This window comes from Cydia pomonella, chromosome 6, assembly GCF_033807575.1.
Source record: "Cydia pomonella isolate Wapato2018A chromosome 6, ilCydPomo1, whole genome shotgun sequence".
NCBI lineage: Eukaryota > Metazoa > Arthropoda > Insecta > Lepidoptera > Tortricidae > Cydia > Cydia pomonella.
The window spans coordinates 19,937,556-20,225,913 of record NC_084708.1 but is presented as its reverse complement, the minus strand read 5'-3'; the positions used below and the strand labels follow the sequence as shown (position 1 = coordinate 20,225,913).

The following is a 288,358-nucleotide window of genomic DNA, read 5'->3' as shown; positions in this document are numbered from 1 at the left end:
TAATTTTTAACATTTGAATTTTACATGAACAAATAATAACCTAATTTATTATTTACATGTTTTCCTGTATGTCCTACTATTTCCTTTATTAATTATAGCTAGAATTATCTCTTAAAACATGTGTCCTAATTTTATACAGCATCACTTAGCTTAGAATCCCTCAATTTCCTATAATTTTTATCATTTGAAACTTTTCTTGTTTATCTCTTACTAGTAAGAGTAGGAGATAACTTTCTTAAATAATTGTCTGACTTTACATATAATATTCTATATAAATCAACTGGAATATTCTTCTTTTATCTCTTTAAAACACCTTGATTTCTTAGTGAAATTCAGGCTACAATTTTAGGGTTTAAATGCTTACATTCTGTCAAATATTTTCCTATGTACAATTTAGCTTATAATATTATTTATTTGGAGTTTCAGTTTCATACTTAACACAATTTTCAGGGTAAATACATAATATGATTCTCTAGTTTTATAGTAATTAACATAATTAAGTTTCCAATTGTTCAGAAATCATCTATGCAAAAGTTACATACATAACTTCGTTTTACATGATTATGTTTCAACCTTATGTGAAGAGACTAGTCTTCCTATGCAATTCTCTGCAATCCCAGCCTATTTAATACTATCCCGCATAGATTCAAACATTAAATTCTTTAATTAATAATGTCAATGAACCCTTTGTGATATTTGATTTCCTATCCAGCTCAGTATTAACAAAAGTATTCCTATATACAATTATATGTCCCTATGTCTCTAATTAACGATGGCTGAGGACATCTGTCTCGTTACAGTAGTCCTTCTTGTAATTCTATTATAGAAAAGAAAAGAAGAAGAAAAGAATATATATTATAATATATCCTCGTTCTCCAGGACTGTAAAATCAATTGATTGACACATGTATTATTGTGTTTTTCTGTTTTGTTTTTCTCTTTTATTTCCCTGAAAACCAGAGCCATGGCTAAGGATCTTAGTCATCGGCATATGATGAGTGGCATCCATTTTGGTGTAAAATTGTTTTAGAATAAGATGTATTATAAGTTTATTTATTTATTTATTTAAACTTTATTGCACACATAAAGAAAAATGTACAAATGGCGGACTTAATGCCAAAAGGCATTCTCTACCAGTCAACCATTGGGTCAAACAGAGACATTTGTGTATGTTGGTGCAGGAAAAAATAATAACAAATAATAAGGAAAAAATTAAACGTGAAGTCAAATAATATTAAAAATATATAAATAGTTAAATACTACTACTTATATAATGTATAAAAGATAGACTAATACATATAATTATGTACATATACATGATGGTGAACCTTATTTAAGTTTTTCTGACAGAAGATGCTTGCGAAGTAGTCGTTTGAAAACGGGTTTGCTTGGGGCTTGTCGAATAAAGAGAGGGAGGGAATTCCAGAGACGGATTGCCTCAACGGCGAAAGAGTTAGACATAAAACCAGTACGGTGAGAAGGAATCGAGAGTTTGAGAGAACGGGAGGAACGGAGTTCACATCCTGGACGGGGGGTGATGAAAGTGAATTTACGTTTAAGATAACCAGGGGAGGAAGGCTCGAACAAAATGGAGAATAAAATACTCAGGATTCTAAGGGACCTACGACGACGGATGGAGAGCCAATTTAGCTGACGGCGATAAAAAGAAACATGGTCGTATTTGCGAAGTTAAGTTTCATTTTACACCAAATAAATTATTTCTATTCTATTATATTTCTATTCTATTCTATGTACAATCAAACAAAGTGTTTTGTGACCCACCACATAAGGTTTTTACATTGTAATTCCTGGGCTCCACGGAAGACCAGCGCTGTAGCATATATATGTTAGAGCATATGCTGAGTGGTGTCCATAGCCTCTATTGCAGCATCATCACTGTAACTATTGCATGTTAGTATAAGTTACAAGTAGTTATAACTGTTTAGTGTATTAGATCTTCTTTCTTACTTTTTTTTTTGTTTTCTAACTTTTGTAGATGGTTTTGCAATAAACGTTTTTCTATTCTATTCTATTCTAATTTTACTTTTTAAAGCAATGAAATACCAATAACGTAGTAAGTGTAAATTTTACCACTCAACATAGTATACGTAACGTAATACATAACCTGTATTTAAATACACTCACCAAAGCTGTTGACTCATTCGAGACTTAACCTAATTGGGCCCAAAATGAAGCAAGCCGAACTTTAGGAAGGGTTAATGGTCCAACTTTGCCGCAAACGAGTCCTGTTCACACGTGAATAATGATTTCGCGTAAATTCCCGAAAATGTCTGCGAACAAATCCTCAAAACTATTCAGTGGTCTAAAAATACTTGTATACTGAGCACACCAGGTTTCTCACTAGGAAAAGGTGGCATATTTAAAAAATGTAGGCGCGAAGAATTAACTTCCCATTGAAATTTGAATTTTGCATTTTTTTCTACTGACAAAGTGGGTGTCTGAGTACAGTTAGTTACTCGTAGACCTCGTAGTAATAACAACAATAGGTATACTTAACTGATCTTGGGTGGACCTTATGTCTTTGCAAAAAGGATTACAAATCCGCATTAATCAGGAAATTAGAAGGAAATAAAATATATGGCACGCCGCCCGAAACTTGCCACGGAAGATATGGTCACCGCGCGGGTTTTTACCTTTAATCTATTTTAGATCCCTTGGCTATATCACTATACTGAAAAAAGTGAAAATTATACATGTTTTTGTGATATTTTCGACCAAGCCAACTTTAACCTTTTAAGTTTTAGTTAGAGTCTGCCCTTGCAAATAGTACGTATGTATACTTTATTGTACATAGAAATAAAAACACGAAAAACACAGTTACAGAGTAAATTAATACAACAAAGGCGAACTTATCTCTGTATGGGATCTCTTCCAGTTAACCTTTGAGGAAATGAGTACAACAGAAGTAACGATGAATGAATGACAAACACAAACAAAAGTGCACAATCACTGAAATTAATGAAATGCACGTTTTGAATACACATTGATACAAATATACATAGATAGAAAAATAACCATAAAATAATGCATACATATTTGCCTCACGGCAACCCCAATCAAATATTCTACTTTCCGTGTGAATTTTCAATGGCATTTTCCCTAGGTAAATAAAAAAAAAAAACTACAATTTTGCATTAGCCCTTTCTCAACAGTGTTGACGGCTACCGGAGATCATAAGTTTGGACAGAAGCCGAACGGAACCGAAAAAGCCCGAAAGTAGTAGTGTCGCTTCACTGGTTTGGATTCCGGCTCCTAAGGGCTCATTTAGACGGCGCGCGAACTCGTATGCGATTATTGTTTCATTGCAGACTATTGAGGTTACATCCAACTCAGCTGACCAAATACCGCAATGTAATGAAATTCGCAAGCGAGTTCTCACATCCTCTAAATGAGCCCTTATAATGAGTTGCTCGCCTCTGACGTACGGTATATTATTTGATATTTATTCGTTGCTCTTCGTTAACCCATTGAGTGCCGGGAACCCGTTCGGCGGGTGCTTTGTTCGTCGTGCTAGAATCGGCTACAAAAACGTTATCAGTAAATGCGTTAAAGGAAAACTTTGGGAGAAAACTGAAATAATCTGGTCAACTGGTTGTTTCTATTACAGAAATAGATTAACTAGACTAAAGAACAAATGTTATCATAAAGAAAGGTAATATTAAATATAATCAAACAATTAGGTAGATCATCTCTTCTCGTAATAAGACTAGGTTTATTTTTGAATGGAAACCTAGTCCGGAATTGAATCCGAAAGATAATAGTATTTTTCCTTTTCTGCCACAACTAAATTTTAAAAATCACAAAAACACTGTTTTGCTTAGTTTTATAAAGTTAGCGTCACAAAATATACGAAAAAACTTTAAATTACCTACGCGGTCAAAGCCAACGAGGTTGCCTTTGTGTTTATACGACAAAAGATCACTCACGCTATCCCGTAGGAGCCGCGTCTAACCCGCTTAGCTAACTCTAAATTTAAAAAATTAAAATCCAGTCAAAAATATGATGATGCCATGTGGCATGTGGAAACTTATCTAAGAACAATTTGCTACTGTAGGTATATGCTGATAGTAATATCAGGTAGATTGTGAAATTCCTAGGCAAATCGTGAAACGTGAAAATCTTTGTCTCGTTCCCTGAGAAGACGAAGCCCCGCGTCTCCTAATTCTACCTATCTATTAGTTTAATGTGGTGTGTGTGTGTGTGTGTATGTGTGTGTGTGTGTGTGTGTGTATGTGTGTGCTTGCGCGTGCGCGTGTGCGTGTGCGTTCCGCAGGTTCCTACTTAATTATTCAATGTTGCTTATACGGGTTTTATGTCCCCGAGAATCTCTACAGGTTGTCAAAAAAAAAATCAACCAATAAAAATCTCAAGATAATTATGGAATTGAATTGACACTAGAAATACTCAGACTAGGTGTCACTAACAGAATCGGCACGTGATTAATCGAAATAAACTAAAACAAAGCCCTCAAAATTAAACTCACTCGCAACAAAAGGCCATGAACCTCAAGAATACGACTACCTATATGTAGTATACAGCGTGTATTTTTGATACGAACTCTTAATGAAAGGGCAGTTAGTTTAGGCTGTAATTAATACACTTTCATAGGTTTTATAAAAAATGGACGAATTTTATTTTTTCATACAAAATAATTCAGCAAGCAATGTATCACTACTTTGTTTTAACTCAAAACGTCTCATTAATGACGTGACGTCACAACTGTCACAAGTGATCATGATGTACGAAATACATTCCCGCTCGAAAAAAATTCAAAAATTAATTATTCTTTGGTAGTGAAGATTAAACTAAATAAATCTTTCAGAATTGTTTAATGGCACTAAAACCTACGTCTAGTTTAAGTTTGAGGTTATATCAAAAATACGCACTGTATAAGGTAGATATAATGGTGATAGTTTTTTTTTTCTAAGTGCATAGTAACTATAATCAGTTGGTTATAGTAATTAACCTATCTAAAATAACGCATCTCACTTCTTTGTTTCTATTAGTAGGTATAGTATTATTTTTCGAAGGTCTTAGTCACCCAACATCTAAAAAAACTAGCCTATTAAACCTTAGCGCCTTAAATATCGCACAAGTGCATTATAAATTTTAAAGGCACTTTTCAACTCCGTTAATGCGCACAATGGAATGTCACCCGCGAGACCTTTGGAGGTTATTACGTTAAAACTCGGTAATGAGCCTTCCGGTACCCGAGTTTCGTGATCGCCCCCCTGTGGAAGTGATTTTGGAAGTTTGTCAATATTTTAAAAGAATTAAGGTGAATGAATATTCGATTCTAAAAATAATTTTGAGCGACACGTGTTTTTGGGACAGACCGTAATGTTGAGAGCTAGTTAGGTGAGGTGCTTGAGGTGAAGCCCTCTCGCGCATGAGAGCCTGTGTCCAGCAGTGGGACATATAATTATAGGCTGCATTATTATTATTCTTTTATTCGTTTACAATCTTGGGTTAGGTTATTTATAATATGAAAATAAAATTAAAATATAAAAACACTTACAAAACAATACAAAATACATATAAACACATTATAAAAAAACTTAACCTAGGGTGCCGCCAGCAGCGGGGCAGGGCCCAAGCTGCCGGTGGTCAGGGCCGCAGAGAAAGGAACCGCTTGATCCAACCACCTAGCGAGTGTCTCTCAAGGTGCTGGTCGAGACTCTTCGCTATGAGACCGTTCGCTGAAACGACTATCGGGACAATGATCGTCGCATCAACATCCCACATGACGGCTATCTCGTGAGCCAAGTCTAGGTACTGGACTTGTTTTTCTCGGCTTTCACTAGATTCTCATCATGGGGGATGGTGATGTCGACGAGCACGGCCCGGCGTTGCGATCGATGTTTTATCACAATGTCAGAATTATTATTATTATTATGTCTGTCTTTTACAAATTCTCGGGACCTATGGGGTCCCGGACATTTGGAAGGCGTGCGTGGGGCCGAATCCAACACGTAGAGGCCCCTTGTAATAAGACAATTTACTCTAAATGTAACGTGACACCAACCGACGATTATCCCTGTTCACACTATAGCAGTGCACCCAAGGACAAGCCCCGGTTAGTGAAGGACTATTGTAAAAAAAGGGTACCAAAATAAACCGGGCTATTGGGTTGAGTTGCAAGTGGATTGGTAACCGGGACTATGGAGAATACTATGGCACCTGCCCTGAGCATATGTTTTTAAAAACACGACAAAATAGGCAGGTGGTGACTTGCCAACTCACAATATGGGTCCCCGAAAACGGCCGCTCGCACGGAGCGACAAGGGGACAACATTGCGTGAGCGGCTCAGAGTGTGGAGAGGTGTACGCCGCTTTCTACCCAGTGGCTGTAAGCAGCCACTGTGCCAACTCGCGACTTATGCAAATTTCACTTCCACCCTGCGAGCATATAGCTCTGACACCCCACTCTGGACGGCCGGTAAAGGCAAGCCAGAGGTGAGAGTCCTGCGGCCCCTGCTCAGTGTTCACTCCAGCCGGCCAATCAAGGCAAGCCAGAGAGAGGGGCCTGACCGACTCTCGGGGGTATGGGACCCAAGGGACGTCACTTCCCATTCAGCTCGCCACAAGCTGCCCTTATTATTTAGATGAGGCGTTTGCCCAAGTGATACACTGAATTAAGAGATACAATGTGTAAATTCAATTCAGGTGAATATTTAAACCGTGGTTAGTATAGGACCTAATAAGTATCTTAAGATAAATTTTACTAAGAAATACAATGAAAATCTTAAACGTACATAATAATTCGGCGCGCAATGCAACAGCATGTCACCAACAGCGCATGTCAACGCATGTTGGCAGTTACTATAAAAAGCGTATTTTAGTTTTAGACTATATAGTTATTATAGATTCTAAGTCTTAGTTACTCTTCCGCGAAATTATTTCGATGGAGCTAAGGTATACAGGTTCCCTTGGGTGAAACAAAATAACCTAGCTTCGTGCCTCGACTGAGTTACTACATTCTAAATAAATTAAGTTCAGTGTAATTTGAGCCTCCTCTGAGACTTGGTTACTTATCCAACGATTCCCTGGAAAAATTTAGTATAGGTACTCTTCATCCCGGTTAATATATTTTAAGGATTCTAAGGCCAAATCCTTTAAGGTAATATTCTGATTGCGACTCCAGTAGTAGGTATCACTGATGCTGACTTGCAGCAACGGCAAACAGACAACGTCACAGTCACGTTCCACGACAAATTGTGGCTTACGCTCGCTGCTGCATTTATTTTGCCCTTAATAATCTGATGTCTGCTGCCGCTGCTGTACCTAGTTTCCAAAGCTCCCAGCGCATTATGTTGACAGTAAAGGAATTTCATCAGGAAACCTCTTTTTAAGTCTTTATTACTTCTGTTAATAAGTCTGCAAACAGTGTTGGCCGAACTTTAATTAGAATTGAAAATATTGTAAAAATAACCATTACAAATTGAACTGTAAACTTTAGCCGTCCGTTATGATTTACGTTTAATGGTTAATTTTTAATATTTTCAATTCTAATTAACGTTCGGCCAACACTGTCTGCAAACATGCTCCTTATCGATTACCAAACCTGCCACGTCAAGGCTACTAAAATATTGTTGTTTAAATATCCAAATCTAAAAACAGACTTATCTAATGATAAGTACATGTTAAGCCATTAACACTGACGTCCAATTTTCTATGTATTTTTCGCCTTTGACTTAATAATTAGAGATAATGTACCACTCAGAAAAGGCCGAAAATAGAGCTACATTAGTAGAATATTTGCTCTTCCAACTCAATTTAGTAAAATTTTCACGTTTCTGTATTCAAGTCTTAAGAAAATTGTTTAATTAATGTAATGGAATTAGTAGTGAAAGTTTGTTTATTAAAACACTTTTAGAACTACGAGAAAGTTGCAGCAAAATTTAAACTCTGAAGTGTTTGTAAGTTTGGAGTTTATTATGAGACTGAAGTGTACGTAATTAATATTTATTTACCATCAACAACAAAAAAAAACAATTACAACTAACTATTTACAAATAAGTACACAAATTACAGATGACCTATTAAATTATAGAAAAAAAATCCCAGATTGCGGTCAACGGCTGCCCGACAGGGCTCAGAAGGCCTTATTATAATTGCCCAAACCCTTGCATATGAGAAGAGGCCTGTGCCCAGCAGAGGGATGTACAGTAAGCTGCAGATATAACTGACCCCTGCAATCAAGTTTGTTATGCAAGTGTCAGTTATCTCTGCAGCTTACTGTACATTTTAATTCCTCGCATCATTAAGTTGCGACGACATGACAGTAATTATTGTAAAAATAATTTCTGTAAAAATCATAATTATTGTAAAAATTATAAAATAATTGTACTATTGACTAATGATTTAATAACTGCATTTGCCACTGAAGTACTTCTCTTGTGTTCGGATATATCTGATTTATTATTTTTAGACATTACTTTTAAGTGCAAAATATAATATTTATTACATTGAAGACTTCAAAATTATTCACATGTGCTTTTGTATAGTAGTTAAAAAACTTAAAAACTAAATCTAATCTAATCCGTTTTTAGACATTATAAAAAGAATATACCTAGTCACTTGGTGATCTTGGTAATGTCACTTTTGAATAATCCATTCAGTCGTTTTCAATCTACAGTTGAATTACGAGTTTGAATTTTTTGGACGTTTTCTAATATTATTTTAGATCAAGTAGAGAAAATGTTGCAACATTTGTAATTTACTCACAATGGCCTTTCATTTGATACCCCACATGGTATGTTTAAAAGAACAAAGAATTATTTGTACCGCTGACTTTATGACGTCATAGTAACTACCTCCACCATTTTCGCGCATGTCATCTCATATATTTGGTATCAGGTCATCATACTGAATGCATTGATACTGAATATACTCACAGTCGAAATGCCTTGTGCCAAAATCGATTTCTAAAAGACTTTTGGACAAATATTAATAAGATTTTTATTTAAGCAAGTTTTTAATCGCAAGTAGGTATTTATGCTTTATTTATGAATGAATGAAATTAATGAAAATCTTTATTTTCAGGCAACGTGCAGGTCGCATCCCCGCAGTGTCAGGGAGCCGGCCGCGGAGCCGCCATAACTTGACACCCTTCGGCCAAAACTCCAAATATATTTATATGCAAGTAAGCAAGGCAGAAAGGTAATGTATAAAAGCTAAATAGCATAAAAATACATCATAATAGGTAATCAATCACCATTATATATATATATATATATATGGAACATTTCGATACCACACAAACTTAGTTGTTAAAAAAATCTGACATCGCGTGTAAAAACAAATAAAATAACAATACGAATTCTAGAAATTGAGAATAGAGGAGGTAGAGGTAATAAATGTGATCTTTTAGTTATTTTCTGATCGTTCGTTTACAAATATGGATTTCAATAGAATATTGCCGAATAATTCAAGCCATTGTATATACTAATCAAACCTCAATTCCAACCAATATTCAACCCTTTGTATCAAAGAGAATTTGAAATAGAGGTGTATTGTCAAAGAAAACTTTGTAGCGACTTAAATTTACTGCCATCTTTCGACACATAATTAAAACTTTTAGAACGCCATTTTTTTATACTACGTCGATGGCAAACAAGCATACGGCCCGCCTGATAGTAAGCAGTCTCAGTAGCCTATGTACGCCTACAACTACAGAGGAGTTACATTTGACTTTGATCATTATTCTTTCCCTGACATGTGTTCAATTTGTCAAATATCAAAAAGTGGCGCCATCTAATAGATCAAAGGCCAAAGGTGTAGCGGCATTGTTTCGAGCGATAGCGCCATAACCTTTAGGTAGTGCCCGGTAAGGATCTCTAAAAGTTTTAATTGTGTGTCGAAAGATGGCAGTAAATTTACGTCGCTACAAAGTTTTCTTTGATAATACACCTTTTTTTCAATTTCTTTTTGATTGTACATATATGCTCTAAATATAACATTTGAGTAAATTCTCTCTCAATGGTAACATCGCTTTTTTGTCCCGAGTGAAAATTATGCCCGGGGCTTGTAATTCTGAACACGTTTGTAATTCTAAATATAGGAGTGTTATTAGGTACACATGCCAGATTCAGATTTTATGTCCGTTAATTTTTTGGCATAAGATTTAAATATTGTAAATACTGTCTTTATCAAGTGTGTTTAAATAACCGAAGCCCTTGGAAATCTTTAAGGAACATTTTGTGTAAGTAACTATTACGTATCCCATATCCCATCAAAAGCATAAATGTGAAATGAGAGCAAAGTTTTGAGATCATTGATGCCAAGTTCTGTGTAGAATATCAATTTAACAATGCATTTATTTATTTATTTATTTAAGTTCAGGTTTTGACTTGGCTAGTTTTTATGTTATATTTATATTATACAAGTCTGTTATTTTGAACTTGGCTCTGATGTCACATTTATTCACCATTCACGTCTTGCAAATCTATTCCCAGTCCATTATAATTTGGATCTTTTTAAATCGAGAATGAATAAACACTTTTTAGGTAAGCATGTCCCATCCTTAATAACTACTTTATCTCAGATTCGTATGTAACCACACAATCACCCAGCAGGATGCCAAATGTCATCTGGAAATGTGCTAGGTGTTTGATGGTCGGTCAGTCAGTGAGTCAGTGAGAAAAACCCGAATTTAATAGATGTTTGCATATTTCGCTTTAAAAAGCTTATTAAAATATTTCGTTTTAAAACATTCTAATTTATTTTCAAGTTACGCTTGTAGTAGTAGTATTAGTAGTAGGTAAACACTTTATTGCACAGAACACAGAAATAATACAGTAAATGTGTACGAAGGCGAACTTGTCCCATTAAGGGTTCTCTTCTTGTTTGCGAAGATTAGGTTATGCGGAATTATTTTGGATATAAATTTGTCTACTTTATACATATAAACTGTAGCTGCCAACTTAGCTTGGTCTGACCTTAGGTACTTACTTTATGCATGTAGGCAACACTGCCTTTTTCCCTTTCCAATCTTTGTAAAGCCTGACCAGGAATAATACATGTGTTGAATATTAAATAATAAATGACAAGAAATGCCCCAAACTATATACATAAGTCAAGAGCGAAACATTGTAACTAATAAACTACTGAAAGAAACCGTTCCGGAAATTAAACTATTTCGCTACGAAACATTTCCAAATTAACATCACAGTCACAGCTGACACGTAAACAAATCAAATAGTCTTTTTTCCTTGTGTAACATAACACCACTTCCAATACGGAAAGTTTACCCAATTGCTCGCTAGATGGCGCTAGCGTCGAGTTAGATCGCGCAAGCGTTAGTCTTTCACAGTTTCATGGCATGTATTAGACATTACTATGCAAACCGTTTGCTAGATGGCGGTGGCATCGACATAGAACACAGGCTGACGCAACTAGGAACAAAATAAGTTTTGTATGGAACTTGTTTCGCAAATCTTTGCCAACGAAGAAAAATAAAAAGTCAGTGCTATTTATTCTGTCAAGTTTACATCAAGTCAACTGTCAGCCTAATTGTTTTGTTTGTTATGAAGGCTTCAATGTTTTGTTCGGGTATTTCGTGCAATTTCTTTATTATTTAGTGAAAATATCGAAAATAGTGAACCGTGATCAGAGTAAAGAACGAGTTTGTTACAATGCCACCGAGAAAACGGTTTACTAAGTGTGAAATATGTGGCAAGCGAGCCACTCGAGAAAATCACGAAAAAAGGGATTTTATGGCGAAATTTCCCTTGGATAAAGACCGGTACGTATTGCTTTAGATACTTTTGACCTTATTTTGGTGCAGCAGGCTTTAAACACATCGAAAATTTTATATTTTATATTATGTTTAGTTGTGAACTAGGGATGTACTAAAACTATCGATAATTGTATGTTTATTTGTATATCAGTGTAAGTAATTAAATAAAATATGTGAAATTTCCTAAGAACTTGCATGCAATATGACACAAAATTAATTCGTCGAAGATTTTCATTGGAAAATTATCTATCATCTATGCATTAATGGTCATTATTTAACATATTTGATTTGATTTATAGATGCATATTAGCGCTAAATAATCAGTTGATCATCTCATTAGCAAACACTTGGAATATAAACTGTACATAACCAAGGCTGTATGTTTTCAGATGCAGGCTGTGGGTTAAATTTGTTGGGAGCGAAGACCTGATACATCTTCCCATAGAAAAGTTACATTTATTGAAACATGTATCTGCAGATCATTTTGAAAATAGTGCTTTTATAAATAAAAAATTAAGAATAAAAATAGTGAAGGATTTTGTAATTACAATCTGAGTGTAACGAGGTATTCTAAAATAGAATCCTAGCGTAGTGAGGGATTCAAGTGTTAACGCCTATGGGTGGTATTCCACCTATGCAATTTCTTTGTCCAATGTGTATTGCGTCTCACATTTTGATTAATGACAGAGTGAGACGCAATGACATTGGACCAAGAAATGGGATAAGTGGAATACCACCCTAAGGTGGAAATATTTTTGCTACCACGTGATAAATTTACATACTGCTTTGCACATCACCTATGAGGAAATTATTATGGTACAAATAAATAAATAAATTTAATTAATGGTAATTAAATTAAATAATTTAACCTAAGAAGTATGCAAAAAGAGGAAAAAAGTGATTCCTCCTAGTAGGGAAAAAAAGTGCTACTTTGATCCTTCCTAGTGGTGAAGAACAACAAGGTGTTCTAAAAAAATCGAGTCTACATTAAGCTCGACCACGTATTAGTCCACTCATAGAACTATCCACTATATAACATACAACTTAAATGTGGACTCGATCCTAACTTGATTTCGAGTACAAAATTTGTAGACAAGAGTCTATATTTCAACCCTCCCCATTTTATCGATATCGATAAGAAACGCAAGCGTGTAGCGTACTACACTATTTAAATTGCTTTTGTTGGTACTATGGTTCTTTGACAGTTCTTTGTCGTACATTTTGGTAATGATTTGCGAAACAAAGGGATTCCACTCGCTAGTATGGAAGTCCCGTCTCTTAAAACGTAGTGATTATATGCTCTTTGATAGAACACATAGTGATTATATGCTCTTTGATAGAACACGCAAGCGTTTGTTTTCCAAATAATTATGTATACGTAAGTTTGAGTTATATTAATATCCAAATTATCCATTCACAGCCATGACACCCAGCTAAATTCACTTGAATGCTAGTCATATAGATATGATAGGTGACACGATTATGCTAAGAAAAGTATACTACCTTCTCTGTGTACTTTCGTGGTAGGGATGCTCGGAGACGGTTTAGTTTGTGCTGACTGTGGGTGATTGCTCATGCATAGTTGCACACTCTCGTGGCTCTACACCTTTACACGAGCTGTGTTACCTTATTTGTGCACTGTTACCAAATTTAAAAATAAACTACTTGTAGTTAGCACTATCTTTCGCTGATTACTAAGAACGCCCCATCGATCCCGCCTCTTACACTGGTATTATAACTTTAAATTTAAGATGCCTTAAAACGAGCCAATGGAAAAAAAATAATTATATAATACCTTTTAAATAAACAAAATACAGGAATTCCTCACGAGTACTTGGTTGCAGATTACAGAATCTAGTCTGTACGTGTCATGTAACTATGTGACAAACACATTATCTAATTATAGGCCGTTTTCTACTCCATATCTGATATAATAATATACACCAACACGCACCACACATTTACATACCTAATCCATACTAACACACTTATTATTTAATAGGCAAGCTACTAATTATTTTTGTATATTTATATTTTTTTAGTACATCGACGACAACAAAACTATCAGTGCTTAACCCGAAAGAATGGAGCATATTACTTAGCTAGAACCCTTTTGTTTTGCTGCAACGCACACAGCAAACCTACCTACCATTTATTGATGATTTTTATTATTTATTTTATTTCTTACTTTTGGTGTCGCTATTGTTTATATTTGTGCATTGTGGCAAGCGAATAAATGGTTTATCAATGTTATAATTTTAAATTTGAATTATATTGTGAACTACCTATGTAAGAGAAGATATCTTTAGTTGTTAAAGAGAATATTTCTAAAAGGGCTTATTTTTGTATGGTTTTCATAGAGAAATGAGCCCCATTGAAAAGACACCCCTCAACTTACTGAATGTTATAGCGCTAAATGTCACTTCCAGTTTTTCCCTCATTTAAGAGAATTTCTATTCTCAGCGTATGATAATCCAATTACGTTACGAGTATCTGCCTATGGCATATTTCCTAGCCTCAAATATTTTAAGCCCCAGACTTGTATCAGGTTTATTTAGTAGAAGTCGCATGTTCGTTATTGGTAACATGTAGTTTGAACACTAAACGGGCTTTTCTCATGTATGTAAAAGGTAATTTTATGTAAAAATTGCATTATATAACAAAAAAGAATTTGCATGGAAAATTAAATAATAAAACAAAGATGTATTTAATATTAAGAATTTTGTTGCCGAAGTTTACAGCAATCTAATTTAAATCTTAGTGATATCCCTGCTTGTTATGAAGCTTTTTATGATAAAAAAAAATCTCCTTTTACAACCTCCTGTCTAACAGATTTAATTTTTTAGAATATTAATTTAAAAAAATCAGTTTGTATCATTCAGGGATTTAATTGGTTACGGAAGTAATAAAAAGATATCTTTTTTTATCATATATTAGGTCATATTGAGCAACTTTTACTATGAAACTAATCCCGAAATCACCAAAAAAAATTTACTCTGCCATAGAAAATGTCACAGTCAGACAGCCAAAATGTATGAAACAGCCAAATTTTCGCGATTTCGGGGCTAATTGCGTAGTAAAAATTGCTCAGTATGACCTATATTTTCCCCGAGAATTATTGCTGGTGACTATATAAACACTGTATTTTATTTATACTTTGTGGTGTGATATCAATGAAATTCAAATGCAAAGCACATATAATGTAAATCCATGTGAATTTCAATTCACGACTCTTTGATTTTCATTTAGCGTTAGTAAAAGAAGATTGTATTTAACTGCACTATCCTCACCTACGGAGCCCAAACATGGTCTCAAACTGAATCTGAAAAGTCCAGACTCAAGGTTTGCCAAAGAGCAATGATACGCAGCATACTGGGTGTTCGTAGGACCGACCGTGTTAGAAATACCGAATTGCGTTCCAAAACCGGCCGGAATTGTAGATGTGGGCAAGAAAGCCGCGAAGCCAAAGTGGGACTGGGCAGGGCACGTGTGTCGAATGCACCCAGAGCGCTAGACCAAACGAGCCACAGACTGGGTCCCACAGGATGGATCTCGGGGCAGAAGAAGACCAAAACGGAGATGGTGCAACGACCTTGATACATTTTCTAAAGAGGATAGGAATTGTGCATTGGATAGGAATGGCGGGAAAGGGGAAGGGCTTTGCCCAGCAGTGGGGCATTCTTATAGGCTAATAAAGTAATCAAAGTAAGTATTTAACTGCTTTATAGCAGGTGTTCGGAGCACGGTTGGTGTTGGACAACAAGAAAGTCTACGTGGTCTACTTAGTTATATGTCTATGTTTCAGACCTCATACGCACGAGTCGCGCAAGTTATGGGGGTCTATAAGACCCCTAACTCCGCTGAGCTGGGTTTATTTTATTGGTTTGAAAAGGTTTAAATAGTTGAAGTTTTATCAAATAAATTTCGGTGGCTTTTGGTTCTCAAGTTTGAAATTCCAATTAATATCGTACCTAGTTGTTTCTATGCAAATGCGACATTCAGATCTTTTTAGGGCTTCGTAGTCAACTAGGAACCGTTATTGTTAGTTAGAGTCCAACTAGAACCCCATGTCCGTCTGTCTGTCCGTCCGTGGCTTTGCTCCGTGGTCGTTAGTGCTAGAAAGCTGCAATTTAGTATGGAATTAATCATATTAAAAAAAATGTGTACCTCCCATACAAAATGTTTTGTATTTTGATTTCTTTCGCTTTAACCCAATGGTGTATCGTTGGATAGATCTTTTAAAATAAATAAGGGGTAGGGTATTTTATAAACTGTTTTGTGACAAAGTGAATATTTTTGCAAATAATCGCCCAGAAAGAAAAAGAAATGTGTCCACCCTCTCTAACTTTTGAACCATGGGTCCAAAAAAAGTAAAACAAAAGCTGAATAAATACTTTCAATGAAAACTATAGCGAACGTGATCGGTCCAGCTGTTTTTGAGTTATTGCAAAAACTCTTCTCTTCTTAGTAAAAAGCGTTGCCCTTATGCTTGTAATGTACTAATATTTATATTGATACTTACTTATAGCTCCCGTATAGCTTATCCTGACAGAATGGTAACTAAGGAACCCTACACTGAACATGGCCCGACATGGTCTTAGCCGATTTTTGTATTACATACGCACGTTATTTTGCCTAATAATTTTATACTTTTATTGTTTTGTAGTATAATAATTACGTTAATAGTTTTATTTATTTAGCGCTAAATAATTTAATTTTGTTAAACCCAATATACTACGTAGACGTAGGAGTCACAATGAATTCTATTTTGTAACCTATTTTGTATTTATATTTTATGATAGAAATTAAAAATAAAGTAAGAAGAATAAACGCATGGAGTGCCATATGATAATATTTTAAAGAGTTGGACTACGAAACAAAGTAGGTAACTGCACACAAAATAACTATTATGAAAATTTCATTTACAAACGTATCATACGAATATACAGCCGGATATGACCGGTAATATTTCGCCATTTTGGAAATGAAAATCTAAAAAGCAAAACTGAAACGCTTGAATAAACATGTTTCATTGAGGAATGAAAGCCGAGGACAGACATTCACTGCGAAATAATTGCGAGTTGAATAAAATGTCCTTTCATGCTGTCTAGTTAGAATAAACATCAACATTTTATACAATTAAAGTATGTTATCTGAGTTACCGTGCTCGACTAATGATTACATCAAAGCAAAACGTCATGATAATTAGTAGATTGGGTCACAAGGGAGCAAAATGACGTATTTACGGCGTGCGCGTTAATTGAATCCTGAATTAAGCGAAGGATTCTATAATTAAATGCTGAGCGTGTGAGGTATTCAAGTGTTAACGCCCAAGGTGGAAATTTTTTATATGACACTGACACAGCGCTTTTCACATACGGTTAGAAACGTCAATGTCACGTACCTCCTTAAATACATTTTTCGGCAAATAAAATATTTTCAACTACTAATCCTGTGATAGAGTAATAGTACAAAGTACTTATTTATTAATCAACAACTTGCAACCATTATTATTTATAAGCGGTGTCTGCAAGCCACAGTCCGAGGCAAAAAGGAGCGCTGTATCTCTACCGGCTGACATGACAATATGTCAACGAAAAATAACAACAAACATGTTTTTAATGTGAAATTCAGAAATTGCTTTCTAGTTAATACACAGATGGATTTTCTTTAACCCGTACACCGGTGTGGTCGTTGATAATGTGCGATATATATAATAAGCCGAGTGCAATTATTGCTCACACAGTTCTAAGTGCCCAAGGATTCCTTTGGCGAAAACTTATATTACTTGAAGCCTAAGTTGCAGTGCTCGCGTGTGCTCGTACAATTATCTCTTTTATTTTATATCCTTTTTATTTTATTTTACTTTTATTACATAAGTAGTCTTAGAGTACATATTAATATTTAATGTCCCTATTAACAACGAATGTCGCTTCTACTACGTCGTTGGATATAGATGTACGCTGCCCACAATGCCCCGAACCTCGATATTTTAAAGGTAGTAAAGGTTTAAATATCCATATTGCAAAAAAACATAAGACCCAGACCCCATGTTCGGCTCCTGTAATATCCGTGTCCCCATTGATACCCAATACACATCCACAATCTACACCTTCTGTCCCACCTTTTTGGCAAACTCTTAGTAACCTCAAAAGTACCCTCCCTACTGTTAAACGTATACCCAGGGGAGCTCGCGTCGCAGTTTCCAAACGCCTCGCTGAAACGATTAAAAACACAGTGAGCGCAAACTCAAAACTTGCCTGGGAAGGACTTTTAACATTTTCTTTTAACGTTCTACACGTTAATGCCAACGATCAGTCTAGTAAATCCCTTACCACCAAAATTAAAGAAAATTGCTCGCATGATTTTCCAGTACACCATAATTTTGTTCAACTACACTAATCGAAACATCTTTAAATTAGTAGAAAGCAAGGTAGCCGATGGCGATATTAGGGGAGCTGCTCGTATCATATTTTCCGACGACGTAGTAGCACCTAACAGCACAGACACACTTTCAGCCCTAGCTAATAAACATCCACCTCCAGCAGCTAGCACCACCCTGCCCGACCCTCCCCAATCCAGTGACTTACCGCTTAAGGCTAGAGCGGAAGACGTCCTGGGAGCCGTCATGTCGTTCCCGAATGGCTCAGCTGGCGGCTTAGACGGTCTCACGCCGCAACACCTAAAGGACTTGTTAAGCAGTGAATGCAACGGAACGCGTGATGAGCTCCTTAAACAGCTTACGTGCCTCGTAAACCTTATGTTGGGAGGTGAAGTACCCGCGGACGTAATCGACATCCTCTACGGTGCCAACCTATGCGCCCTACAAAAAAAAGACGGCGGCATACGACCAATCGCTGTTGGATCCACTCTTCGCCGTCTCACTGCGAAAATAGCCTGCCGTGCAATTCTTGAAAAACTTAGTATCGAATTTAGCCCCCTCCAACTGGGCTTTGGATCCAAAAGCGGTTGCGAAGCTGCCGTCCACGCCGTGCGTACTTACTTAGAGCGTCGAGCGGGTGAGGTGCTGCTGAAAGTGGATGTAACAAACGCCTTCAATTCCGTGGACCGAGGCGCCCTGCTAGCCCAAATTAAAAATAAAATTCCCGAAACATACAATTTTCTGTGGCAATGCTACAGTTTACCTACTAAACTACTGTATAAATCAAATCTTTTGGCGTCATCCGTTGGTTGTCAGCAGGGTGATCCCCTAGGTCCAGCCATTTTCGGCCTTGCCATCCATCCTATTATAAAAAATCTACATTCTAAATTAAATATCTGGTATCTTGATGACGGAACCCTTGGAGGTGATGCCAGCACCGTTCTGGTTGATTTACAAAAATTAATATCAGAGCTGAAATCTATCGGCTTAAATCTGAATTTTTCGAAGTGCGAACTTTTCATCTCGGACACATCTCCGGACCGCAATATTATAGCGGAAAGCTTTGCTAAAATCGCCCCCGGAATCAAAATTACTAGTGAAAATAATCTTCATCTCCTTGGTTGCCCTATTTTAGACCAATCCTTCGACGAATACGTCAATAACAAAATTCAAAATTTCAATTCGGTTTCGGAACGTTTACTAAAAATTAACATGCATACCGCCTATTCCATCATACGACACTGTCTTTTTGTACCCAAATTTACCTATGTTCTCCGTTGCAGCCACCTCTGGAAGCACCCCAGTCTACTTCTAAAGCTAGACTCGCTAATTGAGGACACTTTAGCTTTAGTACTAAATATACGTTTCGAAGATAGATCCTGGACCCAGGCTACTCTACCTGTTCGGCACGGTGGCCTGGGTATCCGCAAAATTTCTAGTGTTTCACTGCCAGCCTTCTTGTCCTCGGTGCATAGTTCTCAAAACCTGATAGAGAGCATTTTAACCCCTTCTCTCGGGGCCATAGAGGCATCTCATTGCACCGAGGCCAAGAATGTTTGGTTAGTAACCTGTGGTAACACAGACCCGCCTGCCAATCCCTGCTCGCAGAGGCAATGGGACGAGCCGCTCTGCCGTCTAGTACGGAATAATCTCGTTGATACGTCAACTAGTACGGCAGATCGAGCTCGTCTACTTGCCACTGCGGAATGGGAGTCGGGTCTGTGGTTACAAGCCCTTCCCTCACCATCGATAGGAACTCTAATTGATAACACCACATTTCGACTGGCGACTAGCTTGCGCATAGGGACAACAACGAACGTCCCCCATCGCTGCCGATGTGGTGCCATGGTAGACAGTCTCGGCCATCACGGGCTTTCCTGTGTTAGAAGCGCTGGACGCATAACCCGACATGCCAGCGTCAATGACATCATCCGAAGGGCCCTTATCAGCGTCAAAATTCCGGCCATACTTGAGCCCGTTGGTCTGGCAAGAGACGACGGCAAGAGGCCTGACGGCATGACGCTGGTGCCTTGGAAAATGGGACGGCCTCTAATTTGGGATGCCACTTGCGTAGACACCCTCGCGCCGTCCCACCTTCCTGGCACTAGCATTGATGCCGCGTCCGCAGCGGAGGACCTCAAACGCCGCAAATACGCAACCCTTGGCAGTAGCTATATTTTTGTGGCGTTTGGGGTCGAAACGCTAGGGTCGTGGGGGCCAAGCGCGCGTCAGCTATACAAGAATTTAGCGACGCGCCTCATAGACACCACAGGTGACCAGAAGGCTGGCCAATATTTCGCTCAACGCATAAGCATTGCCATTCAACGTGGCAATGCGGCCAGCCTTCTGGGCACACTTCCCATCGGTAGCGAGCTTGAGGACATATTCTATTTATAAGACTCTTATTTTAATTTTACTTTTTATCATTAGTTTTAAGTTTATTTATAGCCTGTTTTAAAATGTCATATAAGCTAAAATAATAGTTTGCAAAAAAGAAAAAGATCAGGTCCTAGAATAGAAAAGTGCCACTTTGATCAGTCCTAGCAGGAGAAAAAAGGCCCTTTTCCGAATAGGTAATGTGAAAAAATTATGACATATAACACACTCAGGAGCATTGATAACGGGCCACTCAGTAGTAGAAATTACCTTAAAAAGTGACTCGTTACCACTTGTCTTGATCGATATTAGATTCTGTCAGGCGTATTCTAATTTTAATAATTGTAAATATGAATTAGATCTACATTCGATATGGATCTGATTTAATCAATATCCTGAAGTTTCATACGCTTGTGTATCATCGCCTTATTACAAAGACGTAAGGTGCAAAAGTGTAAACACGTCATTGACGTCGAATGTACAGTACCCCTAGTGTAACTTTGATCGACATCATAACGTGACGAACGCGTTTGCGTTAAGTCTCATTTTGTATAGGATTTTGAGTTTCCAAAACGTCCCGCTTGGCGCGCTCTTTTGAAATCCAATACAAAATGAGACTAAACGCAAACGCTTACGTCACGTTTGGAAATCGAATTTATTTACACTAGGGGTACTGTTTGCTTTCTTTATAAATCTCAAATTTTTTGATTAAGTATAAATAATTATGTACTCGGAATTACGAATATTACAAACTTAAAAGAAAAAAATATGCCCCTAAAATTTTTATAAGTTTATGTTTAATTTTCACATACATGTCAAATAGACTGTTACAAAACTATATCCTGCAAACACTGTCGAGCCTTTTATTTTATCCCAATTTTGTTATGACCCTTGACAGACATTGACAGTAAACTCAGAGAGCCTACCGCGAACTACGTTCGACGTGTTGCCTCCCTGTCACACTTACATACGAATTTACAAGTGCGACAGAGAGGCAACATGTCGAACGTGGTTCGCGGCAGGCTGTCAGGCCGGAAACGGAACTGGAGCTCAAAAAGATTGCGTGACTAGCGGAGATCGTTCAAGAAGCTATTAGTAACGGTCGATAGAATCTAAGCAATTGCTTCCTTTCTGGAGAGCTTTCCGAACTTTACAAATCTCATCTTAAGGTGCAGTACGTTTGTGTTCTTCGTAAATATAAGGTATGAATAACAAATGATATTTTTTAAATGGATATTTTGTCGATATTATAGGTACTAACGGCCCGATTCGAAGAATGAGATACGATAACGATAAGTTCTGTTTTAGATAAGTTCTCATTTAGATATCGTTTGTATGTCGTATAACTGACAGAAGTCACTATAACGTGAGAAATATCGTAGATAGATCTTATTGGGATCACAGCGGAATCGAAAAAAACGTCAATTTTAACATGTCGTTTAGTTATCGATCTTTTAAAGATCTTAAACGTATCTTATTCATTCTTCGAATCGAGCCGTAAGTTATTTCACAAACTGCATTGAGTAGAGATCGTATTAATTGCATTTTCATACCATTATAAGGGCATATACACATCAAAATCGGTTCTATTTATAGTATGGTAAACATAAAAAAATACTATATTATAAAAATAAAAGGGTCATAGACATTTTACCTTTGCTTAACTCGTTCACGTCTTTCCTGTAGACATTCCAAAGTTATGGGAATCTAAAGCTAATGTTTACATATATATGTACCAGAGTCGTTAACTTTCATTGTATTGTGCATATGACCTTTTACTAAAATGTGTTTGAGGCACAAGCAGACCAATCATATACCAATCATATATATAATCGCTTGCCGCGATGAAGTAAAACAAACATACATATTCTGGTTACAGTCTATTTATTGCACATCGTATCGTTTTCCGTGAGTTTGTAATTGCGATGTTTTCCTCGCATCTTTAAGGCCATATTTAATTACGGCTCTGACGCGAAGTTAGCGACAAACTCCGAACACAGATTACCTAGTTGCTTACGACTTTCACAAGGAAACGGGCTCATAACTTATACGTGACTTTATGTCTATTAGCATCTCTTTAACTCTTTACAGGATTTAAATTGCACAAAATGTGCATTTGTGTTAGTTAAATACCAAACGGTGTTGTAGTGTTATGCAGAGTGTTAGGGTCGGCATCGCGCATGTAACACTTCTGGAGTTGCAGGCGTCCATAGGCTACGGAAACTGCTTACAATCGGGCGAACCGTATGCTCTTTGCCACCGATGTAGTATAATAAATCTACATAAGCATGTCAGTCGAGTCAGACGAAATTAACTCTGCACAGCGTTTGCAATGACAAGGTGTGGAAATGTCACAATTAATGTCAAATTTCTGTGACACTTTCATTTTGTTCGGTTTAAATCGGTGTAAAAGTTAGCTTCAGATGGAGTCTAAATGTATTGTATTTTTCTTATAAAAACTCTGCTAATTCGTCGGATGAGAATACGTTTGTGCCATACGGCCCATACGCCACTTACATGTTAACAGAGTGTGGGTAAATTATCCTAGTAAAATTATTAATTCAATTGTAGCATATTTATTATTATTTTAGGAATCAGTAACAAAAAGATTTTGCTCAAAACTGGATATGGCACAAACGTATTCTCAGCTGTCGAATTATTGCTGTCTCCTTTGGCCATAGACACAGTCAGCTGACGGTCAAAGTGGCCAGATATATCGTAAGATACTTTTCTTACCGTAGAAATAAGAATGTGTCGTGGAATGGGTCACTCTCGTCTTTACATGCTTATATGTGACGCATTGAACTATTATAACTACGAACTAAAGGAGTAAGTGCCTTGAATTTTTACGACGTTTTGGTCGCGTGGTACTGGTTGCCATTGCGACTATTTTGTTTTTAGTATGGCTTTTCTTAGCGTTAGAACACGACAGCGACAGACAGAAGAAGCATGACCATCTTAGACCCACGGAGTAATTGATAGTACTCTGCTTACGTTGGTTACTCGTACGAGTATACGTGTGCTACCGAATGATATGAAATTACCTTACCACTTTTTAAAGGACTTGTGTGTAACTTTAGAGATAAAAACCACATTTCAGGCTAGCATGCACCGGGCCCTAGATAGAGCGGCTTGGAGAGCACTGGTGAAGAGTGTCCACGGTCGTCACGACCCTCAGCCATGAGGAAGAAGACATACAATAAAAGGTGAATAATTCGTCTCTATTTTTCATCAGTGGCAACGCTGCTTACTGTAGTTGCCATCGATATCCCCTAAAAGCGCGACCAGACAGATAGATGCACTGAATAGACTCTAAAAGGACTTACTTCATCCAAGGGAATGATTACGTGATGTCATATATTGTAAATTACAAGGCTATAGGTGTTTGAACTGTCCAGTTTTGTAAAAGAGATGTGGCCTTGTGGATAGATTTTAACCGATAAAATGTTTTCATATTAAATATGTATTTGTTTTAAATAAATAAAATAGTGTAATGAGCTTTGAACGAATATTTAAAGTAAATAACAAAGTTAGATTCATTGCACTTCTTTAAGTAGTTCTGCAAAGGAAGCCCATAAAATACAGTTTCTCCTTTCTGATTTGTAAGAAAAGTAACGTAGTTGTTTATTATTTTCAACAGGTGTTTCAAAACACAATTTCTTTACTTAGTCTCAACTCGCAAATAGGGTTTGGGAAACCTTGTAGAACTTTGTAACATATTGATGTTTATGGATAAAAATTAACAATAGCTAATATCTAAAAACAAATAATCCCTTTTAAATTAAATTCACATTTATGCGATAGGACTGACACTTGTCACAAGTGGTTTCTACTCGTAAAGTAGCTGCGCGGAGTTTTAATAGAGAAGGTAGCTGAATTTTGGGAATAAATCTATTTATATAGGTATCACATTTTTATTTACGTATATAAATACATATAATGACGCCTATTTCCCGGAGGGGTACGCAGAGACCACGGATTTCCACTTCCTACGATCTCTTTCGCTTCCTTCATTTTCATAACATTCCTCATACACGCTCGCCGGTTGATCGTAATAACTTCTTACCAACCACCTCAGATAAACGGTAGACCTATACTTAAGAGGGATGTATACCACGTACCGGTTCCATATAAGAAGATAGAATGTTTTTTCACTTCTAAACATTTTCCATTCTCCATGTTTTTAGGGTTCCGTAGCCAAATGACAAAAAACGGAATCCTTATAAATTCGTCATGTCCGTCTGTCCGTTTATGTCACAGTCACTTTTTTCCGAAACTATATGAGCTATACTGTTCAAACTTGGTAAGTAGATGTATTCTATGAACCGCATTAAGATTTTCACACAAAAAAAAAAAAACAATAAATTTTGGGGTTTCCCCATACTTAGAGCTGCAACTCAAAAAATCTTTTTTCATCACACTTCCAAAATGGTAAAATGTGTCCCCCCCCCTGTAACTTTTAAAATAAGAGAATGATAAACCTAAAAAAACATATATGATGTACATTACCATGCAAACTTCCGCCGAAAATTGGTTTGAACGAGATCTAGTAAGTAGTTTTTTAATACGTCATAAAATTTAAAAAAAAATTGGGGTATATATGGATAGGTCTTCAAAAATGATATTTAGGTTTCTAATATCATTTTATTCTAAACTGAATAGTTTGCGCGAGAGACATTTCCAAAGTGGTAAAATGTGTGTCCTGTAACTTCTAAAATAACAGAATGATAAAATTAAAAAAAATATATGATATACATTACCATGCAAACTTCCACCGAAAATTGGTTTGAACGAGATCTAGTAAGTAGTTTTTTTCTAATACGTCATAAATGGTACGGAACCCTTCATGGGCGAGTCCGACTCGCACTTGGCCGCTTTTTAATGTCGTAATTTTATAGGTTATAGATACACATGGGCTTGATTTCTGCAACTCGACGTCATATTATCGCGCCTATTTTGCGTGGTGGGTTGTTGGCACTACTCTTGCCAACCCAACTCTACTTTTGTATGTTAATGATACAATGAACTAACTTTATAGGTTTTCCTATTTTTTTGCGAAACAAAAAAAAACACCTTTTATTATGCTGAAGCGATAAACATCAAAATCAAAGTGATTTGTTAAGATTTGGTTACAGGAACTTTAAAAAAAACGTTACAAGCAGATGTCAATTGCAATGAAAAAATTAACGACGATCAACTGGCTAACGTCGGACTAGAACCCACATTGCCCAACCCACCCAACCCACATTGCCGGTCCAACGCATTCCCAATTTTGCCAGCTAACCATACGTTACTTACCGCGAATTGAAGCATTGCAACTGCAACTGTACGTCCAATTTATAGATTGTATTGTGGTTCGTCCCACAAAAAAAAAAAAAAATATTAACATGCAGAACTGAAATCTAGATTGCTTTAAACTCATGTTATACGATTCTCAGAAGCTTGTGTAGCTTTGGAGAAACTGTGCTTTGAACCGAATTTAAATTGTAACTTTAATTAAACTAGAGGCTTTGTGAGCTCTAGACCTCGCGAGCATAACTTAAAACGAAATAAATGTATGGCTCGAACTAAATTTAAAAACGGAATCGACTAAAAAATTCTACAACCTGCTCACAAAATTTCACGAGATTCGGTTGAGAATTGCGAATAAGGAGAACATCCGGACATACGAAAGCATTTTTGCCCAAGCTGAAGGTCAAAAAGCAGCTTCGGAATACTGGCGGTTAAATAAATAAAAAATAAAATAAAAATCATTTATTTCAGACCTTGGTCCATACAGTGTTACTACGACTTTACTCTAAAAATTATATTAAATTATTATTGAAATAAATTAAACTTACGATATTTTAGGGTTTAAACTTACAATATTTTAGGGTTTAAAACTGGAGCCAGGCACATACACTAGTAATAACTACATACACTCATGAGAGTTATGTGTATGTAGCTACCACTGAGTGTACCCTGGTCCAGTGCACAAGAAGCTGACTGTCAAGCCTGTCAGCTATAATTGCCAGGAGATTAAAGCAGGTTAATTTTTTAAAGGTTCATGTAACTTATTTTCCGAGATGATAGTTATTTTCAAGTTTACACGATATAATTACTTGGGTCACTGAATCATGGCTGACTACTAACGAAAATATGGATTTAAAAAAATTTCTAATAAAAAATTTCATTTCATTTTCATTTTTATTTCATTATTCAACACTCGTAAAGTTCGTATTGGTAACCCAATTAAATCACACAATCCAATAAAATAAAATATCATCGCACACAAAACCTGATATCATGACTGCACTGGGACCATTTCTTGATATTTATGTGCATACATTCCCGTAAACATTGGTAGTCGGTAAGTCCGACCCGAAATTCAATTTAGTATTTAATATTCCACCGCACCGACCGGTTTGGTCTAGTGGGTAGTGACCCTGCCTACGAAGCCGAGTTCAAATCCTGGTAAGGGCATTTATTCGTGTGATGAGCATGGATATTTGTTCCTGAGTCATGGGTGTTTTCTATGTATTTATATATTATATATATCGTTGTCTAAGTACCCTCAACAAAAGCCTTATTGAGCTTACGGTAGGACTAAGTCAATTTGTCTATAATATTTATTTATTTATATTTTCCGCTATGCAGTACGTAAATAAAATGTAGGATGGAGTTACGACTGTAACTTTTCTAAACGACCTCAGTTACGATAAACAGCCGACTTTAAGATATAACGCGACGGACCTTAATACACTCGCGGACAAATTCACTGTAGCTCGTTTTCCATAGAAAAGTCACAATCAAGCAAATATTATTCGATAGATTTATACAGAAATGTAAATCAAATAACAGCAGCCTATATTAAAAAAAAAAGTGGGACGAGCTAGAATGAATGAAATCTGTATACCTAAACTGTTTATGAAAACGCAAATCGTAATCAATAATACTTCGAAAACACTTTCAATTGATGAGTTTTATGTTTTTTAAAGACCTTATAAATCTGATTCTTAAATTAAATGTTAAGTATTTAGATATTTATCTTGTATAAAATTGCATAATGTACTAGTGATCTGCATTCCAGTAGCAAAAATCGTAGAAGAATTATACTATGAACTCATCAATTATTTCTTGGTGTACTAAAAAACATAGTGCATACGTGCCTACATTTTAATATCGTCTTGGTGTTTCGCTATATACCTATATCACTTTAAATTAAATACATTAAGACCGACCCCCGAATATATTTCCTTTACATGCCAATCACTCAAACCACCCAGAAAGGCAAGAGACGCATTTCATTTTGTGTAGGTAATTGAAACCGTCAGAGAATTTGATGAACTCGACTCGCATGTCCCCCTGCTTAAATAAAACGCTCGTTAGAACCGTATCGCTCCACCGAGCTGTTACTGTCACGTGGTCGGCACGCGGCTTTTACCAGTGACTGCTTACTGTGACGTAGAAAACCGGATCAGAGGGCTTACCGCGAACCACGTTCGACGTATTGCCTCCCTGTTACACTTACGTACGAATTTACAAGTGCGACAGAGAGGTAACACGTCGAACGTGGTTAGAGAGGTGAATTACGTGTGGTATCGAATTTTGTACTTTTGGTGTTGGCTTGTTATATTTATTTACGTATTTATTTCGCGATAGGAACACTAATTGTACTTATGCAAAAAAATACGCAAGTAAGTGTACCGATTCCGGTACATTTACCTATTCAGCAAGCTGCTAGCTATTCAGCAAGCCATGTTATTATATCGCATTTATCAATCGCTTTTCGGCGAAGGAAACACCGCGAGAAAACCTGAATCCGCCAAGAGCCCTTCAAAGGTGTATATGAATTTCCCAACCCGCTTTTTGCCTGCGTGGGTACTGTCCTAGCATGGCCCATCAGTAGGATGTGCAGTGTCGAAATATTTTTTTTGTTTTATTTCTGACCTCTCAGTCACGCTTGTATTTGTGTTTTCTATAAAAAAATGTCTTTCTAGCTGTAGATTATTTTTAACATGAGACATATCAAAAACTAAATTTCCTCTTATACAAAAAGCTCCACTCTGTATCATTTTTTGGGGACAATAAACAATCTTTTAGATTAACTTTTATTTAATATTAGTTTAATTTTTAAGTAGTTTTATTTTATGGCTAGTTTAGTTCTAATTTTATATCTAGTTGGTTTTTAAAACTCTGTAATAAAATTATTCAAGTACATATAAAGACAACGAAAAGAATGTTGAATATTATATATTGAATTATTTATTTTTGTTTAGATTGTCCGAAAGTGTGCCATAATTTTTTGGGATTAATAGGGCGAAAAGAAGACGGAAGTCGAAATTTGTTACAATTAAAGGAAGGTGTGATAGAGAAGAACGTAGCGTTTAGCGGCAAGTAGCTATTATTTCAACTGAGTCTTACTGGTAACGGCCAATTATTTGTGCCATTATCTCAGTTAATTTCAAATTTAATTAAAATGCTTTAGAAGCTTCGCGTAGTTAAAGAAATAAATAGAGCTATTAGTGACTGGTCTGTTTAAATATTTCTTTCTTTTTTTAATACAAGCCGAACACAATTCTATATAGGCTATCAGGCGTTGTCAAAGCGCCTTATAGAGGCTTCTGGTGGCCAGAGAACTGGTCTATATTTCGCTCAGCGGATCAGATAATAATAATATATAAAATTATATTTCGTACATAAGTTCCGAAAATCTCACTGGTACAAGCCGCGGTTTGAACCCGCGACCTCCGGATTGCACGTTGCACTCTATTACCGCTAGGTCACCAGCGCTTAAAACTAAATACCAATTAATTTTTATTTCGTATAAACTACCTTTAATTTCGTATATTTTAAAATATTTTCTACTTAAACTTCTGCTCAAAGTTAGTTATACAGCAAAATTGTTCGAGGGACACTCGAGACATTTAAGTGCAGCCCCGAGACTAACAGGGCACACTTTATGGCTCGTGTGGTTTTTATAGCCTCCTCTGTCCACAGAAAAACGCTGCTGTACTTTTTGTACGGTAAGGCCTTTTGAGTAGTGCTGTGTTGATATAAATTTTCGGTTTAAGGTTTTTGCCTGAGCGGTGATACGGAAATAACAGTAAATGGAGAACTCTTTCTAGAAAAAACACAAGTAGTACGGTCGGTGCCCCAACTTAAGTAACCAATTACCGTAGGAATAGGTATTGATATTAGGCCTGTTACTAATTAAAATTTCTCTATATTCATATTTTAAATCACTTTAAGGATGATTCACGCTACACAGGGCCAGGGCCGGGCCGGAGCTTCCAGCGCTTCGTTTTCTATGGAAAGCATTACGTCATCACCGGAGCTCCGGAGTGACCCGGTGCGGGCTCGGTATTTTCCCATGACCGCTGACGGTCCAGTTCCTCCGGTTATAGCATACCCAGGTTGAGAGCCGACCATGCCGGCGCAGCATTCGCAGCATAAGGTATGGCTACCTCGTCACCATTCGAAGATAAAATTTGAGTGACAAGGCACCAACCCCAGTCGCCGACGCCAAGAAGGCCGGCAGGCTCACATCCCGCGCACGCCTAACGCCCAGACCACCGGTCCGAATAAGAAGTGAGGCCAGATCCCATTGATTCGAATCAAGGGAAACATTTAACAGTAACTCTAATGACTCCCTTAACACACAATTTAAAGGAGTCTATATGCACGGGGTAAAGCCAAGTCGGTACGGTGCGCAAGAAGTAAGTAGATTTGGGAACGGCAAAACAAACCCGCAACAACAAAAGAGCTCCGTGCACAGAAATGTATTTTACCCTTTCCCTGGCGGTCAGTAGAAACTGCTTTCGCACCTCAAAGAGCTCTGGAAAAGCTTCAGGAAAAATAGGCGATCCAAGAAGAATAAAAGTTTGAAGAGATAGCTCCTTAAGCCTAGGGAGAAACTCACAAAAAGAAGACGAAGAAAGCCGATAATCAGCGCCACAAGGAAAAAATTCGCACTTATTCGAGTTTACTTCTAGTCCCTATTCTCGAAAACGTGGAAGCAGGGTAATCAGATCCTGCTCCACCACCTCAAGCCGCCCCCCGAGGGTACCATAATCTAGGTACCAGTTGTTCAACGGGGATTGAAGCACCGAGATCGCCTTATGAATGGCGAGACTGAAGACTAGACGGCTCAGCGAGCCTTTAGTCTACAATATGAGATACTTTCCTCATTTATTACGTTAGTACAGTCAGGATTAATAGTAACGAACGAAACAAGGCGCCAAAAGTATCTGATGTTCTGAATAACTTTCCAAATATAGATAAGTTTCTAAAATTCACGTTCATAAGTATATTTTTACAGTCTTAATTGTTCTACATATAGAACCATCGTTTTTTGTTCAGCTGTTACAGAATGGTAGACACCTTTGAAGCGTTGTTTGATCAGCTACTTTTGATGTAGGTAACAGCTACATCATACTGTGGTTACACGAAGTTATAAATAGTTCAGTAGCAAGTTAGCTCACCCACACAACTCGGAAGGTTTAAGTCAACATCGCTTTTGCCATGCTAAAATAACAGTCATGTAAAAGGCCGTAATGTTTGATTTCTACATAAATTCTAATGTTGCTCTGAATTTTAACGCTAACTGGACTGTTGTTTTGCATCTCTAATAATTTAACTCGCCGATGCGATAGGACAGAAACACATCCACTGTCGGACAGAGATAGGTACTTACCCCCGTATTCATAAAACTGTACAAGCCTCAATTAGTTAAAAGGGTATAACTGCCCTTTTGTGATCGTCCATATAAAAGGAGAAAACGTTTTTCCACTTCTAAATATTTTCCATTCTCCATGGTTTTTTTAATATGTTATTGACACAATAAAAACCTAGGTTTATAGGTTTTCCTTTTTTTTTTCAAAAATTTGCTTGTTTTTTTAAAGCGAAACCTAGAAACCTACAATATATTATGCGGAAGCGATCGACATCAAAATCAAAGTGATTTATTAGGATTTATAGTTAGTAAATGGAATTTCATAGAAAAAGTACCGTTATTTTGCTGGGATCGCAAAGCAAAAGAATAGTCTTCCCGCTTATTTTATGTTTTATCCGTTTCTTACGAATATATAACTCAAAATTATATTGTAGATTAAGACGAACGATATATCTATTTCAGGCTTATTGGCCAGTTTATGAATAACGCCATTATAGAGGATACCCCCGATCTGACCCAGAAAAAGACTAATAATAATCTAGAGAAATTCTTATCCCAAGCCCTCTTTGAGAAATCGGAAAATACGCATATGTACATAATATACATAAAAATATAGGTACTCTTATGAATTGAGAAGAAGACGAGCGCTTTTTAAAGTCGGTTATAAAGGCGACTAGCATTACCCGTTATTTGTCAAAGAAACTAAAATGTATCCGCCCATTGCTATGTGACGCTTCTCATTATCACGTGAAACGTGAATCCATCTATAGTCACAGTACTTTGGAACGAAAATTTCTTAATAAAATCGTGGCATACGCAGAATCTCTTAAGTTAAAACTTCACTAATATTAATTTATATTACTCATTAATTTTTATTAATAATATTAAGTTCCCGGTAGGATACCGATCTGTCAGGGTCAAAAGTGACGCTTTTTGGTTTAAGACGAATCGTACTGCTAGTTTTAATTTTTAATGAGGATCATATGTCTGTACTGAGTATGAACGCAATACAAAGGTCAGAATAAGGGTCACAGTCCACAAACCATAAATCAATATTTGTGGCATCAGCCCTATTGTAGTGAACAAGATTTTAATGCAATAAATCTGAGCAGTACATTTTATATAAACTACTGATATTTGTACACAACTCAAGGGTCGACATGAAAACATTCTCAGCCCATTGAACAATTTGATTTAGATTCAGGCCGCGTCTCACGTAGCCAATATATTTACGTTAAAGTGTGCGGAACACTTGTTTTTGTTATTGTTTCCAATGAATCCGACGTTTAACTGAGCGAACTATTTAGTTAGTATTATAGTTGGGGTTGGGTAGGAAAGACTGCATAATGAATAGAGTTTGGTATTACCATATTAACGGTATAAAAGCGACTAGTAGGCCACAGTAATTACTAAAAAAAAAAACACATTAAAGTCATTTCGAAAATTTAACATACATTATGGGCTTCGGTTCACCTTGCTTTACGAAACTTTGATTGCATACGAAATATAATTTATCACAGATTGAATTTCTACGTGAAACCAATGACTTTCAAACGCATTAGTAATTTACTTCAGATCGAAATAATGCATTAACTTAAATGTATTTGCATTAGCTTTGATACATTAGGCTTTGAAACCTTAATTTCAAGAAATCCGAATTAGACTCAATCATGGGTTCCTTTCAGGGCCCTGGAATCAATCACTCAGTGCCTTTCGGATTGATCGGATTCGAGATCAGACCATTCAAAGTATCTAAAATGTATACATTAAGAACATATATTACATCAAGACATACTTATTCCAAGATCGTATACGGTCGGTAGTGCGTACATGAACTTACATAGTACCTAACAAGTAAGGGATATTATAGGTAGTAGAAGGTAGAAGTATGAAGGAAAGCATTTTCAACTTTGCCAGTTCAACACAATGACGCTTTTCGCATCCTACTGAGGTTATCCAGGTGATCCAGTGCATCGGGCAGGTTCGCTGCGGCAGGGGTGCCTGACTTCTTCGCTGTCATCAGAAGTGGGATCGCAGGTTTCTAGGAGAGGTTAAGAAGTTGAGACAATCGCATACTCAGGACCATCTCCAAGAACCTGAACAGTAGTCATCTGTTCATCATCAAAACGAAAATAAAAAGTAGGTGATCATATGATAAAATAAATATTGTGACATTACATTTGTGTAATATGTTATTATATATTTTTTATTTATTTATTGCAATAATAATGACACTAGTCATATATATCGACTGATGCAACTACCTTATTTTAATTCTTTTTCTTATTTTTACTTAATAAATACAATTTATTTAAAAACACAACATAATACATATAAAACTTAAAATCTAAATCTAAAAATAAATAAAACTAATCTTAAAATAAATAATTAAAAACTATCCCCCTGCGGCATGGTGCCGTAGATGCTGGCAGCATTTCCTCGTTGTATCGCAATACTTATTCTCTGTGCGAGGAAGCTGCCAGCTCTACGATCACCGGTAGGGTCTGCTATTTTTTTGGATAATTCCTTGAATAGTGTAGATGCATTCGGACCCCACGGACCAAGGGTCTCGACGCGAAAAGGTACGAAATCATATTCGGGGCCGAGACCCCTATATTTGATATTTTACTTAATTGTATTATGGACTTTTGTCTGAATTAAAGCATTTTTATTTATTTATTTAAAACCACAATTGCAATAGAAGCTAGTCTTTAGGTACTTTTCTAGGATCGTGTATTATTTTTACTCTTTGTTAGATGATGTCGATTATCGATATGTTTGTTGGACACACCCAACATACCTAATATATACAACCTACTAAGACACACAGCATCAGCTAAATATAATCGATAATATACACCCGATAGTTTCCACTAGCAAATGCAGCTTATGCGAAACCAATAAATGAGTCTAATTTATTTCATATCCAATTTATAATTCAAACCTGGACAGCGAAATATTCTGAAGCTGTCAATACAATAAATTAATGAGTTTAGCTAGAAACCTAGTTCGACCGATCCCCAAATATTCCTAAATATTTGAATACGAGTGCCATTTTTAGGGTTCCGTAGTCAACTAGGAACCCTTATAGTTTCGCCATGTCCGTCTGTCTGTCTGTCTGTCCGAGGCTTTGCTCCGTGGTTGTTAGTGCTAGAAAGCTGAAATTTGGCATGGATATATAAATCAATAAAGCCGACAAAGTCGTACAATAAAATCTAAAAATTTAATTTTTATTAGGGTACCTCCCCTACACGTAAAGTAGGGGTGAATTTTTTTTTTCGCTTCAACCCTAGAGTGTAGGGTATCGTTGGAAAGGTCTTTCAAAACTAATAGGGGTTTTCGAGAAACAATTTTTGATAAAGTGAATATATTCGGAGATAATCGCTCCGAGAGAAAAATAAATGTGCCCCCCCCCCCCTCTAACTTTTGAACCATAGGTCCAAAAAATATGAAAAAAATCGTGGAAGTAGAGCTTAAGAAAGACATTAAATGAAAACTATAGCGGACATGATCAGTTTAGCTGTTTTTAACTTACCTATCGCAAAAAGTTTTCCCTTCATAGTAAAAAGACTTACTTTAATTAGGTACTGATTATGCAAATTTGCCTATTTGTTTAACTCGGGTGAAAGGAACGTTTTCATCCCTTGGTTAACAATTTACTATACTTTAAGCTCCAGTTTAGCTTATTGTGACGGAAGAGTAACTACGGAACCCTACACTGAGCGTGGCCCGACATGCTCTTGGCCGGTTATTTATATGGGTATGAGCCAGACAAAGCGCACTTTTCGCGAGTAATTTTATCGCTGTAGTGTACATTTTACAAGTGGAAATTGAGGTGCAATTTGTTGAAAAGTCTTATGTCGCCGAAATGTGGGTAAGGCAAGCACTCGGGTGAAAAATCTCATTTGCCGGCGTGGGTAAGTGCAACCTCTTTGAATGGCTGCTTTTACACCGGTCGCTAGGAATTTGCAAAGGACTTTTGAATGGAAAGAGAATTACCAATGTTTAAGATTTGCCGTAGGAAATCTTAGACATTGGTTTTATGGCATGGTGTCATAAGTGTATTTATTAGTATTTTTATTAGCTCACTTAGTGTAGCAGCAAAACTACCTGAACTAGTACGATTTGAATGAGTAAGATGTCAAACATTACTTTTTCTAGGCTTAGCCAAAATGGCATCACTTTTTAATATTTAACAAATTTAACACATATTAGTGAAAGAATAAGGATCAAAGTCAAATGGCGTTCTAAAAGTTTTAATCATGTGTCGAAAGATGGCAAAAAATACACTGTGGCTACAAAATGTTTTTTGACAGGCCACCTCTATTTCAAATTCTCTGCTTTCAGTGATATGTGTCAGATAAGGTGTGAGTCTTGTGGTCCAGTTTTCGAAGTGTAAAAGTATTAAGAACTTCGTCTATAAGTTTAATATATTCCGTCGCTGAACACATCAGTGTAAGTTCCAGCCACGCTCCACGAAGAGGCGCGTCGAGCTGAACACTTCAACCGCAACTGGTGTCGTCTGCTACCGTCGTTCAGATCTAAAGGACGTCACACACAGCACATAGGCGACTAAACACGTTACAACGAAGCGCAACGAGCTGAACATTTTAGTCTTTAACTAACTTAAAGATCTTTTATTCCTCAATTTAGCGACAACGCTTACAGTAACTGGAAAGCAACAAAACACATTCCAACCAAACATTATTTTATATCTTACAAAAACGCACGGGCGTCGAAATTATGATGAAACACCGTGACCTCGCGGCAACATCTTGCTCTTTAAAAAGTGCACTTGTGTCTAGTCCCTAAGGATTTAAGCGGTTAGAAATTGTCGGTGGAATTGTAAAAGGTTAAGTTTAAAATGTAGCTTTATACGAGCTCTAGAGACCAAATAATACTTTCTATTGCGAAGAACACAATCTAGCTACAGTAAATATTATATCCGAACTACAATTTCTAGATTGTAAAGGTCTAGTCTACTTTAGACAAATATGAATGGCTATAATAAATTTATAGAGTTATATTAGGGCGTTTTGTTCGTTGTTGTAAGTTCAAATGTTCTTAGGATTCCCAGAAGTTTTGGTTATTCCTATTCAGAATCACGACCGTTATTCATTCTACAAGGAGAAAAAAGTGTCCTTACTTTTAGTCATCCACTCACTCCTCTTTTATATCGGCATTGACGGCACGACACGGCAAAAATCGACAATAGTAGTATAAATTGAAACCTTCTTTTTTCTAGAACACTTTGAACTACAACAATAAATAACACGCATAAAGAAATTTGAGAGAGTAAAATGATAGAGTACTTTATTTCGAAAAAATATAAATGGGAAGGACATACAACTTCTAAGCAACGAACGTAATCGTATTCTACCGTCTAAATGTCTGTGTCAAAACACCTTTCTTCTTATGTAAATAATATAATGTGTAAAAGCAAGATGCAACGAAGTATTTCTAACGAAGTGCGACTTTTAAGTTATTAGCGTACCGACAAAGAACGAAAGAAATTCTGACATGAAAACATTTCACACATCATGCTTCTTTCTTTGTTCTCTTCTTCTCGTCTCTTTATTTGAATATAATATTTATCAAACTGTGCAATTTTGTATTATTTACTATTAGAAAGTATTTATACATTTATACACATGTACACCTGTTGTCTTACAAAACGAGTAGGTATAATCTTCCAAGAATGTAGAAGATGCTGGTTCAATCCCAACCCTGGAGGCCTTGGTCACTATTTCATTGGTATATGCCCTTAGAGCATTTTAACCAACGGAGTCGCCTTTAAGAGCTTACCCCTCATTCGAAAACCGCAGCCAATAGTCATACTTATTGTATGAGCTGACGTTTATCTGACATGGCTGGCCAAACATTTGACGTGCCCCGCTCCCGCAAAAATCGGGAGACTGTTTATTTTTTTTTATTGTTTTTAAGGGATAATAAACAACTATACAAATACAATCTACAAATGGTGTTACATTATAAGTATTGTTTTTATGTACACCCAACAACGTTATCCACAAGTTACTTATACACATAAAGTTGAAGAAGGTAGGACAGATATACAATTTTACTATGCTAATAATAGTTTAAATGTATCTCTGGCTAAACACGGCAATTATAAATTAAATTAGTATTTATTAATCTATATTAAACAATCTGATAAGGCTTTTCTATATTTAGCGGTGTACCTTACCCCATCTACTACTAAACTAATTAACTAAAATTCAACCAGGATTAAATAAAAATAGGAAAATAACTAAATTTGGCCATGTGATCGTCTAGTGTATTTACGTTGTGAACCTTAGTACCCTTCGTCTTTTATGTGAAAACTGATATGATTTGGATTTTTCAAAACTATCCCTAAATATCCTATGAATTTGTAAATATTCCTACTGTATATTTTTATTAACACTATTGTTAGGCAAATAAAAAAAATTGTAAATAATATATATTTTTTAGAATTTATCTCCTACCGGGCCCTACCGTGACCAGTTACCGTGAACAGTAGTAAGCCCTTTTTGTTTGTAATTTAAAAACTTATATTTTCCTTTAATATATCTCTTCGCTAACCTAGCTAGCTAAAGGAAAATATGTATATGTAACCATTGTAACCATAAGTAAATATATTGCAAAGAATAGTAAGTACAAACATACTTTATCTACTGTCACGCCCGGATGAAGACGGGTCTCTAAGCTAATTAATACCCATTTTATTGTATTTTATTTTTAATAAGTATTCCTAAGCACTATGTAATATTACTCTACCAACGTTTCGTAACCTAATTTCAGACGAGAAGAAACGCCAAGAAACTCATCTAAATGTACTATTAATGTATGGAATACTGAAAACAATCGTCTATTAAATATGACTTTATTTACCCTTTAATTCCCCAGTTATAGAAAAGCTCAATTGTCACTAGTGAACTGCTCCGCCTGTCACTAGCTCCCTATAACAAAATTATTTAGTATGTCCTCAAATAACTTTGTTCCCCTATCTCACCCAATGTAAAAATATATAAACCTTCAATCATATTTAATGTACGAGCCTCAGTAACCCATTCATATGCTACTGAAGATAGATTTTAATTTATTTTGTAATTAAAAACAGTTAAAACTCTAATGATTTTAGTTTTGTATACAATCAAACTAAATGAGAAAGAAAATAAATAAACCTAACACCCAAATAATGACTCTATCCTAACTCTACCCCAAATTCACCTATTCTAATGTGTGTAAAACTAGAGGCGAACCTCTATTTTTACAGGGAGGAATGTGTGTGAGGGACCCTAATTTAAGCTCTAAACGTTCGGCCGACAAAACCGAGGTATAGCAAACCCTAGTGTCTTTGTGATTGCCTCCCCCCATCTGTGTTAGCCGAAGCCTGGGTACAGACGAGTAAGGCGCCCTAACCATGTATATAATGTGTATAAATAAATATATTTAACAAGACAACGCTTCTTCAATTACCAACAGATTTCAATGAGTAAGGATTACTCCTAATGGTCCACACGTGAGACCCTCATATCCCTCTGTCACACCTTGAAGAGAACGTAAGAGGTATAATCGTCACCTGTGTTGGTAAAAAGGCTGACGCCAGGCCCCTCTCGCGACCTGGACCTAACTCTCTACTGGATTCCCGAGTAAACCTGCTTGTCACCGTTTGGTTAGGTGTACTCGGTAGGTTGACCATGCAACCTGACACTGAACTGGCTCTAAAATACAAAAAAATCCACAAAAATAAGTAAGTATTGACACTAAAATAACAATTGAACAGATTGACAAAGAACAGCATAGTAGCTACGCAATGTCAAACATTCAATCGTCAAAATAACAACCTTTGTTTTTACGTCTACGAATAAGCCAGAGAAAGTGACAATCCGACGGTCAAAAATATAATGGCGGTCCTGGCTTAAAACTGAGCTATTTATAACCTTCGGCAAACGCTCCAGACTTATCGTAGGGTAAAGGCACCAGTAGCCAACCCCTCCACGAAATTTCTATGTTCAAGAACGTCTCATTTGCCCACTAATTGATTGAATAAGAATTATGAATGTTTTTACTCATCAATAATTTATTAAAGTTTAATTTTTATAGAGAATAAAACGTAATTTAATTTAGCTTATGGAAATATTTCATTAAATATAATGCAAGGCCTTTCCGCCAGCAATCAGCCTTCCGTCTACCAAGACACAGCCTTTAAATACCCAATCTACAGCCATCCCATTTTAACGCCTGGCTATTGGGTTCCAAGTTCCGTGATCTCAGTGTCCAGTGGTCAGCCACAGGATGACTACTGAGTATTTGATGTATTTCAATAAAATAAAGTCATAATAATGTAGATATTTAAAGGTGCTTGATTTAACGACTTACATTGCATTTGAAAATAATAAAAAAATCTTGAAACCTATGCTCAGCCTCTATCGGCTGTCCTCTCGGTCCAAGACCCCTTTAAAATTACTGCTTCAAACCCAGTAATCGGCCAGGGCTTACTTTAATATGGATTTATATTTTTTTTTTTTACTTTTTCCAGATAAATTAAGTATTAATTACGTGAAGCAGTGCACAATTCGGCTGCTAACGTCTGATCAAAATACCATGTGACGCTCCAAAAAAATGGCGCATATGACATATCCCTTCATGTCAGAAGACAGCACTTCTTTGAAGTAGTGTTGTGGTTTATGCTAAACAATTCTTTTAAAAATTAAGTTACTTTTCAATTCATACTTTATTAATCTATAATAACACCTACTTTTGGCACACTGGTGCATGGCTCAGCACTGATGCCTTTACCTTATACGTTTGACTAATTTATTACCCTTTAAACTCGAGTACCAATCACTTTTTCTGCTTAACGACCCACTACGAAGCATGATTTAGTTAAAGTCTTTGTTTGTTGTTTAGAATAAAATTTCTCGTGAGAATATTTTGCTTCTATTCCATTAAACTTACGGAATTAATTTATTAGATATATACATACTATTTACTAGTATTTTGATTAATATTGGAACATAATAATTGAGGTTTTTAGTTTATGAAAATGATATGGACCGATTATTTGTGCCAATTATTTTTATATGTTAACTAGATCTGCTAGTGCGTCTAGTTACAGCAGTGGGCAGGTGGAATATATCTATCGCAGTAAAGTTTTGGTTGTAGGAAGCAAGGAGCCGGCGAAGCGGATTACGATAGCCGGCGTTAGTGCGGCAAGGGCTCTCGGCAAATAATCTGTACGCACGCGTCTCACGACGGTTTCTGGGAACCACATATTTAATGCTATTCACCACACACACACACACAAAATTACAAAATAGGCGTCTCCAGTGGGTTATATGCTCTAAGTATATGCCATCTATTTCAGTGTATAATTTGTAAATTCGTAGTAATGTATCTACTTAAAATAACACATCATATTTTCATCAATATTTTCATTTTCATAAAAAAATATTTCTTTCCTAGTAATATGATAACAATGATATAAAAAAATTAAGGCATCCTAAGCAAAACCAATCTACACAACTGTTACGACGTCCGCATCTATGGCCAAATAAATACGTACGCATATTGACGAATTTTTATCCAAGGAGTCATTCTATCCTATATCCTATTCATGATTTTAACTTTACGAGTATCTATTTGAATGGGGAAGAGTAGAAAATATTAAGGTGCCGGGTAGACTCATTTAAAACAACGACAGGGCCAACAGCTTGTGTGCTCTGTTATAGTCCACTTGTTTCGCTGTAAAACCCAAAAATCTACTCATCTATAATGTAAACTGTTATAAAAGAACTCCACACAATTGAACGGCCTTTGATCTTTGTATAGGAAACATGAATGTATGCTTCCTATACAAACCTAGTTTAAATATTTACCTAATATTTAAAAAGAATGATTTCTTAAATCATCATGTTAATTATCCTAATAAATCAGCTGAAAGACGTCAACTGATCGACTGAGGTCTAGTCAAAATTCAAATTAAGAAATTCGAAGGATATAGCAAACTACTAATCGTATGCTTCCAAAGGTTCACTGCGATCTTGATCAGACTGCCGGGCCGCTGTAAGGGCTGTGCAAACCGGATGCATTTGCACGCGCGCGTTGTAATACATAGATCCTTATGAAAGACGACACACGATTTTCGTGATGTGTGCGTGCACAGCTCCAACATTTTAGCACACGGGCACGTGCGCGTCTACGCACCCGCATACCGTGGCTTTCCCACACTATGTCTTGGTCGCCTACTAGCTATTTTCTGTCTCAGTTCTGATTCTGTAGCAGAAAAACTCAGATCTTTTCATAAAATCCATGAGACACAAATAATCTTGCCTACTTAATTATATAACACATTTAAATGAATTCACAAAAAGGCTAAAATGTTATTTAATAAACAGACCTTATTACTCCTTGCAGGAATATTTCCAGAAACTGTATGAATAATAATAATATTTTATTTAAATTTGTATAATACTCGTAATAATTTTCTTAGCTTCAGAATTACCGAACTATTAGCTATAGAAATTTAATGTCATCGTAAACTTAGGCTAAATGTATTACCTAGTGTAAGTTTTGCATGCCAAGTGTGGCAGAACATGCATTCATGTAACCTATCTACTGACATGACAAATTGTAATATCTGTGTAATGTTCTAGCAAAATAAATGATTCTGATTCACTGTTTAGCTGCGGTAGCGCTACGTCGTAGCCTATTACATAGATTTCCTGGTATGTAGCGGGAATGCGTCGTAGAGCCAAAACGACAACGTGTCGTGATTGGCGAACGCTTAATAATCATGATAGCGATTGTTTTGGTTTTGGAGTAGTATTATATATTTATTTGTAAATTACTGTATTAGGTACAAAATAGTTATACATACATGATGACTTTTATTTTAATCCAATTTAAGGAAATTATGTTTGTATTGGATATCAGATACGGAACCAGCTTCCTGGCGGCTCTCAAGGCCCGAGACCGTCTTGGCCTATTCACAGACGCTACGTCATTACTAATTCCGCAGGTTGTTCTATTCTGGGTTGAGGTGTACCTTCTATTTGTGCATACGTAAACTGACTATGAAATTGTAATTTGAACTGAGGGAGCGGCCTTCAGGTTTACCCTTTATTTTGAGGTATTTGACTTTAAACCGTAGCTAATATGAGTTAAAGTTCTTTTTAGAATCATTTTATATTTTGATTTTAGATAGCAAAAACTAAGAGGCTTTTATATGTTGTAGGGATGTCATAAATGTCTTGATTGCAATTCGTAGGATTTTATTACGCGGGTATAGTTGTTAACCAGTCACAACAAATGTTTTTTTTTTCTAATAATATTGGAAAGCTTCGTTAATAAAACATCAGTATTAAATAGGAACCAGAAATAGCGTCCTTAAGTAATTCTTATATAAGTACTGGTACTTAACGCAATGTAAATATGGAAATCATGTTACTTAAGCAAAATTCTGCAAAGCCAACAAAAAAAACCGTTAGACGTCGCAGAAGCCGGAAAGAGGAAAAGTGCAGAGATAATATTATTCGCATTTATTCGTCAAGTCAGCTACAGAGGTTATTGGCGTTTCTTCAGTAGAAAACGGTTTGCTTGAGAAGTCTCCTATCTCTGCATCTGACTGTACATTTATAAGTATATTTACGGAGGTTGCGATAGCAGCGAGTTGAATTAGCCCTTTGTCAAAGGCAATGCTTAATCTTAACAGTTTGGATATATTGCTTGCCGGAATCCCTACTCCGTTGTCAGCTTAATTGTGGTAAGCAAAGTAGAAAAAAGATAACCACGCGGGGGGTCGCCTCCTCGCCTCGTCGACTTGTGCGTCGACAGTGCCAGAGCGAGCAAGTGTGTATGGTGCCAACCAAAAAGTTATTTATTCATTTTTATTTTTATTCTTTATTGGTAATAATAACTTACAGGTCACAACTTACATATTATTCAATTCTTATAAATTAGTCATTATATACATATTATTTCATAATTATACTTTGATGATTATGCATATTATTTTATTTCTTTTTGTTCAATAAATTCTTTGTAACTGTAGAAACATTTTCCAATGAGCCATTTTTTAAATCTATATTTAAAGCTAGTGTCGCTTACAGCTTCTATTACAACTTTTGGCAATTTGTTGTAAACTACAGGTGCTGCAATATGAATAGACTTTGCAGTCTTTTTGAGTGTGTGAGGGATGGTCTTAATTTTGTGCGCGTTTCGAGTGACCCGTTCATTTCCGTCACCTCGTCTCCTATACAGTTCTAAGTTTTCTCGCGCATAGACTGCCGCCTGAAATATTAGAAGTGAAGGTAATGTAAGTATCCCTAGTTCTATAAAATGAGGCTTGGCGCTGTCGTCGTGCTTAGCATTGTAATGTTTTGCTCTAACTAAAATGTCTAATGTATACTTTTCACTATCAGAGTTACCACAAGTACTAAGATAAGATAAATTTCAAAATGTCTGAAGCCGCGGGTTGTAGAGGGACATAATGTACTTATGAGTTGTTTAATTGATATCAAAATATCCATGCAGCATGTTATTTTTTAGGTATTGAATTAGTTGTACATCCGCATTTGTAGATAAAACGTAGTGACGAAAATGTATTTAAACGTATCACCTATACATATATGTAAAACAAATAAAATTCTGATTTTGATTCTGACATCCATATCGCAGCTATCAAGGTCCACGCATGATTTTTACTTAGATTTTACACATCTTCTACTATTTATATTATAACTCTTTGGTTCCAAACTATATATAACTTACTCATACTCATTGACCGAAGCGTAGCGTAGGTCTACGTTTTGACTCGCGCAATCTGCTTTCGTATGTCCGGATGTTCTCATCTACAGGTCGCAATTTTCAACCGATTCGCGTGAAATTTTGCGACCATATTCTATGATCAAATAGAATTTTTTTGTCGATCCAGTTTTTGGATTTTTTTCAAAATGGCGGAGTCATGGTACGTTGCGCCTAAACAAATAACCGTATCGATATCATAAGAGTTTCCTCCTTGTGAGACATGGTTACAGAGTGATTTGCGAAAATTTCAGATATTTTAGAACGCTGGTTTAGGGGGTATTTAGATATTTAGGTTTTACTCGAGGATAAGTAGCCTAATTTCACCGTGTCACATATATCCATTCGTGGCTCAATTGGAATACACTAGCTTTACAATCATGAGGTTCCGGGCTCAAATCCCGAACAATGAAATCTTTATTGGTTTTTTTTTTTGCACTTTAATTTCCTATTTTTTATTGACTAAGCTTTGCAACAGGGAGAGAGAAGAGGACCCTGGATCTATTCCCTGTATTGTAACATTTTGTATTTTTTTGAATTTAAATTTCGTATTGTTGATCAAGCGAGCACGAAGCACGAGTATAGCGTATTCGTTTCAGTTTTATTGTCTGAACTTTTTTTACAGCCGTTAAAGTTCAAGGAGACGGACAGTTGCGCAGGCGAAAACGGGTTCATGTTTAAAAAAAATGTGAGCAGTTTTTGCATTAAGATTAATTTATCAACTTTGGCTTTGCTATAGAGACGTAGTTGTAGATTGGAATATTGATATTATATTAGGAATAGAAGTTTAAACGTAAATGTATGTTATATTGCTTTAATAAAAGAAAATTATATATCATAGCTAAAAGAGGGAAACGGTTTTCTAACATATTTCCTGCGTGCAGTCGCCGCAGAAAGTTTCGGTACGGTTCGTGGCATTCTTTTAGAAAATTTTGGTGCATATAGATTACTAAGAGCCAGCGATGCTTGCTATAATCTTGTCTACAAAAATTCAGGCCACAAATATGCAGGAACACAATGTTCCGAAGATTTATTATATATCTTCTGTTGATATTTTAGTCAAGGTATTCGATGTAGCAAAATGATGTTTTAGCGGATTAAATTGCCGAATCTTATAGAGATAAAACACTACAGAGTGAAGCTCTGATGGCCCTTCTTCTGCCGACGAAGATGGAGGTGGTTCTACTTTTACCATTCAGGGGATGACCGACCAACTGTGGGCGTTTGGAAACGGGAAAGGGAGTATTTTCTCTTTCCTTCGCATTTTGTAGGCGTTGGCAAAGAGAATTTGAAATGGAGGTGGACTGACAAACAAAATTTTGTTGCTACAGTAAAATTGCTGCTATACATATATATCTTTCGACACATGATAAAAATTGTAGAACGCTATTTGACTTTCCTTTCCTTGATGATCTGTTTGATCCTTATTCGTTTACTATATGTTAAAATTGTTAAAGACCTAAAAGTGGCGCCATCTAATAGATAAAAGGCCAAATGTTTGACAGCATCATTTTGAGCGATGGCACCATAACGTTCCAAAAGTTTTAATCATGTGTCAAAAGATGGCAGTAAATTTACGTGTCTACAAAGTTTTCTTAGTTAATAATAATTGAAAATTCCTTTTCCGTGCGGGCTCTTTAAATTCTGATATACGAAAAAGTATCTATAAAAAAATAAGAGCAATTAAGATTTTTTAGAGGTCGCTATAAATGAAACAATACTGCTATACAAAATAGTATGAAAATAAATTGACCCATCAATAATTCTGCTTTGGAAATGTCTTTAAGGGCTCTTTATTCGTTTCATTTATTATTTATAAGTATGCTAAAAAAGATGGCGATCGTTTTTTTTTTTTGTTTTAGGTAAGTTCGCATTTTTTTATTTGTATGAGGATATTGCAAATCACAAAATCATAGCGACCACCTAATCATTCGCAAATAAATTCAAATTAGGCACATAGATTACTGTTCTATAAAATCTTTTCAACTTTTTCCTACATACAAAGTTGCACCATCCTATTCGATAATTATGTTCTTTTGACAATTTAGTTTTTATAAATTCTTCTAAACAGCGGAGTCATACATTTATTCAGCTTTAAGGGCTCCTCTACACGATGGCCCAGCGTAGGCCAATCTAAGGGACGCAGCTATGCGGTGAAATGAGATAGCAATATCACTTGCTCCCTCTAACGCAGTGGTTCCTAACCAAGTCAGTTCTGCCACCCCTATGACTAACTAGGGAACCCGATTTTACCCCTACTCCCAATAAATATCAATATTCTTTCTTGCAGGTCTAATTTCTGTTATATTTAATTGAGCTTATTACCTCCGTAAAATACCAGATTTACCACTACGGGGGTAATTACCCCCAAGTTAGGAACCGCTGCTCTAACGCATAAATGAGCCCCTAGGACTTGCCTACGCTGGGCCATCGTGTAGAGGAGCCATAAGCTATGCTCGCGAGGTCTACAGCTCACAGAGCTACTAGTATATTTAATTGCATTTCATGTGTACCTACAGCGGATCTTATGATTAAATACAGCACTCATGAGACTTTAACAGTCAATGGAAACTTTATAGCACTAGGTTTCATAATTAAAAAGCAAAGTTATGTTATGCAATAATCTGATAGCACATGCATACATTCGATTTAAATATAAAATTCACAGTACCTATTTAAGCTGCAACTTTTTCGACTCTAATGCGCTCCGATGGAACCCAGTTAGAAGAAGCTAGTTTTTCTTATTACAATCAAGAAAAACGAAAACAGCAAAATCAATACTCAACAATAAGCTTACACAATGTACCATGCCTTTTTAATTATCTGTATCAGACGCTCCAAAGGCGAAACTCATAAAGTGAGGACAATTAACAGATTCCTTTGACCTGGAAGATACAATAGCAAAGATACGAATATCGAGTGAGAAATTGAGGGACAAGTGAGGCTATTTTTAGTAACATCGTTCCAAAACAGCGTATGTCTTTGTTACTTGTTTCGAAATACTACTTTTCAACAAGGCGGGACAGATTGATGGATGTGTTGAATATATTTTATATAGTCGCAATTTCGTATCACTCACTTGAAACGTTATTTAGATGGTGACGACAATTCTAACAACCTCAAACACAATTAGTTTGCGTTGTTTCATTACAGAGTTCCCATGGTCTCCATCATCAGATCAGATCAGAATTGTCATCCGATTTACATATGAATGCAAAATTTCAGTTCTATCGAAAAACCATCTAAAATTATAAAAACACAATCGGCATCCGTACGTATTCCGATTCCGTTATGGATTGATCTGTCACTCCGTTGAAATAATAATATTAATTAATTCAATCTCCGTTTCAGCTTCAGCAAAAATGCTTTTAAACTCATATGTTTCTACAGGTCGCAATTCTTATTTTGTCGATTCAGTTTTAATTGAATAGAATAGAGAATAGAGAGCATTTATTCGTGGTAAAAAAGAAAACAACATGAAACATAACATATAAGCCACGAAATGGTCCCGACTCAGCATGGTACTAGCCTGACTGGGCTAGCGCTGGTCTTCCGTCGGGGCCATGACCGTGTACAGTACGAAGCGTATAACACAATATTTACAATAAATATTTTTTAAAAAAATGACACATCATTAGACACATCACATACAAATAGGAAAGTAAAAAAGGAAATCTATATTTTCGTTTTTTTTTTAAATGGCGGTGCCATACATTTATTAAGTTTCAAGATATAAGTGCGCAGTCTACAGCTCACTGAGCCACTAGTTTATTAACTAGTGACAAATGTGAACTGGAGTTACGGGTAAGTTGATGCGTGTATGACAGAAAAAAAAATCCAAATGAAAAATGATTTATTGGTACACAAACACCAATTGCTAAAGGTCGATGATTAAGGCAATATTCGAGTTGCTGCAGCATTGCAGCGGCACGGCGTTGCTGCACACTGCTTTGATGAAAACCATCGCTTATATCATCCCGATAGTCGTTACTTAATATAGGTTGAAGCAAGGTTGTAGCAGTATTCCTGTGCAGGATTTCTGCAAGAAATGTCAAAATCAATGTCGATATCCTAGATTATTGACATTTACTCGAACAAAGCAGTCGGTATAAGTGCTGCGTTGCAATGCTGTGGTAATTAGAAGGTAACCTTAAGGGACTAATTTAAGATATAATATAGGAAATAGCATACGCAAGGAAGCCTAATAACATGGCACTGGCAGTCCCTATCCGTTCGAGTAAACTACAGTATTGTTAACGTAGTATCAAATATGTTCATCTAAGCTAAAAACATTAAAAAATATATTTTATAGCTATCCTGTAATGAATTATAAACCAAGCCCCAGTTTACCTTTTGGACTCTCGTTAAGTCTCGTTAAATAGGCTCAGAAGTCGTTAAGGCGACTTATAACCCCAACGACCTTGACCGTAAATTAAACAGGTCGCCCGTTGGTTTAAAAAAATGACTTTATACGTAGAAGGTTTGAATACACTTACAGCCATGTACAAATGAGAACATCTAAGGCGTTATTACGCTTACACATAGTAGAAACATGCTAGTGAAAGTGTTAGTAGCCCGGCGGTAAAGCACAAGACTTTCATTCCAGCAGTCGCGGGTTCAAACCCCGGCTCGTACCAATGAGTTTTTCGGTAATTATGAACGAAATGTCATTTGATATTTACCAATCGCTTTTCAGTGTACATGTCGTAAAAACCCTGACTAACCCTAATAAGGCCTACAGGCGTTTTCGAATTTTGGTTATTTCACAGATCATTCTCTCAGAGAAACAGATTTCCGATATGATGCTGATCTGTCAGTGTCAAAAGTGACATTTCGTTCTGACAGATCAGTATCATATCCGAAACAGATCGAATAATTATAATTCGAAAACGCCAGTTACTTTACCTAGGGTTAGTTAGTTAGTTAGTGCTTCTGGGCATTTTCCGCAAATCGACAACCATTGTGCCTATTTTGCGTGAAACGAGGTAGCGCTACTCTAACCACCCCAGCTCCTCCACGAAACCTAGCAAAGTTTTCAGGTTGCTAATTGCCTCTCCTAGTGTGCACGTATTACCTAGGTATTTGTTCCTGTATACTTCTACCTGTTTGCAGTCTAGGAGAATATGTTTTGTTGTTGTTGTTACCTAGGGTTGAAGGGAAGTTGCTTTAGTTAAAACTAGTGCCGTCAATTCTTGGTATTAGTAGAGTAGACCCCAGGCATACTCGTACATCCAGGCATCATGGGAATGAGCCGTGGTAAAAACGATAGGAAGATAATGATGCTCTTAGATCACACTAGTCACCTTAACAGTGTGTTGTTAATTAACGCCGAGACTTTGGATTCGCGATAAGTTAATGAAGGCGGACGCCGGAACTGCGCTGTTCAGAAGGCATGCCGATAGCTCGCTTCAAAAACAGGATATAACTGGGCACCTATACGGCTACCAACAGGGGCCCATTTCTCGAACCATATTAGGCTAATATTATTAGTGTGTTGCCTTGAAAACCCATACGATTTGACAGGGTACCCATTACTCGAACGGTATTAGACTAATATTATTAGTAGACGAACTGTCAAATCGTATATGTTACCGCAGAACACTAATAATATTAGTCTAATACCATTCGAGAAATGGGCCCCAGTTTGTACAATAATATTTAATATTAATCTAATACCGTTCGAGAAATGGGCCCCAGTTTGTACAATAATATTTAATATTAATCTAATACCGTTCGAGAAATGGGCCCCAGTTTGTAGAATAATAATATTAGTGTAATACCGTTCATGAAACGGGCCCCAGTTTTACACTGACATATTTGCTAGCGTGTGCGTAGCTTACTTTCTATATATCTCGCTCGTACTCGCATATTAATGCGAACAAGATGTACCGAAAGTAAATTACGCAGGCGATGCTAAGGCAGTCGTGGTAAGGCTACTACTGGATTGTAGTATGGACAGTTTTCCGCAACTCGACAAGCACCTATTTTCCAAGGGCACTTATATTTATTACACTTAAAATAATTATTAGAAAAGAGTACCTACATCAAATTTTATAACAATATTTTCCATACTGTCAATATTTAAAGAGGTAAATTTGGAATTCCCCCTACGTTTGTAAGGAGACGTGGCCGCCCACTATCCCCTTATTATTATTTGCCTAACTAGGCTGACTCTTGACTCTGTTTACCTAATATAATTATTCTTACTCATTCAAAATTAAATAAACATGTTCTGCTAGTAGGCCTCAAGAACTCGTTTACAATTACAAAGCAATACAATATTAACAGTGACATGAGAAATACCAAAGTTTATATAACTTCGTAATGCAACAGCCAATGTAAAAAAACATTGGTAAAAAAAACATTTTACCTAATCTTGAGATAAATTATTACTACAATATAACATATATACAAATTTGGTATTTTGTAATGTTACCATATTATACACAACAAACAGATCTAGTTATTCTGCAGACGCGTTCGCATTGAAGGCTAAATGTTTTGTGAATGCCATAATTGGTGGCAACACGTGCTGGCGCTAATTACGCGCTTGCGGCAACAACGGCGGATAAGATGGCGTCGGTTCCGCTCTTAAGAGGATAACTGCAGTGCCATTATCTGAAGTTTGGGCTTCAGTATTTCTCTATTTTTGTTGGAACAGATTGGAAACTAAACCTGACTGAGCCAGGCCAATCATTCGTAAAATAAATCGGGAAAGAGCATGTCGGGCAATGCTCAGTGTAGGGTTTCGTAGGTACTATTCTGTCAGAACAGGCCAAATAGGGGCTATTAATTAGTAAATATCATGTAGGTACATAATAAGCAAAAGGGAGTACTTTCGCAGCGCTTTGTACGTTTTTTACTGACAAGAGAATATTTCTCACAATAACTCAAAAAACGGATGGACCGATCATGAATGCTATAAATAAATAAATAAATATAATAGGACATTATTACACATATTGAAAGACCTATCCAACGATGCCCCACACTATTGGGTCAAGGCAAAAAAAAAACATAAAATATATTTTTGTATGGGAGGTACCCTAAACGATTTTTTATGTAGTTTTTATTTTACCGTTCTGTCGCCATGCATGATTTATAATTGCAATTGCAGCTTTCTAGCACTAACGATCACGGAGCCGCGGACGGACGGACCGACGGACATGGCGAAACTATAAAGGTTTCTAATAGGTGACTACGAAACCCTAAAAAGGCCAGCGGCTCTGTAGAATGTACCTACAATACCTACATAGACAAATCAGGCATAATAAATAATCTGTACGTCAACATTACGAGTATTTACCGAAGTCACAAACTAAACGTCAAATATTATATTCAGCGGTGGCAGCATGGTTCCATTTTTATCACTTGTCGCTATGCCCGTCACTTTCGCGCTTAAATACTTGCTAGAACATGACAGGCATGGTGACAAATGATAAAGAGCCGACCATATTAGCCTCACAGAGGAACATTTATTTTGAGAGTTACGACGTTACAAACAGATACAGCTTTAAAAGGACATTAATTTCCTACCAAAAGGCCACGACTACAGAACAACCTGCTTATACTACTCGTATTCTTAACTTCATTGTTAAAAAAAACTGTCTGTCGTCTGACATCTAATCGCCACAAATATGTTTGACACTTTAAAACGTTCTCTTTCGAGTAAATTTTATAAAGTTCACAGCGTATGCGTCACCCAGCGCACTCAACCCTTGAGTAGTAAATCATAAGATTGAACCTGCGGCAGTACTACAGACGACTGCCTTGCTGTAAAAATCGTCAAAAAGGTCATTTTTATCGAGATTTTTTTTTATTAAATTTGACATTTGCAGCAGTAATAAACTTGGCAGCATTATTGCAGTGTTTTTACTGCCGATGTCAAAAACGATGTTTCTGTCCGGATTTTTCTCATTTGTGACAGCAATGCAGTCGGCAGTAAATCGCGCATGAATATTCTTGCTGATATTATTTTATGTTAAATTATTTATAAAAAAATACATTTCGATTTCTACTTCCTCCTGCAGTCAAACTCTTTAGGCATATTTGCATAGTCCAAAATGTCGTTTTTATTGACACTAGTGTCTAATTATTAAATGGAAAATAATAAATAACCGTTGTGTCCCCTTAATAATTACTTACTAAATACAGGTTGCTGGCAACACCTGCGATCAAATGAAACTATAATTGAGGGAAAATTTGCCAAGCGTGTGTTTTAGTTGTTTTATTAATAATTCCCGCGGAATATACGAAATGTTAAGTTTAATTAAATGCTGCTAACGAAGTTGATATAATGAAACCACATTTAAATCGTTATTAAAATGAAGAATTTAATATCTTATTCATAATTAATATACTATATCATCATATACAAATACATATATCCCATTTCACACAGAAATCAATTATTTAAATTTCAACCACCATAGTTTTATCTTAGTATTAACCAAGGCTTAAATTAAGAAGAATCTCAATCATCATACTTCTAGTTAATTTTTTTATTTTATTTTAGGTTTGTGCGAATGAAAACTATCACTGTGAATGGGTACAGTAAAGTAAAAAGTACATTTCACCTAAACTAATTTATGTCTAAAATATGACTACTTAGGAATAGGTATACAACCATACATACATTAAAATTTCGACACTTAAAATTGAACATGCCTGACCGCTGTCACATACAAAAAGTAATAATTCAAGTCAATTCAAAATTTTTATTTCAGACAACATGCCCATATGATCACAAAAAATAATAACAAATTCAAATAAAACATCATATCAACACCTAAAAATAAAAATAAAGAAAAAATAAATTATTATTATATTTAATTTAATAATGTCAGCTTTTAAGGCATTCTATTGACAGAGCGTTCGCAAAGATCTCCGTTTTAGCTTGGGCAAAAATAATTTCGTACCTATGTCCGGATATTCTCCTCTATATGCCGCAATTCTCAACCGATTCTCGTGAAATTTTGTGAGCAGGTTCGATGATTAAACAGTTTTTTTTGTCGAGTAAGTTTTAGAATTTTCAAAATAGTGTGGCCATATATTTATTAATTTTTATTTATAGCGAGGTCTGTACAACACACACAGCCACTAGTTTAAAGTTTAGTTACAAACTGAGCATTTCACTCCTGTACGAAAAATCGGAATATTTTCCCATGTTCAACTTTCTAGATGGCATTTTTTACCCTGTTTTGTGTCCCCCTGCAAAGGCCTCCCTTTTCTTCCCCCACTCATCACGACTTGGTGCATGCTCCCGCCAGTAGATGGCATTATAACCCTATAAAATCATAAATGTAAAAAATACTCTAGCTTTTATTAAAAAAATATTATCTGAAAACGTGCCAAGTTTGGGAATACGAGTTTTGTTTACCGTCACAGTATGCATTTTGAGCTCAAACTAGACAGTATACAAACTTTATGAGTTAAGCATACACGAAGTTTTAACGTTTACTTTTATTGTATGAAAAGCTTTATGTCCTGTCAGTTATTCTGTTTATCTGTCTGTCTGTCTGTTTCCTGGTGATGCTTAAAAGGCCAATCCAATTTAGATGAAATTTGATACGGAAATAGTTTGACATTCAGGGAAGGACAAAGAATAAATTTTGATCATGAAAACATCATCATTACACGAGAAGAAACTAGTTAACTCTATACATATATCTGATCGCGAGAACAAGCTACTATAACATACATATATCAAAAATTAATACCTAAAAGTACAAAAGAAATTTGTAAACATTTCAGCAAGTACGCAAAGTATGTAAAATGTGGGTACAAAATGTCGGGCGCGTAATCATTGGCCATTAGAGCGTGCGTTACGCTGGATTGCCCTAATGTAGGCAACTCTTTGATGTATACAGGGACCTACTACAGGGACGCACCGGAATTCGCTTGTTTCGCATTCAACTGAATTCTTAAAAGGAAGATGTTTTGAACTGAATGTCATTTTTTTATTTTGTATAGGTATACATCCTCCAGTTTCGGTTATAACTTTCACTGCAGTATATTGGACGTAAGTAGTTTAGCGAAAATAACCCATCTTTAAGAATTTGTCATTTTTGTGAATAACCTAACTTTTCTTCCTGTCACTAAATTCAAAATATTATCAACAGATTTTTATGTTGGTTGTATGAGTTTCTTTAAATTTTAGAAAATTTTTCTGAAAGCTTTATCAATTCAACTACACATGTCAAAACATACAAAAAAACCTTAAAAAATACAATAATTATTAAATACTTAATAAAAATAATGCAAATTCAAACATAATATCATTAATATTATTAAACCTCCACTACAATCTATTCAAACATAAAATAAATAAATAAATCAATCAAAATAAAACAAAATACCTCAGTCAACTTAGGAAGTTTACAAGAATGAAATTTAATTTTTATTTAAAAATATATTATGATATATTTTATTTTTATTAAAAAAAAATTATTTAGTGTATATATATATATATATATATATCATGGATTTCTATAACTAGCTTAAATCTAAAATATGCCCTTGAAGCATTGTACCAAGGATACTGGCGGCATTTTCTCGTTGTATCGCAATACTGATATGTTGTGCGAGGAAGCCGCCAGCTCTTCGGTCACCAGTTACGTCAATCAGACGCTTCGCGATTTATGCAACAAACTTGTGTGCGCTGGGACCCCATGGAATTCAGTCAATAAATAGATAATAAAGGTACAAATAACACAAGCCTTATTGAGCTCACTCTGGGACTATGTCGATCTGTGGAAAATTGTCTTATAATATTTATTTTGTTTTTAGTTGTTTGATATTTGATATTTGATTTGAATAAATAGATTCGTTTGATTACCGGGCTTAATACCAAAGCATATTCATGTACTAGTCAACATTTGAACAATGTAAAAGACTGTCGAAGCTGTGCAAATACCCAGTTGAGGAGGACCAATTATAATTAATATTTTCCTCATAATTTTCTCGAATACTTAGAATGTTTTGTCACCTTTTGGTGCGTTTAGAAGTAACTCACAAATTACTCACTTTCGATACCTCTGATAATCATGGTATCGGTATCCGCTGTCAAGTTATATTTAAGCTGAATCGGTGCTCAATCTGCATAACGACGTATCACATTTTTTAATTTGCTTAAATGTTGACTCCATACATATTTACCGTAAGGACGGATTTGGAACTGCGTGATAAGTGAGATACAAGCTTACACGTGTTCGTCAATAAAATTCGACCCATGTACGATTGGCGATAAAACCGTTGTGCCATGAAAGGGACAAAATTAATTGGTTTTTATTAAAAAATTCTCGCGCTTAGAACGACCATGAAGCGGATACACGCAAGTTAGACAATTATCGGCTTTCTGACAATGGTTATAGGGTTTTTTAGGGATCTTTTTTGTGTGGTTTTAGGCTGATGAAACGATGCAGATTGACGTTTTGTGCCCTTTTTGTGGCTGGATCCTTTTTCACGCGATGCGTGTAATCAAGGGGTGTGGTTTTTCACTTTCACCGCCAGTGACAGAGAAATGTTTTTCCCGACTGCGTAAATACGGTGAACGATTTTTTTGTACTATGCAGAAGAACCTGAACCCCGAGTGTAAATTTATTCGATAGCGTGACAGGACGTACGCGTTTGCGTTAACTCTAATGTTGTATGGGATTTAGAAACAGCGCGCTAAGCGGGACATTTTGGAAACAAAATCCCATACAAAATAAGACTTAACGCAAACGCGTACATCACGTTTCGCTATCGAATAAATGTACACTAGGGGTACTGGATAAATGAAATCTCAGAAATAAAGTGTCAATTAAAGACACAAACATACACTTATATACAGGTCGCACAGTCAGCATCAAAAGTAGCGGATCAGACTATGCATTCCCTAATTACTTAATAACACGAGATATGTTTTCATATATAAAACAGTTAGACAGATACTTTTGAACGCGAATTGTAGAGATAAATCCCTGTTCGGAAATATATTCCAAGATGGCAGATACTTTGCCTCATATACTACTATTGACGCAGACAGTAGACCGGTCCAAATATCAAGCTTTGAAAAAGTCGCATTTATAGGGCTGCTCATTAAGAGGAAAGGGGACGGCTGCTTCTCCACACAAACGTAGTCCCCATTTTCCTCTCTGGATATTGACATTATGGAAAATATTTTTACATAATTTGATGTGTTTTGACTATAACTAGCCCCCACATTTGACTTTTTTCGATTTATTAATCATTGTAAAAATTAGGAGCGAAAAACAGATTTTATACAAAGTTTTAAATTCTCCCAGCTCTTATAATAATTAAAAATTCGAAATAATCAAACGTAGGGGCATAGCTGGGCTATACTGCTGTTGATATACAACTATTTGTGTCAAGGAAAATGATCAATCGATGAATCAAACGAATATTATATGCCTCTGCCTGCATAGCTGTGCTGCTAAAATTTGCACATATCTAATATTTTCTATATGCTTAAATCCAAAGAGGAAAATGGGGACTATGTACATATGTCTCAAGAAGCGGTTGTCCGCTTTCCTCTTAAATTCAAAGTATCGTTTCTTAAGTACTAGACCTCGCTTTACGCAGCGACCGCCTTTAGCCTATACGAATAAGGCCCTTTTTCCTTTAACACTCCTTGTTTAACCACAGCGCTGTTAAGTCATATCTGTGTATTTTTAAACCCTCGTCAACGAATTTTTTTGTACTTATAAGTCCAAAATGTAATATTAAAGTGCAGTACAAAGGGATATAAATAAATCTGACAGAACAAAGGCTTTTTATTTAACGTGCACAAAGCGCACAATACAGCCACAGATTAGATATATATAAGATATGGCCACCCCATACATTAAAATGCGACCGCCTAAAAGCGCGTCGATACTAGATGGCGTCACTGAAAATGCGCTGTTGCCTAATATGGAGACTAGATGGCGTTAAGTGTCACATCCAGGTCATAAAACTTTTTAGGAAATATCATCAATACCATATAATATTATTACTCCTAGCGACATCTATACATCTTCATTGAAAGTTATTTAGACATGTCGTTGTCAACGATTACGAATAATCAACAGGTGTCACTTTATTGAGTAAATTGAATAGATTTATTTTCTTGCGATAACTTATTAAGAAAATATTTAAAATAATTTATAAATGAGTTTGTTGTGTCAAACTATTAGTGAAGTGAAGTTAAATATGATCCATGATTCCAGCGGGGTTCGAACCGGCATCTCCAGAAACTGTGTTTCCCTATACCACGAATATCGAAATAAGGAAATTGTCTATCTGGGCATCTGCCACTGGAATTACGCAAGAGCGATAGAGACGGACTTACACGTTCGATTTAGCGACACCCGTCGGCCTATTTATATTGCTGGCATTTTTAAAACCGACCACGACTTCGTGTGAGGTGAATCCACCGGGATCCTTGTATAGGTTAATTATTTGCCGAAGATAGCTGTTTGATAAATAGTTATCACATATACATTTATTTTTATTTTTTACATTTTAAAATATATTAACATTTCTTTGATGCTAAGAATCTACGCAACAAGCTAGCAGAAAGTGTCACGCTGAAGATTAAATGTAATAACCTCTAAAGGCCTCTCGCCCTGTGACAAATCACACGCGGTTTTAGATACATTGCCGGCTAAGTGTGGTCAACCAATGCAGTTGGCAACAAACATAGGTAGCATAGGTTTTGTCTATTTAATAATATGAACGGGTTTACCGCGAAATAATAATGAAATTATGTCGCGGTAGCCTAATTCTAGTTTTGTTCTATTAGATTGGGCTTAAAGGATATCCAGGCGGTAAAATTTCAATAGAAAAAAGAAAACCGGCCAAGTGCAAGTCAGACTCGTACTGGAAGGGTTCCGTACCATTATCTATAAAAAACGGTCACCCATCCAAGTATTGACCCCGCCCGACGTTGCTTAACTTCGGTGATTGGAAAGAGATATTTATTTTATTCTGTTTTTAGTATTTGTTGTTATAGCGCCAACAGAAATACATGATCTGTAGAAATTTCAACTGGCTAACCCGTTTGATCCTTTGGGTACGGAACCCTAAAAACAAGAATTTGACACTATTCGTAGGACTGGCCGGTAAAACCTATGGGCCAGCCAACCCCATTCAATGGATTCGATAAAAAAAATATCTTAGTTGTTCCCAGTGGTAACAGATGAAAAACTAATTCCCATGTTACCGATAGCAACAACTTGGTGGTAGTAATGCATACTTACGATATCAGCCCGCATGTAATTAATTACTTACAACATTCCATTGGTTGGACCTCTGTCACGTCACTTGAATGACGTTAGGACAGGGATGGCGGATCTTTAGTACCTATATGTATAATTTATGAACTATTTTTCGGATAGGGCGGTGTACTGAATTAGGGCACTTATATTAGGCAATACAGGTGTGGAGAAGAGGCAGGGTACAGAGAAATAGCGTAGTCAAAAACGGGTTCTAATATACTTTCTGAAAATTAAACTCTGATGGTAATATTATACCTACGCCACATAGTCAAGTCTTACCTAAGTGATTTGACCTGCTGAAAATAAAAATGTCATAATAATTTTGCGCCTGCTACCACCCACCACGGCCACACGGCCACGGTAAAAGAATTAGACATGGTGTATTCTCATCTGGTCCCACAATACATGTCCCCACCGGGCACAAATGGGAAGAATCCATTCACATTGTTGCTGGCGGGGACAAATGAGAATGAATCCTTCTCACCTGTGACCGCCTCGGTTTCTTCCTGTCCTTATTATTATACAAATGTCGATTAACTGTTCAAATAGCAACTGTCAAAACAATGACAGGAAAAAAACCGAGGCGGTCACAGATGGGAATGGATCCTTCCCACAAATGGGAATACACTTTACACATTCCCTAGGGGTGTAGGGGGGAGTAGTCACGCGGGTTCAGGTGTGCGGCGCTGAGCCAGCGGGCTCACTCCCTCAAGTCTATCATACGCGTCCCCGTCGTCTATGGCTCTGCCGCCGCAGGCCATGGACGAACCCATCCCACTTGTGGGGTGGGTCGCACACCCTGGTAATGCTGGTGGTCGGTCGGGCGTCGCACGTTCCATCTGCCCCGGACCACCAGTAGCCGAGTATGAAGGCGACGTCATAACCCACGAGGACCTAAAAACCCGAAGGGGGTATGACACACTCTGGAGTTTCCTGTAGAACATGGCTGGCAATTTGGTTTCGATCTAATTGGCAGCTATGTTTTATGGATCTCCCGGTTCCGCTTAGGGAGTAGGTGACCTAGGCGGACTACACTCACCTACCTGCGTTTGTCCTGCGCAGTAGAGCGCCGTCAGCGGGGATGCAGGAGTCCTAGGGGCCGAGGCCCGCAGGGGGTCGGGGTTAGTTATCCCCTGTGGGCCAATATGCCCTTTTTGGTCCGAATTTCCGGCGAAACGGTGGCCCTGCAACTAGCCACTGCAGGGTAATGGACACGCGTCCCGTACGGTCGAGGTGGTACGGTCCGCAGGCGAGGTGTGGGGAGGGGCGTCCTCTGGGAGGATGCCTGGGGCTCGGCCATGCTGACGGGGCAAGGGCGCGTGGAACCACTGGAGGAGATGGGATCGTCTCTTCCAGCCACGTGTCTGCAGCTCCCGATGTCGCGCAGGAGAACCAACTCAACACACCTATACCTCTTGGGTATTCCTGGTGTCCAAAGTGACATCCCCAAAGGTGCGGGCTCCATGGAGGGTGGGAAGCTCGAGAGGTGAAAACAAGCAAAAGGAACAATGGATAAACCAAGATCCCAAACCCCAACACCGGAGGGAGACGGAGCAGCTTCGGCTGTACCGGGAACCTCCACCCAACACACCACACCACAGGGTCAAGGAGCTGTTTCGACAGTTCCTCCCTCCTTAACACGTGCCTACAGGGAGGCACAAGCAACCCTGGCAGGCAACAACACACACGATGGTGGAGCTGTTCCGACAGTTCCGCCACACACCACACCACACAAAACACACACACACCGTGGCGGCGCAGTCTCGACAGTACCGCCATGCAAGGGACAGTCCGCACCAGGTGGGAGAGCCGCCGGGAAACCGAAGGCACGTAAACCTGATGCGTTGACGCCCAAAGCAGCAGGCCCGGTGCTCCAGAGTACTGCGCCTCCACTACCGACACCGGGGACATCCAAGGGTGCCATACCGAAGGGAGGGAAACCCCCCGCCAAGGTAAAGCGCACCCAGCCCCTACTACCAACACCGGGGACATCCACGGGTACCATTCCAACGGGAGGGAAACCCCCCGTATCGGAAAAGCGTACCCGGCCCCTACCTCCAGCACCGGGGACATCCAGGGGTGCTGTTCCAACAGGGGGAAAACCCCCTGTTACGGAGCAGGACCCGGTGATTGAACCGGTGCAGGTGGTGTTGGACCCTATCTCTGCCCAGCTGGAGGCTGGCTGGACCGTACACGAGTCCAGGAAGGCGCGGAAGCGAAAGCCCGGTAAACGGGCTGAACTTCCTGTGCCCCCGCCTCCACCTGTTACAGCCGCGGCTAAGCCGCACAAGCGTAACAGGAAGCAACGGCAGAGATACAGAAGGGCCCAAGCGGCCCTGAACAACACCGCCCCGGAGCCCCAACAAGGCGCCCCTGGAAAGGATGGGGAGCGGGCAGCAGCTGGCCCACCAGCAGCAAACCGCGCCCCCCTCCAGGGGAAAGGGGCGAAAGGAACCAGGGCCGAGGGTGGGAGTAACCAAGGGGCCCGGTCGTCTGCCAAGAGGGCTCGTCTTGACGAGACCATATCCCCCAGGGGCGAGCCTAAGAGGCAGAAGACTGGACCGCGAGGTGAAACCCCCCATGCCGACTATGCGGAGGCTGCAAAGGCGGACCTACTGATGGCAGTGACCACTGCCACCTCGGGACACCTGAGCCCGCAACAGTCGGAGGAGGTCCAGAGGCAACTGCTAGCCCTGCTCTCACAGGAGGCAAAGCAGCCGACCGAAAGCCTTCCCGCGGGACCGATCTTCAGGGGCAAGCCTACCTGGGCTAATGGCTCCTTGAGATTGTGGTGCGAGGATCAGGCTACGCTAGCATGGCTCAAGCGCAGCGTGGCCACCATCACCCTCGATAAGGGGGAGAAGGTGGTGGTCAGGCGCCTCAGCGAGGTGCCAAAGCGAGTACGATGCGGCATCCTGTTCCCGGGCGTCTGGAAGGACTTTGGCGAAGTAGGCCGAGCCCTTCGGTACCAGAACCCGTGGGCGGAAATAGACCGCTGGCTACTCAACCGGCGCGAGGTGCAGGGAACGGAAACGTTCGCTGTCGTCAGCGTGCCGGAGACAGTGGTGCAACCCTTGGTGGACCGCGGGCGCCGTCTTGGCTTTATGCTGGGGTCGGTGTACGTGAAGTTCGAGGGGGCACGAGGAAAATTCAGGGAGCAGCCGCCCCCTGTTAGCACTGTCGCCACTGGTGGCGAAGCCGCTGCACCGTCCGAGCCCATGGACACTTCCGGGGCGACGCAGGAACCCATGGACGAAGTCCAGGTGCCTGAGTCGCAAGCTCCAGCGCAACCTCCCTCCGTCTCCGAGGAGAACGAAGAAGAACTTCTTCGTGACTCCTCGGAGAGTGAGGGGGAATGCGCGCAGGGGCTAGGGAAGTTGGCCATCGACAAGGAGGAGGAGGAGCCGATGTCGGCGGAGGAGGGTGATCCTTGTGAAGGAACTCCCTTCGCCCATTGGTAGATTCCTCCAAGCCAACCTCCACCACAGCGAAACGGCGACGGCGCAGATCCGGAAGTGGTTGGAGGACAACACAACAGCCGTAATTCTGATCCAGGAGCCGTGGGTCAGAAGGGGCTCTGTCTGCGGACTCCGCAACTTAGGAGGTAAGCTAACAGTCTACTCGGGCCCGGACAACCCCCGGGCTTGCATCTACACAACCAATAACATACATGCGCAACCTCTAACAAGCTTCTGTTCCAGAGACCTGTGCGCTATAAAACTGCACGGGGCGCAAGACTCCAGCCTGCAGGAGGTGGTAGTAGCCTCTGTGTATATGCCGGAGGCTGAAGAACCACCACCGCACGACATGGCAAGGCTGGTCAACTACTGCGAAGAGGCAGGGCTCGAGCTCATCGTGGCCACCGACTCGAACGCGCATCACCCCCTATGGGGGATGGAAGCAGGTAACGAGAGAGGTAAGAAGCTCGTCGAGTACCTATTCACTACAAACCTCAACCTCCTTAACACAGGTTCAGAACCGACATTTGTAAACAGACGCAGCAGGACAATCATTGACCTGACCCTAGCAACCGAAAAAGCATCGAGACTAATCTCGGGCTGGCATGTATCGAAGGAGGTATCGTGCTCAGACCACAAGTGGATTCGATTTGACATTCAGGTAGAAACACGAGCAGCAGTGCCCAGGCGGAACCCACGCAAGATGAATCGTGACCTTTACACGGTGCGATTGTCTACAACATTGAAACAGCTGGAGGGTCCCCCTAGAATAGAAGGCACAGCGGGCATAGAGGAACAGGTAAGCATTCTCACGAGCACCATTCTGGATTGCTACCATCAAGCATGCCCCTTATCGACCCCACCGACCAGAAGCAGAGGGAAAAACAACTGGTGGGGACCTGAGCTGGAGAGACTCAGGGGCAAGATGAGGAGGCAACTGAACAGAGCTATGAACACAGGCGCTGACGAGGACTGGGACAACTATAAGTCCACCAAGGCCAAGTACAAAAAACGTCTCAGGTACAGAAGCACAAACTCTTGGCGCAAATTCTGTACAGACATCGAGACCACCACGCAGGCCAACAGGGTAAGGAAGGTCCTCTCTACCAACTCGACCATAACCTTAGGATCCCTGCGTAAGCCAGACAACTCTCTCACAAACTCACCGGAGGAGGCGGAACGGGTCCTAGTGCAAACGCACTTCCCGGACTGCGTGATATCGCACCCAGTAAGTTGGAACGAGATGGAGACAACCACCCCGACGGAAGGCGAGTGGCTACAGACATATGAGGTAATCAGCCCGCAGCGCACGCAGTGGGCCCTAAACAGCTTTGACTCCTTCAAATCTCCAGGTATGGATGGGATCTTCCCTGCGCTTCTTAAATGGGGCGGGAAGCATCTCACTCTGAAGCTGACCATCGTTCTGCGCGCCTGTCTGGCACACAGATACGTGCCGAAGCAATGGAGGGAGGTCAAGGTTATCTTCATACCGAAACCAGGTAAAAGCGACTACTCGGACCCCAAATCCTTCAGGCCCATCAGTCTGACCTCTTTCATGCTGAAAACATTAGAGAGGTTGTGTGACAGGTACCTTAGGGAGAGGGTGCTAATTAATGTGCCCTTGCATCCAAACCAACATGCCTATAGCCCTGGCAAATCTACAGAATCGGCACTTCATGCAGTGGTAAGTAAGATTGAGGTGGCGATCAAGAACAGATCCATGTGCTTAGGAACCTTCATAGACATAGAAGGGGCTTTCGACAGGACCAGGTTCAGCAGCATTACAGCAGCACTGGGAAGACATGGCGCGAATGCAGTTATGACAGAATGGATAAACAACATGTTGAGCCAGCGAACCATCAAACTCGGGACGGGCGAAACACAACAAGCATTAGTGGCAAAAGGATGCCCCCAAGGAGGAGTCCTATCACCACTACTATGGAACCTGGTGGTGAATGACCTGATCACCACACTAAACAACAATCACTATTACACAATCGGCTATGCTGACGATATAGTGATACTGACGAGCGGCAATCATTCAGGTACGGTATGCGATGTTACCCGCTCTGCACTAGCCATCGTGGAGCGCTGGTGTATTAACAACGAACTCTCAGTCAATCCCAACAAAACTGAGCTGGTTATGTTCACCAACAAACGCAACTTGGGAAACTTCTGCCTTCCCAAACTGTTCAACACTGAACTCCAACTATCTGCAGAGGTAAAGTATTTAGGGGTAATACTTGACAGCAAATTGAATTGGAGTAATCACTTAAACGGCAAAATTGACAAAGCCACGGTCGTATTCTGGCAATGTCGTAGAATGGTGGGTAGAACCTGGGGGCTAACCCCCAAGATCACTCTATGGCTTTACCAGGCAGTCATACGACCAATAATAAGCTACGGTGCAATAGTTTGGTGGCCACGCACCAAACTATCCACAGTTGAAGCTAAACTACAACGACTCCAGAGGTTGGCCTGTTTGGCGACTACGGGCTGCATGAGGACAACACCAACCGCGGCCCTGGAAGCTTTACTGGGCCTGCCGCCGCTGCACCTCTTTATACAACAGGAAGCGCTAGCTTCGGCGGTACGTCTCAAAAAATCGAATCTCTGGAGACCACCCAGGGTACCACACACCGAGATCCTCTACGAGGCGATAGGTAAGGAACCGCTAATAGAAGCGGTGACTGACAGGATACCCAGGCAATACATCTTCGACAAGAAATACAAGATACAGTTACACGAAGAACCTCGTGAAGGACTTAACCCGAGAGAGCTGAGAATCTTCACGGATGGATCAAAGACAAGGTCAGGCACTGGCGCGGGAGTATTCTCAGAGGACCTAAACATACATATCTCAACACCACTAGGCGCCCACAACACAGTCTTCCAGGCGGAATGTATGGGCATCATAATGGCAGCACACGCAATCGTCTCAAGGAAAGTAGAGGACTACCCCATCCGCATACTCTCCGACAGTCGGTCAGTACTGCAAGCTCTGCAAAGTTATACTTTGACCTCAGGGCTAATCTACGAATGCCACAAGGCTCTGTCAGAGGTAAGCACCACCACCAGCGTAACTCTGCAGTGGATTAAGGGACACAGCAACTCGCGAGGGAACGATGCAGCCGACATATTGGCGAGAGGTGGCTCGGAACTGAGGGTGGCAGGACCGGAGCCAATCATACCTCTGCCTTATGCCTGGCTCCGGAACATGCTGAGACGCAACACCAAGGTAAAACACCAACAGTACTGGTCTAACCTAGGCACGTGCAGGCAGGCGAAGGAGGCCCTCCCGACAATCGACCCCGGTTTGTCGAGGAGGCTGAGACAGCTGAAGAGGCCACAGCTCCGGCTTTTGACTGGGGCCATAACCGGCCACGCCCCACTAAACAAACACCTATTAACCCTACGTGTTACAGATAGCCCCCTCTGCAGAGCGTGCATGGAGGAGGAGGAGACAGCCGCCCACGTCATTCTTGAATGCCCAGGGGTGGCAGAATACCGGGCACAATACCTCGGTTCCCCGGGGTCTCTCCCAGAAGTCGTCGGCAACATCAAGGGTCTGCTAGGCTTCCTGGTAGAGTTGGGTTGGCAGGAGTAGTGCCGTCAACCCACCATCACGCAAAATAGGCGCGAATTGCGACGTCGAGTTGCGGAAACCCAGCCCGCGAATACGAATAACGAATAACGAATACACATTCCCTACTGGCGTAAGAAAGTGCATGTACCACTGGTATCATCAGCACTGTACCTGCTTCATACATTATATGTATTACGTATGATTATTCATATATAGTACATACTAGGTATTTCAAATGCCTAGGGAAATAAAACAACAAGCATGACAACTACTTATTTCATTTATTTTGTAACAACCTAAGCTTTTGTTGATTTTGAATCCTGTTTCTTTTTTGTGATTTGCAGTAATAATTGATTTTTGTTTCAATTAATTTTTCTACACTGTATTTCAAATGCTCTGTACAGTATATATTATATGCGGTAGCGTGATCTATTTTTAAAATACATATTAAATGATTAGTCATGTTTTTTAATACATTTAATTTATGTTTTATAATATTAAATTGGTCCTCATAATTTGTTAGACAAACGTCAATGACTTGGTAAAAATTGACACTTGGGTATTTTAATGTTGTTTTCAGCAAGCCCATAGGTTTTCTCTAGTATAAATAATTGTTTTTTTATCACTTCAATCGACATTTTTAGTCATCGACTTCAAGCATTTGTTACATTTAAAGTTGTTGAAACATTTGTTTGCTATATATATCCTGCGAAATAAGTGACAGAGCATTGTTCGAGAGTCGGAGTCCCTGTGCTATCAGCGCGGGCGGCTGTGCGAGATGTGCATTGTGCAGGGCGTCGGAGCCTTCTCCACTTGCTGTAGGGCCGTGCTGCGGGGCACAACACTTGCTGTAGGCTCGGGTGTATCCTCGGAATCCGAACTGAGGCTCGGGCTCCGGCTCCTTGGTGAGGTTCTGTCTATTGTCAGATAGGTCACAATTTGATACATCTGTCTGCTCGCAATTTTGATGACCCGGTAGCCATACTAGCATTTCAGTTAAATAGCTACGAAAGACTGACCTTAACATTCGAGCGCTTGGATTTTTATTGTTCCCGCCCTTTAGTCTATATGTTGAAAATAAATTTTCTAACACATCCTGATTTAACCTGTTTGTTAACAAGTACTGTACACCTTTGGTGTTTTCTTCTGTGTACAATAGTATTATGCCATTAATGGTTTGCTGTAAGCCCTCGAAACAAGGAGGCGTAGTGTTCTTTTTTAGATTTCCTTTAACAACAATTTTTTTTAAGTCTTGTAGAATTCTGAGACCATTTTCTAATGCTTGCCTCGCAGCGTTATCTTTTGTTAATCCACATTTCTTTGGATTCTTGTCAAATTTAGTTTTGCTGTTGAGAGTGTCAAACAAGTTGTTTATCTGAACAATAAACTGAGCTGTGTTCGCAGCAGTAGGGCTTGACAGTTCTCCTGTTTGTATTGCTGTGTTGATCGCTGCGCCAACTGAATGGGAAAATATTTGTGTAGCTAATTTTACACGTGAAGTAATCTTTTTCTCTTACGGCACTCCTCCATGCAAATGCATGTTCAAATTTTGACGAAGTTGATGAGCTTCCCGCTTCTTGATCGTGTAATACTTGCAACGCTCGTTTTCCATACACATTTCTTGGGGTCAACCTTTAATTTTTGTGGTGATGTATCAGGTGTCACTTCAACTGCAGTTCCTGAAATTAGATTTGGAATTGAGAAATAATATTTGGATACAAATATAAAGAACGAAAAAGTTCCTTTAAATAAAAATCGGCCAAGAGCATGTCGGGCCATGCTCAGTGTAGGGTTCATGTATCATGTACATTACAAGTATAAGGGAGTACCTTCGCAGCGCTTTCTACGTCTTTTACTAAGATGAGAAAACTTTTGCAATAACTCAAAAATGGCTGGACTGATCATGTTCGCTATAGTTTTCATTGAAAGTATTTAATAACCTTTTATTTTACAAATTAAAGCAAGATATATTACTTTGATAATCCGCGAGAAAATAACGTGTTATGTCAATCAGTGCTAACCCGTTATACTTTCTTGCGTATTTTTACATGCAATTAATGTTCCCACCCTCCCACATTACCAAAAAACAAAATTGGTAATGCATCCACATTACCAAAAAATAAAATCAATCCCCTACACCAAGAACATTTAACAAGTGAACAATAAAAAAAACCTGGACCGAACATGAAATTGATGACTTGTCTACAGTTATAGAAATATTTTTGTAATTAAGTAAATAAAACAAAACATACCTGAATTGTTTATCCATGTTCGTAGACGATTTGTATCCTTTACTGGAAAACGGAATAATGAATGAGTTCCGCTTGTATTTAGGCAATTTATGTATTGACAGCGCCGGGTAGGAGCCATGTTTTTTGTGTTTCTTTGTCCGTTCAGTGTGCCTTGTTGTCCTTATCCCTTGTCAACAAATCCGTATCGTGGAGCAATCGTAAGTCCGTAGAGAATGCCGAAGTCAAATAACAAAAAACAAAACAATGAATAAAAAGTAATGAATAACAACGAGCGTATACGCAGGAGTCACATACCGAAACCACAGACACCAGAGTATGTTCCGTTCCGAAACAGAGGAGAGGGCCTACCGCGAACCACCATTGACGTGTTGCCTCTCTGTCGCACTTGTAACTTCGCACGTAAATGTGACAGGGAGGCAACACGTCGAATGTGGTTCGCGGTAGGCACTCTGCAGTGCAAGTCAACGATATAGTATTGCCAGTTTAATTTCTATCAATCCCCACAAATTCCAAAGTATCTTTATTCGTTTGAATTTGAACACGGGTCTTAGAAATATATTTTAAATTTATTTCTTCGTTTAAATATTATTAAGAATAAAAAATAATAATATTTATTTTTATTTTACCTTTTTACGTGATGTAAAATATGTAGGCAGGCATGTATAATTGTAGGTAATAACGTAATCAGGTTGGTATTGGTTGAAACGGTCAAGGAATTTAATTTCTTACCCATTTCGTACCTTGTCACAGTGACAAACAACATGAAACTCGCTAGAGACCTCATACTATTGTCACTGTGACAAGGTACGAAATGGGTCACAAATTAAATTATTTGACTGTACTTATAATACATATTAATTAACGTTATACATAGATTTTATTTGACTAATATTAACATAGTTTCATTTGGAGTTTAGATAATGGGAACAAAATTTTTAACGTTTTTAAAAGACAATACATACTCGTATTAGCGAAATTTTTCAAGGCCTCTACTAACCTCACCGACAAATTGCGTGCGATTTGTGCGGCATTTGACCGATCGGTTGAATTTGTTGCACTTAATTGTCGGTGATTATCTAAAACGCAAGTAGTTCTTTATACTCTTGCAAAAAAACTTTGTGCCTAATGGAAAAAGGCGTGAAATTAAAAATATGTATGGGCTATAGATCCTTCGTGTCTACTTTTTGCCGCCTTTTTCTAATGACAAAGCTGGATTTTGAGAATATACAAGGCCTTCATTGGCCTAAGAGGACTTCATGTTTACAGTTTTAAAAAATATGGTTTCTACAGATACCATGTCTTGCAACATGCGATTTCATATAAATACTATAATAATGGCCTGAATACATTTTTTAAAGGTCCCTTCTTTTAGTTTTTCTTAAATAACTCGTAAACAGTGGCCCATACCATAAAATGTTCTTTCACGTAAACAATCTATATAAAATTGCCTACAAGAAAGATTTAGTACTTTTTTTCGCTAGCATCAACTTTCAAAAATTGTATTGAATTTTTTTGTAGACAATTTTGTGTACATTATTTACGTTTAACAACGTTTTTTGCGATGTGCAAATCAACTGCTGCAATGCAAGCATGTTACGCAAATCGCATTTAATTATTAAGTAATGAAGTTTGTAGAGGCCCGGCCCATAGTCTCCACAAAATAATGTAGTAGACTGCTCGCAGTGGTAGCGTTGTTGCCAGCTCAATAGAATGCGTTCGAAGCTGAGCAAGCTGACAACGTCGCGAGGCAAGTTTCGTCTCATATCTTTATCTAGTACCTGGGCGACCGAGCTTTGCTCGGTTATAACTATTTATTGTAATATGGTGGTGTATAGGTGATAAGCTTAACTACATTTTTTTACTAAATTAAACTTGTCTAAAACAATAAAAATTTAAAAAAAAAAAAAAAAAAAATATATATATATATATATATATAAACGAACATATATAAAAAAAAACAAAAGTTAGTCACCGGGCGAGATTCGAACCCGTTACACTCGTTTCTAGCAGTCCGCGTCTTAACCCGCTGGGCCAGACGGACAGTGACCAGTGACACGAAATTAGCGACCATATTCTGCGTCGAAAGAAAAACGCATGAAAACTCGAAAACACGCGTTTTCCCAAACATAAGACAACTCTAGATCGATTGAATACCCCCAAAAACCCCCATATACCAAATTACAGCGAAATCGTTAGAGCCGTTTTCGAGATCACAGAAATATATATATATATATATATATACAAGAATTGCTCGTTTAAAGGTATAAGATAAAAGAAAACAGTTGTTTGAGGTACAACTTTTTGTTGTGATTTTTGCCCGAGGAAGCATTTCGACAAACTTGAAAACATAATTATGTACCTACGACGATCCGAACTTTAGGATGCGACGTTGTCAGGTCATTAGCTTCACGGTCACAGTCGTTGCGATTTGGCAGGCTGGCAACGTCGCCTGCTTTCATTGAAGTACAAAATTATTGTTACCTGTCTATGATTGTTACCAAATTGTACTTTCATAACGTTCCTTTCTACTGCACAACATTTTTTAAAACAGTCCCCTACTTCAGGGTAAAGTTGTCAAGTTGTTTCTTAAAAAAACTTCGAGATTGGAATGGAAAAGCTATTTATTTTAAAATTGAAGCATATGATATTTTATTGTTTTTTTAAACAATATATATATTATGCTTTATTTTAATCTAACTACATGCACACACACACACACATGCACTAGACAAGCAAAGTCGTGAAGTTATTTTTAGGGAGACAAAGAAATTTAAATGGCAACACTCAAAATAAGTTGTCACTGTTCCAATCCAATTTGTAATGAAATGGTTTTGTAATAGATCTTTTTTTTGATTTGATTCTAAATGTAGAAATTTGATTAGATACATACCTATAAACGTCATTTGCGACTTTGTCTTGCAGGCACAAAATAGTGAATTCAACTAAAGCAAAGCTAAAGCTATTGAAATGAAGTTCCGGTTTGGGAATCAGTGATAAAAATTGCATGCGAATGGATTATCACTTCAGGTAAGTCGTGCTTTAAATTTAAATCTTAATTTGTGTAAATACTGAAACAATTCAATACCTACTCTTTATAACTTTATTTTTACTTCCTGTCAATCTGAACTGAAAACTATTATGCGCACGAATATGTATGTTATTTATGTTAAAACCAGAGTGATACTCTTTAAGTATTTTTTGTCAAACATGATTTGGTCGTTTCAAAAAAGTAAATGGAATTCCTGTTGTTTAGATTCAGATTTATTTATTAAGCAACATACGATTGCATTACAAATAACATTCATGTCAATATATATGAATCTATATTGTGATCTCCTTCCTCGCGTTGTCCCGGCATTTATGCCACGGCTCATGGGAGCCTGGGGACCGCTCGACAACTAATCCCCAGAATTGGCGTAGGCACTAGTTTTTACGAAAGCGACTGCCATCTAACCTTCCAACCCAGAGGGTAAACTAGGCCTTATTGGGATTAGTCTGGTTTCCTCACGATGTTTTTCTACACTGAAATGAATCTATGTATATTGTGAACGTCAAAATAAATCTAGCTATTCCTAAAACGAAAAACCAATAGACATCAATATTTAGAATTTATTTTATACCTATAAAAAACTAGGCAAGTGCGAGTTGGACTCACGCACGAAGGGTTCCGTACCATTATTTATAAACACGGCAAAAAAATTAGTGCGAAAGCGTCATTTTTCAGCATACTGCACTAAACGAAGCTGCCGCTCTCCAGCTCCATCAAACAGTTAATAGTATACACACCTCGGGAAGTCAATAAGAAAGCCTCAGATCACATGTTTCCATCTGAGACAATTGTTACTTTACTGCCCGAGGTACAGTCGAAAAAAAATAATACAGTCTTGCATCCTTCTCTATAAAAAGGTGACGCACATATTTGTCAAATCTAACCTTTAATAACATGACAATACGAGTCAAGTCACGCATTGTTGTGAATAACATAATCTATATGAGAATGCTTCCAATTTCATAAAGAAGAAGGACATTCAAGAATGTTTTCGAATGGTCTGTTCAGTGTTGATGTTGGTTGCCCAAGTTCTATGACTGTCTGTTGTAGACTTATTCTTGTCAAGTCAACATGCAGGTTAGGAAAACTGTATCTATAAGTATTGTTATAGAACTTTTGAACAAATATATTTTCTTATTTCAGGAACCAGTCTCTAGCTACTAGAAGTAACAATATAGTATGGGGCAGGACAATGAGATGAGATATGGTCAATGCATCTCATTACCCAATTAAAATATTTTGAGGTAAAAATGGTATCAATTTTTATACCTGCCTCAATGGATACAGACACAAGCTACGAAAATCTTTTTAATAGTAATAAATCCTCATAAAAAAGAAACACTTGACAATGATTTTATTTTTGTTTACCCCCTCAATGATGTCTACTCAATTGCTACAACCAATATTATCTCCATCCAACTCTAAAACCACTGAACTGATTTAGATAAAATTTGCTATGGAGATAGTTATTTAGATAGAGGATTATCTATTACATCTACTTACGAATGAAGACACATTTCATAGTAAAGTTGTTCATTAGTAGTGTGTGTGTATAGACTTCAATCTTAGCAAACATATCCCTTAGTAGTCTACCAGTTTCCATAATAAATGTATCTCACAATACACATACACACATTTTTTACCGAATATTCGGCGCTTCGGTCTACGGTGTGGCCGAACATTCGGTATTCGGCCTAAACCACTATTCGTGGCATCTCTACTTATGAGCCCTTTCCATAATAGGTCATCTACTTAGCATATTAGTAGTGTTCTACACATAGTATAAGAATAAAAAAAGTGTATCTTCGCATATCGCAGTCGGATTGTTTAATCCGCCGTATTACACGACGGCTGGCTGTTATCAAAAACAGGGCCGTTTTGAATTGCGGCGGTTCAACGATTAGCCAGATTGTCATTGTGATAAATAATTTTGTATTTTGATACGTTCGTCAATAAGGCGGCCCACGTTTAGTCGCATCGCATCGTACTCATTGACATATATATCTAAGGACGGGCCTTACAGGCACTAAGAATGGCGCTAGTTCAGTGGTGTCACTCTCGAATTCGAGCCAATCGTGCAGTCTAACGCAACTAGTTGCGCCCAATCGCGCGCGTGATGCAAACTCATCAACCAATCGCGTTGCGGCGTTAGACTGCACGATTGGCTGGAATTCGTGTGCGTGACACCGCTGTACTGGCCCCATTCTTATATGTCAATGATCGTACTTACTACTATTTAGATTGTAGGGTGACCAATGACCATACTTACAAAATAAAACGGCATTCAATACGGCTAATTGTTGAACCGCCGCATTTCAAGACGGCCTGTTTTTGATAACGGCTAGCCATAATGTAATATGGCGGATTATACGATCTGACTCAAAATAATATATTATTTCAACGGCCAACTAGTCGGTAGTGACTCTGCCTACGAAACAGAAGGTTCCTGGTTCGAATCCTGATAAGGACATTTATTTGCGTGTTCATCACAAATATTTGTTCCCGAGTCATGGATATTTTCTATGTATATAAATATTTATATATAGCGATATAAATAATTATTGTAACTTTTCTAAGAACAAAATATTTTTAGTTTATATGTAGGATAACTACAGTGACATCTTTTGATACTTATCCTTAAACAATCCAGCTATCTCGTACACTGGTAAGAAGTTAAACTGCCAAATGGCGCGATAGATGGCGCTTAAAATAAATCTCGCGATATTACATCGATTTTTTTCCGCATCGATTAATTATGTTTAAATGGCCTTTTTAAAAGGTTTTTTTGTTGTAATATGCCAATCAATTGGAATTATACACGTTTGGTTGATAATTGGAGAGATTTCAATTAAAATAAATACCGATGTAGGCCAAATGGTGCTCTGAGTGACATCTATTGATTTTCTCTGGAACTAATCGAGACTACTATGGGTTTGTTACTCTATATATATTTACTTTATGATACAGCCGACTCGAATAAAGCGAATTACGTTCATTTATTATTTTAAATTAGCTTTAAATTTAGTTCCGGCTAGAAGTGCACTTAGAAAAAGCATTGAAAACGAGAACTCGTTTCACAAAATGGAATACTGCAAAGTTAGTTGAGGAACAATGGTCATTCTGCAAGTTTTTTTTTCTTATGTCACTGGAAGTAAACTTCTGTCTCTTGCAGTCATGTAAAAACTACGATTTAGAGAACAGGAGGCCTATATCAAAGATCTTAATCGTTGACAGAAAACGCCAATCGATATTTATATAGAAAAGCAAATTTGTAACGTCTACTCTGTCATCCCCGTACATTTATTTTTCATTTGAAGTTTGTCGATGTATGTTCGAGGAAATTGATTCCTTAGCAGGTTACGGTTTACTTTACTGGTACGGTTTACTTTAGTAGGTTACGGTTTACTTTACTGGTACGGTTTACTTTAGCAGGTTACGGTTTACTTTACTGGTACAATTACTTTAGCAGGTTACGGTTTACTTTACTGGTACGGTTTACTTTAGTAGGTTACGGTTTACTTTACTGGTACGGTTTACTTTAGCAGGTTACGGTTTACTTTACTGGTACAATTACTTTAGCAGGTTACGGTTTACTTTACTGGGACGGTTTACTTTAGCAGGATACGGTTTACTTTACTGGTACGGTTTACCCTACCTACTAAGTTACGGTTTACTTGTAAACTGCTATGGAAATCAATTTCCTCCATTGCACGATTGTCATCTTGATTACGCCCCTGGGAGTTCTTGACAAATATGGCGTTTTTTAGCAATCGGATTAACTCCCTAGAACTTATTCACCCACATAGGTACGATAATTAATAATACTTATAATATGAGCCAAAACAATTGTACAAAGAGTTATGAAAATAACATAAAGCAAACAAAGAAAAAGTGATGGAGGCGGAGTATAATTACTTCGAACTTTTCCACAGGTCTCCGCTTTCGTCAAGTTATTTAATTGTGGTATCGTTTACAATCATTTAAAAAAATCGCCTTGTTTTGACCGGGTTAAGTTATTATTATTACGTATCTTTAGTGCAAGCAATCCAGTGCCTTGTCTGACTGGTAAATAAAATCGAATACACACACACCTAGGTATTAGGTATTTTAAATATTGAATGATTACGACCCTACATATACGCCGTTGCATATAACGTTCAGTATTTTACTAATTAATTAACTTTACGTCCAGTTACAAATCCTGCAATGGGCTTTACTACCTACAGTGCATCAAATTTATTAATCGAAAGCATTATTTTATGATAAATCACGAGCTGGCAGCAATTAATTACATATATTAAATAAAGATCGAATATTCTACCGGCTGGCATGTTTTTGAAAATAAAAGTCAATTTGTTTTGATATGATTTAATAATATAATGTGTCTAGGTCATACTGTGAAGGTTTGAAACCTTCACAGTGTTTTGGTAGGTAACTGGCAACAATTATGTATTTGAATTCAGAACTATCGCCCTGCTAGAGGAATAAATATCTGCAGACGGGCATTCGTGGGGTCACAGGGGTCACAGTTATTAAGGGTAGTCGATTTTGTAATCTGGCCGAATGATACTAAAAACATATAAAGCCAGAAAACTACAACGAGTGTTTATCTTCCACCTCATTTAGGCGCCCCACCCTTTACATGGTGGAGGTGCGAGATGGAGCTCTCATTTGGATGGCGACTGCGTTGACCAGAGCGATGTTAATATCCTTGATAAAATTATTGAACCGTGAGTGAACGATCTATTCGCGACAGCATTCGAAGACATCAACAATATAAATTTTCAATTTCGACGGGTTGTGGAGCTAATAGTCTTGAAAAAGTTGCACTAGACTTCAGTGCATAAATAATGTGCCTTAACAAGAATATGACGAAAAGCAAAAGTAAAATGTTATTCATCATTTAATATGAATGAATCATAAAATAATGATAAAAACTAAAAAAATGTTTAACAGACATTACTTGTGCGCACTTTTTTTATCGAAACAGCTCGTCTGGAAGATAATTTTAATAGAAATTGTCTAATGGAATGAAAACGATAAATTATTTCACATTAAATTTAATTTCAAGTGTTGATTAGTGTTGAGGACTCGACTCCTCGCTTGATTCCATTCATCAAATCCAAGCTTGAGCTCTTTTAAACTTGTGACAGACTTTTTCGGTTACATTTCCAAGTGTGACTGCAGGCAGCTGTTATGTTAGAGTTGCACCAAGGGAAAACAGCCGAAGACTCCATGAAACTTGTTTGATATATTTCTTTCGTGGTCGCATTTTTGTTTATTGAAATATTCAAAACCATCACTCATTTTATATGGTGTATTTTTTTGGAACATATATACTTTATGTATTATGTATGTATGTTATTTAAGTTTTACCACGAAAATAAATTATTTATGAGTTTACCAAGAAAAATTTATCCGGAGGCCGATTCTGATTTAACTATTTGTCGCGGTTTTGATCTTCTTTTAACTTTTGACACGACTTTGAAGATACTCTTAGCCAAAACGAATTTGAATTATTTCATTGGTATGTGTTAAATTTGTTAAATATAAAAAAGTGGCGTCATCTTACCAGGCATCGGCTAAGGAATGTGGCGCCATCGCTCGAAACGATGCACAATACCTTTGGCCTTTGATCTATTAGATTGCGCCACTTTTTGATATTTAACAACCATAACAGGTGTACATTTTAATCGTGTGTCGAAAGATGTATTCATAGATGGATGTGTATTTACTGTGGCTACAAAGTTTTCTTTGACAACCAACTCTATTTTAAATTCTCTTTGTTATACCTCACACTGGTTAGTGCATGTGAAATGCAATGAAAATCGTGCGTGAGATGAGTACCAATCACCATACGATCTTTAAGATCTTATCAAAACAAGATCTTTGTCTTCTTCTTTCTCGTTCCCTCATTTTTGAGGATCGCGACCATATGTAATTTGTCACCATTTTGTGCGGTCATAAGCGATGTGGACTTATATGCGATGAGATGCAGATGCAGACTGCCGCCAGCCGACCTGTTCATAGCGTTCGACCAACTTACACGTGCCCCACCCCGAGTAGTCGAGTACGTTTGCTATTTATTTGGCTTTAAATTATAATTATGCGTTGCAATTATGCTTTGGCGTTTGACAAAAGTAACGGATAGACAAACTGCTATTCAAGCTTATCATGGCTACGTTTGCTCGATACTTAGTACGGGATTTTGATATGGGGTAACTCGGTGCATATAAATAGACTTTTTGTCGCACAAAAACAATACATACGCAGTATCTGTGACGTACGACAATATTTATCTTGTAAACCTTTATTCAAAGAGCTTAAACTTTGAACAGTGCCATCAGGCCATCACTGTACATATTTTAAATGTGTGTTTTAGTAAAGACAAATCCAAACCTATTTGAAAAAGTGAGTTATTTGAAATAACTTGTACTTGCCTAGAATTTTTAAACAGTTGCTAACCGATGACCATCAGATTATTTAATGCTCTTCCGAATAGTTTCAAAAACTTGTCCTTAAGGGAACTGAAAAGGAAACTTTCACAATGGTTGCTATAAATTGCCCGTAGCTATTAAGTACTTACGTTAATTAATAAATTAATTATATATTATTAAGTTTATATACAATATATGTGTATTTGCATGTCTTTACTGACAAAGCATGTGAAATTTAATATCTCTGTAATAATACCTTTGTACTGACCATGCCTTGAGCAAATAAAAATTTCTAATTTCTGGTGTTACATGCGCGTTGCTGAGCCTAACACTCCGCACCCTCATTGAGCTCTGGCAAACATACTCATCGGCAGAGACACAATACTATGAGTAAGGTCTAGTGTAATTTGGCTGCGGTTTTCTGTAAGGTTATGCATTTGATCTTGATTTATATCAGAATACGTCAGTACGTCTCCCTGGCACCACAATTAACACGTGACAGTTTCAGCTGTGGTTAGGTAGATAAGCACATTATCAACGTTCAAAAGCAAACAAAGGAAATTAATTAACAATGAAACTATAAAGGGAGTCCAAATTTCTATTAGGTACCGTTATCTCCAAGGCTTCCACTTATTGCCAATTAACTATGAAAACACAAACATTCCGAGTAAATTTTGAGCGTACACAAGCGAGCTAAATGTCTACATTTTAACAGACCGCCATAATGTCTGTTACTAACATAGAAGTTGCCTTAATTATATCCGGCTCAGTTAACAAGTAAAGCTAAAAACTTTACGGAAACAACGATCTTTCAGGTAAACTTGCTTTTCAGGGTTCCGTAGTGAACTAGGAACCCTTATAGTTTCGCCATGTCCGTCTGTCCGTCCGTCCGCGGCTTTGCTCCGTGATCGATAGTGCTAGAAAGCTAAGGCATAGATGCATGGCGATACCGATACGGTTCGTAAAATAAAGACTAAAAAAAAAGATTTTTTTAGGGAACCTCCCACACAAAACATTTTTTTGATGTGGGGTATCTTTGGATAGTATTTAATCAAATAAGGGTCTCCAGGAAGCTATTTTTAAGTGATTTTTTCGGAAATAATCGCTCCTAAAAAAAAATATGTGCCCCCCCCCCCCCTCCCACTCCCCACCCCCACTCCCATCCCACTTGTGGAGTTAGAGGAGGGGTCCTCTAACTTTTGACCATGGGTCCAAAAATATGAAAAATAATCTTAAAAACAAAAGTTTAACAAATACTTTCAATAAAAACTATAGCGAACATGATCGGTCCAGCCGTGTTTGAATTATTGGAAGTCTTCTCTTCTTAGTAAAAAGGCGTACGTATACAGCGCTGCCAAGGTACTCGCTTACGTTTAATGTACATGAAACTTACTAATAGCCCCTGTTTAGATTATTCTGATCGAATAGTGACTACGACGGTGGCCTATAATAAGCATGACCCGACATACTCTTGGCCGATTTTATGAAAGTAAGTTTACCTTCAACAAAATCAGACCATACTGTGTATGCGTACAAAGAAGAAATACAAACATTATAGTTATATTTCAATCACACTTTCAACTCTTGTGTAAAAAACATAGTGTTACGCAAAAGTTTAACTCTTTGTTTTATTATATGTTATTTTGGTTTCGAAATGATTTCTTTTTATTATCATTTCTGTTGTATACTTGTAGATTTAGAACTAAATCCTATGATAATATAGGTATAATGTTTTCTCAAGGGTTAGAGCCTGGTAATCACTGCTAAAATCATAAACCTTATGATGGTTCACGCTGTAAATATAGCTGTCTTGTTTAGGAAATAACGTACACTAAAAACAATTAAGTAACAACATAAACACCAACAACGCCAAATAGTATTCACACTTAGCATAATATTACCACTACTGCAAACACAGACCATATATTAAATAAGACGCAGCAAACACTTTGTGTGTCATGACCGAGAAAATCGAAGTTCGCATATTGCGAGCATTTTTCTCTGTTACTCTAATTACGCTCTCATTTTGGAGTAAAAGAGAGAGATCCCCTCAATATGCGAATTTCGGTTTTCGCGGTTGCCCCTTTGTTCCTATAATGTGCAAAGCGTATGCGAATCGAATCCGATTCAGCTCGGACATTAGTTCTTTTGTACAATAATGTCTATCCGGTTCTTCTTCTCCACGTGTTGTGTTTCGGAAACGATTCTTATGAAATGTTGTTATGAGCTTTTTCGATAACTATCGATTCAGATGTTTGAAAAAAATCAAAATGGCGTATGGTGAGTTGTAGACTCACGAGTTCTACAACTCACAGGGCCATTAGTTATTGTACTTATTCAACCAATGTTTTAAATAAGTGGGTTATCATAACTACATTTCCTTTGTGACGTCATAGTAAAAAATTGGCATGCATGTTGTCAAAAGATTCAATCGTGTTGTGACTGCTTGTATGAGTGCTTGCGACGTCTAGTAATCTATTACGGTCTGTGAGTCTGAGACTACAAGCCATTTCACTGGCATTGAGCGGCAAATAGCATTACATACGCCAACAGAAATATATTTTTCACACCTCCTATTCGGAAGAAGGCTTTTCTGTTCTGACTTAACGTAGATACCGGCTAAAACGGCACGTGTATTTTTTTTTCGTTGACACCTTACAAAGGTGATAGTCTTTACTCTTATTTATTTAGATAAAAAACTGTATATAGCCGCCGTGCAGGTCAGGATCATAATGACTCGAATAAAACTTCGATTTGTAGTAACGTGTTATAATTTTCCCAAAGTTACTGGTTTACAAAGGGTTCTTGCCAAAGCGGTTAAATATAAAGTGGTGTTGATAGTATGGAGGATGATGAAAAAGTGATTTGCAATATTTGATCAGTACAAAAGGTGTTTTAAATTTAGGCTTTCTAAAAGTTTCCGAATACTAGCCGAGCCCGACGACTGCATTAGAATAATAAGTTGCATTCGCAACCAAAAGCCTTCTTTTTTTCTTTTAGTAGGATAAAAGTTACTTACATTGGATTCCATACGTTGCATTACCATACGTCATATCATTATTGTAAAGTCACCCGAAGAGCCCAGTGCTATACTTAATGACGTCGTTTAGGATACAATTTTCTAAAGAAATCATCCGAGATAAGCGTAGCCCTCGTCGCCCGAAGGCTACCCTGAAAAGGGTTCGTATCTTATATTCGTGATTTGTTGCGTTTGACAGTCACATTTGGCTAGTACACCAGTCAAATAAGACGGCGACTAAAATAGTACATTACGATACAAGTGCGAAAAATAGGAAATTCGAAACGAGTGGCGATAAATTAAAACACGACCGAAGGGAGTGTTTTAAATCGACACGAGTTGCGAATTACCTATTCGCACATGTATCGTACAACGTTTTACAGTACATATGGCCCTTTAAATGTTCGACACAGTAACGTAATATGCTACTTCTCGCACTAGTGCTATAAAGTAGCCCCATATGTACTGTAAACTCTTTTGTCTTTTATGGGGAAAAGGCCAAGCCAGCCAAGTGCAAGTTGGACACAGAATCCGCGTACCTTTTATCGTGTTGTATTATATCATAAAACTTATAGAATATAATAAAATATAAGTAGTGAAAATGTAAAATATTTTTAATAATAGTAATAATGCATGTAAATGCGCTAGTATAGGCAGCTATAATTATTGTACGTCGCAAGACATGTTACAGAGAACAAAAATTGTTTATAACATCTGTATTCATTACCTGTAATGCACAATATATATAAATAAATAAATACAAATCCTCTTTATTACACAGCATCAAAATAACATTTACAAACATTATACATAAATACAGAGGCCTATCGCAAAAGAGCGATCTCTTCCAGACAACTTTTAGGTATTTAATTTTATATAAATTTCATATAATGTTATATATAGATAGTATTTATTGTATATGTAGTTTTGTTTTAACTTTTACTATTCTATGGAAACAGCAACCAAGCAAAACTTATGGGAGCATGTGAATTATTTTGTAGTAAATGCTAATGATAGGGATATAAAAGCAATTATAAGTTTATAAATAGTAGTTATTTTGAATTATTTTAAGATAGTTTTGTATATTTAATAATTTAACTTTTTGTTATTTAGCAGCCCGTGTGCTATAACAATGTATGTTTAGTAATAATATATAACCGGCCAAGAGCATGTCGGGCCACGCTCAGTGTAGGGTTCCGTAGTTACTCTTCCGTCACAATAAGCTAAACTGGAGCTTAAAGTATAGTAAATTGTTAATCAAGGGATGAAACGGTACCTTTCACCCGAGTTAAACAAATAGGCAAATTTGCATAATCAGTACCTAATTAAAGTAAGTCTTTTTACTATGAAGGGAAAACTTTTTGCGATAACTCAAAAACAGCTAAACTGATCATGTCCGCTATAGTTTTCATTTAATGTCTTTCTTAAGCTCTACTTCCACGATTTTTTTCATATTTTTTGGACCTATGGTTCAAAAGTTAGAGGGGGGGGACACATTTTTTTTTTCTTCCGGAGCGATTATCTCCGAATATATTCACTTTATCAAAAAATTTTTCTTGAAAACCCCTATTAGTTTTCAAAGACCTTTCGAACGATACCCCACACTCTAGGGTTGAAGCGAAAAAAAAAATTCACCCCCACTTTACGTGTAGGGGAGGTACCCTAAAAAAAATTAAATTTTTAGATTTTATTGTACGACTTTGTCGGCTTTATTGATTTATATATCCATGCCAAATTTCAGCTTTCTAGCACTAACGACCACGGAGCAAAGCCTCGGACAGACAGACAGACACACAGACAGACAGACAGACAGACAGACAGACAGACAGACAGACAGACAGACAGACGGACATGGCGAAACTATAAGGGTTCCGTTTTATGCCATTTGGCTACGGAACCCTAAAAAGTCCCATAGACTGTATCCCTTTAAAAAAAACATTTTCAAATATAATATTTGAAAATGTTTTTTTGATGTTGTGTAATAAAGAGGATTTGTTTTGTAATGTAACGATTCTAAAAAAAATATAATATTTGAAAATGACGACCGGTTTGGCCTAGTGGGTAGTGACACTAGTGACCCTGCCTACGAAGCTGATGGTCCCGGGTTCAAATCCTGGTAAGGGCATGTATTTGTGTGATGAGCATGGATGTTTTCTATGTATTTAAGTATTTATAGACATTTATATATTATATATATCGTTGTCTAAGTACCCTCAAAACAAGCCTTATTGAGCTTACTGTGGGACTTAGTCAATTTGTGTAATATATAATGTCCTATAATATTTACTTATTTATATTATAAACTGTACAGTGAAAGTTTTCAGTGTTTTAAAAAAAAAAATATAAAGCAGGAATGGTGATTTTTAATTTACTCAATTTCTAACCTTTTATTAAATTCACTTTAAATTTATATTTTTGATTTGATTTTCTATTAAACAAAGAGTATTAAATCTCTTCTCTTCTTCCTCGCGTTGTCCCGGCATTTTGCCACGGCTCATGGGAGCCTGGGGTCCGCTTGACAACTAATCCCAAGATTTGGCGTAGGCACTAATTTTTACGAAAGCGACTGCCATCTGACCTTCCAACCCAGAGGGTAAACTAGGCCTTGTTAGGATTAGTCCGATTTCCTCACGATGTTTTCCTTCACCGAAAAGCGACTGGTAAATATCAAATGATATTTCGTACTTAAGTTCCGAAAAACTCATTGGTACGAGCCAGGGTTTGAACCCGCGACCTCCGGATTGCAAGTCGCATGCTCTTACCGCTAGGCCACCAGCGCTTAAACAAAGAGTATTAAATCGTGTAACCAATTAATAACGACATTGGCCTGAAATATCAACGTCTCCATAAAGTTTGCTTGATAGAAAATCGAATCAAAATACTTTAAATCAGCGTGACCTTCAAAAATATCTTTTTTGATTGGTCTAATGATTGGACTCGAGAGGCGATCGTAAAATATGCTATCTTTACTATAGGAACTTAGCCAACTTAGGTATCTGTTGCTATTGCTACCTATATTACAGATGTTACATTGAATGTCTTTATTTTAAACTTTGTTGCACGAATTTACAAAAAAATCGGTCATGTGCGAGTCGGACTCGCCCACCAAGGGTTCCGTACTTTTTAATATTTGCTGTTATAGCGGCAACAGAAATACATAATCTTTTTTTTTTTATATATATATACTACGTCGGTGGCGAACAAGCATACGGCCCGCCTGATGGTAAGCAGTATCCGTAGCCTATGTACGCCTGCAACTCCAGAGGAGTTACATGCGCGTTGCCGACCCTAACCCCCTCCCGCCCCTCGTTGAGCTCTGGCAACCTTACTCACCGACAGGAACACAACACTATGAGTAGGGTCTAGAATCTGTGGAAATTTCAACTGTGTAGCTATGCCGGTTCATGAGATATAGCCTGGTGACAGACGGACGGACGGACAGACGGACAGCGGAGTCCATGTAAGTCTTAATAGGGTCCCGTTTTACCCTTTGGGTACGGAACCCTAAAAGAGTACAAATGGTGTACTTTAACGCCTTAAGGCATACCAGTCAAACATTGGGCTAAACAGAGACGGTTAGTTTAGTTTGCTGCAGGATTGCAAAGAGTGGGTAGTGAGTGGGTGGGTGAGCTTTAATATTATCTACTAAAAATAGACTGTCTAGGGACTGTGCAACCAATCAAAAAATATTATAATTATTTTCGCTTATCGCGGTATTCATTCGTTCAATTGCGCATAATGAATTTTACAGTACATACGGTGCTACTTTACCGCACTAGTGCGAAAATTAGCATATTACGTTACTATGTCGAACATTTAAAGGGCCATATGTACTGTAAAACGTTGTACGATACATGTGCGAATCGGTCATTCGCAACTCGTGTCGATTTAAAATACTCCCTTCGGTCGTGTTTTAATATATCGCCACTCGTTTCGAATTTCCTATTTTTCGCACTTCTATAGTAATGTACTATTACAGTACATATGGTGCTACTTTACCGCACTCGTGCGATAATTAGCATATTAAGGAACTACGTCGAAAATTGTAAGGGCCGTTTCGAAATAGGTAGCTCAAAAACTTACATATGGAAAGTATCTACGACTACCACAGATATTTTCGCCATAATATTTAAAAACCGGCCAAGTGCGAGTCGGACTCGCGCACGAAGGGTACGGTACCATTATCTATAAAAACGGCAAAAAAAACACGTTTGTTGTATGGGAGCCCCTTTAATATTTATTTTATTCTGTTTTTTAGTATTTGTTGTTAAAGCGGCAACAGAAATACATCTGGGAAAATTTCAACTGTCTAACTATCAGGATTCATGAGATACAACCTGGTGACAGACGGACTTTAGGATGGACGGACAGCGGAGTTTTAGTAATAGGGTCCCATTTTACCCTTTGGGTTGGGAACTCTAGAAGCCCTTCCTAGTTAGCCGAAGTGGCTTGTTATATTTTATTACCTAATATTTTGCATACTGCGCAACTTTTTGTATGAAAGGCCGTCCTGCGTAAACCCATAACTTAAGAGACTGACGAGGGTAGATGGCAGCTAACTTACTATGCCATATGTATGGGAATTTATTTAATAAGCACAATATAATAAATCCGCGGTCCGCAAGCAAAAACCTAATAACACCAACTATAACTCCCGGTAACAGTCGCGCCACCGACGTATGCATAAATGGCCCAAGTCATGAGCTTGACAGTTTTGCTTTTGACACACAATTCACAACTACTTACAAACGAAGCATAATAATATAATAATAATACTGTAGCAGTACCTAATGCTGGCGCAGTCTGAATCCGAACGGTACCTTAAGACAATTCAACTCAGACAACAAAGATTCACTCAGCCAAGTGATTCAAATTTAACCTTTTTTTATTAAAATAAATAAATAAGTTATTTAACTTACCTATCCTTTTTTTTCACGCAGGGGTAAATACATTTACGTATCTCACCCCCGGGCCAGGGAAGCCCATAGGGGGGTGGTATGTGGGACTCGCTCCTGCTGCGACTCCTTCTGTTAGTCAGAGGGAGGAGAGGAGAATACCCACTAACATCCCCTGCGGCGATTCTCCGCACTGCCGTGTATGGGGGCCGCCGTGGGGTCGCAAACGTTCTACCACGACGCCCCCCGTATTTAACTTATTCTAACCTAACCAAACATCATAAATTCGACAATGTCCAAGTTAACTAAATAACTATACGACGTTCAGCCATCTGGTTAAACGTTGCACTTAATGATTTAGCTGGTTGTTCTGGCATAATTTAACCAATTGTCTGCGAAATATCCACGTTTATGACCTGGGGGGCGATTTTTAATTTCGATCGCTCGATACTGGAAAACGGCGAAATGCTATTTTTGAAATACGATCGAATTTAGGAATCTAGTGGTAATGAACTTAGTAAGATTTAAATGCCTTTTAGGGGAGATATTAAAGGGAGAACCAGAGATCGAGCGATCGGAATTCAAAAATCGTGCCTCTGCACTCCGGGTTTCCGGGATACCAGTCCCAACAACTGAGTCTCTCAGTAGACTCAGTTGTTGGGACTGGTATCTTATCTCTTAGTTGTTACTGTTACATTTATTTTTCACAGTGCGTCCACTTTAATGCATTTTATAATGTATTGCATAGAAAATAAAGTACAAAAGAACTTAATTTGAAGGAGTTTTCTACAATTTCTACCTGTCATGAGTCAACCATCACGCTAAAAATATGTTTCATTTCTATTTATTCCTTTAGTTGACTGCGTAGTAAATGCATATTTAAAAGGATGTACTCCATCCTCCCCGTATCTAATCATGTATTGTGCAATAAAGTTTAAAAATATATATAAATAAATCAGTGGTATTTGGATTTATATTTAAATACACAAACATGATTACGAAATGAGCCGTTACATTTCCATTTGGTAATCATTGCCAACCAAAGTGACGGATACGAAATGGAACCAAATAATTCCATTTCAGTAGCCAATAAGTAATTAAATAATTTTAATTCAATATATAAGCTGTATCTTTTACTGAGGTGTGCCAATAAAGAGTATGCTATCTATCTATGTTTATAAATTATAAACTGAAATAGATATTATTATTATACTAAACGCAAACACCATATTTTATTTCTATAATTATCATTTATAACTGTGGAATAAATAATTGTTTCTTTTTTTATAATAATGTCTAATTTTAACAATTCTTAAAAAACAAAATTAAAAAAAATCGACTACAAATGCATGTTCAAAATCTGTACTAGGGGCCTAGCCAAGATTACAATCGTTCATAGAAAACGTCACGCCAATCGAAAGTTATATAATGTATGGAATTAGTTACGTAATTTTTCGTGACGTTACATTTTTTTTCGTTTACCGTTTGGCGATGTACGATTATCATCTTGGTTAGGCCCCCTGGATACTGGGTCTTGGTATATTTTCTTTCAATATAATAAATAAAATAATTTAATTTGATCCAATAGTTGTAATAATGAATTAAATAGGCTTTATTTATATTAATAAGGATATACATTCTGTGGCCCTAGTGAAAAAGGGTACAAGTCTCTGGCAGCGCAGGTGTAAAGGGGTGTAAGTTCCACGTAACACTTATGCCCTTATAGACCTAAACTGCCAGAGACTTGTACCCTTTTTCACTAGGGCCACAGCATTATCCGTGAAGTTTCAAGTTCCAGCCAATATTAATTGAGCTTTAGTTAAATTTTGTTACAAGATGACGCCTGCCAAGGATTGCTTGCATCCCACGCGATATTGTTTTTTTAGGTGCAAAACACGGGATGTTAGCGTTATCTACTTATTAGTAAACTCTTCGTCTGATACAAACCAATGAAAATAACAGTCAGTTGACAAAACTGCTCTCCGAATGTTACTTTTACATCGCCTTAACTATTTATTTTATCGGACTACTGCTATAAATAGTATCACTAGTGATTGACTATTCAATATTTAAGATTTGGAATAAGTAACAAGTTGTACAAATTTAACAACCTTTGTTCTCTCTGGTTTTTATTATATCTTATTAGATTTCTTTTTTTTTATGGTAGAGGAGGCAAACGAGCAGACGGATCACCTGATGGTAAGCGATTACCGCTGCCCATGGACACCTGCAACACCAGAGGTTGCCGCCCTTTAAGATGGAAGTACGCTCTTTTCTTAAAGGTTTGAAGGTCGTATCGGTCCGGAAATACCGCAGGCGACAGTTCATTCCACAGTTTAACAGAATTCTCAGAAATTCCTACACATTTCTCAGAAATTCCTAGCATAAATCTGACTCTACTGTCTGCTAAATCTTCTTATCAATTCATCTTTCGAATACGTCTGTGCCGTGCCGTATGACATCACAGGACATGGGATTTGTCTAATAAAAGTCTCAAGAAACCATTGGGTGACACTCGTGACAACAATGGACGGACGATCCATATGGAGATTTTCGAGGAAGACTTATGCTCTGTGGAAAAATTTTCACCTTATGTAATACCTACTAATACATATTATAAATGCGAAACTCTGTCTGTCTATCTGTCTCTCTGTTAACTCTTCGCGCTAAAACAGCTACCGAAATAAAGTTAGGTGAAATTTAGTATGGAGATAGTTTGAAGCTCTAGAGTGGAGATAGGATCGGTTTTTTTCAATAATGATCCTCATTCCACGCAGACAAAGTCGCAGGCAGACACTAGTGAGCAAGTACCAACGAGGTTCCTCAACAAGACACATTTCCTCGAACTTGACTGGTTTTGTTAACTTGTTCTGAGCCCCTAGCGTAAATTTATTTGATAGCGAAACGAATTGTTTCAATTTTTATTTTTATTTAATATTCTTGCCAAGTCTGTGTTACGTTTCTCACAGGTATTTTTTTTTTAACTTTTTTAGGTAATTAAATTAAAGACGATTCAGAGCCCCTAGTGTAAATTTATTCGATAGCGAAACGTGACGTACGCGTTTGCGTTAAGTCTCATTTTGAACAGGATTTAGAAACAGCGCGCCAAGCGGGACGTTTTGGAAACTCAAAATCCCTTACAAAATGAGACTTAACGCAAACACGTACCTACGTCACGTCCGCTGTCGAAGAAATTTTCACTAGGGGTACCTACTGAACTTGTATAGTTCAGTGACCCCAGCGTGATATCCGCTGTTGCCTGTGCCTCGCGCCGATGCGTAAGCCGTCTTACTTTCCCATGGTTTATGAGTGCTGCATAATTTAGAGATGCCACGCTTATTTCCTCGCGGGCTGAGCCGCTTACAAAAAACGATTATGCAGGGTATAGCCCGAGATGGTTTGTGTCGTGTTGATGGAGACTTATATCTTAATCTAAAAAAAGATGAAGCCGCATGGCTGCTATTTTTGTATCATTTGAATAATGTGATTCGTTTATTTAATTTCAAACAACAATTTATTTCAATTGATCTAATAAAATTGAGGGAAAACAATAATATTAAAACATTAAGATATTTTTAGACATTCTTCAGTTTAAATTGCCTGTGATCGCGTAAAAGTGCATGGCGACTTTATTAATGAATTCATTCATAATTTCTCCATGCAATTTCGCAGCTCATTACGTCTGTACCTGTTCCGCTGCGAGAGCTGGAATACACACTGTATAATTATTAAGTAAGCTTGGATGGGGTGAGAGAAACATTTCTCTCACCCCGTGACCTTACATCTAAATACAAAAGAAATGATTGTAAGTATGTAAATGCACGATAAGTAAGGGCTATGTGGAATATTTGTGTTAAATAACAGACCAATTCGAATGTACACTGATATCTATCTAATTTACATGGTATAGGCTCTGTGGTATAGGTTTCATTCTGATGTAATTGTACGAGTAATTCGAACTGACCTGTTAGTCCCAGTACAATAACTAGTTCAGTATAAATAAAATAATTTATTCATTTAAACTTTATTGCACAATATAACTCGTAAGTTCAAATGACAGACTTAATGCCTAAAGGCATTTTCTATCAGTCAACCGTCAGGCTAAACAAAAACAGTAGTAGGTGCAGGCAATAAACAAAACAAAACAGATTAATAACTTAAAACAAGCAATATAGCGATGAAAAATATAGGTATAGTAACGGTAATAAACTTACATCTTATACCTTTAAACGAGCAATTCTTGTATATATATATATTTCTGTGATCTCGGAAACGGCTCTAACGATTTCGCTGAAATTTGGTATATGGGGGTTTTTGGGGGTATACAATCGATCTAGATTAGTCTTATGTTTGGGAAAACGCGTGTTTTCGAGTTTTCATGCGTTTTTCTTTCGACGCAGAATATGGTCGCTAATTTCGTGTTGCCGGCCACTGTCCGTCTGGTCCAGCGGGTTAAGACTTAAGACGCGGACTGATAAACGAGTGTTACGGGTTCGAATCTCGCCCGGTGACTAACTTTTTTTTAAATATATGTTCAAGTTTATATAAAAAAAATTTTTTTTTATTGTTTTAGACAAGTTTAATTTAGTAAAAAAATGTAATTAAGATTATCACCTATACACCACACCACAAATTACAATAAATAGTTATAACCGAGCAAAGCTCGGTCACCCAGGTACTATATACTAATATTAATATACTATGATTAAATATACTTACATATACATTACTTTATGTACCTACCCAGCGCAAAAATACTATGACTACGATGGACAATTAACCAGTAAGCTGTCGAAAATTATTTCTGTTCAGAATCACGAGCACTATCAATTTAAGCAATAAAAAATATTTCCCATTTTTAACACGCTTTTATTAGGTCGACCTGTATGTAACTATGTAATGGAATCTAAGGTAACTAATTTAACCATCTTCCAAGGATCGTAGCGTCATGAAAATTGGCAGCTGTATGTAGGCCGGATGACAATATACAATAATATGGTACTGTCGAACGGATCTGATGATGGAGCCGGAAGATATGAACTGGAACTTCATGATGGAACATCGTATCATAGCTGTGTTTGGATTTGTTAGAAAAATCTTGTAATGAACTTTGAACATGATCAGGTTTCAAAGCGTGTTTTTCTAGTGTTTTTAAACTATTCATTTATTAATTATCAGTTTTGAAATACATGTTGTATGGACCGTTACAAAACTAATAAATTTTGAATAGAAAATTAAGGATATTAAGGCAAAACGAGTACTTTTTTCTGAAAACCTTTAAATACACGCCAAAAACCCTATTGTATTCATGCTAATTAGACACTAAAAAGGTCCCTACGCTCTCATCACACAAATATATGCCCACACCTGAGGCCCTATCGATCGCAAAAAACGAATATCTTAATAAGCCTCTATTGTTCGATTACAAACCAGAGGCAGATAACGAAATTTGAATTTTCGTTTTTCGCAGTAGGCCCTCTTTATTCAAACTACCAACTTCTGATTTAGGGTCACAACATTGTAAGTACTATCCAAAAGTCAGGAGTTAGGTACAAAGTTCGGGATCTATTTGTGCCTTCTGCCGATTGCGACACGTGCCAAGTTTTCGGCTTGCGAACTATTGGGAACAGCTTAGCACAAAGATGCTTTTTGCGACAAACCGTTAATGGAAACGCAGCTTAGTAACAGATAATTCAGTTGGCTTTCTACACCTTTTTAGGTAATGCTGACCAATAAATAGGGTTTAAGGTCAATAGGCATTGACATATATATCTAAAAACGGCCCTTACAGGCACTAAGAATGGCCCTAGTTCAGTGGTGTCACTCTCGAATTCGAGCCAATCGTGCAGTCTAACGGAACTAGTTGCGACCAATCGCACGCGTGGTTTGAAGTTTGAACTCATCAACCAATCGCGTTGCGGCGTTAGACTGCACGATTGGCTCGAATTCGTGTTCGAGAAACCGTTGTACTGGCCCCATTCTTATTGCCCATAAGGCCCGTCCTTAGATATAGGTATATGTCAATGTCAATAGGGCTAATTTTTTTTGCGGAAAATTCCGTACACGAGCGTAACAAACATGTCTTTAAATAGTCAGTGCGAGCGTAGTATCTGCTTTTGACTGCTGGAACTGGAAGCTAATCTTAAAGCAATCGTAAATTTATCGGTGAAGTTAACAATGGAGTAGAGGGTCCTTATAGAAAAAAAAAAGTTCGTGTACGTAATTACTTGCAGATGAATTTGGCCGTTATTTTATTCATTTCATTCCAACGCTATCAATAGTAACATAATGACATATAGAATATCGTTTTCACTCAGTGTCACTTGTGTATAAAATGGAATACCTACATTGATGTCAAACCGGGAATAAATAACAGATCCGCTTCCGACTGCCTGAAAATGTTTAACAATGAATCAGTGTTATGCGAATGATTAAATGTGATTGGATTACCGTGTTGCAATCGGAAATTGAGAATTGTGAGATAACCAGGTCAAAATTAACATTAAATTTTAATCCAATTCCAATTTACTCACTGATAACTGACGGATCTGGCACCATGCACACGATGAGGTTTGTTGGTTTGGAATGTAAATATTGTAAAAAGACTGTATCCATGGGTTCCGTACCTCAAAAAGAAAAAACGTAACCCTATTAGGATCACTTTGTTGTCCGTCTGTCTGTCAAGACGCTTGATCACGGGAATGCGTGGCAGTAACGAGTCGAAATTAAAACCATATTCTCAGGTTTACTCTGTTACGAGTAACAGTCCATTGAAGCTGTAGAAAAATCAAACTTAAAAAGATACGGCCGTGTTGGCCGTTTATGCCGCAAAAAACGTATATTACGACACTCTCAAGGGAATCACATCAGTCATACACCACAAACACATGGAAAAAACTCAAAACTATAATTTTGTAAAGAACTATAATAAATAATATGCTTTTGTACGGCAGCTTCGATGGACGAGTCCGACTATCACTTGTCCGGTATTTACGAAAATAATGTCAAAGGTCATGTCAATAAATAAGGCCCGACTTACGGAAGATGGAGATAAGGAACGAAATCTCCATGTACCAAAAAGTGTCATCAAAAAACTTTAAATAGATGGCGCTACAATAGCTAGAGTACTTGAACAAAAAAATCAAATCATAGACACCGCAATTCACTCCGTCAATAACGCCTAGGTTCTTAGCTACTCTAGCGTTACTTTGGAGAGATTTGGAACTATTATTTATAGCTGACAGCTGGACACTTTTGCAACAGTTCTACCATAAGAGATGCCACTCCTCTTAATTCCACACTCCATAACCAGACTGTTGAATTGCAGTACCTACTCTGATCTTTTTATTACTTAATATACATTGAGCGATATTTTTATTTTATAATAAGGGTTTTGAAATTGATATGACATAATCGCTCGCGCGGATTTGTGCGTGCTTAATGCACAGCTAGTCGTCTAGGTTGTATCATTGCAATATCAAAACTTTAAGAATTGAATAGATACAATCAGCATCGATTGTAATGGATGAAACAATGCGCTTATAATATCTGACATACTTTAATACCTTTGTAAATAGAAATATATCTCTACAGTTTACGTTACTATTTTAAAAACACTAATTGTTTAACATCTCTTTTTGTAAAGCGATTAGATACTTTTGACGCTTAGTTTCATTCGTTATTATTGATGCTAACTCTAAGATTCCTTAAGAGGATAGGCCACGGCCGCCTCAAAACCGCCTTTCCATACAAAAGTAGTCCTCATTTTTCTAATTTTCTCTCTAGACACTGGATGTTAGCATTATTAAAAATATTTTGACACAGTTTGTTGTATATCAACCACATATATGCCCCTATGTTTGATTTAGATATATATATATATATCTAAAGTTAGGAGCATTTAAATTTTTTTATGAAATCTGTTTTTCACTCCTAATATTTACACAAATAAAAAAAAATTAACATAAGGCATAACATACGTTAACTATGGTTAATTTACATCAAAATATGTAAAAACATTTTTCATATTGTCAGTATCCAGAGAGGAAAATGGGGACTACGTTTGTATAGATATCCTCTTAAATAGAAGAAGAAAGAAAGAAAATACATTTATTAACATCATAATTTGTACAAACATGTAAAATAACACACACACAACGCAAATTTAACATCTTAGTCATTTGGATAACAGGATATTTTTTCCCCAATAAAGAAAAAAAAGGATATGTAGTGAACTCTTGTTTCTGTGCTATAACCACTTCATCTTGTTTGGGTTTGTCACCAAACTCTGGTAATCTATTAGGTAAAGACTAATACAGATCTAGGTTTCTTGTGTAGTGTCAAGTTAGTACTATAATTAGTTTAGTGAAGATAATCATTATGTCTACACGTGTATAATCTATCATCCTGGAAGTAAGCAAACAGGCGATATTTCTTACACTTGTATACTGTATACTTATTTTTAGGGTTCCGTAGCCAAATGGCAAAAAACGGAACCCTTATAGATTTGTCATGTCCGTCTGTCTGTCCGATTATGTCACCGCCACTTTTTTCCGAAACTATAAGCACTACACTGTTCAAACTTTGTAAGTAGATGTATTCTATGAACCGCATTAGGATTTTTACACAAAAATAGAAAAAAAACAATACATTTTGGGGGTTCCCCATACTTAGAACTGAAACTCAAAAAATCTTTTTTCATCAAACCCATACGTGTGGGGTATCTATGGATAGGTCTTTAAAAATGATATTGAAGTTTCTACATAATATCATTTTTTTCTAAACTGAATAGTTTGCGCGAGAGACGCTTCCAAAGTGAAAAAAATTGTGTCTCCCCCCCCCCTGTAACTTCTAAAATAACAGAATGAAAAATCTAAAAAAAATATATGATATACATTATCATGCAAACTTCCACCGAAAATTGGTTTGAACGAGATCTAGTAAGTAGTTTTTTTTAATTCGTCATAAAATTAAAAAAAAAAATTTTTTTTCATCAAACCCATACGTGTGGGATATCTATGGATAGGTCTTCAAAAATGATATTTAGGTTCCTAATATCATTTTTTTCTAAACTGAATAGATTGCGCGAGAGACGCTTCCAAAGTGAAAAAGTGTGTGTCCCCCCCCTCCCTGTAACTTCTAAAATAACAGAATGAAAAATCTTAAAAAAATATATGATATACATTACCATGCAAACTTCCACCGAAAATTGGTTTGAACGAGATCTAGTAAGTAGTTTTTTTAATACGTTATAAATGTACGGAACCCTTCATGGGCGAGTCCGACTCGCACTTGGCCGCTTTTTTATATATATTATAGTCGCGTTTTCAATAAGGAAAATAATTACACTACCTAAGATTTTTTTCACAATTCAACCTCTAGTTTCAAAGAAAAATCGTACAAAACCATGAACATTTTTAAAATTAAAACAATGCCGTTCCAGTGTGCCTTAAGGCCACTATTTCGAATTTGGGCAATAATCATACAATACAATAGAAATACTCTTTATTGCACACCTCAATACAGAAACAATACAAATAATACAGCACATTAAAAAGAGGTAAACAACAGTAGTATGGGATTTATAAACACAGCGGGCCAAGCGGAACGTTTTGGAAACTCAAAATCCCATACAAAATGAGACTTCGCTTCGAGAGCCATCGAATAAATGTACACTAGGGGTACTTACAGAATCCTTGCTATAAAGCGAACGTCATTACGATTACTAACGATTAGTGTAACCGAGCCTAAGTTTAATGTCTTAGAACCCTCAAGATTCAAAACTACGCATCACACAGATTTAGATAAATAAAGTAACTCGTAAATGTTTATTTCTTCTTCAAAAGCATTAATAACGCATTCTTACTTTGTTAAAGCACTGCGACCCGGTTTCCTCTACATCAAAACCATATAAGTCCTTGCAATGTTTGATAGACTTACGCCATTTTTGTTTGAACGTGCAAAATATGCTTACCGCTCACAATGTCGTAAATCCTTGGTTTTGCAACGGAGTTACATCACTTTGGGTTAACTTGGAGTATTACACATATTCAGAACCTTATGTGAAGCCGTAAAACATCGTTACATTTACATTTGGCTGTCGTAACACGGGCAATTTAATCGTTGGTATAATAAAATTAATGGAAAATAAAGAAACCCTTGCAATTACCCGCATTCGCCTTCGTACCATATGACACTAAATCATACGTTGGAAAAAAATCACAGTACTAAAGTAATGTTAGGTTAGGTTATATCCAATTTATGTCTCTTTTTCATACGTTACAATACTGGATGTAGGTATAGATAGATACCAGAGACTAATAAAAAATAGAGATCCGTTTTATATGACATCAAATTAACAAGATGTTCCAATTGTGTTGCTTCCAAGTGCTTTTAATAACATCCACATAATATTCCCAGCCTAAGTAAGGACTAAGTCTGAGGACTTTCCTGAAAATATTGTATAAGCCTAGTGATTAAATGATCACACTTTTAATGACAATGAGAAACCAAATTTTACTATTTAATATTCCCATTATTGAGCCTAGGTTTCCATATTCGTGGTTGTAATTTCAAAATATTTTGAGATTTTTGTAACTGATCTTACTCGATATATTCATTAAACCATTTACCGCATATGCAACCATATATGGCAGTTATAATATTCAACTCTATTGACAGCTTCAAGTTCAAATTTAAACAAAATCTTTTTTAAGACACGCGTTAAGGGGTTAAGACATTTGTGGTTTAACAAATTTTTACATGACAAAATTCATTCTAAAAAGCGAATTTGTACGACAGACTTTATTATACCGGATGTGGCCTGTATACACAAAACAATAAATTTAACTGTAGGCTGTACTCCTTAAACTTACCAACATTTGATCAGCGATTTTTGAAAATTATGAATTCTGTAGACTTCCTATTTTTCATACAAATTAAATATTACCTTCAATGTACGCTGTCATCCGTGTAATTGACGTTTCTAGTCACGCTTTAAACATAACAAAATTGGCAATACATTGCGTCTTAGAATAAACTTTACAATAAAAAAGTTATTTTTAAAAGTTGCTAAACAAATGTTGGTCAGTTTGAGGAGTACAGCCTACAGTTTAATTTTTTGCTCCTGTTACAGGCCACACCCGGTATACTTGTCTTCATGTTACTTAATGGCTTCCACGACAAAATATGGAGTAATAATAGGTTGGGAGGGCAGTGGGGGGGGCATCATATTTCACCAAGTTGACTTTAACATCCTTGTAATATAACATCCTTGTAGCAATAGGCTTTCTGTGTCCCAGTGAACCGTGGGTTCAAAATTTAACCAAAAAACCTTGTTGTTGGCAGGTTTTTAAATTCTGTTGAAGTTATAGGTGTACCATTTTGATTTAAAGTTATAATGTAATGACTTTTGTGCCTATTTTACAAACAAATCGAAGTTGTTAATTGAATTTGAAACCTTTTGAAGCAGTTTAAACTAATTATAATTATTTGACGACCGGTTTGGCCTAGTGGGTAGTGACCCTGCCTACGAAGCTGATGGTCCCGGGTTCAAATCCTGGTAAGGGCATTTATTCGTGTGATGAGCATGAATATTTGTTCCTGAGTCATGGGAGTTTTCTATGTATTTAAGTATTTATAAATATTTATATATTATATATATATCGTTGTCTAAGTACCCTCAACACAAGCCTTATTGAGCTTACTGTGGGACTTAGTCAATTTGTGTAATAAATGTCCTATTATATTTATTTATTTATTTATTCTATGTATTTAAGTAGGTATTTATAAATATGCATTTATTATATACATATGTTTATATATCGTTGTCTAAGCACCCTCAACACAAGCCTTATTGAGCTTAATGTGAGGCTTAGTCAATTGACTTGTGTATTAATGTCCTATAATATTGATTATTTATTTATTCATTAATTGCCGACGCTTTAAAATTACAAATAAATATTTCGTAAAAAAACGTGTGAAAATTACTTTCTTAAGTACAGAACTTATCCAATTGTTGAAATATAAATAGAGCCTGGTAGCACTAAATATTATTGATATTTGAATAACCAATTCAGTAATTTCGAGTTCGAAAGCCATTCAAGTGCTTAAGGTCAGAAGTCGACATGTCAAAGAGCTTGCTTACAATATGATTAGGGCTCTTTCAATTTCGAGATGCTCTACCTAACCTACCTAATTTTTTGATTCGATGATTGCGCTGAGAAGCAAAGTTACATTGAATCAAATTACATTGGATATATAAACCCTAATAATTACAAGTAGGGGAGTGGGATAATCAAGGACATTGGATAATTCCGGAAACTACAAAGAGTATCTATGATCTAACGTCGTACACCCCTCTACGACCCGCTAATCGACTGGTTCGGTCGTGTCGGCCATCTTTAGTGAGTGGACAGTTGTTGTGACGCCAGATCGCGCACATGTGCGAAGTTAAGATTTTTTTTATTTATTTCTATTGCATATTATTTTGTGCCATATATGATGTACTGTCTACTGTATTTATATATACAGTAATGGTAATGTTGTTTTGGCTAAGGATTAATTTTTCATTTCGTTGAATATAAGTTGTCGGGTGATTTGCGGACAGTTACTATGGGATAATCTCGGACGTCCGCAATTACCCGTTGTACTTGGGCTAAATACCGACATTCGAAGTGTTGAATTGTATTGTCCTCGTTGCATAGTATATAGAGCACTAAGTAAATTAACTATAGCATCACTACGGGTATGGACTACTTAGTCTATGATAGCTATGTGTGGTTTCGCTCTTCTCCTTTATGTCTGCCATAAATGTAGCATGTAATCTCGTCGGTACATTAATATAACCTTTGCCAAATGTAAGTAAACGCTTATTCAAAGCAATAAAAGTGATGTCCGTATTTTCCCTCACGTCGTGGGTAATGACGAACAAAAGGCACTTTGTTTTTCTTTTTTTCAAATATTTAATATTTGTTGGTACGGGATAATTACGAACGTTGATTTTTTTAGAGGAATGTCCAAAGTTTAGTTATCAATAAAAAACGAAACTCATTACTTACGATTTGGCTTTTATTAGAGATTTCCTTTACGCATCCGCAATAACCCCGTCCTCCCTTACTTTATATTACCAATATTTTATTATATATCAGAACATTCTCAAGCTATTAACCCATAGAAACAGGACTTAATCGCGTATGAGTTAATAATGTGTAAAAATCGTGAAAGTTTAAATTAGTATATTTTCAAGCGTCAGTGACACAGCCATACAACGTGTAAGTAAACACAAACAATGAAAATTTTACTTCAAAATACACACAAAAAACCATCAAGGAAGACACGTTGCTAATTTCAACGATTAGGGCGAGTTTCTTTTTTACAGAGAATGCTACGTAAATTATACTTGAGCGCTCACTTATGTTAATGAGTGCGTGACCGCCATAATACTCGTTTTCCGCTCAGACATCTTGGTGTGCGTTCAAGACCTCAGGTTGTGGATTTTACATCGTCGTATTAAGAAGATGTTTTAAGGCGCAAATATTTTCGCGTTTTGGTAAACTATATCAAGAAGCCAGGTCGTATTCGGCAAACAATGTGCACATTTTACGCCATGTTTCCCGATATTTGTAGATTTTTCGTTGGTCGATTCGTCTTCGTCTGATACTTCTTGCGTGATTCACGCACTAAAACTGGAGCGAGCTTTACGTAAAAAAAAATATACAGGGAAAAAACAAGGCTAATCTTAAGAAAGCCTCATTTCTATTATGAATAAGAAGCTTCTGCTTTCGTAAAAACTGTTGCCTGAATTAATTTAGGTGATTAGGTTTTCAAGGCAACCTCAGGTTTCAATAGGACGCCAACTGGAATGCCCGAGATGAAAATTGAACGGAAAAAAGTGGAAATAGCTTAGGTTTACTCAGCTTTATACTAGGTTTACTTTTCTCGCTGGAGTTGCAAAACGCTGGAGCTAAACAAAACAAAAATATTTTCTAACCTTTCACAGTTCGTTGGTGTAAAAACTTTTCTCATAAACTGAGCTTTTCTAACTCGTAATATGGACCAAAATTAAAATAGGTACGCTAAAGACATTTTCAAAGCAAATCACAGACGGACAAAAGTCCAATTTGTGAGTCGCAGAATATCTTTGTGCTCTTCGCAATTTGTGAATGACGTCTGTGAGGGCAACTAACCTTGAGGCTATAAATGAATAGAAATATTACTTGAAGACCATTGTTTTTGTATTAGTCCATAATTTTTGCCATATGTGACATATGTAATGGACCGCAAGTAACTTGGTGAGGGCGTAAATTTTACCAGTGGTGTGTCGCTCCATCGGTTCGCGAATGCTCTGTGCACTAATGTGTAAGTGAGAAAGAGATGGTGTCATGAGTTAAGGAATGGTATTATATATCTACTCTTTGAAAATAATACTACTCGGTGCGGGGACCCTCGAATTTAATTTGGGTGGTGCAAGATCTGATTTTGGTTGAGATGGAGTTCCCCCGCAGGGATCGCCTAGCGCTGCCGAATCTTTTTCAAACCTATCACCAATATTGGTTCATTTCTCATCACTCACACTGCCCTAGGGCGCCTTTGAGTGTTTTGTTCTATCATCGTCTTAACAGCCCAGCGTAGTTAAGGTAAAAGATAAAGATAAAGAACCCTGAACTAGCCATATAAGCATATAAGTAAACACCAATAAATTTAAGTTACCTCTTGTTACATTTTCAACCATTAAAATTATATTTGTGTTGCACTATTATGGAAAAAAAAACACCACTTCCATTATGCCACCATCATGGTATACCATAAAGTAAGTAAGTATTAAAAATTAACGAATTAATACTTTTTAAACTGAACTTCCGAGGCTAAGGGTTAATTCCGAATAGCCTTCGCGTGTGCGGTTGAAACAAATTACCAGTTCAGCTCCACGAGCTAACGAGCATCGGCCAAGTTCAGGGCCTCTATTCTTCTAAATTTCACAGGAAGAAATTTAAGTCGAGAATAAACATATTTTCTAGAAAACTTATTATTTGACTAATGTCTAAAATCATTCACGTATTGTTTAAATTTTTATTCTGGTTAAATTTTCTTGGCCACCCTGTGTTATGTTTCTCGCAGGTTTTTTTTACTCCTTTAGGTAAATAAACAGTAGGTAATGAAATTTGAGACGATTCATGTAAGTATACAGTATTATTTAACGCTATAGGTTTGTCTTATTTACCTGTTCTGTATTTTTTTGTTTAATACTGTTTCTGTTTAGCCTGACAGTTGATTGGTAGATAATGCCTTTAGGCATTAAGTCCGCTATTTATACTTTGTTTTTTACATTGTGCAAAAACAGAAAAAAATATTTTATTCAATCTCATACATATTCACTGGTTTATGGTTTTGGCATTAAGTGTCAATAACCTTAAAAAGTAAACTACCCTACCTATGAATGTTTATTTATTTATACAAGAAATCCCAACATCTATAAAAGGTACATTTAACTTTTTAAATAGCAATACAGTACCCCTAGTGTAAATAAATTCGATTTCGAAACGTGACGTACGCGTTTGCGTTTAGTCTCATTTTGTATGTGATTTAGAAAGAGCGCGCCAAGCGGGACGTTTTGGAAACTCAAAATCCTATACAAAATGAGACTTAACGCAAACGCGTTCGTCACGTTATGATGTCGATCAAATTTACACTAGGGGTACTGAACCAATTACTCACAGATAGAAATTTCGATATGTACCGTATATGGACACAATATGATAACTATCAAAGCACATTAGATTTCGGCTATTTTACAATATGGAATATATCAATATCACAATATAAAAACAGATCAGTTGTGACTACGGTACAAAAAAAGAGCTGTTCAACTTAACCAGAAATGAAACAGTTATATATTTTGTTTTAATTGGATAAACATTATAGACCAGGTTTACTACCAATCGCACTCAAAAGTATAGCACTGCCTACGACCAGTTAATGTGCCTTTAATTCACAACTTAAAAAAACCTATTTTTTTATATTATTTCTTTATCAAATCAAATCTGTTTAGAGGGTTCATTACAAGACAAAAGATTAAGATCATTGCCCTGAAATTATTATATCTAGAACAATATTAAGAATGTTTATACATTTTATGCTAATATGTCGTTAGCTAGTTTGCCGTGGGAACAGCGACATCTAGCGAACAATTAGGGCAGGGATATAAGTTGGACACACCAATTTGTGGTCAGTACAATGACATCTAGCACAGAATCTTATTACTAAACAAACATTAATCTAAACACAAGTAACACAACTAACTATGTAGTCAAATCAGCTACGCTTTAAAGTCAAACGGATCTGTTACTATGAATCTACATAAGTACTTACATTTATATCAGAACGCCTCAGAGTAACTTCCTTTTAATGAATTTTCGTTGATTATAAAATAATTTAAAGCGCACAAATATTAAGACAAGCCTTTCGGTTCATTTCCATTTATTTGATTAAATTTAATTTGGAAATAAACCGATTCTGGAAGAGAAAATTAATAACTGTTTTCGATATAAGTTTCTGTAGGTATCTAAATAAATACGTAAATACGTTGCGGTTAATTTTTCCTGATCTTACGGGAAATGTAAAAGCTTATACCTCCAATGTGAATAAAAATAATGCAAACAAAATACTCAAATCAAATTCATTTCACAGCTATATTTAAAAACCGCCACTCGCTTCGTAATTATTTTACCTGCTTCTCTCTGACTTAAATTTTGCAAGAGATTCTCCCAAATGACTTTTTAGTGTACCCTAAGAAGACACAAAAACATTTCTTATTTTTAATATTAGTTGTATCGGTAACAATTAAGTAAATAGTATGGAAATAACTAGTGTATTGTACCTAGTTACGAGTACCGTGAGCGTTCTAATTTTCTCGCAGTAGTTTTTACTGCGCAAACTTTTATCTATATATTTACGCCTTGAGCGGACTTTATATTAAAGCATAACCATTTGGAACGACCTTGCCCGTGACTGATTTTCTCTATTTGAAGTTCCTAACTGGCAACCATAGTTGGTTCGATTGAAAATAGAATCAATAATAACCTCAAAACGGCCTATAAATAAGTATAAACTCTCACCTTAGTATTTAATACTTAGTAAATAATATCACAACTAATTACTAACAGAATAGATTTCTTGCTATGAAATCTGTATGGAAAATTGTTCTTGTTACAATGAAAGAAAAATTTGTTGTCATGAACAGTGCCGATCTTTGCATTCATTTTCATTCATTATGAGTTTTCATGATTCTGGGAGTTTATTACAAATGACGCTAACAACTATCCCACGCATAATAAATAACCAGCAGTTTCGTGGAATTTACATATAAACAGCACATTAATTTTGTGATTGGTCATCAATTTAAACACATTGATTTTCCTGATGAACATACATATTTATATGAAAACATTAACAAGGTATGTAATATGTTAATACATACCTTGTTAATATATGCACAAATTATATTGTCATTAACTCCGTGAGAAACACTCGACTGTGCAAATTGAGTGGAGTATTTATCAGTGTCGCTTAGCTTATATTATTATAATTTAAGACTAAAAGATGAATTTGGGTGGATCAACTATTTCATGGGACAAAATCAGCAGAGTTTGTTTGAAGAAATGTTATACCAAGGTAGGTACCTACTACATTCTATATACACGCTTTCATGGAACGAGCTATTAACTAAAACGTAGTGATTATATGCTCTTTGCTATTTAACCACCACAAAAGACCTATTAAACCTTTTTAAAGAGTGAACCAGAAGAACGTAACCATGGCAAACATTAACAAAAAACGGTTGTTTCACACATTTTATTTCTTCAAAAACCAACAATTTCCTAAGAAGGCAATATTTACAGGCGCATAGGAAAAGAACCGACCCTCTCTAAACCAAACACGCTTGACTGGTTCTTTAATTTCTATCCCGGCCTCTATTACGTGAGGGGTATTCGGACAATTTTTCACTCGCCAACGCTTCCGACCTCTGGAGAGAACGAAGTAATATGCTGAGATACGATATTATATTATCCGTTTTCTCATAAATATTGAATACCTAACGTTCGTTACAGTTTACACTAGTGAATTCCCAGTATGACTTGGAACTCCTGGAGCCGTTTAAGAAGTTTAATATTCTTACGCATTTTCGCTAGCGACATCTACCGTAAGGTACCCTACCCCTACCCGACCTAAGGGTCCCCTAGACCCATATGGTGGGAAAATTTGCTAGCTATGGATGAGGTCTTGGTGGCTCAGTTGGCTGAGCGCTGGAGTATCGATCCAGAGCCCGTGAGTTTAAGTCTCACCCAAGGCAATAGTTTTCCACTTTTAAATTCATTCTAAGCTTAATGGGGTATATATTGCCTCTGTTTGTGAAATAAAGGCGGTTTTTTTATTTGACTAAGGCTCTTTACGTTAGTGGAGCGGTAGAGCGATTGAACTGGGCAGTAAGATTGTACCATGGAGATTCCTTGTATAACCAGACTTGATTTCCTGCACTGTATTACTTTTACAAATATGCGTTCCAAATGTTGGAACCTGGAGCCAGATTCTGTTGTGAAATGAACGTAATTTACCTTTAAATTATTAAACCCTTTAAATATTTTTCTGTGACGTGACGTTGATGTCCAGTTATTTATTTCTATTATCGTTTAAACATCGACCCTTCAAATACGTTCAAACTTAAATAACGACTTGGCAGCCCACGACAGATTCTTATAATTTATCTCCAAGATTTGCTAGAAGTGTGCTCCATATTCATGACTTGAACTGAACCCAGACTTGGCTAATTAAATTTACATTTGTCAAACGCTTCTTACTATCGAATCTGCGACTGGAGAATTTCCAAAATCTTCTGCCCTAGTTCCCAGATCTAATTAATCATTTATTTTACGTTAAAATATGAAGTTATTATGGTTATTTTTTCTTAAGCAGCCTGACTTAAATTACGATAACTTTTTTTTAACTGCACCACAGAGTATGCATGGGAGTAAATTGTAGCTATCATCCACAAAATATTATTCAGTTCATAAAAATACACCCACAACTAACTAACAAACAAACACACACACACACACACACACACACACACACATGGCTGCGACACATGGGCGGCACAAATCTTCGTTACGTGTATTTACGATGACCCACCTTATATAAAAGAATCGCTAACGGGAGGAAATTACGTTGTTATAAGCCTACGTTGCTGTAAATAAATTCGATAAAGAATAGATAAATTGAGTCACGGTTTGGTGGTAATTTCCACTGATCACCTAATCACATGTTGCTAACTTACAGATCTTCCACTGACTAAAATAAGAGTGAGTCAGTTACATTTAAATGCAAGATATTTTTTCCTACTTTGTTGCGGGCCTTTCCTTGTTGCGTCCTCCAGTTCACCTCTTAAGAATCTTTATCCTCCTGGACCTCGGTTCGACGATGAATAATATGAATATCCTCCGCCCACCGCCACTTAAGTCTGTCAACTCTCCTAGCTTTGTTAACGACCTTCGTCCTTTGGCAGGGTTAAATACACGAGGGTAAAACATTTTCCATCTTAACTGCACTAAACTCAATTGAAATTTACAATACCCATTTATACCCAATTATATCGTCGTTCGGAAATATTGAAGCTAAAACTGATTAGAACAGCGAAGAAACAATTTGAAATTTAATAGGGCGCGTTATAATAAGTACTCGTTACACCGTAACTCGAAAAATAGTCAAGCGACTGTTTTCATTTTCATTTTAACTTAAGTGGACACCTGAGACCTAATAGAACTTTGTGACAATGCCAAAACAACGGGGTCAATTAGCGTAGCTGTATAATTTAACAAAAAGTTAATTGACGCAATTTTTTTATTGCCAGGCAACGGGGGCTTTCGGTATAATGTACGACAGTGAGGCTGCTTGGGCTACTGGGCGCCTTTGGGCCACATTTATTTTATTATTGTTTGACAGTTGGCATTGCACAGAATACAAATCTTGTTATGAAAATTCTATTCGAAAATAATGACTGATATCATCTTTGAACAATTTCTGAATGTTTTGTATAAAACACTTATTACACAACCATTTATTCGTCTTTTTAAAATTAGAATCATTTCATTCACTTTAATAACAAAACTTCCGCAGGACTCGGACATATTAAATATAAAACGGGTCATGTTTTTTTTAATACGATTTTATTTTCGTAAGTTCTGTATTTTTGAATTACTGGAAAGTGATTTTTTCAGTCGACTAGGCTCAGTGTGTGCTCGAAGGCTTAAATTATCATATCGGTGCACCATGCCCGATACGTAGGTACACATTCAAGCCAATTCTCAGGGCGCCTTAACCGGGAATATGTAATTGTTAAGTACCTACTTACCCTCTTCGTAATCAAAACGTGCCAAACCCGTGCCCTAACCACTTTAGTTATGTGGGCCACCAGTAGCGCCATCTGGTGAGCACTCTCGCTAATTGATACACAATTTTTTGAAAACTCCCATATAAAATGAGTGACGTTTTCTCCTTTTTTTTAGGCATGCTACTTATGAAACCAAAACACAACCTGGTCCGAACCCCTAAAGCCAACTCGGTGAAATCCGGCTTTCCCCATCACCGCGTCTACAAACTCTATAAACTTATCAACTCCTTTCGAAAAGTTTCCACAAAGCCAGGAATATTCATAGAGCCAATTGTTTAATAATCCCCTCTTATTAATTCAAATGAAGTTTGGTGAAAATTTATTTTGGAGCGATGAAATTATACAGTCCGTGTTAATTGGTCTCTTATTTTATTTTTAAGGCCCTCTGGGGGCGCGGGGCTGCAGGATAAAACGCACCAGATGGGTATTATGTTTCGGCAAAGAGAATTTGAAATAGAGGTGGATTGTCAAAGAAAAATTTGTAGCAACAGTCAATTTACTGCCATCTTTCGACACACGATTAAAACTTTTAGAACGCCATGTGACTTTGATGGTAATTCTTTTACTGATATGTGTTAAATATCAAAAAGTGGCGCCATCTATTAGATCAAAAGCCAAAGGTATGGCGACATCGCTTCGAGCGATAGCGCCATAACCTTTAGGTTATTCCCGGTAAGATGGCACCACTTTTTGATATTTAACAAATTTAGCACCTATCAGTGAAAGAATAAGGATCAAAGACAAATGGCGTTCTTCTTCTTCCTCCTGCCCGTATCCCACGTTATGTGGGCTCGGCACAACATGTTCTTCTCTTCCATTCTCCTCTATCTTTCGTGACCTCAGCACTCACTCCTTTCTTTCTCATATCCTCTTTCACACAATCCATCCATCGTTTTTTGGGTCTACCATCCGTTCTTCGTCCATCAACATACATTCCTAACATTCTTTTGCCCATATGGTAATCATCCCTCCTCATTAAATTCCCATACCACGCTAACCTACCACTCCTTATCTTCTCCGCTACGGTGCTACTTTCAAACATCCCCTTATATACTCATTCTTAATCCGATCCTTCCTCGACACTCCACACATCCATCTCAACATTCTCATTTCCGCTGCGTGCACTCTTCTTTCATCCGTCACTTTCTTTGCCCAGCATTCTGATCCATACATTACAACAGGTCTCACGATCGTCCTGTAGATTTTCCCCTTAAGTTTAAGGGGCATTCGTGGATCGCAAGTTGTTCCAGAGACCTGTCGGCATTTCATCCATCCCGCATTTATTCTATTTTTCACGTCACGGTCAATGTTGCCGTCACTTTGGATCAATGACCCAAGGTACCGGAAATCGGAGCACAAATGGCGTTCTAAAAGTTTTAATCATGTGTTGAAAGATGGCAGTAAATTTACGCGGCTACAAAGTTTTCTTTGACAATACACCTTTATTTCAAATTCTCTTTGGCTTCGGGCAAGCGAAACAATCAGTGACCTGGACTGATTGACTGGAACTGTGTTCGGCCTTTAGTTGTGGTTAGTCGGGCTGCAGCCCTGTTTCGGCCGGCTGATTAGACTTTGGTCCTACTCGTATAACAGAGAAGAGTAAATGAAATATATTAGTAATGGGGTGCCATTTCCATGTATTTTAAGGCGGATTTTCTTTTAACTTTCAGGCCAATTCAAACTTGAATCATACTCGGTGTTATTTTGGAGATAATCAATTATTTATTTTTATCTGGTAAGACTCCTACGAGCATGTACACTTGCCTTAGGGCCTGTTTAGATATTGATTCGTGTTTAATATGAGTATATAAATTTGCTACTAAACGCAAATACTATCTCGGACGATCGATTTTCGAAATGTCATTGATATGTCATTTTGGCGACCGGTCTGGCCTAATGGGTAGTGACCCCACCTATGAAGCCGATGGTCCCGGGTTCACATCCTGGTATGGGCATCTATTCCTGTGATGAGCACGGATATTTGTTCCCGAGTCATGGGTGTTTTCTATGTATTTAAGTATTTATAAATATTTATAGTATATTATATATATCGTTGTCTAAGTACCCTCAACACAAGCTTTATTGAGCTTACTGTGGGACTTAGTCAATTTGTGCAATAATGTCCTATAATATGTCATAGTTTTCAATTGTTTGCTGGATAATAAATATCAATGCTAATAAATTTCCTTAAATGTACTGCCTCGAAGTTACACCAATTAAAAAAAAAACACCGTGTATAGTGGTGTATAGGAAATATATCTGTCAGCTGTCATTCGTACGGCCATCTCGCTTGCACTAATACATGTACGGAAGATGTAAGTCAGAGCGAAATTAACGCACGATTCCAATATGATTCCAATATTGGTTTTATGTCAGGTGCAAGTTCAAATTGGCCTGTTTCAGGTAATTCTTTTTCATGTCTCATGCTCTGAAAGTGGATTATTGTTTGTCTATGAAGAATGCAGAAATTGATACGTTTCTGTCCTAGGGTGTTTTACCTTTCAAGAACATTTTCTTTATTTTTTTTTAAATATCAGCAACTAAAATTTGGTTTTAAATGAATTTGTTGTACAATTTCCCTTCTGATATTTAACTTCCCATTCCAAATGACGATAGTTTTACCTACATTGTGAATTGAAAGTACGCTCAAGAAATACTATAAAAGTTTATACTTAGTATTGACTAAGCCATGTTTATGGCCATGTCTTTTAAATACAAGTGTATTTTACTTTCCTCGTATTCGAAATGAAAAGTAGTGTAACTTGGGTGAAAGGCATCATTTTAGTCTCGGACTATTGGCGTTCTCACTGCATTCGAGTGCCAAACTACCTCGACTGAAATGAATGCTTTTCATGCCTTGGTTAACAATCTATTATTACTTTTGATAGGGGAAATGGGTAACGGAATCTCGAATTGAATATTTTTATGAACTGATATTTTATAAATGAACTGAAAATAAAATTTACAGTACATATGGTGCTACTTTACCGCACTAGTGCGAAAATTTGCATATTACGTTACTGTATCGAACATTTAAAGGGCCATATGTACTGTAAAACGTTGTACGATACATGTGCGAATAGGTAATTCGCAACTCGTGTCGATTTAAAACACGACCGATAACACTCCCATCGGTCGTGTTTTAATATATCGCCACTCGTTTCGCATTTCATATTTTTCGCACTTGTATCGTAATGAACTATTATAGTACATATGTAGCTACTTTACTGCCCTAGTGCGGTAACTCGCACTATACATGCGTATGTCGAAAATTTAAAGGGCCACGTGTACTGTAAAACGTTGAACAATAAAGGTAATTTGCAACTCGTATCGATTTAAAACACGACCGAAATCGCTACTCGTTGCGAATTTCCTACTTTTCGTACTTGTATCGTAATGTACTATTATACCCATATAACAACACAATATCATTATTACATTATACCTCTTAAACGTAAGGCAGTAAAAAAACTCCCGTTAATTTTACAAACAATATATTAACGGGCGCATAAAAGACGACAAACAGGACTTAATCAGACAATCTAATTGAATACATAAAATATTTTGTATCAGTATAAGTGGACGTCTGGCAAATTGCTTGTTTTTCTGGACCTTATAAATAAATATGTCACCATTGCTGCAAATAGGGCAAACGATGCGGGCTGTACACCCCTTAAACATGAAGCAAAATGTTACTCGTAGCACAAAATTAACGCAGATATTTTCCTAATTATTTACAAGAACATTAAAATAACTTAAAAACATTTTTAAATTTCGCTGTGTGTTTATTTAAAAAATAATAATGGAAAAGTACGCATTCCGAACAATTAAAATTACTGTATTGTTAGGATAATCAGGAGATCTCGGTATATAATGAGCGGCTGTGCAAACACATACGAATAATAAGTTAGTAACCTACAAACACTCATCAAAGGTAAAAATGTCTGCCACCCTCGAATATTTGAATGACTGACATGAATGGCACGATTTATAGATACTCTTAGCATATACACAACGCATAGTCATATACATTACTTTTGATGCTGAATGTACAAGTATTATGGGTAAGTTTGATGATATTGTGAAAAAAGTAAGTGGGTAACTTAGTAGGTAAAAAAATACTCGAGGTGCGTGGGTCCTACGACCAGATTCGAATTTTAAGATTTCTTCAAACAAAAACGTCACTTTGGACACTGACATATCCGATTCATATCGTATCTGTACCTAATATTTGTCGTATCTTGAAGTTCGATTCGGGCCGCTAGTTTGTTTTTTAAATATGCAGTTCCTCGCTATAAAAAAAAGGGATAACTTGAAAATTCTTAACTCTATCACGCCACGTCTCTAAACATAAAATCCTACGTGCCGTACGCCACGCCATCAGACAACCATATCTCACGAGACTGGTCTTACAATTCCCAATAAGAAAATTAAATAATATTCGTAGAAAATAACCTATTGCAGTGAGATACATTCGGCAAATACGACCTTTACAGCGAAAAGAGTCCAACTGGGCAGTCTTGGTCTGCGGGCGTATTTAGAAAATAAAATATAATACCTAGAAAAGTGACAAACTAGGACTCAAAACTAAATTAGAGGCGAAATAAAATGAGAGATGAGTGATAATAAAGTGTTGCTGAAAAAAATACCCGTCACGGAAATATTCCCCGCCGGCAAGTTACTGGAACTAAACGCCGTTAGCGCCGTAACATAACAGGCCGCGTAGCCAACATGCTAATCGCTTACGCTCCGTAACGATCGAAACGCAACTATCACTTTCGCACTAATGGGGAAGAGTGATAGAGAGGCACAAAGTGTTCGTTGTCAAAGCGATAGCGATTGTCACCTTGGCTGGGCCGGAAGGCCCTAACGCCCCGGCCACGAAATCGCGCGGCGGCGGCAGCGGCGAGCGGCGAGCATAGGTTGGAGCGAGACACAGCGATCCGACCTTGCGTTCCCACTTATGGCCGCTCGCCGCTGCCGTCGCCGCGCGATTAAGTCGTGGGCGGGCCGTTACACGTTTACAAAATACAGTTCTCTGTACACGTCAATTTAAGTTTTAATCGGTATGGAGCACCGATTGCGTATATAAATTAGCATAACAATCCCGGTAGAATTGGCACATTTCCTTAAAATATTAAAAAAAACCAGGGTTGTTGGAAAAAATCCGAAAACATCAGGAATTACCAATTTTTCAATCATTTTCTATCGTCCAATCATATAAAAACTATGTCAAATATAAGGTAAGGTGATGTACGAACATAGTTTATGTTGCTCGGGGAAAGAAAAACAGTATGAGGATTCCATACAAGTGTTTGTCTTGCCCCGATGATAGTCTTACCCCACCTTACCTTATACTTACGTTAGTTACATATAAAATATGCATGACCGCTACGCCCCGCAACTGAATTACGAGTACCGTGCTGCTAGGAATTAGTATTTAGTATCGCCCCTAACTAGGCGAGCGTATTCAGAATCTTAAAATACGATACCCAATTCATTCCAGTCATAATTGCTTTGCACGCGCGATGTAGTCATACTGAAAGCCTAGTCGAACTTTATTAAAGTTTCTCATTTGATGTCATTTTGATTTTACTTGCATCTCCATTGTGCCTCCATAATTAGTAAGTACAGTAGCGGAAATTTTTTACCAGACTGCTTTTTATTGCAGGCAGGAAAAATCGTGAAATCTATTTTTAAATCCTGAAAAAAGGCCAGGTCAAGAGCACCCTAAACCGACGAGCGTGTATGAGGAATGTCATGAAAGTGAAGGAAGCGAAAGAGGTATGTCAGGATCGTAGCAAGTGGAAATCCGTGGTCTCTGCCTACCCCTACGGGAAATAGGCGTGATTATATGTATGTATGTATGTATGTACTATTTTTAAAATCAACCATAGTTTTATTGATTTATTGTTTACATACGTCCCTATATTGTAAATTACATTGAATCGTTTTTTAGAAATTTATAAAAATACTACGCAAATGTATCTAAAATATATGATATATATTATTTGCTGCTACTGTCGATACGAATAATAGGGAATGCCGTTAAAACTGATATAATAATACCTAAAATAGTGATTGTACATTCTTGGGTAATAATTTCTCCTGACCTATTTCGGCCATAACCACTTTGTGCTTTGGAGTGAGATCGAGATTAGAGTCGATTCTATTATACGAAATTTGACAACATGGAGCTCGCAACAATAAACAATGGTACATTTTTGTATCGAATTCAAAAATGCCAGTCAATAATATTAGCATTTTGTGCGAACAACATAGATGCGCTGCTTGTAATACAAAATAAATCATAACGAGATCCAAATCAAAATGTTTAGGTACTTTATAGATCGTGTCATTCACGACGACGCGTGCTTTGATTCGTATGATCATATTATTAAGAGGAATTCCTAGTTGCGTTTTTTCCATACAAACGCTCTCGACTGATTCCTCCCTGGATTTTTAACCTAGAGCAGTGATTTTTTCAAATAAGATCAATATCATCAATATCTGTGCCGCTATGTTTTGCTTTTTTGGATTATTTTATTTTGAAGAAAGATACAGCGCCTCGAAAATCGCAAAAACGGCTCAATTGAATTGGCTGTAAAAAAAGGCACAGTATACAAATATGACAAAAAATATCAAAAAAATCAAAACATAGCGGCATAGATTATTTCTTCCTCTTGCAATTTCCAAAATTTCATAATGATTAGTTGCGTTTTGGAGGAGGAAACAGTCGAGAGCGAAACCTCGATTTTTGAGTTTTTTGCGAGTGAATTTCGGTCCGAGCTGCAGTTGTCCTTATCACACGAATTGGAGGCGGAGACAGTTTCTAAATATACGTACACAGAAGGAATAGTGATGGGCATAACATCCTTATTAGGGATTGCAGAACCGGTACTGTTTTAAAGAACCGGGATTTCCCGGTACTTTCGGAACTGGTCTAATTATTTCATTATTTTAAATAAAACGACAGCATTTTGCGTTTTGATCACCTTTCGTATTATAATTTAATAATCACATTTTCTTTTATTACGTAGTAGGCAATTTTTTTTAGAAATATAGTATTTTACATTGCTCACACTTGTGCGTCACAAGTAAAAGATAACTACTTTGATGTTTGCCACTAGATAGCAAATTTAATGAAATTACATTGACGAGGGGATTTATATATAAGTATCGCAGTCGTATTGTATAATCCGCCGTATTACATTACGGCTAGCCGATATCAAAATAAGGGCCATTTTGAAATGCGGCGGTTCAACGATTAAGGTATGTTGGGTAAATACCGGATGCGGGTGAAGAACGTAGGACATTAATTTCCCCCTAATTTGGCTTTATTTTTTAATGTTGACAACATTGTGTAAGACGCCATTTCATTGCGCCTCGACTGTCAGTGTCCCCGCGTCGCTCAGGGAGTCGGGCTTGTGCTATGTGCAATCACAGAGAGCAAGGTAAATTTCGCGAATTCTTACTTCTATCCGATCTTCGCTCTGTAATTTATTTTGCGTATTGTGATGAAACTGTGTTTGTTTTTTTAATTGTGAGAACAGACCTAGCACTGCTGTAGACCGATATCCGATCTTGACCCTTCCAGGTAAAGATCGGACCAGAAACAATCAGATCTTTACCTATTTAAAAAACAGCAGTGATTATCAAACTTTAAATTTTCTTCAATTTACCTACTGACCTTAATTATCACATTTATTGTTTTCTTGATCACACTTTCGTACCATTATTTTTATCCAGTATCACTACCAGCGCGACGGTTACTGACAATGTAATTTTTTTAATTTCCGCAACCCAAAGGTTGCCTTTTAGCGATAAGACCGCATGTTGTTTACTTGTGCTTATGTGTATGTTTTCTTTTGTATTGTTTTCTTTTATTGAGGTGTGCAATAAAGAGTATTTATATTGTATAGGGATGATGATACATGTTGAAATTTATAACAAAATCGAGTAAAATAGATAGCAAATGAGCAATTTTTCGCAATAAAGTACCTACACATACGGATGCATATGTAGATGTGCACGCATGCATACATTGCTAGTTTCGGATACAAAATAGAGATAGGGCTTCGAAATTAGTTTCCTTAAAATGCTTCAAGAGGGCTCTCTTCTCCTATATATTTAATTATTTACTTTACTCTTTACATACGATCCTCACATTTTATATAAAAAAAAAAGATTGTATATCAACTATATATTGCAAAATTAAACCAACAAAATCGCAATTTTAATTATTTTCCATACTTCAAGATGGGCTCTCAGTGACCTTGACCTTTTTAAAGAACTACTTAGTCTTTTTGATTTCTAAGTTTGATTCTTATTTTTTTGGAGACCTTCATTAAAAATGACTGGGCACGATTATTTTTTATTTTGATTTTTGTCCCTCCTACTTAAGTACTTAATATCTTCCAGTACATTCCATTCAATAAACAATACATTTACACTTTCCCTAAACCTGTACAGTTCACGAAATCTTAAATTGTCAAAACTTCGCAACGTATCTATTATTTTAGTGGTTTTTTTTATTACTTCGGGTAAACCTTACAATAAGAGGTTTCTTAGCCCATTGTTTACTTATCAAATTGCCTTATGACATAGGTATCAAAGTTTGAGAGCCACAATTTTACCAATTTTTGTATCAGGGTTAAGATCGGATACAAAAGGGTAGACACCGGACCTATTTCTTTGTGATACCTTATTCTCTTTCCATTAGAAGCAACTTATTTTCACCATCCAATGTTCTCCCTTGATGGCAAAACACTCGTTACCCTAAAAAAAAGTATGTCTCATCTTTACACAGGTACAAAACTAAAACCGTTCTATATTGAAGATTACCAAAATTCAGGCCGAATCTACGGTTATTATTTAACGATTCGCTACGTACTTCAAGAATCTGTCACGTGTTGAGATCTCGAAAAAACATTGTTTCACGAGTTCTCTCAATTGGTCCCAAAATTGTCCGGCATTACCCCAACATACTTTACCCAGATTGTCATTGCGATACGTTCTTCAATAAGGCGGCCCAAGTTTAGCCCCATCGTACTACAAGTTAAATAGATTGTAGTTTAACCATAGGTATATTTATACCTACTTACAAAATTTCACAACACACCATGATCACTCCCAACTTACTGATACGGATAGGTACAGTCAAGTGTAAAAATATGGGTGTACACATCTTACTCAAAAATATGTCCCATAGCATCTTATTCCAGTGTAATAAGAGCGTAGTACCATATTTATGAGACGATTCTTTCGATACATATTTTTGCACTTGACTGTACAACGACAACCGAAGCTGAGACATCATTATTTTTTGCAGTTTTTACCTATATGGTAATTAATATCAATCAATCAATCAATCATTTATTATTTCGTCATCATAGGTGTAAAATACATTTAGTACAGGTGATAGGGTGTTTGGTATTAGGGTGTAATAGATACAGTATAATATAAAAATGAAAAACAATATTACGTGGTAACAACAAAAACAACTTGCGTCGGGCAGCGCAGAATAAATTCCGTCTGGCTCGCGGGCGATGTCGACGGAACGGCGCGCAATGAGCAAGCGCACGAGTCTCGCGTCTGTGTGCGCGCACTCACACTTAGATAGCTCCGGCTCCCGCCCACCGCAGCGCGACAGAAACATAGCTTCAAAAATTCGAGATTTGAAAAGTTGCTCAGCTAGGAATTGCTCTTAAAGGTTAGATTTGACAAATCTGCGCGTCATCGTGGGTGGCACGAACTAAAGTTCAGATATGCCTTCTGTGTAGTAAGTTGAATAACATTGGTATCGTATTCTACATTTCTAAATCCGTCCCGCAATCCCGAATTGCGGGGCGTTGCTCTAGTATGCTGTCACGGATTACGCATTTGTATCTGTTGGTGCTTTTGGAATATAGATAATACTTACATAACTCGGTAGTGGTAGTCACGCGTCACGTGGTGACATAATGAGTTAACGTATGTGTAGGTAATTTCTGTAATATGATTTGAATTTGTTTCTAAGAAAAAACAGTTATTAGTAATTTTATACCAAGGAATTTTGCTAACACTACACAGATATTCACAATTAGGAAGAGTAAATTGACGAAAGCGAGCGCGTCTTCCATGAGGTGGCTGCGTTCTCATATACGTAAGTTATTATAAATATTATACTTTTTATGATTATCGTCAACCAGGGTGAATAGGGGCAAAATTTTAAATGAGATTTACCTGACGATTTCTTAATACCAAACCACACAAATTGTATCATTCGATTGAAAATAATAGTAGATTTTTTATGATATAATTTGTATGGATACATATTGTGTTTGTTTTTTTAAATATATAATTTGCCATCACGTATCACGTATTGTCTACTGATTTAGTCCAAAGGTGACGTTCGTATATCAACTGCTGTCGCAGCAGAGCTATATCTTTATATATAAAATAGGTGAAGGCATCAACTTCATAATCGTGGCGGTAATGCGGCGGCGAACTAAATATTTCTTTTTTTTAAGCAACTAAGACTCATACACCTTACAACCTAATATAATATGTATGTATACAATAAAAATCTTATGAGCTAAAATAAATCATGTCGGCGACAGTTTTCCGTTATTGCGATGTTTCCCACTGAACCGCCGAAACACCACACCCTACCGGCCTATCTACACATATCATCACATAATAAGCATAATGTTAGGTGAATTCATAGTACTTGCAAGGATACCAGGTACCTATAGGTACACGAGGCGAAAGTATTCCAAGTTAAGTCTCATACTGGAAAACGGGTGCGAGTCAATTAGAAAGTTCTATAGTTCGTGTCATCCACGATGACGTGCAGATTTGTCAAATCTAACCTTTATTATAATGGCTATACGAGTCAAGGCACACGTTTTGGTGAATGACGCGATCTATAATTATCATAAGAAAGTTTGTTACTTTCAGAAGCTACAGTTAGCTTGTTATAACCTAAATACATTTCCATTTTGCTTTAGTAACTTGATAAGGTAGGTTAAATAGGCTTGTAAGGTAGGTTAGGTAATATGTATTACCTTTAGTAGTTTAGCCTCCTAGTCGCAATCTATTTTTAACTTTATTATTGTGTAATTAAGGGTTCCAAATTCAAAAACAAAACATCTACTCCTGAGTCTCAGGAGGATAGATGGGGTTTTTATCTGTTTGTGTACATTTGTGTGCAATGTTAAGGCTAATACCAGATGCGTATTATGCGTAGTGGCAGTAGCGCTGACTTAAACCCCACTTTAATTTCAACATTGAATCAGCTAAAAGTTGTCTTTAGCTGGACCAAGTCAAGACTTTTCCATTAATTTATCCACAATGACAGTTCGTGCAAAATTGCACCAAAGCGTTGGTTCACCTTATCAATGGGCTTTCCACGCTGACACTTACATCTCAGCAACATCTCACTTGCTCTGAACCTATATCGTCAAACGGATTTTGAATGAATGAAAATCTTTATAACAGGCAACTAGCGGCCCATAAATAAATACCATACTTAATACCATAAACTAAACTAACATACGTATTATAACTTCTTCTTCCTAGCGTTATCCCGGCATATTGCCACGGCTCATGGGAGCCTGGGGTCCGCTTGACAACTAAACTATACGTACTATAACAATATATTTTAAAACCAAACACTTTAAATCACATTATGGTTGCGATGCATTACGCAACCCCGCACTGTCAGGGAGCCGGCCGAGGAACCGCCGAAACTTGACACTCTTCAGCCAAAACTCCTCCTTGTTGAAGGTCGCTAGACGATCAGTTGGAACGCTCACCACAAACGAATTAAAATTCGCACCACCACTACCACCACCAACACCTTAGTAGCAGTTAGTCCAATCGGTAATAAATTGTCCCCAACCTGATGTCAGTTACATCATTCTGGGCCTACGAATTACAAATTTTAGCAAATAAAGTCTGGGCTCTGGGCTCTCTGTGAGCTCCACGCACTGGGCCTTCAGCGGCCAGTTTTCTGACTATAGCAATTATTACATAGACACAGCTTATGACAGCGGGAGCACGTTACAAAAACGTCGCTCTCGCATTTTTTCGTAAACCTGATGTCCCATTCATCAGTAAAGCATGCAAGTGTAAAAACATTGTCATATTGACACATATAATGTTTAATTTAAACAAGTCTTTACTTTTTACCTATACGTCACAACTTCCAACTGAAATAGGGATTGCAAACCGGATTGATTTTCAATCCGGCCGGATCCGGCCGGATTTTGGCCATAATCCGGCCGGATCCGGTTTGGTATAGGGATATTAAAGTTAATTAAATGACATATTTTTCTAGTTTTTTGCGTAATACGTATTCCTTAATCTATAATTTGAAGTTAATAAATAACTTCTTAACAATAAAATTGAACTTGGTAGTAAAAAGTGTGACACTGTCAATATCACTTTAAAACCAAAATATGAAATCGGTCATTTATTATATTTAACCATTCACAAGTGCTCAAATTTTCGTTTACAATTATAAATTTGATTAGTTTTCAAAGCCCGGTAAGGGGATGTGAGGTGGGAATTGGAACTCCTTGAAAGGACAAGTTTTCGTAACTGTTCTTTGATTGAATTCTTTGTAACTTTGACATCCATTATAGTAAGAAAATAAGCCAAAATGATATTCAATTTGCCCTCATTTTTTGCCCGAGAAAGTAGTCGACTGTATGATTTAAAAAATTGAATTTTTTCTTAGTTTACAGAAAATTATATTGGTCAAATTATAGGGAATGGAACACGACACGATGATCTCATGCAAAAAATAATAGAGTGTAGGATTGAAATCCATCGCGGAAAGGGACTTTCTAAGAAAAGTTAAATGGATCAAATAAAGAATTGGCTAGACGTAGAGTTGCATGTACCAGGAGATGAAGGAAATTGCATAAGATTGGTTGAAATTGTAAATATAAAAGATTCTCTCTTAAATTTGAATAGAAAATAAACAATATTTTATCATATATATGTATATATATATAAAAGCGGAGTAAACTAAAGATCATCAATGTTATCATATATTCATTCACACATGTAACACATATTGATTAGCCCAACTCTAATCGGTTGAGTACCGCCGACTTAATCCTGCTAATTTGTTTACTTTTAATCTCCTATCACATCATTATGACACAACATTAACCTTCTCTTTAGCATAAATTACAAATGCTTTCCATGGCATCTCCATCCTTTAATTTTTCCTTCTATTATAGTATTTATGTAATCGTCATATCGTGCCACCAACATGAAAGGCATCTTCTGTTCCCAGTCACCGTCATAATAAATATATTTTTATTTAACTATATTTAAACTTTTTCATTCGTTTTATGCTCTGTTCAACTTCATACCTCTCATCCGTCGCCTTTTCCTCATCTAAAACGCACAGTGCGTGCTGTATTTAGGCGTTTTTTATTATACCGGATCCGGTCCGGATCCGACGATCTTTACCGGATCCGGTAGCTCCTGAAAAGTGCCGGATCCGGCCGGATTACCGGATCCGCCGGACCGGATTGCAATCCCTAAACTGAAATCGTCACTTACGGGTACGGTAGAACTTGAATATAGCCTATACTGTTCGTGCTTTTGAAGTTTCAAATTCTTCAGCATATAAAAATATATATTTCCAACTCTCTCATTGTACTTTGGTCCCAGATTTAAACCTGTCTGTAGATAAATCTCAGTTTTGTTTTGAACAAGGAGGTTATTTATTTTCAAGAACTTAGCCGCCATTGAAAGTCACGCTCTAATTTTAAAAGTATATTCGGAAAAAATATGGGAAGTACCTAATTCTATAATCTTACCAAAATATAGGTACCTGTGGAGGCTGGCGTCGCGCTTGGATTCATTGAAATGGCAGACACAGCTCTTTGGCACGGTTCCCAGAATTTAAAGCCTAGGATTTTGGGGGTTACTTTATAACGACAGTTATGTTCTGGACTTTCTGGGGTGTAGGTAATAAATAATAACAATAATACAACCGCTTCTGTTGTAAGTAAATACTGGTGGTCCTAGCTTTAAATCTAAAATAACAGGTTTTTAAGTTGAACACACGAGGGCGATGGGGTCGTTCTTTAATCTGACCAGAGACTTGCTCTTAGCGAATTAAATTCGCTTAAGGTTGACCGGAGGGCCACGACAAAAAAACATGCGCAGAGCGAATATTTGCACAACGCTGTTCAGCAGACAGTTACAGCTTCTAGCGCCGATTTGTTTTTCACACTCGTTTTCGACACTTTTGTGGGTTTTCGTTGCCTGTAGGCGCATCGCACATTTTATTATAAAGGCGCTCATTTGTACAAATGAACTACCTGTCACCTTCAACGTCTACGCCTGCGGTTGCCATCAAACTTGGTCCCTTTGATCACCGACACGTCATGACCATGACGATGACGCGAACTTTGCTAATAGGGTGTCGGAAATCTTATTAGTGAAGTGTTTGTGTGCGTTACTTGAAGTTTGGATTTAGTTGGGTCAGACTTTTACGAATAAGTTTTGTTTGATGACAAATTAGAATTGAGTTGGAAATGAGATTTTGATACATTCAGTACGTACAGTTAGCTGCAGAGATAGTTGAACCCCCAACCCAAAAGCCCTCTCACCCCTGCAAACAAATTTCTATGCAGGTGGGGTCAGTTATCTTTAAAACTGACGGTACTTGTATATACTCGTACAACGTTCCAACGACTTTTGAGCAGTCATATGATTTTAATAGCACTTTAGAATTCAGTTTTAAGAAGCTAAGAATGCTTCGGATCCTGTTGTAATATGCTGGGTAGTAAAGTTACATTATATTCACAAGCATGACAAAGTAAATTGATGGTCATTTTAGCTAGTAGTAGTCATTTTCCTCATGTTGGCTAGTAGTATTGACTTTTAAATTATGATTTTAAAAGATAATATTCAAGAAAGTGTATTTGGATTGGATTTTTTATGTTTTACAGTCAGTTAAAGTTTCTCGCGTTGATGTGTTAAAAAAAATTGTGATTCGTTAGCAAAGTTTTTTTAACCCTCGTGCCTTGAAAGTCTCGCAACGCTTAAAATTCCACCTTTGAACCACTCTCCACGCTCGTAGTCCAATTTTGGAATCTCCCGCCTACTCGACTATTAATATTTTCACAACTTTGCCCCCTTTTAAAACAAATAGATAACCATTTTTTGGATATAACCTTGTTTGTACAAAAAATACTTTCTTGGATGTATCGTAGGCCGCATTATCTCGAAGCAGCCTGCTCAAATATACAACAAAACCGATATTTCCCGCGGGCAGGCTGCACCACAAGATATTTGCTGCATACTGCATGCAAAGCTAGCCTTCAGGTGCTCTCGAGGCACATAAATTCTGAAGAAAATAGAGAACAACACTTTATATTTAGAGCGACTTACAAGTTCTCCCAATATTGCCATGACATTTTAAATTTCCGAAGCCGAAAGGTGGCCGTTATTGGTATCATTATTGTAAGAAATAAATTGACCAGTAAGTAAACAAATACAAACGAACGTCTATATCGTACTACTAGCGCCACACGAACATTCAAAATACAAAATAGTTTACATAATACAAAATAGTTTATTTGGCTTAACTTATAATACACATAACATAAAGGGCTGGAATCTCCCATTAAGTATAACAATTACTTGTGTCGGGAGATCCCGCTCTTCCATTAGGAAATAGGGTAAAAACAACAAACTGTACTTAACTTAATTAATATACAATTTACAAATCTGATTATTATTTACTATTACAATTTACAATAAGTATACAACTCAGAAACTAAATACATCGTCGGGTTTGTGCTATACGCTATTTACATTTGGTTTGCAGAACAGCGAAGAGAAGCAAAAAAATATATTTTTCGAAAAGTTTTATGTTTACGAAATATTCAATTTGAACTTATTTATCATTTAGGCACATATGTTGACTACTTATAGTGCCATACAAATATTATGAATATAATGGTAATCATGAAATAAAAGCATTTTTATTATTACCATGTCCGTTATTGATGAGTAAATGTTAAATTTTGGATAGGTATGTCACAACTTTTGTGATAATTTTCTGTTAACAGAGTGTGAACTATCCTAGTAGAATGCGGATATGGCACAATATTTTTTATTCTCAACCTACGACATAAAAACTAAAGCGATGACTACAATTGCATTTAATAGTATCCAATTTCTATATTCATCGGACCGAATGAAACTTTAATTAATAATAATAATAATAAAGGGTTACACCCCTTACATTTCATTAAAGTGTCAAAAGAGCGTCTACGTGTTGGCTTCGGATCCGCGCACGCATCCCAAAGGCCGGACCTTTGTTCCGTGATGTGAACACCATTTTTCCGTGATGGGAAAGACATACAAATAATAATAATAAAATTCTTTGTGTAATTATTCCGTTAGCTTTTTTCTTAAGTTTACTTCATGGCTCCTCTACACGATGGCTCAGCGCTGAGCCAGCGCTGGGCCAGCGAGATGCTCATGCGATGGTTGAAAGACCACTACACACAATTATGTGTATATATATATTTAGATTTGTAGGTATCTCGTATTTATTTATTGTAGTATTGGTATGTATAGGTATATTTATTGATTTAAAAGTACTGTATATACAGATGTCTGCGTAATGTATATGTAATTTTCCTAATCTTCTAGTTAATTCGTGCACTATCTGTTATAAAACTTTTTTTTATAACCTGCTACCTTATTTCATAAACTTAAAAGTTGTTCCTTGTATCATTAACTCAGGGGCGTATTATTAAACATCCCGGTTTCGTAAGCCGAGGCTAATTTAACATGCGGTTTTGAATACCTTATTAAGAAAACAATAATGCTTAATTCTATTACATTAGGCGAGCTGCCGGGACTGTTTCAACTTCAGCAATCTGCTTTGGTTTTACGAAGTTCTCAGCTATATAGGTATACAGTATACAGGTATACAGAAACCACAACATGAAGGGAAAGTTGATATAACATTATTATTAAATACACATGCAATGAAATATTTTGATCCTTAATATTGACACAGAAACATGAGATTGTGCAATGTTAATAAATATTGTGTAAGTAATTTATATTTGCAGTATTTCATTATATTTAATGTATTGGGGCCGATTATGAAAGGGAAGTTTACAAACCATTGAATTCAATTTCCGTAAAAGCCAATCAAAGTTAAAATGAAAGTGCTGGGAAATTACTCAACGAACGAAACCTACACTTGGAGCTGCAATATATAAACATTTTAATTAATATTAACTTTTTATTTACAATAGCAATATAGGTACAAAATGGATATATACAGAGGAATACTATAACTATATAATAATATAACTATTTATTACTAAAATAGACCCTTGAGGCATCGTACCAAAGATGTTGGCGGCATTTTCTGGTTGTATCGCAATACTGATACGTTATGCGAGGAAGCCGCCAGCTCTTCGGTCACCAGGTCACGCTTCACATAATGTAGGTAATGTATTTACAGAAATAATAGCTTATGTTTCAACAACCAACTTCCATCTTCTTGTCACTGATCTTCTTTATGAAGACGTTTTATTTCATTTTAGACAGCAATACGGCATTGTTGGTGCCGCATTACAGCACCGGGGAATGGGCGATGTCACTGTTCCCTGTTTTTACTCTCTCTTGCCGCATTGATGTCGCGATTAGAAAAAGAAACGAGGAGATCGACTGTAATATCGCCCGTTAAACGCTGCTGCAGTGCTACAGTAAAGCTACTACGGTTGCAATAGAAAGTCAACTTTTAGTGATGAATATGAGGACTAAATTAACAAAGCCTGTTACTTTTAGATTAGACAGATCCTGGCGTTGAAGTTAAGATATCATTAGAATTCAATCGCAGGCAGATAGTAGGTAAATCGATTCCTCTCCATATGAAGGAGTTGAGAGGTGTGCGAACATTGTCCTATTTATTAATGAATTTAGAACGTTCACGACATTGGTGCGTGCTGTGAATCCATCACAGGTGTACCCTGTGAATCCGTACTGTTCTGAAGATACAGTGTATTAGATTCACAGGGTGCAGGTACTGTTACGATGTGCTGCTTATCTGCCACACTATGGCTACCTCAGTAGGCAGAAGCCAGAGTAGCGTTTAGCAGATCTATATATGTAATCATATGTTGGTATCTAAATATGAATTTGACTGGTCAGCTTCATACTATCAGACCCCTGTTACATGATACAAGCTATTAAAATTGTTAGATTTTTTATATTCACCGTTACATAAAACAGTATTAAAGGGTTTGGCCGCCTGGTTGGCAGAAATATTACCTCGTGGTACAACTATGAGACCGGCAAACCCAAAGGAAAAACCGACCAAGTGCATGACGGATAGGGATTGCAATCCGGTCCGGCGGATCCGGTAATCCGGCCGGATCCGGCACTTTTCAGGAGCTACCGGATCCGGACCGGATCCGGTAAATTAAAAAAGACGCCTAAATACAGCACGCGCTGTGCGTTTTAGATGAGGAAAAAGCGACGGATGAGAGGTATAAAGTTGAATATAACAAATAACTAATGAAGAAGTTTAAATATAGTGAGATAAAAATATATTTATTATGACGATAACTGGGAACAGGAGAGAATTTCTTCTTCTTTCATGTTGGTGGCATGATATGACGATACATAAATACTGTAATAGAAGAAAAAATTAAGGGATGGAGATGCCATGGAAGGCATTTGTAATTTATGCTAGAGAGAAGGTTAATGTTATGTCATAATGTTGTGATAGCAGATTAAAACCAAAACAAATGAACAGGATTAAGTCGGCGGTACTCAACCGACTTGAGTTGAGCTTATCATATATAATTGTATATTGATAATCTTTAGTTTACTCCGATTATATATATGATAAAATATAGATACGTTTCTATTCAAATTTAAGAGAGAATCCTTCATCTTCGTACGTACGTGCTACTCTACGTCTAGCCAATTCTTTACTTGATCCATGTAAATTTTCTTAGGGCGTCCCTTTCCGCGATGGTTTTAATCCTACACTCTATTATTTTTGCACGAGATCGCCGTGTCGTGTTTCGTTCCCTATAATTTGCCCTTCTATCCCTAAACAACATTTTTTTAAATCATAGATTCTACTACTTTCTCGCACGAAAAAATGAGAGCAAGATAATATTGTAGCGCATTTAATATCATTTGGGTTAAAAGTAAAATATATATCTTCTTTTCTTACTAGAATGGATGTCAACGTTACAAAGAATTCAATCAAAGAACAGTTACGTAAACTTGTCCTTTCAAGGAGTTCCATTTCCCACCCCACATCCCATCATCAGGCTTTGGAAACTACTCAAATACATAATTATTTCACATTTTGTTTTAAAGTGATATTGACATTGTAACACTTTTTACTACTAAGTTCTATTTTATTTTTAAGAAGTTATTTGTTAACTTCAAATTATAGATTTAGCAATACGTATTACGCAAAAAACTAGAAAAATATGTCACTTAATTAACTTTAATATCCCTATACCAATCCGGATCCGGTCCGGCCGGATCCGGCCGGATCATGGCCAAAATCCGGCCGGATCCGGCCGGATTGAAAATCAATCCGGTTTGCAATCCCTAATGACGGACTAAACTCGTTGCACGGCTGGTTTCATAGCCGCTATCACAAAGACAGAACACGAATATTAATGTGAATTAAAGAAAAAATGGTGCAGGCCTGGGTACACGTCCTGTGTAGTCCCGTACACATCATAGGGCTTACCTATTAAATTAAAAAAACTTAGTGTCTCGCGGCTATCCTTACACATCCACGTCAATCGAGTACTTATCTACAGTTCAGTACCCCTAGTGTAAATTTAGTCGATAGCGAAACGTGACGTACGCGTTTGCGTTAAGTCTCATTTTGTATGGGTTTTTGAACAGCGCGCCAAGCGGGACGTTTTGGAAAGTCAAAAATCTCATACAAAATGACACTTAACGCAAACGCGTACGTCACGTTTCGCTGTCGAAAATATTTACACTAGGGGTACAGTTCAGTTTCAACTCTCGTTAAATTGCTCAAAAAAGGCACAATTACTCGTACACACAGTACCAAATGACAAATGATTACCATTTTATAAATATACGACAAAATAAATTAAAAAAATTTTCATCACACTTAAACGGTGTTATTGTGTGCCAGTGCCAGCCATACTAAGATGGAATGAGCTATATTAAGCCCAAGGGCGTATTAGTTTTTTATTTGAATACGCCCATGGGCATATTAGGCATAATGTTTTTTTCAGGTACCTAGGTATAAATAAATTGTACTTTTAAAATACTGACGTTTATACTCGTAATTTTGTTTATATATGCTTATAAATATATAATAGCTATTTAAAATACCTTTACACAATTTTCAATCGTGGCTGAATGCCGGATAAGTCTAGGTCCTTCGATGCCTAACCTATCAAAAATGACTGAGTGAATGAATTTAAGAATTATTTCGCTTAAAATTTAGTTTTTTATGGATGTTGATATTGTGATGAAAAACATTTTGTGTGCCACGGGCGGTAAAAGAATTACGAACTCGTATTAAATAAGCCATTAAAATTAACAATTTAAAAAAAAAAATTATTTATTTAAATTAACACTTGTTCGTATATTCTTGTTTACCGCCCTACAAAATGTACTATTACCGTTTGAGTACTTACCGGAAATAGACAACTTAAAAAAATCTCGAAATCTAATTGGCCGCTACTTTTTAGACTTTTTATTAGGATATCAACCTTCGTCCATCTTCAAAGCCAGCAAAGTATATCCGGTCCCAAGCGATTCTGGAACACTGCGATACGAATTATTTTCCCAAAACCCACAGGAGTTTTCTATTTCTAAAAGAGATTCGCGAGTTTCCTTGGTAACCCCGTCCCATATATTTCCAGACACGTAGGTTTATCTCTTTTACAAATTCTGGGTGCGTTCCAGCGCCGAGATTCACTTCCCTCATATCTCGGTAAATTAACCTCGCCCGCAATTTCACGGTGCTGTTTACTTAATGTTTACAAGAACAGATAGCGTGTGTGGACGAGACGTTATGACATAAGACGTAGAATCCTGCGTCTTACGTCATAACGTCTACGTCTTGTGCACGCACGCTATCCGTTCTTGTTGTTAATAAAAAGTGAGTTTTTATATTTTCTTTTTCTTTTCTATTTTAGAAGATAAATATCACGCAGCACAGGGTTGTTTTTTTTTCCTAGCCTATTCTGGTGTCCCACTGTTCTGGCCTCTCCCCTTGATCTTCACGACTCTCGAGTCTCGATTTGCTTCTCCCGACCACTAAAAAAGGAAGGTGTCTAAGTCGTCCTACCATCTCCATCTGAGCCTGCCACGTCCGAGCCCATTACTGGCATCCAATAGGTAGCCTCAGTAGCCCACCTACCTGGATACGGCAGATATGACCGGTCCAGTCCCACTTGAGTCTAGCCATTTTCTCGGAAACGTCGGCAATGCGGGTTCTTGAGGGAAATGTGGTGTTATAAAATTATGTAATTTAAAGTGATTCTATGTTGTGGTCCGAGCGCAATATTTATACCCATATTGCCAAAAAGTGTATTTTTTTGCAATTTGACTGCGCTCAGTTGCGATCCCGCAATAATCTTTTATGATTAAATTCTTTCCGAACAATAATTCGTCAAGTGATTACGGAAACTGCATCATGACGATTGGGTAACATTAGCCAGCCGCTTCATGATACATTGACTACATTGTGCTCTATAAGCGCCTCCATTTTCATTCAACACCGAGTGTAAGAAATAGAAGAAACTTTTTTTTCAATTCAATCACGGCGAATGGAGGAGCACTATTTGAAAAGGTCGTAAACCCCATGATAATGCGTGGTTTCAGGATTTGACTTATAAAATTTATAAGCGGGCAAAAAGGCACAACCGCGGAGTAGTAACAATTAAGACGATCCTTCACTTTGCGTGCCATGTGTGGACGTCGCTGCTAATGCCATTCCAAGTTGTACTCGTATATAGCCAAGAGAAGCGTTGTGACTCTCAAACAGGCGTTGTTTGAATTACGATTTTGGTTGAATTTCCTCCCGCGGACACTAGCTATGAAGTGATCTCCCTCCCGAGGTTTTCTCGAGGGGCTACAGTGTGGGGCTTCAAAAAAGGAGTATACTTGCTTCTGAACGGTCGGCAACAGGAGGAGTTGCAGGCGTCCACTAAGCTTATATGAAGATGGACAAGATATAAAAAAAAAACGCCCGCTTTATATTTTTACATGCAATTTACATGTAACCAATTTGCATTCAATTCAATTTGCATTCCGAGCTACAATTTCTATAAAAGTAAAATTCTGAACGAGGATTCCAGAAACCTCAGACAAACAGTTTTTATTTAAATGCATATTGCAACGGACACCTCGCTTGGAGTTTCGGTCAGCGGTCGCGGCTTTTCCTGCAGGTTTAATTAAATTTCAGGGAGGTCAGCCGTGGGTTCTGATTGGCTGCCCGAGCACGGGCGAAAGAATTTCACCGCGAAACAATTTAACAGATTCTATAATTTATTAACCTTTTGATATTGTTATGATAGGTATAATATATATGAGTATACTACCTTAAGAGGCATTCCAGAAAAGTGTCGGGCACGTCAGGCCTGAATGAACTGTGTCATAGCAACGATCAACTGGATTTCCTACATCTAATGAAACCTGCAATAATTAAAATCCTCATGGCATCTAGTTTCGTTGCTCCCCAGCCTGCAGAATATTAATTAGCATAGGTTTAATTTAATTTTCAAACAAATTACTTCTTTCGTTTCTCGTAGCATGTTTATGCCTACTTTTGTATCCTGTCTGTGGAAACCTCTAAGTGGCTTCTCTGATATATTTATGTTTACCTAGTCTTAGTTTACTTAAGCTGTTGGTTTTCCGAATAAAAATAAATAAATAAAATAAACATGACAACGTTTGATAACCTAGCTTTAAGAAGGAAGAATAGCTTTGCGATCCTAACTGAACTTAAATACAGTTTTTATGAAATTTCCATTACGGGAGAAAACGATTTTGATGTCGATCGCTTCAGCATAATATATTCTAGATTCATAGGTTTCGCTTCTTCAGCGTTGCTTGGATGCCAAAGCCTTGATGACAACTTCTGATTAGAAATTTTAATTGCAATCGTTATAAAAGGAAATGAATTTTTCTTGTCCCCCGTCTTCGGTATACGATTGGAATGAGTCTGAGAATAACGCGACGCCCGTCGTAACGGTGACAACTTTGGCGGTCCAAGCCAGGAGCTCCTCCGTATTCATATATTTCCTTGAAAAAATCATATGAAAACGAAGTAAATAAAGTAGCAACTCAAAATGACTTGGCCTGGCTTAAGAATTGTCTCAATTCGCATACTCAGCCACCAATTTAAAAATCGCAAAAGTTCGATTTAACAGCATCGCGTCTTCTCAGCGAAAACTGAGCCCACCATATTTGTTTATTCCAGAATTTACAGATGTGCCATAGTGCCGTGGGCTTTCATCTCGTCGATGATGATCGATGTAAATGTATTGCTGTTATACTAACATTACTGCCGCACTCAACACAGTCTTAGAAAATGATTAGTAATTTTTTATACAAAATCAACTTAATTTTATCTGTACTGTTTCACGAATTACAGTAGCCACCACTTTACCTCGGACCGAGGCGTTTGTCTTACAATGAAATAAAAATATTTCTCCACAGGATAGATTCCAACCTCTGGCCTGAGAGTCATTTAACAATTCTGATTACCTAAGTACGATATAGAACGTAAACAGAAATATTTTAATTAAATACGTACTTAAAAAATAATAAACAGCCGGTATCCGAATCACCGGTAAAACGTGCGGCATGCTAACAGGAGTTCGTGGGTTCAAAATACTATTAAGTAATAAGTTTCTCAGGACCTCATGGCGAAAAATGTATAGTTTTATTATAATGAGCTCGGCTCTGCCGATTTATTTTTTAACTAATTGTTAAGCTTCTGATCTTATATTATACACGACTTTTACGAACGTTCATGCTGATTGGTGAGCAAAGTATGCACTAGGATTAAATACGAAATATAATTTGAAATTTTATCAATGATTATCAGTTTTTAAATTTGGCGGCCGGCTAAAAGTGCATAATAGTAGGTTGTAGTAAATATAATTAATTTAGAGCAATGCAAATATACTTTCATAGTTTAGCTTTAATATTGAAATGAAGTTTCAAGAGCCCGATAGTTCATAACAGAGTTAGTTAATAAAATTTCCATTACTTTCTCAGTATTAAATAATTAACACCACTAGCCTGAGCAAAGCGAGAAGTTTAATAAGTTTCTTCGCAGTTTTTAATGGATTTTTATGCATGATTTATCCGATCCTAATTTGAACGCTTATTTAAGTTTATTAAAGCCGTTTATATTAAATATTATTTTCTATCGGGCACATTAATACGTAATTCGACGACGTATTATGTAAATCTCAAGTATTTATATCTACAACAAACCAAGTTTCTACAATCGGTCGCAAGAAAACTCTTAAAATCTTCATATAATATTCCTCAACTAACATTATCTCGAAAGCAGAATGATACTAGGCCTCATCGACAGCAGGCTTAACAAAGGCAAGATTGCTACGTGGTGACGCCGCCAAGAAAGCTTTTGGTTTCATTCAAAGGGCTACCCGCATAACTCTCGACTGATCGATTGTAATCCTCAGTCATGAGGAAGAAGAAGACAATATAGTAGCTACTGATATGATGATGGTCCCAACAAGACACCTCTGTACGTGACTTTCGTATTTACTTAGGGTTTTTCAACGAACTCAATTAGGTATATCGCTATTGATTAACAGGCCAGTTCGAACGTACACTAACATCAGAATGTTAGCTGACTGGGGCTTAGTCAAAATGACAATAGTTTGCAGAAAACGAAAAGAAACGCTATTGTCTCTCTATCACTCTTCCATATTAGTGCGATAGAAATAGTGTTTTGTTTCGTTTCTCTGCGAACGACTGTCATCTTGGCTAGGCCTAGGCTAGGCTAGTTATCATGCATTTTGGTCGTAATTGTCGGTATAATACCTAGGTGGCAGGATCCGGAAGGACAATTACGTCAATTAAATTTGAAATATGATTTAGGGCCTGTTTCACAATGTCCAAGTAAAATAAAGCTAATTGACCAATAAATTCACTGACAGATAAAATTTCCTACAAAACTTAGCACTTTATCTACCTACCGGTTATAAGCTTATTCAAAGATTGTGAAACGCCAACGATCACTTTATTCGTCAGATAAGTGGCAAGTAGCTTATTCAGAACTTTACTTGGAGATTGTGAAACAGGCCCTTATTAAAATAAAATCGAAGTTCCAACAATCCAAAAATGACGTATGCCACTTGAAGGGTTAAATGACAAGGGCTAGACGCTCGATAACTAAATAACATCATTCAGATAACATTCTTATGTCAGTGTATGTTCGAATTGGCCTGTAAGGACATAGTGATGATAACTGAATATACAGGATATTTATTTAGTCACCTGCAATAATTTACGGGCTGAATATATTAGATTATACTGAGCAACTTTTACAACGGGACCAAACCCTAAATCGAGGGGAAAAAATACTCTCCCATAGAAAATGTCAAGTTCAGACAGCCAAAATGTATGAAACAGCCAAATTTTTTTTCGCTATTTCTGGATTTGTCGAATAGTAAAAGTAGCTCAGTAAGTACCTATTGCACCCCGTAAAGTATTGCAGGTGACAAATAAACATCCTGTATAACGGTCAGAATAGCCGATCACCACAATGGCTGGTATAAGATCGAAGCCAAATCATAAAACGAGTTAATTAAAATATTCTAATTTGTGTCGTTTCTTTGACTTAAATAGAACAACATTTAGTAACTTTAATTACCCATTCTAATTTAATGATAAGAGCTTTATTGTTTGCTTTATCCAATGAATAATAATTTAGCATGCTAAGTACTCTACACAAATTAAGTGTTACTAAGCTAGGCATAAAATTAATATTTTAATTTCAGCATTTAAATATTGTTTATGTCAAAATTGCTTAATCGCTTTTGAAGGTTTCTGGACGAGGACTATTTTGCTTTCTAATTACATATTCATATTAAATAAAAAATAGTAACAATACTAATTAAAATATAATTTTATATTTAATATAAATCAATGTTTTTATTTTGGCTACCTGAAAGAAGAGAAAAAACTGACTGTCATTTTCTAATTTACTTTTATACTTATGTTAGGATCATCAAAAAAAAAGGTTTCAAACTCTAAAATTAATCAATTTACGGTACCAAATTTCATATTAAACAAATAGTCATGTAGATAGAAACAGATAGTGTTTACCCAACTGCGACAAAGCCATAAAAAGGATGATTATTTTTATTTGAGCCCATTGAGTAAATCTTCCCCTTATGCATGCTTTTTATAGGATGAGAAAACTTCTATTTTTAGGGACAACTAACGAACGATGAAGAACGAAGGGGGACAATAGAAACCCTATTATTCATCAGTCTGTCTCAAAGGAGGCTGGTGTACTTCATGAATCCTTAATAAGTAAACAGTAAAAATAATCATAGGGCGTCTATTTCTGGCGCGTATATAAGCAAAGAATAAAAATAAACCTCTATGACTAAGATGGTTGGCACTTTATCATTTGTCACCATGCCTGTCACGTTCTAAGAAGTATGCGCGAGAGTGACGGGCATAGTGACAAGTGATAAAAATGAAATCGTGCCACCGCTGGATAGGTGTAGGGATGTGATGACAACATCGCCCGCTGGTTTTACCAGAGCAATCAATCAACGTGTGCAAAGGGATTAGACCGAATAGTTAAACTTGTAATAGATACTGTACTCGCTCTGTTTTCTTTGTATTTAATTTTTCCTAACGAAAATAACCCAAAACTTAGGGCCACTTGCGTGGCCCGTCGTTAGACTACTAATTCGGAGTTAACTGTTTATGTTAAATTTCATGTTATTTTAGCATTCTGTTTTAAAATGAGAACGCAACTTGAATTGTATGGTAGCTACTAAGTTCTTGTGGCTCTTTTTTAACAACAAATATGGTGTGAATATAGTGGTTGCTATATCCAGAAGAAGTAGATATATATATACCGTGTGAAGCTATGGTACCCTCATGTGCTGTTCCGACTAGCACTTAAGCGGGTATTTTCCTTAACCTGTCAACACAGTGAAATCTCATAATTTATACCTTTACGAGGAAAGGCGGCGGCCTTTTCTTTCGGTTTATATTTTTATTCGTGCTTTATATAATTTACAAAGGAGTTATAAATTGAAATATATTTCATATACGAAGAAAAAATATACAAAGTTCTAATTTATATAGCAGTGTGTCTACTTGAAATAACACATTAAATTATTTTCAAAAAAGCAATTTAATTTGTTTCTTTTCTGATAGACTTTATAAATATTAACTATACATTAAAAACGCATAAAAAAAATATCACCAAAGTTCTAAGTACATCGGGTTTAAAGTTTAAATCAAAATATTTTTGTCTGAAAATATTTCGATTTAAACCCGATCCATTCCCCGAGGAAACTGCTTCTAAATCCTAATTAGACAAATTTAATGCAGGTTTACGCTGGTAACATCAGACGTTAATATGTAATAGGCTCAATGAAATTACAACTATGTAATATTGTTATTAGGAAAAAATAATTTTAAAGGCAAGTTCATAAAAAACTGTAACAGTCCAAGATAATTACAATGACAACTTAATTACGTTTTCTCAAATTTGCAATGATATGTTGACATGACTTACTTCAAATTTGGTCCGATACTACGTATCCGCTGCGATGAGTAAAGATGATGATGATGATATGATGACTTTCATACAGCCTTACACACCTAGGCCTGTAAAGCAACCTTCTTTTGTTTTTAACTTCGTTGCACTTGACTTGCATGTTTCGTTAAGAGTCCTTATTCCTACAGACGAGCGTATTTTGTAAAATGCTTCCTTTTTCATTCAAGATTACGACGTAACTATTAGTATTTATTCAAAAACTGGTAACGTACTTAAATAATCGTTTCCTAAACTAGCGGCTCCAACAGTTCAAATTTTCATTTTCTCTTTTAAACCTCTTTTTTAATGAGTTTTTTTGGGAGTCTTTTCCAAATTTTGCAGTGAGATGTGGCGTTTCGGTTCTCAATTTTGCTGTAAACAAGAATCATTTGGTACATGAATGACTACAATTTGATTCAACATATCTCGTACGAGGGGCTGGAATGATTAACAATCGAAGATTCATTTGAAAAAACTGATAAATTACCTTCCGAGTTTTCTTCATTTTTTTGGCGAAAACAGGGTTTTATTATATTTTTTTTCCGCAAATTGTACGCATATTTTGCTTTAAAAATAATATTATAGCAAACTGTAACTTTATGTTGACCTATAAAAAAAAAATCATAACTATGGGACCTACATTGCCGTAAATTTATATTTTTTTAAAACACGTATAAATCACGCAGCAGCGACGCCCCGCTCTCAGTCCGCGCGGAGCGCGCTTAGAGGACGGACCTGTGCTCGATTGTCAGGCATTCGTTGCGATCGTAATCAGCTACGGAGTTCCGAGAAGTGCTATATACTGCGATTAGAAAATCTTAATAAAAGTTCATTTTTTACGCTATGCTTAACAGACTCTCGCTTATTGATGGATTTTCAGTGGTCCTTTTTTTTATACTACGTCGGTGGCAAACAAGCTTACGGCCCGCCTGATGGTAAGCAGTATCCGTAGCCTATGTACGCCTGCAACTCCAGAGGAGTTACATGCGCGTTGCCGACTCTAACCCCCTCCCGCCCCTCGTTGAGCTCTGGCAACCTTACTCACCGGCAGGAACACAACACTATGAGTAGGGTCTAGTGTTATTTGGCTGCGATTTTCTGAAAAACGCATTTTTACTTGAAATTACGTTAGGGTTTGCATTTGCATTATTATTTTTGACCCGGATGAAGTCCAAGTTCTCATGATGGAGTCAGGAGTTGGTCACCAGAACTCCTAATCTACTCATTATAATCCCATCGTGGTTGGGCTCAAAAGATTTGCCCTGACGAACACCATCGATCTAGATGAGGTCCAGGGTCTCATGATAGAGTCAGGAGTTGGTCACCAGGACTCTTAATCTATTTATCATAACGCCATCGTGTTTGGGCTCAATAGATTTGCCCTGACGAGCACCATTAATCTAGATAAAGTCCAGGGTCTCATGATGGAGTCAGGAGTTGGTCACTAGAACTCCTAATCTACTCATTATAATTCCATCGTGTTTGGGCTCAAAAGATTTGCCCTGACGAGCACCATAGATCTAGATGAGGCCCAGGGTCTCATGATGGAGTCAGGAGTTGGTCACCAGAACTCCTAATCTACTCATCATAACCTCATCGTGTTTGGGCTCAATAGAGTTGCCCTGACGAGCACCATCAATCTAGATGAGGTCCAGGGTCTCATGATTGAGTCAGGAGTTGGTCATTAGACCTTCTAATCTACTCATCATAACTCCATCGTGTTTGGGCTCAATAGATTTGCCCTGACGAACACCATCGATCTAGATGAGGTCCAGGGTCTTATGATGGAGTCAGGAGTTGGTCACCAGAACTCCTAATCTACTCATCATAACTCCATCGTGTTTGGGCTCAATAGATTTGCCCTGACGAACACCATCGACCTAGATGAGGTCCAGGGTCTCATGATGGAGTCAGGAGTTGGTCACCAGAACTCCTAAACTACTCATCATAACCTCATCGTGTTTGGGCTCAATAGATTTGCCCTGACGAGCATCATCAATCTAGATAAAGTCCAGGGTCTCATGATGGAGTCAGGAGTTGGTCACTAGAACTCCTAATCTACTCATTATAATTCCAACGTGTTTGGGCTCATGAGATTTGCCATGACGAGCACCATCGACCTAGATGAGGTCCAGGGTCTCATGATGGAGTCAGGAGTTGGTCACCAGAACTCCTAATCTACTCATCATAACTCCATCATGTTTGGGCTCAATAGAGTTGCCCTGACGAGCACCATCAATCTAGATCAGGTCCAGGGTCTCATGATAGACTCGGGAGTTGGTCACCAGAACTCCTAGTCTATTCATCATAACTCCATCGTGTTTGGGCTCAAAAGATTTGCCCTGACGAGTACCATCGATCTAGATTAAGTCGAGGGTCTCATGATGGACTCAGGAGTTGGTCACCAGAACTCCTAATCTATTCATCATAATGGTAATTTGATGGTGCTTGTCGGGGTAAATCTATTGAGCCCAAACACGATGGAGTTATGATAAATAGATTACGAGTTCTGGTGACCAACTCCTGACTCCATCATAAGACCCTGGACTTCATCTAGATCGATGGTACTCGTCAGGGCAAATCTTTTGAGCCCAAACACGATGGAATTATAATGAGTAGATTAGGAGTTCTAGTGACCAGCTCCTGACTCCATCATGAGACCCTGAACATCATCTAGATTGATGGTGCTCGTGAGGGCAAATCTATTGAGCCCAAACACGATGGAGTTATGATGAGTAGATTAGGAATTATGGTGACCAACTCCTGACTCCATCATGAGACCCTGGACTTCATCTAGATCGATGGTACTTGTCAGGGCAAATCTTTTGAGCCCAAACACGATGGAATTATAATGAGTAGATTATGAGTTCTGGTGACCAACTCCTGACTCCATCATGAGCCCCTGGACTTCATCTAGATCGATGGTACTCGTCAGGGCAAATCTTTTGAGCCCAAACACGATGGAATTATAATGAGTAGATTAGGAGTTCTAGTGACCAACTCCTGACTCCATCATGAGACCCTAAACATCATCTAGATTGATGGTGCTCGTGAGGGCAAATCTATTGAGCCCAAACACGATGGAGTTATGATGAGTAGATTAGGAATTATGGTGACGAACTCCTGACTCCATCATGAGACCCTGGACTTCATCTAGATCGATGGTACTCGTCAGGGCAAATCTTTTGAGCCCAAACACGATGGAGTTATGATGAGTAGATTAGGAGTTCTGGGGAGTTCTGGTGACCAACTCCTGACTCCGTCATGAGACCCTGGACCTCATCTAGATCGATGGTGTTCGTCAGGGCAAATCTTTTGAGCCCAAGCACGATGGAATTATAATGAGTAGATTAGGAGTTCTGGTGACCAACTCCTGACTCCATCATAAGAACCTGGATGGACTTCATTCGGGTCATAAATAATAATACAAACCCTAAAGTGGCTGATAGACGGGCGAGTAAGTTCGCGAACTTATGGCTCGACGACTTTTTTCGCTTGTAAAGTACGCGTACTTAGGCTCACACACGAGCGAAAAAGGTCGTCGAGCTGTAAGTTCGCGAACTTACTCGCACGTCTATCCGGGACTTAACGTGATTTCAAATAACACTGAAACTCTATAGCACTAATGTGCGCAAACGATTGGCATCTTGACTAGGCAGCATGGGTGCGTAGCCACCATGCCAATCGATACGACAACGAAACACTATCTGTCTCTCTCTCTCGTACTAATATGCACAAACGATTGGCATCTTGGCTGGGCAGCATGGGTGCGTAGCCAACATGCCAAACGTTTACGATACGACAAGGGAACACTATCTGTCTCTCTATCGCACTAATATGCGCAATCGATTGGCTTCTTGGCTAGGTATCATGGGTGCGTAGCCAACATGACAATCGTTTACGATACGACAACGAAACACTACTGTCTCTCTATCGCACTAATATACGCAAACGATTGGTATTTTGGCTAGGCACCAAGCAAGTGTGTGGCCAACATGCCAATCGTTTACGATACGACAACGAAACACTATCTGTCTCTCTATCGCACTAAAATACTTTATTTATACCTGCAGTCATTTACTAACTTCTTCATTTTCCATTGGTGTGAAAGAGACAGAATAAAGAGCAAGGGTTATAGTACACTCTGTAGTCTGTACACTTAGTTGTAGTGTACATAAAAAAAACTACTGTGCATACAAAATAAAATAAAGAGTGCCCATATGATATCATATAACACTAAAATTAATGTTGCTTGAAATTATATTGAAAACTATCAAGATTATTCTAGTCTGCATTGAAACGCGCGTCGCGTTGCCGGCGCTCGCGTACCGAGCGCCAACGCCATCTATCGAGCGTTATTTCGTGAAATCGGAGAACGCTCCAAGGATTAAGGGCTCTTAATTAAAGACACAATCAAGAGCAGACATGCCAACGAAATCTCGGCGCGTTCGCTAAAATTGGACTCACCGTAACATTTCAGTCACTAACTAGTGAACTTTATTTAGTGACAAATGGAAACTAAGATATTCTAAACCAAGGCTGGACTAAGATTACATCATAAGAGGCTTGTTATGACGAAAGTGGAGGACCCCTATGAAATCACCTTCATACAAACGTAGCGTAGTCCTCATTTTCCACTCTGGATATTAATATTATTGAAAGTATTTTTACACAATTTGTTATATATCAACCACAACTATGCCCTTACGTTTGATTTTTTTCGAATTTTTGCTTATTATAAGATATATAAGCATTTAAAAATTTGTATGAAATCTGTTTTTCTCTCCTATTTTTTACAATTATAAAAAAATCTAAATAAGACTTTTTTTGCTTTTTGACTATTGAAAAATTAATCATAGCTATAATATACCTACATCAAAATATGTCAAAATATTTTCCACTATGTCAATATGTAGAGAGGAAAATGGAGACTACGATTGTATGGAGAAGCAGCCGTCCCCTTTCCTCTTAAACTTAGGTGACAGTGGGTGGTTGTACGGAGCTCATTGCTCCTGAAACCGACGACGGCTACTGTAGCTACTTGGTGATACACTGAAAGTCTTCCGGATAGTATGACTCTTCTTCTTCTGTATCATTTGATTTTAGTTTAAAGACAATGAATTTTAAACCTAAATAAATCGGAGTGTATTATATGAATTGGCTATATTTACTTTATATAGATATATTATTTTAATATTTCCGTGTTAACCCTTTAAACGCTTTATATCATAAACACAAACATCACTCATATGCCGAGCTCCCGGGCGCAAGGGAGGTAATAGGTATACGCCTTACTCCAAAGTGTGAAGATTACTTTCACAGCGTCCGCCATGACTCCTATAGATGTCCTTGGCGCTGTGGGCCCGACTAGTAACGACGCCTTTAGGTGTTCTTGGCGTTCAAAAGGTTAAAGAAAGAACTCTTACATACGAACACTAAGTTATACTTATCTAGTCAAAAGAGTCCACTAAGTACAGGTATGAAATAAACCCAGTATCCTACTTAGTTCCGAGCACAAAACAAGAAAGAAAAATAAATAGATTCCTGTATTTGTAATACAAAATATTTACAAAGAACATCGTCATTTTTTATTGCATCATAAAATATTCAAAACATACTTTCAAGAAAAACTCCGCAAACCTAATATTAAATAAAGTAACAAAGCAAACAAATGAACAAGCTTTTAACTTTTTACCTGCCTGTAAACAAAGGAATTCAATGAAATTACAGTTTCCTCCCACGATAGCGGTTCCGCTATAAAAATCAAAAACCGTGGGGAAGCGGGACGGATGGAGGAACAAATTAACAAGTGGTTGCTGGGAAATGTATAATACTCGTATTTATGTGGGTGCGTGTTTTACAGAACGAGAGGGCGATCGGATTTGAACGAACGTTGCTTTTAACAGAAAAAATATGCCTCAATGAAGTTTTTTTATTACAAGCTTTTTTTCAACTTGCAATGTACCTATGTATGTAACTATGTATATTTATACGGGTAAAATCTCGCAAGTTAAAGACCTACTTCCTGGTTTCCGATGAAGCTAAAAATTTGCATGCATATGTAAGTCGTGTGACAATGCAATATTATGGTACCATCGAGCTGAACTGATGATGGAGACAGGAAGTAGCCATAAGAACTCTGTGATAACATTACCTAGTTGAGTTTTTGGGGTTGTTAGAATTGTCTTGATGAGTATTACTTGCCTGTGGATGGAAAAGTTCAGTCAGCGATAGCTTGTTTCAAAAATGCAATTTTTGATAAAACTTATTTCTATTTCTAACAAAATCAATATTTTGTTAAATGGGACACTACGCACCTTTTATATCACATTTGCTCGAAAAGGCGATAATACTCCTATGAATTAAGGTAATGATCGGTGTTGTCTGAATCTCTGAATGTACGGAATCCACTATTTTGAGTGACTTAACTCCCACCTAGCCGGTTACACAAATATTACGTACTTTTTTTATACTACGTCGGTGGCAAACAGGCATAACACCCCGCACCCTCGTTGAGCTCTCTGGCAACCTTATCTACCGACAGGAACCTAACACTATGAGTAGGGTCTAGTGTTATTTGGCTGCGGTTTTCTATAAGGTGGAGGTACTTACTTATAATATTTGTGAAACCTTATATACGTACAAACAGCTAGAGATATATCTATCAATTAAATACAGCCGAGTGAACTTAAGTTTATCACTAAGTTTGAAACAGCTGTTATAGACCAACGAACAATAAAGCGAAGCGACAGCAGATAACGTCAATCAAATTTGCACCAATAAATGAACTGTATACCTTCTCGTATAACAAGTACTATCGGGGACATTCGCGGTGAACCACCTTAAGCGCGACACCTTAACACAAAAGTGTCAACCAATAGTATGGCACAAAGTGGGTGTCGAAAAAAAAGGTTAGCTCATTTAAAGTTTATTGTCGTCCATTGTCTTTGTAGTGGCCGGCATTTGCAAACTAAAATAAGGAATCCTAAATGCATCCTAATTAGTTATCTTTATGGGGAGGCGAAGTTTAGCCTAAACAATAACAATTAATAAACTGTCCTTATTAGCTATTGTTTGTCTCTAAAGTCTCATTACCTGCTTTTATCCAATTCAATTCAATTCAAATATACTTTATTCATGTAGGCCTAGCAACAAGCACTTATGAATAGTAAGACAGTATTACATATAATTATCTTAATCTAATTATCAGAGCAATTTATTGATGTTGTAAATATTATTCCATATATAATACTAATGAATATAATTCATAGATCAAATTTAATACTAAAACTTTCATAAAATATAGTCATACAAAAAAAAGTATAAAAAATACTAGTCTAGATTGTTTCTAGAATAAATTCTAAATGTCAAACAAATATAATAAAAACAAAAGGAAATACATGCATTGGAATATCCATTTCATCATCATTATTCAAATATAATAAATAATTAATCCTTTCGAATCACAATCAATCCCACGTTGTTTTATCATTCATGTAGTCTTGTGTGGTATAATAAGCTTTAGAAATAAGTTTACGCTTTACATGATTCTTAAATTTATTAATTGGTAACTCAGTAATATGGTTTGGAAGTTTATTATAAAATCTCACACAATTACCCATGAATGATTTTTTAATTTTATGGAGCCGAGTGAAGGGCACGGCGAGCTTATGTTTATTTCTAGTATTAATATTATGAATGTCACAATTTTTCTTAAAATCGGCAATATTTTTATGCACATACAGAATATTCTCATAAATGTATTGACAGTGAGTCTCTATGGTTCATTTTATTGTATATTGCTCGAATAGCCCTCTTCTGCAGAACAAAAATGGTATTTATCTCTGAAGCACCACCCCACAGTAAAATACCATATGACATAATGCTATGGAAGTAACTAAAATATACTAATCGAGCTGTTTTGACATCAGTTAACTGACGGATTTTGCTTACTGCAAAAGCTACAGAACTCAGTCTATTCGAAAGAGTAGCAATATGGGGACCCCACTGGAGTTTAGAATCTAAAGTTATACCAAGAAAAACTGTACTATCAACTAATTCCAATTCTTCATCCTTCACAATGACACTTGTTTGTACATGCCTTACATTACTAGTGACAAACTTAATACATTTAGTCTTATTCTCATTTAACAATAAATTATTAACATTGAACCAATTTACTACTTTAGAAATAGCATCGTTTACATCATTGTAAGCTTGTTGCTGTCGTTTGACTTTGAAAATAAGTGAAGTGTCGTCTGCAAACAATACTATATCATGGTGGGTCTTTACAAGGAATGGCAAGTCATTTATGTAGATAAGGAACAGGAAAGGTCCCAATATTGACCCTTTTCATTATTAAGATAAAGAATTCTAAATGCATCGTAATTGATTATCTGTATGGGAGGTGGAGTTTAGCTCGCTCGTAAGGATCGAGGCAAAAGTTTTCTGAACTGGTTAACCGCGAATCTTCCCGGAGATTATGCATGTACCTTATTATGCATATTTAGGTTAACCAAACTTAATAGAAAACTCTATCCTTGGAATCTAAGTTTCATCTACCTACACTCTGTTTCCTAATGAAATACCCGTACTCGTAGTTATCTTATCTTATCTTATCTTATGGTTTTTGGGGGCATTTGCCCCCTATCGTAGTTAAGGTTGGTCAAACTTAAATCCACAACCACCAGTGGACGGGTACCCCATCTCTTCTTCTTGTAAGCTAATAAAAAAGGTAATAAAGTAAATATGTTCTATTCGGGTAGTTCCGAAACTTCAAATTGTCGGCGATTCCGAAAATGAACTCTAATTGTGATGGAACTATAATTTGGGGACAAATCTTACACAAATCGACCTACCCCGAAACTAAGCTAAGCTTGTACTATGGGTGCTAGGCGACGATAAACATACTTATATAAACATTCTGAAGTGTATGTACATATTAGTAGTATATGAATTAAGAGCAACAGGCAGGAATAAACAGGAATTAAAAGACAACTAGAAGTAACAATGCCAAGCTACCATTATAGTCGCATAAACTGTATAAAGACTATAAAGTTAATTTCGCTCGGACTCGAGCTAAGAAAGCCATTATCTGAGCGCGGGTAATAAGAGGCTGCTGCGAACATGCAAAATGGCCGAATTGTCCAACCGGGCACTCGGCCAAAGGGTTGTTACTCTCCAGGCTTGCAAGTTTCATAACGTTCATAAAGTGTACGTGCGAAAGTTCGTACTGTGCATCTTATGCAATTCACTTCATGGTATGTTATTACATATTTGACTGCGTCAGTTTAGTTAAGCACACACACTCCTACATTGCAGTCCGCCTCGCCGACCGCCTCATGATGTAGGACTGTGTGTGTGGTCGCGAACTGCGTGGCATCCTGCAACACCCAAGTAGGATCCCTCTTGAGTCCTGGAAAGCCTGTAAGCCCCGCCCATAGCTTGCAGTTCGCTGCGCAGGATTGTCAGTGGCTTGGCGTCCTGCGTAGCAGGACTGCCATGTGGCGATTTGGAACGTGAATTTTGAGCTATATCCTGCTCCGCAGTCCTGCGAGGCGGACTGCAATGTAGGAGTGTGAATTAAGAAGTGCTTTAGGAATAGAACAACACCAACATAATGATAACGAATATCCCATAAAATGGGTTTTTATTCTGCATTAATCCTCTACCTGCTTGTAGTTTCTGCTCGCGTAACAAGACATGAAATGGTGCGAGTCGCTACAAATGTGCTATATGTGCAGGTAAATGACGATATAAAGGTTGTGAAATGTGAATGTGAATTTTTAAGTAGATAGGTTATAGGTAATCTAAGTACTATATACATTTACTTAATAACAGCAACTTCATCTGGCATCTGACGCGTACTAAACAAAAATAGTGATGCGAACTATTGCCTTGATCACACGTACCGAGTAAACGGGCGAGACAGTAAAATGTTTCTCGGCCGAGACAGTGATGTAAGCGAGTAATTGTTCACACATGTTTTGAAATTAGGACAGTCAGTTATATGACGCGCGCGGCGATGTGCCCATGTGACGACCGAGTGGCGAGTCAGTGCGCGTTCAGACCTGCCGAGCGAGCGAGCGAGACAGTGCGGGGAAGCGGGAGGGTGGGCACTCGGCCTAGCAGATAGAACGTCCACCGAGCTACTGACTCGCCGCTTCGTTCGCCCGAGTGCTCGGCCGAGTACTCGGCGCTATGTTTATACGCACCGAGTACTCGGCCGAGAGCACTGTCTCGCCCGTTTACTCGGTACGTGTGATCAAGGCAATGGAATAAATATATCTAGAAGTTGGCCCAAAAGTACGATGACTTTTTTTACTGTGGCATACTATTAATAACTTTAACAAGTGTTTGCATTAAAATATCAACAGTAAAGTAGTATATTTTGAAGAATTACTTTATTATAGTTCAAAGATTATACTTTTAATGTTTAATGACATTTGTAAAATACTTGTATGTAAGGAAATTATTCCTAAAAATTACTTTAACGAATTTTTGGGCCGCCTAATCTTTTATGTTCAAAAAGTGTGGAAAGCAAGTCTTATTACCTTAGTACCTACATCATGGTGCGACTGCCACTTCCCAGCACGGTCCGTAATAACCTAACTCAACGTTCTGAAATGCAAATGCAACCGCTAGTCTTAATTTAATTCGCGTGATCCGGCCACTGGTGATTGCCTCTCCCGCTGATTTACACTAGGGGCCCTATTCAAACCGTTTTCAACACAAGTAAATATAGTCGGTTACATACATATTAACGTTTATGGCATTAAATACGTGCGCGAGCGTACGATGTGATACAAGTACTGTACAATCTCACTAATCCGGCACTAATTAATGCTGACACAAGGGAGCCGGATTAGTGGAAAATTCGGATTACTGGAAGTTAGAGCAAATCTGCTTATTTGAAAATTGTACTGTTATCTGGATGTTAGGCATTTAAATGCATAACATACATATAACAGTACAGTACAGTATTCAAGAGTGATAATTTAAGTAAATTTATACATACAATGATCACTTGCAACTCTAATTTAGTGCGGTATTACTGGGTGTACCGGACCATCGAAGTGCCGAATTATCGAGATTTCACTGCTCCACTGAACTTTCAACCCTGTTCATATTCATGCCCGAGTAAAGTATGTATAAAAAAATGAAATTATTTTGAGTAGCTAGTATAAAATAAAAACCGGTCAAGTGCGAGTTCGTTTATCTCGCGCACCGAGTGTTCTGTACAAACTTTCAATTTTCTCATGTAAGTATAATCACGAAAGACTTTTGACCAGAAGTATACTAAGAATATTTGTGAACAGCGCCATCTATAGGCAAATTGACTAACTAGTTTGCGCAACCTGTATGTTGGTTTTTCAGGGATAATTCTGTATCACGTGAATCGATTTCAACAATTATTGTTTTATCAGAAAGGTGTCTTTAGTATAATCTCATAGAAATTTCAAGTATAATAAACACCCGTAAACGGGATTAATTTGCTAATTAAAGTACAAAATATTTTTTGTCAATTAGAAAAAAGTGATCAAGATAGAGGTCTGCTTTTATTTTATTTTTGTATTTTTCATTAGTAAACATCGGAGATAATTATAATTAATTGATCACATTTTCCTTCATAAGTCAATTTTTTTCACTATGAAAAAAAATTGATTTGTAATATTCGATTTAAGGTCTTTCAAATGATACCCCATTTGACCTAGTAAATAGACTTTGAAATTTTGCCCCCTCTTTATATTGGGCATTTGCCATAATTAATAAAAATAAATTAAATTAATTACACTTCCAATGTATCTGGGTTAGCGTTGTTCATTACTGTTCCAAATTTCTTCTTATTTCTTGAGATGTTTAGCAATGTGACAGACAGACGGACGGACAGAGTCGCACCATAAGGGTTCCTTTTGTACCTTTTTAGTACGGAACCCTAAAAAAGCCTTGGTATACATACCGAGGCTTTTTCTATAGTAGCCTTGGTATAAATGTAACGAATACAAATCTGAAAGGCTGGTTAATAATCAACGTTAAACGTTGGACTTGTTGTAGTAAAGGACTCTAGTTACCTGAGTTTACTGTATCTGAAATACGGTAATTAATTGGAATCATATTCAATCATGCGTCGCGGTTGCACTTAACAAGCAGCCTGTAGAACACGACTCATCATCTCATATCGGCCGAATGACGTGCAATTGGTGGACATAAGCCTCCTCGAATGATTTCCTCAGTGGGCGCTCGATTCGAAATTTAATCCATTCATAATTCAATAGCGCGTAGCACCATTTTTCCTGATGTTGTCATTTTTAATTCAAATAATTCCTAGCTGGAGATCCTGCAAGGGAAAAAAAACGGACTTATATTAAAAATAACACAAACCGGCTGATTCTCGTGCTCCCAGAAGGCGACAACTACCCCACTCGCATGCAGCAATCCCTTACGGACTCCACCATGTAACCAGCGATCAAACAACCGTTAATGTGTCTGTTAAATAACGGACAAACCATGAACCTTCCATGAATCCTCTATTTATCAAAGGAAAAACCCTACGTCAGAACAGGGTACGCAGCAAAATATAGTAGGTACTGTCGTGTAGCTAAAAGATTTTTAGTTTTTAAGATTAAATTTTCCACCCAAACTTCAATCCATAGACCGTTATACTGTTCACTTTTTCTACAATAGTCCCAATGCCTGCTGGGACCGGTTCATGGGAATCTATAGTTGCGCCTGTGAACGGGTTCCAGCAGGCGTTCTACATGACATTAAAGCTCTCCAAGGGGCCTCAACGTGTTGGATCTATATTCCCACGTAAGCCTATCAAAAGACCGGGATTTATAGAGCCAAGGAGATAGAGTCTGCTCGGAAAGAGCAGAGTCGTGGAATTTATTGGCCCCCATACATTCCACGACTCTTGTCTTTCCGCACAGACTCTACAATAATAATAAGATTATAATAATTATTATTGTACGAGTACATAAATAAGTCTCTTAGGTCCATGGGCCTTTGTTGCCTGACAATAAATGCTTTATTTTTTTAATGACATAGATGAATGATTTCAAGGGATGTCAAAAAATCAATTTATATGTTTCTTACCTTTCGCCAAAGCCACCATTATGTTAAGCTGCTATTAAAATGTGTCGAATACTACCCCAGTGCTGTTGCCAGCCAATTCGGCCGATGAGCTGAATGGATGGCTTTGTTACACTGTTTGAGACGTTAATGCCCTTTAGCCCCCGATCACAAACTTCGCAAATTGTCAATCTGTATACACCAAACGATAAATCGTAGTGATGTATGGAACCGACAGCGCCTGATAACCAGAAAGATAGCGGAAATTAGAAATAAAAGTAACTATGACTATTATAACAATTACGAAATTATGAATATTATTATATCGTCTGTTAAAGTCTCAAATCTCTTATGTCCCCGAAAGGAGTTGTTAACAGTTTTAGGTACTATCGGATATGTCGCAAATATCTTATTTTCTTTTGCAACTTTAACCTATAATATGTAAGATACTTGTTTTTATAAATGGTGGAAAAAAGTATCCTTAATAAGGATTCCTTATCGTTGTAAAAGATGGCGTGTAAATTGGAAATAATAAATAAATAGGCCTTTTCATCTGTGTGAGATGTTTTAAGCAGCATCCTGGTAACGACACTTGCGTTCATGGCTGTATAGCCCTATGCGAGAGAGGATCCCACGTCCACACACGCGGCAGGTGTATGCTTGCCCAGGTGGGCGAGGGTTGGAGGCCTGCTCGTGGCGCCTCATGCGTTAAGAACATAGGTAAAGAGAACTTTTACTATAATATTACACTGAAGTAGGCAGCTCTTTACTGGTGTGAGACAGTACGACAGGCAGGCCTCCCGTTCTTGCAGAGCTGCTGCAACCAGAACTATGAGTAGGTATTTATTTGGTTTTAAAGTTAATGTAACAGCAAATACGAAAGAGATAAATAACGCGAGATAAACAATGTACAAATGATTGGCCTTGAAATAGTTTAAGCAAACATCATTTAAACATTCAAATTACTGAAGTGCGTCTACTTACAACGCAGATACACATAGGTAAGGTTGGTGAAATTGTAAGACATTGGAGCCATCTCTGAACACACGCAAACTTGCTGCTTCATTTCAAGTTTCTTTTGTTCGATTCTCATATTTAAACAATAGATTTTTATAGTTTTTTCTCATGATGTTTTTTCGCTGTATTCAAGAAACGTGTCACCTTAATTCCTACAATTTTTTAAGGCACCATCTTGCTCCGTCCTTCGTTTTTTCCCCTTTCTGGCATTTTCAATTTTATATGGAAGATAACAGTTATACATCTGACACGGCAGAATTGTATGCATTGGGGAGACGGACATAAAATATCGTTTTTAGACTTTTTCCAAAATAAAAGCTTGCCAAATAGATAAAGAATCTATACCTCTTTATCTTCTCGAAGCGGTATGATAGTAGAATGAAAATTAAAGAATTTTATTATTCCTCTGCCTAAAAAAAGTAGTTTAATATCAGCGCCATCTACTGCTAACTTCTGAAACTACCAATAATACCTACCCTTAATATGGCCAAAGAGAATTTGAAATGGCAGATCCGTAAAGCACAAACCTTACCCCGTGTGAGCTTTACAGTTTAGCAAATAATGTAACACTTTATTGGAAGATGGCGCTAAGATAGTAAACATACATTTAATTTTATTTGAAAATTGAGTTGTCATATATTAGCTGTCATCGCGGACCCCGCGGTGCAGCCTAAGTAGGGATTGGTCTGAATCCACTTTCCTCCTTAACTTCCTTACTTCCCTCCTTCTTTCCTTAATAATCAAGATTTATAAGTTGAGAGAATGAACGAAAGAAAATACAGTTATGTAGAGCCACAACATAGTAGGTACTTAAAGAAAAAGAAGACATATGCACATGCAGACATAATCAATATTGGACGCTGAAATAGGATCCTCACTCATAATAATTCGTGCTTTTCAATTAGGATATGTAAAGTTGATATAAAGTAAGTAAAAGAGTGTAAATAAAAAAAAGTTTAATGCTAAAACTAGAAATCATACATTCTTTAAACATTAGCTACAAATTATATTTTATAGTCAGTTAGAAAAAAAATAAGATCGTAAACAGAATAGGTACCTACATAATCCCATTTGGGAAGTATAGTTATTTGTACAACAAGAGAGCAAAGTTTGATATTTCTTCGAGTGTTTATTTTGAGTCCCGTGCAAGCGAAAGATTCTATAATTTAGAATCTTGAGCGTAGTAAAACGTAGTAGAGCGTAGTAAAACGTAGTAAAGTAGTTTTTAAAACAAAAACTTTTTAAGATACGGTCCGAATTGCGGATACTACTATTTGTCCACTATAGTAGAGATCGTTAAAAGTAGTTAAGTAGAATTATTTACTGCGTAACAATTGCGTTATTTTGTATAAGTTCATTGTTTTGGAACGATGCGGTCTGACTTATTTCGGGGGTCTATTATAAACCGTCAATATACCGTTGAATTACCTATGTACTTTTTCTGTCTCTTTCATTTTGCTAATGACGTGAAAGGCACAAAGATAATAGAATCCAAATACTTCGAACTGGTATTAAGCCCCGCATGTTGAAATTACATTCGAATATAAAAGTCACTTGAATGTTATATTGTCTCACTCAGTGAGCAAAATTTGATTTTGCTCACTGTTTTTAAGCACCAAATTACCCTTGTTCGAGCTGCTGACGTGAAAATTAAATGATCAGCCGTTCATCAAACTGATCCGCACAAAAATAGTTATTTTTACAACAAGAGAGCGAAGTTTGATATTTCTTCGAGTGCTTGTTTTGAGGCCCGTGCAAGCGAAAGATTCTATAATAGATTGACGAGCGTAGCGGGTGAATCTAATTTAGAATCTTGAGCGTAGTAGGGAACTCAAAAGCGCACGAGATGTAAATAACTTTGTAGTACACAAAATTTTTCACGTCAGTCAGCCATCGAAAAATACAATCTGAAAAAATGTAATCCAGACAAACGGATCACTATTTCACTCATGTTTTCTGAAGGTATTCTAACAATTAACTTTAATTACCGCAATAAAACAAAACGAAAGAAATTTCAATTCAATTCACTGACATCAATTGACAGTTCAATCGACAACTTTTTTTTGTAAAAAAAGCTTTGTAAGATACGGTCCGAATTGCGGATACTACTATTTGTCAACTATAGTAGAGATCGTTAAAAGTAGTTAAGTAGAATTATTTACTGCGTAATAATTGCGTGAATTTGTGTAAGTTTATTTTTTTTATTGTATAATAAAATACGTAAAATATGGTGTTTTTATGAAATTTGAAACTTTTATTTCATTAAATAATTATTACGAATGAAGACTCGTAGGATGTTTTGGAACGATGCGGTCTGACTTATTTCGAGGGGTCTATTATAAACCGTCAATATATCGTTGAATTACGTGTGGACTTTTTTTGTCTCTTTCTTTTTGCTAATGACGTGAAAGGGACAAAGACAATAGAATCCAAATATTTCGAACTTGTATTAGGCCCCGCACGTTGAAATGACATTCAAATCTAAAGGTCACTTGAATGTTATTTTGTCTCACTCAGTGAGCAAAATGCGGTTTTGCTCACTGTTTTTAAGCTACAAATTACCCTTGTTCGAGCTGCTGACGTGAAAAAAACATTTAATCATTTGGACAACATACAAACATTTTGCTGGCAATATATAAAAATCGATCTACAACTCTTGTTCAGAAAATATTCACAAACGGTCAACATTATAAACAATATCGATTTGCCGCTGTTATAATTTATCTGCTTAATAAAGAGTTGAGCTGGTAAATGATTATTTAGGCAGCAAGATATAAAAATTGGTTGGTATAAAAAATATGTCTCTAAGCAGTTTAATTGAGGCGTAGGCATATTAAAGGAATGGTTACCTGATATAATAAGGTGGCTAGCGTTTGATTTGAAAAATCGGCAGAGTTGCAGGCGGAGCGAAATCAGCCCAAGTGACACGATACCACGTCACCAAAATCTCTAAGTTAACAAAAGTTACTGACCAAGTATACATTTTGGCTGACCAAATATATAGTTTTGTTCATCAAAATAGGAATATTTTGCAGATCGATTAAATGATACCCATTTAATTTCATATGGTTAAGGCAATTGGGCCAAGTCTCAGCCTGTGCTAGATATGTGGCATACATATATCCTGGTTCCTGTACGAAGATACGTAATAGACCTCAGTTAATTTAACCCCTCTACTTAACCCTCCCCTCTTAACGTCACTAAATCATCCCCCAAGATGCTGTTTGTTGGTTTTTAAATAATACTGTACGAGATACCAAAAAAAATATGTACGTAAGTAAATATTATTTATTGCACGAATAACATTACATTTTACATGTAAATTTAAAAGATAAATATAACTCTAAAACAATAGGCTGTTATGGCTAAATCGCGAAGGAAATTAACTCAATAGTAGATGTTAACCAAGGGATGAAAGGCCTAACCTAACAAACATCCGAGAGTGAAATGGTGCCTTTCACCCGAGTTAAACACTGTACTTTTCATTTCGAATAGGAGGAAAGTAAAATACACGAGCATTAAAAAAACACGGCTATGTATAAACTTCAGTAGAATTTCTTGAGGGTACTTTCAATTAGCAATTTAGGTAAAGTACAGTGCTCTAGAGCAGAAACGTATCATTTTTTGCACACGTTTTAGAACAACAACGACCCACTTTCAGAGCATGAAAATGAAAAAAAAAAGTTTCATTTAAAAAACCTTACATTATCGCCATAATAGGTAATGGTAAATATCTTTAGTCAAACCCTTCTTGCGTGTAGTTGCGCGTAGAGTTAAAAAAGAAATGCATAGGTAAGCATAATAAAGTATAAAAACGTTTTCTATATACCTACACCCTGACGATTTAATTACCAATAAAACCTCTTGGAAATATTTGTACAAACTGTGGTGTGGTGTGGTCAAGTACGCGCAAAAACTCTCCTCTTCTGTTGTTTGAGTCTTAGTATTGATAATAAAAAATATTTCTCACCACACCAACGGGTAAAAGCCCTCTTGATTGTTCAAAAACTAATGAGAAAGTTGCATTTTATCCACATGTGGGGCAAAGTAATCAGATGCATATTTTGAGTTGTTTCCTTATGTTAGCTGGTAGAATGATGATTATGAATGATAACATTTTTATTACATTCATTTGGATTTGATTTGGTTAGATTTTTTTGGCATTTCATAGTTAGTATTTTCCTCGCGTTGGTATGGTGTTTCGTGTTTCACTCGGAGGCAAAGTTTGTTGAACCCTCATGGCTTGAAACCCTCGCAACGCTCAAGATTACACTTCTCAAACCACTCGCTACACTCGTGGTTCTATTTTGGAATCTTTCACTAGCTCGGGTATCAATATTAGCACGAGCGGTTTAACAACAACTTTGCCCCCTTTTAAAACAAATATGAAATAACTATTTATTCCTCATGTTTGTTATTAATGTCATATTGTTCGTGTGTATTTCGGATCCGTGTAAGAAGCAAGTTATAGAGCGTGAGCAGAGGTCCTTCAACGACGATGCACGCCCCCACCGAGAGTGCTGTGGTGTACGCCAGGTCTGCGGCGTATCGTGTCAACTGGAACAAGGCCGTGTATGTTTAACCAATGTTAAAAAGGAAAAGAGTAAATTATAGAGTATGGCAAGTTTGCTCTTGGAAAGCTGAATTAGTGAAGAGCAACTTTTATGAAATGAAGATCATAACGAGCTGTTTAGTTTAAATTGTAACTTTGCACAAACTGATTTTCAATTTTACATCGTGTGAGGGCTACTAAGAGAGATAAGGCTAAGGCCCTAGCCTAAAAACACTAACCAGTGACTGCGTGTCGAAGTAGTACTCAGCACCAGCGCCGACGCCGCTGATGTTCGTCTGCAAAATGTAGCTAAACAAATACATCGCGTAGGAGATGCGCGCCACGAACCGCCACAGCTTCAGCGATAAAAACCAGTTTATTGGACCTTTAGGAGGAAAAAAATATATTTTTAAACAAATTTTATATTAGTTTAAAGTAACTGTAAAAACACAAAGCCAAATTAAGTAGCTTCTTAATACCAAAGCCACAGAATAATAAGGGAAATGAGCAGCATAATTCATAATAAGCACTCCAAGTTTAATTCAGATAAATGTCACAAAATGTTAATAGTAGGTAATTAGGAATTCAATTACTATTTAATAGCTACAAACATGTTAACTTGATAAACGGTATACAGTTTATTTCTAGCGAGCAAATAATACTATTTGGTTTTTGATCTCTCCTAAGTATATCGTACCTCCGTAATCATTAACACAGGCGAAAATCAGCCAGCATACTGCCAGTGCCCAACCGGAACGGTAAACAGCGTGTCTGATGTTGAGAGCAATTCGGTTGGCCCAGAAAGCCTGCATGCTCGGATGCTCTACGAAGACGACCGACAACGACAACACCAGTGCCAGACTGTAGCACAAAAAGACGCTCCACTGAAAAAAACTAATTCTATTAACATACAAATCTTCAGTGAGTAAGTAAATACACTTTATTGCAATACAAAAAAAATTCAATGACAGATTTACAATGGAAATAAATGTAGCAACAGGCGGTCTTATCGCTGTGAGCGATCTCTACCAGACAACCTTAAGGTAGCAGGATATAAAGGATAGAAAACTTTAGACCGACAAGTGAGCCTCCGATATCCGATTCAAAAGCGGTCTCATGCGTTGTAAATTAATCTTCCGATGTTCATAATGACAAACCATATCCCCTTTACGTATGTATCTAAGTATAATATAATAAAAAGTTAACTTCAGAAATCCCACCAATGCTAATGTTGCTCCTATAGTCACTGATACTAGTGCTAGATGCAACAACAACTCCAATTCGTTTGTTTTAATGGAAACGGAGCCCTTGGAAGTCGAAAATACCTGTCCTAAAAATCTTTTAGCGCACCTGGCATTAACAGGATGCCCACCTCCTAGTGAGTATTATATTCTTTGATACCCACAAAATTCCTAAAGAAATATAGAACTATAATATTCCCAGTGGTTAGTCATCTAGTAAATGTATGCTTCGCTCAAGGTGTCTTCCCCAAACTATTGAAAAAAAACACTTGTTACGCCGGTTTACAAGAGTGGGAAGAAAACAGAGCTGAATAATTACAGGCCCATATTGTCGCTTAAAGCAATGTCAAAAATTATAGAAAAATAATAAGATACTCATTAACTACTTAAATAAATATAACCTACTTTCAAAATTTCAATTCGGTTTCCGTCAAGAATGTCATTTTAAACCTAATCTCCGCAGTCTGTAAAGCAACAGGAAAAAGAAGTAATTGTTTTGCTATTTTCCTAGACTTAAAAAAGGCATTTCATACGGTATTCTCACTCTTGTCAACAAGCTTGAACGCTATGGCATTAGGGGCATGCCGCTGGATGTTGTAGATGACTACCTCCGGGATCATACCCAAAGCGTCAGAATAAGAAACTACACTAGCACGGACGCAGAAATGATGTTTGGTGTCCCTCAGGGCAGCGTCCTGGGCCCGACCCTGTTACTTGTCTACATAAACGACTTGGCAGACAAGCTAGTCCAAGACGGACATATAATTTTGTATGCGGAGGAATTTTGTTTATTGGACAGATCTGGGAATCGGCCTTTAACGCTGCCGAGAGGGGCCTCTACAGGATTAACTTGTGGCTGAAAGATAATCTACTTACGCTAAACAAAGAGAAATGTAACTATATCTGCTTCTCAAACAATTATAGAGTACAACCTCATTAAAATCGTAATCTCAGAATTCACTGATGCAGTAACTATTTAAATAACACTACTTGCCCCTGTATGCCACTATAATAAGACCCGTCCGCGTCCATCCGTATTCGGTTTCAATGCAAAACTAAACAAGAACAATTAGCATTTTACAGTAAACAGCGAAGCATTTGACGTCCGCACGCTGCCATCGCGGACTCTGGTTGGTCAACGCGTGTCACGCGTTTGTTTTCCTCCCCGCAAATTGCCCATCGATCTCGTAGCAATATTCATAATGACCTGACAATGTGATAAATAATGAAGTTTAGATAACAATTAATCACTTGGCCCGGTATAGCTTGCCATTATTCATAATGCCCATATTAATCTCTTAGTCCATAACATATACCCTCAGATCATAGAAAGTACTAGATGGCTGACGGAGGCGTGGCGCGTGTCGCCGCGACATGGCCACATCGTGGCCATACCGGCCCGCCATAAGACAGTAGCAAATTAGCTGTCATTGAACAATGTGCGCGTCAATTTTATTGAAATGCCGAATTATAGCGTTATTTTGTGTCGAAATAGGAGTGTATCCAAAAACTATAAGGATCATGGAGTTACATAGTACATTTTTTTTCACGTATTAGTCAATAAAACCACACATTTTAACAAATAAATCCAGTGACATATGATTTTTCTGAGTCAGACCATGTTGTCATACAAACGCATGGCAATTTGTCTATACATTCTACATTGACGCTTTGGCATGGAAAACTATTTGTAGTGTCCTTAGCAACGGCGCAATGCATTAAACCGCTAACGATATTCACAGGGACATTATTGTTTCTTGGTACGACCGCCAACCGCTCCCTTCATTGACGCCGCGAAGTAGAGTGGTGCTCGTGCATATAATTGATCTGTGAGCGTTATCGATAAAAATGTTTGGATATAGTGTATACACACATTAAAAATAATTACTTTCATACGAAAGTAATTATCTTTCAAGTAAATCAATCAATTATTTTATATGCCCCTAATGTTTAATTTAATACTTATTAATTTTGATTAAAAATCGAAAATGTAAGCCAAAAAATAAACTGATTTAATTAAGTACAATTGTACAAATATACAAATGTTTTATTTCAGAAATAAAATAATAACAGTATTACATTTATGCTGGCCCCCACACTAGGCATAGCCTGTCCTGTGGTGGATAATACGGTTTACAAGTAAAAAAAAAAACAATACTACAATTGAAAATAATAATATACAATTATTTAGAGTAAACAATTGAAAAAGAAACGGTGGTGAATGGAATTTACAGAGGTACAGTTTACAGTGAGTCAAAAAAGAAATATGTTCATGATTGCAATTTTTTTCAGTTTCAGTTCCCAGTATTAACGAAAAATGGATAAATGCTACAGGAAGGGGGCCCTAACTGGTTTACGAGCGAGAAAAGTGTTATTTGTTCGGATCATTTTCAAGAAAAATATTTCCAGTTACAGTTACAGATAGAATATAAATATGTTTAAAATAATAGTATATTGTATACTTAGTCGATCCAAAAGTTCTATCAGAAAGATTTTTTACTGATAATTATGATTACTGTTTCCTTATTATTCGTACATATGATATAAAAGCTTATTTAATGGTGCATTATACTTACTATGTCACATGCTGGAATTGCATGCTTTCAATTGGTGACGAAATATGCTATAATAAACTGAAACTTTTTTTTTTAATGAAGCGCTCGCGTCTAACGACAATCCCAAAGTAAACAATTTAAACAAACATTACATCAAATAATGACTAAAATTTAAACCAATTTGATTAGTTAAGCATAAACAAGCTTTCGCATCATGGTACATGTTTTTTTTTAATTAAAAGCTTTGTATTACATTTTATCAGTAAAAACCTTTGTGAGAGAACTTATGGCTCAACTAATATACCTTACACGTACCTTAAAATTCTTAGCTCGTAAATAAGGTCAAAAATTTAAAGGAATATAAATTAAGTATATGGCAATTATAACTTAAAACAAAAATGTCAAAACTCTAAGGTCATTTTCAGAACATTAAAAATATCGATAGCTCTATCGAATTGTCCTCACTCTAGTGCCGCCGCTCTAGGCTCCTACACCGCGCGGTTTGGCCAATCACAGCGCGTGAGTTGGTTGTCTGGCCACGCCTTTAATGATGTGGTGGGGGACAGTTGGAGACAGCGAGACTCGTTGAAATTTTGCTTCGTTATAAATCTCCTTACTTCTTATATCTATGCATATACCACGCTAGCACATTCAATAATGTCGTACTGCATACTAGTTTTGGGAGCCGCAGACAAAACTAAATACCTGGAAGTAGAGAGAGGGCAGAGGTAGGCACTTAACTAGTATGCGTAAGTTCTACTATGAGGCATTCCCTACCAGTCAAACTTTAGGCAAAGCAGAGAGATTGTGGGCGGTGCTACTTTAACAACAACAACCAAATATAATACTATAACATACCACACATACATACATATAAATATACATACATAAATTACTTATAATAAATACATAAATAACGACATAACATATAGAGCTTATACATACATTATGAATTTTTACTTCTGCTAGCAAAGAAAGCACGTAAGATTTTTTAAATGCAAACTTATTTTGAGCATTTGTGATGCCATAGGGAAATTCGTTCCAAAGACAGGCCTGCACGGAAAACGAATTCGACATGAACCCAGTGCGGTGAAGAGGGATGAATAGAGACATATTGCCGGAAGAGCGAAGTTGACTATATCGCTTAATCTCAATCTACAAACCCAAAGAAAGAATCACAGAGTTGTACCTGAGCCCGGAAGTAAATCAGCAAGGAGGCAATGCGAGGTACAATCTGCGATTTTATATATAGTTCGTGTCATCCACGATGACGCACAGATTTGTCAAATGTAACCTTTAATAACATGACAATACGAGTCAAGGCACGTGTCTTCGTGAAGACACGATCTATAACAAGATAAATTAGGCACTTACCCCCTTATTCATAAACGTCTACTAAAGTTGACAAGCCGCTAATAATCGTTTGTCCCTTTCCGACGTATTGGTATGATGGAAAGGGAAAAACGATTATTAGCGGCTTGTCAACTTTAGTAACACGTTTACGTTTATGAATAAGGGGGTTAATATATACTCGCAAAATAATTATGAATATAAAAAATACAATAATGAAATGGATAAGCTGGACTGAAGCTATTGAGGATATAATTCGTAAATTAAAAAATTAAAAATAAAACGATACACATACACACCCACTGTAATCTGGAAGAGCGAGGTCTCCTGGCATAGTTACTTCATATTTAATTAATAGGAGGACTCGAAAACTATGTATTTACCAACAGAGAGTGAAATTGAATAAAAGATTTTCTTAATTTTCGTATCTTTTGACGACCAGTCTGGCCTAGTGGGTAGTGACCCTGCCTATGAAGCCGATGGTCCCGGGTTCAAATCCTGGTAAGGGCATTTTATGTATGTAATGAGCACGGATATTTGTTCCTGAGCCATTGGTGTTTTCTATGTATTTCAGTATTTATAAATATTTAAATATTATATATATCGTTGTCTAAGTACCCTCAACACAAGCCTTATTGAGCTTACTGTGGGACTTAGTCAATTTGTGTAATTATGTCCAGTAATATTTATTTATTCTATTTATTTATTCTTGAGTATACGCGGTCCTAATGAAAACTCCGATTATAGCCGTTAAGCGTTTGGAACTCTAGAGGTGTCATATTGCTAAGTCATCGTTACCTTCGATAGTTGAATCTTCTCGTTTCTGTGGACATGCAAGGTGTAGCCGAGAAGCATTCCGATTAAGAATGGAGGTGAACGCGCAAGAGGGTTGATATAATACCACAAGTAAAAGGCGCCAGGCAGTGTATCGCTGGAACAAACGAAAGAAAAAAACCTATAAACAGAACACTTGATTTTTATAACACTTTAAATTTTATTCTAAGACGCAATTTATTGCGAATTTTGTTATGTTTAAAGCGTGACAATCGACGTCAATTACACTAATGGTAGCGTACATTGAAGGTAATATTTAATTTGTATGAAAAATAGGATATCTGAAGATTTCATCATTTTGAAAAATCGCTGAACAAATGTTGGTAAGTTTGAGGAGTACAGCCTACAGTTAAATTTATTGCTCGTGTTACAGGCCACACCCGATATAAGTATACAAAGAAAACATGACCAAGGCTTCCAGTGCTCCAGGCTGGAATCGAACTCGAATCGATAGCAGGGGACGCTGGTCACTTTTTCTTAGTATATGACACTTATTACAGTTTAAAAGGACCATGTGTCAAATATCAACCCAAAACCAACAGACATGAGAGTTGGACTATTAAAGAGCGTACTCTCATCTTAAAGGCCGGCAACGCACTTACAACCCCTCTGGTGTTGCAGGTGTCCATGGGCGGCGGTAATCGCTTACCATCAGGTGATCCGTCTGCTCGTTTGCCTCCTCTAACATAAAAAATAAAATAAAAAATAGGTATTTAAATCTACTTACTTCATTTAATTCTATGGGCACCAAGCGGAATTCAATTGCAGAACTGAGATATCTATATTTTAGTCAAAATATCACCCTTATTGCCCAGGTAATAGAGTCCTTCGCTGGGCGAGTGCGGCGAATGGTTTGCCGCGCTCGCAGCGGTGCGCGAACATCTACCCTGCAGCAATTGCTTTACTTACTTGGACTCTATTGCGTAGGTAATTAGGGTGACGACATTTAGACTAAAATACAAATATCTCAGTTCTGCAATAGAATTCCGCTTGGGCACCAATTAAATGAAGTAGATTTACAGAGCTATTTAATGACCTAATTCTCAGCTGTGTTGGTTTTGGGGCCAAGCTCCATACAAAATCGTCCATGGTCCTTTATATAGTAGTGTTTTTACTTGAAAGACCTGTCCTTATATATATGTCAATGAACTTGTTCTAAGTAACACTTCTAATAGTAAAAAAAGTTCGCGCGTTAGCTCAGATGTATTTCGAAGATAAGAAAGAGGAAAAAATTACTCCACATCCGTTCACAAAATCGTGGGAAGCGAGCGGGATTTGGTTTTATAGCATATTTTCAAAGGCAATTGTTAGGTGTCTATGGTATCTATGATTACCCTAGCTGCCCCCAAACGTCTGGGTAGTTGAAATATAAGCAGATGGCGAATTTCAGGGCCTGCGAGACTAGCACAGCAGTGACTAGCGCGCGCCAGGCGAAGCAGCGGCGGAGCACCCAGCGCAGCAGTAGCGGCGACACCATGAACAGCTGCATGTCCACCGACAAGTACCACGTGTGTCCCAGGCACTGCCAAATAATTATTACACTTAGAGACCATTATCTGACACTTCTAAGTAAATTTAAGCTAGTAATTTTGTGTAGCTATACCGTCTTTTATACAACATACACGCACAAAATGTTGTGTCACATAGCTAGATGTTTTTTTTTACAACTTGTTAAAATCCCACGTATTTTTTTGTATTTATTAAGGAAGTCCATAGACTGATGAGATCACTAAGTAAATACTGCGCATGAGGGTTATTTTAACTCCAAATGAGTCGTTTCTGGCGCAAAATGAGCGCCATCTCTGTCAGCGCTACATTCAATTTCCAGTAGGTAATGGCTTCTTTCCTAAACATCAATATAAAAACTATGCATATAGCTCTTATAGTTGCAGAGATATCAGCCACCGCGCCATGACACTTTCCATTACATTGAATAGATGTAATGAAAAGTGTTATGGCTAGACGTTTCACGTACAAAAAAACATCAATGTCAAAAATTGAGTTATGTACGGAACCCTAGAGACGCGAGACTTGCACTTGGCCGGTTTTTATAAGAAAATAGGCCATTTAGATAAGTACCATATCCGTCGGGTTGACGATATTTTGCACGTGCAACAACGCACTCCACCAGTAGCTTCGGCACCATTCAACCTGAAATTACAATTATTAATAAATACCTACGGACAGTACGGACAATTAGTACTTATCTCAATAATAAGATGTGTATAGTCAACTGTAAATAAAAGTGACCTACGTACAAGCTAAAACTTCTATTGGTAGATCATATTTTGCAGCATCGTCTTGTCATGGATAGAAGTAATTGTACAATAATTTTCCTTAAGGTATTACTGAATAATGTCAAAGAAGGAGTGTATTAGTATGATTATTCGAAAATATTCAATTTGTACTATTCAATTAGGTATCAATAATGCGAAGGAAAACTAACACATTTGTAATTGTTTTCTAAGACAAGCCACTTCTGAAAGCAAATATTCCCCGGACGGATATTACCTACTGGGTAAAAAATCTGTCTATCAATATCCAGACTTGGTGCTATTCTGACCACATTTTTATATGTTGTCAGAAGCGCGACGATAAGATTGATAATGGCTCGAAAGAGATATAAAGCGTAAGGACGGACGTTCGCGTAAGTAAATGTACAGCTTGCTGACATAACGTACTAAATGTGCATCAACAGGACCGTCGACGAGTCGGGGCAGCACCATCTGGAGGAGCACCGCGGTGGCCAGCAGCGGGAACAGTCGCATGTACCGGTTACAGTAGAACAGGGGGAGGTGCTTCAAACTCACTAAAAAGACGATAAACAACATAAGTAACACAATTCGTTTTCTATCCATTGTGTTGAAAACAATAACCAAATTTAGTTATCATGTATTCAGGGAATATTTTTTTAGGGATTTAACTTCAAAACTAAGAAGCGGATTACATATGTCCTCCTGTACTGTCCTGTACATGAGGGTTGTATCATATAATGACAGTAACACAACATTCCTTACAAAAAGGTTTCAACTCACATTGTGGTTGGTTCATATATCTTACAGTTTTCAAGCAAAATATCACTTTGGTTAGTTATATAAGTAGACGGATTGCATATCCTACCAGTGTTATGTTAATTAATTTTACTGTATAGAGGCAATTCTATTTCATTGCCGTATCGTTTGTGTGTAGATAGTGTAGATGCTTACGTTGTTTAGTTTTGTGGGAGGTCGTGTAGACGAGAAGTAGCCCACTCAGTACGAAGAACGAGTCCACGGCGATATGTCCCGTGAACGCCCACAAATACTTTTGTCTGCTTATTGGCTACAAAAATATAAATCCCATCAAAAACATTTTCATGTAAAATGTTGCTAAGATGAAACCATAATAAGGCTTGCACTGTCAAAAAGTTATCATATCTCTTATGGAGCCAAGCTTCTAACTCTACAAGCCCTAACTTCACAAACTCTACACCTTACAATTAGTCAAAATATATGGCTATACCAAATTTCAGCTTCCTAGAACTCCAGGAGTTTTGATGATCATCAGTGAATGACTGAGTCAGTGACGAAATCGTTTTTTTTAGATATGAATAAAATTTAAAGTATGAGAGCTATGCAATTGAAATGTTTTATGCTTAATGAGTCCACTGTTGTTATTATATCCCAAGAATTTTGTTTATCTGGTATAATCCAAACCCAAGTTATGAGGTTTCAAAAAAACGACGAAGCGCTTCGAAAAAGGTAGGTTAGTGCCCTTGCGCTTCGCTTTGCTCGTCTTGACGTTGATACGAAACGTTGATAGAAAACGCCAATCGAAACTTTAATAATGTATCGAAATAATCACGTGAATTTTCGTAGTATCTGTCATCTCGATACATTTTTTCTATTCGTTTGGCGTTTGTTGTCATTGTCATCTCGCCTAGGCCCCCAGATGTGGTAAAAGACACAAAGTTAATTTTGCTCGGGACACGAGAAACCGTATGAGGAAAGGATAATTATATTTATGCATTGGTTTTATTTTTAGTGTTATCAATTAATTTACTTTTTAATATCTTTAAGTATAGATAGATAAGCAGATAAAACATTCTTATGGAAGATGTCGCTATGCGCCTGCCTGAGGTGTGTAATGTGTAAACAAAGAGGCAGAAATGGGCCAATTCACACGCATCTGGTAAGTTTAGGTAGTTTCAAAAAGGTCGTAAGATCGAATCCTGCACGAAGCGGTGAATTTTTCCATTCTTCCTTAATTTAAAAATCTAGCTGCTTTATTTCTAATTGTATGCCATGCATACCCCATAAGGAAAAACATACCCCATACATTATATCCGATTTGTTGACACAATCATCCATCACTCTGCCAGCTGTATGAAACAATATAATCCAGAGTACGGACAGCGCACGAATGCCGTCCAAGCAGTGCAGGGATCGCGATGTGTCCGCGAGGGTCAGCAGGCGTCCGGTATTCCAGTACAGCGACCAGGCCCGGAGTACCTTGTTACTTTTGGCCGGCTCTGGCAAACAATGGACAATAAACATTGAAATAATGAATACAATCAGGCGTTACTTTGCAGAAATCCATACTAATTAAAAGAAAAATATTACTTTGCTAATCCGCGAAAACATAACGTGCTAGTCAATCAGTGCCAACCCGTTACACTTGCTTGCGTATTTTTGGTATTTTTACATGCAATTCATGTTCAGTTGTCGGACGTCAGACCGCCAACATCTGAGGATGCCTCGTAGAGAGGCGAAACACCTGTCGAGTTTTGTGCTTTTGGTGGTGGTTTGTTATATTTATTTTTGCGGTTTGGGAACATTAATTGCATGTAAAAATACGCAAGTAAGTATAACGGGTTAGCACTGATTGACTAGCACGTTATCATTTCGCGGATTAGCGAAGTAATATTTTTTAAATTAATAAACATTGGTCAGGAAAATACTACATTTACCGTAAAGTAACAGCATTCGGCTAGGGGAAGAGTATTCAGAAATGAAAAATTATGATAATGATAATATATGATATCAATATCAGTACGTCGTGTTCGCACATACCTTATGGTTTATTTGTGTTACTTTTATTTTCTTATTTGTAATATAATTTTTAAACATCTTAAAAATTGACTCAAGTTTTGTGTAAAATAAGTAGGGACGCTGTATATGTCTAAGATGATTTTAAACATGATCGATATTTTTTATGGGAAATTGGATACCTTACCTTTTTTTAACAAGAAAATATAATATAATTCGTACACTGTACCGACAATTGTCAGTATACCAAGTAGAGACACAGTAACTCTGAAAAAGAAACAGAAATACCTATAGTTTATAATTGAAATAATAGGCATGTAAAACATAACAATTCATATGAGTGCTGTTCGGGTTCGCGAACCGAGGCTTTCGAATCATCTCACAAATTTGAATTTATAACAACTATTTAGTTTTTAGGGTTCCGTAACCAAAATGGCAAAAACGAAAACCTTATAATTTCGCCATGGCCGCCGGTCCGCCCGTTTGTCCGTCGGTCTCTCTGTATGTCACTGCCATTTTTCTCGAAAACTATAACTAACTCCTCGATCTCGGCATTTTTCCGGATTCTCCACGTGCCGTCATCTCTCTGAATAGGTCCCAGGAAGGTCTCCACTCAGCTTAATGCCAAGATACCACCTAAGGATCTCGACGCTGGTCTTCCGTGGAAACCTTTCCGATTACGTGTAAGAGATTACAAGTAATTGGATAGGACTTTTAAAATAATATTCGGTTACAATAACCGTTTTCTGATTTAGCAAATACTCCGTAAGTCCAAAAATAATGACATGTACCTTGCTTTCGAACGGGGCGTACAAAAATGTTAAAAATTTTCAGATTATAAAACTGAATAAATAATTTCCACAAAAACAGCACCAACCGCATTCATATTTCTATATGGTTGGTTGAGCCATTAATAAGTTTGTTTCATAAATATTATCTTCTTATTAAAACGACGTAATTGCTGCGAAGATACGCTCTTTTACTTGAATGGCTTTTTTGTATCGTATGAGGGTACGGTATCCTCAATTACCTACACATTATCCGCCACGCACATGACCAAATTATTTTTATGCATTTATTTAACTTACCAATGGATTGCACTTACCAATAGTTGGGTTTTATATACACATCAAGTTTTATATTTCTATTATTTTCTATTTAAAAAAAAACACGCTACTTTAATGGGGACCTATTATTGTTTCTTTAACAAAATATTCAAAAACAGCGGTGACATGACCGGTGTCATGTCAACAACTACTTAATTTCAAAACTTTGTTTATTGGAATGCTACGAAATCCTTCGACCTTTTGTTTTATTGTATTCAAAAAGCATTTTTCTTGCATCTTAGACAATCTTATTTAGTATTTTTGTGGGACCTAACTTCGTTTCACTATAATATTTTTTCTTCTTTTTTACATCGGTGACGTTCCATTCGACTTTCAGCCTTTGTTGTCAAGTGTCTTCTTGCCAGTAAAATAAATTAGTACATACCACTGAAATTTCGCAACATGGCGAAGGCCAAATAAAATCTTGACGGCAGTGAACGGGGTGATGTAGCCTTGTACGGGTGCCTACTGAATTCCAAAACGTGTAGTAATAATTGGCCTGTCACTATAGTAGAAACGCACCATAAGGGTTCTTTTTGTACCTTTATGCTATGGTTTCCTTATCAATCATCCCGCGCACCGACTTCAAGTCTTCAGAGTGTGGATCGTCTTTATTCAATTCAATTCAATTCAATTCAATTCATTTTTATTTATCAAGTAACATGACTCATACAATTTGTTAGTATACAATACAATATTAATTCTTATATCTAATGTTAGTATATAATTAATAAATTAAACATAATAAGGGCTGCAAGACACATGCATCTCACAGCAACGCCTCAAGTATGGACAGTCGAACCTGTCCGCAATTGAGCGCAGGATGGGGTTGGGGCTGTCCCGCACCCGGCGCACCAGGGATGAGCATCGCTTGCGTATGGTCGCATGAAAGCAATCCATACGCGCCTCCGCAAACATCCCAGATGCGCTACAGCTACTTTATAACAAACTTCTATATATTATAAAATCCATCGCTTGACTCACAACGGCAGAAGGCGGTGTAGGTAACGGTGTAAGTGTGTGAATAGACTTACATAGCAGCATATTCAGCTCCTCCGTAGGGCTCAGTATGATACGGGAGGTCGGCGTGGGGCCGAAGCGAAGGGTCCACTGAGCAATTCTTGGACTCACACATGCCATGAGGCAACATACTTTTACACTGAAACAGAAAAAACCCACCTACAACTATAGTCTGTTTTTTTTTTACTATATTGCCCATAGGAATCAGTATGGAACGCTCATATTTCTTGCATAGAAAATGTATGGCATAGTACGTTATAGTTAACGATATAATCGCGGACAAACATTCAGACATACATGCAAACATACGGGTCAAACTGAGAACCTCCTTTTTTTGAAGTTATTAACTACGTTTTTCCAGTAAATTACTTCTATCTAGGGTTGCCATACGTCCCGTATATACGGGACTGCCACCGTATTGAAGGGTCGCGTCCCGTATTTGTACCTGTCTCATTTTGTCCCGTATATCGATACCGCTGTAGAATGCCTTGACAAATGGTCAGAACTATCTCTGTGTAACAAGTTTGTTTACCTATGTAAATAAAGAAAGCGACATAACAAAGCCAAGCTACTTATGTATTTTCAATTTTATTTTTTTTCACTTTTAAGAATGAAGTACATTTTTTTCTATTTCAAGTACCCCAAATTTCTAAAAGGGAACGGTATGTTGATAAAAATGAAGAAGCTATGGTGAGTTAAAGTTTTGAGATACTTATAGGTTAAAGTTACACTACACAGGTTAGGAGGGAAATGTAGCAGGTTAAAGTTAGCTCTAATATAAAATAATATATTATAAACATAGGATATAAATTGAAATTAAATATTTGTTTAAAGAGAACGGTATTGTTAGAATTTGGGTGTACATAAAGTATTTAAAATCCGAAACTCCTTTTCACCAGTACCTCATCCACATAACCTTCCTGGTAGTACCACTATAATTGATAGTGGGTTTGTTCTACATCGAGTGGTTTGCCAATCCAAGGAAAAATGCATCTCCCGAAGCTCCTAAAATTGAGGCACACAATTGATTGATCTCGTAGCACTATACTGTAGCCGATAGCATTGTTTTTCCCTTAAAATGCTTCGTAGCATTCAAGCGTAATGGCAACGTGTCGTGATTTTTTGACTATGACTATAAAATTTTCGATAAATCAAGTTCCTCGCCGGCTGTCGTGCGAGCCGCGCGCGCGATGTATACGGCTCGATCCCCTGTCGCTGCGCAAGCGAATATCACGCATCGTAACAATATGAACTGTGACGCTCAGTGTGCGGGATGCAAGGTCGTTATTAATGAACTACTTGCTTTTCTGAGCAACAAAGTTGACGTGTTGCCAGAAACAGCAATTTCTGAGATATGTATGACTGCGTATACATCGGAAGAAATCGAAGAAGCTCGCTGTGTCGCTCTAAAATTGTTGGCACCGCATAAGAAATTTATGAGACGAAAGGAAGGGTCAGAGCAAAAAAGTATCCACGATATGGTGAAAATGATTAAGGAGTTTGAGCCTGACAGTCTCCCTATTTTTGTGGCGAGAGACTTAAATAAAATTCCACCCGTCTCATTTAATTATATTGACTCAACCTCTTTTCTTAAGGAGATAGCAATTTTAAGAAGCGATGTGGCTGTTATTAAAGCTGAAAAGAACACGAAAAGTGGTGATTCCTGCTCATCTAGCGAAATAGAGGGATTGAAATCGGAAGTTGAAGAAGTGAAATCCATAGTGAAGGCATTGAAGGAAAAAGATAGTTGTGCATGTGAGTGTAAACAACGAAAGAGTGCGCAACAGAATGTATCACAATCGTTTGCCTCTGTAACACAAAAACGCGGCACTAATAAACAGCTGACCGGCCAACTACCGCAGCCTGCGCCCAGTACGATACGTAAACAAAGCGCGTCGCATTACTTATCGCAAAATAATAACTCTCCTTCAACTAACCATCTACCCGACGCTGTACAGATGCACGTGCCGCTATATAAAGATATTATTAATACGACAACTACAACAAGCCCGTCGGAAGCGCATGAAAACCGTATTTCTCAGAGGGATAGAATGAATGATAGTTTTATAACTGTGGAACGTAAGAAGCGTAAGAAAAATAATAGTAACTTGACGGGCACTGCGCAAGGCTCGAGTAAATTGCAATTAGCAGATCTAACATCTTTTGTTTACGTATCTCGTCTGAAAAAATCGACCACTGTGGATAATATAATGGATTACGTAAAAGATAAGGGCGAGGAATGCTTCAAAATAGATCTATTGACACAAAAACACGACACGGACTTTTGTTCGTTTAAATTATCAGTGCCCAGGCGTAAATTAAATACGTTTCTGAGTAATGATTTTTGGCCCGAAGGTGTTAAATTCAGACTGTTCCGTGAACGCACGGCGAGAGAAACCAAACCACTAAATCTCTAATATGGATAGTACACCCTCTAAGATAGTAATAACAACTTTTAACTGTAAGAACATCAAGACATCCTTTAAGACCGTGCTAGACCTCACTGCTAGTTCACATCTAATCCTTCTGCAAGAGACCTGGCTGATGGAACATGACTTGAACTTTGTACATTCAATTAACACGTCATTCGGCTGCGTGGCAAAGTCCTCGGTGGACTCGTCCGAAGGTATACTCCGTGGAAGACCATACGGCGGGCTGGCCATCATGTGGAACAAGAAGTTGTTTCCTAATGTTGTTCCCGTTACTTGTGCGAACAAAAGAATACAGGCAGTTCGTGTTTTTCTCGAGTCGAGCTCATTTTTAGTGATTAATATTTATATGCCCGTTGATAATAATAAGAATGTCGAAGAGTTTACGGAATGCTTAGCGGAGATTAGTGCTATTATCGACGATTCGGAAGTTCAAATTGCCTACATCTTAGGTGATCTGAACGCGCACCCAGGTGCGAGGTTCGGCAAACAATTGGCCGAATTTTGTGATGATATGTTGTGGGAATGTGCGGATTACAATAAATTAAGTAACGATTGTGATATGTATACTTTCCAATGTGCGGCCACCGGCAGCAGGAGATGGTTAGACCACTGCGTGACGACCAGAGCTGCTTGGGACTCAGTGGTAGACGCGTACGTCACTCATGACGTCACGACGTCTGATCACTATCCATTGAGTATTGTATGTAACATTTCTGGCGTTGCTGTGGGACTGACCACCTCCCGTATATCTGATTTATTAAAGTATGTAAAATGGGGCGAGAGGACAACTAGTCAAATAAATACTTATGGTGAATTTTGCTATAATAATTTAGATTTATTTTCGAACTTTTTTACGTGCGACTGTGATAATGTTTTACGCTGTGTGCATTTACAAATGTATTACAATACCATTGATGATTACTACAGGCATATTATCGATGTACTCCAAAATGCAGCTATTGTGAGTTCTGGTACATGTGAACAGAGACGCCATAGGAAGGTGCCCGGTTGGAACTATCACGTCAGAGACAGCCATGAGAAAGCTAGGATGTACTTTCGGTGCTGGACGGTTGCCGGAAGGCCCTCTAGCGGTACTGAATATGATAACATGCGCAAGAGTCGTACATTATTTAAAAACAAACTAAAATGGTGTCAAAGAAATGAAGAGAGTATTAAATTGAATATCTTAGCCTTATATAGAAAAAGTAAAAATTTCATTAAGTTCTGGAACGCAACTAAGAAACTAAATTACAAGCAAAGTTTACCTGTATCCGTGGAGGGTTGCCAGGAACCGTTCGGTATCGCCGAGCTGTTTGCGCGGAGATTTAAGGTGAGCCCTCTGACAGCAGAGCGTGTGCTCGATAGTGAAGCTAGTCACGATGATCACGTCATAGAATTTACACGAGAGGAAGTCTCAAAAGTCATACTGAGTATGAAACGTGGTAAATCACCCGGACACGACGGGCTCAGTATCGAGCACATACTCTGGGCCACTGATAAGATTTTCACGCATTTGTGCCGTCTATTTAATCTATGCATTAAATATAGTTATTTACCTGAGGCATTGATGCGCACTACTGTAGTACCAATTGTCAAGAATAAAACGGGCGATCTTAGCTCTGCTTCTAATTACCGGCCTATCTCATTAGGTACTATAGTAGGTAAAATACTAGAGCGCCTCCTTCATCCTGAGCTGCTTAGGAACATTAAAATTGATGATGCGCAGTTTGGTTTCCGCCCCGGTCTTTCAACAGATGCCGCTATTTTCAGCCTCAAAAGTACCGTCAGCCACTACACTTCGCGCAAAACATCAATCTATGCATGCTTTTTAGATCTCAGTCGCGCATTTGACCTCGTCAACTATGATATCCTGTGGGCGAAGTTACGTGCATCTCGGGTGCCTAATGGAGTTGTTAATCTGCTGAGATTCTGGTACGGAAGCCAAACAAACATTGTGAGATGGGGCGACGCAACCTCTAGCAAGTACAGGCTAGAATGTGGGGTTCGTCAAGGGGGGGTTACCTCTCCGGACCTGTTTAACCTGTACGTGAATGGCCTGATTGAGGAGCTGAGGAGCACCAATGTTGGCTGTCATGTAGGAAATGTTTGCGTCAATAACCTTAGTTATGCGGACGATATGGTGCTGCTCAGCCCCTCAATCAAGGGATTGAGGCGGCTTCTTTCGGTCTGTGAGCATTATGGTAATGCACATGGACTGAAATATAATGTTTCCAAGACCGAGATGATGGTATTCGCGTCGGGTTCTGGGCCGGATAGCGTACCTGCGGTGTATTTAAATGGGTCGAAAATCAATGTTGTTAAGCGGTTCAAGTATTTAGGACATTTGTTGACGGAACGGCTGCAGGACGACGATGATATTGAGCGCGAGCGGAGGGCTCTCGCCGTCAGAGGCAACATGCTCGCTCGACGGTTTTCTAAGTGCAGCAAGGATGTAAAAACCACACTCTTCAAGGCGTACTGTTTAGGCATGTACACCTCCCAGTTGTGGATAACGTTCACGCAGAAGGCAATGAGCAGAATAAGAGTTCAGTACAATGACGTGTTCCGGGCTCTTATGCAGCTGCCGCGGTGCTGCAGCGCGTCGGGCATGTTCTCGGACGCGGGGGTCCCCGACTTTTTCGCGGTAACGAGATCCCGCGTTGCCTCGTTCTGGAGGAGACTGCGTCGTTCCGACAACAAAATACTTGTGGCTGTTTCTGACGATATAAGGAGTCCGGTGTTTAGGCGCTGGATTTCTGTTCACATGGATCAGAACAAAAAATGACTGCACATACCATGTGCAATTTTAATTTTATACTTAATTCTAATTTAATTTAATTTTAACATGAGTGGCACCCCTTTACAGTGTCAATTTAGTTTAGTTTAGTTTTAATTTAGTAATAATAACTTTGTATGCACTATGGGTACTGACTGCCTGAAATAAAAGCCTTTTATTTATTATTTTATTTATTTATTTATAATTATGATGCAATATAAATCAGTCCAAGCAATTTTATTTCTCCGAGCACTCCCCGATGTAAAAACGATAGAAAATGCAGAGCGAGGCTTCATCTCTAAAGGCAGGATTCCACTAGTGTGCGGCACTGTCGCACACATTGATGAAATCCCGCCTTAAGCAGCGCCAAGGAATCATGGTCATTCCAATCTAAAATTGATATGATACAATAAAATTGATATGATTTTAATTAAACGACTTACCTAATTATGTATATGTGTTGTGGACAGACCCGCCCAATTCCGAACACATGTCGCAAATACACGCATTAAAACGTGTGTTAAAATTTCAAGGCCAAGTACGACGTCCGCCTGCTGACATATGTTTAATGTTTAATCTACGAGTACAACGATCATTTCCCATTTTCTGTTACATTTACTTTAAGAGTCATACCATTTCATTAAGCATGTTGTTTTAAAATGGTATTATATATAATGGCATTAATGACCACCAAAAAATACTTAAAAACTAAGCATCAAAAAAAAAATGTGTCTAACATTACAATAGTTCGAGATGTTTTGTCGCGACTGCACTTCAAATTGTATTCAAAGACCAAATGTAGTAAATGATCACCAAATCTTAGCAAGCAAATTAATGCGCTATTTCTACCTAAATAAACCATCTATTATTGCAATTAAATGTACGCATAATACCACATTAAAGTATAATGATGCCAATTAGAACTGCGACCCTTACAGAACCGAAATGCTACTAGACAAGTGGGTTAGGTTTGGTTAGAACTGCTACCCTCACAGAACCGAACTGCTACCAGAAAAGTGGGTTAGGTTAGAACTGCGACCCTTACAGAACCGAAATGCTACTACAAAAGTGGGTTAGGTTTGGTTAGAACTGCTACCCTCACAGAACCAAACTGCTACCAGAAAAGTGGGTTAGGTTAGAACTGCGACCTTCACAGAATCGAAATTCTACTAGAAAAGTGGTTAGGTTCGGTTAGAACTGCAACCCTCACAGAACCGGACTGCTGCCAGAAAATTAGGTTAGGTTAGAACTACGATCCTTACTGAACTCAACTGCTACCAGAAAAGTCGTTTAGGATACGTTAGAACAGCGACACTTACAAAACCAAAAGCATAATAATCTCAGACCTTAGTAAACATTTAACAATAGTATCAGGTCAAATTTTAGGATTTGATTTACTACTCGTATGTTTGAGTAAATAATGATTTACCTAGCGTAATTTAATTTATTAGGAGAAATATTTACATATAAATTAAAATGCGGTTAAAATTTTGGTGGTCTGTAACTATTTTAGGGTTAAGAATGACTACTTTGGAGTTCTTTGCTTTCATATGATAGCAAGATGTAAAAAAGTTGGTTATAATTTTATCATAAAATAGAGTTTTAGTTTCTATGTTCATTTATAATTTTTGGCAGTGGGTTTTTCTGACGTTATTTGATGATCTGGTGATCAGTTAAACATGAGCCTTTTAAAATGGGAGCGTAACTTCGATTGTATGAAAGCGGTTTTTTGGCAGCGCGTTCGTGTGACTTTTAAAAAAGTACCTACTACCTACTCATGGTCCTGGTTGCAGAGAGAGAGGTCTATTATACTGTCTCTCTCTTTATTTAAATTACTTATAATTAGGGCTTGCAATCTGGATATCGGGATAACCGTTTTATCCGGATATCCGTCCATTTTAGTATCAGGATTTAAATTAAGTTGATATCCGGATAAAAAGAATAATTCGAATACCATTTATGACAAAAATATCAGTGAATTTTTTCAAAAAATATTTTTAAAACGTTGAAAGTTATAATGTAAGCGACGTTATCGGTTGTTTTATCTTTATTTGGTTACATTTTTACATAATAAAAACTGTTAATTTCGATTCTGTAAACATCTTCAAAACCACGGTCGGTACTATGGTATGGATAAATAACACGCCAATTTGTTAATTGATGAAGAGTTTAAATAGAATCATCATCATTAATTAGATTTCATGTTTGTTAAATTTACATGAAATAATGCCAATATCTTATGATCAACTTAAGTCACTTAAGAAATGAATTTTGCAGCGCATGGCTGCCAAAATTAAATGGAGGGTTGAAGTATCTCCATAAATTATAAATAGTTACAAAAGAGTTAAGGAACGCAATCTCCATAGGCAGAACTTATGCAAAAGTGTCAAAGTAGCGCTAGAGTAGCTAAGAACCTAGGCGTTATTGACGGAGTGATATCCGGATAAAAAGAATAATTCGAATACCATTTATGACAAAAATATCAGTGAATTTTTTCAAAAAATATTTTTAAAACGTTGAAAGTTATAATGTAAGCGACGTTATCGGTTGTTTTATCTTTATTTGGTTACATTTTTACATAATAAAAACTGTTAATTTCGATTCTGTAAACATCTTCAAAACCACGGTCGGTACTATGGTATGGATAAATAACACGCCAATTTGTTAATTGATGAAGAGTTTAAATAGAATCATCATCATTAATTAGATTTCATGTTTGTTAAATTTACATGAAATAATGCCAATATCTTATGATCAACTTAAGTCACTTAAGAAATGAATTTTGCAGCGCATGGCTGCCAAAATTAAATGGAGGGTTGAAGTATCTCCATAAATTATAAATAGTTACAAAAGAGTTAAGGAACGCAATCTCCATAGGCAGAACTTATGCAAAAGTGTCAAAGTAGCGCTAGAGTAGCTAAGAACCTAGGCGTTATTGACGGAGTGAAGTGCGCTGCCTATGATTTGTTTTTTTTTTTAAAGTATTCTAGGTATTGTAGCGCCACCTATTTAAGGTTTTTTGATGACACTTTTTGGTATAATTATGGAGATTCCATTCCTTATCTCCACCTTCCGTAGTTACAAATATAGTTTTCACGTCAGCAGCTCGAACAAGGGTAATTTGCTGCTTAAAAACAGTGAGCAAAATCGCATTTTGCTCACCGAGTGAGACAAAATAACATTCAAGTGACCTTTAGATTCGAATGTCATTTCAACGTGCGGGGCCTAATACAAGTTCGAAATATTTGGATTCTATTGTCTTTGTCCCTTTCACGTCATTAGCAAAAAGAAAGAGACAAAAAAGTGCATACGTAATTCCACGGTATATTGACGGTTTATAATAGACCCCCGAAATAAGTTAGACCGCATCGTTCCAAAACACCCTACGAGTCTTCATTCGTAATAATTAATTAATGTAATAAAAGTTGAAAATTTAATAAAAACACCATATTTTGCGTATTTTATTATACAATCAAAACAATGAACTTATACAAATTTACGAAATTGTTACGCAGTAAATAATTTGGGAGCGCGCACGACTGTCACGCAACCTAGCGTCCGCAAGTCTAGGGGAAAACGTCAATTCACTACATCTTATAAAACTACTCCAAAACTAAAAACTACTGAACGGATTTTCATACGACTTTCATCTATCAATAGAGTGATTCTTGAGGAAGGCTTAAGTATATAACTTGTTAAGGTTTTGAGTAAATTGTTTGAAATATAACGATGTTGTCGGAAAAAATCACGCTGGCTAGGAGCTTTAATCGAAAAACCGTTTGAGCTATAACAACACAATGTATGGTGGGGTTGTTTCTCATTCATAGGTCTACAAAAAAGTCCGCGATGTTAAATGTCTATCTTTTAAGGATAACTTACTATATCCATTCATAACTTCTAGAAAAAGATCACGTAATATGTGGCATTTGCAAAGCTATTTACATGAATATATTATTAACAATTATCAAAATAAATACGTTAGTAATATTAAGCATTTCATACAGATTACAATGGTCCCTTACACCATACAATTTAAATGAATATTTCAGGAGTAATCGTAAATCAAAGTTTCATTTCGAGCCATATAATTGTACGAAATGTTAAAGACGCTATCCGCAATTAGTTCAAATTTTTACCACCTTATGCGCTGGGATCGCTTTACATACCCCCACCATGCACTTCGCACGGTCCCAGTAGTATCCGCAATTCGGACCTTATCTTACAAAGTTTTTTTTTTTACAAAAAAAGTTGTCGGTTGAACTGTCAATTGATGTTCGTTAATTCATTATTTTCGTATTATTTTATTGAAATTTCTTTCGTTTAGTTTTATTGCGGTAATTAAAGTTAATTGTTAGAATACCTTCAGAAAACATGAGTGAAATAGTGATCCGTGCGTCTGGATTACATTTTTTCAGGTTGTATTTTTTGATGGCTGACTGACGTAAAAAAAATTGTGTACTACACGAGATCAAAGTTATTTACATCTCGTGCGCTTTTGAGTCCCTTACTACGCTCGTGAATCTATTATAGAATCTTTCGCTTGCACGGGACTCAAAACAAGCACTCGAAGAAATATCAAACTTTGCTCTCTTGTTGTACAAATAACTATTTTGTCACCCGTTCGAAAACCATCTTATCAAGCAATTAAAGGTTGTGTAAGAAATCTTTTCCGAAAAATACTTTAGTTTTTGATGACTAAAAATTTCATTTTGCTGAATTATCAGTTATCACGTCATATGGCAACTCAACAAAATAATTAGTAACTTAACTGACCTAACCACATGGCTACCAGCTGTATGTTTCCACATCAACTTAATTTAATATAACTTTACGTGCGTCATCGCGTCTATCTTTTGACCGTGGCCAATGACTAGACACTAGTATTTTTTAATATTTAGAAACCAAACAGTGATATAAACATATCAAAATTGCAATACAAAAGGAAACTTCGAATACGTTGTGCGTTGCCGTATTGCTAAATGGCAGAATATTTCAGACTTCCAGAAAAGTGAAATAATATGGAGCGTGCATGAACTGTAGGAGGCAGCACAGGAGCCGTCAGATTTTTGGCGCGAGGCATAAATGTGATGTTTATTGTTCCGATGTAGCCCAAAAGATGGCAGAACCTACTATGCACGAGAAAACACGTGACGTGTAAATGTACATGTTTATGGTTCCGATTCAAGCCACAAGATGGCAGAACCTCCAACGCGCACGGTCCCTATAGTATGTATGACATACGTCGTAAATTAATTTTCTTATTCAGTACCCAGTAATAATATTTCAGCCAGCTATGCAGAATGTTATCGCGTGACGTTATAATATTACACCTGTTTGTTGTGTTTTAGTATTACTATCTGATTGAAATCTAACCTTTCAAGTGTAATAAATAGCGGTATTTAATATTGTAAATATTAAATAAATATTATAGGACATTATTACACAAATTGACTAAGTCCCACATTAAGCTCAATAAGGCTTGTGTTGAGGGTACTTAGACAACGATATATATATATATATATATATATATATATATATATATAATTACTTAAATACATAGAAAATACCCATGACTCAGGAACAAATATCCATGCTCATCACACGAATTAATGCCCTTACCAGGATTTGAACCCGGGACCATCGGCGTCGTAGGCAGGGTAGTTAGGTAGTTTATATACCTCTAAAAGAAATATATGTATTCTTTTTATAGCGGTAATAGTTTGACAATTTATTTACAGGTATTAAATAAAACCGGTAGTACAATCCCTGGTAGAAATTCATAACAATCATAACAGTATCCTTTGAGTAATCTAAGGAAAGTGTGAACACTCGAAAATGCCTTATCAGGTAAAAAATAAGCAAAACGGAGTCCGAAATACCGGTGTCCTTAAAAAATTAATTTAATATACGCCCAGGAATGTACCCTTGAAATTAACTTAGTTTAAAACACGCAGATTTGTGGCATGCATTTGTTGTACCGATTTTAATAACTATATACTCAGGTATATATTATTTATGCTTCTTCTCTGGTAAGAAACAGTTACATACTTAGGTACTGGTCCGGTGTGTCTAGTCCGATTTGAACGTTATTATGTTTGTTTGTTTGTTTGAGTGGGTCAGTAAATGAATTAAACAACCAGAAACATTGTGCTAGATTGTAAACAGAAGTACCTACAGTTGTTGCTTTTAGGGTCTCTAAGCGACGAAGCCGTCAGCTATCTCAAATCATTGCTGGGTTTCATTGACGTCCTGAACAAATAAAAAAATGCTTTGTTAAAACTATTTTATTGAATAGAATAAAAATTATTTATTCGTAAGCTGGTAAGTATAAACATAAAATAGACAATTATACAAAATATGAAAAGGAGAAAGTGCCACGAAATGCGACTTACAGCGCAGATCTTCCGGTCAAACAATCACGTCAGGTAACAAGAATAATTAACACCCAACTTAATTTTCTTAAACTTGTAATAAATAAGATAAATTCTGCCATTATGTTTTTTTTTCTTTTTTTGTTTTTTTTTTTTTGTGTTTGTTAAATATTATTTCAGGCGTCCAAAAGGGACAAGGAAAAATATTTTTTGGACCTATGGTTCAAAAGTTAGAGGGGGGAACACATTTATTTTTTCTTTCGGAGCGATTATCTCCGAATATATTTTATTGTACGACTTTGTCGGCTTTATTGATTTATATATCCATGCCGAATTTCAGATTTCTAGCACTAACGACCACGGAGCAAAGCCTCGGACAGACAGACAGACAGACAGACAGACGGACATGGCGAAACTATAAGGGTTCCTAGTTGACAACGGAACCCTAAAAACACAAAAAGAAAAAAAATTAAAGCATAATGAAAAAAAGGCTTAAATAGCGTGCGCCGTAGCGCCAAAATAATCACATTTCTGTTCCCCTTCAATACCCGACGCACTGAATAACCTATCACATTAGGACATGAAACAATCATCATCATTATCATCATATTTTTTTTAAATTATTATTTCATTGCAAGTTTGAGAAAAGCACTATACAAATCTCGGCGAGAAACGGAGTTGCTGGCCGCGTATCCCTATCCTACTTCTAGTCTATATCTACTTGATCTGCAACCCTTCGTTTCCCGTCGTCTAAAGTAATAATTAAGCCTTCTATATTCCTTTATAAAATTTCAGTAACATTCCAATTATAATAGTAATGTACTAATAAAATACACAGAAGACAAAGATGTTATAAGTTTTTTCATTTCAATAATTATAATAATCGTTGTGTGGGCCCTTGGCACACTGCATACGATTCGCACGTCGCTTCGATATTTGAGCGAGACAACGCTATGCTCGTATTATAGTGACATCCCGCTTTCACGTCGGAGCCTCATGCGAATCGGATGCAGTGTGCCATGCGCCTATTACGTACAGCTGTTATATCGGGCCAAACTGATCTTAGCCGTACATTACACCTGCGATTACAACTAGCGCCAACGCCATACGGCGACTAAAATGACAAACAACCCATGAACCCACTACTTTAACTCTTTGTAAGCACATAGATAATCATACTTTTTTGTTTATTCAGTTTTTGTACAAGTTTCTTTTATTACAAGCATTCAAAGAATACTTTTTTAATTATTGGTGCCCTGAAATTAAAACTTGTACTTTTGCTCTTATTACTAATCACAAACTCAAAAAAAAAGTTGGCGCAGAGTATTGATCGCCCAATTACAGCCGGTCAAACAAGATTGTCAGTAGAAAAAGGCGCGAATTTCTATTTTTTTATGGGAAGATAACCCTTCGCGTTGAGATTCAAGATGGCGAAGACGTCTCGAGAATTTTTTTGCTGTGTTTTGCTCATTAATGTTATTTAAAGTGTAATATTGATAGCTTATTATGCAGTGAACTATCGTGGAAGTGTGCACCTAATGAAAAACTAACAGCAGACATCTTCTTCAGCGCGAGGCAGATACTCCAAGGTCACGCATAGCGCGGAAGGTAAGCGCGCGCACCTCACGAGCGCTAAGAAACACGTCGTGGCCGCGCTCCAGCACCTGTTTGATCTCGGTGTTCATCAGTGAGTCCATACCCAGCTCGGCCAGCGTCGCCGTCTCATTCACCTTGTCCAAATCGGTGATACCTGCGTCGTCGAATCAACATAAGTATTTAGAACAATTTTTTTTTTCATACTACGTCGGTGGCAAACAAGCATACGGCCCGCCTGATGGTAAGCAGTCTCCGTAGCCTATGTACGCCTGCAACTCCAGCTACACGCTACGCTACAATTTACAATACAATTTATTACAAAACGACAAAATTAAAAAAAAAAAAAAAAAAAAAGCAAGTGGCGCTCATAACTTAGTTGAGAAATCATGCCAACGATGAAAAGGGTCAATAATGAAGCATTTCAACCGCCATACTTTTGTCGACACATTTTTGTAGATTTAACCATTTAACTATAAACTTGCAATCGTACCTGCAGCATTTTTGGGTATTAGATTGACCTATCAGACAAAAAAAAATATGTCAGTTGTACCAAAATATGTCTAATGATTTGAAACAGACGCTCGCTTCACTAAAATAGATTAATGGCGTCATCAATCATCATAAACGCGCTGTGTTGAATCGATGAAATCTATGGTTCTGAGTTCTTACTGTGGTCGATTGTCTTATTGTCTATAATTCTATAAACAAACGATTTCACTCCATTCTCGAACTACTAAACACGCAAAACATGTACTCTTTACATTGATATAAATAATACAATATTAAAAACTATGTGTGGAGTCATCGATCTTTAATTCCAATAATCCGTAAACATCAACACGCTGCAAGCATCAATTCGCTACCTATTAATCGTTCGTCTTAATCTGTCATTTTGAATCTGTATTTCAAAGAAAGGGATTGAACATACGTAAACTAATTGTGGATTGTATTTTTTTGTGAATAAGGGCGTACCTAGGATGTCGGCGACGGCTTGCAGGAGGTGCTCTAGCGACTGGTCAGTGGCCCGTCCTTTATCGCCAACGACCGTGGAGGCGGTGACGGCATGCGGCAGCGACAGAAACACACCCAGCGTCTCTAATACTGAGCTGATGGTCTGCGTTCTCATGCCACCGATCTCGATGTCGCGGTAGCCGATTATGTCAACGATCATGCCCACGTCGCCGATGGCGCCCCACTGCACAGCTAGCGCTGGAAACCCGTCCGCCTGCCGCTGTTCGCAGAGCCGCTCCATAGCGCTATTGGCGAACCCGTAAGCATTCATTCCGTAGGCTCCACGGCCGGCGGATACTGATGAAAACGCCACAAAATACTCTAGCTCTGGCGCTAACTCGCGCGATGCGGCATCCAGCTCACGAGTTGCTGCCAACAAGCAAAGCAAAAGTATTTACCTACTGGTAACAAACATTTTGAGAACGTGCTTATAGTTCATAGTACAATACAATACAAATATTCTTTACAGTACATATGGCGCTACTTTACCGCACTATTGCGGTAATTAGTATATTACGTAAATATGTCGAATATTTACTGTAAAATGTTGTACGATACATGTGCGAACAGCCAATGCGCAACTTGTGTCGATTTAAAAAACTCCCTTCGGGCGTGTTTTAACTTATCCCCACTCAATCCTTATTCGCACTTGTATCGTAATGTACTATTATTGCTCGCCACCATGAAAAGGAACATGACATACAAATGAAGCACATAACTTCTAAACAACAGGCGGTCTTATCGATAAAGAGCGGTCTCTTCCAGACAGCCCTATGGTAGTGGAGACAAAGCAAAATTCAAGTAAATGTGAGTGAGGTGATGCAGTAGGGCTTCCAATACCGGGATCCCGGGATCCAGAAATACTGGGATCCCGTCTGTTTAAACGCCGTTTTTTTTTTCAATACCGGTATTTTGAAATGCAATACCGGGATCCAAGTGTCAAGAAGCTACTCTGGTATCTGGCCCTCATTTATTTATTTGAACAAGTTCTTTGCATAGGTGTGCATCAGGTATTTGGTGATGAATTCTAAAGTTATGTATTAAATGATGAATATGATGATAGTGATATTATATTAATTTAATTCGTTCTCTAATATTTCAGGATTTTATGTAAATCACCCTCTACTTTTTAAATTAGGGGATGGAAGATGGAAGATGGGGATGGGTGTGCCATAAGCAACTTACAATAAGAAGTGAAATCCCACCAAAACATTTTCATGTAAAATGTTGCCAAGACGAAACCATAAGGCTCGCACTGTCAAAAAGTTATCAGATCTCTTGTAGAGCCAAGCTCAAGCCCTAACTTCCCAAACTCTATACCTGACATAAAATATGTGGCTTGGCCGTTTCGTATTCACTGTTATACTTTTCTGTTATACAATAGTTACTCGTAGTTTCATACATTTCTGGTGACATGTACCTACACCATATGGATCAGTAGCTATGTGCCAAAGAGAATTTTCAAAAATTGCAAAGTTCCCATGAAAGGTTCTCGGTATTTTTTTCTGCACGTTTATGAGATATTAGAAAGTAGGTGCCAATGAGTGACGAGTAATAATCCCTAATCTGAACGGGAACTTTTTAAGGACCGGTACAGCCGGACCGTCTGTATCGGCTATAAGTGACGTTTTTGCTTATATAACATAAAGCGTTCAAAGGGTTATGTTCTGTAACTTGCACATTGCTATATGGATATCAGTAATGCAACTAAACATAACTCTCGTTACGATCCTAAAAGTTCGTGATTCTGTATAACATGAAATCAAACTAAAACTGGAAGGCCCACTGACCATTAATCTTAGGGCGGGCGATAGCTTGGAAATGCTCCGGGGTTTGTCTCTCGAGGAGTGCGTCGTGCAAAACGGCGGCGAGGTTGAAGATGCCGCCGATCGGCGCCGCCGACGCCGCTTCAAGCAGCAACGCACGTGACCCCTGCGCCGTACACGCATCCGCAGTAGATACTACAACCCGGACGCCCGCTTCGCGACATCTGTTCGCAGTAGACAATTGGAGGTAAGTACTTATTAAGAGACAGACAGTGGACAAGATCTCTCGATTCGGTAATCGTCTGGTCCCTTTTGAATAAATACCTACATTATTACAAGTATTTTTTTTTTCCTTCATGTATATGTTAAATATCAATTATCAAAATTCGAAATCTTATTGGAACAACCGGGCGTGGGGGTCAATGTTTATACATACATGCGTGTGTTAAAAACGACCCTTCCACTGCATTGAGTTAGTAACTCGTTAAATTGACTTCTTAGCAGCTGGCGATGTACATTTCGTTATGATTTTCGTTTAAGGATTTTGATAACAAAATTAAGGATTACATTAAGATCACTTTGTCTTACCTGCGAATGCACCTGGCCTGGTATCCAGTACGTACACCTCTGCGCGAGCTAAAGACGAGCGTGCGTGCGCCGCGACCCACCAGCCACTCGCCCAGCACCAGACCGATGCCTCCCAGCCCACCTGAAACACCATATATTATCGTGTTACTACATGTCATTGTTATACTTACTCATACATAAGGTATTCGAAACTCATATTTCCTATAGTTATTGTTCACTTGCTAATTAAACTAAAATTGGCCTAAAAAGAAATAAATAAAACTAAAAGAAATAAATTAAGCTATGAATTAAACTAAACTAAAAGTATCTAAAAAGTAAAATCCTACAAATAAAAAACTGGCCCCAACGCCAATGCGCTGGCCCAGGTATACCCCAGCCTTCCGGTCACCCGTTGCATCTATTAGGCGCTTGGCCAATGCCTTAAATATACCGTGTATGCCCAAGCGTCTCCACTCCAAACGGCTCAAACATGCAGCCGGTGTCAATGGCTGCATATTTTCGCCGCTTGAGATGCTTGGCCGCGTCGGCAGCAGCGCCAGCCCTAGCTGAGGTCCCTGGAAGATGGGACGGCGCAAGGGTATCCACGCACGTGGCGTCCCAGACGAGGGGTCGACCTAGCCTCCAGGGAACCAGGGTCATGCCATCTGGCCTTTTTCCGTCGTCACGCGCTAGACCCGTAGGTTCCAGAACCGACAGCGCTCCGGCGGTGACGAAAGCCCGGCGCAAAATGTTATTAAGACTGGCGTGGCGTGCCGTGCGGCCGGCCCTCTTGTTGCAAGAGAGGCCGTGGGTGCCAAACTTCGTCACGACGGTGCCGCAGTGGCAGCGGTGTTGGGCCACGCATGCCGCCCCCAAGCGCAATTGATGTTTTGATAAATTTAACTATTCAATGTGCACGAGGCTTTGTGGCGGGTACTAACCGACGAGCACGTAGCTCTTCTCTGGGTGCATATAAGTTTTCGGCAGGGCAGGGATTAGCTGCACTAGTGCCAGATCACCGTCAACCTTCTCGCGTACGCGAATCAGCACCTTGCCGATGTGCTCACCCGTCGCCATTAACCTGCAAACCATTAGGCATTAGGGGTGGGAAAATAAGCACTTAAGCTTTTCATAGTCTTTTTAATTTGTCATAGTTTTTCATGAACTCACCTGAATGCTTGTTCAAGCTGGTTGTAGGAGTAAACAGTGGCGTGCAGCGGACGCACGGCCCCAGTGGCAATGCCCTCGGTTATACAGTTTGACACCTCTGCCTTATCAGGGTGGTCGCAGCGCTCGTCCAGCAGCGCATCTAGTAAAATTCCGTGTACAGTGATGTTCTTCAACAGTACGGACATGCCGAACGGCATATTAGCGCTCAGGTCCACCTTGCCAATTTCGAGGAAGCGACCGCCCTCGGCGAGGCAGCGAAGCGACGCTTGCAGCTTATCGCCCGCAAGTGAGTTAAGCACGACATCGACACCGCGGCCGTGCGTGCGGAGCCGCACTAGTTGTTCAAAAGAGCAGTTGCGTGATTGACCAACGTTAGCATCCAGAAGCTGCGGGAAGCGCTCGAGAAGGAAGCCGCGGTTATCAGGCGTGCCCACGGTCGTGAAGACGGTGCAGCCAGCGTGCAGGGCGATGGCGATAGCCGCCTGGCCGACGTCGCCCGCGCCCGCGTGCACTAGCACGGTCTCGCCGCGCCGCATTCGCCCACGGACTACCAGCGCATAGTACGCAGTCGCATACGCCACAGGCACCGTTGCCGCCTCCTCCAGCGTCCACCGCTTTGGAATTTCCCACATAAAACTCTTATCAGCCAGTACCGTGGTTGCTAAGCCCTTGGCTGGCACCAAGGCCATCACACGTTTGCCAGTTGATGAGACACCACTAAACTCTAAGCCGAGGATGCATTCCTATAAAAACAATGAACGCTATTACAATAAAAGAACGAGGTATCGACACAATGGTAGGAACTTATTGGTCCTACTAAAAACAAATACTCGTAGGTAAATAATTCTGTGTTCCGTACATACCTGTTCAGCGAGGTCCCTAGGTAGCGCGTCGGGCGGGAGCTTACCCGTGGCGATCATGACGTCACGGAAGTTGAGCGGCGCGTAATAGACGCGGCACAGGTCGGTGTTAGGGCGCGACGTGACCGAGGCGTAACGCAAGTCACTCTCGATCCAGCGCAGTGATGACAGGTCACCGCGCGTCAACGTAATCACGTATGCATGTTCCACCTGCAACGGATCCCGACGGCAGGTTTAGTTACTGTCAAGCAGCTTAATCATCTTGTGCATTTGAAAAGTTCAATTGTATACCTTGTGTTCTTGTACAATAACATCTACTAGACTAGTTCGAATGAGATTATTGTGTATGTAATTCCTACGACATGTTACCAATTTAAATAGAGCGGCATTATTTGAACTTCAATTTTTTTTTCTTCTTATATCAATTAGTTCCCAATCAAACGAAAAATAAGGACAGATTTCTAAAATTCGTATGCTGTTCTAGTAGGTACTTAATTTGCACATACTTAATCTGAAATAAAAAAAAAAACTCGCATTTATATGCTCGTAATGAACGATAACAGCTACGAAGACACACCTGCAGCAGAGCCTCGTTGACGTCACCGAGCGACTGATGACGGAAGGTGCCCCAGACGCCTACGCGCAGCACATTCACGGTCAGGTCGAGTTGCACTTGCGCGCAATACATCGGCGCAGCAGGATCGAAGGCCTCTCCTCCGGGCAGGTAGAATACCCGTAAACGATCCCCACCGGACTCCAACTTGAGGGACGTGCCTAGCCCTAGCAAGCCGGAACCTTGCTCGCTCGACCACAAATACACGCGCAAGTTTTCGTGTTCTGCGCGTTTCATGGCATCCTTCAGATTATCCACCCAGGCGAAGTCGTCGTCACGCGCTTCTATAACGATCTTCGTCGCCGGCACAGCCGCTACGCGCCGCAGCAGCAAATACTCACGCGAAGTGGTGCGAGCGCGCGATATCTTTAAACACATAGAGGATACTCAATGTTACACCATACTTTGTCAAAATCCGGAGTTGAGGTACAGGCCAAACCAACGTTCCGATGGGGTAATAAACCTAACTGTAAACAAGGATGTGGCTAAAGTCGATATTTCTTATCGAATGAATTACATTTGCTCGATGAAACAGTATTATGCACCTGCATGTATAGTACCGATTCCTCAGAGTCGTTAGGTTTAAGTATTATTTCAGAATTAGGGTAATTAAATGACCTTATTTATGTGATGTGAGCTATTAAATCTAATAATGAGTCCCACCCCAGTTGTATATTATAAAAATCTGCGCGCATCCGTTGAGCAATGGAACAATATTTTGTAACCTAGAGCTATTGAAGTTGATATTAACATGCAGACTCGGTGCCTTATATGTAACATTTTGTATAATATTTTGACAACTTGAAAAGTTTGGCTGCTTAATCCATATCTGCTACAAGTATACCAACAGCGACCAAAACCGTCTGATAATAGAGTTACAATAATATATCATACTATAAAAAAATTAAAAAGAAAAGCAATGATTTTGAAATTGGGAGAAAATTATGGAGAAAAGTAGGTAAATTTTACGGTAGTGAGGGATTCAAGTGTCAACGCACAAGGTGAAAGTAATTTTGCTACCATGTGACACACACTGCTTTTCGCAAAATATCATATTTCAAAACATTACCTAAGCTAAAAGAATTATATGCAAAAAAAATAATTTCCTAGAACATCAAAGTACCACTTTGATTCCTCCTAGCAGGGAAGAAAAGTGCCACTTTGAGGTCCCCTCGCAGGAAAGAAAAAGCCCTTTTCCGAATAGGTGATGTAAAAAGATAATTTTATGTAGTAGTCCGGAGGAAGAAATGTAAAAAATAGTCATTAATTACTAGCGTAAGGCCTGTTTTCTCAAGCATCGATTGCACAGCAGGTTGGTCAGACGCCAGTGCCGGTTCATCCAGTACGATGAAGCTCGCTGCCGAGGCCGCCGCAGTCAGTGAACCGGGCCGATAGGTCAGCAGATCTGTTGCCAAGATCACATGCCAATCTGTCCTAAAGCCTTCGCTTTCTACTTCTTGATTTGACACCTGGAAAAATTACAACATTTGCTCGCGCAGCTCGTTGATGTTGCTCGTAAAACTATATCGAAATAAACACGTGGAGCTCTGGATGCGACGTGTACGACTTTCAGGTATATTATTTTTTCGTTCATATTAGGGTTCCCTACCTCAAAAGGAAAATAACGGAACCCTTACAGGATCACTTTGTTGTCCGTCCGTCCGTCCGTTCATCCGTCTGTCCATCCGTCTGTCTGTCAAGACCCTTTATCTCGGGAAGGATTATGAACGTATTGAGTTGAAATTAAAACCATATACTCAAGTCTATAGTCCCTTAAAGCTGTGAAAAAATCAAACTTCTAAGTTAAAGTAAAAAAGATACGGCCGTTTATGCCGCAAAAAATGTATATTTCGACACTCTCAAGGGAATCAAAATTTATAGGGTACTTCCCATTGATCTAGAATTATGAAATTTGGCAAGTAATGTCGTCTTATACTGCAAGTACAGAGGAAAATCTGAAAACTGTAGAATTGTAAAATAAGTTAAATTGGTACGGAACCCTCGGTAGGCGAATCCGACTCGCACTTGTCCGGTTTTTTTACTTGACTCAAAAAGTTTTATGGGCACTTTTTTAGAAATGTATGTAAGAAAGTGAATTGAAATGGTGTTATTAGCTCCCAAGAAATCAGTAACCATTACTTGCACTCCCTGCGAGGCCATTGCTTCGGAGTACTGCGCCGCGGCGGCGCCGGCGACCACCGTCCCGTCCACGAGAACTCGCGGCTCCGCCTCCAGTACTGAACAAGCACAAATAAAGCATAAACTGTTTACATGTTTGGTATCATTGTCTGTATCATCATTTTCTTTGCGGGTACGGAATTACCTTGACCAAACTCTTCCCGAGCGTTGGATAGGACGTAACGGTCTAGTGGAATGGCCGGCCCGTAGCCCTAATCTGACGCCATTGGATTTTTTTTTTGTGGGGTCAGTTTAAAAGACAAGTGTACAAGCGGAAATAGAATAATGTTGCGGAACTTCGTTAAAAAAATAATACAGGAATTCGAAGTTCTGAAAGCCAACGACTTTGTACTTGGTAGGATCAGGGGGAATCTTCGACGTCGTGCAGAGTTATGTGAAGCGCAAGATCGTGGTCACTTTGAAAACTTGTTGAAATACGTTTAAACTGTGAATTTGACTCATTTAGTAATAAAAACTTTTACAAATACGTTTATTTCATTACTTTTTACAACAGTTAAAAACAGCAAGGTTAGGTACTTAGGTATCTTAGGTACAAAGAGTAGGTAAGTATTCTGAACAATGTTGATCGTATAAGTAATGAAAAAGGTGCGGGTACAGCTTGCTGGATTTAAACCCTCCCTTAGTCAGCTAATTGGAGAGGTTGATTAATTTTATATAAATACGCTAATTATTAGACATAATGTACAAAAGTATGTTACTGCGCACAAGAGCAATTAGAAACGGTCTCTTTCTATGAGAATCACCATTAAAGGTTGCCCGTTCTCATTGCTTCGAGTGTACGTATAAGTGTAGTTTTATGTTTTAAATGTCATAATTAGAATAACACAAATGTTAACATGACAAATAGGTGCAACATGACAGTGTGTCGGATGACCACACTTCGAGATTCTAATTAAATATTTTGTTAGAAAATTACTAAAAAATAACTTTGATCAACTTAAACGAGTTAATGCAGCATGTTCTCGATTTTCAATTAGGTCAGAATTACTAATTTTGTATTACGTCTTGAGTATCACCCTGTATAGTTTAATAAGAGCTATGAGTTATAAGTATATATTTGAATATGCCCTTAGGCGGAGTAGGTGACTTTCTTAGCAGGTTACTTTCGAGTTAGGTCACGTTCTGGGAACATTTTTTTAGCGTGATCGTACGTGTTGTTCTTCTGCCCTTTGAACTAATATAAATAAACCTTACTTGAAAGTGTGAAGGTTACTTTGACAGCGAACGCCAGAACACTTATACGGCGCGACTATTTACGACGCCATTAGGTGTTCTTGGCGTTCAAAAGGTTAAAGATACCTACTAAATGACAAATACCTTTCTTAGCGTATGGCAGCACCAGCGCTTCCGCAGGGCGATTTAGCGCTAGTTCGGCGACTTTCAACTTGTGCACGATGCAGTTCTCAAGCGCCAGATGTAATGTGGCGGCTGCATAACGCTCTTCCGTGTCTGCACATACTCGTTCAAACGGAATAAATACATATTTGTCAAGATCGGGCGTTAACGCAACGTTGACGCGGCGGGGTGACAGTGAGTATTTTACGCCACGGAGTTCTACGCCGCCCGCCACGACTATATCAATGTCACGGAGCACCTTAACGGGCAATGGGCCGCCGTTGAACACCGTCGCCGCTGCTCGCTGTGCCATAGGGTCAATAACTACGCTTTGGATAAACGTAGGCAAATATAATCCACAGCATTCTTGGCCCAAACAATCGAATTGAAGCATTGTGTCCATAAATGAAATCCAATTTTCAACCCAGTTGATCATGCCGCACGTGGCACGCGCATTCGAAGACTGGATCCCGCAAAATAACCCCTCGTAGTTGTAACCACGAAGATGCAATATCTTGTAAACCTCTGCAGAGGTGAGTGACGGCAGGTCCTCCTTTTGCTCGTCTGTATCTAGCGTGGTAGAGGGCAGACGCTCTGAAGCAGGGTCGTTGATGAGTCGTATGGATCCCGAAACCACGACGTCACCGCCTTCGCAAATCTCAAATTCTCCAGAGCCACTAAAGACTGTGACAAGAAACCGAATCGGCGCATCACGAGATATGACGGTAGCACGACGCAACTGCATATTCTCTATCACCACCGCTGCTTCCTCTATCTTTACCTTTTGCATCTTGGCCATAGTCATCCACATCAGGGTCTGTTGGCAGGAAATTATTTATATTTACCTTTTTTTAAAGCGTTGAGCAGTTGACCACTGTGCTTACAACTTCCGCTTTGGACAAAGAGCGATAAATAAAACAATAATCTTTTAATTTCTCATGCTATGAAAGTTGTTATTTTAAAGTGTGTGATACGTTTATGCATTACAGCATTTTACTTTCCAAGTACGAAATTCTGATGTAATTACTATTCTGATGTATACGTAATTTAATATTTCTTCATCATAAGTTTACGATCGTAAGTAGGCTATTGCATACTTACATTGCAAGGTGTAACAAAAATAGTGGGGATCCGTTTAAGGGCATATTCTGTATAGTGTTCTCATTAGAAAAAAGTAGAACCAATTTTTTTAACCCGAACAATTTTTTTTTTATGTGGCAGGTCGTAATTTTTTTTTTGCGTCTAAATTATTTCCGCTATTTTTGTTACACCTTGTAGAGATAACATATTATGTTATGCCATTTTTCTGATATCTATTAATATGCTGCGATGCTGTGTAACTTACGAGGTATCCAGTGGCGGGGAAGAGGGTCCTGCCATCAATATTGTATCCGAAGAAGAAAGCGTCTTCTGGATTGTTGAGGTTGTACTCGACGACGTTTTGACCGCTACTGGCGGCCGTCTTGCAGTCCGCCACGGTCCACTCGACGGAATGGTCCCAGCCAATATGAGATGCGAGTGAGGGTGTGCCGCACGACACGGGCCAGGACACCGCCGGATATAAACGCGCCACCTTAATACATTAAAAAGTTTATCATGTGAGATGCTGATTCAATTAAACCAGTATAAACAAAGATATAAGTAGCACCTGCCTCTGGTTGCAAGCCGGCTGCGTAGATCTTGCCTACACCGGTGAGCAAATGTACAAGCGCGTCGGGCGCCTCACGGTGCAGCAGTGGGATGTGCACCGCGTCAGGCAGCGTGCTCCTGAGCACCGCCTGCATCTGAGCGTGCGGCGCCAATTCCACAACCAGTGCATTCTCTGGCACATGAGCCAGCGCCATTGCGAACCGAACTGGTGACGTGAAGTTGTTGACGTGGTACGTGGCGTCACTTAACTTTGCTGCAAAGACCATACTTATTACCAATACCTTAGCAGCCTTAACAGCTTTATCTTACCGGGCATCGGCTAAAGGTTGTGGTGCCATCGCTCAAAACGATGCCGCCATACCTTTGGCCTTTGATCCACCACCAGATGCCGCCAAATTTAACACATATCAGTCAAAGAATAAGGATCAAAGTTAAATGGCGTTCTAAAAGTTTTAATCATGTGTCGAAAGATGGCAGTAAATTTACTATGGCTACAAAGTTTTCTTTGACTCCACCTCTATATCAAATTGTCTTTGCTTGAGAGCGCAGCGCCACTGTCGCAGCGACACTGGCGCCGCGCCAGTATCGCCCGGCGATAGCGGCCGTGCAATGTTTCCGCAAGCACTGTAGCGCAGTCGCTGCGATCGCACGTTTCTCATGTAGAACCAAGCTTTTAACTCTACAAGCCCTAACTTCACAAACCTTAGTCAAAATATATGGCTTGGCCGTTTCGCATGCGATTTCCGCACAAAACATCCAAGCGCTTTAGTGTGGGTCAAATCTTAGAAGCTAAAGACCCACTTCCCGATTTTCGTTTGAGTTGAAATTTTGCATACCTATATATGTAAATCGGATGACAATGCAATAATATGATGACATGGAGCTGATCTGATGATGTAGACACGAGGTGACCATGGGAACTCTGTGATAAAACAACGCAAACTAGTTGTGTTTCGTGTCGTTAGAATTGTCTCGATGAGTATTATTTGCCTGTGAAAAGAAAAGCACAGTCAGCGATAAAAGCTTGTAGCAAAAATTAGATTTTCGGCAAAAACATTTACAGTTAGCCCAACCCAACTACAATACAAACTTGTGAGGTTATTTTACTTAGCAAGTAACGTGACGTAACGTTAAACTTATATACAAAAAAACATTTAAATTAAATTAAATACCTAAATCTGAGTTCCACTGTTCCTGTGGTACAGAGGTTGAAAGCCAGCGCTCGCTGCGCGACTTGGGCTCGGGGATAACTTTTAGCAGGTTGGCATGCAGGATTGGCGCGGCAGGAGCAATATACTTGCTGTGAAATGCCATTTTTGAGCTTTTGATGCGCCGCGTAAACACACCTTCTGCGGATAGTTCTGCCATAAACTTTTCAATTGAAGCAGGAGGGCCTGAGACCTGCAGAAGAAGTGTTCTAAATTGTAGTTTATCCGCAAGCTCCGCGCATACGAGAATAATAAATCTATTCTTTTCTTTCAGATTCTTATCATACAGAACTCTTCTTCCCTGTAGAAAATACCTAGAATCCGCTCTTGCAGGTCTGCATGAGCAATTCATGAAGTCAGTAAAGTACGTATTTATGAAAAAGTTATATATACCAATACCAATATACTATACCAATAGCAATACCTACTTTATTGTATGAAATATTTGTAGAGTCCTAGCCTCACCAAGATATCGTTAGCGGTGTTGTAGCAAGCGCATTCAACGTCAGGTGGGCAGAGTCGTTGAGCTTCTTCCCAGGACATACCGATGGCGGCCATGGCGCCCGGGGCTAGCCGCGCGTCCAGAAGGCTGAACCCGCGCCAATAAGCGCAAAGCGCCGCTTGTTCCACCGTCAGAGCCTCGTCGGCGTATGCGCACCCTGTACCCCATTAAACATATTAACATAGGCCACTACGTAACAACGTAATGAAACGCTTCAATAGGCCTCACCAGCTCATCATAGAGTTAATGCCTTCTAAATATATCTTTATAAATTTTAGCACAGGAATGCACTTACCGATTTCGCCGCAAGAAGAACCGATAATACCATCGGGGTGCACACCCAGCTCGCGTAACACGTCCACCAATGCCACCTGTATGGCGGTGATGGATACGAAAGTGTTGATGATATTGTCGAAGATAGTGTCTGGTGCGTCTGTAATAACGTACTGAAGGTCCACACCATGTGGCTTGAGTGCCGCAGATGAGCGCGCGATGCTTGACGCGAACGTCGGCAAGCGCATCAGCTCACGCGCCGCTCCAGACCACTGAGATCCCACGCCGCTGAACACTAACCAGACTGGACGTGCCTCGTTTTCACTTTTCAACACCTTAATAATGGGTTCAACATTGTGCTCCGTATCTAGCACGCCAAACCCGCGATATGGATGACCGGGGATGGCACGTGCGTGCACAGCGTCGAAAAGAGCATGCAACTCAGTGTCACGCTGGTGCGCAGCGGCCAGTCGGATCAGCCGCTCAGTCGCCTCATCGGTGCGGCCCGAAGCCAGTACGAGACGTGGAATCGGGTATTCGGCGGGCCGCAGACGTTCACCGCGCCCTCCCTCGAGTATCACGGTTGCGTTAGCACCGCCGAACCCGAACGAGTTCACTGCTACAAGCCCTCCCTTCCATGGCGTGTTCTCTTGAACTACCTGCAACATAGGTATTATTTTTATTTGTACCACTGTTTCCAAACATTTTTTTAGCATCATTTTCATTAATAATCAAGTAAAAATTTCACTGTATAATATATTAAAGTACCAATTTTATATTATTGTATTACACTTATGCTATTACTTGTAAGTATAGCATAGATGCAGACACACTGATCAAGTGATCATGCATCTGTATATCATGTGTTACCACGGAATACATAATAAGGTTGGAAATGGGATCGTGCGTATTTACCTATAGTATCGGAACTTCGGAACCGATGTCATATTTACTAATAACATAGATATGATATGTAGATAAGATATCTATAGATACGCTGTCATCCTCAGTAAGTATTGGGGCCGATGTCGCAGTTACCACAGTTACCCGCACGCGTAAGCTGATTGACATTATTAGGAAATTAGGACAATCAATCTTTTATTTTTTAGAATTTTAAAGAAAAACATAACGTCTTAGTATATCCCACGGTTAAAAAGGGAAGGTACACCAAAATGTTTCGCCGACAACCTAAAATTTATAAAATAAGTACCTGTTCTTTAACACACAATTAAATGATTAATAGATTAAATATTTGTTTCTGTATAAATTTTTTAGTATATGTTTTTTTATAACCTAACAGGTTTTAGAAAATGTTTTGAATTCTCTCCAAACGGTCTATATGGGCTTGGTATTGAGGTGTCCAAATTACACTCCCTAATTTGAGGATACTCCTAACTAAAGAATCAAATAATAATTTATAAGTATGTGGCCGCTTGAAGGGCTGTCCGACACGAAGGATCATTCCTAAACTTTTATTATGCACGTTTACATAAATTATCAATATGTTTTCATAATAGCACAATGCATGTTTACTTAGTTTTCGATTATTTTTACGGACCCAGCCCAGCCGCACAATTTAAATTCCACGACCTACTGCGGGCGAGAACTCAGTGGCGCGCTTGCCCTGTCCATTCTAACCTTACTATTTGTTCCGTGTGTGTTACCTTCAAGCGGCCATCTCTGAGTGCTGGAATTTTCTCATTGGGATTTTGGTAGTGTAGGTTACCGGGTATCAAACCGCGCTCCATCGCCAGCACCACCTTGATAACAGAACAGAGCCCGGAGGCTGGCTCTGCATGTCCCATGTTGGACTTCACTGCACCAATTAGCAAAGGTGTCTGTCGGTCTTTGCAAAACAGTCCTGCGATCGCATTTAGTTCTTGTGGGTCACCAGCCTATAAAACACGTAAAGATACACAAGTCATGTAATATTATGTTATAGACGTCAACGTATATAAACTGTACGGTTTCTACCGACGGCTTACCTTAGTACCGGTGCCGTGTGCCTCCACGTAGACGACGTCCTGCGGCCGAAGATTTGCTTTCTCAAAAGTCTCTTGGGCAAGTCGGCCCTGCATCACGCCGGAAGGGTAAGTGATTCCCTTCGTCTTAAAGCCATCGTTATTCATGCCTGCACCACGCACTGTGCAGTACACACGGCGCGCATCGCGGCTGCGCTGCAGCAGCACGGCTACAACTGCCTCGGACCGTACATAACCACGACCACTAGCATCAAATGCGGCGCAACGTCCTTCAGGCGATAACATATTCAGCTTTTTGAAATTTACGGTGCTCGGCTTGAGACAGACATGGGTACCAGCGACTACAGCGGCATCACATGAGCCGTTGCGAATGGCATCAAAGGCGTGTGCTAACGCAAACATGGAACTAGAACAAGCGGTATCAATGGCTAACGATGGTCCATTGAGGTCAAACGTGTAGGATATCCTGTTAGCAAACATGGAGCGAGCGCAACCAGTCACTGTGTATCCGGTAACGTTGTCCGTGTTTGCATACCACACTTCCTCAGTCTCCGAGTTAGAAACACCGACATAGACTCCGGTGCGCGAGCCGCGTAACTCGGTGGGGTTGAGGCCGGCGTCCACTATAGCCTCGTGCACCACCTCCATCAGCAACCGCAGCTGCACGTCCATGACGTGTGCTTGCTTAGCATGCACGCGGAAAAAACCAGCATCGAAATGCTTTAGGTCCTTGAGCTTGCCACTGCGTTCGGGCAATCCGTACAAATCTAAACCAACCAACGAAACAGATTTCAGGAACGAGTATGCAACGGACTTTTTATGATGTATGATAAAGAAATAATCATGTCGCATATTTGCATATAGAGTGTGCTCACCCGGTGTCCAGCGGCGGTCGTCGGCAGTGACGAGGTCTACGCCGTCGAACAGCTGCTGCGCGAATTCTTCGATGTTGCTTGATTCGGGCAGGCGCCCCGACAGCCCCGTCAGTACCACCTCCGAATCGTTGTTGTTTCTGTCCATCGCAAGTTATCTGGAAAATACTCGTACCTGTACCTAAGTCTAACTTTCTTAGGAATTTTAAAAAAACTTTTTAACTTTAGTAGAATCCGTCTGAATGATATAGGAAGCAACCGAGCAGGCGAATGCCTGATGGTAAGCGATTACCGTCATCCATAGAGAATAGGGTTGTTTCCAATTTTTTTAAACGCTTGTATTACGTTCTATATTAACTAAAAGTTGCCCTAAAATTTAACTTTTATACTAAAAACTGCTTTAAATATGTTAAATTAACAAAATATATTTTGACAGATGCTTTCGCGCCCAAAACGGTCTTTGAAAATTGTGTGACGTCACAGTTTACGGTTTGACACATAACTACATACACAGTTACACACGTAGAAGATACAAACTGTCAACTGACATTTGTCATTTGTTGTTTATCGCCAAACTGTCAACAGTGTCAATCCGAGAGTTGGGACGTCATCAGAATCTTCAATGACGTTTCGAGTTTGGTCACGTGACGTGTGCCAAAAGATATTTTAAATTCAATATTTACAAAAATATGGTCATTACAGGTCCCCTAAAAGTAGTTTAACATGTTCTTATAATCCAAAAGAATTTATTGGGATACAATTCTATCCTAAGATTTGTAGATGGAAACAACCCTATTGCTACATCAGAGAAGTTGTAAGTGCGTTGCATGCAGTACGCTCTGTTCTTGAAGGTTTGAAGGTCGTATCGGTCCGGAAATCCCTCAGATGACAGTTCATTCCACAGTTTAGGTGTGCAAGACACGAAGTTTCAAGAGAAACGCACTAATAGAGGACTGCCAACCATATCTAAGTGGTGAAGGTGGAAATGTTGTCGCGTATCTCTCTACAGCCGAAAGAGGCGGTAGGGACTAATCCCAACAATTCCTCGGAGCACTCCCCGTAATACATGCGATATAAAATGCAAAGCGAAGCTAAATCTCTACGCAGCGAGGAAGAGTCAAGCTGATCTGAAATACGCCAACAATTTGAATCTGAACTAACTCTGCAAGTCTGCATCGACTTTATAGCGACAGAGTGTGTTAATGCCACTTTAATCGTCGTAGTTTTAGGAGTTTGGCAATTATGATAGCACTTTTGCACTCAGACGCAAGCTAAACCATTGTAAAGAGGGTAGTTAAAATTGAGAATTAAATAACCAACCATTAAACCAAACCAACAAACTTCACATATTTTAACAAATAAAAAACGCTTGCGGTATTGGCCTAGTGGATCTGACGTCCGACTTTCAATCCAGAGGTCGCGGGTTCAAATCCTGGCTTGTAACATTGTAAAAAACCTATTACCTAACCTAGGGTGCCGCCAGCAGCGGGGCAGGGCCCAAGCTGGCGGTGGTCAGGGCCGCAGAGAGAGGAACCTTGGAGCCAAAATCACCGCCTTCTGAATCTGACCTTTGATCCAACCAGAGGTTTGTCCGGATAAATCTAGCGAAAGTCTCTCAAGATGTTGCTCGAGACTCTTCGCTATTAGTCCGTTCGCTGAAACGACTATCGGGACAATGATCTTCAAATCAACATCCCACATGGCGGTTATCTCGTAAGCCCAGTCTAGGTACTTACTGAACTTGTCCTTAGATGCGATCGATCTATTATCACGATGTCAGGCTTGTTGGCTACAATAGTCCTGTCAGTGATGACAGATCGATCCCAATAGAGCGTGGCAGTCGTGGCATGACCCATTTTGGAGAACTGTAGTTCAAGGGTGGTAAGTACTTGTAGTACGGTACTTCACAGTACACAAGGCCGTATAGAAGAGCAAGTTGATGCTAAATAATCCTAGCTACGTCTGTGCAAGTACTAAACTAACCGTTAGCAAAGTGAGAACAACCGGAAATTATATGCCTGAGTTACTCTCCGGGGCGGCGGCATGCCCGACAAATGTCGACCGTACCGTCCTTCAGGATATATTTCCGGTAGTTGTTCGTCATCATAACTTCGTCCGCAATTGCACAGGCAAAACCCTCGGTTTCTCCGAAGATATCCCCGAACCGTAACCAGTTCACCGATGCGGGCAGGTCTATGTCGTATCCCGTGGGGGCCTTTGTAGAATCGCCCGTGTAGCTCCTTATCCTTCCATACCGCCTTGCGGTCCTCGGTGCTTAGTACTACAGGTTTGCGCGAGTTCTCGTTTGCCAAGGAGAGCGGCGTGAGGCCTCTGTCTACTGCCACGACATCACGATTGTTGTCTGCTGTCACATCTGTTGTTGAGGAAATAATTCCTGTGGGGATTTTTGGCGTTTAGATAGCCGCGACCTCCACATTTCCGTGGGATTTTCAATCTCATAACAGACGAGCGTGGTTGTAGCATATGGTGTGTGGTGAGCAACTGTCGGACCTACCGATCTAGTGCATCCAGCTCGGTCTGAGGCCACCTTTGGCATACCAAAGGATTCCCCCACCGTTCAACTGATGGTGCTGCCACCTGAAGGGATACAGTAGATTCTTAGACATCTATTATGTATTTAACTTTCGACGCGATTTAATAAATGTGGAAATTCAAGATGTTAAGCTGCCTTTAAATCCGCCAAATTATGCATAATTTTAAAACTATAATTCTTAATAATATATGGCTTTCCAGAGAAGGGTCCTTGTGCTTCATGTGCATTAGTGCAATAAGGACTTTTTATCGGAATTTCTGTTGGAATTTCAGATGGAACCATCAAATAGTAGTACTCGTAGATTCGTAATGTTTTTAGCCGTGTAAACCTACGTATTTTTTTTCATTGCAAGTTTGAGTGAAGCATCGTCGAGAAACGGGGTTGCCGGCCGTATATCCCCATCCAGGTGTCTATATCTACTTGACCTGCAACCCTTCGTTTCCCGGCCTCTATAGTAATGTACTATTTCATTTCTCATGCTCTGAATGTGTCATTATTGTTCAATGAAGTGTGCAGAAAGTAATACGTTTTCATTCCAAGTAGGTTTTTTTTTTTTATTTGTTTCATGATAAGCTATTAAGATCTGGTTTTAAACTCCAGCTTTGTATATTATAACTGGTAAGGCACTCCGGATAACATTATGTTAATGTAAATTTATTTTTTATTAAATGAATTATTTGTGTTTTTAATTTATATAATTTGACAAATCGTCGGGGATAGTGCAATACCGCGCAACTAACAAAGTCGTAAGAGTTCGAAATTCAAACAATGTACAAGGTAATTGGACCTTACTGCATTTGTTGGTTACGCGGTATTGCACTATCCCCGAAATGTTAATATATATCGGTATAATTGTAATTATAATAGAATTTTATATATTTAATTTTTAATGTTATTGGTGGCGTAGCGGTAAAAGCGTGCGACTTGCAATCCAAAGGTCGCGGGTTCAAACCCCGGCTCGTACCAATGAGTTTTTCGGGACTTATGTACGAAATATCATTTGATATTTACCTGTCGCTTTTCGGTGAAGGAAAACATCGTGAGGAAAGCGGAGTAATCCCAACAAGGCCTAGTTTACCATCTGGGTTGGAAGTTCAGATGGCAGTCGCTTTCGTAAAAACTAGTGCCTCCGCCAAATCTTGGGATTAATTGTCAAGCGGACCCCAGGATCCCATGAGCCGTGGCAATATGCCGGGACAACGCTAGGAAGAAAATTGTTTATAACTTTGTATTGCGTAGCACTCGTGTACTAATTATAGATCTACTGATGTCTATTTAATTGAAATCCGCTAAATAGTTTAGGCGCTAGAAGAAATAATATGATTTAATATTAGGAGTCCTCTCAAGGCGGTCGATTTAATTTTTCTGTGATAAAACAAGTGTAAACAAGTTGTGAAGGGTAAGAGGAATCTACCGATACGTTAAAAAATCCGCCCTGTATCCTAAGCTACAGGGTGTACTGAATCATCAGTAAACCCATAACCCTACTTTCTGGTTAAATCGCAGTCGAGTAAAATGATAATATTGGGGTAGATTACGTACAAATGTATAGTTAAAAGTGGAATTCATATTCCTCCGAGTTTCCTATTAAGAGAATGTCCCCTGGAAGTGTATAAGCGTTAAGCTTAGATTCAGCAAGTATTTTCTATAACAAGATGTATTTTTTTTCGCAAAGATATCCAGGACTTTTTTGTGTAGAATTTAATAAGCTTTAACTAAGCCTTACACTATATTTTCATAAAGAATGTAGATTTAGAGTAAAACGCGAATTTCACCTGGATGGTACACATTTTCCAGGATGGCTGCGATTCTTCGAGGTCCCCAAATGTCAAATGGTGTAGGCATGAAAAAGGGGACTTTAACACATTCACTGCCGGGAACCCACCTGGTGGGCGCTCGTGAACTTTGTTCAGATGCCGGACAACCCGCTGGGCGGGTTATTTTGTACACAGCTATAGACCACCGGTTTCTGGAGTAGTGCGCCGTTTTTTGTCTGGCAGTGAATGTGTTAATTATATACATACCAAATTTCATGACTGTTCTAGAGATTTCGAGGTTGGTCCTAATCCGATTGTGCTAAGGCGCCTAGTCATTAATTTGCATGTTAACTTGTCATGTTATTGTAGCCATTAACATTATTTTAATAAGTTATGTAAATTACTAACACATATATGTGTTCCACGTGTATTATGCCTGAAATAAATGATAATTTATTTATTTATTTATTTAAACGGATTTGTTAAACAATTTCTATTCTGATATCTCCATTCCATAAATAACGATAAAAGCCCAAATTGTTAAATGAAAGTACCCTCAATGAAGGTACCTTTTTCAGATTTTTGTTCATATCTTTTGACAGTGCCCATGTCATACCTTATAATTACCTCAGACAAAAGTTTTACCATAAAATTTCCTGCGTTACTGGGTGTTTAAGTTAACAAAGAGACATAAAATAGACGATTTAAAAAAACGTCGCTTTTTCGTAATTGTTCACCCAAATTTTTAGTTTTGAATAAGCAAGCTTAGTCACCTGCTGACCAAATAAAAAAAAATCGGACAGACAGACGGACATGACGAATCTATAAGGGTTCCGTTTTTTGCCATTTGGCTACGGAACCCTAATTAAAAACTGTTCGAGAGCATGTCGGGCCATGCTCAGTGTAGGGTTCCTACTATTTACCTATGCTTTTAATGTTTTGCATAATTACTCAATTTGGCTGTATACTTTGTTTCTTCTCTTTCAAGTTTTTTACCTCAGAAATCCATCATTTCCCGGATTTTTTTTTTTGATTGAAAGTATGTGGGTAGGTAAATATAAACTCCTCAAATCTGATAGGCATATAGTGATTTTTGTATTTTATTGTATTTTAAAGAAAAATGTACAAATGGCGGACTTCATGCCAAAAGGCATTCTCTGCCAGTCAACCATTGGGTCATATTGGTGCAGGAGATTCATAACTTATAAGAAGAAATGTAACCATAAAGTCAATATTATATGTACAAATCAAGCGAGTGACTAAAAATACGTGAGTGTAATCCGTCGAATTATTTAAAAAATGAAACGAAAGTATTTATTTCAGACACCACGTATCCATATTTTTGTACTACTATATTAGTAGTAGTTTGTAAGACTATATTAATAGCTAACAAAGAAAAACAAAACTATAAAACTAAAACGTTAATGTTAGTAGAACATATAATGCTCATTGGATCAAACATGCATTGACATCCTGTGAGCTATAAGAGGGCTGTCGACCCTTTCCGCAATCACCTTCAGGAGAGTGTTGGTGCTGCCCCGCACGCATTGCCACAGGGACGCCACCCTCTTACGCAGCACTGCGTGAAAGCCGTTTGTGCTCCACTCGACAAACATTCCTGACGCTCTGCATCGCCAGGGCAGCCCCAACAAACCCCTGAAGGCGTTGTTGTACTGGACACGCAGAGCACAAACTTTTTCTGGTGTAGTTGCTCCACAGGTTGCACGTGTACAGGTGTTGGCAGTACGTTTTAAAAAGTGTAATTTTGACTTCGCGGGAACAGCGTGCAAACCTGCGTGACGACATGTTACCGCTAACCGATAGTGCTCTGCGTTCCCTTTCTACATCTTCATCATCTTTGAGAGTTTCTGTGACCCAATGGCCCAAATATTTAAATTTTGTAACAGTCTGAAGAGGAGAACCGTCTAGACTGTCAGAGTCAGAATGGCGGGTGTACCTACATAAAATTAAATTAAAACCATACCATACTTTTGTACCCAATTTGTACTAGAGCTACGAATAAAAATGTATCGTGAGTTTTTTATTCATAGCTCTAATTCCGTTTCATAACTTTTGAATTAAAATTTATTTCCAATAGTGAGGCCTTTTAAATATTAATGAGTAATAAATGAAAAGAACTAAACATTAATTACAATGAATAGCTACTTTAATAAACGGGTTGCTAAAATACGACAAATAATACGACAGGAAAGCTCATTATTTGTGCGATCATTGCACAAGGTACATAAAGCTGTATCTCCGACTCTGGTGGCATATCTCCACACCCAACTTCTCTTCATTGTTAATAGTTTAAACACACCATTAGAGTAACACTAATCATACACTAACAATAACAAAAAAAAACAAAACAACAACAAAAATAACTTTAAATTCACAGCTAAATTAAAACTTGAAGACCAACTGTGATGTCAGGAGTAACTAATGACAATGAATGTGAGTTCAAAATTCTAAACTGCCCCCTCCAGATTAAATAAAAAATACCACGAATTTGTAAAACAATACATCGCGGTCACTTCTTTCAACTTCACGAACAAAAGGTAAAGCCCACAGCTACTTATGTACGAGTATATTGTTTGTTTCATTTTAATAAGTCGCTCGCAAATCTTTTTATCTTTGTCTGCACGTGCAACTGCACTTCTTATCTACAAAAAAAAACCCGGTATGTTGGCTTAGCTTGTTAGTCATACAATAAAACACTCTAACAATAATATGTCATTATTACCTTCAATTTAGAAATAAACGGTACTCTTTAATATGCCGAAAGTCCGAAACTGATAAAAACTGCAGCTGCGTACTTTTTTTTTCTGTGGCCCCGTACATGTGTTTTTGTTGAATTTGTTTACCTGTATTACCTTTATCATACCTACCGAAGATTTGCAGAAATTTACCCTTTTGTTTCTTTGAATTAGGATTGCCTTGTTTATATTTAGGCTACGTTATATTATTTGATAGTAGCAAGCTTTTACAAGTATGTTTCATTAATACTTAACAGAAAAAAAATGTCTTTTCTTGATTTAATAATGACAACCAGTAGCACAGCGTTGCTTAAGTTCATAATTATAATGATACTTACTAGGGAGTTTTACACCTTATATTTATATTAGTGCAATGCAACAAGCAGGTCGCAGTTTTGACTAAAATCAATACCTAGCTGGTTATACAAAAAACAGAATAACCCCATAAATTATTTAGATCTCCTCTTCTTCCTCGCGTTGTCCCGGCATTTTGCCACGGCTCATGGGAGCCTGGGGTCCGCTTGACAACTAATCCCAAGATTTGGCGTAGGCACTAGAAAAATTATTAAGATATAACCATTATATTCAAGTCGATGCCAAAAATACAATTTAAGTTTAATTCACACGTAAATGTTTGTCCGACGAACGGTATTCAATATACTAAGTGGTAACTCAATACAATAATACCTTGTCCTTATTTATTTTCTCCCGGGCGTGTCGAACCTACGAGACGTGCGATAAGTACCTATCCAACGGAACCGAGCCCGAAGCTCCGCACACGAACGCAGGTACGGGCTACGTATCATGGCGTGTCACGTGAATCCGGACGCGAACGCAGGTACGAGGTACGTACCTTGCCGTGTTCGTGAAATCCGGGCTTAAAGGTGGCGACTGACTTGTAACATTTGCTTGTAATGTATCGTTCACGGCGATCGTTACAAGTCAGTCGCCACCTTTGTAACACTCAAAGGGATTCGCGTAAAAACCGACAGCCGAGTGGAGCACGCGGTGCTCGCGTCGAGCGGCTCGGCTCGCTGCACTGACTGTCGTAATGCTCGGGTTGTATCGCGTTACATTACACCGAAATGTTACAAGTCAGTCGCCACCTTAAGAACCCGTAGCTACGGATCGGCGTGTATCACGGATATTAGGAGCCCTAAATTCTGCATTCTGTAACATGGTCGCTTTTGCGCGCGCACTAGTATCTTTTGACATAGGTGATTTTACTCGCACACCTGCGTCGGCATTAGTCATCGATGCTTCTGCACTTGACCTTGACACACGGTTGGACATACGCGTTATTGAAGCCCCATCAGAGTTGTTTACGCCGACTTGTCCGTTACTTTTACAACAACAACAATAGTATGTGTGTGGTTTTATTTAAAGTAGATATTTGTCGATGTGGGTCTGCCGCCGGCTCGTGTATTTAAATGTTAGTATGTCTCACGACAGTTTAAATTCGATTATGTACAAATCAAGCATTTACATCTTAAAAAATCGGCCATGTTCAGTAGTTCTGTCAGAACAGGCCAAACGGGGGCTATTATTAAGTATCGTGTACATCACAAGCATAAGGAACGGGAGTACTTTCGCAGCGCTTTATACGTATTTTTACTAATAGAAGATTTTGTGCAATAATTCTACGGCTGGATCGATCATGTTCGCTATAGTTTTCATTGAACTCGAATTATTAAACTTTTGTTTCACGAGCTTTTTTTTCATATTTTTTGGACCCATGGATCCAACATATTTTTTTCTTTCGGAGCAATTATTTCCGATAATATTAACTTTATCAAAAAAAAAAGGTTTTTGGAGGCCCGTATTCGTTTTGAAAGACCTATCCAACGATACCCCACACTATTAGGTCAAAGCTAAAAATAAATAAATAAACATTTTGTATAGGTGCCCTAATACAAAATGGTTTTGCAGTTTTTATTTTAACGTTCTGTCGCCATGCATGATTAATGTATTCATGCCAAATCGCAGCTTTCTAGCACTAACAATCACGGAGCACAGACACGGACGGTTGGACAGACGGACGACGGACGTGGCGAAACTATTAGGGTTTCTAGGTGACTATGGCTAAACCCTAAAGTGACATTTGATAAAGTGGAACTGCTAACGAACTCCAGACGAACTCCAGAACAAACACCTCGACGACACAAAAAAAATCCACGTTTGTCGATATGTCATCTTGGTTAAGTTTGTTTTTAAGCAACATTTTTATCAAGGTCTAGTTCTGATTATGGATTCCACATGGAATTGAGGGACCTTCTCAAATATTATAAGCATACGTAAAGCATAATGATTAAAGCTATTTTTTAGGGTTCCGTAGCCAAATGGCAAAAAACGGAACCCTTATAGATTCGTCATGTCCGTCTGTCTGTCCGATTATGTCACAGCCACTTTTTTCCGAAACTATAAGAGCTATACTGTTCAAACTTGGTAAGTAGATGTATTCTATGAACCGCATTAAGATTTTCACACAAAAATAAAGAAAAAAAACAATAAATTTTGGGGGTTCCCCATACTTAGAACTGAAACTCAAAAAATCTTTTTTCATCAAACCCATACGTGTGGGGTATCTATGAATAGGTCTTCAAAAATGATATTGAGGTTTCTAATATAATTTTTTTCTAACTGAATAGTTTGCGCGAGAGACACTTCAAGTGGTAAAATGTGTCCCCCCCCCCCCCCCTGTAACTTCTAAAATAACAGAATGATAAACCTCAAAAATATATATGATGTACATTACCATGCAAACTTCCACCGAATATTGGTTTGAACGAGATCTAGTAAGTAGTTTTTTTTTACGTCATAAAATTAAAAAAAAATTCAAACTCATACGTGTGGGGTATCTATGGATAGGTCTTCAAAAATGATATTGAGGTTTCTAATATCATTTTTTTCTAAACTGAATAGTTTGCGCGAGAGACACTTCCAAAGTGGTAAAATGTGTCGTCCCCCCCCCCCCCCCTGTAACTTCTAAAATAACAGAATGAAAAATCTAAAAAAAATATATTATGATATACATTACTATGCAAACTTCCACCGAAAATTGGTTTGAACGAGATCTACTAGTTTTTTTTTAATACGTCATAAATGGTACGGAACCCTTTTTTTTTTAAATCTAAAAACCAAGCATTTGCATTTTATCAGTGCTATTTGGTGAAATGGAACAGCTCATGAAGACTGGAACGGATCACCTTCACAAGAATTTTACGTCTTACGGCTAATAGTGTTAATATTTTCTGTATTTTAAACAAATTCTTTCACACCATGCACGGAATAAAGTCCAAGAAAATTATTAGAAAAACATAGCAGTTATTTTTGCCACTATTTCTATTTAATAAAAATAATAAATCAAATTGAACCACAAAGAGTAGGGCTTGACAGTGACATCAATTTTGCATTTTTCATATAAATTCCATATTGGAAAATATTTGACAGTTAGAACAAAGAAACTGATTTAACTATTAGGAAAGTACCCTAACACACACTATGATTGTAAAATATATTCACTCACGTAATTTAGTCGGATTTCGTTCGTTTCAATACTTGAATCCAACTGCACTGACAAGGATAATAGTCTGTCTGTGCCGCCCCCTCGACGTTCCCCCGCGGAGGGGGAGCAGGGCGGTGGTGTCGCGGCGACGCCGGCGCCTGTTTGCGTGCCCGGTGAAGCGCACATTTGAGTAAATCGCAGTTAAATATTAATTAGCAGTAAATAGTATTTTTTGATCCTCTTGCTCGGTATCATCTTCATTCGTGTTCATAATTCATTCATGAAGTAAATCAATTCAGTGCATGAAGGTATCCATTGCCTAAATATTTTTTGTACCTCTTGTATTCGCTTAAGAATCCGAAATTCCATTAAGTATTTACTTCGCAACTGGTTTTCGAAACGATAGTCATATACCATTTTAAAGTCCAATAAACAAATACTGTTTTAACCTCATCCCGTTACTGATGCTTTTTACTCGTATATTATGCGAAAGTGAATACACGTTCACTAATTGGGTTATTCATAATAGCTTCAAATTCCCATTTATTGCATAAAATCAAAATCTGAAACGTAACATAGCACGTTAATCCACTCACGTCTATAAATATTTATGTAGGGATATTATTGACATATTGCATTTGTTTATTTTTCTTTATAACGTTGACATACGATTCTAATACCTATTGTAAATGTGACGTAATTTGTTATTTGCACTTACGTACACCTTGGTCTAGACCAGGGGTCTCCAAACCCCGGCCCGCGGGCCAAATCCGGCCCGCGAGGCGTTCCGATCCGGCCCGCGGTAGGTTACCAAACGGATCCCAGGCTCCAGGGGTTCAGTATTCATTTAGAGTGGAACTGTTCCTAACAGCAGCAACTAGAGCCCGAAAGTTTTAGAGATGCAATATGGCCCTCGGGTAAAAAAGTTTGGAGACCCCTGGTCTAGACTGTAAGCATATTCGTGAATTGAATGATAAAATAAATACAAGTGCACCGATCCTGTGCATGTGTTTGTGTGCTCATAATACGAGTGTGGCTAGGGTTGCCATACGTCAGGGTTTTCCTTGACATGTCAAGATTTTTGGTGGTTTGGTGGGACTTGGCGAGTGTCAGGGTTTTTTAGAAACCTCAACTAATCAATAGAAGATAGTTAAAAAATTTGAGTAGGCCAGAGAAAAGAGATGGTAATGATAAGGCTACAACAACCATACTCAACCTGCGGACCGCTGGACTTTTATAGGTGGCCCGGCGACAGGCAAACCTGATATACCCATACATTACTTTGCCATTTGAACGTCACAAGGCAAAACCCTCTTTCTGGCCCTCAGGAAAAGAGGTCGAGTACCTATGGCTGAGCTACAGCGTGTGGTGGAAAGTTAAGAGGCTGTGAGTGTTATAGTTTAGCCAGGGACTGTCTCATTTCAAACATGGACAGAAAGAATCATACTGTCTTTGTCTTTCGCTAGTACTAGCAGCCAAAAGAAATGGATGAGTATAAACCAATGGTATAAACTACATCAAAGATGTAGGCAAATTTGGTTTGCCAGACTCTACACCATGGGCCGATTTAACCCGACAGATTTTTACCACGCATTCCTAAGGAGAAAAAATGTTATATGAGTTTTGGCCAAATTCCCAAAAAAAATTTTTTGCATTTTCTGTACACAGCACATTATTTATTTTTACACCTTGGTAAAAAATCATCACAACGAATAAGTAGTTTTTATTTTTATATTTACATATAACAATTGCGAGTTTTAAACTTTAATGTCTGTCCGTAGGAATGTCTCCAAGTCACATAGTGGTAGTGTCACAGCTGAAAAGGCGTTTTTCACTAAGAAACACTATAACAGAAACAATTTTTCACAAAGAATGTCATTAACATTATCTCTAAAACTAGATCGTTTTTAAGGAAACTTTGTATGACATTTTAGTCTCTATATTCGGTAAAAAATACACCTTTAAAATCTGTCGGGTTTAATTGGCCTACAGTGTATATTCTTTGCTAGTGTTGTGGAATAAGGGATTTTAATGGGCATTTTCACACTTCATCGTGTAAACGGTAAATCGTGGATGATATCGTCCGCGATAGTATACAAGCGACTGCGCACAATCCTATACATGATATCCTGCTTTATCGTGACGACTAAACCAATCGTGTCGTTGCCATGGACGCCTACGCTTAGAAATATACTTCATTCATTCGGATGTCATTTGTATTTCAGGATTCGGCACATATTAGCAATTTGAAAATTGTATGTCGAGCGTTATTCCAATTTATACCCGACAAAGTTATCGTTCATTATTACGCAAATATTAATTGTTCTTAAGTAAAAAAAAAGTTAATCATAAAACGCTTTATTTCTGCTTATCAACAATTCATTAAAAAAACATTGCCTATCATAATCGCGAAGCACAATATTAACTACTACAATATTGTATAAAAATCTCCTTAAATTTGGGGAGATTAACTCCCAAGGACATCTAATGGGTTTTAGATTAGTTGTACACTAATAATTATAAAAATTGATTTATAATACTATACTGAATTTCTATAATGTTTATAACATGTGTTTGTTTGTTGATCCTATGGTAAGACAAGGTATAGTGGTACAGTCAGCGTCAAATACTTTGTAGCAGTCAAAGTGGCCAAATAGTTCGGTACACCATACTAAATATATGGTGTACCGAACTATTTGGCCACTTTGACTGCTACAAAGTATTTGATGCTGACTGTACAGAGGGCCTTCTCGAGCTGACGCAACGTCTAATTCAATTATCATTCCAGCTCATCTTAACACTTTCGGTGCCGGGTGCCCCGTTTCTGGTACAAAATGAACACATACGTGTTCTCGGCAGTGAATGTGTTAACGGCATTTAGCCCCTTCGCAACAAACACAGTGTTTGAATATACAATAACCATAAAAAATAAGTTTAATTATTGCTCATTGTGGAAATAAATACGTATGGCCGCGTTCCGACTATATCGTAACAACAGACAGTCTTTAGTGAAATGAATGTACAAGCGACCACAGGACGATTACCGTTATATATGTGAACACCTCCATTTAAATGTACAGCCTACGACCAGTGGCGTAGCGTGCCTTGGCGGGGCCCCGTATAAAAATTTGTTTGGGGGCCCTTAGGAAGGGTAAAGATTTCTCACAAAAACGTACGTTGGGGGCCCCCGTGGCCCGGGGGCCCCGTATAATTGATACGGCAGATACGGCGGTAGCTACGCCCCTGCCTACGACGCACGACTGTCGTTACGACATAGTGGGAACGCGGCCTAAATAGAAAAACTACATATTTCAAGTAAAATTCAATTACATTTCATAATATATTTATAAAACAATGATAATTTATTTTTATTTTACTTTATTTTATTTTATTATTATTGATTGCTCTCGTGCTACTTTTATGTGTATCCAACATTCTCATATTGCTAATGTAAATATTGATTTGTCTTTCACCTGTTAGTGTTTGATCCTTTCGCATTTTCTCAAAGGTTAGCTGGAAGAGATCCCTTTTAGAGATAAGTTCGCCTTTGTACATAACATTTTTTTTGTTTTGTTTTGTCTGTTTTATGTTAATCTGTTTATGTGCAATAAAGTGACATACATACATAATTTACTTACAACTTTCATTTTATCAATTCCCAAAAGATGTATGTGAACGTCCGTTTATAAGATTCTATTTACCAAACTAAAACCCTTGCGCCTTGTGGTAAGCACCTTATATGACTTGAAGGCGATATACTTTTTTTTCAAGTTGAAATTAACCCGTCGTCTTTTTCGTGGTTCTTGTGAACTCTTCGACTACGTTTTTTTAGCATTAAAAAAAGTATAAACAATCATGACGTGTATTTTTATTCAAAAACACTTTTGAAAGTCACCATGTATATGTATATGATTGACATTCTTTTGGTCTCCTAAGTAATAATTACTATAACTATTTTTTAAAGAGTTTTTCAATAAAAAAAGACATGTCAAGATTGTTTACCCTTTTCCTACTTGTAAAAAGAAGAATTATATAGTCCAAGTCCAACAGATTTGTAGGTATAAAAAATTTCCGAATAAGCCTTTATAAGGCAGAGGGAATATATATCCCATCTGATTTTGAACTTTATTTCAAAGTGATAGGGTTCAATTTTGCAAAATTCATTCCTGACACCGCCTTATAAATGGTTAATAAAATAGGACACACCATATACATATTAAATACATAATAAATAAATACAGTAATTGAGCCAACGTAAGCCAATCTAAAGGACCCTAAGGACGCTTTATACAGTGTCCGTACCCAGCCGCGTGTTTAGAGTTGAATGTAAGAACTTCACTTCGCTTTTCTCGCTCGTTCGATTATGTCTAGTACTGTCAGATTAAGCTAACTCGACAGCGATTTTGATAGCACAGACTGTGCAAGTGTTATTTTAAATTATTACGTTTAAAATGCGAAGTTAGCTTGGTCTGACTTTAGTTTCCGTTGCTCTAAATTGTAATACAAAGAAATTAGAGCAAGTAGAAGTTTTACATGCTCTATTTCCTTGCTCAAGTTTAAACAATAATTTTAAAATGAGAGCTGGACTTCAATTGTATGGCAGCGGTTTATTAGTGGCGGGTTCGTGACTTAAAGTAGCAATACGTACCTTTTTGGAAAGATATAAGGTCCGATAAAAGCATGTTGAAGTTGGCAGGTATGTTCTGCCTTGTGCATCTGCCTTTATTCATATAATCTATGTAAAATATTGCTTAATTTTCGATTCGGTGTAATACAATATAATTTTTTATTACACTAGTGAGGTCATTCGTTTACAATTTCGACAATAAAATATAACTTAACCCGTTACCGCATACAAAAACATATGGCAGATATAATATTCAAATCTATTGACAGTTATTAAAATTTAAATTTAAACAAAGTATTTTTATAACATGCGTTAAGGGGTTAAGGGTCAATAGCATTGCATAATATGACAAAGACTGTCAAATATAAAAAATGAAATTGCAATAGAACAGAATAAAAAATATTAACATTACATTTGTCACAATACTGGCAAGTTTTCTTACGAACAATGTTATTTACGTTGTTAAAATATAGTCTTAACGATTTGTAACCACGGCCGGCAAAACGTCCCAATTTGTCGCTTGCCATAAGGACGAGACTTGCTTGGATCTTTATACAAATAACCTGAAAAGGTGTCCTTATGGCCAGCGACAAAGTGGGACGTTTTGCCGGCCGCGATCACCTTTAACCCTTTGAACGCTTTATGTCATAAACATCACTCAAATGCCAAGGTACGCAAGGGAGCTTAATGTAAACCTTACTCGGAAGTGTGAAGGTTACTTTGACAGCGTCCGCCTAACACCTATAGTTGTCCTTGGCGCTGTAGTACGACAAGTAACGACTTCAGGTGTTCTTGGCGTTCAAAAGGTTAAGAAACATGTTGAATGTTTACAAATAATAGTGTTTGAGCATAAACAAAAAGCACCCTGACTTTACTCTTCTACAATTAATATAAGTAAATGAAACGAAAGGTAACAAAAGATCGAAAAACTTAGAAATAAATGAAAAGTGTAATTCAATGTCTCGGGCGAGACTTGAACTCGCGTATCTGTATCACTAGCCTCTTGCTCTGCCAACTCTGCTACGAAACGAGTTTCGGTACCTCAGAGACAGTTATTTTTTCTTCTTTCCAATTATTTCTAAGCTTTGTATAATTTACAGATTCCGGTTAATACAATATTAATTTATTAGGTTTATTATAGTTCGTGTCATCCACAATGACGCGCAGACTTGTCAAATATAACCTTTAATACAATGGCTATACGGGTCAAGGCTCGCGTCGTCGTGAATGACACGATATATAAATTGCAATCGAAGGCAATGAAGTGGTGACACGGAAACAATTTTAATATAGTTTATACTCTAATGAGCTTAGCGTAAAGTCTAAAAACCTCATGAACACTTCAATGAAAACATGTACTTCCATAACTAATCTACAATATAATGTATCAATGCTATTTCTACTGTTTTATTATATGGGCAGGTAATATTTTATCTAATCTTGTCTTTAAAACATATATACGCACTATCCGCAACCGACATTTCAGGCATTTTTTTGCGCTAGCAATACTGAACAATATTTATTTGGATACATCTGTTTAAAGTTTATGGTGTGTACAAAAAATAAGGTATGTACATTCAATATTTCATAAAAAAGACAGTGCATAATACTCGGACTCCAATTACTACTAGATATTTATATATGAAAAAAGGGTTTATGCATACAATACATATAACTTGCAAATACGTTCCTATGAAATGAAATCAAAATAGTTTAAGCATCTCGAGTATTAGGCACTGAAAGGTAACCTTCGCAAGCTCGTGTCACTTGCATCGTGCGAAAATGTACAATACGTTTAACAATTATTGTTTTACATAAATATTACGTTTGAAAGGAGCTTGATATAATTCTACACTAAGCTAAATTTTGTGCGTTTTTAATGGCGATGGCGATTCAGATTGTCAATTGATAAATAAATCATATTTATTATTATATAATTATAGGCGAGCAGCTATTTAGCTGATGAGCCTATGTCACACAGTGTCTTGTATTATTTAGACTAAATTTCTGACTAAGTTTCTGAACTTAATCGCATTTTTCGATACGCTTAAGCTTATGAAGTGAGTTTTTAGTTTTATAATAAAATTGAGAAAAGACATCTTCTGTCTATATATATATTTAATTATTTTAGGTAATTCTAGCTGAGGTCTAGCCAAGTAACAGTTTGTGGGTCATTCTACAAATATCTCATTCCTCTGTTTCCCCTGTAGATACTTATTCGCAAATTACCAGGGGATGCCACTTTACACTACAACCATAACTACTGAGCGCAATCCTGGGAATTGCATAAATGCGAATATGGATAGCCAGGGGAATGAGATTGCTGTAGAATGTCCTTCTAGAAAACGTCAAACGAAACTTAAATAACGTAAGAAAATGATCACGGCACTTCGTACCACATGTTTACTTTTCAATTGGCGGTTGTCGATATGGTCATCTTGACTAGGCCCCGTTGTTTGTATGCATCTTCCGTATCACGCGGCGGTAATCTTGGATATCGGTACAGTAAACGTTTAGAACGGACGGTAGGCACTGGGGTACTTGATCGGGACGGACAGCTGCGTGTAGCGCACTAGGTAGTCCCAGCCGAGCTGCCCGTAGGCCTGCACGAGGCGCTCGTCCAGCTCGCGCGAGGGCCGCTCCTCCTGGATCTTGGCGAGCAGCTTGATGGCGCGGCCCCAGTGCTTGAGGGTGAAGCAGTGCCAGACGCCGTAGTGGATCGCCTGGGATCATAATAATAATACTAATTAGTCACGACCCCACGGAGTGCTCTAGAGTCGGTCAGGGTCTCCGTCTCCGGTGTGCCTTCGTCGGTCGGAGTGGAACCCCAAGGGGACCCGTAATACTCTCAGCTCTAGCTTGTCTTAATTGGCTGTCCAGAGAAGAGTTGTTAGAGCTATATGGTCCAGGGGTGGAAGTGTTAAAGGGCATAACGCCGCGAGTGGCTTCGGAGAAAGCGCAGCACACCTCTCGACACCCCGGTGCCGCTCACGCCGGAGTTGCACCGGCCATCGTTACGATGGCGCACCAGGTGACCATCTAGCGATTGGCGAGTCACCGCCTGCCTTGATAACACTGTATATCACAATGTTATGGCAGGTGCTCGTCTTATTTTCCACCCAAATTTAAACCATAGACCAGGACTCTTTGCATTTTTCTACAATAGCCTCAAATGCCTGCTGAAACCGGTTTATGGGTATCTATTTATGTACCCACGAATGGCTTCCAGCAGGCGTTCTACATGGCATCAAAGCTCTCCAAACGGCCTCTAAGTATTGGATCTATATCCCCACGCACGCCTTATAATTGACCGGACTCAAAAATCCGAGAGTTTGTAACGGAGATACAAATTATAAACATGTTAACTGTAGGTTACTCTGTTCGTCAGGCTTACCTTGTATTAAAATGTTGCTGTACAATACGCCGTTTCGCGTCAATTATAGGCCAAAGCGTAAACTTGTACGTAACAATATACATGCGCTTGAAGGAAACTTTAGACTCAAGATGAAGATACAAAAGCACCATCTATGTACTACCTATCATCATCATCACTTCATTCCCATTAATCATCATCATTATTTGATATTTACCACTAGCTTTTCGGTGAAGGAAAACGTCGTGAGGAAACCTGCATACATCTGCGAAGAAATTTAAAAAGGTGTATGTGAAGTCTCCAATCCGCATTGGGCTAGCGTGGGGACTATAGCCCGAGCCCTCTCGCACATGAGAGGAGGGCTGTGCCCAGCAGTGGGACGTATATAGGCTGAATTATTATTATGTAGTACCTGCTACTCGATATATGATACCCACCTTGGCATCGGTGAGGTCGGTGAACTTGAGCAAGTCGGCCATATTGGCGGTGAGCTGCGCCAGTAGCTTGTCCTTGGCGGCGGGGCTCTGCGCTAGAGCCTTGAGGCGACACAGCGCGGTACCTTTTCTGCAGAGCGCATCGATCAAGTAGCCGCGTTGTTTTTCATGCTCCCTGAAATAAAAGATAAGGTATTGTTTCGATAACTACTGAACTAAAAAGGCAAGCTTGTCAATATAATTATGATGAGCCAATAACCATCTACTGATTTAATATACCAAGGGTTATGATTAGATCTGTCGCAAGTTATGGTTTTCATTGAGTAACAGTGTTCTTAGGCTTTCTAACTGTATAAGTTTGTAACTGGATAAGTTTAGACAGCACTTTTTAGGGTTCCGTAGTCAACTAGGAACCCTTATAGTTTCGCCATGTCCGTCTGTCTGTCTGTCCGAGGCTTTGCTCCGTGGTCGTTAGTGCTAGAAAGCTGAAATTTGGCATGGATATATAAATCAATAAAGCCGACAAAGTCGTACAATAAAATCTAAAAATTTAATTTTTTTTGGGGTACCTCCCCTACACGTAAAGTGGGGGTGAACATTTTTTTTTGCTTCAACCCTACAGTGTGGGATATCGTTGGAAAGGTCTTTCAAAACTAATAGGGGTCTTCAACAAAGATTTCTTGATAAAGTGAATATATTCGGAGATAATTGTTCCGAAAGAAAAAAAAATGTGTCCCCCCCCTCTAACTTTTGAACCATAGGTCCAAAAAATATGATAAAAATTTTGGAAGTAGAACTTAAGAAAGACATTAAATGAAAACTATAGCGGATATGATCAGTTTAGCTGTTTTTGAGTTATCGCAAAAAGTTTCCCCTTCATAGTAAAAAGACGAACACCCACAGTTCATCCCTTGGTTAACAATCTACCATACTTTAAGCTCCAGTTTAGCTTATTGTGACGGAAGAGTAACTACGGAACCCTACTCTGAGCATGGCCCGACATGCTCTTGGCCGGTTTATTACTTCATTAGCTAGTCAACTGAACTCCGCGAGATCTAAATTTGCCAGCCAAAAGGAGGAGGGTTTTGAAGTTATAAAAATTATAATTTCTTGATTGTGATGTGCTCAAGGACTTAAGGTAATTGATATTTTCTCAGTGCAAGCAAAGAAACAAAGTGTTACGATACAAACATCGTAATCCCTTAAAAAAAACTTTCAGCATACTTAGCAAAACCCAAAAAGTGCCCTAATATCCGACTTTACCCTTATACTAATATGCGTGATGTGGGATGAATCATGAAAAGAAAGCATGTTGATGTAAAACGAAACTGATTCTGATTATCTCCATAGTTCGTGTCATCCACGATGACGGGCAGATTTGTCAAATCTAACCTTTAATAACATGACAATATAAGTCAAGGCACGCGTCTTCGTGAATGACACGATATATAGCTGGCTGTAACGCGTCATCCTATCTCGTCCAACACCAAAACGGCGCTGAAAAGTCTACCCCAATATGTTGCGAATGCAACTTATTATTATATAAAAATCCGAATACTAGCCGTCGGGCTCGGCTAGTATTCGGAGGCTTTTCAAAAGTACCAATAGGAGCGTTCCACATATTTTGTATCGCGGCCAATTAGAAGCATCTAAATTTAAAACACCTTTTGTACCGATCAAATATTGCAAATCACTCTTTCATCAACCTCCATACTATCAACACCCACTTTCTACATTTAACCGTTTTGGCAAGAACCCTTGTAAACAAGTACCTTTTGGAAGATTATACCTAACACTTCATTATAAATCGAAGTTTTATTTGAGTCGTCGAGATCCTGACCTGCACGGCGGCTACACAATACTTACTGTTTAATTTTGGTGGCGTCGCTTCTAGTATCGTTCTTCATGCCGAGATAGGCGAGCAGCTTCTCCTGGTCGATCTGCTTGATGACCTTGTCGGCGGCGGCGACGAGCTGCTCGCACCACGCCGTCGTCACGTCGGTCTCTTCGTCGGCGTTGGGGAGTCTGTTCAACGGAATATCAGTTTACACGTGTTGTCGATAACGACTATCCCCCTTATTCATAAACGTCTACTAAAGTTGACAAGTCGCTAATAATCGTTTGTCCCTTTCGACGTATCGGTATGATGGAAAGAGACAAACGATAATAAGAGGCTTTTCAACTTTAGTACACGTTTATGAATAAGGCAGTATTTTCAAATTATTTTTTTGCCTGTTGACTTTGCCACTGTCGTAATAGTACTAAGTAGTTATTCGTATTTCAACTCTAGGATTTATTTATGTCTGCATTGTGATATTGATTTCTCAGTCACATTTTAAGTCGATTTAGGCAGCTGTCCTAGAAGCGAAGGTAGAGATTTTTTTTAGAGTGATTCCTCTTCTTAAACTCTTGTTGGCAGTTAATGGAATGCGCATGAACTGTAGGGGGCAGCATAGGATCCCCTTGATTGTTGGCGCTAAGTGTAAATGTCAAGTTTAAGTTTCCGATTTAGGTCACAAGATGGCAGATCCTCCAACTTGTTCGGTCCCTATAGTAAGTGATCAATGAGACATGTATTTATTTCATCAACTCGGGATCTAAATCTACACGTTCGTTTCTTACCCGACGAAATAGTTTACACCAAGATTCTACATACAACTAACGAAACGCACGAGGCGTGCGGATCGACCGCTATCCATTTAAATAGGATTTTTATGGATTAAGCCTCCAAACCTAAGTGTTTTAGTGTTATATCATGCGTGACAAAAGGCCTAAGACTGTTAATCGTACCGCCGGCAGGCGTGTGAAAGAAGAGAAGGTGCTAAACGTAAGAAGAACCAGTCACATCGAGAGGATTCCACCATTGCCGCAGCCTAAGGTTAGTCCAGTGCATGATAATCCTGTTGGACTGAATTTCTCTTGTTGTATCGCTTGTTACCGGCGAGTATAGATATTTATGCTCGATCCAGTCTGTTACGAATTGGCATTGCATCGAATATTAAAACCGCGCTATTTTGTAACATTCTTATTGTATAACTGTCTAAAAAGTTTAATGTATCTTTTACAGCTGTTGGAATTCCTTGTATAAATAAATAAATAACACTATATACTCACTTTTTCGGATCCGTAGGCGAGTCGATGCCGTGTAAATATGCAATATGAGCTCCGAGGTATCCCGGGAACTTTTCTAATACTTCTTCATACACTTGCTCTAATTTGTCACCCTCTAAAAAAATAGTAAAATATATGTGTTAAAAAAATATTTATTAAATAGTTAAATATAAAAGCCCACTCAATGTATTGAAACTGTAAACGATTGAAATTATACAATGTGTATTTCTTTCACTCAATTGTTAATTTCATCACTATATTATCTATGTGTATATTGTGTATTGTTACGAATCATCAGGCAGCACGGTGTGGTACTTAGTGTTAATAGAACTCAAGATATATTATAACTCCATAGATATGGAAGGTAGAGGCAACGAAGAGAAACTCCTTAGGCAGAATTGTTGCAAGTGTCCAGCTGTCAGCTATAAATAATAGTTCCAAATCTCTCCAGAGTAGCGCTAGAGTAGCTAAGAACCTAAGCGTTATTGACGGAGTGAAGTGCGCTGTCTATGATTAGATTTTTTCCAAGTATTCTAGGTATTGTAGCGCCATCTATTTATGGTTTTTTGTCAGACACATTTTGGTATTTTGATTTTTACGATAAATAAATCGAAGTAAACACCGTGCCGCGAAAATCAAGAAAAATTTATGCTCGAGTAGATGGCGAGACCGTTTGATATCTAACACATATCAGTGAAAGAACATGGGTCAAATAGTCATATGTCGTTCTAAGAGTTTTAATCCTATTTCGAAAGATGGCAGTAAATTCAGTTGACTACAAAATTTACTTTGACAATACGCCTTTATACTAAATTCGCTTTGATAGAACTCACCTAACTTAGTCAACCAGTTGGTCATAAACTCCTTGCTGGCCTCCATGTAGTCCTCGCTCGGTTTGGTCTTCTCCTTATCTCTATTGTTGTTGGTGGTCCTCTTCGGGGGTTCACAGACCACATATTGCAGATCATAGGAGTCTACTTTACGGCCTAGCTCGTCTTTGGCGAACGTCACTGTGCCGGTTAGGGTGTGGCCTATGGTTAGGTTGGAACGACTTATTCTGGAAATACGGAAATACGCCATGGAAATAAATATACATCATGCTTATAGCTTTTCATATAAATTATTTGTATTTTCACACGTATCATTTTGTTATGAAAAATCTGATGACTTATTTTTATTGGGTGAGGGTTATATGTACGTCACATTTATAGGAATGTCTCATATCGCGATCTAGACACTAACAACCTTATAATAAGAATCAAGACTGCCGACTTCGTGAAATGAAATACTCCATAGCTTAATGTATATAATAAATCTACTTATAAGATATTATTAGAGTAAGGGGCTTTGTATGCTGTGATTATTTTTAAAATGTACCTGTATTATTTGTGTTATTAAATAAGTAAATAAAAAAAAATCTGGTCAATGGGTGCGAGTTGTTCTGTTAAACTGCGCATCGTATGTTTGTTGTATTACACGCTAGTTTACTGTAGATTGCACGCTTTGTACATTTATTGCATGAGTTGCGCTAATTAGGCGCACTTTTTAAAAAAATTCGAGCATACTCGCGTGAAATTTACCAGATCTAGACGCACCATTAAAATCTTTAACAATATGTAAAGGATGTTGAATATGAATAATGTAATGACCCCTTATTTAGTTAGATATTGGTATAAAACTTACTTGTCGGAAGGCACTGGCGCGAAGTAGACCGGTAGAATGGCTCCGCTGGGGACGGACGCTGAGCTCAACTTCTTGCCACTGGTCAAAGCCTAAAATTAATATCATAATTTAATAGAAATCTGATTTCCTTTTGCAAAATAGGGTTGGGTCCTACATTGCACAAAATACAAAAATAATGTACAAATATGCCTAATGGTGTTCTCTACCAGTCAACCATCGGGCTAAACAGAGACATGTAAAAACTTATTATGTTTCTGTTCTTTGAATAGCGAATTATTAGCAACTAAATTGAGACGCATTATAAACATTTAATTTGTAAGATCGATTATAATAATGAAGACTGGTGAATTGACTTTTACCTCCTAAGGCTGAGCCATACATATGAAAAATCCAAAATTGATGAAAACAGTTGATTTTATTTTGTTTGAAAATTGAACGAAACAAAACAAATGCAACACTTTTCCAATTGGGTACGGTTTAAATTTCATCGAACTGAATAAGTCATATACGTAGGACGTTGGGCCTTACGAGGTTATAACGGTGATGTATTACGTCATTTTTTTTTATAGGACATTATTACACAAATTGACTAAGTCCCACAGTAAGCTCAATATGGCTTGTGTCGAGGGTACTTAGACAACGTTATATATAACATATAAATATTTATAAATACTTAAATACATAGAAAACACCCATGACTCAGGAACAAATATCCATGCTCATCACACGAATAAATGCCCTTACCAGGATTTGAACCCGGGATAACGGCTTCATAGGCAGGGTCATTGCCCACGAGGCCAGACCGGTCGTCAAATTTTATCAACATTGATTAAGTTTTACTTCTTCTCGCACTATACATATCCATTTTACTTATTATACTTCAAACCAAATGACTCCCTTCAAACCGGGGTGTGTATATCACAGAGCATGTATACCATATAAAGTGTTCAACTAACCTGAGCTCTAGTACAGTAGGCGTCCAGCGAAATCGGCTGCGGTAACCGCTGCTGTATCGTCACCGGTAACTCTTGCAGTTTGTCTAACAACGATCTGTTCTCGTGCCGGATATTCAATCGGAGCACGTAGTCGCCCTTCTCGAGTTTCACTGAATACTGGAAGAATATTGTTGCTATTAGTATTTTTATGGATTTCACACAACTATACTTTATTTATTTAGGTTTTTAAATAAAAGTAAACAAACAATTTGTACATTTTCAGGTAGTTTTAACATTTACTGGTTAACCGCCTGGATGTGTCACTGAACGACCCGACTTTAACCTACATTATTTGATCATATAATGTTTTCATCTACCCTGGCTTAAGGAGTAATTTGAGGGTAGATTCTGTTTACTTTTATTTAAATGCCTAAAGATACAGAGTATAGGAATGAAGTTAATCATTTATTTCATTACATTTAAGTGTCATAAGTGCCCCTATGTGTTGACTTCGCGAAGCTTATATTGCTGTCCTGCCTATTATGCCGGTGGTCAATGCCAATACGAGTGGGACAGCAACTTTATTATTCGCGTGCGATACAGATAGAAAATAGGCGGGTCCACACGCGCGTTATTACTCGCCTGAGCGCGTCGCCTCGGCCGAGGCACGTCTACACTGGCCGTTTTGTGCGCGAGGAAATTGCCCCGCGCGTATGCTCGCCGTGTGGACCCGCCTAATGGCGAGTCAATGTAAGTAATTGTTCATACTCAGCGTCTAAATTACTAACCTTGGAAGGATACGCATCCCCTACAAACATGAGCTGCTTACAGCTGTTATATAACATCCACATCTGTGCTTCAAACTCCGACTCGTACAACATGTCACATAGTGGAGATACTATTGGTGATACCTGCAAACATTAAAAAATGTATTGACATGGTTTTATAACTTAATTAAATACAGAAAAAAAATATATATATTAAACTTTATTAATATCGCCCACTGATCATTCTTGGATCATACACAACAATTAGGTTCACCTCACTCATGTTGACGTATTCAAAGATAATGGCTATAGAGCCTAATTTACTGATTGTATATTTATCCATACTCCGTTTCTATTTAGGTCACAGCTTATTTTAAAATCTCTTTGACATGAGATTTAAGATTTTCATAACAACACACGTGCAAAATAGTTACCTCGGTAGCCTTAGCGATGTGGAAGTTGTAAGTGTTGATAAGTTGGTAGATCTGCCGGCTTGGGGGGACTACATCTCTAGATGTTAGCGGCGACAATTTTGATTCCGACGGCCTGAATAGAGATTACATTAGATTACTTGTTAAATTTGTTTTCACAGAGCACACACATATTTATTGAGAATGGCCGTTGAATAATGCTAGTCATTTATGTGTATGTGGTTTTAATCTCAAACGGTACCGCTACTTATTAGTGGCTCTGTGAGCTGTAGACCTTGCGATAAGCTTACAAATTGTTAAAGTGAAGAACACTTACTTCTTTGTGACATTATCACAGCGAACTCACTATGGTCTTAAGCGACAAAGACCTTACTGGCGCTCATGACTTTTATGCCAATCCTCGCCATTTTGCACGTCCTCCAAAAAACCAAACGACAAAATCTATTTAACTATCAAACCTGTTCACAAAACTACAGAATCTCAGAATTGGCTAAGAAATGCGACCAGCATTTCTATGTTCTCCTGAACATCCGCACATACGAAAACATTTTTTGCCCAAGCTGAAACGAAGACCTTCGCTAACGCTCGGTCAACATCGTACAACGTACGGATGCATTTAAAACTCTTCTTTTTCCTTGCGTTTTCTCATGGGAGGCCGGGGTCCGCTTGGCAACTAATCCCAAGAATTGGCGTAGGCACTAGTTTTTACGAAAGCGACTGCCATCTGACCTTCCAACCCAGAGGGTAAATTAGGCGTTATTGGGATTAGTCCGGTTTCCTCACGATGTTTTTCTTCACCGAAAAGCGACTGGTAAATATACATAAGTTCCGAAAAACTCATTGGTACGAGCCGGGGTTTGAACCAGCGACCTTCGGATTGCAAGCCGCATGCTCTTACCGCTAGGCCACCAGCGCATCTAAGCATTTAAAAACCTAACAAAGATAAATTGAGATTGTAAAGATGGCTATATAGTTTGTTACCTGATGACTGGTTCGCTGTATTTCAGACTAGCGTTAGGCTGGGCGTCCTGCATTCGCAGTGACGTCAACGACGTCCCTCGCGGGCCTTCGGACGCCAACAATCGTAGCTTAGGGCCACAGCTAGGCTTCAGGCCGTGCAGCTCGATGGTGTAGTCGGTTTCTAGTGATCCTATGTTCGCCCAGTATTTTGCTATTACAACTTCTAAGGTTACGCCGCCCTGTAGACGAAATATAGTGTTAATAAAACGTATTAAATCTTGGTAATTTTACCATTCTTAATTCATCATCTCCAAAACCCAATATTTAATAAAAATCGTCTATGCGTATATGCAAAACAGGGTATATAAAGACCGTATAATCTTATTTTGCCAGCGGCATTGGAGGTTCTTCTTCCTCGCGTTGTCCGGGCATTTTGCCACGGCTCATGGGAGCAGCTTGACAACTAATCCCCAGAATTGGCGTAGGCACTAGTTTTTATGAAACCGACTGCCATCTGACCTTCCATATTAGGATTAGTCTGGTTTCCTCGCGATGTTTTCCTTCACCGAAAAGCAACTGGTAAATTTCAAATGATATTTCGTACATAAATTCCGAAAAACTCATTGGTATGTACGAGCCGGGATTTAAACCTACGTCCTCCGGATTGAAAGTCGCACGCTCTTACCGCTAGGCCACCGGAAGTTACATACTAAAACGAAATTCAGGCAATAAACAAACATAATCCATGACAGGGTCTCTATTGTTACCCATAAACAATACATTATGACTTAAAACTTTATTTTAAGAATAATTGTTTGTCCGGATTTTCGTTAGCCATAATTTGTTTTTTCTCAGAATCGCGTAACTTTTCAGGATTGCCTTATAACAAACCTAGCCTAATCTATCTATTGGATAACCTAAGGAAATTCCTGAAAAGTTAACGGTTTCAGAGTTATGAATAATGATAATATGACTATCATTACATTATGACTTTCAATAATTATGCCAAACAAAGGGATCTGTCCATGACATTGCTCGGGCGGTGATATGCCGTCGCTGATTAAGAGTTGTTACGTCGACACTACACAAGCGTAGAGTGTAGCGTAGAGAGACAATTCGCCAATGATCAAAAGACACTTGTACGGGAGATCTCTAACCCGAAGACCAGGGACCGCACGAACGGAGGCGTTGTTGTGTAATATGTACTTACCACCACAGCGAAGGGGTGTACTGCGGGCGCCTCGGCCGTGACTGAGATCATCTTCTGCGTCTCGTGCGCGCGGCAACTCTCATGTGGCAGCAGCTGCATGGTGTGGATGAGGAAACGGCCCGTCTGCTCCTTGTCTTTGGTTGTGAGCTTCAGGACGCCCCACGTCGCTTCTAGAGGCGCTGTGAACAATATACATAATCTAAAACGATTTTTCTTTGAATTGGCTTAATTTTTATTATGTCTCGTTCTGTCCGCGACTTCATCCGCGTCGAAATCGTTAAACTGGCTACGATCTACCATACCATCTTTCGACCTCTCAATTCACTGCCTTAGGGTATGAATCCCGGGACAAATAAGCAGTTTATTCTAGCTACCTAAACTCACAAATGCTATGCCGCATACAAAGCCATATGGCGGATATGACATTGAACTCTATTGACAACTAAGTTCAAAATTCAACAAATATTTTTAATTACATGCGGTAAGGGGTTAATCATTTATAAGGCAGACGGAATATATTTCCCACAACGATTGTTAATTTAAACAATTTCAGAATATAAAAGAAATATCGCGAATACAATGCATTATACCCGAGTTTAGTTAACCCCTCGTATGTGGTCTGTTAAAATTCATCAATTCGTGTCTAAGCACACGAGGGGTTAAGTCGTCATTTCGTCGGGGATAATGCAATACCGCGTAACTAACAAATGCAGTGAGGTCCAATTACCTTGTACATTGTTTGAATTTCGAACTCTTACGACTCTGTTAGTTGCGCGGTATTGCACTATCCCCGACGATTTGCATGTAACTTTGCCCTGCTTATCACAAATACTGCATCAGAAAAATCGTTCAAATAAAGAACTTATTACAAGAGAACAAAATAAAAAATTGCATGAGTTTTCAAATGTGATTACTGCATGTGTTGTTAGTTACTCACGTATAATAAAGTGCCTCTTGATGGTATGCGGCGCGTAAACGGCTGACTCGGACAGTAGCAAGCCTTTAGAGTCGGGCTGCGCCGATTCAGCTTGCAAAACCGTTATAGGTATCCTGAACACCGGCCCTTTCTCTATGCAGTTAGTGTCGTACGCGTCGATACTGGAAAAAACATTTGTTATTAATTGATTAATCAAAGGTGATTTTCTAATGTTATAATGTATTATATTGTAGTACGAGCTGGTTTCCGCACCTAGGGTTCCGGGTAGGCTATTCCAACCAACCCAACTCCTCAAGGAATCTTATCAAAGATGTTTGCTGAGTAGGACCTCGGAGAGATCTCTCGGACACCAAAGATGATCCAATGCTGGTATGTGTGGTGTACTTTTGTAAGTCCCTATCGAAGTAAAGCATCACATGGACCACAAAAATGCTTGCTATCAACGGTAACCAAAAACAAAGGGTTCAAAATTCAGACGCGGCTAATCTCTCTTGTTCTCTTCTATAGGCCTCGATCGGAATACGCCATGGACAGGAATGCAAGAGCAAAGACCCACTCTCCGTACTAGACCAGCACGAGTTTCATGAGACTTGTCTTTTAGCATTTACCTTGTCCGCGGAGTGTTCGCTAAGTACAGGAAAATGGGAGCAGACGGGTGTCTGCTATATACACTGGTTTATCTCGCAACGCCGAGTACCCACTTGAGACACCAGTTTCATGGTGATGTCTCTTGGCATTTACCTTGTAAAATGAGGTCTGAATGGTAACGCAGCGATGTCTCCTTACTTACAGACAGACCGCGGAGTATTCGCTAAGGACAGGGAGCAGACACTCACTCGGCGTACTAGAACAGAGTGAGTTTCTCGGGGCATCTTTTAGCGTTTACCCTGTTAAATGAATTACGGATGGTATCGCTGCGGTCTGTATCCTCACAGACACGAGCCGTGGAGTATTCGCTAAGGAAAGGAAAGCAGGAGCAGGCACTCACGCGGCGGTACAGGACAGGCCTAGTTTTATAGTGAAGACAGTCTCTTGTTATAGTATTTACCTTGTAAAATGAGGTCCGGATGGTAACGAAGCTGTCTATACCTTCACAGACACGGGCTGTTTAGTATTCGCTAAGGACAGGAAAGCAGGAGCAGACACTCACGCGGCTTTACAGGACAGGCCTAGTTTTATAGTGAAGACAGTCTCTTGTTTTAGTATTTACCTTGTAAAATGCGGTCCGGATGGTAACGAAGCTGTTTGTATCCTCACAGACACAGGCCGTGGAGTATTCGCTAAAGACAGGAAAGCGGGAGCAGACACCCATTCAGTGTTGCAGGACAGAGCCAGGTTCATGGCGAAGTCGATCTGCCGCGGTATCAGCGTTTTGTCTGCAAATGTCAGGCTATATAGCTTTTGGTGTATCTGTTTGTTACTCTAATGCATCGGATTAAAAAAAGTACAGTGGTTGTCACCGAATTGACATCAAGAATTATAAATTACAAACACGAACGCAAAAAAGTGCACCAAGTTGGTAGGATCATTGAAATGTAATCAGCAGCGTAACGTCAGCGCAACCTCTTTATGCAAGCTTATGATGGGTCGCACTTGTCGCGCGTGAAATGACATACTACAGCGTATGTCGCTTTCTGACATCGACCGCGTGTTAAAAGAGACGAGCGCTGTGCGCAACCATAATACAATATACTTGCTGTTTCAACTAGAATGTTTCAGGCAGTCTTCTCCTGACGGTACTGATTTTTGAAAAACCAGTCTAAGGTTTTGGGCATCTACTCTAACTAAAAATCACCAAACAAAGAACATACCGTCAAAGAACCGTTGTAAAATGAAAACAGCATCTGAACAACACATGTCATATTCTTTAGTTGGGCCTAAGGGGAATAAGAAATACATATTGAACTAAATTAAAATGATTTTTACAGTACATATGGGGCTACTTTATAGCACTAGTGCGAGAAGTAGCATATTACGTTACTGTGTCGAACATTTAAAGGGCCATATGTACTGTAAAACGTTGTACGATACATGTGCGAATAGGTAATTCGCAACTCGTGTCGATTTAAAACACTCCCTTCGGTCGTGTTTTAATTTATCGCCACTCGTTTCGAATTTCCCATTTTTCGCACTTGTATCGTAATGTACTATTCCTGTCTGTAGTAATTATTAACCTGTTGCACCTTCGCCTTATTTATATTATTGACTAGTTTTTAGGTTGGCCACTTCTGTACCGCTACTGCAAAGAGGTTGACAACCTTTTGACGATGGGAGGGAAAAAGGGAGGGTGTAAAGATAGTTAAAGCAAGTTGCCCGTCTGGCAAGCGACTAGCGAATTTTTATTCTTTATTCTTCTTTATTCTATTAATGGTTATTCTATGTATCCATTTTTTCACACTGGATCTATATCTACACCTTTCTTGAGCGAGATAATAGTCACTCGCTAGTCGCTTTCACGTCGCTGATCAGGCAACTGCCGAAATGAGGTCTTGGGTAAAGGAATAATCAACAGTGATCGGAACTATGGGAGTAAAACTTTAACAAAACTTATCAAGCGGACGTAAAAAGAGTGCTTATAGTCTTAAAAATATTCGAATATCTATGAATGTAAATATTTTTATGGCTGTAAGTACTATACTATTCCTATCCCTATGGACATGAATATTTTTAGGGCTGTATGCACTATTTTATGTCCGCTTAACAAGTTTTGTTAAAGTTTTACTCCCATAGTTCCGATCACTGATAATCAAGGATAAAAGGGAAAAATCATATTTACAGTTTCAAATCAAAAATATGTACAAACTACAACAACAAAAATTGAACTTTATAGCTTTAAGAGTGTTCAAGTATTATTCTCCCATAAATAACCAATAAATACTCAACTACCAAGACATTGGTACTCACTCTCCATATCCAGGTGGCTCTGCAAGAACTGCGGTTGGATAGTGATCCCTATGTCCTTGGGCACATCGTTCAATTTGGGTCGCAGCAGAATGCCCTTGCCGTTGTGGGGCCCGCACTGCACGCTGAATGTGACGTCACGCTCGGGCTCAGCGTGATATGTTGTGAGGTGATCGAAAGTCTACAAATAAAAGTTGCCTGTATATAAATGAGGTAATGAGGTAGGTGGTAGGTTAATAATGGTAACCTTTAGTATGATCGCCTATTTCACTTGGAGATATGGTTTTAGAATCGTGGTAGTCAGTGCTCAGTTTTAGTTTATTAAACAATACATCAAAGCCCACAGAGCATTAACCCGGTTACGGTTAGGACCCGGGTACGTCCTTAAACTACGTACAAAAGAGAGGTATGGGCATTGTGAATGTCATCTCGCTTTGTGTGGTAGGGCACAGCCAGTGGATGTCATTCCAGATTTAGAGCAGAGCCCAACTGGGGAAGTACCTCCACCTTACAGAAAACAGCAACCAAATAACACTAGACCCTACTCATAGTGTTGTGTTCCTACCGGTGTGTAAGGTTGCCAGAGCTCAACGAGGGGGGCGGGTTTAGAGCCAGCAACGCGCATGTAACTCCTCTGGAGTTGCAGGCGTACATAGGCTACGGAGACTGCTTACCATCAGGCGGGCCGTATGCTTGTTTGCCACCGACGTAGTATTAAAAAAAAAAGAGATATGTCGGACCTGCTAAAATACTCAAAAATCTAAGCATGATACGTAAGACCCTAGAAATAAAGGCGTGTTCAGATACTGTACCACCACAGCAGCTCCTATATATCTGATGGCAATTGTACAAAACTATTTTACCTTTTCAATATTGATAAGGCCACAGCCCTGCGCCCACGGCTCCACGCTATTGAGGAATGTTGCAGAATTCTCTATGGCTCTCTTTATTGAGTAAGGAGAGTATGGAAGCTGTTTGGCTTTTAGACCAGAGATAAGCGCCGCTGAAATGAAAGGTGATATTGAATTTAAGCTTTAATATAATGCGACTTAGTTTATTTATTTTGCTTGGTTTCTATTCACATCCAAAAAAAATTCCTCAAAACAATTTATTATTTTCAAACAATAAATCTTTTCTTTCACTGCATCATCTGTAAATGGCTCATTATACGAACTTTCAGTTTTGCCCAGGTAATAAGGTTCACAATTGTCAGTTAACTTTATCAACAATGTACTGGAAAAATCCACTTACCGACAATACCGGCAACGTGAGGTGCGGCCATCGAAGTGCCATTCATTAGTTGAGAATTCTTTAATGTGAACCTACGACAGATAAAGCAATATTACTATAGTAAGATTTTCTAGGATGTCCAAATGATACTCAAAAGCGTATCTTTAGAATATCATTATAGTGATTTTTCTTACAATATAAAAGCAAGACAAATATAAATATAAAGTCGCTACACGTGTGCATTCGTGAAGTACAGACCATTGTTGCCAGACTTTATATGGAGCGTGCATGAACTGTAGGAGGCAGCACAAGAGCCGTCAGATTTTTGGCGCTAGGCGTAAATGTGATGTTTATTGTTCCGATGTAGCCCACAAGATGGCAGAACCTACTATGCACAAGAAAACACGTGACGTGTAAATGTACATGTTTATGGTTCCGATTCAGGCCACAAGATGGCAGACCCTCCAACGCGCACGGTCCCTATAGTAGTAATCATAAACTAGACTATGACAAGGACAAACGATAATAGCCCTTCGTCCGCTACACCTGTTGAAAGTGCCAAAAGCCTACTTGCTTTTAGGCGGCTCCGGTGTGTGAACGGAACATTGATATAGATCATGTCATCCACGAAGACGCGTGCCTTGACTATTGTAATTAATTTTATTAAAGGTTAGATTTGACAAATCTGCGCGTCATGGTGGCTGGCACGAACTATATATACGCATACATAGCACTATCACGCTCATACACCGGAGCGACGTGCGAATGCGCATCAGTGTGATAACCGCGTTAGGTTAAATTGGCTACTTGACAGTTTTTTGTAAATAATGTCAGTCGATCTTGATTGTCCTGAGGATCAAATGTCTATATAGGACTCATCGCATCTAAGCAACAAAAAGGTCAGAAATGAGAGTTAGTCTGACGCTCGCACTCGACGATTAAAACGCCTCTAACAAAATGATAATGCGATGTGACGTCACATTACTTTTGTCTGTCCTAAATGTATGGAAGATTAATTGATGAATAATATAAGGAAGATGAATAACATTTAAGGAATCGAATGGTATAATTATCTCTTTTATACTTGAAAGTAGAACAGATAGATTTTTTAGGCTTTGAAGCCTTGTATTTTTTTATAATCTCAATATAATGTCTTTTTAAATTCCATCTTTTTATAATAAACGGCCCATTTTCTATCCGTTTAGCTAAATTTAGTTATAATATTCAACATGTGTCAAGTACCCAATTAGACCAGAGCACTACTTCAGTTCACCATGAAAGAATAATTCGCACAAATATCGACTTTCTACCAATCACAGGCCATAGAAGATATTACCTAGCGACGGAGGCCACGGCGCCGCCGGGCGCGCACGTGGTGACCCCGGGCGCGCCGTCCGCGCACGGCCCGCGCGAGCTCCACGAGAACGCGCCGCCGGCCACTTTGGCGCGCATGGAGTATGCCGCTGAAGTCATGTCTGGCGACACGTACGCTCCCACACCTGACAAACACCGACCAACTCCAGTTATGCTAATCGAAGGGATAACAGCAATTTGTATTTGTAAAATATATTTAGTACTCATAACACAAACACACAGCCATAAGTGCGACCAAGATGGTTAATTACGCGTTACGATCCCCCCATGTTTTCCCGACACCCTCCGAATTCTTCTGAACCCCTCCGAAACATCGTCGGTGAGAGAGCGTTTGGCTGATGACCCATTATAATAATGAGTAGGAAAGAGCGAGCAAGTAACACTGAGATAGATGAGTTACTGAGCGAGTTAAATCTACAGTTGAGTTGAAGACTGAGTGAGTTCAATCACAAGATAGTTCATTTATCACTCACGCATGAACGACGCACGTTTAGTTTGAAACAGATTGGTATTACCACGTCACCGTAGTGCTGCATTTCGAGATAACTTCAAATATACAGCAACAAAATGCTGGAATAATATACCTCCACCCCTCAAAAACTTAAATACAGTAAGTAGTTTTAAATTGCGGATTAAACAACATCTTATAGCAATACAAATCACGTAACATAGTTTACACTCATACATATTAACATAACTCTAAGCCATGTAGTTCACGAATAACAGCGAGTAAAGGATAATATATCAAAGGTCTGTCTGAAAACCAGTTGTAGTAAATACAGAAACATTATGCTGAGGCAAGCTTCTATTTAACACTCACGAATATTTCTGCCTGGGATGTGCAACTCAATTTCTTAGTTTTTAAGTCTAAATCTAAGGTTTATCTATAATAAATATGTTACACTGTCTGTTAACTCAGCCATTTCATGTGATGTTGAATAAAAATGTTCTATGTCTATGTCTTGTCTGTCTAAAGTTTGTATAGAATGTGCACTGAGATTCATCCCTAACATAATGAGTGCTGTTTACCAATGAGCACGGGCTGCGCGATGTCCGGCGGCGCGCCGACGGTGCAGAGCGCCGGGCCGTGGTTGCCGGCCGACACCACCCACGACACGCCGTAGCGGTTCACCACCTCGCAGATTATGTCGCCCACCCGCCTGTATAGGGAAAAATAATTGTTAAAAAAATATTAATACCTTTCTCGCGTAGAGCCCGGAGGCCCATTTTTCTAACACATCTTATTAACAGTGATCGGTTATTTGGATTCTCCCTCGCGGGATATCAAGTAGAAAAGTTAATATAGATACGACAGTTTCCCGCGATACCGAACAAACCGTACAAAAATAAAACAATTTAAATTATCTCTAAGGAATTTTTTACTCTTACATAGCAACCAGTTGAGACAAAAACTTCTATTCTTTTCCTAATCTCAACATTTTATTTAAAGCAAAATATATTAAAACCTCCACAAAGTATTAGCTTATATATCTGTCATGATCATAGAAATAGGATAGTATAGAACGACTGTCAAACTTCGAAAGTGTGGCCAAAAATGAAATGCAAGTGTGTGCGTAAATTGTCTATGTGCGAACAAAAATAGTGATGTCATGTTACAACATATTAATAATCTATCGATGTTTAACTGCTTTATCGACTACTTTTTCAAATGTGTTTGAAAAAGTTGAAAATGATAAAGTTGAACTTGTTTGAAAATGTGTTCGCAAAGAGTTGACTTACCAAAGAAAATTTGAATTTCGCGCTTTTTCCTGCTGACAAGTTGGGTTGGGTGTGTATACGCTGTGTACAAGTATACGCTGTCTTGTGTTTCCTTGTGTTGGCGGCAAAGCCGTGGAAAAGTGGTTAAAATGTAAGTACTGTGTTGGAAAGTGAAGTTTAAATTTATCGCTAAACATGTGCACCTTCAAAAAAGGTATTATAACAATCGTTATTATTTTAAGTCGGTTATAAAGGTAATATCTCTTTTGATATCTTGTGAACAACTAATACCATACCTACTAATATACCGACAAGTTATCGATACAGTCATATGAACATTTTGTCAAGCCCTAGCGTAAAGTAACAGTTTAGGTTTTTACACAAAATATCTAAATTATTGACTAATATGATGAAATATTAACACATAATTGAAGAAAAACTTATAATGAACTGTATAAATTGGTTTTTTACTCTTTTTATGCTGTTAATTTGATAAAATATCGTTACGAAAAGTTCGCTAGGAATATCATAATTACCTGTGAAATGAGTATTTTCCTGGGTTTTTTGGCACTGAAACACTACAACCCGGCACACAACATGACACCATCGTCCCTAATTTACTTAATATATATTTTTCTTTTTGATTCTCTTATATTTTTCACGTTAAAAAATACGGCAATATGATTTTGGCCGCCTCGGCCGCCTTCGAACTCAAAATTGGTTACGTTTTCTCATATGTAGTCTGCCTCTTTCGCACTTATGGCTTGTTCATATACGTCATGGCTTCCCTTTCGCACACTTCATCTGTCTGTCAAGCGAAGCGACTGACATGTCTCTGGTCATGATGGAAAAAATACTTCAAAATCTTGACATTGACATTTCATTATTTTCTCTGGATTTCAGTTCTAATTATTTTTGGTGAGCAATAAAACCATTTGATATTGTGGACATTGTTTTTCTCAAGCTACCTCTCAGTTGAAAGAAGTGTAATTCACTTTTTGATAACGAATTCATTTATTCAAACAATTAGCCCGTAGTAACCATATATTAGCTGATAGACACACGTATTTACTCGCCGAACTTTTATCCAAACGGTACAAAATGTGCCGCTTTGGAGGCAGCAAATGAGCTGTCAGTGTAAACATTTGTTCGATTTAGACAAAAGAACGGTGAGAAAGTACTTGTCTATCAGCTACTTAGATGTTTTAAAGTGTAATAAAATAAACATATTTTTTTTTTGCCTTTTCTAACAACATAAAGCCCGGATTCCCGGGGCATATCCATACTAACATAATGATTGAGGTCGTTCACCCCCTGTCGAATCCAAAAAACCGATCACTGCTTATTAAACATGTAACTCTCCAGCCATTTTAAATTGAGAATATCTCTATACTATTTTTGCATTTTTTGCCAGAAGCCGAAGTTTAGATACCATTCATCATACCTGTCTATATCAGTAGCATTCCACGATTGTCCCTACATATACACCATGCGTTAGATCTTTCTGAGAACCCTCATTAGAACCGCAGAGCTATACATCAAAAATGGCACTAGTGGCATAACAATGTCACAATGTCAAATAAACAGTCTTTATTGACACTTAATCACCAGTAAAGTTGTATTTGATGCAAGATCAAACTATAACATTGCCTGTAAAGTCTAAGAACTTACCCTGTATTACACCAATGAGCATGCTCTCCATAGCTCATATTAATTACGTCAATCTTCATCTTTTTACTAAGCTCCATAACTTTAATACACGCTCTGACCAGCGCTGTGCCAGTTTCCATAGAGACCAGTCTACTGTCTCCAATGGTTAGGGAGATAATTTTGGCTCCGGGAGCGACTCCATTCTTGTCTGGCTCGTCGGGGAAGTAACCTGCTGCGATGGCCGCTACGTGAGTGCCGTGGGTAGCTGTAAGTGGTTAGAATTGTTTTACTCATTTTCTTTAACAAAAATTAATATCCTACATGTATTGAGTACATACTTTCATAACATTACAGAGTCATCTTATTTGCAGTTAATGTATATGGTATAAATGTGGAGCTAAAAGTCCATCAGTCCAGTTATTATTAATTCAGTCAACAAACAGTTTAGGAGTGAGCTTTTTTCAATGAGAAAATCACCTTAGAGAAAGGCCACCACGCGTGTCACTGATTTAAATAACCACACCAGAATAAACAACCATCAAGACCAAGTCTCCACTCTCTGAAGTATATCTTGCGCCTAGATGAGATATCAACACATCTCCGCTATCTGACGTGTCTATTGAGGGTGCAATATTAAGTCACAGCACATAGCGACGACCTCGAGTGCTCGTGAATAATGCTATACTCGCCGAGGCACAAACCGGAGGCCAAGTCTGTGTGTCTATAGCCACGCACATGATTCCAGCAACTAAGGTTTCAACATTTCGCACCTCTAAAATGATCGTTGCAACGCGAGTTGCGAACGGAGTGTATGCGGTTTTTTATTTCTTATCTGTGAAGGGCTGCACAGATATGGTGTAAACGTTTATTAAAATACAGAATACCAACGTGACAATATTTAAAAAATGTTTCAACCACATAGACATAACCACAGTATTTTTTATCTATGTTACTTTGCAAGTTGTTCGGGAAAGTGCGAGTGTTAAAAGTTGCTGCGTGTTTTAAAATGCCGTAAGTATTCAAATTTACATATTTCTGTTAGTATTATATATTAAATTACTCCGTGTTTATTGGTCTATTAGATTAAAACTATATTTTAGACCTACTTAATATTGATGACCATAAAATCTCACTTCAAACCAATAACTCTGTAGATTTTTGGCGTGTTTCCTATTTTAATGCCCTAGATTTCTATGATTACCAAAAATATCTTGAGCAACCTATAGTCATTAAATAGTTCGATTATTAAATTACATTAATAAACAATAAAATGCATTAAATCACTGTGTATTATCCAGGATTAGCGAACAAACCATGTGACGGAAAATTGTAAGTACAAACACAGCAACTGTGGTTGCTTAAAGCATTTTTGCACATCGTAAGGCATGTGGTACACTAGACGTTGCATACGCGTTTTGGGGTGTTTGTTACTACTTACTTATAATTTATATTTAGTAATATTTCTTATATATATTGCCCGGATACTGGGGTAGCTTGCCGTTTTTCGTCTGGCAGTGAATGTGTTAAAAGTTCCTATTTCTGTTGAACATCTGCACCGCGCGACTGTTGTGCTCCGCCCTAAATAGGTAGCTTAAATAGGTATCTTTGTTTTTGACATGGCGCAGGTCAGTTTGCCGGCCGCCGTGTTGTTTATTTACGTTTGTAATCAGTATAATTTCATGTGTTAATAGTTACTATTTGCTTATTGTGCTTAATTTTTTGTGAAGTGTATGTTATGGTCAATGAGCGGAATTCTTCATAGCAAAAATCGAACTGTCAGAGGGATTGACCTAACTGTTTTATCGACTTATCGATAAATATTTGTCACTTAACGAAACACAGGTGTCCCTAATTAGCTGACCGCCACTGTATTTTGGTATAATAGTAAAGAATTAAAAGAATAAAACAGAAAATACTTTTATGATGTAAATGAACGTAACATTTAGAGCAATATATTGTGGAAGAATCTTCTTTGAAACTGAAATAAGAATCTTTCTGTATCCATTTTTTTATTGTTTTCTTTTAGGATTAACCATTTTAGTAACACGGCACGGAAATCACTCATGAAAACTCAAGTGACATAAATGACATATGTGACGCTGACATGATTTACTTTAATACGGAGATGCAAGTTGCTTATCAAAGAGGTCAAATGTTACAGAATAATCTTTTAAGTTTATTATGGATACCTAATGCGATATTATTCCGTAACATCGATAAGTCGATAAAACAGTTAGGTCAATCCCTCTGACAGTTTGATTTTTGCTATGAAGAATTCCGCTCATTGGTTATGGTGCATATATTATACGTGTTAGTGTAGTTATAAGTTAGTATGGTTGTTGGTGATCAGCCGTTTTAAAAACACCAAAGTTTAGTAGGTATGTAAATACTCTTTTGTTATTTTAAGTTATAAAGCCACTATCATTGTCATAATTACATAAATTATGTATTTTATTTCAAGGTAATTAGTGTCTTAAACGGTTATTTACTATATTTTTGTACTTCAGTGTCTAAATTAGCCACAAAAAAATCACGAATATAGCACATAGTTACACGCCAGGTGGAGCAATTCGAAAGTTCCTTATCAGAATTTGAATCAGTTTTACTCTGCAATTTTATAGGTGAGCTATCAAGGTGTTTAGTATCAAGTAAAAGCTTATTAAGCCTTCTTTAAATTGAATTTAAAAAAAAGATATGTTATCGATTTAGATTTTTTATTAAAAATAGTTTTCTACTATAACTCGGAAATTATTCCTTTGGGTAAACTTCGTGAATTTTTAATAATTATTTTTATTATAACAGCAAATAGCTAAAGTAAGAAAATAAATTTCTTTGTTTCTTTACCATTATAAAACCGAAAGAATCATTCCAAATGCTTAAGCAGAAGCAAAGTTATCTATTTTTGAAGATATCACGACACTGTGCCGTCGTATCTGCGAAATGGCAGAGCAATTCAGGGCACCTTTCGTTAAAATCGGAATCATGTGAGTGGATAGGGAGGTGAAATATCAACTCACAGCACATAGCAACGACCTCGAGCGTGCGTCCCTCGTCGTGAACATTGATGGAGACCGTCATCTCGTCCAGCTCCGTCAGGTGCGAGTGCTCGTGAGTAATGCTGTACTCGCCAAGGCACGGACCGGAGGCCAAGTCTCCACTTTCTGACGTGTCTATGCATGCTCTGGCAACAAAAATATCCTTATATATATGATTTTAAGTTTACATACTCATTTCAATTAAAGCCAGGAAGATAGATTTCAGGTAGTATAAATATATTTACCCTTGGGACGCCTAGTGCCTGATCCGTACTAGTCCTGTCAATTGCCAGAGGGTCTTCAATTTTTGTACCCGTCAACTGCCTAGTCCCGGATCTGTCTCAACTGCCTTGTGCCTTATCAGTCACCAAATTTATTCTAGCATATTCTTACTTAATTTTGAGATAGTTACTATTTGCTTACTTACACTTACAAATAGAGTTTTATATCACTTGCATTTCAATGCAGTATAAGTCGCGGCAGTCAACGGGTGCACGTACGCAAGCCTATCCGGCGTTTGAGGGGGATGGGACGAATCCGGCACTAGGCATTTGACGGGTACAAGTACGTTTGTCGGTTCGGCGTTCCAGGGGTTAATTAAACACTTTGATGAAACAATAAACTTAGGAAAAGGACCAAATAACTAAAGAATCCTCGATAAAGACAAGCATAGCTTGCCATCTTGAGTTATTCCCACTACTGGGAGTTTTTTTTTCCACATTTTACCACTGGTTACTACTGGGAATAACCCAACATCTTTGGGCAATTTGAATTTATTTCAGTCATCTTAATTTTTTTCTTGTATGATATCTGTCAAAGGCACCTTGCAGATAAACTATCAGCAGATAACAGTGTTAAAATTGTATTTACTCTGTTTCTTTTGTTTGATAAACATTTGCAAAATATATGAAAGATTATTATTTTAAATTGCATTGTGGCCAGGGCTCGGAACCGGTTTATTTTTAAATTCCAAAATAGCCCAATATTTTTAATTATTTTATACTTTTTAGGTAGGACTGGATCATATGTTTAGGCAACAACTTCGCATTATTAGATAGTCCCATTAAAAATGAAATAATAAACCAAAGAACGAAAAAGAACGTAATAATAAGTATTTTTTGTATGAAGAATAAACCGGTTCCGAGCCTTGATTGTGGCAATGACCTGACTAAAAATAAAAGTTGAAAGTCATGAGGTTGTTCATATTGATCATTAGAATATTGTTGATACTATCTTCAGAAAAAATAATTATTTATTTTGATAAAAGTTTTTAAACAAGGCAAAAGTATTATTTCTTTCGGAGCGATTTTTCCGAAAATATAAACTTTTTCAAAAAATGTTTTTTGGAGACCCTTATTCGTTTTGGAAGATCTAACCAATGATACCCCAAACTTGCCTCAAAGCAAAAAATATATTAAAAAAAAACTTGTATGAGAGGTTCCCTAAATAAAAATAAATATTTGTACTTTTTAATTTAACCATTCTGTCACCATGCATGATTAATATATTCCTGTCAAATTGCAGTTTTCTACAACAGACTGATGGGCATGGTAAAACTATAAGAGTTTCTAGGTGACTATGAAACCCTAAAGTACAGATAAAGTATTCAGACATTTCAAATTCTTACCTCCAAGAAGTCCCATCATGGAACAACACACAGTCATAAGTAGGTCCAAGGTCAGAATATTTCTTCTCAGCTGTTTGTAACACTTCCACCCTGGTCTCCAACTCCTCCTTGAGCAGCTTATCTTCCGGGCTGAGGGTTGGATTCTTTGATACTGTTGAAACGATTTAAAAAGCAAGTAGAGAAAATCCAAACCCTGTAACAGTCTGTATTTGTTTATGTATTAACATATAATGGAATTGGATATCAAAGGAATTGCAATTCAAAACTGTATAAAATTATTATATATTCTTATATTTATATATTCAAATGTTGTTTATGCACTTTTAACATATGAAATTAGCATGTTACAGTTCCTCATTTGTAACTTTCTATGAGATATTTTAAACTCATATACTCAAAAGTTATGGTAATTAAAAACTATACATTTGTATTCACACTGAAAACATTATTCTTCTTGCATGAAGAGTAGAGTAGGATAATAGTTCAAGTTTCTTTGGCAATAGGATAACATACAAAAAAAGGGAACAGTAGTATAACACTTAAAATTCTCACATTTTGTACACATTAAATAATGAAATTTAATCATGTTAGACCTGTTAATTGCATTTAATGAGTTCCATAAATATGCAATATAAATCACTAAGGTTAATTAAGTAAAAATATGCTATATCATTGCCTTTTCCTTTTAATTATATTAGGCAAAGTTTCCATTTACAGAACCTACAAATTATTGATCATAATATCTTTTATCTCAATTTTGCTCATATGATTATTATATTATTTTAATAGTTTAGGCATTTTTCAGGTACCTTTATTAAACTTGATAGACCTTTAACTATTGGATTAAGATAATATACTTTAGGGGTGAACAATTACCGCCTTACCTCTTAACCACTAATGTACAAATGTGGTATGCCAACAAAGTTTTTATCAGTCATACTCAACTCAATGTATGTATGTATGTATGTATGTCAACTTTGATGACATAACTTATAATATTTTATTAAAGTTCACAATGTGTTACTGTAAAAACATGTCATTGGTCAAGGGTTGACATCAGAATCAAGAAACTAACAGACAGATTCATCAGCACCTCAGGAAATACTAACCAACATCACTTTCAAAATCCTGCAGCTGCTTATTCGATTCGGCATAAGCTGGCTTGTGTCCAACATCCCACAAGTGCTCTTTCCTATGCTCCTGAATGCGCTCCTTTAGCTTAGACGGATACAAGCTGAATGGGTAAAGAACACCCACCCTCCATTCACCCAATGGGTTCTTCCATGAATCTGGAATCTAAATAACCATTTGTAAACAACAATGTATAATTCAGGTAAGTTGTAAAATTACACCTATTTATAAAGTGAAAAAGAAATCTAGTGCACACGTTAATAATAAACAGTTTTTAATAAAATAATTAGGTCATGAATGAAAACTTGCCTTCAATTTGCGCCCCGTAAGGCCGGTAATACATCCATCAACAACTTTACGTATAACCGTACTAGTGTCCACATCACCGCAGCCACTGCAGTCAAACCTCTCAATAACTTTCGTCTCACCCGTGCTCGTCACCTAAAAATGAGAACCACCCATAACTTTAATTAGAAATCCGCTAAAATACGAACGAAACAAACCATGACGAGACAACTTTTTACCTGAAGACCAGACGCTGCCGGGTCGACACCTGAATCAAAAATTGCAATAACAGTGTCTCGGCCATCGTAGAGAGGATTTTTGTTCAAAAACGAGACAACTCCCGTCTCTTTTTTTGGCAATAATCCCCAAACAGGGAATTCACAGTCGATCGGTGCGTCTGCCATTTTTGATGACCCGATATCTAGTGTTGCCATGAAAAAGAAAATAAAATAGTATAATAAGATTACATCTGCACCATCCTAGTGAGTATTATATTCTTTGATCTGCACCATCGTTCGTCTACGACGTGTCGGAAGCCGGTGTTGCGCGAAGGTTCGTCTAGATCGAAACTCTTGCACATGTTGCGTACGGACTACATACGCTATATGCTCTTGCTCAGGCACAGTGGTGATATACGTATCATAATTGTGATACATGTATCATTATATCGCTTAGACTCCTCCCTTACGACGTGTCGAAAGCCGGCGTTGCTATCAATCGCTGTGCTCGAAGCCTCAACTCAACCCAGTTTGTATGTGTATTGTACTGGCCATAAAAATAAACAATCATAGAAAAAAATGCATACATGTCAACATTTCAAATCAGTCAATTTAGAATGACATAATTCCTATCTGTTAGCGAATCTTTTATTACCCATATAAGATGTGGTTTAATATTCTTCCAGCTTATTTTATAATTTTTAGTTCTTTGGCTTTACCTGGCTATGGATTGTGGTGGGCGCATTACTGGTTTAATGGAAATGTAAGAGCAAATGCTAGTTATAATGTCAATCCGTCGTACATTCAAGTAGTAAATAGAATAGAAGAGATTTTCTTAGAATAAACTATAAGGTAACGATTTAAATCCGAACCCGTTTTAAACTGCACCATTTCTCGTACCGTACACCCAGGCAAGAGTAAGGAGAGAGGGCAGCCTCATCCCTTCCTGTACTCCTAAAGTACCCTTACTTTTTTTCCACCGCCCGAAAGATAATGTAAAGAATTAATATATTCTGGCAAGCCAACTTTGCCAGTAGAAAAAGGTGGCAGAAAAATGTAAGCGTTAAGGATCTTACATACAATTTTTGAATTTCACGCCTTTTTCTACCGACAAAGCTGGCATGCCAAAGTATTCTTTAAGTACATCACACAGCCAAATCTGTTAATGCATACAATTTGTTGCGAGGTCTGTAAATCTCTTTAAATTAGACCTCTACTTACCTTTTTCCTTAGTTTTCTTCTTCGTTTCAAATAAATGAACTGGCAACACACAGTCTACTGTCACTTCACGAACGAGCACAATATTTCTGTAATATTTTGCTGGGCGACTCCATAAAATGTGGTACGAAATTCTGCCTAGTTTCTGCATTATTACAGCAGCCCTGGGCTTGCCTGGGTGGGGCCTATATCATTGCCACAACCTTATAATAGGCAACGTAAGTACCGCATCAAAACAACCTGTTAGGTAACACTTTGATTAGTTTTCGTATGCACAGATTATCTATTTTGTCACTCAAGTTTCAGTTCTGTAATCAATTTTAAATAGTAACTGAGCTAATTATTTTCTTTAACATTACTTTTCGATTTGTTTGACACAATTTTGGCCTGCACAGTAGATATTATGGCTAAAGGCTGGGTTACACTTCAAGGTATCCAGGTTATTGGTTGACTGAAATTGAAGATGGGGGAGGTTAAGGTTAACTGACATTTGTGTGTTTATCAAAATTTTAGACTCTAAAACAAAAACATAGTGTTCAAATTTACTTCTCAAAATATTATGTATGATTAACATAAATACACAATAATTTCTAACTTAACTAAAATATAATAATTTAAGTAAGATAGTACTTAAAATAGTTTGTTACATGTATTAAAACAGAAACCATCCAAATCACTAAAAACCTATCACCTTTTGTTGTTGTTTTTTTTTTTTTTTTTAATATGTGACAATTGTAGGAAAATAGTTACTGATATTTGTAATTGAGAATAATTGCTAAGAATTTCTTTTAATTAAGTCTGCTATTTTTATGTTGAAGCATTACAGACGCTCCATGCTAGACAGGTGGGACCGCCATACTTACCAGCGTGATCTGAGGCTAACTGGCAACCCCTACAAAGTCAATGTAAGTACAATTTTATTGTAATTATTAGGTGGATCCATGCAGAGCGAGCATACACGCAAGGTAATTTCCTCATGCACAAAACGGCCAGTGTAAACATGCCTCGACTGACTCGTGCACTGGCCTACACTGACCTTTTTGTGCGCAAGGAATTTGCCTCATGCATATACTCACTCAGTGTGGACCCTCCTATTCATGTGGATTAGGTTTGGAATGAATAATTTAGATATGCAAAATCTAAATGATATGATGATTTATTACCTGGATTCTTTGGATATTATGGATCCTCATAATACAGGCATAAATTCAAAATATATGAAACTATTTTGGTATGGTGAAATTTCGCCCTTTAACGCCTTTTGAACGCCAAGAACATGTTAAGGTGTTGTAATTAGACCACAGCACTAGACACAACTATTAGTGATATGGCGGATGCTGTTAAAGTAACCTTAACACTTTCAAGTAAGGTTTACATTAGCTTGCTTGAACCCGGGACCTTGGTGTGTCAGTGACTTTTGTGTGTGACATAAAGTGGTCAAAGGTTAACACATTCACTGCCAAGAACATCTATGTGTGCTCATTTTGTATTGGAAATAGGGCTCTTGGCACTTGGCAAAGTGTTAACAACCTAAGGCTTAGCCCTAGCATATTAGAGAATGATTTGCACATTGCTCACATTACATAACCTAGTTTTAAATCAGCATTATTTTTATGTTTAGCACACATTTTGCATAATAAGAAACATATTTGTAATTTATGAGTGGATTGTGTAAACTTGAAACACACTTGAAACAAAAGTTTATTATTAGTTTTATATTCAAACACTTTTTTTTTCTTTTCCAGGGGCTTGATGCCATTCCAGATAAATAAAGGCAGTAATAAGAAAAGGCAATCAGTGCTTTTATTGTAGTGTAAAATACTTAAATTATGGTAAATAAATTTCATTTTTAAGTTGATATTTTGTTTATTATTAAAGTATCAGATATTTCTGACACACAGTTCAGAAAGAACTATTTAATGATGAACGTTTGTAAACAACAATTATTATTTTTTACTAATTTTAGTACTATTGTAATTCATAAAAAATAATCAGATTGATTTTTTATTAAAATCATTTGCCACTTTTCATTGGAACTCAACACAAACTGCACACTGTAGGTATGAGAAAAATTTGAACTAAAAAAAATTCCGAACCGCCACATAAACGCCAATAGAATTTCAACGTTAGCATGCCGGTTTAAGGTTCAAATTAGATTGCATTTTCGGGAAATGTGACTTGTCTTCAAATTAATTGTCAAAGCTTGTTAATTGGAATATATTTGGATTTTTTGGGAAATCTTGGCCTGGAAAAGGGTTAAACATACTTTTCTTCAAAATAATTACTTATTAAACTTTTTTGGTTATCAGGCTGCGGCGAAATGAGCTGAAGGTTAAAAGGTGATTAACATTTAATAAAATCTATTCTAATGACTGACTTTAAAACTATTGAAATTAAATTAGGTACCGACGTCTCCCAATATTCTTAGTCAGATTTGCTTTTATGAACCTACCGTTTCCGGTTTTTTTTTATTCCCCACCGTAAATTTTAGATAGTATATTTTATTTACTTAATATTTTAATTCAGGCAACAATGCCTGTATTACAAATACCTAATAGACTAATACATATACATTAAAACTAAACACTAGGCGAAAAAACGGCGTGGCTCCGTTGAATCGGCTGATCCTTGTGTCGGATTTGGCAGTTTGCCCCGGAACCTCCGAAACATGGTGGTGGCATTTTAGCGGACGGGTTTTTGGTATGTTGTCAGGAATGTTATAAACATGTTTTTAATATTGTCGCATTGCGTATGTTCTGCCCCTCATGGGCGCACGCGTGTATCACGTCTATTGGATCCTACCATCTATGTAGCACAGAGTGAAAGCGAGCGTAGAAATCATGTGGACATTAGTATAAACATCCAATTTCTATGAAATGATGACGTGTATAATAACACTTTCACAGTCTGCGCTACCAAAAACGGTGCAGAGTTAGCTTAGACGGACTCTATTTGTAGTTATAAAAAAAATACGGGCACGATATAAATCGATGTGAACAAAATACTCTGCGTGATTTAGACCGGAAACGTCACTTCAGCGTGCTAAATCAAAATGTCAATGTCATTCAACAGATGGATGGCCCATAGATGAAGATTATAGTTTGTTTTGAAAGTTAGTAAATTCGTTGAAAATAGATTATTATTTATTCATAATAATTAATATTACATGAATAAATCAATTAATCAAAGTAGTTATTGTAATATTTATGAACGGAAATTCGTGATTGATATGATCGAACCTAGTTTATCATATTTATTGCATTTACAATGACTGATAATTGTTTCGTGGACATTACGATAGAATTTCTAGCAGTTGCCTTCCACAACATTCTGTATTACGCCTCTGTTTACCCGAAAAGTGTCTTCGAAACGAGAAAGAAGTATAGCGTCGTAGTTTACCGGTGCATGCATCCTGAAGTCAACCAATATCTCGACCTGTGCCTCAAAAATATTGCAGAAAGTTTGAAAACCGAGCAACTGCGACGCACTGAGTTTTCCATTACAGATGAAAACTACAAACCTGTGATCAATTTCATTTTCGATTTTGAGAAACACAAACTGTCCGATGAAAATTCAGATGCCTATTTGATTCAAGCTGAGCAAAATCTTCGAGCATTTTGCTTAAATTTGGTCAGCAATAGTGAGAAGTTCGTAGTTCCTGATGACTGTAGTTTCTCGATATTTATACACACAAACGAATCTAATGCTATTGCATTGGCAAATAATCCTGAATTAGAGGACTTTCCTTTTGTTGAAGTTGAGGGGGCAGCAGAGGAGATAAATAATATTATTCCATTAAGAAGATTTAATGTAAGATGTTATAATATTGATACCTATGTAGAAATAAAATGAGGACTCACATTTTACTGCAGCTAGACTTTATGCATGTATAACATTTACAGTCAACAATTCAGAAGCTAAAATGATCCTATGGCATGTGTGAAAAATATAATAGGAATACTTAATTGTACGTTTAATTCATTGTAAAAGGAAATATATACTGTACTAACATATCAAATACCATCCATATTTTCCAATTTGACTTTTAAACATCTCCACCGGGAATATAATTCATCCCAATCCACATATGCACCAATTAATTTCCGAACATTGTTAGAACTGTCTTCATATGCATTACGCCCATGCAGCAACCTTATGTTATCAAAAGTCAAAATGTCTCCAGCTTTTGTCTTGAATTTAGCAGAGAACTTATGATTTAAATTCAGAAATAAGGCCCATGCTTCATACCAAGGTTGAACAAGTTCTATTGGGCCCGGAAAGTAATTCCCTCTTTGAGGAACAGAGAAATTTATTCTCATTACTTCTCCATGTTTATCCAAGCAAATAACTGGAGATCTGTAGAGTTTGAAGAATTCATTACCATCTTCAGTTCCAATGTCACTCCATTCAATTTCTACATCTGTTAGAAGCTTAAACTGTTCTGGATGGTTTTGTTTAATGTATGAAGCCACATAGTGAGCGTCAGAGAGAATATTCTCTCCACCTTGACTTTGAGTTTGCTCTAAACAGTGCAACATATTTACTCCTGGACAATATTCATAGTATGGCAAGTCAATATGCACTTGCAGATTAGTGTTTAGATATGCTACATTACTGGTGTTAGGTACATTTTGCACCACGAATTTGACACCATAATGTGTTCTCCGTGTGAATCCAATGGTGTCCACAATTTTGTCAATAGCCGTAGCAGAATTTGGTGTGTTTTGAATCAAAGCTACTCCGTAAACTGATAGACTGTGTAACCAATTGTACAATGCCTGGTTTGAGTTCAAAATCTCATCATAATCATGTTTCGAACAGATCTTCTGAAAATCCTTACCATCCCAAGTAATTTTGGCGGGTTTATAAATAGCACTGTCATAAATTTTCTTATTTTCTGAAGTAAAGTTTCTGAACTTTAGCCATTTGAAGTCAAACTCTGATATATGCCCATCACTCCACGTTAGCTTGACAGATTTTTCGTCCTTCTGGACATTATTCGCCTGAACTTTTAAGTCGAATTTGCCCCAATCAACTGTCCGGCTTTTCGCTGATCGATGGAAGCATTGTTCGCACTGGCAGTTATCCCTCAGCCACACAATTGGAAATTGTAAAGATTGTCCACTTATAACCAGCTTTAACATATCAGATTGTTTGAAAAGTGCATTCTGTGTATGAATTTGAGTAACACTACTTTTTAATACGTTAGATATTAGCTTATTAGTGCAGAATTGTCTGAACGCGAGCATTTTGCTCTCTTGTACAATGCTAAATGATAAGAGATAAGTTGGTTGACACAAGCCATTATGATAGTAGGTAATTAAACTGTATAATTACCTAATTGTGTAAGGTCAATACTTACACAATGGTAATATACATAACTGTTTAATGAACTTTGCTTATCAAACCCGGTTTAGTATCAGAACCAGAACCCGTTTTGTTACGCAATACATGGCGTACGGATTCTGAGTTTACTTTTGATTTGAAAAGTACCCATTTTTACGATTATAAACCAACACTAATTGCCGTAAGGTTAAAAATAGCTCTTATTCCTAAGGACAGATTATATACTGGTAGTTTTCGAAATGAAAACTTGTTTTAAGCTGTAGGTATTTCAGGATATTGGCAGTGTTTGGGAGTTTTTAAAAACATCTGAAATTGTCATAAGTTGAAATATAAAAACAAACCTATAGGAATTGAATGAAACCATGGCTTAAATAAACGAACATATATTGATCTAAATATTTGTATTATATACATGTACCTAGAGTTGAAAAAAAATTGTACTCAAGAACATTACAACCACTAAACAACCATTTTTGTTCAAACATGATTATTAAAAAATTATTAAATTAAATTACCGTTTATTTCAAGCGCATGTGGCTCATAAAATGTTAGTTATGTACAATAAAACTTAAAAACTATGTTAGTAACAATAAATATCTTAACTAAAATCCTAACCATTCACCGTTACTGGGCTTATGAAGCCCGCAACAATGCATTATGTACGGACAGTCGATCCTATCCGCAATCATAGTTAGGATGGTGTTGGGGCTGGCGCGCACGCGCCGTACCAGCGATGCGGCTCGCAGGCGCATTGCTGCTTTGAAGCATGTTACGTGCGCGTCAGCGAACATCTGTGACGCACTGCAAAAGCGCGGCAGCCCCATCAACACCCGGAACGCATTATTATATTGAATTTGTAGGGCCTTGTACGATTTTTTTGTAAATTTGCTCCACAGGCTGCACGTGTAAAAAGTGGTACAAAAAGCCCTGAACAGGGTTATTTTACTGTCAATAGAGCAACGTGCAAACCGTCGGGCAATCATATTAGCTCTTATCGACAAGGCCCTACGTTCACGTTCAATGTCAGCATTGTCCTTGAGGTCGGTGGTGAGTATATGCCCTAGGTATTTATATTTGAACACTCTTTCGAGATCCACCGAGTTCAAACGAATGGGTGGTACTTCAGATGGTAGAATAGCACCAACCCCAAAGACCATGTACTGACTTTTGCTGACATTATATCTCAGCCCGTGCGCTTGCGCATAGTCCTCACAAACCTGCAGCAATCTTCTCATACCGCAGATTGACGCGCTCAGCAGCACCATATCGTCGGCATAACTCAAATTGTTAACATTAACGCCATCTACGTGACATCCTATATGCATGCTGCAGAGCGCGACAATCAACTCATTTATGTACAGGTTGAACAGCGCTGGCGAGCTCAATCCCCCCTGCCTCACACCGCATTCCATGCCATATGAGTCCGATAGCGTACCAGCCCAACGAACATAGTTGATCTGGTTTCCATACCAATGTCTGAATAAAAAGATGAGTTCCTGAGGTAGGTTTACTGATTCAAGTTTTTTCCATAGTAGATCGTAGGAAACCAGATCAAATGCCTTCGACAGGTCTAGGTAGCATGCATAGACCGGCGTGTTTCTAGTAACATAGTACGCAACAGTGTGCTTAAGGGTCAAAATTGCACTTTCAGTCGAAAGTCCGGGTCTGAACCCAAACTGGTTATCGTGCAGCAAGAGTACTTTGTTTAACTGAGCATTAAGCACACTGTCAAGCACTTTTGCAACAATGGTCGCAAGTGATATCGGTCTATAGTTGCACTTATCTGATAAGTCTCCGGTTTTATTTTTTACAACTGGTACAACTATCGTTTTAATTAAATCCGGAGGCAGATAGGAATGTGCAATACATAGAGAAAAGAACATCGCCAGCACTCGTGTTATATGTTGACCAGCATAGCGCAGATGCTCGACACTGAGGCCATCGTAACCTCGTAATTATGCATTGTATTATTATGACATGTTTTAATCATAAATTAAATAAGTTATCATGATACCTATGTACTTATAAGGATGAGCAATAAATTAATAATAGCTGCCTTGCCCTCGATTCTGATTAACAGACGCAATAAAAGCTTCTCTCAAACGTATTATGTTGTCTGTCTGTCTTTATCAATGGTATTTAAACATTTAACGCTAACGAGCATGAAGGTGTCAGATATTACGCTAAATTGAGCTCTATCACTTTGAAAAAAAATTAAAAATAATTGTAGGAAATATATTCCTTAACACAACGCTTAAATTACCATAATATAATTATTATGAATTATCTTTAGGTAGGGTAGGGTATGGACTCTTGTATGATACGTTAAGGGGAGTAATCATCAGTCTACGTGTATCTTAATTTTATGGTAGGCGTTGCTGAGTATGCCGCGGATGTTCCAAATATCGTCGAATTTTTCTGGCTGTGTGTTGAAATTGCTGTCGGTCGCTTTTACCCATAGCTCCATCTAGTGACAAAAATACCATTTAAAGTGGGGTGTGATCACTGATCAGTAAATGCATAGTAGATAGTAGAGCTCAAGTGGGGCGAAATTTCGGGCTAATTTCTTAAACCAAGGTTTTCAGTTTTTTGTGAGGTTGGCTCGCGTGTTAAAGCGGCGAGTCACTAGTCACACATTCGACCTCCACATATGTCGGGCCTGGTACGTGCTTACCTCTCCCCTCTTAGCTGGAAGTCGCGCCGTCCACAGCGGCGGCGCGTCGTCGCTCGTCGTACATTCGGCCTCCTCCCAAGCTTGGCCTCGGTTCGTGCTTACCTCTCCCTTCTTAGCTGGAAGTCGCGCCGTCCACAGCGCCCAGGAGTAGTGGTACGGCGGCACGTCGTCGCTCGACGTACATTCGGCCTCCTCCCAAGCTTGGCCTCGGTTCGTGCTTACCTCTCCCCTCTTAGCTGGAAGTCGCGCCGTCCACAGCGCCCAGGAGTAGTGGTACGGCGGCGCGTCGTCGCTCGTCGTACATTCGGCCTCCTCCCATGATTGGCCTCGGTCCGTGCTTAAGTCTACGCGGAGAATTTTCGCGCCACCGCCGGAGTATGCGTACCCTGTACAAAAAAAGGGATTAAAATAAATAGTTTTGTTTAAAATCGTGAAGTCCCCAATCCTAAGCTGTGACGTCAGTCAGACGAACGTCTGACAAAAATGAAAATTTGTTGATTTTGTCTCAACCCTAAGTCCCGAGACGACGATCTGAATTGTTTAAATGAGAAAGAAAAAAAAATATACCTCTGATTATCCATCTTTGATCTTGACCGTCTCTCCATCCGCCGGGTCGCATACATATAGCCGACCTCACCGGTAGAATGTATTAGACGAGGGTTGCGGTGGCAAAGTCTGCGATCTCCCAAATCCCAGATACTTTGAAACCCCGGTAGTCTTACTTGCCCCAACTACAAGCATGAAATCTCATTATTGATACCTCTGATTTCTATGCAGCCATCCTTCATTTTGACCATCTCTCCATCCGTCGGGTCGCATATAGCCGACGTCACCGGTAGACTATAAACAGGTGGCGCGGTGGCGAAGTCCGCGGTCTCCCAAGTCTTGGAGGGGTTAAAGGCGCGGTAGTCTTGCTTGTGCCAGTGAGATGAGCTCTCGTCGTCGCCTATCGTTATCGATTCTAAAACAGAAAAGGTATGTTAAAGTTTTAAAGAGTAGATTGCAACAACCAGTCTACTGATTGATCCGGTACGCGTTGCGTTACGGGTACCCGTGGTCCGGCGGTAATACGGAGCCATTCATGTGTGTAGCCAGCAATATACGCGAGCTGGGATCCATTGCTATAGGATGTACAGTACTAACCAAGCCACTTGACGCTGCGCACCGCGGGCGCGCCGGGCACGACCACCCGCAGCGGGTACCCGTGGTCCGGCGGTAACACGGAGCCGTTCATGTGTGTAGCCAGCAATATACGCGAGCTGGGGTCGACGGCCATGTGGAGAGGGATGGACGTGCTGAAGTTGTGGCCGGTCGCATCTATGTCTGAACCTGTGAACTGTGGGTGAGTTTGGATATTGAAGGGATAAGTTTCGGATTGGCACGGAATTAGATAGATTCCATTGATACCATATCTGTAATTTTTTATTGCTTGAAAAAATTGACGTGTGTTGAAAACTGCCCCTGTGGCTTATTTGCTGAAAAAATTTTTGAGTTTGAAAAAGGCTTAGGCTTTTCAGTTTAATGCGATTCGAAAATGGGAATACTGTAATTAAGTATATGTTCGTGACTCGAAACTATTATCAGTGAAACATAGGTATCGTAAAACTAGGAAAACAGAAACTTGATGACTTGAAGAAAGGAGAGTCGCAAAAAACCTATATAAACACATTTATTTTCTGTTTTATATTGGGCATCTTTATCTTCATTTTATTACTTACTATGATATGCTTCCCTTGCGTGTCCTCCATATCCACGCCGCAGTGTTTAAGCACGTCGCGCAAGTACACGCCACTCCAGACAGCATTGCTGATGGCGCCGCCCTGCCAACTCAGACCTTTCACTGGCTTCACCTGCTTTACGCAGAGCACAGCGAAATTAGGCACGGTTAATAATATTTTTTGAACCTTTTCACCGCCATGGCTATTGTACCTACACAACGCGCGATAGAAAACTGTTCGAATATACATTCGAACAGTTTTTTAATGTTCATTTTATAATGTAATCCTGGCGGTCAAATGGTCGTGTTAAGTGGGAGTAAAATCTAGCATTCATTTTGACTATCATGCGATTTGTTTTAGGATTCATTTCGTGCATTTGGAAAGGATCACATCAAAAACATTGCAGCGTAAACGATAATCGTGCAAACCAATTTTATCAGTAACAGTAGAATATTTCTTGGGGTGATAATTCTAGTGCAAGAAAGAGATATTGTGATTCTCTCTGCTGCTCCAGTGAGGAGTGATTTTTTGCTAACTTTAAGCACACAGGGCAGGCAGTGTTGTCACATACAATTTTGGCGAAATGGTAGAACAGGGTGCAAAAATAGGTAGAAATGGGTGAAGTTCAAAATGAAAAATAGGTAGATCTACTATACTACTCTATTTTATGATTAAAAATGTGTATAAAATGTTTTGAATTATTTATAAGTTTTTAATATTGTGACGTTAGTACACGTGTTTATTAAAGAAATTGAAACAAAATTAGGATTTCCATTGTTTGTAGGTATTAATAAACCTGCTTGTATAATCTGTTTCTTTGGCAAGTTTTCATTAAATCGAATCTAAATTCGGTAGAAATTAAGTAATGTTCCGTCACATGTATTGAGAATTGCTTACAATTGTACCATTTTGAAAAATAGGTAGATTTCAGGCCGAGGGAGGTAGATAGGTAGAACGCAGGCAAAATAGGTAGATCTACCGAAAAGTTGGTAGATGTGACAACACTGACTGAGGGCAGGTATCTCGGCAGTTGTTCAACAAGCGTATGGAGTTGTCGCTGCGCTGTGGGGTTGGCAATCTACATTTTGATACAAAGTAAATAAAGACATGCGAAGTGTTATTGTAAGCGTTAATGGTTTTGTGATTTTCTGTTTTTATTTTACACAACTGTATGTGTATTTAGGTGAGAGATAGACGTGAAACGACAAGCGCAGAGTAAGTAAGTGCATGTTAACAAAAATAATTATATTAGAAGGAAAAAAACAAAAAGTAGTTACACGCTAAAACAAATTGAAACAATTAAAAATACAAACAATTTACAAGACACTATATTACTCGCGATTACTTTTATATCCATTTTTCTAGTTTGAAAAATTTAGCACTAATTAGTATAATACACAAATGCAACTGCTTACATAAAGCCATTTTTGTGATAGACCTGGAACAAAACATGCGTAAAAGCAACTTTTTCAATTTACAGCATTTACCCATACCCACACAAGACAATATGAGTAATATGATATTCCAACACAAATGTTCTATATGTATATGTAAATGTTCTATAAGTATAATCAGTGGACCTTAGCAATAAAGGTTGTTTGTAGAGTCGTAAATCATAAAGCCGGCCTTCTCGGCTTCACTCCACTCGCGGTGCAGCTTTCTCCCTTTATTATTATCACCCTAATGGCACGTTGGTTTTGGCCTAATAATTATTGTCAGTTATAGATTTGCCCTTTCATGAATGCGCAAACAAAACATCGCATCTTTAAGCAATAGACCAGTGGACCTCATTTAAGCTTGTTCAGTTAACGGGCCGATTCATGCTTCATAAAATGGCCCAAAACGTTTCGTAGTACAAAATTGTTTTTATTTTATTTTGATAAACTTAATAATATATTGCGAAAATGACTGATACACCTTTAACCAAAAAGTAAAGTCGAAAGAGAAAGAAACCTTATTCATCTCGCTCCGCCTATTCCCCGCGCACATAAGCGCGGCCCGCACGCTCGCCTGCCGGAACTTGGCCAGGTCCTGTAGTGTGAAAGCGACTGAATCGTCGCGGCCCGCGATGTTGATGCGGAGCGTGTGCGACTCAGCCTTCACTTCGGGTACCGGCATGTGTTGACGGACGTAGAATAGCTCACTGGCGACAAAACGAGTAATGAGCGAATAAAGTACTTAGTTGTTTGGAAGAAACTTTCAAAAAAAATCAGGTATTACCTATACCTGAATTTTTTTAATAAGTTTCTTTTGTAGGCAACCCATATGACACATTACAAAATAAAATTAAAATATAAAAATAAAACTGCTTAAGAAATAATTCAAACACAAATTACAAAGCTACAAACATAATTCATTTATACAAATAAATTAAAAAAATATTAGCAGCACTAGGTAGAAATAATTTCTTTGTTTGATCAGTGATTTTCTGCCCAGTGTTTTGCCATGGGGCAGTCCAAGCGCTCAGCGAACATGCTGAGGAAGTCAGGATGGTATTGGAGCTTGCATATATATTTCACAAATGAAAGTGACGTTGCTAATTTACTTGAACAATAATATATACCTCAACGTTCACTATATAAGGCAATACAGTGGTCTAGCAACCCAATGCAATGTCATAATAATTATCTATGCGGCAGACGCCGCAGAGAGGCATACATTGTATGTAAAATTTGAGCTTTCTTGCAGCTGACTGCCTGTACCTGCCTACGCCCATGATTTTATATTTATTACCGTTACGTATAGGCGTCGCAATTTACCTCTAGAAACGAGAGCATAGCGAATAATTAATAAAAAATGGAATCATATACAAAGTTAATGAAGTATGAAGATAAAAATCAGTACTAAATTAAAAACGGCGGTATTCACGAGATGTGGTGCGCGTAGCTTATCTATAAGGTGTGATACATTGAAAATATTGAAATGGACTAGTAGACTACGACAACTTCCAGTGGCAAACTTAAAATGGGTGATTTTTTGGGGGTGTGATCCCGAATGTCAAAAACGTGTTAAGATGGTCATACTGTTCCCAGGGGACCACTATGAAAATAGTGAAAAAAATATACCAATGGGCCCCTACATTTCGTTTACTTCGGGCCTTCAAAGTGTCCATTAAATTTTATTTCGCGATTTTGTGGTTTGTTTAGTATGACCATCTTAACACATTTTTGACATTCAGGATCACGGCCCCCAAAATCACCCAGTATATTAGTAGTGTGACTACTTAAAAATACAAATCAAAAGATATTCAATAAAATAATTTGATTTGTTCCCTAATTGTCATACTTGGGTGTGTCGAAGTGTTCCACCTGCAGTTTCATGGGTATCTCGGCGTTGAACGGCTTGGCTGTCTTGATGATGAGTCTGCGGTCTCGTACGGGCTCCTTTACCCACATCTCGTCGTCCGTGTGGTCCACTACGTCTTCGTCTTGAAGATTACCTGAGAAAGGCAGGTTATATTAGGCTGGTTAGGTATAGCCTGCGGCTTTCAAACCCGGGCTTGTGTCAGTAAGTTTTCTGACATTTTAACATTTACACTTTACTGAAGGAATACATCGCAATTGCTTGCCATCGGGCGATTCGTCTGATCGTTTTACTAAGTATATTATATGGATAAAATTTACCTGAAATAAAGAATTGATAATAATAATAATAAGACATTGCTTACCTATCCTATATGACTCCAGCAGAGTATATATCTCCTTAGTTTTATGCATCCCGTAGACGTTCCAGAAGGGTTCTATACTAAGGCCAGCTGCGTTGAGGATCTGCTCCCCGCCCGGGTGGGAGGGGAGGAATGTCGTGACGTCATATACGCCGTGTTTGTATGTCACCCAAAAGCTGTCACTGAAAAAAATATATATTTATGTTAATAGTTCATGATTTTAACCCTTTAACAGTCGGTCTGAGGTCACAGTATAAAATGAACCTTAACAGATTCTAGTAAAGTTTAGTATTGCGTGTTATATAAAATAGTCATGGTGGATAAAACGTTAAAACACAACTAATCTGAGACTTAACAATGTTGTGGCTTATTTTTTTATTATTACATATACATATGATGTACTAACGTGGAATCATGCTTGCTGACTTCTTCTGCACTGTACAAGGGTAAGCCTGGTTTCTTAGCCCCTGCCTCAGTTCCTCCATCGTTATCCTCACTGCTATTTTTTTTTGCAGGTTTCTCACTGATGTTATTTTGTAATTTTATGGCATCATCTGAAATATAATGTTGTTTTTTTGTTTTAATACGAGATCTTTTTTAGCTAATTATTTAAAAATGATATAAATACACATGCACACGCCCACACACAACACTATTATATAAAATTTATTAGTTTTATTATACGTTATTCTTTATAACTATTTTTGTCACTTTTTTCATTGATCGATTTTGTTACTTCATATTGGACTAATGCAGTGTTTTTAGTATGTAAATAATTTTACTATGTTTTTATGTTTTATTGGATATTTGTGCCACCTAATTCTAGTTTTACCAGGCTTCACTGAAAATCAGCGTCACATAGTGTGTCCTAGCTAGGAATCGCTTCGTGGCATCAAGCTGAGTGAAGACCTTTTAGCACAATTTTCTGTTCGTTTGTATATTAATTTGTGTATGATAATTTATGTTCTTTTTGTGATAATAAATTCTTCTTATCTTATCTTATATAGAGGCTCATTCTCAAATTATATGACTGTGGTCAGCCTTAACTCCGTCAAACTTTTCATACATTTGTTTAGATTTAGTGTCTAGGGGTGTAGACGCCAAGGGCGGATCCACCGTTGTGGGCACGATGGGCATGCCCACAACCCTAATAGGGTGCCCTATTAATTCCTCGAGTAAAATTATGCCGATTTTTGTTTCGCAGATGCTATGGCAGAGGAATCTTTGTAAAAATTTCATTACACAGAGTAGTTAGTTGGTTGGCATAACATTGATACGCGGATTTATTTTTCGTAAATTGATAGTTTGATAACTGTCACACTTACCCAAGTCGAAAACAGATCATCTGGTGTTAATTAGAAATTCTCGCTACCACGAGTCCTAATGATTTGTAAAAAATAAAGATTATTTACTAACACGGGCAAGTAATTTTAGCTTATGGAGTCTTAGAAATCTTCAACATTCACAAATATATTAGTACAATATTCAAAAATATTGCCAGCTTTTAATTTACAGCTGTAGGATTTTTTAGCGTAGTTAGCGTAGCGTTTATCTATCTATGTATAAAAAGTGCCATAGACTGCAATAAATCGTTTGCGATTTTCGATATATTGCCGACCCGAATGTTGTAAGTACCTACCGCAATTGCTAAATTACTAATTTAACTGTTAGTTAAAGTTTAATTAAATTGTCACTTTATTCGAAAATAACTTTAGTCTAGTCAGCAAATTGAAAAGTTTAGATACTGCTCCTAAAAATACATGTGGTACAGTCAGCATCAAAAATAGCGGATCAAACAATGCTCCAAAAGTATCTACCATTCTGTAACAGCTTAACAAAAAGTTATAGTTCTATATGTAGAACAATTTAGACTGTAAAAGATATAATTTTGGGTATGAATTTTAGAGATTTATCTACATTTAGAAAAGTTATCCCGAATATCAGATACTTTTGGTGCATTGTTTCGTCCGCTACTTTTGATGCTGACTGTACATGATTAGATTCGGAGTAAGCAATGTCTAGATTAATGTATTCGAAGCGTATATTTATTTTATTAATTATATACTAACATTAGATATAAGAATTAATATTGTATTGTATACTAACAAATTGTATGAGTCATACTTGATAAATAAATGAATTGATTGTATATTAGCATTAGCACATAAACAATTGCAAAAGTTAAAAATAAATATTTATGAAAAAATGTGGTATTTCGTTGTAGCCGTTGTAGCCGAATCTCATAAACTATAATACATTTAAGAAATGAAAATAAAATATTCCTAAAGCAGTGGAAATTTCCAATAAAAAAATCCCAAGTACTATCATCATCATCATCTCATTCATATCTCATTCATTGTAGTTTTCATTTACCGCTGAAAATAGCCCTAAGTTAGGGAATACTTAATTTAAAAAAAATCTCGTTCTTACGTCATTATCGTAAATGTAAACAAAAAAAAAATGTTCAAATAATTGGCGTAAAAATATTTCGGTTATCGGTGCTCTTCTTATATCCATACTAAGCAATATCACGCTATAAAAAAAAAACAATACTTTGGTTATAATATTGTTTTATATTTAACAATTTTGCCCTGATTTTTAATTTTTTGTCAATTTTAAGTTGAAGTGATCTTATTAAGTGTATAAATAAGATGGCCTCCACGAAGCGTAATATTTTTACGCCAATTATTATAACATTTTTTAAAATTTACAATAGAGACGAAAGTTAGAGAAAAAAAGTGTTAATTAATAATTGCCTATCTTGTTTAAAAAATCTACCTTTAAAATTATATTTAATGTTACGTACTTACTCGCTTTTTCACGCCGCGCGCGCATCCCAAAAATGAGGCGCGGAGGGCTATTTTTAACGTTAAATTAAAACTACAACGAATAGAGTTTAGAGTACCTAGAGTTGGTTTTTTATTGGAAAATTTTCTCTTCTTAATAGTATTTTTCAAACGGGAAGGGTACGCTGATAGATATCATCTCCATACAATTTATATCCTAAAAGCTCCACATCTCACAAATTGTATTGAGATGACATACAACTTTGCGAGAATGAGAATCTATCAGCATACCCTTCCTGTTTGAAAAATACTATAGGAATCTAACTTCTGCAATTTTTTGTGCTAATAAACGATTCGAATTCGAATACCTTTTTTCTAGACATTGTTTCAATTCCAATGAGGTATTTTTCAAGTATTTTTATTTCTTTTTTTTGACATTTTGAACTTGTCGACTAATAGTTAAAAAAAGTTAGTCTACTAATAGTTCCTTAAATGAAAAGATTACTCTGCCAAACGAAATTCATACAATAATTGTTCTGCCAGTGTTCTGCTAATTAACACAAAAGCGAATTGAACGGTATGTGAACCAAGACTAGCAAATGTCGACTAAAAGTTAGATCTACGAATAAATCCCTCTATGAAACGTTGACCTGCGAAACGTTGTCTGAGAATCGGGTATCTGCGAAAAATTTATAAGGTAGCCCCCTAATAGCCTTGTGACGTCACACTTTCAGTCTATTGAGATCGGTAGTACGATCGTTTAAGACTTGCAAGAGTCATGATTGTTCATGAACGAGTTCGGACTCCGACTCGCACTTGGCCGATTTTCGAGTGGCTGTGCTGTGACCACAACCTTTTTTGAGGGCTGGATCCGCGCCTGGTAGACGCAGGCACAAATCTGAAGTAGCCAGTTTTAGAACTATTGCGTAAAATGAAATCACTCTTTTCAAGGTCATTATAACATATTTTAAACATTTTAGCACTTTATATGTTTTACAATATTCTGCTAATGGATCCATAAATACACCCCCTCATAAGTATTCATTGTATTTGACATAAAAGTGACGTAAATTACTAATATTTATCTGTTATATGTTGTAGAAAACATGTTGCTGCGTTGCAATACAATAGATTAGATAAAATTTATTTTGTTATTTATATAAGACATTGCTTATTGAGACAGAGCTTATTTGGGACAACCGACTGGTCGCCGTCCAGTGGGTCGGCCCAGATACCGCTGGAGCGACAGTGTACAGGCGGATCTGTGCCAACTCAAAGCCGACAACTGGCAGGAAGTGGCACAGGATCGGGACAGGTGGCATTCTCTCGTTTTGGAGGCCAAGACCCTCTTTGGATCACTGCGCCACAATAGTTAGTTAGTTAGTTTTATATAAGACATTGTGATGTTTGCAATTGAGTTCGCATAATATTTAGTAATTGTTGCATTTGGAATAACATACAACTAATCAGATTTTATAGATTACTTACTCCCAATTCAGTTTGAGTCTGAGTAAAAGCTTTATTATTGGGCCATATTTTTTTGTCTCAACCAAATTATTGTTGTTTATTATTAACATTTCTTACAAGAAGCAGTACCTCTCATACTGTATTTTTTTAAATATTTTATTTTGCTGTATTAAGCACAAGCAGGACTAGAAATCACAAATTTATTTTTGCATCAAAAGTGTTATGAAAACTTACCAGCTAGAGCTTTTCCAACAAGTACAGATCCAAATAACACTATAGCAAGTTTTTTTCTGAAGCCTCGCCTCTCTTCACTATGACTGTGGTATTTTCCACATTGTAATATTACTGGAGCACAATTCACTAGTTTCTTTTGCTGCATAAATCTAAAACAGACAGAAATTTTGAAATAAATATGATGGTTTAAAAGTCTGCCGCAAGCTCGGTTCTTCATACAAACATAGTTACAATCTCATTTTAAAACAACTAGCTAGATTTCTTTTGAACTTTGTACTTACAATAGGATAAGGTTTATCCATGTCTGTAATTAGTTTATGTAACTTCAGATTATTATTATTAAGCCTTTATTATATGAACTGTTGACATTTTATTTAACAATTAGTTATTATATTTGGATTTTTATAAGCATGTTCGTAAGGTCTTTTGACCTAGCCCTCTTTCAAATCGCCTTTTTTTATTATATTTAGGTATTTGTCCAACATTTTCTTCCATTTTTGTCTATCTATTGCCATTTCTTTCCAGTTTTTTCCTATTTTTTCTTTGAGGTCTTTACTCCATCTTGTTTTTGGTTAACTTACTTCAGATACCACAGTTTAAAAATACATTGAATTTAAGCATTTTATGCAAACCTTGTTTATACTCTATTTCATTGATTTTATAAGCTGGAGCTAAACTAATTACATGCATAGATATAACTCATTTCATTGTATGTGCAAAGTTTCATTACAATCCAACACATAGTTTTAAAACAAGAATGAAACTCCGTTTATATGGGAAGTTGAAATTTGGCAACGCTTGGTGTGGCCTTTAAATGAACTCAATGGCATTATCTGAGCTTCATAACATTAGCGTAACCTTCCATATGTGTGTAGTGGTCAAAAATTGTTTTCAATAAAATACAAAGTCATCTTTAATAAAATCAGTCAGAATCCTTATCCACAGAGACAAAGGTTAATGATAATATTGCATTACATAGTATCTACTAGGTATAAACAAGGTCCCATCCTAAAATAATGCCATTCTTTGAAACACATTTGTCTTATTGGGCTCAATAATTTGAACTAAACATATACATAAAGATGAGTTAAGACTTGTAAAAACAAATTATAATTAGAGACAGACTAACATAAGTTCGCAGCGATTTTAACAGCCCAGGCAGTGCAATTGTTATTTTAACTTGTACAGGCCCAGGCTATCAAAATCGCTGCCAATTTAGCTTGGTCTGATAACTAAAAAGTGTAATATAACGAGGCATTGGAGTTTTTATCAAAATGGTAAGAAGTAAGTGAGCTGTGGAGTCGACATTAGCAATTAAATTCAACTCATATTCATACCCATTCATTTATTGAATTAGTGATTTGAATTTTATAATCAAGGACAAGAATGTTGATGAGTTTGTAAACAATCCTTTAATTTTGTCTTTTGAACATAAATATTACAAATAAGTATAATGACCAATTTTTTTTTGATTTATTAATTTATAGTCATTTTATTTTTACCTCTTTTAATAACATGTTATTTTAAAGAAATTTACTCATATAAACAATAAAAAAATGGTCCTTATTCTTATTTGTAATTTTTATATAATTAAACCAAAATTATAGGAATGTTTATAAACTCATTAACATTCTTGTCCTCGATTTTAAAGTTTAAATCACTAATTAATTAGATGAATGAGTATGAATATGTGTTGAATTTTATTCATAATGTTGACTACATAGCCCGCTAATGTATTAACGTGCGATAAAAACTCCGATGCCTAGACACCTACAAATTAGATATTTCTAACTTAACCCATTTAACAATCAGTTTCTTTAAAGTTTTCCTGTGCTGTGCCTCACTTTCTCACTTTTTCAAAATATGTATAGACAAATAAAAATTTAAAATAAGTAAAATACTAAGCTTAGAAACACTGTTATATAAATGTCGAATTTAATTTATTCCGCGAAACTGAATAACTTACCGAAACACAACTGTTTTAAGAGCCATGCTGACAGTATGTATTACATCATTGAGCTACACGCATACTGTAGAACTTGTAGCAGGCCTTATCTTAATGAGTATAGCCTGTATTATCGAGGAATTCGTCACAAACATCAGTTTTTTCGAGTAATTTTCTCGGCATTCTTCTGACTGACCTTGATTTGATAGTAATGATTTTGACACTGACAGCACAGAGGCGCATTTAGTTTAACATATGCTAACCTAACAGACGGACGGGCGTACCGCACCGCACTCTTGATCCGCTTACCTTATTTCTTTCTCGCTTTCACTCAAAGAATCAGAACAAGTAAAAGTGCCAATGACATCCAAACTTTATGGACTATCAGAACGGATTTCGGGCCTGAGAAAGAATATTTTTCCGTTTCACGAAATATCAGTACATCATTTACAATATTTGAAATGAAAAAAAAATGGTTCCAATGCAGAAATATCACACATTGAACATTTTTGGGAATATTGTTAATGATGTTCTGATATTCAGTGAAACTGCTAATTGGCGCTTAAGTTGCTTAAGCGATTTTTAAAGTCCAGACTTTGCAAGTGTTATTTTAAACGTCAAACTTCTATGAAATTACTATGACGCCTACCTACCACTTCCACCGCGTGTGCTAATGTTTTTTTATATCTTTATTTATTTCTTTTAAGTGATCAATCAATCAATCAAATCATTAACTTATTTGCTAGAATACAGTCAAGTGGATGTTATCAAATACATTTCAAAGAACAGTGTATTCAGCCAGCTAATGGGCATACAACTCTTATATTCATAAAAAAAAAATCTAAATAAATCATTGTTAGAATAAATGTGATATAGGAAGTAATAGGGAGGTTTCCCTTCATGTGCTCCTCGTCGAAGATAGCGGGACGAACTAGACGCCTTTGACAGAGACTGGTGGGGACACGTGGAATAATAAGAGGGAGGCCTTTGCCCAGGAGTGGGACAATATAGGCTCATAATAATAAATTATTTATTTATTGAGAGTTTTTTAAACAAATGCTACTCTCATAGTGGATCTCTAACAAAACTACACCAGTCTAACTTTCACTATTTCTACGTGCTAGTGTGCTAATGTGCTTTATGTGCTAGTCTTGCCAATGAGGCGACACTCCTCCTTTCGGCTTTTCTCGGCTCCGTTCGGCTCAGCTTTGCTCCGAGCAATTATTAGGGTTGGCACAACTTGACGTCCCTATACGTGCATGACCACAGATAAGATAAAGACCTGAATTTTGACAACCCTAAATGGCCGAAAGGGATAGTGCTATACATTAGAAAGGGATAGCATAATTCGTCCCTGAATCGCTGTCAAACTTCGGTTTTGTAGGAAGTGTCATTTCTGTACGGTAGTACTATTATTTATTCTGTGGTCTTGCTCGCCCCATCGCGTTCGTATTGTAGAGTAGGGATTTCTAATTAAAAATAGGTCAAAATGATTGTTTTTACTTAGTAAACAATGTTTATCAGATCGACAATATCATTAGCAAAGACCTAGAGTAGATCCACGATGATGCCTAAGTGGCAAATATTAGAAAAACCGTGATTTATGTGTTGTTTTGGTGCCAGTCAGTTATATTGATTTATCGTAAGCCAGTGACCTGTTTTTCGTGTTATAAATGTGTTACTCGTAAATAATTAATGAAATCATTAGAAAAAGGCCTAAGGATCTTTGAAGATGACTTTGTGACAATAATCTCAACGTATTATCTAGTTATATATGAGAGAAAGCTGTGAACATGGGCACGGAATCTGAATTTTCTAAACAGTGTTGAAAATTTTCTAAATATTTGTTATTTTGTTATGGTGTTCTTCTTTTAACATGATGACGCCAATTGAAGAAAATAAAGATGACAAGGTAAGTTTTAATTATAACTTTTAAGTTAAGAATATAAACATTATACCATAATTAATAAACCCCATTTAAATAAATAAATAAATATTATAGGACATTATTACTCAAATTGACTAAGTCCCACAGTAAGCTCAATAAGGCGTGTGTTGAGGGTACTTAGACAACGATATATATAATATATAAATATTTATAAATACTTAAATACATAGAAAACACCCATGACTCAGGAACAAATATCCATGCTCATCACACGAATAAATGCCCTTACCAGGATTTGAACCCGGGACCATCTGCTTCATAGGCAGGGTCACTAAACTGGTCATCAAATTATATGATTTATAATTTAAAACAGACTCATAAATCATAAATATGAATAAACACCTTAAATCTAATTTAAATGAAGTAAATTCAGCAATGACTTAGAAGTATTTTAAGAGCATGCTAAGTTGGCAGTGATTTTGATACCCCAGGCAGTGCAAGTTTTATTTATACTTATATGTCATAGTCTCATAGAAGTTTGATGTTTAAAATAACACTTGCACCACCCGAGCTATAAAAATCACTGCCAACTTAGCTTGGTTTAACTCAAGTTATCTAACTGTATCTAAATACATTCTAATGTAGTAATTATTTATGAGTACCTAAAAACCAATGGCTCTACAATGTGTTTTTTTAAACTCTGTTAATTTCAAGGGTGCATTCCTTAGTTTAAATTAAGTTACTTGCTCAAAGACAAAATCAATCATTTTTATATCTGATAAGGTCTTTAGGCTGTGTACACCTGCTTAAGACCTGTTTACATATTTTGTAGTATTTAGTACAAGTTCATATACCTATTTGCTGTTAAATGTAAGTACTATCTCTGTAATATTTATGGAATTCCATTGCCTTCTCATTAATAACACAGTAACAGATCCCAGTTCTGACAAAAACATCAACTAGAATCAAGAACTTTTCCCTTTTTGAAGTTGTTTTTTTTTTTTTAAATTAGTGTGAGGTGATGGCTAATGGTTAAAATAATGAGTAATGAGTATAGTATTTAAAGTCACTGTCTGGTCTATTAACACATTCTTATAATATTACCCATTCTTAACCAAAAGTACCAAGTAAAATACAATTTTTATTTGTTAAAGTGCAATGAAATGGAAGGCCATTTTCTAAGCTTCTGGGCAGTTCAATGTTAAAAAAATATTAATGGACGTTACATCCATCTTAGGGACACCAAATCATGTGTTGTGTACCAAATGTTAACTGAATTAGTCCAGTAGTTTCATAGCGAATTGTGACAGACTGTCACCCACACATGTGATCTATAAGGGTTCCTTTTTAGGGTTCTGTACCTCGAAAGGAAAAAACGGAACCCTTTTAGGATAACTTTGTTGTCCATCCATCCCTCTGTTTGTCAAGACCCTTTTTCTCAGGAACGCTTGGAGGTATCAAGCTGGAATTTATAACAAATACTCAGGTCTACTGTCCCTTGGAGCTGTGAAAAAATCAAACTTCTAAGCCAACGCAATCAAAAGATACAGCCGTTTATGCTGCAAATTTCCGCAAATTTTCGACACTCGCAAGGGAATCAAAACCTACAAGGTACTTCCCATGAACTCAGAATCTTGAAATCTAAAAATTTACGGTTTTCGCAATTTTTAGATCCATCATATAATAAAAATATTTTTAATAATTGATATGACTCGATTGTCGTGATGGGTGAACTTTTACTTTTATACCTACAGGTTTGAATGGAACCCTCGGTGCGCGAGTCCTACTCGGACTTGGCCGGTTTTTTTCTTTTTAGAGGTATCATTTATTAAGTGTCCATATTTTCAGATCCGCATGGGCATGGTGCAAGTGTCGGATGGCAAGTCGCGGCCGCGGCCTGCGCGTCTCGTGCTCAGCATGGACGCAGTGACGGTGCAGCGAGAAGTACCTGTTGTGGTGCCCGTGCGAGACAAGAATGTGCCTCATGCTAGGGTCAGTTCCTATTTTCATTGTGTCATTGGTCGAATAGCTCTTGAGGCAGGGGCCAGGATGAGTCACACCAGGAATGGGATGAGGGTTACACTAGTATTAATTAATTATGTTTAATGTAATTTCATCGCAAGAAATTATTACAGTTCTCTATGGTATAAGACAGAAAGAGTCCTTGAATAAATAAATATCATAGGATGCTCCTACACAAATGTACTAAGTCCCTTAGTAATCACTCTTATTTCCAGGAGCGTATGGTGCAAATAACCCGGCAGAAGGTGGGGGGCCTTGGCCTCAGTATAAAGGGTGGAGCGGAACACAAGCTGCCAATCCTCATATCCAAGATATACAAGGACCAGGCGGCGGACCAAACAGGGCAGTTATTTGTTGGCGATGCAGTTATTAAAGGTGAGGTTATTATGTTAAACAGACTTTGCGTATTTTGAGGAAAGTTCGAAGGCTAGTTCACTAGATCATTTCCTATCCTGTGGAATTTAATGGGATAATATTTTGTAGGATTTAAGTGCATTCTGTTGAGGGCACACCACTCCACCAAAGACGTAACATCGCACTAAAATTTTTTAGCATCGGCGGATTCCTAATGATTCTCGTGAGTTTTACATCTTCGGCGAACAAGTAAACATTAGAGAATTGAAGTAATTTAATAACTTATACTACTCCGTCCAAGATTTCATGCAGGATAACTTTTTTTGTAACTTCTACTAATAGGCAGGTACTAATTCTTAACCCCTTGTGTAAATATGAATTTACGGCTATCTGGGGGCACGGTAGTACCCCCGCTAAGACGAGCCAAGCAAAGCATATTAGCCACATATTTTGACTATGGTGTAGAGTTTGTGATGAGGCTCTACATGAGAGGAACTGATAACTTTTTGACAGTGCGTGTCTTATGGTTTCATCTTGGCAACATTTTACATGAAAATGTTTATGTATGTATTTTATGAGGCAGAAAGATAGAATACGATTAGAGGCTTTTGAGATGTAGTTGTGGAGAAGAATGGAGAGAATAAGTTGGATGGAGAAAAATAAAAACGAACGATGAAGTGCTGCGAATTGTTGGAGAGGAGAAACCTACTGAGGATCATAGAGAATAGACAAGGCAAAATGATAGTTAACTTGATAATACACAACATTTTCTTTATAACTATTTTAGAAGGCAAGCTCGTAGCTAGAAGAGGAAGAGGTTAACCACGGGCAATCTACACCCGCAACTAGACGCAAATGTCGTATCTTACAGGGATCTAAAGAACTTGGCCAAGGGCCGCGAACACTAGCGTCCACTCCAACAACTAGAGCCATGCTCTTAAATGTTAATGATATGTATTGTCCCTTAAAAAACCACCTAAATGTAAGATTTATTTGCAATGTCCTAACAGGGCGCCATCTGTTTTCACACATTTTACTGTAACAACCATGATTCACAATAAACGATTCTTCTTCTTCTTTTGAAATGTATCTCTTTGAATTCTTAATAATTTATATCAGAAAACATTCTCAGCATATCCTTTTCTTAATTCAAACTTAATCATACATTTGAAAATAATAGTATTTGTCAATAGAGTTTGCGCGGAAAGAGAAGAATCGTAGAATGTATGGAGCCCAATACATTCCACGGTTCTTTTTCCGAATAGACTCTACCTATACCGGCCGGGAAACCGTGATTCTGTATAGAGTTCTGTTTATTCGAAAGAGCCACTAGAAGCTGCTACATAATATTTCTATTGAAACGAGTCTGCTCTGCAAGTATGCACTTTTTATCGTTACCAATACTAAGTTATGAATGTTTTAAGTTTTTCTCATTTAAGCCCCTATAATAGGTACCTATTATGATCCAATTCCAACTTTTGTAACAAGTTTAAACTGAGGAGCTCTCGACTTTTCAAATGCAAATTGCCTCCTAGTTAGATTGAATTAGACAGGACGTCTAGCGTAATTGGGGGCAATCAAGCCCAGACAGACTTGAGCTAATTGCTCTACTAGTATCTTGGCTAAATGAGCACAATAGTTTCACAATTGTTACTGTACGAGATAGGAATTTTTAAACATCTTTAAAAGAGGTTGTTCTCGGTTCAATTGCTTTTTTTACGTCACCTCTGAATTCCGGCATTAATCGACTGATTTTCTTTTTCTCGAGCGATTCGTGTAATTTGGCGAGGCCAGAAACCAGTTTCAAAGCTTTATGCTTAAATTTTTACTATTTTCTATAAAAATTATCTATAAGTATATAATGATAAATACAATTGATGGAAATTTCCAATTTTATGTATATATACATATATCAAAGGTATAACGAGTAACAAAATTTAATAGGATTTTATTTGCTAGTTTGTTCCTGATGACAGTGATGACGTTGCCAGTTGAATTAAATAATGAAGGAAATAAAACGGCCTTCAATGCGCGCACTTTTTTTTTTATACTACGTCGGTGGCAAACAAGCATACGGCCTGCCTGATGGTAAGCAGTATCCGTAGCCTATGTACGCCTGCAACTCCAGAGGAGTTACATGCGCGTTGCCGACCCTAACCCCCTCCCACCCTCGTTGAGCGCTGGCAACCTTACTCACCGGCAGGAACACAACACTATGAGTAGGGTCTAGTGTTATTTGGCTGCGATTTTCTGTAAGGTGGAGGTACTTTCACAGTTGGGCTCTGCTCTAGATCTGGAATGACATCCGCTGTGCTGTGCCCTACCACACAGAGCGAGATGACATTTACAATGCCCATACCTCTCTTGTGGACGTAGTTGTGGTACTTATCACGGTACCTATTCATAATACTACCGTGTATGGAGCTCGTGCGCGTTTTCTAGGTACGGTCAATTGTTGTTTATTCTAAAACAAATTTACTAAAGAATTGTTTCTTTTTTATTTAGTAAACGGCGAGTACATCACTGCCTGCTCACACGACGATGCGGTCACCATTCTAAGGAACGCGGGCGATATTGTCGTCTTGACGGTCAAGCACTATCGAGCAGCCACGCCATTTCTGCAGAAACAAGGTACAATTACCTCCGAGCACTTTCTCCGTGATGATAGTGGTAGCAAGTACGCAATAGCTTGGTCACATGACGATGTAGTATATACGGAACGCTGGCGTCATTCATGCCTTGACGATCATTCTTAACCGACCGGTCGACCTTTCAAGGTTCAGTACATACTGACTTCATATTATATGTCTTTAACATTTATCGCTTTCACTGCCAATGCAATCTACGCGTTCGTAGTCGTAAGTTTTTTCCGCTTTGTAGCATAAGAATCCGCCTACCGTGTCGCTGGCAGTGGATGTGTTAAGTTCATGCCGCTGACGGCATATTGGCATTTACTCGGCAGTGAGTTGTGTTTTTACCCTCTACTATCAATTTGCCGCAGCCGTTATGTTGCTGCGGTAAATCGGAATGCCGACTATGTACATGCATATTGCTACGGGTAAACATTGCTTATACCGCTGGTGTCCCTTTGACCGATAAAACCCTTTGGACGGCAGCCTCGGCCGTTTTTAGACTCAAAATTTTCCTGATTATTTCTTCCGGCGTTACTATTTGTGGTCAATTATGTCCTATTTTGTATTTTATATCCTATATTGTTATTTCTAGCGGATGGCGCGTCTGATACAGACAGCAGTACCGGCGACGAGCACCCGTCCCTGCACGGCAAGCCTGTTGACGCCAACTGCAACGAGAAGGCAGACCAGACCAATGGCGGATGGCAGGTACACTCGCTTGCACTCGGATTCACTCTGCAGATCCAAGCATTGAAACTTCTAATTACATATTTCTTTGGCAAAATAAGTTCGGCAGATTTAAGCTGGTAGTTAAGCTTAAGAAAAAAAAAAAGATATTTCGCACTTGTGGCCATATAGGAACAAAAATAATAAACTTTGCGATTTACTGTCGTATTAACATTTCAGACGGCGTGGGGAGAGGAAGAGAGCTCCCGACCCGGCAGCGCGGCGGGGTCACTCCGCTCCCGACCGTCGTCGGTGGCCTCCGACCGACTAGGGGCCGACCACACGCAGGGAGCTAAGGAGTGGAAAGACGTAGTTTCGGGTATGTTGTACTGTCGTATAAACGTTCCGGACAGCATCGGGAGAGGAGGAAAGCTTCCGGCCCGGCCTCCGTTCCCGACCGTCGTCGGTGGCCTCCGACCAACTAAGAGCCGACCACACGCAGGGAGCTAAGGAGTGGAAAGACTTAGTTTCGGGTATGTTTTACGAACGTGTCAGATGGCGTGGGTAGAGGAGAGCTTCCAGCGCGGCCTCCGTTCTCGACCGTCGTCGGTGGCCTCCGACCCACCAGCGGCCGACCACACTCAGGGGGCCAATGAGTGGAAAGATGTAGTTTCGGGTATGTGTTTTTGGCACCATTGTGAAAACCACCTAATACATACACTTAGACCTTGACTAATGTGATATGAGAATAGATGGTATACTATTGAAAATGAGTACCAATAAAACCCAATCATGATTGTTTTTATTTTCAGTACCTTTGATGATGGGATATGTCACAAGATATGTCTTCGGAACGGACAAGCTAAGGCCAGGCGCTTTTGAAGTAAGAGCAAGCTTCTTATTTTACGATATAATTTAAAAAAAAACATCTAGTCCAATTTCAGTTTAATAATGTACCATTAACAGCCTACTACTGAGTAACCCTCATTACAAGGCTGAGTCAATGTTAAATACCACGTATCGTCACAAAACGAATGGTGAGATGTGGCCTGGACATAACATTGCTTCTTCATTGATTGAACTTCATATTTAAATTGTTGGTACGTACGCGGCGCGTAATCGTGAACCTTGTCGGTACGCACGAAGGTTGATATTGGGCTGTAGCTGCGCGCGTCATATGACGTCTTTGGCGGTCAAAAGGTTAATGATATTTCAAAGATTTACGTAATCAACTACAGGCTGCGTATCATTCGAGGGTAAAGTTAATTGACTGGTTGAGTCTGCAAGACCTAAATTGGCCAGCCAAAAAACGACCTTGCGGTTTTAAATTTGGAATTTTAATGTCAATGCGTCCGTGGGACTCGAGGGATTAAACCGTCCACTTACATTGTCAGGTCCGCGGCGCGCGACCACAGATGACGACGGGCGTCATACACGCGGAGGACCCCGCGGCACTGTCGCAGTGGCTCAAGAGCATATCGGACAACATCGTCGGACTTACCAACCTACAGGTATAACACCTCGCTTGGTTGCAGTAGTGAATGCGTTAAGGTCGGAAATTAAATGTACCATCTGTCTCTTTCAGTCCGGAAGTGATTCACTTGTATATAATTTACGTTACATTTTATGACGGCCTTTTCACCGCCGAGTTGTTCGTTGTTCATAGAAATAAAACTGTTGGTCAAAAACACCAGCGTAATAGGCACAATAATGTGCCGCCTCAGATTATAAATATCTTAAGTTTATTGCTTGCACACGCACGTCATTGATCAGGCGCAAATTATTTCGCTTAATGTCCCACTTTATATCCGATTCGTCCGCTCTATGGTTCCGAGCATCATCGAATATTAAAATAAGTAGCGCGTAAGTGAAATATTTGATCTTGTGTCCCAGATGAAGCTGTTCAACCGTCAGCTGGCCGTGGGCGAGCGCATCGAGTACATGGGCTGGGTGCACGAGGGCGTGCTGTGCGGCGCGCAGCCGTGGCAGACCTACCGACCCAAGTTCCTGCTCCTCAAGGGCACCGACGTCATGTTGTTCGATGTTCCCCCGGTAAGCATCGAGTACATGGGCTGGGTGCACGTGGGCGTGCTGTGCGGAGCGCAGCCGTGGCAGACCTACCGACCCAAGTTCCTGCTCCTCAAGGGCACCGACGTCATGTTGTTCGATGTTCTCCCGGTAAGCATCGAGTACATGGGCTGGGTGTACGAGGGCGTGCTGATCGGAGCGCAGCCGTGGTAGACCTACCGACATTAACGATCCAAGTTCCTGCTCCTGAAGGGCACCGACATCATTATGTTGTTCGATGTTCTCCCGGTAAGCATCGAGTACATGGGTTGGGTGCACGAGGGCGTGCTGTGCGGCGCGCAGCCGTGGCAGACCTACCGACCCAAGTTCCTGCTCCTCAAGGGCACCGACGTCATGTTGTTCGATGTTCTCCCGGTAAGCATCGAGTACATGGGCTGGGTGTACGAGGGCGTGCTGATCGGAGCGCAGCCGTGGTAGACCTACCGACATTAACGATCCAAGTTCCTGCTCCTGAAGGGCACCGACATCATTATGTTGTTCGATGTTCTTCCGGTAAGCAAAAAAAACTAGCAAAAGCTTGATACTCGTAAAAATGGCCGAAAATAATGCTCAATTTTTGTCCATGGAAGCGAAGAATTTTGTAAAAAAATATGTTAAATTATTCGTCAATAATAAAATATAATTATAGATGTACACGGGCCGTGTGCAGCCGTGATAGTTTTAGAGCGCAAGAGCACCGAGTAATTATTCTTCCAGTAAGAAAAATAGGGAGCGCTGGAAAGCGGGAATAAATTGTTTACAGTAAGAGGGATATATTTAATCTAGACTAATGAACAGAATGTTAAACTTAGCTACATTTTTGTCCCCAGATGAACATCGCCGAATTAGCAAAATGTCCAGAAACCCTTAAAGTGTACCAGACCATGTTCCGAACTGTCAAAGAGAGCGAAACAGTGGACTGGCGGCAGCACTGCTTCCTCGTGCAGAGCAGCGGCGCCGGGCCCGGCGGCGGCGCGGCCGGCCCCCGGTACTTCAGCGCCGAGACCCGGCGCGAGCTGCTGCGCGTCGAGGCCGCCTGGACCAGCAACATCGTCAACTCCGTCACCAGGCTGCAGGTACAGTAGAGTGAGACGGCAGACTGGCGGCACTGCTTGCTCATGCAGGCGGCCCGGGCTACGTCAGCGCCGAGACCCGGCGCGAGCTGCTGCGCGTCGAGGCCGCCTGGACCAGCAACATCGTCAACTCCGTCACCAGGCTGCAGGTACAGTAGAGTGAGACGGCAGACTGGTGGCACAGCTTGCTCATGCAGGCGGCCCGCGCTACGTCAGCGCCGAGACCCGGCGCGAGCTGCTGCGCGTCGAGGCCGCTTGGACCAGCAACATCGTCAACTCCGTCACCAGGCTGCAGGTACAGTAGAGTGAGACGGCAGACTGGTGGCACAGCTTGCTCATGCAGGCGGCCCGCGCTACGTCAGCGCCGAGACCCGGCGCGAGCTGCTGCGCGTCGAGGCCGCTTGGACCAGCAACATCGTCAACTCCGTCACCAGGCTGCAGGTACAGTAGAGTGAGACGGCAGACTGGTGGCACAGCTTGCTCATGCAGGCGGCCCGCGCTACGTCAGCGCCGAGACCCGGCGCGAGCTGCTGCGCGTCGAAGCCGCCTGGACCAGCAACATCGTCAACTCCGTCACCAGGCTGCAGGTACAGTAAAGTGAGACGGCAGACTGGTGGCACTGCTTGCTCATGCAGGCGGCCCGCGCTATGTCAGCGCCGAGACCCGGCGCGAGCTGCTGCGCGTCGAAGCCGCCTCGACCAGCAACATCGTCAACTCCGTCACCAGGCTGCAGGTACAGTAGAGTGAGACGGCAGACTGGTGTCACTGCTTGCTCATGCAGGCGGCCCGCGCTACGTCAGCGCCGAAACCCGGCGCGAGCTGCTGCGCGTCGAGGCCGCCTGGACCAGCAACATCGTCAACTCCGTCACCAGGCTGCAGGTACAGTAGAGTGAGACGGCAGACTGGTGGCACTGCTTGCTCATGCAGGCGGCCCGCGCTACGTCAGCGCCGAGACCCGGCGCGAGCTGCTGCGCGTCGAGGCCGCCTGGACCAGCAACATCGTCAACTCCGTCACCAGGCTGCAGGTACAGTAGAGTGAGACGGCAGACTGGTGGCACTGCTTGCTCATGCAGGCGGCCCGCGCTACGTCAGCGCCGAGACCCGGCGCGAGCTGCTGCGCGTCGAGGCCGCCTGGACCAGCAACATCGTCAACTCCGTCACCAGGCTGCAGGTACAGTAGAGTGAGACGGCAGACTGGTGTCACTAAGCAGTGACACCAAGCCTGCATGAGCAAGCGCTCATGCAGGCGGCCCGCGCTACGTCAGTGGCGAGACCCGGCGCGAGCTGCTGCGCGTCCAAACCGCCTGGACCAGAAATATCGTCAATTCTCTTATAGTATTATAGTTGTATTAAATATTATTATATGAATGCGTACTTTATTGTACCTTGAATAACCATGCAAACATGAGTCATCTTTATGTATAAGTAAACTCAAAAGCTGTGAAAACAAATCTTGACTTTAATTCATAAGGTATTTATTGTTATCGTCGACCGGGAAAGATTCGCAACACGGAGCGGCGGTGGTTCTCCGTCAGGCGTTGTTGTATCTGCGGATAAAGCTGAACGCACGCAGTAAAGTCTGCATTCGTTAAACTGAAAATAAAAGTAACAATTAATTACAGCTTATATGCACTTGCATCTGCAACCGCGACCGTACGCCGCAGGAGTGGGTCGCATTCCATTTTACAAACTTCAACTGTCTGCAGCTTGCAAGCTAAATTAAACCCACTTCCCATTATTCGATTGAGCTGAAACTTCTCATAAGTACTTACATATGTAAGTTGGGTGACAACGCAATATTATGGTACCATCGAGCTGATCCGATTATGCAGAACCGAAGGTGGCCATAGGAACTTAGTGATGAAATAACGCAACCTCATTTTATTTGGGTTTGTTAGAATTGACTCGATAAGTATTGTTGACTGTTGACAGAAAAGTACAGTCAGCGATACAAACTTCTATCCCACCACGCATGGTCAATTGGTCATATGCACTTAACCGCCAACTGCGGCAGTAGGCCGTTTGGTGGGCCGGGTGGGCGGTTATCATACGCACTGACCATTAACGAAGTAACCTTAAACCTTTGTTATCAATATAATTGGACTGCTAACGTGTATATCTCGCTCATCTCAAGCGCGGTGACCGTCGTCGGCGCGGGCTCGTTGGGACGCAATAGCGCTGCCTCGCCGAAATGTGCTCCGTCGTTTAAATGTTGTATCTACAAACGGGTTTATCAAATTTAGCATTCTCTACGCGAGGCGCGAACTGCCCTGATAGCCATAATGCCTTGACGCTGTAACCTACATAATAGACCTGAGGGCCTAACACGTCTTTCCGCAACTCGATTTATGACAAGATACGCTACACATACTGGTAAATGTCGGCGGCTACTTTTGTGTACATTTTAACACTGCGTATCGCACAGCGGCAAAGTGTAAAAATCTAGTCTAAATGTAGTGGAATGGTCACCAGTGACACAACCAGGGTACAGACTCGCGTGACTAGGCTTCAAAATTTGTATAAAGGTGTTAATGGCATTCGCGTAATAGTACATTATTGCAGAGGCCGGGAAAGGGCAATTTGTGGATACCCTGCTGAATTGCTATTCCTGCTTTTCTCCAAACATGCGAGAAAATAAGGTTAAATAATCATAATTTAAGCATCAACCAGCATCCAAATCGAAGAACCTTCACATCAAAAATGTCAAAAACAATTTCCCTCTTTAATTATTAAAAAAAAGTTAAAGGCACAACTTATTATGCCATTCAGTACCATACAATATTCGTTCATTCGTTATAATACAGTAATAACTTCTCGTCCGCTAAAACACGACAATAATGGTATGAATGTTTCCAGTTTGAGTTTAACCATAATAAAGACTTCCCGTACTATTTTTACTACAATGCAATAAGGTAAACAATTCCAAGCATATTGGAGAAAAATATATTCACCTTTTACTTTTTATTTTCCTATGTTATATTTACCTCTCTTCCATGTTCGTCTATAAACACCACAGTTCCATAATAAATGAAATACATGCTCTCAACCAAATGCCCACGTTTTATCACCTCCTAAAAACAAAAAAAGTGATGTGACGAACATTTAAAGAATTCTTACAAAAGATGATTGAACAGTACCTGTCCTGGTATAAAGACTTCTTGCTTCAGTCTAAAGATGATAGTGTTAATGAGCATAATTGGAAACCCTTTAAACAGCGGTACAGTTACAACAAGTCGCCGGCATGTATGCATGTTGATATCTTGCTTAATATGTTGGTTAATAGTATTCAGGATATAATTCTCGTCCATGTAACTGCCACCAAACTTATAATTTATGAACAACCGTATTTTATTCTGCAAACTCTTCGGCAGGCGTTTGACGCTCATGTATTTCTCTAAATCCTTCATTGCGCCGTCAAATATGAAATTTGATTGCGAACACAAAATTAAACGGAGGACGGTCATGAAACAATATATTAAGAAGATGAGGCTGATGACTTCCGTGATGCAATTTTGGACCATCTCCGGTATGACGTGGTTCCGCACTGGGAACACATAACCCGCGCCGATGCACCTCGCGCATACGTGGTATAAGTTAGTGATGTATTTGGTAAACGCGTCCACCCCAGGATCGACGTTTAAACGATTTAGCCACTCTGCCTCCGCCTTCCCTAAGTTATTAAGGTCATAGTAATGTACGCAGATGACTGGCACTTGATACTGCCAATAAGTCATCCAATTAAAAAAAAATACGAGTCTAATGATGACCGTAAATATGACAGTGCAGAAATAGGGGACTTCAAGCTGTTCCATAATCGATTCACGTATCTTTAGCAATGCTCTGTATCTGAGCAGTTTCGTTGGGTAAAAAACTGTGTGCGAGGGATACCGGCAGTCACTGAAAGGCTGGTAAAGTTGCCACGGCACGGCAGCGATCAAATCTACGATGAAAAGACCTTTGATGTAGTTCCGTGCAATCTTTCTGGGCTCGAGTACAATTTCTTTGTTGTTCTCGTCATTGTAGCCCGAACAAAAGTTGACAATGATCTCGCAGAATGTCAAAAAGTCTGTTGCCAAGATTAAAGGGTTCGCTGGGTTTGGACCTAAAAAGAAAAAAAACACATTTGTCCCCGCTGGGCATAGGCGGTAATAGGTGTTTTCATATAAATCATTCCCATTTGTGCCCGCGTCATGTATGGCAGTGATCATGTGGAGCGGGGACAAATGGGAATATACGAAAAAAAATATCGCGCATGATTTGAAAATGAAAGTATGTTTTTAAACACAATAAAAAACTACACTGGAAATGGTTTTGCAGGGAATGGATAGCCCTTTTTTTATTGCGTTGCAATAAATGTAGCCACTTTGGCTACTTATTTGCTTCTTTCTGTATGTTTGATACTGACTGTACTAGAATAAAACTAACTTGAAAAAAATGTGTGAGTGTCGTGGAACACTCGGTTGGAACGAAGTTAAGAAAGGGTCGTGACGGTAAGTCGTGACTGAAGTCAAGTGTGAACGCCCAAGGCGGAAATAATTTTACTACCATGTGACACATACTGCTTTTCATGTCATATATGAGGAAATCGTTTTCATGTTCATGCTCATGCTTATCCTCATACTACGTCTCATTCTTTTTCTTTCGCAATAGTATGAGTTGTGACTTTTTTTCGCCTAGCTTCCAATAAGTGTTTAAGTACTTACAATGAAAAAACACCTGCAACGGCGCATAAAGGCCGACGAAAGCGTTCATCACCCACAGGAAGCAGTCGAAGTAAAACTTTGCCGGGCTGTACGGGTGCCAGATGAACCAGTGTCCCGAGGCGATCTGCCGCTGTCGCTCCAGCTCTAGGCTCTTGCGGCTTCTTAGGAACACGAGTGTGCCGTAGTGCCAGTCGCAGGGCAATAAGAGGTTACGGATACGACTCCTACGTACAATTTTATTATAGCGCTAACGACCCGGTTATAAATGTGATTTATTTTGGGATTGAGACCTTACAACAGTAAAATAGAACGCCAAGCAGCGTTTAAAATATAATTTTATGGGGACGGATGCTAATAGGGAGCGCAGAGCGGTGTCAGTCCGTGCGAACATTCTGGCCCGCAGATTTGCACGCTGTACAAATTCTGTCAAAATAACCTTATTTAAGGCATACTGCACATCACTGTACTCGTCAAGTCTGTGGGTCAATTACACGCAGCGGGCTTACAACGCTCTGTGTATACAGTATAATAACGCATTTAGGGTGCCACGATACTTCGACGCTATCTGGCGCAAGAAAACGGCCGCTTTTAAGCAGGGTACGTGGGAGCAAGTAATAGCATAGCTAATGAGCTTGATTGTCCTTTGTTGTGGAAACTCTGTCAAAGGACAAAATCTATGTATGTTATTAAGTACTAACGTAGGCTAATATCAACTAACACTAATTGGACCATTTGTTGTCTTTATAGAATAATGATAGATAAATAAATAAAATAAATGAACCGACCCGATGTGATCTGCCGCTGCCGCTCCAAGTCTAAGCTCTTGCGCCTATTTAGGAATAGAGGGCTTACCGCGAACCACATTCAACGTGTTGCCTCCCTGTCACACTTATGTACGAATTTACAAGTGCGACAGAGGGGCAACACGTGGAACGTGGTTCGCGGTAGGCCCTCACGTGCGAGCTGTAGTGCGAATCGTAGGGCAACAGAAGGATACGCATACGAATTACAGATTTATTGTTGAACTTCTCATGGTCGAAGTTGCTTGATAATTTACAGCAGTAAAAAAGGATGAAGAAGAGCTAGTTATTTGGCTTAGGTCTAGTAAAATTTGTATAGACGGTCGTATCTAAGACTGATTTGGAAGATTAACCCCCTTATTCATAAACGTGTACTAAAGTTACGATGCCGCTGATCATCGTTTGTCCCTTTCCATCATACCAATACATCGGAAAGGGACAAACGATGATCAGCGGCATCGTAACCTTAGTACACGTTTATGAATAAGGGGGTAAATTTCTATCTAGGTAACACTTAGTTCTGCAACTGCATCCGTATGCGTTTAAGCAAAGATCTTTATAAAGACTGTTACTATGAGAAATAATTGATAGTTTTATGAAGTCCACTACTATACGAAGTTTTAAAATTGCCTCATATTTGATATTCAATAGACAGATCTCGCATTCATAGTTATAATCTAGATTGGTAGTGCATCGGTAACTACCTTATACGTTGCCAACAGTTGGCCGTCGGGTGTAGTTCGTCCTCATATCCCGCAGACTGAGCCAGCATGCACGCATGCTTCGTGTGTTCCATCCTTTAACAACTTTTAAAATCAGATATTTCGATGCGAATAAAAATTCAGCTTTAACTGCAACTGTCGTAATGACATTGACGGATTCTTTAGTTCATTTGTGGTATCGGCGAAAAAAGTTTGAAACAGACATTTAGAACTTTATAAAAACACATTTCGATAGATCACTGGTACGTTTCAAAATTTATTTACTATTTTTCTGTATAGTTTATGTAACAAATATAAGTTTTAAAACAAATTTCTTGGATATTTTGTTTATTTATTATTTTCAAACAAAAAAATAATTCAAATATGATAACCGCTGGTGCTCTAGCGCTAAGAGCGTGGGACTTGCAATCCGGAGGTCGCGGGTTCAAACCCGGCTCGTACCAATGAGTTTTTCGGAACTTATGTACGAAATATCATTTGATATTTGCCAGTAGCTTTTCGGTGGAAACCGGACTATTCCCAATAAGGCCTAGTTTACCCTCTGGGTTGGAAGGTCATATGGCAGTCGCTTTCGTAAAAACTAGTGCCTACGCCAATTCTCGGGATTAGTTGCCAAGCGGACCCCAGGCTCCCATGAGCCGTGGCAAAATGCTTGGACAACGCGAGGAAGAATTTTTTCAAACATGGTTAATTCGACACATACAGAAAGACAGATATATGAATGGAAACATTAAGCATTGTATAAATTAACAAACGTTTTGAAGTCTTACAGCATGACTATATCTGTCTTTATGTGTGCGTTGCCGCCAATGAACCGTCAAAACATGTAGAAGAGGGTTTTATCCAACTTAGTATTTGTTTGGCAGAAAAAAACGTTCACGGTGGTGCACGGCGGGCGAGCAGCAGGCCTGACGTTGGACTGGTCGTCGGGGTTCTCGCTCAGCGAGGGCACTCCCGGCGCGCCGCCTGTGTGGGCCTACAGGTACCTAATACTCACAATTTTCACACTTTATTTAATAAATTACTAATAATTTAGGTAAATTCCAATTGTTAAAACTATTTCGCGAATATACGACGACACGTCCCTAATGTCAGACGTAATTAGGTTATATTAAAATCCATTTAGAGAATAAAATAACATTCTTAAAGATGTATTTGGCTGCACCAAATTCCTTGAAATAATTTCCTTGGTGCGCTGCGACTTAATTAAATGTGTTAATCTCGTAATGTGGATTACAATGTACACTCCGTTTTAATCTAATTAGAAGCTTTCATAAACCAAATAAAGTGTTATTTCTTTTGTTTCAAAACATTCTCAATCAACTCGATCAAACCAAATTCATCTTAATTTCCTGTACAACAAGGTTCAAATTAAAAATAAGATTTTGAATGGTGGGCGAGGCTAAACTAAACGTCGGACTAACATTGTGACCACAAATCCTATTGTCTATCTTCTGTTCCGAACTCATTCGTCTTTTTGTATTTGTTCAGGTTCTCACAATTGAGGGGCTCGAGTGACGATGGAAAGTCGAAGCTAAAACTACATTTCCAAGATGCTGAGACCAAGGTGATAGAAACAAAGGTATGGCAATTTAATTGGAACTTTGTAATCAATCATAAACTATATTAAAGGAACTATTTTGCCTCATTTTGCGCCATGCCTACACAAGGCGAATGCAAAACAACCAATCCACTTCGTGATTTGATATGGCATGCATCGTTGCATCACTTTGAGAATGACATGTTGAGAAAAGAGATGCAACTAGCGTAACTCGATATTAAACCACTACTCATCTCTCTCGAAAACTGGCTCTTTTTATTTACACTATAAAGTCACGTTTTGTGTATTTGGCATTCAGTGTATCTAAGCATCACTATTCGAATCAACTTAACCCTTCGACCATATGTGATCGCGGTTGGAATACGTCCCACTTTGTCGCTTGCCATAAGCACGCCTTGACAGGCTATTCGTATAAAGATACAAGCAAATCTCATCCTTATGGCAAGCGACAAAGTGGGACGTTTTGCCGGCCGCGGTCAATATAATAAAACCCAATACGTTTCAACAATGTTTTAACGTGTGTATGCGGAGTTACATACTACTTTAAATTTCTAATAAAATTTGTATGTGCCAGGAGCTGGAATGCCAGATCCTGCAGAGCTTGCTGTTCTGCATGCACGCGTTCCTCACCGCCAAGGTGGCGTCCGTCGACCCTGCCTTCCTCGCGTCCATGCATCAGAACAATTGACAGTCGGGTAATAATCACTATACAGAGCTCCAACCTCTTTAGGGTCTGTTTCACAGTGTCCAAGTAAAGTCCTGAATACGCTACTTGGAATTTATCTGACGAATAAAGTCATCGTTGGCTTTTCACTATCTTCAAATAAGCTTAACTGGTAGATAAAGTGCTAAGTTTTGCAGGAAGTTTTATCTGACAGTTAATTTATTTGTTAATTAGCTATTCAATACTTGGACATTGTGAAACAGACCCTTAGTGTGACAGACTCACAGCGCAAAATAAATAGCGGCGGCGCGCGCCGGAGTAAAGAGTCCGCTCAGTACAAAGTGCTATTTTCGCCGCACGCACACAGACGTTATATTTACAGGCGTTCTCGGGCACTCTCGGGCAGAGCTTAGTCGGGCTGTGCGCGCGTTGCTCACTTGACGTCCCCACCGCTACGTACATGTACGTCAAAATGCAGTCTCTAAGGAATGTAAACATGATAAGATGTATGTATAAACGAATCGATGTACGTATGTCTGGAAACTTATATTACCTACTCCTTTTTAAAATTCGAAATTAATACAGAAGCAACCCTAGTGAGTCGGGCAAGTTTAGGTATGTATTTTCAAGAACGGCGAGAACGGACCTTCTGTTTATTTTTTATTTTGTGCTTACAGTTAGAGGCGACCTCAAAGCAAGTATGCTGTATAGTTGTCACAACGTGCGCGTGCGCCTATGAGGAACAGAACATTCACAATGCGACGAAATTAAAAATACGTTTTAACATCCCTGAGAACATACCAAAAAGAACCTACATAATTTAATGGTGTTCATTGTTGCCCACCAAGCACTGGTGGGTAACAACAATACGTCTATCGTTTTGACATGGCACTTAGGACTTTTTAGAAGAAGGCAGATATGAAAAAGAGACTGATAAACAATAATAGTGCTTTCTGTGCTACTTGTACTGAAATATCCATCCTCCATAAGACCATCTCTTTCGGTCATAAATACATATGTATTATTTTTCCATTTTCAGAGACTAGCGACTAAACGTGTACAGGGCGTCTAGTCGTCGACAGCAAGATGAAGACCTTAACGAGGTAAAAATAAAGCTCACTTTGCTTTGACACATTTTGTCTCTTTGAGGCGTTGTTTATCGTTTAACTAAAAGTGTTACATTTGTAATTGTTTTAATTGTTAGTAGGTACATTACATTTTGCTGAGTAGATTTAGCAAAGTGGATATTTGGACTATGGGGCAAACCGAGGATGATACGCGTTTGTATGTACTCTTTCACACACCTCACGTATCCAAAAAATGTACTTATTCTTTTTTTCGTCCATACCTATACTCTGTATCTTTAGGTAGGTATTTAAATAAAAGTAAATAAAATCTACCCTCAAATGGCTCCTTAAGCCAATTGAGGGTACATAAAAACATTACATGATCAAATAATGTAGGTTAAAGTAAGGTCGTTCAGTGACAGATCGAGGCAGTTTTGTATTTGGTTGGTTAACCAATAAATGTTATAACTACCCGAAAATGTACAAATTGTTTAATTATTTAATTATCTAAAGATACACAGTATAGTACATAACATACAAATTCGTATTAGATAACGTTTTCCCTATAAACCTATTATAGTTCGTGTCATCCAAGATGACGCGCAGATTTGTCAAATCTAACGTTTAACAACATGACATTTCGAGTCAAGGCACACGTCTTCGTGAATGACACGATCTATAAGGTTGTAAGTCATGTTAAATTCTGTCATAATGACAGTTAGTTGTACTTTCAAGGTATCTTAAAATTTTCAAAGGCTAGTATTTTTCGAAATTTAAACAGCGAATCAGGAGACTACGTTTTCTACAGCTAATCTAGCATTTAACGATTAGTGGCCTATTGATGTTAACACATTCAGTGCCAGCGCGAGCGTAGCCGATAACACAGGAAAAACCATATGTATTGAAAAGCACCTACGAACAAAGAACCCGCCTAGCGGGTCGCTGGCGATGAATGTGTTAGTAGTTTTCAAATTCATCTGAACCGGTAATAAATGTGACTAATAATTTGATATCTTATAAGAGAACAAAAATAATATTGAATTGCGTTATAGGACTAATTCAGCATTATATAAGCAATGCTAAAACTTTACTTTCTGTCTTGAGAAACATATCTGCGCTTCATATAGCGTTAACATTACAAAAGTTCATTAATGCAAAACTTTTAAAAGAATTATAATACGAAATTTTGGTCAAACACCCAGGTAGAATGGGTCCATGTTTTAACATTTGACTAAACAGTCTTGCACGCCGGTTCAGATTCAATTTTCCTATGGTATCAATGACGCGCGTCTTCCTTGCGATTTTCTCTATACTTCAAATCTATTTTATAAGCACTTTGATTCTAAATTACCTACTCTCAAGCCTAAGATTTTTTAAAGAACGAATAGCATTGTCTGAGTATGAGATAAAATGTACTACAACTAAAGTTATAAGCATCGGCAAACATCTAACCTCGGTTACAAATATAATTCTTCATGGTGATGAAAGGGCTGTCACAATAACGGTCCGTGTGTGTAAACGTGCACGTGCACGTTGTAATATACAGATCCTTATTAGAGACGGCACACCGCTTGCGTGACTTGTGCATGCGCGGCTCAAACATTTTACCGCGCGCGCACGTCTACTCAAACTTAGCCGGTGTGGTCTGGTCTTAAATGTTCGCAATACAGAGGGCCTACCGCGATTCACGTTCGATGTATTGCCTCCCTGTTACACTTACGTACGAATTTACAAGTGCGACAGAGAGGCAACAGGTCGAACGTGGTTCGCGTTAGACCCTCAGAGTTGTCGAAGCATAACTTTAATTGTAACACTGTAGAAGGAACTTTGAAAGAGTCATTTATATTCAGTATTACTATTTATGCTTGCTTATTCTAAGATTCGGTTAGCATCCGTTAGACCGATTACTTAATTCTGATTGGTTAGTGATGTAATGTCACAAAATGTAACGGACTATTTAAAGTGGTACTTTTGTTAGTATATTACGAATCATCGAATTTGTTATATTTTTACGAAGTAGTTTTATGTGAGTTTTTTGTATGTATAATTAAATATTAATATTATCTGTACTGTTACTTTCTAGATTTTTGATTCCATAATTTGAATATGATATTAATAAGTACCGATTATTTTTACCAAAGATTTTAACTGAAACTCAATTGAACCAAAACTATCACAACTCAATGTAATGACGATATTATACAATAAATTAGAGTGTGCATTTTTGACACGGTTATAGCTCCGGTATTTAATTATAAAATGTAGTTATATCGATTTTACTTACTTTATAATACGTTTGTAACACATTTATGGCGAGGCTATGTTTTTGACTGAAATTCGAATTATATTTAAGTGTAAGATTTAATTAAGTTTTCTTATTAATCGAAATACGCCTATTGTATATATTAGACAATTTTGCGCTTGCGTCATATCATTAAATTTAAGTGAAATTAAATATTGCTATATCAATTATACCTATGTTTAAAATTTATCGAAAATAAATTCATTTCATATAATTATTTGGTTGTTAAACGTTCATATTTTATCAAGATAAACGATCGGCCGGATAGAAAATGGCTTGGTAAATATAGTATTTTCAATATTATTGTACTAAAATAGTCTATGTTATAATAAAATTTCGTCTATAAAGGGGTAAAATTTCCGAGGCCACAGTAATTTGCAACCAAAATGTATAAAAAATAGTATGTGAAACCATAGAATATTTTATCTGCAGCTGGAAGTGATATATTATATGAAGTAAAATTATTTATTGCAGGTTGGCCTACTAAACTTTACCCGATGCTAGTAGCAAAGAGAACTGGTTGTAATAGAGAGGCGAAGTCTAAGAAAAAAACGTGCCTCTTAGTTTGACATCCAAACAGATGGCGCTGAACTGCGCCGGATGTTTTGCGGTTACTGAATTGTCACACGTCAAATTTTGACAATCAGCTTTTTCTTTCCATCCTGTTACCCCCTGCTGGGGTGTAGAGCTCGAACCATTTTCTTCCACTGACTCCGGCTCCGGTCCTGGGCAGCTTGGGTAACCTCCTCCCACCCCATCCCCAATACACCCAACTCTTGCTCCACGGAACGGCGCTAAGTAAATTTAGGGCGACCATGTTTCCGTTTTCCGGGCAATCAGACAAATTGACAATCAGAGTTACCCCAAAATGTATGGGGCTGTACAGCGCCATCTCGTTTACTTGGCAAATTCGAAGCACGAAATTGTCTTAGATTTTACACATGTTACTCAATCAATGTATCTTTGCTAGTAGGTACTTAGTACTCTACCTATATTTAGTTGTTAAGGACATTCTTATGAATTGAATTGTTGACTATCGAGATTTTTGTGGGAGTTCAAAATTTTTATTACTGTATTTTATCATCACAAAAAGTTATTATATAAAAGTGTTTATGTGAACATGTTTTAAGATATATGGGCATAATTTGCTAGTGCTAATGTTATTTTTTTTGCATGTATATGCTTATGTATTACTCTAGATCTGATATATTTATGTTACTAGTAGATTTAACTTATTTTCTTGTGTGCGAAACTGTATACATGTATATACAAGTATTATATTCGCCTTGCGTAAGGTCAATTCGTAGCAAAATATATTATTTACCTTAAATTAGTGAACAAACGGGTTTTTAGCAAAATTTATATCATGTAACCAATACTCGACATTATCAAGGTACGCGATTTTAAGTAATGTTTTTTATCTGTAGATTTTAATCCTTTTTTTGTGCTGTCAACAATAATGGATATGATCTGGATAACTTATCTCAGTTGACAACTATTACTCGTCCAAAAATAATCCTACCGAAGGCATTCCTAAAGAATAAATTCTTCATATTTATATATATTACCTATATATAGCCCCCTCTAGTTTTTGAACCTTGAATTATTTAACACCTTGGTGGACACTCGACGCTTATAGGCGTAATCCCTGTTCTTTCTATATAGTGTTAATCAAAGTTAAAAATACCTTTTGGAATAAGACCTTTATAAGGGCTTCTGGGACTCAGGAGGATAGGATTCTAATACGTACCGTGAAACCACGCAGTTATTGTCCAATACTTCGGTCCACAAGTTTAATACGTGATTAAGTACACTCACGGTATTTCGCCGTAGAACTTCGAATTTGAAATATGTAATAGTTGCACCTGAACAAAGATATTCAGGTTCTTTTTATACCATTTTTGGGAGTTTCTGGACTATAGGGTATGCCATCTCGTTCTCTCTCTCTCGTTCATCTCGCAAGCCCCCCCCCCCCCCCTAAACTTCACACTGGCTCTATTTCACATAGTCTGCCAGTGGCTTAAATCTAAAAATGGAAATTTGATTTGCTCCGCGCCAATGAATTGGGGGCTTCTGTGCTGCCGTGTACAGTTTATGCACGCTCCCTATCGTCGGGTGGTTTTACGATAGGTACGTGATATAAGGAGTATTGTTACATAGGGCCGGTGCCGAAAGATGTGTTGAGCAGCAAACACTGAGTAGGGATGTATGTCGGTTGTCAGCTAAGATATGTTTGTCTTTAAATATACAATTTGTTAGTGTATATTATACGACCTGACTGGGTAGACTTAGCAGGTTTTGGCTATTTGAGGCTATCGGTTGTAAGTGATAGGAATTATGGCATTGAACTTTACACTGGATTGTAGCAGCTGTATAACTCGGTTGGATATAACTGTCAATTCAAAGCAACAACTGTAATTAATGTCGATTAAAAAATAGCGGAAGATACGTATATACATTTTTCGAACCGTTTTTTTTTAGGTTAATATATGTAGCTCAGGAGCGCCGCGATAATATCTCGTCTGCGAGATAGACTACCCGTTCCTCTATAATCAATACAGATAGAAAAACACGAGTATTGGCTCTCGCTCGCGAGATACTGTCGGAGATCTCTTGCGGTACATAAATTTAACTATGCCTATATTTGAAATAATGAAAGTACTATGGATAAAAAAATATATTAAAAAGTTATTGTCAACCTTGTGATGTCAATAAAACAATCCAGTGTAACAAGTGTTGTGTGACACCCGTCACCGCCTAGTGCGTGACAGGTGTCAAAATTGACTTGTCTAGATAATAATTAGCTACGAGTGTCTATTTGCGGATTCGCTACTGAGAGAAAAGGTTATAATATAGCAACAACGAATATAATTCTAGAAAGTAGTATGAGATTACCTGTAAAATTAAAATCGAAACCATGCGGCTGGTCACGTATTATCTGAAAATATGTACTTAAATAATTGAAATGTATAATCAATTAATCATATTAAATTTGGTCAGTGTTAGTAATATTGAAAAGGAAGATACTAATTTGTATATATTTTTTGTAAACAATTATTTGTGAGTCTTGTAACACCTTAACCGATGTAACAGCCTAACAGCTAATATGAAGTCAATACAATAAAATAAAATCGTATAATTATAAAGAATACTAATGCTTTAAAACTAATTTCATCGCTCCATGTTATTTTTGACCTATAACTATGACATTTAACTAAGTATTTCATTTTGATGTCTTTGACGAAATATTCGGTAACGAATAACAATTATAATTTATTATAGATCATAATTTATTATAAATTATAATTGTTATTGTTGTGTTTTATTTATTTATTTTTTATTTTATTTTGTGTGTAATTAGCTAATGTAATTAATAAGTTAATACGCGACTGGCCGCATACGGTGATTTGACCAATCTAAAACCTGCATAATAAACACCACTAACTAGATGGCCCGTCCACTTTATACCCGAATAACTCGTTTTTTTATCGTAGTCGTATATTCCATACTGAAATAAACTTTTAAAATTACGTATACTGAGTGGTAAATTTTATTACTTTGTACTATTAGAAAATTAAAGAACCATTCAATATACTAGACATTTTATATTTAATATTAGTTCGTGTGAGCTTTTCTTTCACTATCGAATAATGATCAGTAACCTAGCGTAAACCATACCACGTAAGTGCGAATGTGCAATCGTCAACCAAACAGCTTGTGTCCGCGAAACGGAAACATTATCTTATCATCTTGACTCGAGAGAGAAGCTACATATATCGATTCATTTGTTCCTCGAGTTAAATAATAAGGAGCTTATTTTCCAAACGGGCCTAGTTGCGTAATATAAGTTTAATATGTGGTGTTAAATAATGATAGATAGTCCAAACATCTTGCAGTGCAGCGTCCGAGCGTACCCGATAAAAGTAGTAATAAGATATCAAAAATGACTGTATCCGACTAACATTGTATAATGAGATTATTATCTTTTAAAGTCAGATAACCAGCGGTACTAGTCACGATGTAGTAATTTTATTATGCAACGGGCTTCAAACTCATAATATCAAAGAGTCTAAGGTATAATAATGTGTCCGCGGGCAACAGCTGATTGTTATAAATATGGGAATCGATTAGTCAATTTAGAGAGTATATTCAAGACTGAACTGAATGTTGTCATTCGCAGTTTGTTTCGCTAATTCTTCACAACGGTTCAAAAGCATAGAGACGCTTGCTAAAACACTACAATTGAAATTAATGATTTGATGGCACGGACTAGAGGCACTATAAGCTCGGTTGCGCTTTTTTATTTCACTATTGAAGATGCGCCTCCGATGAAGTGTTTCTAAGTGTAAGGCCTGAGTGGACGCTCGAGTTGGGCATGAAGGGGGGCGGGGCGTGCATGTTAAACAAATGCAAGCGTATAGGAGCGGCCTCAGTGCACACTTCTCAAATCACTTGTGAGCCCGACGCCACGCTGCACGCCCTGCCGCACGCTCAGTTCTCACACTAAGCTTCTTCACCTACAGGTGCTAATAGCCTACTTTGCTTGTAAAGCAAGCGTCTCAATGTTATTAAAAGCGTAACTTTTGGGAACTTGGGTCTTCAATAACTCGAATACTCACGGCCTGTCCCTTACATTTCACCCACCCCAATCATCCCAAGTATTTTTTCAACGGTACACTTACAGTGCAGTATTTATCTGGTTAACCAGTAAGTATGTCACGTTTCCCTATGAGCCTCGCCTATGAATACGCAGTGCGGCGTCAAGCAAACGCTCTTATGCACTAACATATACCTACGGTTGAATTTTAGTCGCCTCGCTCCTTTACAAATACGGCCGTAGTGTACCGTTAAATGAGATATAACAGTTACGGCTTTCCCCTAACATAAGTGCACCATTCATTTTATTTCAACTAGACATCGTACGTTGTTTATGATATTTTTAATTCCAAATTCATCTAAGGTGTACGGAATCTGGTAGATCTACAGAGCGTCTCAAATATTTGTGCAGCTTCGGATTAAATATTGAGAAGTTCAGTAGATTCTGCCTATGTGGGTGAAATCGAAGCGTTGTATACCTGTTCATGGGAACCACTATATTAGATGTGGTAACCTAGTTATTTATACATATTGTTGACATGTAACTATATTGTATCCATTAGTGAAAATAAACATTTCGTAACTACTTTTGTTTTTGACCAAATATCCTCTACGATTATCCTTACCAGGCACTGCTACGGTATATCCGCTTCGAGGGTTTTGGAAGGGGTATTTCGTTAGGCTTTGCTTACCAAAGCAGTTACTAACTTTCCCTAAAACCCTTTCTAAGCTGATACCCGTTCCTAAGCTCTAACCTCTTGAAAGGGTATCGATTATAAATTATAACGCTTATGCCACTTTCAACTTCCTCTTCGTAAAACTAGAATCGAATATTGCTTATTTATGTTTAAAGTGAAGGACTGGGTGTCTAGCGCGTTGACAGCACAGGTGTTATAAGTTTTTGAATTAGGAAGCGGATGTATGTATTCATATTATTTTAGCGGCATTTCTGAAAGGGAAACTTCTTCCTAGAACTGAGTCAAATGAACGAGTAAGCCATTCAAAGGGTAAGCCAATAGTGTGGGCCTTGGGGCTATTCGATAAACGACTAAGGCTTTTCTGGGAAGTGGTGGACGGGTCCCTGATACCTACCCTTTATTTTTTAGTGTTCATGTTGACATTGCGAGAATTCGCTTGCGACTTTGCGATTAATAACGGAATGGAATGGAAGGAACAGCTACTATGTTAAGACAAAGTTGTTATTGAGGTTCAACTTAAGGCTCACAAATAAAAAACACATTTTACTGTAATATTTAATCCAAGCTTGAGGAACAAAGTAAATCTACACAATAGAACCTATGACAAGCGACACCGGTTGGGCACCAAACTATTAACTGGCTATGGACTGGAAACCTTGGATATCCAAAACGCGTGCAACTTTACTTCTTATAGGTACGGTAACATATAACAGTAATTTTGTTAATTGTATTGGCATGTGAATCACGGGTCAATAGAAATATTTGTATGTTTTTATCTTAAGTGTACACTGTGTATACTTAAGCCGGTAGCATAAGCATAAGAAGATACTTAAAATGATATCTACTGTATTAATAACTCGACAGTACAGAGAAAGCTCGGATTGTTTAAGTTAGCTCGGTCTTTATGTTTTTATTTATTTTTTCCTATAAACACTTTTTAAAATTGTAGTTTTGAGTTCTACGTTTGCGCAACAACTTATTTTGTTGACTCTGTTACTTATCTGTTACTCAAAGTCAGATAAAGGCAAAAAATTTCAAACCGAGGCGAACGAAGAACCCAACTAGGACAATTCGCGCCGTACTAGTAGCCAGATTATAATACGTTTTTCT

The 288,358-nt window shown here is 38.0% G+C and overlaps 9 protein-coding genes and 2 long non-coding RNA genes across 17 annotated transcripts; 3 read left to right on the top strand and 8 right to left on the bottom strand.

Moving 5' to 3' along the window:
* Positions 1-65,546: 65,546 nt before the first annotated feature.
* LOC133519237 (uncharacterized) lies at positions 65,547-68,055 on the bottom strand. Its single transcript, XR_009799606.1, has 2 exons — positions 67,537-68,055; positions 65,547-66,963 (listed from the first exon to the last, which is right to left on the bottom strand). It is a non-coding gene; the product is annotated as an uncharacterized LOC133519237 (long non-coding RNA).
* A 2,289-nt stretch (positions 68,056-70,344) lies between these two features.
* On the top strand, positions 70,345-71,924 carry LOC133519235 (uncharacterized). Of its 2 annotated transcripts, none has more exons than XR_009799605.1 (3): positions 70,345-70,369; positions 70,459-70,563; positions 71,729-71,924. It is a non-coding gene; the product is annotated as an uncharacterized LOC133519235 (long non-coding RNA). The 2 variants fall into 2 exon arrangements; XR_009799604.1 differs by having other exon boundaries at positions 70,346-70,364.
* A 78,650-nt stretch (positions 71,925-150,574) lies between these two features.
* LOC133518567 (nose resistant to fluoxetine protein 6-like) lies at positions 150,575-162,620 on the bottom strand. Its single transcript, XM_061852229.1, has 10 exons — positions 162,145-162,620; positions 161,041-161,155; positions 160,408-160,643; positions 159,914-159,985; positions 159,169-159,356; positions 157,785-157,931; positions 153,629-153,743; positions 152,552-152,870; positions 152,094-152,239; positions 150,575-151,859 (listed from the first exon to the last, which is right to left on the bottom strand). The coding sequence occupies exons 1-10, from the start codon at positions 162,367-162,369 to the stop codon at positions 151,701-151,703; spliced, it is 1,722 nt and encodes a 573-aa protein (XP_061708213.1). The 5' UTR covers positions 162,370-162,620; the 3' UTR covers positions 150,575-151,700.
* A 13,844-nt stretch (positions 162,621-176,464) lies between these two features.
* LOC133519227 (fatty acid synthase-like) lies at positions 176,465-204,877 on the bottom strand. 3 transcript variants are annotated; one of them, XM_061853218.1, is made up of 20 exons: positions 204,764-204,877; positions 194,174-194,328; positions 193,302-194,065; positions 192,981-193,211; positions 191,339-191,975; positions 191,007-191,200; positions 190,506-190,734; positions 189,336-189,586; positions 189,029-189,256; positions 187,666-188,500; positions 186,289-186,386; positions 185,421-185,618; positions 184,114-184,515; positions 183,540-183,746; positions 182,677-183,419; positions 182,448-182,587; positions 181,528-181,648; positions 180,964-181,163; positions 179,135-179,542; positions 176,465-178,316 (listed from the first exon to the last, which is right to left on the bottom strand). In XM_061853218.1, exons 2-20 carry the CDS (start codon positions 194,316-194,318, stop codon positions 178,132-178,134), a joined length of 6,216 nt encoding a protein of 2,071 aa, XP_061709202.1. In that variant the 5' UTR covers positions 194,319-194,328; positions 204,764-204,877; the 3' UTR covers positions 176,465-178,131. The 3 variants fall into 3 exon arrangements, with proteins under 3 accessions (XP_061709202.1, XP_061709200.1, XP_061709201.1); XM_061853216.1 differs by having other exon boundaries at positions 193,302-194,328; XM_061853217.1 differs by lacking the exon at positions 204,764-204,877 and adding an exon at positions 196,686-197,431 and having other exon boundaries at positions 193,302-194,328.
* A 3,278-nt stretch (positions 204,878-208,155) lies between these two features.
* Positions 208,156-229,076, bottom strand: LOC133519228 (tripeptidyl-peptidase 2-like). Of its 2 annotated transcripts, XM_061853220.1 has the most exons (17): positions 228,678-229,076; positions 227,363-227,433; positions 226,975-227,114; positions 226,115-226,292; positions 224,421-224,586; positions 223,211-223,371; positions 222,274-222,452; positions 221,085-221,302; positions 220,107-220,218; positions 219,694-219,816; positions 218,927-219,082; positions 217,971-218,059; positions 217,121-217,344; positions 216,291-216,402; positions 215,043-215,201; positions 213,180-213,351; positions 208,156-212,092 (listed from the first exon to the last, which is right to left on the bottom strand). In XM_061853220.1, exons 1-17 carry the CDS (start codon positions 228,920-228,922, stop codon positions 211,883-211,885), a joined length of 2,715 nt encoding a protein of 904 aa, XP_061709204.1. In that variant the 5' UTR covers positions 228,923-229,076; the 3' UTR covers positions 208,156-211,882. The 2 variants fall into 2 exon arrangements, with proteins under 2 accessions (XP_061709204.1, XP_061709205.1); XM_061853221.1 differs by lacking the exons at positions 226,975-227,114; positions 227,363-227,433; positions 228,678-229,076 and having other exon boundaries at positions 224,421-224,600; positions 226,115-226,241.
* Positions 229,077-229,454: 378 nt separating this feature from the next.
* LOC133519232 (tripeptidyl-peptidase 2-like) lies at positions 229,455-238,649 on the bottom strand. The gene is made up of 7 exons (XM_061853227.1): positions 238,402-238,649; positions 238,187-238,318; positions 237,856-238,042; positions 236,747-236,897; positions 235,102-235,265; positions 232,106-232,349; positions 229,455-229,875 (listed from the first exon to the last, which is right to left on the bottom strand). The coding sequence occupies exons 1-7, from the start codon at positions 238,594-238,596 to the stop codon at positions 229,722-229,724; spliced, it is 1,227 nt and encodes a 408-aa protein (XP_061709211.1). The 5' UTR covers positions 238,597-238,649; the 3' UTR covers positions 229,455-229,721.
* Positions 238,650-242,661: 4,012 nt separating this feature from the next.
* On the top strand, positions 242,662-243,621 carry LOC133519233 (mitotic spindle assembly checkpoint protein MAD2B). Its single transcript, XM_061853229.1, has one exon. It carries the CDS (start codon positions 242,866-242,868, stop codon positions 243,448-243,450), a length of 585 nt encoding a protein of 194 aa, XP_061709213.1. The 5' UTR covers positions 242,662-242,865; the 3' UTR covers positions 243,451-243,621.
* LOC133519231 (gamma-butyrobetaine dioxygenase-like) lies at positions 243,394-244,919 on the bottom strand. Its single transcript, XM_061853226.1, has one exon. It carries the CDS (start codon positions 244,845-244,847, stop codon positions 243,612-243,614), a length of 1,236 nt encoding a protein of 411 aa, XP_061709210.1. The 5' UTR covers positions 244,848-244,919; the 3' UTR covers positions 243,394-243,611.
* A 392-nt stretch (positions 244,920-245,311) lies between these two features.
* LOC133519229 (sulfite oxidase, mitochondrial) lies at positions 245,312-259,736 on the bottom strand. Of its 3 annotated transcripts, none has more exons than XM_061853222.1 (11): positions 259,454-259,736; positions 257,488-257,636; positions 253,407-253,554; positions 253,004-253,182; positions 252,622-252,775; positions 251,290-251,479; positions 249,337-249,471; positions 248,762-248,954; positions 248,379-248,579; positions 247,841-248,004; positions 245,312-247,411 (listed from the first exon to the last, which is right to left on the bottom strand). In XM_061853222.1, exons 1-11 carry the CDS (start codon positions 259,477-259,479, stop codon positions 247,286-247,288), a joined length of 1,665 nt encoding a protein of 554 aa, XP_061709206.1. In that variant the 5' UTR covers positions 259,480-259,736; the 3' UTR covers positions 245,312-247,285. The 3 variants fall into 3 exon arrangements, with proteins under 3 accessions (XP_061709206.1, XP_061709207.1, XP_061709208.1); XM_061853223.1 differs by having other exon boundaries at positions 249,337-249,468; XM_061853224.1 differs by lacking the exon at positions 259,454-259,736 and adding an exon at positions 257,769-258,229.
* Positions 259,737-260,339: 603 nt separating this feature from the next.
* LOC133519234 (gamma-1-syntrophin) lies at positions 260,340-287,136 on the top strand. Its single transcript, XM_061853230.1, has 14 exons — positions 260,340-261,344; positions 263,169-263,312; positions 263,558-263,717; positions 266,202-266,327; positions 266,922-267,037; positions 267,236-267,374; positions 267,808-267,878; positions 268,390-268,506; positions 268,889-269,047; positions 269,893-270,138; positions 277,227-277,342; positions 277,852-277,942; positions 278,496-278,616; positions 279,625-287,136. Exons 1-13 carry the CDS (start codon positions 261,309-261,311, stop codon positions 278,607-278,609), a joined length of 1,635 nt encoding a protein of 544 aa, XP_061709214.1. The 5' UTR covers positions 260,340-261,308; the 3' UTR covers positions 278,610-278,616; positions 279,625-287,136.
* Positions 271,378-276,795, bottom strand: LOC133519230 (potassium/sodium hyperpolarization-activated cyclic nucleotide-gated channel 1-like). Its single transcript, XM_061853225.1, has 6 exons — positions 276,343-276,795; positions 274,839-275,062; positions 273,273-274,237; positions 273,120-273,206; positions 272,247-272,353; positions 271,378-271,728 (listed from the first exon to the last, which is right to left on the bottom strand). Exons 1-6 carry the CDS (start codon positions 276,432-276,434, stop codon positions 271,617-271,619), a joined length of 1,587 nt encoding a protein of 528 aa, XP_061709209.1. The 5' UTR covers positions 276,435-276,795; the 3' UTR covers positions 271,378-271,616.
* Positions 287,137-288,358: the final 1,222 nt, after the last annotated feature.

Coding starts and splice junctions, on each gene's coding strand:
- LOC133518567 (XM_061852229.1), bottom strand. CDS start 162,369: ATGTTTATTGTCCATTGTTTGCCAGAGCCGGCCAAAAGTAACAAGGTA. Junction 161,156..162,144: donor AATCGGATATAATGTATGGG/GTATGTTTTTCC, acceptor ATATTTTTGTAG/CCAATAAGCAGACAAAAGTA. Junction 152,871..153,628: donor TTGACAAGAGTGAGAATACC/GTATGAAATGCC, acceptor TAGAGATCGCTC/ACAGCGATAAGACCGCCTGT.
- LOC133519227 (XM_061853216.1), bottom strand. CDS start 194,318: ATGGACAGAAACAACAACGATTCGGAGGTGGTACTGACGGGGCTGTCG. Junction 189,587..190,505: donor ACAGTGGAACTCAGATTTAG/GTATTTAATTTA, acceptor TGGTCTTTGCAG/CAAAGTTAAGTGACGCCACG. Junction 183,420..183,539: donor CTAGGGACCTCGCTGAACAG/GTATGTACGGAA, acceptor TTGTTTTTATAG/GAATGCATCCTCGGCTTAGA.
- LOC133519228 (XM_061853220.1), bottom strand. CDS start 228,922: ATGAGTACTAAATATATTTTACAAATACAAATTGCTGTTATCCCTTCG. Junction 227,434..228,677: donor GCCGTGGCCTCCGTCGCTAG/GTAATATCTTCT, acceptor TATCTGTCGTAG/GTTCACATTAAAGAATTCTC. Junction 221,303..222,273: donor TACACCCCTTCGCTGTGGTG/GTAAGTACATAT, acceptor TTTCGTCTACAG/GGCGGCGTAACCTTAGAAGT.
- LOC133519232 (XM_061853227.1), bottom strand. CDS start 238,596: ATGGCAACACTAGATATCGGGTCATCAAAAATGGCAGACGCACCGATC. Junction 238,043..238,186: donor TTACGGGGCGCAAATTGAAG/GCAAGTTTTCAT, acceptor ATGGTTATTTAG/ATTCCAGATTCATGGAAGAA. Junction 232,350..235,101: donor CGAGGTCGTTGCTATGTGCT/GTGAGTTGATAT, acceptor AACCACTTACAG/CTACCCACGGCACTCACGTA.
- LOC133519233 (XM_061853229.1), top strand. CDS start 242,866: ATGACTGATAATTGTTTCGTGGACATTACGATAGAATTTCTAGCAGTT.
- LOC133519231 (XM_061853226.1), bottom strand. CDS start 244,847: ATGCTCGCGTTCAGACAATTCTGCACTAATAAGCTAATATCTAACGTA.
- LOC133519229 (XM_061853222.1), bottom strand. CDS start 259,479: ATGGCTCTTAAAACAGTTGTGTTTCG. Junction 257,637..259,453: donor CTTAAAACAGTTGTGTTTCG/GTAAGTTATTCA, acceptor TGTCTGTTTTAG/ATTTATGCAGCAAAAGAAAC. Junction 253,183..253,406: donor GTCAGCAAGCATGATTCCAC/GTTAGTACATCA, acceptor TATTTTTTTCAG/TGACAGCTTTTGGGTGACAT.
- LOC133519234 (XM_061853230.1), top strand. CDS start 261,309: ATGATGACGCCAATTGAAGAAAATAAAGATGACAAG. Junction 270,139..277,226: donor ACTCCGTCACCAGGCTGCAG/GTACAGTAGAGT, acceptor TTTGTTTGGCAG/AAAAAAACGTTCACGGTGGT. Junction 277,343..277,851: donor CCGCCTGTGTGGGCCTACAG/GTACCTAATACT, acceptor GTATTTGTTCAG/GTTCTCACAATTGAGGGGCT.
- LOC133519230 (XM_061853225.1), bottom strand. CDS start 276,434: ATGGAACACACGAAGCATGCGTGCATGCTGGCTCAGTCTGCGGGATAT. Junction 274,238..274,838: donor GTTGCAGGTGTTTTTTCATT/GTAAGTACTTAA, acceptor TTTTCTTTTTAG/GTCCAAACCCAGCGAACCCT. Junction 272,354..273,119: donor TAGACGAACATGGAAGAGAG/GTAAATATAACA, acceptor ACCCGTTTGTAG/ATACAACATTTAAACGACGG.